Here is a 279,112-nt window from a genome sequence, read left to right as displayed (position 1 = left end):
GGTCAAAGGTCAAAGGTCAAGGTCACCATGACCTCATGAAACACATTTTTGGCTATAACTCAAGAATTAATATGCTAATTATGACAAAGTTTCTTATTGGAAATTATTCATGTGTGTCGATATAGTGATAACCTCCATTTCGCCAGAATTGACACTTAATACCTTTTATTAAATCCCTTCACTACAAATATTATATGAGCCTGGACAGACATGGATATAAACTGCAACTTAAGTGGTTTGCGGAGGCATACAAGTGTGAAGTGGTATTTCTAGTTCATTTCTGTTTGTGTATGGATTCAACATATAAAATCAATAAAAAGCAGAGTTTTTTTTTTTTTACTTTGAACAAAGCTAAGCTAGCTGTTTCTCCCTTGTTCTGACCACAGTCAGTGTTTGTTGTAAATTAGTGACACATACAGGCAGGTTGAGGTACTGCACCTGTAATATTCTCCCCAAATTGCTGTATCCTGCTGTTTTTATTTTAGTCTACACAGCACAGCCAAACAGTGGACATGCAGGCTGAGTGCTGACCCACAGAGTTTTTTAGTTTGATCCTTGGAGTAGATTTGTAGTTTAGTAATATAGTAATTTATAGTTTAGTAATATTCTATAGTTTAGTAATATGCTTCAAAAACCACTGTTAAAAGGTGTGTTTAAGTAACTTAGGCTGTTACCTTATTTTGAAACCTGTGACAAAGAAAATGGTTGAATATTGTTGCACATATTTCACTGTAACTGTGTAAGGTGTTTTGTATTCAGTACAGTCTACCGAGTCTTCTGTTAGCTATCTTTCTAGCTATGCGGTTTGACAAACCTGCAAGGACAGAATATCCCTGCTTACAGGCTTTAAGAGAAAGCTTTATGAAAAGCCCTATCATTTAATGCTCAGCAGATAAATCAAATACGTTCCCAAAATATCAATTATATTCCCTATTATATAGTACTATTATATTATTATTATATAGTATTATTCCCTTACAGATGTAGCATTCCAGTGGCTACAGAAATAAAAGAGAGTTGTTGTTTTGAGCGTCTTGTAGTGTAAAGGAAGGAGGTCAAAATCTGTGATCAGGACAGTTAAGAATTAGTTGAGCTTTCCTGATACTGTTGATACTTCTTTTTACTGTAAATGTCCTGAAGCTGGGTGTGCTGCACACCAACCTTACTGGCCACCTTGAGAAGCTTTGACAGCCTGTCTTTTATTTACAAGACGAAGGCAACCAAATCAAGACGAAACCAAAAATAAAGTAAGTGAGGAGAGAATCAATAAATCACTGATAAAACAAAGTCATAGGAGGATTCTCTAAAAAAATATATTCAGAGACTTTTTCACAAACAGCATCAGTATTTGACTCAAAATAAAGCTTGTTATTAGTGACAGTCTCTGAGTATTTGTACTCAGGAACAATATCAATGTTTGTATCCTGGATGTTCACATACTGTAAGTAATGCAGGCCTGTGTCCTAAAATCAGTGACCTTTACTTTTATCACATTTATCATGAGATAAAACTCATATCAAGACACAAAACCATAAACTAAATTGCATGTTATCATAGTGTATGCAATCATTTGTGCATAGAATAAAAACAATGGAAAAAAAACGACTGTAAGTTTCAATAAACATTAATTTATTTTTATGGCACTGAAGCTATTTAACACCAAAAGATAACATGCTATTATCCACAAGGGTTGTGCAATATGTCCTCAATGCCTCTAGAGAATGTACTTGTTTTTGTGATAAGTGGATTGGAGTGGAGGGATTTTTCTCCCCTCAGAAAGACACACACGATGAAACACACACTCGGTAGAAATTACTTTCCAGCCATGGTGTGATGGATAACAACATGATTACACACCAGGGATGTCACTGATGCTCTTTTGTCTCTCCTTCCCCTTCACACAAAAGCACATGTACACACACACACACGTTGACCTCATACAGGTTTCTCACACGGATGAGAAGGCAGAGAAAGATAATACTCTCACACCAAAATAAACTCATTTATTACTCTGAGGGGGAAAATTGACATTGTCATTGAGGCAGCAACAAGTCAGAGCTTGAAGGAAAACCAGTAGAGCAACTCATGAAAGAAAAATTTCCTTCAATTTTGATGTTATCTCTTTCTCTCTGCTGTTCTAACAATTCCTATTACATTCAGTTTATTACTCATTTTATCACATATACTCTCTCTATTCTGTTATTTTTTTCAGTCATGTTTGACAGTTTGTTTTTGTTTCATTACTGTATACTATGCCGTAATGTGCATACCATTTCTTGTCTTTCATTATTCTTATTGTGAGCCTTTCACAACCTGTTGTGTTCCTGTAATGGATGGGAATGACAGATTCATCTCTATCTGATTCTCCCACCTACTTAAACCACATACTCATTCAAGTATAATACCAACTCTTACCTCTACAGGGCGCCATAGATCTGTGTGGACGTTTATTCAGGTCAAACAGCATGCAGGATAACTGTCCATCATATATGCTCTCTGACATGGTGACATGTGACCTAAACTGATGCCACTCTGTTACATCAGGATGTTTCAGCTGTTATCTGCTGTGCTGGATGGATCTCTTCCATTCAGGAAAATGACCTAATGATTTTCTAAACTATCAGTGAGTAATGGATGGTGGATAACAGGTTGCACTGACCACAATCCCACAATCATACACTGCTGCACATGACTGTATGTATGCATGTGAATTTATATGTCTGACCAGAACAAAATGATGTTTAGTTTTCATAAAGATATAAACCCCTTGACTGTTTTTTTAAGAGAAGTGCAGACCACCAAGAACACTGTAATGAATTAGTTTCACAATCTTTTTGTGTCTTGACGGACAGTGTTTCCCTGTCGAGCTGCAGTAGAAGGATGTTAACAAAAAGAGGGAACTTGACACTAAAAAGACAGTGGCTTTGAAAGCTATTGACATGATTTGATGATCTGATTAGCTTCAGATAAACTTTTAAATACATTTTTTAATGGAAGGAGGGCTGTGGATTTTGCCCCACATCAATTACATTGTAAGTGCATTATGAAGGGATCTTCTAATGGTCAGTATGAACAGGAGGAATGATTACGACAAGAAAAACAGGGGGCAACATCCATATGGGCACTTGACTATTGTTTTAGGACAGACTTGAAAAATTGTGAACTTATCCTTTAATGTAGAGCTGAAATGCTGAATGCCGATTAGTTGATTGACAGAAACATATTCAATTAATTGTTAAATTTTCAAGCAAAAATGCCAGGAATTCACTGCTTCCGGCTTTGAAAAAAATGATATTAGCTGGTTTTCTTATCTTGTCTTCAATGATAAGAAACTGAAAACCTTTGGGTTTTGGACTGTTGGATGGTCAAAATAAACAATTTGAAGACATCGACGTGGGCTCTGTGAAATTGTGGTGGCTACTTTTCCACTATTTTCTGACATTTAGACCAAACCATTAATCAATTAATTGAGAAAAAATACTCAATCACTAACGGAAAAGTATCATGACTTGCAGCGGCTAATTAAAGCATAACCAGGGCAAAAAGATGGAGACACCAGAATGTGCAGAATTTAGCAACATTTTTATTTAGAAAAATAAATAAAAACAACACAAAACATTTTGTACAAAGAACAAAATCAACATGAAACCATCACTTCATAAAACCATCACTTCATTAAAGCAGAATTAAAATTTTCATATACTGTATATATAATATTTATATTTGTTTTGTCATGATGCTAAAATTTTTGCCATAACATTTTAAACATATTTACATTGTACATTCATTGATGGACACTGCAGGATAAACGAGCAAAAGAGGGAATGTGTCAGCCGTTGTTAACTAAGATTTTAATCTTTAATTTAACTGTTTATCATTTAACAAACATAAAAGTGACAGCATGTGTCAGATTTATTTCAGAAGTTATTACAATCATAGTCAATAATGCAGCAATCTTGGGAATCTCGAAGGGAGCAGCGATGTACAGAAGTGGAGAAAAAAAAGCTTTAGAATATATGATGTTCAATGACAAGGAGGGAGAAACATAGTTGGTGAAGCGGTTTTGTGCGTCTGTCTATGATGAGGTTTATGATTACAATCCAGAAACCACACGCTTATAAAAACAGTAACATCACTGAGCTTACTGTCACCTGTATATCTAACGGCAGATATTACAGCAAGGTATGGCATCAAGAGGAATGCAAAGTACAGTACTGAGTCCAGTTTTCAGTGCGGACACACACACACACACACACACACACACACACACACACACAGTATTGGTTTTGTGACACATTTGTGGTATGGCATCAAGAGGAATGCAAAGTACAGTACTGAGTCCAGTTTTCAGTGCGGACACACACACACACCCACACCCACCCACCCACACACACACACACACACACACACACACACACACACACACACACACACACAGTATTGGTATTGTGACACTTTGTGTCCCAATCTGCCTGATCTGTGGTACTTCATATAATCAGGACTGGAAAAATCATTGTCAAAGAGCCAGAGGGAGAACAAACTGACTATATCCTCTCATTTCCTGTCGCATGTGTGTATATGTGTGTCTGATTACCCAGTTTACAAGTTAAACACGTATTAAAGTGGCGTTCGGTGTGTTACGGCCTCTTGAGGGTACAAAGATGAGCATTTACTGATCAATTTCTCCTGGCTAACATACAGTATTAGGTGCAATTTCAATTTATTTATGGTGGTTGACCGAGTTAATTGGATTTCACGGGTGAGTGAGAGGCTCCATCATTTTAGCGTGAAGCAGCAGTTGTGAATTCTCTGGCTGACTTCTGATTAGGGAATTAATTTTTATCAATGTACACATTTTTCCAGGAATATAGAGGACGTCTCTGTGAATCTGAATTTACAGCGCATTTCTATGCCAACTTCTGAGATATTAAAATAATACATACAAATTGTGGTGAAACATGTACATGGGTGGGCTTATCTACACATTTAGCAGGATAAAAGCAGTATGGGCATTTGTCTAATTGATTTCTTTCAATGTTCATTCAGTATTCATTGTCATTTTAGCTCTGGCTTCATCCACAAGCTAGTAAGAAAAATGTGTCTCTCACCGACTTGCTAAATGTTTGACGCCAATTACTTGTTTACCTCAGCTTTCATTTCAGTTTGTGTACAGTAGCTTCAGCCAACTCCTGTGCTGGGAACTGCTCACAGTTTTACAATAAGAATCATGGTCTTTTGCAAACCAACGCGTTGAACTAAAAGTGGCTTTAATCTGCATATAGTTGTAAACTAGGATGCTGATTCTCAGTGGGATCAGTAGTGCCACTACTTCTCATACTCAATCAGGTGTAATTTGATCTAATGTTAATATTTATTAATGTTGACATCACTGGTTATGGATGCATCACTGCATATAGCATTAAAACATTAAATAATATAGAAAATAATTTCAGCATTTTTTATGTCATCAGTTGCAGTGATAAAACCCCCAAACCACATAGGAAGGTGGAAATAACACATTTTTAACAGCAAACATTCAACTCATAGATGGCAAGATAAAAAGACTTATGTATATACTGTATATGTATATAAACACATATTTTGATTTCTTCTACTAAAAATCTGAGCCAGGAATTGATGCAAATCTACAGTTCCCGATACTCAACCTTAGAAATAACGCTTTTCACATTGTGTTTTTAAGGCTAATTTGTTGCCTCTGGCTCCGAGGTAAATCATCTCCAACCACCATGATATGTCAGAAAGAGTAGAACAAATGTATGTGTGCAAATATGAATTTAAATTTACTGGGCATTCACAATCACATACTCACACACACTATGCAAAAAAAAACAATAAGAGCATGCTGTGGTTTTAATTTACCATAACTAGTTAACAGCATGCTGGTACAGAAAAGTCCCATGGGGGAAATATTGGAACACACGGACACACACACACACACACACACACACACACACACACACACACACACACACACACACACACCATACAGACACAGTTACACACAGTCGTTGCACTTTTGTCCAGCTGTTCATGGTAATGCTGTCGTCTCCAGCCTGGCTATGTCAAGGGGCTCCTTAGCAACCGGGCTGTAAGTTCTGGTCAGTTTGAGGTTGCCATGGAAACCTGGGGGGCTATGCAATATACATGGGCTGGATATGGAGGTGACAATAATGGATGACGTCGACTTACACATAGTCCTTGGCCCTGACTCCTCCATCACATTATCCAGCTGCGTAGGCAGAGGGAGAGAGAGAGAGATGTTCAGGTAGTGTAGCTGAGACTCGACATGTCGGCGGTTGGATGCTTGTGTGAAAATGCAGAGAGGGGAGCGGGGTTGGAGGTTAAGGGAGGGAATGGAGTTTTATCAACTGTTTGATCAATACAGCTCTCCTCCACTTAACCTACCAGCACAAGACCTGAAACAGTCACAGCTGATCAAAGGCATTGATTGTTTGGACTGATGAATGGCTTTCCAATGGCGCCCTTGATGGAGTGGGACTATATCACTCAGTTGACCCTCTATGATCAATAACTCTCCCTCAGAAAAGTAAAGTACTCTAGCTGGGCATATTTTTGTAGATTTGTTTTTTTTATTTCAAGGATAACTCTGGTGTATTTTTTGTAGTTTTGGCCACATTTTCTATCGTAATTGATCTTACCATGTTAAAGGAATAGTTTTACATTTTGGGAAATATGCTTATAGCAGCCGGTTAGCTTAGCTTAGCATAGAGACTGGAAACAGGGGAAAACAGCTACCCTGCCTCTGTCCAAATAACATGTTAATTAGTGAGCTTTGGAGATGCTGATGAGCAGATTTTGTTATGTTCCAGTCTTTGTGCTAAGCTAAGTTAACCAGATGGTGGCTGTAGCATCATATTTAGCATACAGACATGAAAGTGGCATCGATCTTCTCATGTAACTCTCGGCAAGAAAACAAACAAGTGTATTTCCCAAAATGCGTAAATATTCCTTTTACGGGAGAGTAGCTGAGATCTGGGAATGTGGAGACATTTCTAAAGAGAAGTCCCACATGGCAAGAAACTCAGTCAGACGATCAGACGGGTTTGGAGGAGAAAACTAAGGCAAATGGTGAAATTATTACCCAAATTGCCCATCGTAAACAGTTTTCCTTATGAAATGAGCGATCATTACTGATATTTTTCGTGGCCTTCACTTTCATTTTTACCTATAAATGAAGTGGTTTAGCTAATCTGGGTAAACCTGACTGAACACCAGATTGCTCATTTTTCTTGGACTTTGTTGTGACAATGTCAGTGTGTCTAAGATCTCAGAAATTACTTTTGTAAGTATAATGATATAATATCAGCTAAAAATGATGACCAAAACTACAAAAATTAGACCCATGTTGTAGTAATCTGGAATTATCCTTTAAGAATAACTTTTATACATACACATTAAAGTAATAAATTGTATAGAAATGTCTCAATTCTGGATTTAATCTACATTTCTTTGCTCAAAAGAAGCATAAAACATTAAACTGATAAGGAAAAATTAAGTTATATGTATCACAAGTAATAAACTTTTATTTTTTAAGTAAAATCTTTGAGATTTCTCTGTGAAAGTAAGTTATTCTTTTCCCAAGAAATTCATATTTCAATTTGATTCTTGGTTCAATATCTTTTCATCTTTGTGGAAGAGTCAATCAGTTAATTTTGTTTGTCTGGCAAAGCCAATCTGTCTTTGAGAACTTTTGACATGAAAGCACGGTTGATCTGATTAAAAGGAATGGGCGGGAGAAAAAAGGGATATGCCAACCATTTCACATTACTTTACAAATACTTTTAAAACAGATTTGTTTAGCTGCACCGTTAGCATTCAGGGCTATTTTCAGGGAGAAATTTATATGTGGTAGAATCATTGAGCAATACTGTAGAATGGGTGACATGCCCCTTTAAATAGCTGTAAAACACAAATGACTGAAACATCTTAAAAGAGAGGGGAAGTAGTAAGTTAAAGGATAAGGCTGATGAAATTGAATATTCTGATTATTTTCAACAAATCCCTTGAAAAGAGCAAAACAAACAAGGAATTTATCCTGCTGACAATTATTGTTGGTGTAGCCAAACCCTGATGTAGTTACTGTTGTCCAAAGACTATTAATAAAATACTTTAAAAGCCATACTGTTGCACAGTATTCCTTCATTACAAAGAACATGGTTAGTGTAGTTGATTCTGAAACATCTTCAGAAACTAATAATATGATGACATTTAGTAATCTCTGGAAATAACAGTTGTTTTGTGTTGTACAATGTACAAAGTACATCAGTGATATTTTTTGTTTGATCAGTTGACCATGACCTCAGCATGGTATTATTGACTGTGTGCCAGTATAAACATACGTAAGATAATGGAGCTCTGTGGCAGAGACGCATCAGCTATAAAGTATCAGGCTTTTCTACACAGACAATGCTTTTTATTTTAGGTTTGTCATGGGATTTGTTGATTTTCTTGATATAAAAAAAACCCCCAAAAAATCAAAAACAAATGCCACATCTGCTGCACAGAGCAAGAGGTGGATGATTGGTGGACTCTTACAGTAGCAGGCAGATGACTGGTTGGCTGGAGATTGATGTCCGACATGGAGATGTCTTCAGGCTCTGTCAGAGTCTGAACAGTACGCACATAAACACAGCCATTAAGTGTTAGTTATAATCAAAAGGGTTTTTGTACTATTTGGGCACACACTCTTACTGAATACAGAATGGACATTTTAGATAAAGGTGTTGTGTGTTTCAAGTTTCTTGAAACCCACAGTAGCGTAAAAACTAATCTAAATTATACCAAGGTCTTAAAGTATTTTGTTATAGGTAAGGTACAAAAATTAAAGTAAAAATTGACAACATTATAATAAAAAAAATAAAAAGATAAGAAGCAAATGTCAGTTAAAATAAAGACTACATGAACAAATGTTTTAATATTGCAAAATCCAGGTGAAACAAATCAGAAAGAGGAATGTTTGAGCAAAGTACATACTGTATTTCCACAAAAAAGTATTTCTACTTTGTCATTTTACAACACTGAATTAAAATGATTTGTTCCCAGTGATACAGTACGCAATTTAAAAGCAATTATGGATAAAAATAGTAATTTATATCTTCTGCTGTGTGCAGAGACAGAAGCAGATGGAGGACAGAGACTCCTAAAGAATCAGCTGTCTTCGTCTGCAGGCAAGTGCAGTATGTTGAAATGGTGTGGATTAAGTCTGAAATTCCCAGATTACTGGATTAGTCTTTGGACACTCTGTAATGGAGTCCTCAGTGAACCTGACCTGCACGGCAGTACGCCTGTTCGTGCGTGTCTGCATATGTGCATATATGTGGGTTGCTTGTGTTTTTTTTCTGTAAACTAAGATGATTACATCTTAGTTCACAGCGACTTAAAAGCTCCATATACTGAATGTCCCCATCAGCCTGACAGTGTGATGCTTAGAAACATGACACAAATTCATTCAAGAACCACCGTTATGTATAGATATGTTTAAAAAAAGTCAGGTAAATATCAATTTATGTGTTTTCTATCCTTATTCCTTTTTCCTAAATCACTGTATAAATAGAGGAAACTCTCCATAACCTACAGTAGGTCATTCCTATTGACTATCCACAATATATGATGATGAGGTGCACAGGGCAACCACACAAGTGATCAATCACGTGTTCGATGTGATTCAAAGTCCATATTTTAACATCTCAAACATAGTTTTGGAAGTGAAAACAAAGGCGATAATTCAAATTATTACACAAACTGTACAACGTTATGAACACTTGTGATATTCTACATGGGTTCACCTTTAGTTTTGCATCCAAATAAGCGATTCAGAATATTTGCGTTAAACTGTGCATTGTAAAATTGTAGCGACCAACGACATCATGTCCCTAGATCCCTTTAAGACAGAAGTCCGAAGGCCCAGGTTGTAAGAATCTGAATTTTCCATTAAAGCCCCTACGAGGAGGATGTGCAGGATTTTAAAATTCCGACTTTAGTGAATCCTAGTTGTAGTATCAATAAAGATATTATGGCTGTCATGTTGATATCCTCCCACGGATCCAACTGATTGGGACTTGGGAATGAAGGGCTGAAAGCAACACTTAGATTGCACCAATTTTCACTTGGATTGTCTCATTTTTATTTATTTTGCCTATTTCCTGATGGCATATTTTAACTTAAGGTAGTGATTTACAAATATCTACTTTAGAAACATATAAAACTCATACATGTGTGAAACCTACATTTCTGTGACTTAAAGGTATACTATGCAGGATTTTCCTAAAAATCAATGTATAGACTCAATACAAAAGTAATCCCTCTCAGTCATCACTTATGACTCACTAGAAGTGTGTCGCGGTGTATTTATCTACAGAGACTCTGCCCTCTGCCTGCCATTTTCTTATTATTTTGCTGTGTTCGGAACGTTTCTTGGCGTCAACCTTTGGGCAGTGGATATGTAGCCCTTAGCCAATAACAGCACGCACGGTGTGAGGTCGGGACTTCTAGCGTAGCGACCAAGTTACATCACCGTCTCTGTTATTCTCCTCTGCTCCGCTCTGCTCTCTGTCTCTGTGTCATGGATGTATAAAGAGCTGCAGGTCTGTGTGTCTGCTTGACCCGAGGGTGGGGCTGAGCTATACACAAGCAGAGCAGAGCGGACACAGCGGACAGGATGAAGCTCTGCATTCACACAAAATCTGGCAACCTTTTGCAGAGGTGGTTGGGCATCTTTATTTGTGCTTTAGAATATAACTGCCATGAAACAAACAGAAAATAACATTTTATTTATCTGATTCACCGCTTTGTTCTCGCTGGCGCCGTTTGCTCTTTTCATTCACTCTCCAGCTTGCTCCCTCTCTCTCTCTCTTTCTCTCTCTCTCTCTCTCCTCTCTCTCTCTCTCTCTCTCTCTCTCTCTCTCTGGTGTCGACTCGGGTTGGTGGGGCCAACTTTGAATGCTGTGTGTTTACAAACACTAACCAACAAATCCTGCATAGTATACCTTTTAATTAATAAAAAACAAATCAAACAAAACGTTCAGAGTGTTAACTGGACTCAAAAGCAACATGCCGAGTCATACTGAAACATTGGGATCTCAGAGTTTAACCATATAAAACAATCAGTGATATTTACACAGGACCAAATCAATGTGACCTTATTAGATTACATGCTAAGATACTCTTTTCATAACCGTGAAGAGCCCAGATTTTAAGAGGGCTCCAACCGACATAACCTCATTGAGTTACATGCCATGAAATACCGAGCAGTAACATGACGTGTATTGACTTGAACAGGACTCCAAAACAACATGACCTCACTTCTCAAATTTAGGAGGAGAGCATTCAGATCGGCCTTGACGTAATGACAAAACAGGAGCAAAATCTCCCATCAAAAACATAAAACTAACTTGTGAAAAGTTAAACAGAGCACAACATAACTAACACTGTCTCAGTTTGAGGCTACTTGTCTGACACTCAAAGTAATAAAGTTGGAAAGGTATGACGTTCTGGCTGCATAAATCTTCCATTTAATATATATAGTGTATATTTATGAATGTATGCTTTTGCTTTTGACATAAGCCAGTTCTCCATACTCACATTGATCTGTGAGAGGTGACATATGGCTGGGTCAGTAGGGTGGACGGCAGAAGTTCTGTGAAATTCTCCCATGTTGTGACCCCTCACCTTTGACCTCTGGCTGGCATGGCGCACCTGTTTGACATCAGTGGACAACTGACGACTGACAGGCGTCCGAGACGAGCTGTCGTCCTCTGTGTCTGAGAGGTGGGCCTGAGAAAACACATACACACACACACAGACAAAATCACAGACACACAAGACTAAAATCAGCAACTCGAAATTCAAAGCATTTGTCAGAGGAAGTGTAAGACAGAGACATACCATATTATATATGAGGTACACTCACTGATTCGCTCTCAGACTGGGAGGAGTGGCGGGGCTTGCTGGGGCGGTTGCTCTCTGATTGGCTAGTGAGGGTTGATCGGCGGGTGGACTGGAAGCTGCTGCTGCTGAAGCGGTCTCTACCAGTAACGCACAGCAACACCCCGAGGTAGGGTATATACCTGCTGAGTGCTGACCTGAGAGAAAGAGAGGGAAACATTTACTGTTAATCCATAACTGAACCAGTTTTATTATTGACAAATTAAGACTATAAGAAATTGAATGAAACCACAACTGACACCCTGCACACTGACATTTTTGAGTACATGATCAGTGTCCACAGAAACACAAGCTTTTGATTAGGAAAAAAGAGCTATAATATTACATAATGCAGTTTATTGAAACCAGTGAGCCCAACTCCCCTACACATTTCTGTGTTGCCAGAAGGAGAGAAGTCAGCTCCTATAACAGCACATGGTCTCAAAACAGCCCTCACACAATCTGGAACAACCAAAATATTAGAACAACCAAAGAATATGGAAAGCACATTCACTACTGGACATCCACTACAACAACACTAAGAGTCAACAGCCATACTAGCAGCTTTGTGACGCTGTACATGCACACCGCGGTGCTTTGAGCTAAATGCTAACAGCTGCTATCAGCATGCTAACATGCTCACAGTGAGACTTTTAACACAGGTATAATATTCACCATGGTCAACATTTTAGTTAACCATGTTGGAATGCTAACATTTGCTGATTAATCACAAAGTACAGTTGAGGCTGATGGGAATATCATTAGGTTTGCAGGTATTCAGACATAAACCGCTTTGGTTTATGATTAAATACTTGCAACACTGCATAAGTTGAACTCTTGACCAGATGATGGCAGAGGAAGTGATAACAATTCATCCTGGGGGACACATCAATGTGTGTACAAAATATTACAGCAATGCATCCCATTGTTGTAGAGACATTTCACTCAAAGCCACATACAGGAACCTCATGATGGCTCTTGAGGAAAAATCAAGTCTATCAAGTCATTAGGATTCATCCTCTGGGGGCTATCAATGTAATTCAACTGCCTTTTGAAATATTTCAGTCTGGACCAAAGTGGTGGACAATAAACAGACATTTAGGGCAATACTTGGCTAAAGACCCAAAGTAAACAATGATATTTAGCACTGGCAGATTATCTGGGCATCATTAGCCACCAAAAACTGAGAAAGAAATTAATGAAATCCAGAGTGACGAAAACCTGGACAGAAAACCTGGCGACCCAGAGGAAACACTGTGACTTCTGCCAACAAGAGGAGACAGAGCAACACTGCCAGCTTCACTGCAGCCTGTGTAAAGACAGTGGAGTCGTTTTTTTAACCATAAAATAAACCTCAAATACCAAATATTCGACACACTCTCAGAGGAAAACAAAATTCAATATTTACTTGGGCAAAAAAAATGGACATTGCCACAGAAGCATCAAAATATGTCAGGGCAAAACCACCAGAACAACACAGCAAACTTCAAAATCTGCTGTCTAGTTTTTAATTTTAAAATCTTTTTTGATTGATTGATTCTCACTATTCCCAATTATGAAAAGATACACAAATAAAGCAATTAAAAAAAACAACAATAAAAAATAGGTTTGGTTCAGTTGCCTTAGAATATGTTAGTGTGTCTTTCCGGATGAAATTATGACCTAAGAGATTGGATTTGGGTCCCTTGCTGACTCTGTTGGGAGAGATTTGGGATCATTTATTAACATATTTAAAGTATGAAATGATCTTGGCTATTCTACATGTACCCAACTTGCATGTGTCTCCCCCATACTGAACTATGCTGCAGGGGTGTGGGGCTTAAAAGAATCTAAAACTATAGACACCCTACAGAATAGAGCTTTACAATGTCTTCTGGGGCTTCACAGATTTGATTCCAGCAATTCAGGGAGATATGAGCTGTGTACCAGGGTCTGTGCAACGAAAATGTGAAATGATCTGACTGTGGAACCGTCTAATCAAAATAGCAGAGGACAGAATAAATAAAGTATTTATGTGGAGCAAATCAGACGGTTCTCCACGGGCAATGGAAATTTACTCAATTTTTGAGGAGGTGGATATGCTGTAAATTAACAGGAATAATCTGTGCTATAGTCTTAACTCTATTAAAAATAAGCTTTCACACAAATTTGAAGAAAAATGGTTTGAAAACGTTCTCTAAAACCCAAAATTAAGGACATATATGCATATCAAACAGAATTTTGGCCCTGATTTACATGTTACATCTTGTTTATCTAGAAGCCAAAGATCAGTGGTTGCACAGTCGAGAGCTGGTATTCTTCCTCCGGCCGTTGAGGTCGGTCGATTCAAAAATACTCCGGAGGGAAACAGACTGTGTGAGCTGTGTGGTTTGGGTGAAGAGGAAAGTGAGTCCCGTTTTCTTTTGTGCTGTACAAATTATGATAACTTAAAGAGAGTTACTGTGCCGTGAAATTGCTTGACAGAACTCTGAATTATTCTGGTGTTCAGATGAGCAAAAACTAGAAAGTCTTTTTAATTTTGATGTGTTCAAACTTTATCTCAAAAGCCTGGAAAACAAGGCAAGCTAGATTGTTTAATTAGTATTTATTTTGATTTTACAGTAATACACTGTAAGCTTCTGTCAGTCATTTAACAGTTCTGCACTACTCAATGATGGTCTGAAGCTCTGAACGTGAAAGATGCTTCAGTTGTTTCCTTATTTTCTTCCTCTGTTGTTTGACTAAGTATACGCTGTACTCCGGTCCTGGCTTATTTCAGTTTATGTTGTCTTGTAAGCCCATGTGGACTGAGCATGCAATTGTATGCATGACATAATATTAAAATTTTATTCATTCATTCATATATTTGACTGTATATCTTATCTTAGCATATATATTCTTCAATTTTTTAAATTAACCTTTTGGTAATGATTTACTTTATATCACTAAATGTAGTATACAATTGTTAAGTAGTTCTATAGTGTAGTGTATGGTGTATGGTGTATTTTGTATGGTGTTATAGCACTGTGAAAATTGAATGAATTATATGAATACACAAATTGAGACAGAACTCCCCATGCACAGCCAGTATTTTCAGTCAGGTGCTGGTCGGTTGCAGGAACATACAGTTTACAGTGTGCGGTGGTTGATTTTGATTTTCACACAAATTGTTATATTGACACTGTAGACCTTTTACTGCACAATGTCTGCTTTGACAATGCTGTTGTGTACTGTGAAAGTGACAAACACAGCCGGGTTATATATAATAACCTGGGTAAATGGTAAACTCAGAATAATGTTATTTCCACACCATTAGTTCAAACTGCTATTAATGAAACTCAGCAATTGAGTGTGTATCGTACCTGTATTTCGGATGTGTAATGGCATATATGATGGGGTTGTGGATAGCAGACGCTTTAGCGATCACAGCAGGAACAGAGTTCATATAGGGAGTCAGCATGTCAGCGTACCTGAGGGAGAGAAGAGAGAAGAAAGGAGGAGGGCATGGACAGATGTTGTGGGGAAGAAGAAAAATGAGAGAAGGAAATGAGGCACCTTCGTGCGACAAGGGCAGCAGTGGGTGTGTTCTTAAGTACAGAACTGGTGCAGAGACACGAGAGCGGGACATACAGTCACACCCACACGCAATGTTGGATTCATGTTTAAAGATCCCATTAAATGTGCATTTGAACTTTCTAAAAAGCAGTATATCCTCAGAGGTGACTTTACACTGCAGTGGTAGGTGTAGCTGAAAGTTGAATGAAAAGCCTTTCTGCCCGTCCAATGAAATCAAACTTTTTTCTTTAACTAATAACCCAGTTGGTTTACAGTTAAGATCGTCAAATGTCCTGCCCCCAGCATTCTGTGGAAGAAATACAAATAAATCACATTAAAGAAGGAATGATATTGTACAATGCCATAAGATGACTTTGGTTTTACTTGCCCAAATTTAGAGATTTGATGGATATCTTGGACATGAATGGATTGTGGTGCTAACAGGTTTGGAAAATGTTAGAAAACGTTAATCTACAGACCTGGCTGGGAACAGTTTGCCTTGGAACTACTAAAGCAATAGTCTAAAACTACAAGTTCTGTGGATTATGGTCTGTGTTACAGGGACACTGATTCATTGCTGTTCAGTGCTTTGAAACATAGGTTTTCAATGCTGTGAGCAGCACCAACCAAATTCTATTTGCAGGGCATATAACTAAAAACAGAGCTGCAAATAAAACCAAAACCTATTTACATGCAAAGATACTATTTGGGGTAAGTATGTGTTTTTGTGATTTGGGTCAACTGACCCTTTAAGTACAAATCTCACAAAATTGCTGCCAGTTTTAGGATTAATTTCTCATCCTCCAGGCAGCACAGGGGCCAGTTTATGTTACTATAATGATCCACTTGAGGAAGCCTGCTAGAGATTCTTACTTGCGTTTAGATTGAACACAGAGCAATTAGATGTTCAAACCTTTAGCCATCCATTAGTAGCCATAGTTACACTTGCTGCAACTCGTTAGAACTGAGTGATGGATGGATGACCTTTCACAAGGGCGGCTTTAATAACGTATTTAACTATCAGCAATGTTTTATTATTATGACCTGTGTCTCCCTAAATATAAGTTCTTCACCAGTTTTTTATTTCCTATGGAGATGTTTGGACATCACCAAATGTCTCTCCAGCACTCATTGACAAAATACACACACACACACACACACACACATATAGACTTACCCAGCAAATGCAGTGAGGGCTGCACAGGAGTAAGGGGCCCAGGAGATTACGAATAGCAGGATGACGATGAGCGCAATCTTGGCCATCTTCCATTCACTTCTCAACTTATGGAACCTCTTAGCAGAGTCTCTGGTCCCTTGACAGTTGATCTTTGTTATCGCTCTGTCAAACACAGACACTCACCATAGTTATGAAACCTTATTTATTGTTCTTCAAAGCTTTTTTATTCTTCCGTACATTTTTCGATCGCTTACTATTTATGCGTCCCATGTGGAAATGCTTAACATATCAAAATATGGTACCTATAGCACCACTATGTGGTCAGTTATTATGTTTTTTTTACATTTTGGCTAATAACTCATGACCCATGAGGTGTAGCAAAACAATATTTGCAGAGTGTGTTCCTTGGACAATGCCGATTCGACAGATATAAGCCAAGCCTATTCGCATCTAGAAAAAATTTCTGCCATTTTGGATTTTTGGTAAACACATTTTTTGCTTCTTTTGGCACATATTTCATCTAATCTTCATCAAATTTGGTACAGACAACATTTAGATGATCTCGAATAAAACTTTTGAGTTCATTTTTGGGCATCACTTACCATTTGTCTGTAATTGGCTACCAAAATTTTGAACGGTGTGGCCTGATGCACTTACATTGATAACTCTTCAATGCTAAGTTCGGTTGCAACCAAATTTGGGAGTGTTGAACATACAGCCACACTGCACAAGTGTGTAACATTTGATACAATTCTACCCGCAGGAGGCACTACTGTAATATCATAACATGATATTTCTACACATATACATATATATTGAAACATGGCATCAATAGCCCCACCTTGTGGCCATAAATGAAACACCGCCATACTACTTATTAACTGCTGTATCTCTTAAACATAATATTCCACGGTAACCAAATTCAGCAAAGTTGTACACATGGGGATACTGAACAAGTCTGTAGCATTTGATAAAATTTCACCTGTAGGTGGCGCTACAAGATCTTAAAAAGTGTCAGCATTCATATGCATTTTCCACCAGAAATGCATTTTCTAGTTTGCTTTTGTTTCAATATTAATTGGTCATTTTAACTACATTTGGCCATTTCAAGATCATTTTCTCAGGAAGGCTTCTATTTTTCTTTCCAGTTAATTTATTTTGATGGCTACATTAACTGACTTAGACATTCATGGTGATTGTGTGTTCTTGCACATAATGTCCTAATCACCTACATTGTCAGCGTCATCCGCACAGGCAGCATTAGTGTTCAGGTTGAGCGAGACATCAGTGGAAATCGATAGCAATACCCAGACACGTCGTTAATCAACAAGACATCAGTATCAACACACACACCGCACAGTCTCGGACACCCATGTCTTTATCGATGCATGTGGGAGTGTGTGTTGTTTAGTGTGTTGTTGGGTCACAGGATACTCAATGGAAGAAGACAGTGGGAGCATGACTAAACATAAACAATATGTGTGGACGTACTCACCGCGTTGTGTGTCGGATGGCTCTGAAGATGCAGCAGTAGCAGAAGATGATGATGGAGAGAGGAATGAAGAAGACAAAGGTAAAGAGCAGCATTGTGTAAGAGCGGACAGAAGGCGTGAATGTCATGTAGTCCCAGGAACAAGACGTCATCAGACCCTCTGGGACATAGGCGCCTGTGAAAGAACACGCACACTTTAGTGGTTGCTTCAACACCATTAAGTCTGACAATACCTATTTATCTGTCAGTTTCTGTATTGTATATCTTACTGCTTCTTCACAATCTGAAAGCCTTGAACTACTTGTGTCTGTAATATGAACACATATCCTTGTAACTGCCCTCCAAGTGCAGTCCTTACAATAACCAGTAGGCAGAGTTGAATTTCATACTGCAGCAGATATTACAGTCTAGTTTTTCAGGCTTTATCATGTTGGTGTATTGCAAATTCTACACACTACTGTTTACTTATGGCTTGTGTTAATTTTCTCCATACCTTCCTACTTCCCTGATTTGCATCTCAATATGGCTAAAATTACTATTTAAAGGAATAGATATTCTGAAAAAAATACTTCCGTTATATATTTGAGTTCTTGCTGAGAACTAGCTGAGAAGTTTGATACCACTCTCATATTTGTATGCTAAATATGAAGTTAAAGCTAGGAAAGCTGTTAGCTTAGCTTAGCATTAAGACTGGAGACACGTTAACAAAGCTGGCCTGACCCTGTACAACATCAATCATCATCAATCGTCATTAGCACGGTCCTTTCACTTAACCTTCATCAAGAAAGCAAATATGTGTATTGTAATTGCTTAATTGTTTCTTGAAAGTTTCTTATCAAAATGTTAAAATGAAACACAATTAGACATAACTTTTATAATTTTAATTGATAATGTTTTTAATTATTTTTTATTCTAAAATTGTATTTACATTATTTATGATCACCTGTCTTATTTTGTCCAAATAACAGTACAAAATATTCAGTTAACTTTAATGAAAGCAGAGTAATGTAATCAATCTTTGGCATTTTTGTCTGCAAAATAATTTGAAAAATCAGCAATTCAAAATATATCCAATAGTTGTCAAGATATTTCACTTTGAACTTTGAAGTGTTGGACCAACCAACATTACTAGAGCCATGTCATTGCATTGCAAATGAACACCAACAGTTGTTTTATTTTTCTGATTCAAACTGTATTACACAGATTTATGCAGTATTCACTTGTACCAACTGTGAGACCAAGTGGCCCAACTGCAAAATTCATCAGGAAGCAGCTCTCTCCGATTGTTTCGACTGTGGAGACTCTTCTAGTGTTTTGTATGCACACCACAGGCTCTTTCTATATGGGACAGCATCCTTCATTTAACATAAAATCCACAAAGAAAATCTACACACACGCACATAAAGATACCCTAGTAATGTGTCTCCACTTACATGTCTAACACAATTAACCACACATGCACACATAATATTTTCTAAAAATCAAACAACAGCAGTCCTACAAAAACACTTTTTCTCCTGTTCTCCAGACACGGAAGGAAGCCATACGTCATTTTTATTACATGTTGTGTTAAGTTGTTGTGGCAGTGGGGGCTCCAAAACCCAAGAGATGTTTTAGTGAAAAACAATCCCTGAAACAGAGTGTTACAACTGCCATAAAAGTTACCAGAACAGTATATGTGTCCAACTACATATGTAGTTTGTGACTGAATAAATGGACATGTTGCCTTTACCATCTTAACTCCAGTATCAACATTAGAAATATAACTCAAAGGGATACTCTGATGAAAAAAGATCTCATGGTATAACTGGCTGTGCATAAAGAATGTAATATATTACATAAACATAGCCTATCCAGTGGCTAAATATTTATCAGAAGGAAATCATGATAATCCACACATTTTGAAAATAAACCTTACAGATCATATGCAGGGAACTCACATACAATAGTGTTGCATTACTTCTATATGTACTTTCACAAATATCTCAGGTATCCTTATGCAGTATTGTACTATATGCACTGAGGTCTACTGAGATTGTAGAGCCCATTTACTGTATGTATGACATGTTTGGAATCTCAGGGTCAGTTTTAAATTGGTTTTATTCACATCTTCAGAATAGGACTTTTGTTTATTGGGAATTCGGCTTCATCAAAGACACCAGCTACCTGTGGAGATCCACATGGCCTTCCTGTTCTCTTTCTACACAGACATAACACTGATTCATTTTAGGTAGTTGACACTCAGCTGTATTTTCCCTTCATTGTTGCAATCTCCAGAAACTTGCAAACAAACAATTAAGTGCATATGTGTGTGATTTTTCTCCTTCTACCCTAGTATCAATTACAGTCTCAATGCCTGCTGTGTTGTGTCGTGCTCATTGGTTGTCCTATGATTTAAAGTCCCATCTGGACAGACAAATGTCTGAACTTTGAGAACAAACTGTTTCCTGTTATTTGGTTCAACAGCTTAGCGTGCAGGTTTAGTTCTGTGTGACAGTTGAAGAAGTAGAAAACTAACCTAAAACATGCTGAATACACAGTTCTATTTGGGAGCACATACAACAAAGGAAAAATAGAGCAAGACTCCACAGCCTCAACAAATATTGTCGGGTTGTTGTAATGTCAGCTACAGGTAAAAACTCTAGTCTGTCATCTTGTAATGGATTTATATTAAATGTAATTGGCATGTTGACAAAAGGCATAGTCAGATCTGTTTGCCATACTAGCAGGAATGTGACATACTGACACAAATGAAAACAGAGAGAGAGAAGTACTAAAGCAGAGCTCAAGAAACTAAATCCCTCAGAGGAATCTCGCTGATCAATAATGACTCAACTTCCAGGTCTCTCAGTGTAGTTGTACTCACTCCAGCCAAAGAAGGGCGGCAGGCTCCAGCCCATAGAGTAGACCCAGGCAGCAGCCACGATGCTAAGGGCTTTCCTGCGAGACATCGCACCCAGGGAAGCCAGAGGCCTAGTTATCACCACGTACCGGTCCACCGCAATCACCATCAGTGTCATCATACTGCAGATACCAAACAGGGCTCCACAGAAGGCATACAACTCACAACCTGGAGGAGGAGAGGTAATGATAGGCTGAAGAAGCAGTAGAGAGGAAGGATAAATATGTTTGCCCAGTAATCCAGCAGCTCTTGTACAATAGTCATGTAAAATACTGTAGTTTAATTCAGTTTTGTCCAATGCATGTGCTAATATCATACTAGCTAGAGAACATTTGTTGCATTTATGCTGTTGTTTATTTTATGTGGCCTGTAATGGCTAATAGTTACATGTACTGTAACATTAACATTTCTCTTTTTGACAAATCTGTATGCTGACCTAGCTAGCCAAAAAGCCACAAACAGTTGATTTAATTAGATTGACTCCAATGAAGCTACATTACAGTTGAAAGTGTTGTGTGATAGCTGAATAGACCTGAAGAGTGGATGATACAGTCACATTAACAGAAGTCTAGTGTTATGACCCGGCCTAGGGGGAACCCTGGTGCAACATGAAAGATGAGACTCCCCCCTTCCCAGCTCCCATGAACCACCAGCAACAGAGGATTTGCAGCTCTTTAAATGTTTATTTTAAAATCGTTTAGCTTCAGGAAAACAGCAAAACAATAAACAAAAGGGAACTAAAGCTGGGCAACCTAAAATTACCTACTCAAACAAAAAGGAACAAAAATGGAGGAAAAAAAGGATTAAACAAAAATGCTACCCACCCCTACCAAAACCTAGGCTATTTACATCAATTTGGCAAATCTATGCACAACATTTTATACAGAGACATGTTGGCTGGCAGGCTGGTTGGAAGTAAAGAGAGGAGAGCCCGCAGGAACTGGGGGAAGCCGGCCTTTAAACTGGAACCAATCAACTCCCTGGATAACCTACACACTCACACAGTCACAACCATTCAATAGGACAATCAGCCGAGCTCACCTGCAGCCCATCACACACAGGCACCACAGCAGGATCACCAGTGAGAGCGAGAGAGAAAGAGACCCACAACACAGGCACAGAGGGGATTACAGTATGTACACAAATACATAGAAAATGTTCATACAACCTCGGGGTCGTAACACTAGAAATAAGTTTATGTTTTCACAACCACAGGCTTTTACTTTGAATGCTCCTGAATTCACCACAAACATTTTAGCCATGCTAACAACATAGCTCAAGGGTTGGCAATGCTGATGAGTTGGATATAGTCCATATTTTGGGCCAGTTGGTCTAGTCTTGTTGCAATCTCATCAAATGTTAGCTGGGTTACCTTCCTTGCAGACATGTTTGTTCGCTGACAATGAGTCCTAATGACATTATAATTGCCTGATTTTTAATCCAGTCTAAATTTCCTGTCACCCTTGGTTGTATTTAAATGCTAACATGCTAAAAATAATGCTAAGTGTTACATTAGCATGTTGGATGAGCTGGTGAGACATGTATAATTGATTTTAGGATATAAGAAATGTCAAGTCTGATGTATTGCAGCTGTTGAAAAAAAATGATTCCCAGTTGTAATCAGCCCCTTAAATGTTGACATGATCAAATAAAAGTCTGGTACATACAGTAACGTCCATTTAATGTGAACCTGTCAGCAAAGAATCAAGCAGAAGAAGAAGTTTCACATTTTTTGCTCTTCTAGAGATAAATAAAAGACAAAGTGACTCATTTTTCACGCTATCTTGTGTTCAGGTGTGATTTCTTCACAGCACTCTTATTACATTGCAACTTATTATATATTTAACATGTGTACACAACCAGTTCAGACCTCCGAGATATAAGCCAAGGTTATTTTGAGACTTGTGAGACATTTTTAAAGCCTGTTAATGTCAACGCTAACAACAAAAATCTGTTTCTAATTATATACTCTGCTGTCACAACAGGTAATTTAGTATTTTATTGCAACCAAGCACATTTGAATTGAATTAAAGAAAGAAGAGAAAACAGGAGAGATACACTAGAGGGAATGTAAACACATGGAATAAAGAATAGAAAGGAAGCGGAGGGGAAAGGAAGGGAGAGTGAGGATGAGAATGGGGAGAGCCAAAGATGAAGGATGAGTTAGGGTGTCAGTCGAAGGAAAGTAGCAGCAAGATAAAAGATAGATGAATGGGGAAAACAGGAAGAGGGTTAGAGAAAATGTGGAATGTACAAACAGCATATTAGTGTTTAAATATTTAATATAACATACTTGTTACATGCTGACTTACTCTGCGTGGTTTCATTGAGAGGCTTTGTTGACAAGACCGCTAACATGTCTCTTTTCGTTCCACAATTCAAGGGGCTGTTCTCCATAGATTACACCAAATGTATCCATAATGTATGATGAAATCTGATACACACATTTATGCACACTTGTAGATATATGTGCAAGCCTATACACTCACTCACACACACACACACACAGACAAAATACAAACAGTCAATCATCACTTTATCAGCTGCTGTCCCTTCAGGCCCTGAGTGTGTGATTACCACCGACCTGTCATATATCATGTAATCACAACGCCAAGTCACATCCAACCACAAGACAAAATCTGGAGTGTGTGCTGCCTGTGTGAAGAAACTCAAACAAATACCACTCAGCCAATTAAATGTTTATCAAAACGCCTGAATGTCCGTCGACCTGACCGTCTGTGTTTGTTTGACAGCCCTTGTTAAGTTAGTGAAACTAATGAAATCCAGATTGGCTCCCAAGGAGCCGCATATGTTCTCTGGAGAAACACAATTAAGTCCTGCGGCATTTTGTCGTAACTGCAATGTGGTCAAGTCAAGATAACAAGGATGTAAAACATCTCAGAAATGGAGAGGTCAGTTAATAAGGTCTTGCAATCAGGTGACGCCAATCAATGGTCCTCGTTGATGACAAAAGAAAATATAACTTAAGATTATACTTGACAGGAAAGGAGAGGAAACGCCATGTTGTGGCTTAAATCAAAATTAGTGGCCATTGTAGGACTCTCAGGCTCAGCTCTACTTTGTCAGATTTGGCTAATGTTTGCTGATGTAATGCTACAGTAATGCTACAGTAAGAGATTATATCTTAAATATGTTATGTTGTTGTTTAGCCTATTATCATAATGGTGTTTGCATTTAAACCATGGATGTATTATAGGAATTGGATACTGGACTAAAAGATGGTGCCTATTCACTCAAATGAAAATTGCTCACTTGATGCATAAGCCCAAAAAAGTTTCTCAGCCTATAGACTTTATATTGAGCTGACATTGAGTTTCTTCACACAGTTTTACAAATATAAAACCTTTATGGATTAAAAATTCATAACACAGAGTAATAATTGACCTTGTTTGCTGCTCAAAGTGTCCTGTCAGCAGTTTTACAGATGTCTCTTGGTCTACGGGGAAAATGCTTTTGCACTATTGTCAGTGGCCACTGGGGAAAATTGGTAGCAAGGCTGAGTAGCAGAGCCATATTCAGCTCTCTCAATACATCCATGATGTGAACATGCTCACAGTTAGCATTACCTGCTAATGTTTAAAGTGTAGCATTTTGAATATTAAATTCAAAACTCCTTTCCTTTCAAGGAAAGCCCAAAAGAGCATGGTTGTGGCTTATTTAAAGTTATTGGAAGGAACTTTCAATTTGTGTTGATTTTATTGGCCCCTGTGGATAAAAGTGGTAGTGTTTTCCTGGAATGAAGACTGCATTTCCCATGAGCACTACCGCTTCATGTTGTAAAGATCTTGGCTAGAGCGTGCATTTGTTTTGGAAGCGAGTGAAAGAAAGATGCTCCTTCTTTTTTAAACACAGCCGTTTGCAGGATACATAGCAATGAGGTAATGTATCTATTTGTGGCTATGTAAGATTAATAATTGTAATATGATGATGGTGAAACAAGGTAAACTTGTTTATACACCTGGGTAACATGTAAGGTTGCTTTCACATCAAATCCAGCAATGTGGCACCTTTCTGCAGGGTTATGTGGAGGTGTGAGTTTATTTGTGCTTTAGAACGTAACCGCTGTGAGACAATCAGAAAATAGCGTTTTATTTCTTTGATTCTCAGCTCGCTTGTGCTCTCTCTCTCTTTTTCTCATTTTTAAAAATGAGTCACGAAGCTGACTAACTCTGCCGGCTGGAGTTTAACTTTACTTTTAACGTTATGAAATGAGAGAAATGTCCTCCTCCTGTCCTCCCCTCATCCTACAACGTCTCTGCACTCCCTCACGCTACAATGTAACTATGTTTACACTACATGTAATGTAAACATAGGCTCTTCTGGTCTGTGTGCAGTAAATCGTAAAATAGTCTGATTTTAGAAAAACTACAAAGAAATAGCCGATCTTCTCACTGATGGTCTTGTTTGCTTATGTAGGCCATATAGAGGCATCATGAGACTGTTTCATAAACAGCTAAAAGTTCCTTGTAGTAACTTTAATTTCCAAGGCCCCCAGTTCCTGAACTAACAACATAGGAGATGTTGGTGAAGGTGAACAATTCTTTACAACTGTAAAGTGGTTGTTATCCCACTTCAAATTGCTGTGATTCCCTTTCCTGCAGCCTCTATAATTTTTGAGTGATCGTATCAAATGCCTCACAAAATTATACCCTGCTCGCATTCACTCTGAAATATGTCACATTACAGAAGCTAAGGATGCTCTAACCGCCATTTCATTGGGACTATACTGTAAGTGTTCGAAATGTGTAAATTAAAAATGTGTCTGGTTGGTGGTACTTAAGTAATTACCAGAGTCATTAGGATTAATCTTCTGGGGAGAATAAATGTCTTGTACCAAGTATTTCATTCTGCACCATCCAACTAACCTACTGACATTCCCATCCTTATAGCCACACTGCTACTATCATTAAAGGATGCATTGGCAGTTTAGACTTCCATGAATTTGACTAAAATAAGACGGGTAAACACAAATAAATAGCAAGGCTCTTTGTGATTTCCATTTACCCCCTTTATCCTTGACCTCTCTTATTATCTATATCCTCCTCTGTCTCTTGAGAAGAATAGGCAGGAAGAAAAAAAAACAAAAGACGGTTTCCTAGGTGGTTGGGGGGTTGGCGGTGGTTAGAGAAAAAAAAAAAAAGCGAGTACTTGCTGAGTAGCAGTCACCGCCACTGAGAGTTGAGCTGCAGATCTGACAGCGATTGGCTTTCTTCATCAAGGTCAGGACAACTCCTGAAGGAAAACACAGCGCTCTAACTATCAGTGTTTAATCAATGGAGTGTTGAGTCTCTCTTACCGCTTCTCTATTTCTGTTCCCAGTAGGTTGCACGCTCCTGTATGATATGCATCAGAGTACACATATTCATCCAGATGCACTCATGTAAAACACACCACTGACATGCATGGGCGTAGGTTTTGTTTGAACATGGGGGGGGGGGCACATTAAGCGGGGGGTCTGGGAGTCCTCCCCCAGGAAATTTTGAATGTCAAACATTTCATTCCCTGCATTCTGGTGAATTTATAAGCACTAATTTGTGCCTTTTCTGCATCCATTTATGGTTGAAATGTCTTTATTTATGTAAAGGCATCACATTTCAGCAAGATTTCAATTTCCATTATTCATATGGTCATTTTATCCCTGAGTAGTTTAATGTAACCCATGCACGAATCAAATGAGAGAGAGAGAATTCTGTTAATTGCTTCATTCGCTTCAGCTGCACTCTCCCTGCCTCCTGTGGTATCCTGAAGGAAGGAATTATGAATGACCCAACAAACAACTACAATGAGGTGACTATTGTTTCGTCATTGCTTGTGGTCAGACTGAACTGAATAAATGCATTCCATACTTGTAGACCTAACTCACAAACTTACCTTAATAGCCTAAAAACATTTTATAATCTCAGATTGCACCAAAATGTCTCCCGTTCATGTTGAAAACATCAATAATTTAACACTGTCGTATGAATTTATAAGCTATATGTAAATTCCAATTGATCAAATTCAAATGTCAACAAATCACATGCTGCTGTTCTTTTAACTGTCTTCAGACAGCTGCTGTGCAACTAATGCTGGATTAGCTTGTCTGGTGCTATTATAGCTAACTAGCAAGCTTTTAAGGGCAAGTAACTTTACCTTATGATTAGTAAGTAAACTAGCAAAGAACCTTTCTAAAAGTAAACTCAAAAAACATTACTTAGTGGCTCATTAGCTACCATCACAACTCACAACTTACTTGGCTTTTCCTCCTCCTTTTCCCTTCTGGCTCCTCGATAGTTATCAACTTGCAGGCATGCACAAAGCGCCAGAGGAGAGGAGGAGACTCTGTGCTGCTACTGACTGAGATCACAGCACTGTGTGTGTGTGTGTGTGTGTGTGTGTGGTCTGACTTATCCTACTTTCAGAGACACATTCCAGACTAAAGGCCAGTTAAATGGGGACAGCTTGTCCAAGTGGGGACAAAAACTGTGTCCCCAATTAGGGAAAAGCTGATTTTTGGGTCAGTGGTTATGGTTACGGTTGGGTTAATTCTCCAAGAAATAAATGTAATGTCCCCAAATCTATGTAATGCCCCAAAAGTGATGTAAATAAACTATGTGTGTATATGTGTGTGTGTGTGTGTGTGCGTGTGAGAGAGAGAGAGAGAGAGAGAGAGAGAGAGAGAGACTTAAGTCACTTTCAGATTTAAGCCCAGTTGATTGGGGACTGCTTGTGCAATTGAAGACAAAAGCCGTGTCCCCCATTGGTAAAACACTGATTTTTGAATGCATATGTTCTAAATATTGAGGGGGATGTATATTCTGTATCCCTTGCATCCCCCCAAAATCTAGGCATATGCCTGTATGCATTCTTGCCTAGGGCCTTACTTCCTGGTTCGGTAACTGCAAAGCATCAGAACAACATCATTTGAACAGGATAGTGAAGACAGCTAGCAAGATCATTGGTGCCCCTGTTCACAGAGCCTTCAGCATCATCAAGGATCCCCACCACCCTACTCACATGTATTCTCCCTCCTGCCGTCTGGGAAGAAGTACAGGAGCATCTATGCCAAATCCAGCAGAATGCTAAACAGCTTTTACCCGCAAGCAGTCAAGATCATCAACAGACTGTGACACCCCCATGACCATGCCCACCCCCCCGACCTACCCTCTAACTCCTCCATCAGTACTGGTCACTTGTTGACATGAACCAGTTGTCAACATCAAACTGAAACATGCACTTTCTCTCTAACTGCACTTTAAAGCACCGTACAGCTAACTGTTCTTTTTTTGTTTGTCTTTCTCTTGGGATTTATATGCTTTTATCATTTTTTTAAGGGGATTTTTAGATGTATATCTTTATCCTTTCTTTTGTTGTTGCACTACTGTTGGCTGGGAGGAACAACATTTCATTTTTATATGTATGCAAGTACACAAGGAGATGACAATAAACTAAATCTTGAATCTTGATTGATGGAATTCGGATAATGCAGAGGTAAACGTTTAGTGCTTGTTTTTCCACTGTGTCACAAAAGGATGATAGAGGATAGCAGGTTGGTGAGTGTGTGTGTGTGTGTGTGTTTGTTTGTCTGCATGTATTGAATCTTAATCGAACTGTAGGTCACACTCAAAAGGGTATGGAAACAATACAGGTCCCTGTGGAATTGTGTGCGTAAATGTTAATGATGTGTGTTTGTGCATGCACAAGTAAAAGAGTTTACATATGTACAGTATGTTTGTTTACTTGTGAATTGCTTCCAAAGGCTGTGTTCTGGTTGTTGTATCAGGTACTCTGCGCTGCGATTTTAAATATAATAAAAGTGGAAAATGTTATGTAATAAAGTTAAAATCTGACACAGTGCATTTGCTTGTGTTACCTTTCTTTCCAAAGATCCATCGCTTGTGCATGCTGGTGATGAAGAAGATCGGTGTCTGGGTGAGACACATGAGGAAATCTGTGATTGCAAGATTAATGATGAAAATGTTGGATGGTGTCCGCAAACTCCGGCTCCTGCACACACACACACACAAACAGCTGTTGAAATATTGTCATTAATGTTGGACCATGAATAATTGAACATCATCATCACATATATTAATATCACAGATACACACAAATACTTGGCATTGAACAAGTTCTCTGAAGGAAGCTCACTTATAATCTGAAGCTGAAGTGTAAAAAAAAAAAGTACCTGCAGAAAGCATACATGACCAGGAAGTTTCCCAGAAGGCCTGTGATGCCCACAGCCAGGATGACAACACCAATGGTGTAGTGAGCATGGTCTGGGACGTCTACCGTTGGAAATGGGTGGCTTGGAACCAAGGAACCCTAGCAACAGAGAAAAAACAAGAAGGGATGGATTAACATGAATCAAGAAATCCTGATATCAAATCATGATGGGATAGAGATGTAATCCAAAAACAATGCCGATTTCACCGTATGTCTCATGATCACTGCTGTCAAGTAAATTTGACAGCTTATTGCCAGAATGGTATTGAAAAATTCACAGGCTTTGGAAAGAGAAAGATATTTTCACATTAAAAAAATATTTATTCTGTGTTTCAGCTCTACATGTTTTTTGGCATAAACAGGTCTGTTATTAACATTTAAACCCATAAAACTGTACTAGACTATACTAATTCAACATGTGGCTATTCTTTGGTTCATACATATTAAAACTGTACTTCAGTCAGTCAGCCAGTGTGACATAAAGCCTATAAAGTAAGAGATACTACCATCAATCACATAACACCATGCGCAAATAGATTCCATTCAAATAATACAGGAAATTTTATAGTATTTTCAGTATAATAATTAGGGTAATAATAATTGGTTTGGCGTGTTATTATGAGGTTTAAAAAGACCATTAGGTAGCTTCATGCAGCCTACAGTAAGTAAGTACCCACTTTAAACAGTTGATCCTATTTCAAAAGATGAGAGCGAACATAAAAGTGTCTGTGCTCCAGTAACTGTTTCTTTTCTGAAGGTCATGAAGAGATTAACTTCTATCGACCTGTCAGCATGTAATGGAGGCCAGGGTTTCCATTACCTTAAATACTTCATAAGGATTTATGTGGGGATGATTGACAAAGAACAGATTTTTTTATGTATTTAGTCAAACATTTGGTAACTTTCTTTGCTGTGGAAGAAGCAGAGGGGGTTCAGGAAGCGCAGAGGGACTGGCCGTCCTGCCTGTGTAAAAAAAGAAACATTAAGCAGTGGGTAAATATTTTTATTACTATTTTATTACATACTATTTTTGTATGGTGTCATGTAAATATTTATTATTTCCTATGGTTGTGGTCTTGTCTGCCTAAATACCTGCAGCCGGGTGGGTATATAAGGCAACTATTTGCTTTTAATGGAGGTTGGTGTTGGTGTGTCTCGTGGTGTCTGTATGGAAGACAAGAAATGCCACGACTGGTGCTTTGCATTTTACCTCCATCTCATTCCTCTCTGTGTGAAAACGTAAAGCCACTACTGGTCAACTGGACACAGCAACAAAAAAAACCTTATAAGGCTCCTGGCACAACTTACATAAGCTTACACTATATGTAAATGATGGGGTTTGAAAGGCCACATTTACGCAACAGAACAAGTAAAATGGCTAAGGAGCGGAGATATAAAGAGGTCATAGAAGGTATATTTAGATCTTAAGTTATATTTACATTCACAGTGAATAAAGGTATAATGATACCACAATGGCAAAAAAGAACTGAGTATGTTTTCAGATGGAAATATCTGCAACAATTCATCATAACTGCAAATTAATATATTTTGCATGTAAAGTAGTTTGTACATCATTCAGATGAATGTGGTGGAATGAAAAATATATGTGTATGAGTATTTTTTTACCTCCTGCAAATAAGACATTCTTGTTTGTTTTTTGCCTTAATAACTTATTTTGCACAATGATGTTATAAAAATCTTATTTCATACATCTTGAAATGACTTCAGAAAAGGTGCTAAAAATTGTTGCCTTTTTCAAGGAAAGGGAGCCTACTTACAATTCATTAAATGTTTTTATATTCTAACTCTTTTAAGTCACTTTGCAAACCCAACAAGGAGCCCAAAGATGCCTTGTGGGTCTCTTCCTGATTGTTAACTCCTGTTGAACTTTGCACATAGAGACCTTGTATTTTCCACACTGTGTGATATACAGCACCATAAACTCACATACACACACATACACAAACACACACACACACACACACACACACAAATGGTTACCAGCCCAGGGTTTATAGTCAGAGGAAATTAGATTTAATCAGTATGGATCAGCCTCAGTGATAACTCCTCATAAAGACCCACAGGGACTATATGATGTCATGAAAGAAAATCAAACTCTGAGTGGAATACCGGTGGTACTAGCTGAGTGATGCTGACCTACTCAATGAACTATTTTGAACAAAGAACTACAGTATTTAACTTAGATTTTCATGTTTTTATCTTTGTTGAAGGGTTGACATGACTGTGTGTAACTAATTTACTTCCTTTTGCAGACTTACTGCTTCATCCAGATGTGTTTCTACTTTGTGATGTTTAATCTGTGATCTTCTACTTTCTATTTGCTAGTTTAAAGAATGTGGACATATTTATGTTGTCTATAAATGACCTCTCTACAACATGATACAATACAATACGACTTTATTGTCAGCTTACACTAAAATTCATACTGTGAATTTTTGTGGACTATGTTCATGTTGATGAACATGTGCTGAAAAATACTGATCAATAGAATATAAAATAAAAACACTGCATCCAAGTTATGAGTGCATGTAGTTTTCTACCACCTTTAGGACACATTCAGTGGTGGAGGAAGTATTCAGAGGACATAACATACACATTTCCAGGTCTATATTTATGTTTTGGGGCTCCACTGGAATATCTTTACATGATTTACAGTAGGGATGTGCAGAGAACCCAGTATTTGTATTTGTATCTGTATTTGTTGAGGCAGCAAAATGATTTGTGTTTGTATTTATTTTATATTTGTATTTATATTCGAGTTATAAAAGTGGAAAGAGGCTTGAAAATCCTGTTTTGTTTTTATTACCTTTTTAATTTTAGAAAATTAAAGTGTTACAATAAGTGTTCATGAATACATTACCTTAAGAAGGTAGTCATAAACCACTGCACCTACTACTGAGCAAAAACTCATCGCCTCATTGCAGACAGACATCTACTTATTCATACACCCATAACACAGAGACAGCACACCATGTAACATGTAGGGAAGAACTTCAAAGGCAATTATTGCTTTGCACTTTTCATTTATTGCCTATTTTTTACAACCTAACTTTGTGGAAAGGAGAAGGGGAAGAACAGGTTATGTTCACTCCCAACTCCAGGAGTGATGTCCTGATAAGGAAATGTGCGTCATGTAGCAGGTGGATGTGACTCCCCTCGTTGGGACCTGCTGATAGACAACAGCGGAGCAGAGGACAGAGATTGAGATAGTGATGTAACCGACCTGTGCGCTGGTATTTGACATGTTTTTTGTTTCTTCCTGAAAACAAATAATTTTTGAAATATTTGTATGAAACAAATATTCGTAAAAAAAAAAAAAACCAAAACAAAACACTATTTGTGCTTTGCCGAATAACGTATTTGTATTCGGACACATCCCTAATTTACATTTAAAAAAACTTCTTATTTATCTCATACTGACACTTAATTGTAGTCCCTCAGTTCAGCCTCTGTCTGAAACTGCCATTTTAGCTCCTGTCTCTTTAAGGGTCCTCTCCCGATGAGCCCACTCTATTTCTGATTGGTTATCTCCTGGAAGCTGCATCTCTGAAGACTTCTGGCGCCTCAGTAGGCTACGTAAACAAACAGTAGTGGTAGGATTTTACTTCTTTTTCTCATTCCTTACTCAAAAGTGAAACTTCTCGCATCCATCTGTATGTGTTTGAGCCCGAATCCAATCTGAAATATGTGAGTTGACAACATGAACAGCATATGGAACAACTTTAGCAACAAAGGCTACAGAGCAGACAGCCATTTGTGGGAATGCGTGAACAACTTGACCTCATAAAGCTTCATTTATACTCCTGAGTGGACATGCACATGGACAGCTGCGGACACCTTGTTGATGTGTTTATACTACCTTCTGTGGTCCACATGGAGGACGCGTTCCACACATGTGCAGTAGATTGCCGTCTACAGGAACACAGCGTGGACACAACAAATTGCAGGTACGCGGATGTCCACACAGAGCCTACAAGTAAAAGTCCTGCATTGAAAATATAAGTATGTGGGTATTATTATGTATTTAGTATCAAAAGTAAAAGTACTATTATCTGATATTATTGGATTATTACTACTGATGCATTCATGTGAAATCATAATCTGTAAAATAATTTATAACTAAAGCTGTCAAATAAATGTAATTGAGCAAGAAGTGCAGCACAGTAGAAGTATAAAGTCGCATAAAATGGAAATACTCAAGTAAAGTACATGTACCTCAAATTTGTAGGCTACTTAAGTACAGTACTTGAATAAATGTGCTTAGTTACATTCCACCACTGCACCATTGAAATATTTATAAAGCTAAAAAATCGAGTTTATTTTTTGTGGATCCCCAAAAGCTGACTTTTTGTCAGCGGTTTTCACTTGACAGCAGTATTCTGCACCTCAGAGCACACAGCACCATCTGAGAATTCATTTCAGAAATTTTGACACACACACCCATGCATTAACCTTTTTCTTTTGTCTCTCACTGTATTTCCCTCAAGCAGATGCACACCCACATACACAAACAGAAATGCACTCACCAAGAATACTTCCACTGAGCTAAATCTTTCTTAGTTTTCAACTGGAACACACGCATCTTCTTTCATTAATCCTGGCAGCCGCACTTAAGCATGCACGTGTGTGTGTGTGTTCGTCTGTGTCTGTCTGCTTACACACATGTGCTTGAGTGTCCAACATCTGTTTCAGCGGTCGTACTTTTCTGCAGAGTCACAAGCTCTCATTGCTGAGAGGAGGACATTTGAATAGTGTCGTAGAAAGTGATGGAGTGGTTATGTAAGCAAATGAGTGAAAAGGTCATGGGGATGTGTTACCGAAAGAGGGGACAAGTGCAGTGAAGGTGGTATGCAGATGTGGTGTGTGTGTGTGTGTGTGGAATGTAAACACACTTAGATCCGGTCCGACGCCGTCATCAGTGATGTGATGGATCACACTCAAGGTCTCCCTCCCTGCCTGCTTTGTTTCCTCCCCAATCTGGTTTCTCCTTTTCACATGGCTGCCACTCTCCCAGCTGGATCTCTCTCTCTTCTCTGCTATCGCTGCTGATTCCCAATCCTGAATAATTCCCCCCTTCACAACTGTTCCTCTGTTCCCGAAATCACTCCTTTCCTCCTTCTTGCTTTCTCTCATGTTGTCTGTTTCCCAGCTCAAGCTGCTCGGGGCCAGATTAATGCAGATCACACAGCAGGGAGGAAGGAGATGCACAGTGAGCAGCAAGCAAAGGCAACACGACATGGAAGTCCATATATTGGTGTGGGATTTAAATTTGGAAATGGTGGGTGTCTGTCTCTCTGAGATGGGCACAACACATCTGTACTGTATGTCTGCGAGCATGTGCTGAAGCCAAGGTGCCAGCATTTCTGTTTTGGTTTTTTTTCATCAGTGGAGAGCAAGTAATGTGGATGTAAATGGTCTAGTGACTGTCTAATGCACAGCGAATTAAATTCAAAGAAATTGAGAGAGAGAAGGACGAAGATCAGGAAGACAAGAAGAGCAGTGACAGACAGAGTGAGATTTAAACATCCATTGTAGGAATTAAATCTGAAAAGAAACACATGCCTGTACATGCAAGGATAAACAGCCAGGCACACTTGGGTATGCATGTTTAAACACTTACAAAGACATGTAAATGCAAAGACTTTTGCTTATTGGCAACATACTATATGTGCACACACACACACACGAGTTTGTGTGCACGCATAGAAAATGTAGCCAAGACTAATTGACTAAACGTGGCTGAGGGGGCTTCACTCAAAAAGTCCAAATAATGACACCACAAAGAAATGTGTTCATTCATTAGAAATAAGTCTTTATAATCTGTGTCAGGTATAAAAGATAGCTGTGAAACAATGTGATTCAATGGTTGTGCATTAACAGTAAATGAAGCTACACTTGCATATAACCTGGGCTATAGGCATGACTCATTATTGTGCAATGGCCACTGAGAATTCTGGGTTCTGATAGGCTTGAGGGTGGCCATTAATTTCTAGTGACCACACAGTCTGGACACCTATGAATGTATGTATGTATTTGCTTTCTTAGTGCATACATTTGCCATATTGTGACATATCAATATTGGAATGATTTTTTGTTAAAAGATATAACCAGTGCTTTTTTTTTCTTATTGTCTTACTGTTATAAATCTCACATGTAGAGCCAAACCAACAATGAGGTGATCCTATTTATCAATATTGTGTGCGTATCCAAAACCTGATATATCTACATCTTCTGTGGACTTCTGCTGTCCAAAAACTATTAAAAACAAATCAGTGAGCCACACTGTTGCACTGGGTGACATTCGCCCTGAGGAGTTTGGACACATTTGTTTGTTCAGAAACCGCTCCAAAGACTAATAACAGCGATCATGTTTTCAGTCCCCAATGATGTAGCTAACTGACATGTTTTTAATAGTTTATGACAACAACAGAGGTCTACAGCTCAGAGGAATATGATATCAGGCTTTGGATACACACACAATACTTGTAAGTACATCAATCCATTGTTGCTTTGGCTCTTCACATGAGATTTGTTGTTTTATTTATTGCCCAGCCCTAAAGTATTCACTTGTGAAAAGTAAATCCTGCTCTTACAAGATGATGGAATGTGTGAAATTTTAACAAGCTGCTTGTGTGTATGAATATGTATAAATGCTTGTGTGAACTTCTGAAAGGTTAAGAATGCTTAGTGACAGTTATGGAAACCATGTTTGTGTGTCTGAACATTATGTTCCTGTGTGAAAGAGAAACAAAGAACATCTGTTCATGCTGAAGCATATCCTGCCATATCTATTTGGGTATAACCACACATAGAGTAGTCACAACAACTCCTAGAGGTTGGTGTGAAAGAGATAAATGAGTAGCTCACTCCTCTGCAGCAGCTCGTATGTCTGTATCAAGTGTGAGTGAGCCATGCTCTGAGCATTTAAGAAAGTGTGCCAATACCGTATTGAGAAACTGTTTCTTTCTTCATTGAAGTCAAGTGCAAGAGGTGAATTTCCATGACATTTTGGGGGGCTCATCTGGGATGCCAATCTCATTCCTGAAGGAATGAGACTGGCATCAGGTTGAATCTGTGCACAGCTGGTGAAAAGCCAGAAAGTCTACCTCCCCTGAGGAAGGTTCCTAAATGACTCTGATGACAAGAGACTGCCTGTGAGGATTATAGAACGGTTTGAATGACACGGCATCTGAAAATTAAATGAGTATACAGTATTGAAGACCATGAAAAATGTCTGAGAGGTAAAGACAGACATTGAGGACCCATTGCATCCACAACAGCCTGTTCTCCCTGATGCCCTCAGGTAGGAGGTACAGGACTCTCAAATTATGCACCAGCAGACAGAGGAACAGTTTCTTTCCCCAGGCCATTAGACTACTAAATAAATAACACACAAACACACACACACACACACACACACACACACACACATACACACAGACACACACACACACAAACATTATCCCCCCTACACATGCACACCACACAGACACACACACAAAAAATGCAATCTAACCTCTGAGCAACATTCTGACCAATGATTGTATATGCAACCTTTTTGTGCCTATGTCTTTTTATATATATGTATATATCTTTTTTAAAATATATATACATTTATATTTTGTTATTTTATTTTATATGTCTTTTTATATATATTGGCCTCCCAGCCAATGTATTTCGCACGATTGTACTTGTATAACCGGAGTGACAATAAACATCTTGAAACTTGATCATTCCGTTAGCGGTGATGACCCATTGACAAAGGAATTAATGAATAATGTCAATTGAATGTCTGATTGAGTGATTAAGAACCCAAACTGAAATCAAAGGGTCAGATCGCTTGGGTCGTGCACGATAAAATGGGTAAAGGTCAAAGTAAAGAAGTTCCTAAAGTTATCAAGATGTGTGAAAATGATGAGTGATAAACATGGACTAGAGACTTGCAGGCAGTTACAGTTGTCAATTGAACACTGTGTGTTTGCTGAAAATGGCAGTTTCGGTTTGAGTCAAATTGAGAAATTACAAAGAGGGCTTGAAGAATGTAATCATAAAAAAGGGAAAAAGAAAGTAAGGGTGGATTGAAAAGCATTTTTTCTGTGGAAAAAAGAGGCAGAATATAGAGACAGGCAACAAAAACAAGAAAGACAACCTAAAACACAAAAATAAGGGGAAAAAGAGGGGAAACTAATCAATGTCCCCAGTTTTCTCTCCATAAAGACTTTGACCTCCTCTCGATGCCAGCTGTCCGTCAGCACCAGGTCCGCTTCCAGACCAGTCACCGCATCCAGAGGCAAGCCAACCAGACACACGTCTGGGCCCGTGTGACAGGGTTTGAAATGACCTGGACCGAATAGCGATGGGAGTCTTCAGCCTCCTTCATATTCTACAGACTCAGCCCAAGAAATGATGTCAAAACAAACAAAAGCGGGTACAATCTACAACCCCCCTCCAAACACACCAGAGGCATAGAAAGAGGAGAAATGACAGAGGTTCCCAACCCCAGAGAAGACGGCGGAGAAATAATGTATGTCTACCGCCGTTGGACATGGGAAGAAATGGCCTCCGTAGCAAGCGAACTCCCTGATATATGCAGCCAAGGGGGACAGGAATATGTGATTATCCCGCGCTAAATCATTGAACAATACGAGACTATGCTATCCATGCTGGAAAAATCCAGATATCAGCAGCAGCAAGAGCCACTTGAAACAAAGAAAATTAAGTGAGAGACTCCAAATGGCCCAGTCACAGGCCATCAAAATGCCAAAGAGGGGACGGGACAGAGATCGAGGGCGAGGCAGAGGACATGCACACTCCAGAGGGCCTCATGGCGGAAACAAAGAAGGCTGCTGGAATTGTGGAAGCCTAGATCATTGGGACAGAGACTGTCCAAAAGGACATTGACAGAGGCATAGACAGAGAACCTCCCAGAAAGGTGACTGTGACCCACCTACAGGGGGACCAGTACTACGATGATGAGGCATGACGGGCAGTGGAGGCAGAGGAGGCCAACATTTCTAGTAAACGCACCCCTACACACCACACACTCACACACTTAGAAAACTGACAAACACATTCAAATGACAAGCATTTCAAAATGGCAAGGTTCTCAGGTACAGAGATATCACATTTCTGGTAGATTCTGAGGCAACAGTATCAATAATAAAACAAGGTGAGTTTCTGACTCCTCCTAAATAGAGCAGTAGATATATTTACACTGTAGGAGCAGCAGGCACTGCAGTGAAAGAAGTATATACTACCCCTCTAAGAGTCACCACAAGTGATGGAGATACACTCAAACACTCTTTTCTGTTTTCCAAATGCTGCCTAGTAAATATATTGGCAAGAGATTTAATGTGTGCTGTTGGGTTAATTCTGTATTGCACTGAAGAGGGCATAAAGGTAACCAGGAAACAAGCAAACATAGGCCAATTTGTGCAAATGGGACAAAGCAAGCCCCTGTACATCTAACAATGGGACCTGATATCAACTGGTCTATTGCCTCAGAACTATTATCAACAGCAAACACACTGATGTCTGACTCCCACATGTTTATGAAACCAGCTGACCTACATTGCACAGAAAGGGGGAGTGAAAAAGGGGGAGACAGATTTTGAAAAGAGTTGGTTCAAGAAAGGACAGGAAAGTGATTTGTTAAGTAGTAATATATTATATTGGAATGATGAAATGTTTGCATTGTCGGTAAACATGACCACTGCGATCACTAAATCCTTCCATGTCTGCTGGTCACACCCACATGTGTCACTGGCCAAATCTCCTCTATTTGAGTACTCGTCAGATGGACAAACAAGGGAGAAAGAGTGCAATATTCACCCTTGCTAAAAACATACAGATGCCCATTTGTGAGTTCATTCACCAGAGTGAGATCTTTACATTTAAAACCTCAAATTCAAATCTGTGTTTTCCCAGCCCTGCAATAAATTCACAAGAACTAAAAAAATGTACCAAAGAGTCTGTGGGCTAATGGTAAATATGATCTAGGGCTAGTGAAGGGGGTGCCGCCCCTCTGAGTGACACCTAAAAGCACTTACTGACCATGTCAGCAACAATACCCACTAAAGCCGTTGATGGAATCACACCAATGTTCAATAGTTTGCTATCAGCGGGAGTAATTGCGCCATGTTCTAACTCACTTGTCAGAAACCTTATTTTTCAACTCAGAAAAGAACAACGTGAGGGTCCAAGTTTACCTGCAGGTAGTGTTTTGACATATTATATAGATGACCCAGTGATCTGTTCACCTACCAAATGAACCATGCAAAACTGTCACAGTGACACTACTGAAATATTTAGCAGAACAAAATCACAAGTCTAGCCAATTTAAATTGCAGTTTGTATTCCCCACAGTGACATTCCTTGGGCATGAGATCTTAGAGAAGGGCAAATCTCCGAGCCCTAAAAGAGTGGAGACTATCCTAAAAATTCCAAAACCAAAGACAAAACATCAATTGATGTAATTTTTAGGCATGACGGGCTACTGCAGACAGTGGATCTGTGATTATGCCTCACTGGAAGCTCAACTCCTAGCCATAACAAATGGACATGGCCTCAAACTGATTGACCCGGTGACTTGGACCCCAAGTCACAAGTTACGAGCAGGTCGTTTATCAGCCTGTCAATAAGTTGACAGATAAATGGTTTTCAGCAACTTCAGAGGCATTGTTTGCCAGCTAACACACTCTAATCAACTGCAGAGCAATCAGAGGACATGAACTCAAAGGGCAACCCGCATGCACACACAGACACACACAGACACACACACACACACACACCCACACACACACACACACTGTCACTACCTCTTTTTAGAGACACACAAACACATCAGCACTCACTCACATGCATGATTTTTTTCAACAGACACACCCCTGCAAACTAGTGTGTGTGCATGCATACACACCTACAAAGATAAGCATCGATTCATTAAACCCATATTTTTATAATTGTGCAGAGATCGTAGATTAGATAGATGATTAAGGGGGGAGGAAGAAACAAACAGTGGTTAAAGGAAAAGGGAGCTCCAGAGAGAAACACAGAGAAAACCTAGAGAGTTTTTTAAATGAAAACCACACTTATTCCTCGGTAGAAGATCCCATCTGTTTCAGTAGAAGCTGCCCCCAGGCAACACTTCAGTATCAGCTTTCTCAGCACTCCCACCATGAAGACAAGACCACAAAAACTACAGTCACTGAAGCCTGCAGGTCTGAGCATCAAAGTCAGAGTCCAAACTGAACCATTCCCACTTGTTGAACTACATTTACCGTGGCAGTGCACCCATGTGTTTCTCAGTGTATCTTTCAATCAGCTGTTTCTCTCTCAAAGCATATAATGTCTGTCTGGGCTCCTGGGGCAAAGTTAAGGCACCGTACTTTCTTTTTATGCCATTTTTTTTTTACATACAGTACAGAGGATTTACTGTAGACCAGTGGATACACTTGATCTACACATCTGTATAAAAGGATTTTCCTCAAGGCTAAATGTGTAAACTAATCCCACTCTCAGATAGAGACGGAGACAGAGATATGGAGTCTGATTCATCCATGAGACTTAGTAATGAAAACATTCTTCATGCTAGTAACCTGACTTTGTGAACTTTCCAGGAGCAATAATGTGTCAGAGTTGGCATGATTTTTTTGAAATAAAAGAATGTTAAAATCACCTCTGACAGGGCTTATATGGGATTTATGGCGTAATAATATAGAACTAAAAAAGATAAATGTCATAAAGTACAAAACTATATCACAAAACGTCCCCTGGGATGTTACAGAAGTTCTGACAGGAGGCAGATTAAAATAATTATGAGCAATATTAACTACATGGATGGCGTTTTTCCACACAGATGCTATGACAAAAAAAAGACGGGCACTTTCACCCTAGACGTGACACATACCAACACCCACAGCAGCTTTTTAACAACCATTTCATGCACTGCAACAAGCAGAAGAAACACCAGAGATAACGGGAGTTGCGCCTTGTTCCTGCCTTCATTCAAGTGAATGAACGGAGCGCAGATGCGCAGAAGAGGATGATGTGATTCATTCATTCACTGAGTTAACATCTCGCTCGCTCACACCTTGCTCTACTCTATTCCTCAAATTTCATGAATGATCTGGTGGAGTAAAAAAGAAAACCCGGCCGTTTCTTTGGCTGTTTTGCTGGGTTTGGCGAATTTGCGTTTGGCTGCTCTGTACTCGGATCTTGGCGCGTTTACGCATCGCTGCGGCGCACAGAAGCTCTCCAAAGTCCCACCGCGGGGTATTCCTTCCAGCCACCATTTAAAAAAACAAAATAAAAGAGGAAGCAGGATACTTACAGCTGTGGCGACTGGAGACAGCTCCATGAGCCGGTGCGGACTGATGGAGCTGATGTTCCAGGGTGCCCGGGTGGTCGCGTCCGGTGTGGGGATCCCCGGTCCAATTAGCAGCCTAGAATCCATTCTGGGTCCACGGCAGTTAATGAAAAGCGGTTGTGTGAGAGAGAAATGGACCGTAGAGGTGTTGAATCAAGATAAGGTGGTCTAGGAGTCCAAGTGGCCAGTCATCATCGCCGCCCTCTCATATCCCGCTCTGACAGAGCCACTGGTAGTACAGCAGCTGTGGAAGGGTGGGAAAGAGTTGCTCTCTCTCTCTCTCTCCGTCTTTCGTCCAATCCCTGCTCCAGGGATGCCTCAGAGTGTGTCAGTATCCAACCGGCACGTGACCGACCTTCATCGTTGAAATGTGGTTGAAATAATGTCAGTTGTCGTTGCAACGTTGAAATAACGTTGAAACAACGTTTAATGCTAAATGGTCGTAAAAGGGTTAACAAAATACTTATAAATCAACGTTGTAATTTTAACAAGATCATGTTTTCAACAACATACAAAATACACCTCTGCCTTTTAAATTATTAATATGATCATTGTTATTATGTTATTAGCATTATATTATATTTTGATCATAAAACCACTTCAAAGTTTAATATCTTAAAAATAGAAAATAATAATAACAATAATAATAATAATAATAATAATAATGATAATAATAACTATTATTATTATTATTATTATTATTATTATTTAATGTATATATAATAATTGTATATTATATTAGACTATTGTTATATGTGAAGTTATGTTCCTATATGTTTTAGATATAATATAGAAATCTGGCATTTTTTATTTTTCTCTTCCATCCAGAGCCAGAAAGACCCAAGTGGTGACGAAATCCCACGAGATTATACGACACTGTGGACAGTGTAATAGCTCTTCACATGTTTTTATATGGGTCAGTGGTAGCAAAAAGGCGAGAGCATGGCAAAGAGATAAAATTATATTATATACCACAGCTGTTAAAGGTAAGTTAAGTCAATATTTGAAAGGAATAACATTATTTCATTTATATATGGAAAGTGATATGATTAAGACGCATGATGCCAATGCCTGGTAAGTTAAAAACTTACACTACATTTGCCAGCTAAATTAGCTAGTTAACGTAGTGGTCAGGAAACAAACAATGTGTGTTTCAATGCAGAAAGTTGTGGATTTCCTTATTTAAAACTATATGTGAAACAGCAAATAAACAGATTCAGCATTTCCCAGTGTCTCCATCATTACGCTGGACATCATCAGTAGTGCAAGATTTCTCCCATTCCTGCAAATACATGTGTAGGCTAATGTTAACATTAACATTAACAGCTAGCACGCTAGCTAAAATTAGCTAACAATTAATGTTATGTGATAAGCACAAGCAGCTAAACACTGTACAGTTTAAGTATTAATACACATTGTGTTTTAAAGTTTACAAGTCACACGCTCTCCTTCCAGGCTCTTTGAAGCGGTCAAAATTATTGTATCCAGCTGTTAGCATTCATAAGATTGTCTGTTTATGTTTTTGAGCTCCATATCATGTGTGACAGCTTGGCAGCTTGACATATTCTGTTTCTGCAGTAGATACATTGGAAGATGCTCTGGATTCATTTTCACTTGTCATTGATTTATTTCCGCCTTTGTAGAAAAACACGTTACACAGAACGTCGTGCCTTCAGAAACTCCTACAGGTTAAACTGGACTAACGACTAACTAACTAACTAACTAACTAACTTTTAGGGCTGACTGACTAACACACTCACTATAAACAGACTTTAAGACAGTCGCTAGCCTTGCAACATTAATGCTACAAATGCAAACAACACATAATGCAACACTCCATGTAGAAGTCTGTTTTACACATGTGAACATGTAATTGTCTAGCCGTTAGCGGAGTGTGTATGCAAATTAACATATAGACCGACATGTGTAACCAGTCAAAAATATTCTCAGTGGTTAATCATTGCCATCCCTTACCTGGATACTGCTGCATAGTATTAGCTAACCACAAACATACATAGAGTTAATGACTTGCTTTGAGATCTGATGGGATGCTACTTTTTCAGCGCAATGCGATGTTCTCACACACACACACACACACACACACACACACACACATTCATTTCTCTGTAAGCAGACACAGCCACTTCTTTAAGACACATCAGGAGAGTGAATGAATGAATTGTTCACTTTTTTTAAAAAATCAATCAGAAAGCATTTTGTGGAAAAGTCAAACATTCAGTGGTCTTGCCCTAAAAAAAGACTAAAAAAAAGACTTAGGCTAAGTCCAGGCCTGCACTCAGCAGCTATTCAGAGGTAAGTGATAAACTTATCCAAACCTTGTTAACAACAGCCAAGTAAAAATGTGTCATGTTCGTACATGCACAGTGTATGGTACGCCACATTTTTAGCTAGACAGCTGCTAAATTTTATTTAATTTTATTTTTATACTCCGTAATTCATGCCATGTGAAAATAACCTAACCTAAGTGAAACCTCATTGACAGAGAAATTTAACATGTTTGAGTTCTAAATATCTGTCATTGAAATTTTATTCAGGATACGTATTTAGTCTTGTTTATGATCGCTCATGAGACCGTGGTGACGTATGTCAGGTTAGGTTATACTTCAAGTAATGGAGCATATTCTGTTCACCTGTATAACTGAGTGGTCAGTTGAATGCCATATCCTCATTTTGTTTCTTTTTTTCCCCTTTTGTTCAAGGCAAGAAGCATGACGACCTCTCAAAGCTCAGGTCAGGTCCCACCTTTGGGGCTTATTTTCACCTGACATCTGAAGCACTACGCAGTGAAGCAGCAACATCAACTGGTGAAACCACAGCTACTCCTGCAACAGTGCAAACACACTGAAACCTTTTGTTACCTCAAACCCAGCACTGATGGCTGACATTTGTTGGGCAACAAAAGTGATTACGAATCATTACCAATACAAGTCGTGTGAGAACATTGGTGCTGTTTTCCAAACCATGTTTCCTGACAGTGCCATTGCAAAACAGTTCACTTGTGAGGAGAAGAAAGCAGCATATCTTGGAACATTTGGCATAGCACCCCATTTCTTGTCACTAATGGAGAGGGTAAAGATAGAATCAGGATATGCACTTTTGTTTGATGAAAGTTTAAGCCGTGTGTGATGATCCCTGTCATCTTTGGTTTGCTGTTTATTCACCTGTCTGTTCTGCTCTGCAGGTGGCTCGTTGGCCCAACTGTGAACACCTGGTGCCAGTGTTCCTATGTGATGAAGCCTGGCCGCAGCTAGCAGCTTGTCCCTCCTCTGTCTACTTGTTGTTGCTGCTGCTGTTTGCAGCTTTCTGCAGATACCTGTTTTGGTTTGGTTTTGGTTTGCCCTAGTTATTGTGTGATTGCTGAAAGCAATCACACATTGTTCTTCTCACTCTTTATTCTTATTCCGTCTTACGTACGTTTTTTGCCATGTTTCAACTGCTGCATACTTTGTGCTATAAAAACCATTCAAACATCAATCTGTGCAGCTCAGTAGCTCATTCAGCAGATGTGTGCTTGTATTTTTCTGAAATGTAACATGTTTCAGCGATTTTATATAATTTTTTAAAACATTAAAATTTATAATGGCAGTCTATGGGACGAATCGTCCAACTGAGTTGGAACCTTGGTCACTTTGACACTCAACTGTTCGGAAGTCCCTTATCGTACAGATGCCATTCAAACTGTAAAATGTTCACAAAACTTTGAACTTTCAAAGTTATCAGATTGTTTAGTGATATCTTCTGTAGTTTTTCAGCAATTTTAGCCCAAAGTCAGGGGTTTTTCAGACTTTTTCAGGGTCTCACCAGTGTGTCATGTGATCAGGCACAGTGGAGAGTACAGATATTTTTAGGCCAGAAATGTTTTTCTAAACTGCTGTCACTCCCACAATTTTAACTCCTCACGCACATATCTTGCCTCGGTATGTTGCCACAAGCCTCCTCTCTCTCACAATGTAAATACATTTCACATAGGACTTATAGTTTTTGAGATCTTGAGCTTAATTGACAGAGAGTCGCTGTCATGTTCTCATTGACTGCAATACAGTCTACAGGATATGTGTCTCCTCTCACTCCGGTTTCTTAAACTTACAGATTCTCTCTTCCTTCAAACACTTTTTACACATATTATTCATCCTCATGTTAAACTAGTTTTGCTTTCACTAATGATGTACAAATCTCTGGGCTTCAAGCTCTAGTTTGAGACAAATACATTTTCCTCATCAAAATGGAGATTATTTCCTATCATTTTTGTGAATGTCTGTTGGCTCAGTGGTTTAGAACACTGTTCTCTGATCAGCTTCACCTTAGATGACAAGGTTGTGTGTTTGATACCTGCTCACTGCAGTGATACTCATAATGTTGCTCTCATGTACAAAGTTGCTTTCCATCTCTATCATGTACCGTAAGTCAATTCCTCTCTAGCTTACTTTAACATTATTACCTAAAGTGTGGATTGCTATTCTTGTTAAATACATCTTTTCCAATTCTATAGCTCCAGTCTGAGGAGTCCAGTGGTTTAAGTTCATGTCACCTCTCAATTCCCTTTAGATCCAAAGGTTGTGAGTTTGAGCCCTGCTTAGAGCAGAACTCGGTAGAGTTGAAGGATGAAGGAGTCCAGGTGATGTCAATCTGCTTAATGAGCTGAGCTGAACTGTTTTTTTTGTCAATTTCATGCTATTGACAGGCTAAATACCAGAATCTGGCCTGACATTAGTGTGTGACATGTTAGCTCAGTGCATAGCATGTCTGTCTTACAAACATGAGGGTGTAGGTTCAATTTCACCCATTGCTGATTTTAATCTTGGGAATTTTTTCAATACTCTTCAGCTTCCAGTTATGCAATCTAAATTTGCTTTCAGCAATCTCACACATTTCTACAGAAGTTGCATTTTTTAGTTGATTTTGCTTTCACGCACCATCCAACACATACACATTAGGGATGTCCAGAGAGCCCAGTATTTGAATTTGTATCTATATTTGTTGAGGCAGCAAAATGAAAAAAAAAGAAAATTGTATTTGTATTTGAATAAAATGGAAAGAGGCTTAAAACTCCTGTTTTTGTTTTTGTTTTGGTTTTTATTACGCTTTTAATCAACTGCACTGACTACTGAGCTAAAACTCTACTCATCGCCTCATTGCAGACAGACCTCTACCTATTCATACACCCATAACACAGAGACTGCACACTGTGTAACATGTAGGGAAGAACTTCAAAGGCGATTCTTGCTTTGCACTTTTCATTTATTTCCTATTTTTTACAACCTAGCTTTGTGGAAAGGAGAAGGGGAACAACAGTTTATGGAGAGTCCCCTGGGAGCACTTCACGTGTGTCAGTAGCTCAGCTTTATCTCTGGGGAACACCCCCAACTCCAGGAGTGATGTCCAAATTAGGAAATGTGCGTCATGTAGCAGGTTGATGTGACTCCTCTCGTTGAGACCTGCTGATAGACTAACAGTGGAGCAGAGGAGAGAGACTGAGATAGCGATGTAACCGACATGCACACTGGTATTTGACAAGTTTTTTTGTTTCTTCTCGAAAACAAATAATTTTAAAAATATTTCGACGAAATAAATATTCGTAAAAAACCCACTATTTGTGCTTTGCCAAATAACATATTTGTATTTGGGCGCACCCTTAATACACACACACACACACACACACACCCTCACAACCCATGCATCATATACACCACTGACATCCACATCCCATACTTTAAATATTAAGTTAACTTATTAATTTGATTGAATAAATTATCCTTTGTTAAAATTCAACATGGTGTGTCTCCCTTTTGTTGTAGCCATTTGACCCAAGTCATAACACCTTTTTAAACAAGTCGTTTAAAGCTGCTGAGAACATTATTGGAGATTATCACTTCTCAGCAAAACTTTTTTCTCATGGTGGCAAAGGAAATCTCTCCTTTCTTAAGAAAATACCAGAGTGATGAACCCATGCTCCCATTTATGAGCAAGGATCTTTCCAGTTTGCTGAGAGGGTTACTGGAGAAGTTCATAAAGCCAGCTGTCATGCAGGCTGCCACAACCACACTGAAGTTGCTACAGGTATAATATAATGATACAGGGAACCGTGTTGATGTCACAAAGCTGAATGTCGGATTGATTACAGCTAGACTCCTTAAGGACCACAGAAAGAAATCCTGAAACACCTAAATGCTCAAAGGCTGAGGCTGAAATTCAGACAGAGCTGTAAATAGTTTTTGATGAAAACTATTTGAAAAGGCTCCAATCAGATATCCCTTTGTGAGACATCTATCAGTGCTGGACCCAAGAGTGCTCATCAGGAGCAAGGAAGCAAATGTGAAGAAACTCACCAGGGGTCTTCATATCCTTGTGGAATCTGGCTGCATCCATGAGAGATCCTGTGATGAAGTCCTGAAGGAGTTCAGCCAGTTCTACGACCACAGCCTCAAGTCTTACTCTTCCAGGAGCTTCAACCCAGACAGCAACAGATTAGATGAATTCTACAATGAGCAGTTGTCCCCCAAGGCAGAGTGATGCCACCTGTGGGAGATCATAAATCACCTCCTGATCCTTTCACATGGCCAGGCCTCTGTAGAAAGAGCTTTTTCGGTCAACAAAGAAGTGATGGTGGAGTATATGCATGAGCACTCGCTGGTGGCAGTGTGTTGAGAGAGTGCTTAACGTTGCCTTTATCAAAGAGCTTTTGTTCGCAGCATCTCCTGCAAGACAGAAATACCAACAGTACCTGGCAGATCAGAAAAACAGACCAGACAGAAGGATGAGAAAAGGATGGAAAAAAGAGAAGGAAGGATGTATGAGATAGGAGAGCTGAAAAAGATGGAAAAAAGGATGGTAGAGGACATTCATGTTTTCAATAATTCTGCTGATTGCAACTCAGCTCAATTTCCAAAGAATTCTGTAAACTTTATTTTTTGAATTAAAGTAACAATTTAGAGTGTGGAAATTTTTGGTTCAGGTACCTTGTAAGTGCTTGAATTTTACTTTTAAGGTTGTCCGCTAAGTTGCTAGTGTGGTACAGGTGCTTCGGGGCAGTTCTACACAATATGGATGCCACAGAAGTTTGTGCCGGTAAAAATGGCTTTGGGGCAGCTGGTAATAACTTGGGTGTCTTTTTGTTCCATTTTGGCAGCTGCCCCCAGTAAAATGTGAAAGGATACATTACTATGAATCAGCTCCTCTTCTCATCCAGTTAAAATAAGTTTGATTTATGATTGACAGCCTGTCAATGGTGGGTATTTTTTAGAATAAGCGGCAGAACGTGCAGGGAGGGGGTAGATTGACAGTGGGACTAAACAACTAGGGTGTACATGAATTAATCATTAATAATTATCAACCGATTGCATTCTTCAGAGTTAAACTGAATGGTAAGTGCTGCTACTCCATAGCCTGTTTTGTGTATGAGTGAATTTATTGTACTGTTGCTGTTTATTCATTTAATTGTTACTGTGCTTAAATGAGATTTTGGTGCTTTATTGTGGCTCACATGTCACAGCAGTAGTGCATTTTGCAATGTGTGCATAGGATGGTTTTCTAACTTTACTGTGATCTGTGGATTTCATTATTGCATCTTTGATTATTTGATTCAGATGGCATGTTTTCTATTACACAGTTAATGTTGTTAGTATGTGGTTTTATGTGGGTTTCTGGAAAGGTTATTAATGTGAGTTTTTTAAGGAATTGGGTGGATTTTGACCAGGATTGTGTGGAAGACTGTCGATCTAATCTGGCAACACTGCTGATTGCATGCTGTAGCTTGGTTCACCCTACATGAACACCAACAGCCTGCTTGTTTGTTTTGCAGCCTTTGAAGGCAGCATGGAGGGAGGTGACTGTGATGTACAGGATGATGGTAGATTAACTGATAACGAAAGGGAAAGGTTTATTGGGATACTTTCTTGGCTAGTACAGATACCTCACCTCACAAACTCTGATCTGCTCACCTGCAGGGAAGATTAACCAAACTGAAAAGAATCCTTGTATTAACAGACAATGAAGTGAACACTGTCGCCTTTCCCATGTTCATCCTTCCCTTCTAAGCAGTGGGGGTCTAGTTATGAAAGTGAAAATGTATTATTACATACACATACTCTTATTCTTACTTAATCTACTTTTACTGCTGGGGCTGGCCTGGGTGCAACCAGCAAAAGCATTCTGAGAGAAGATTTGGATAATGCAGGGGGTACTACAGACATTGAGAATGATAATATTGCGTGTAACCAGGATTGCTGGCAGTATGACAACTACAGTGAAAGTGATGGTACAGAAACAAGCACCTCCTTAGATGAATCAAGTGAATTAAGGAGTGATTTGGCTAAATGGGCTGTTCAGAATAAAGCAACATGTACATCTGTTGACAAGCTCCTCTCTGTGTTAAGAAAACATGGACATTAGTTGCCTAAAGATGCAAGAACATTATTAGGAACTCCTCACCAAGTAGAAGCACAGAAATTATGTGGTGGTCAATATCTGTATTTTGGTCTTGAGTGTGGAATTTTGAAAATGTGTTCACAGTATCCAGATGAGCTCTCCAGAGAAAATGATGTGGTCCTGAATTTCAACATAGATGGTTTGCCATTGTTCAAGTCATCAAATGTCCACAGTAGGCCAATTCTTTGCAGTCTGAAAAGTTTTCAGCCAGTTTCAAGCCTTTTATTATAGCCATATATTGTGGCAGTGCAAAACCCAACTCTGTGAGTGATTTCATGTCAGACTTTCTTGAAGAGCTTAATAGTCTCCAACAAGATGGAATTGCATTCCAAGATGAAACCTTAAGTGTGAAAGTCAATGCTTCCTTTTGTGATGCTCCAGTGAGAGCTTTTTTGAAATGCATAAAGGGACATACTATACTCACAACTATATGTACTATAGTTGCGAGCAATGCACTATTAAAGGACAATATGTGAACCACAGGGTTGCATATAATTACCAGTCACGAGAGAAGATTTCCTCAAGAACAGAAGAGGAATTCATCAGGCAGTCCTACTCTTCCCACCAAAGTGGACGCTCACACTTGGTAAATGCAGGTTACTGACCTCCTTTATCTAAGAGGATAGCTGAAATGGATAATGCCCAAGTTCGCATTACACCAGCACCACACCAGACATTTGTTTCCTTCAAGAAGAAGGACTCCTGTTTCCTTGTTGGAGATAGCTTTGCCTTTGTGAAGGAAAAGAGGACAAATAAAATGTGTGTGTGTGTGTGTGTGTGTGTGTGTGTGTGTGTGTGTGTGTGTGTGTGTGTGTGATTTGTACCACCTTGACAGTTTAGAGAGTTTCTCTGACAATCCATGTGACTCTAAACTTATCAACATAGCACTTCTAAGGGATGAAAGAAGAAACGGAAAACAAAAACTCATTGAGCAGAAGAAGAAAGTTGTCTGTCTTCCATATGGAAATGGCTTTGTTCTAATACCAATTCTTCATGGCAGTAAAAGGAATTAGGAGCAAATTTTTCAGTCTTTCAAGCATGTGTAGCTATTTATGTTGGACTTTAACAACAAGCATGTAATTTCAAACACAGACGCCCCACTGTGGAGGTGTTTATACTCTGAAGGTGTGTGTACACCCATACCAACATTAATTACTATTTGTAATACTTAACCACTTTCTACTATTAGCCTACATCTATTATTACTGAAATAACATAATTTACCAGTATCCTATTGTCTTTTTAATCATCAACACATTTGTCAGAAAATGTCATAGGAATACACCATATTCTATGCAAAACAATAGTGTGCGATACTGAAAATCCCACATCCCCACAAAAGAGCAATCTTTATATTGATAGTAGATTTTACATCGTGTTACTGTTTTTATGTTTGTCTGTTGTATAGTGTTGTCTGTTGGGTTAAGAATGATTGTATGTATTTGCCTGATCAATGAGTGAAAAAGGCCATGAAAACCTGCAAAGAGCCTGAAGATGCATGGATGAAATTCCCTCTGATAAAAGTAAAAATCAATCACGTATGTAATTATCATATTTTGTTTACATGCTGCAAATTGCAAACCTGTAATCAGAGTCCATCTGGTATTCTGCCATTCATGATTCCAGTTTGTTGATGACCTATTTCTCGACTTCATGTGCGGACAAGTGATCCTGGACTACTTCAATCCTATGAAATTTGTGCTTGAATTATTAATTCTATTGTACCCGTGTATAATAATGGCTTTCAGATAACAGAAAGGAATATGAAAACAATGATTTGGAGACCACTGCTGAATTGATCTGCTCAGGGGAGAAGCTGCTAAAGATCCTTGAAAAGAGGACCTACCTAGACTACCAAATGGGTAGGTAGCATACTATTAAGTCCCACTCCAGGAATTGGTTAAACCCTTAAAAACTCATCTCTGTCCAACCAAATGACCTATTAAGACTTGGATGCATGAAAAACTTAAAATGGCTTTTATGTAACTCTGCGTCTTCCCTCATTTAGTATGCGTGGATCTATGAATATGCAAGTAGTCACTGATTCTACCCCCAAACCCCAAAACCCCTCCACTGCTCCGGTGCGCACACACTTGATCTAACACACATTCTTCCATTTTTTTCTGCTTTGCTACTGTAAACTACACAACGGCAAGAGGTAATATTGGTGTAATACAGCCGTTAATGTTCAATCTGGAGACCAATTCTGATACTGCTTACTCATGCATGAGTAAACAGACAGGGAGATACTGAGGCTATGATTGGTTACGTCACAGGCCAGTTAGCATACATGCCCAGCGTTAATCCTGATTTCCGAGTGCAGCATAGAAATAGCGTTTTTACTACAATGAAACAAAGCAATGCTTTATGATAAGCTGAGCTTTTAAATGACTAAATAATGGGAGACTTTTATTGTGAAGAGTTTACAGGAAATTAAATTTGTTCCTTACCAAATAAGCAGAGCTTCATTAGCAGCACTAAAAACCAGTCAACACAACAACATATGGATATATTTGGAGCTCTTTGCTCAGTGGCTCAATTGGAAATAATGCAGGGAGAAATAGTGCAAGCAGAAACAGCCACAGTGATGATGATGTTTGATGAAGAGCTGCAGACAACCAGTACACCTCCAACAGGTGAACAACTTATTTTGCTTAGCTGTGCTGTGTAATGGAAAAACACTCACAGCATGCCAACCAACACTGAAGAAAACACTTTCACGTCAAAAATCAGTGTTTCTCTGATGCTGTTCGGCTAACACAGGACATAAAGAGGGGCTGCTAGCCTACCTGCTGCTAATGTTTGCTCAGCTTGTTTCTCTGACTGCTTAACATCCAGATGTTTAGCAGGTTTTTAGCGGGAGACGAATGATCCGCAGAGGTCTCTTCCTCTCCAAAACAAACGTACATGGGGATTAAAACTGGTAAAAACATAAGAAAAAAACAGTTTCACATAAAAAATCAGTGTTTCTCCGATGCTTTTCGGTAGACAGGGGACGTCTGGGAGGGGCAGCTAGCCGAGCTGCTGCTAACGTTTGCTTGTTTCTCTGATGACTTAAGATCCAGGCGTCCGATGACTAAAATCTTTCATCAACTTAAAATATATAGTTAAAAACGACCAAGATCTAAAAAGTTTATCATAAAATGTGGCTTAAAACTGAATAGAAGTCCATTTATGACAGTTTCTGGCAGACAACCACAATGCCTACATATTATCTTGTATGCATATACTCTTTGGTAGACACCATTGTGGCGGACAACCATAACGCCAGGGTGTGCATCTTGTGCACGTATACTCTTTGGTAGAGGGGGTATGACGCCACTGACAGGCGACCGAATGAAAGGGACTGTTATCTTGATTAAAATTACGGAATTTTCTCAACAAAACATATAACAAAGGTCTAGTCATTTTTAGACATTGTAATGCGGAATAGTTACATATTATAGCTTTAAGGTACATAGTACCTATAAGAGTATTAATCGCGTTACTGCCCAACCCTACTTAGTTTTATGTTGTATGTTAAAGTTGTGTTAAGTACCTAAAAGTTTTTATGGGGCAAGTAAAAATATCATTCTTGCATTACCATATAACATCTGTGCTCACTTCCCCTTATCCTAGAATTCCAGATGAAAGTGCTTCATATCCTTCATATCCATCAGATCCACTGATGTGACAGCATTTCAGATAAGGCCAGCCAACACACAGATAGACTTCCAAGAACTGGAGAGTCATCTGGCAGACGAAAATGAGAGGGCAGCCTTAGTAAGTTTCAAATGATTCATCTTCATGATCATCTTTGTGTATGTACACTCAGGTGAAGCAAATGAAACCACTTAGTATTGTAAGTTTTTAATGTAACTACAATTCGTCTTGTATGCAGTCTTAATAAATTCAACAAAAACTATACACATGACCATGTAGGAAATATTACAACAGATCCTGAAGAGTTTCCTCAGGCAGGGCCTAATGGTGGCTATGTCAGTTGTCCATTTAGCACTTTACTTCAAGGCAATATATCTCTAAATCTATTTGGTGGATTACCACAAAAATTAGTGAGCAACTAGATGAACGTTCTCACTATTAATGACCTATGACTTTTCCTCAAGCACCACTGTCAAAATGTACAATCCCCACTCTCTGACTACTTGCATTCCCCTGACATGCACCAAGCCAGTGGGACTGCAGCAAAAGAGGAATAATATCTTGTGTTAAACTGTTGGCCACTTTGAAAACTCGAGTTCACTATGAAAAAATTGTGACATACTTGAGTGGAGTGTGGTTACCTAGCAACAACAAAGTAGTTTTCAAGAGAGTTTGCACAATTTGCATTTCTTAATGTGTGAAGTGTGATATGAATGTGATCCTACTTAAACAACTTTGGTACAGCTTTGGAAAATGGTTGCCAAAAATGTACACTACTACACAGGATTTGTCATACATGGGCTAAAATGTACAGCATTTTTGACAATGATGTTACCTGTGGTTTGTTTTTCCTCTTAAGACGCTGTCATCAGCACATACAAAACAACACACACAAAAGTAATGGAGACCATGACAAAATACCTGAAATAAAGGATGGGTGGTGGTGGCTGTAGGAAAAGAAGACCCTCCCTTAAAGACCCACGCCACTTACAGTTTTTTAAAAGGGTTTATAGACTTGTCTCTTTTTAGTGTTGGTGTTAAACAGTTTCAATTTTTATTTTAACATCATTCAGGCATCCACAGGGTAAAAAAAAGTCAGGATTTAGCTGTTGTAGTTTTCCCACACCCCATTTTTGCATATAATGGGGCCTTTAATAATTGCCTGTAGTGGAACTTCTTTTTGTTTGTTTTGTTACAGTTTCATGTTTTTCTTTTGTTGCCTGAGCAGTTCTTATCTCTCTGAATAATATATATATATATAAATATATATATATAAAGTGGTTTATTTTTTCATTTTTCATCCTGGCATCTTATACAGTGCTTTTTTCTCCCATACAATGTGGAACATCCGACTCGTGCACCACAGATAGAACAGTTTGGAAATCTGACTATGTCTGCGAAAGAATGAATTTCCCTCTATGAAAGATAATGATAACAGTTGCTTTCCCTCATATTCATTCAGGAAGGTGCCACAATCTCTTTTTCCAGGGAGCCTCATTTGATCACATTCAAGCTTTGCCACTGGGTTATTTTTGTGTATATGGTATGGGGATAATAGTATTGCAAGTTATGCACAGCAAGTTGCATAGATATAATTAAAACTTGAACAAGGCATTGAAAACATGGAATATATAAATCACTGATTCAGTCAGTATTGTCATATGTTGATCCAGTTGCAGACTAGGTTATAATATAATTGAATGCACAATTGTGTACTAGGGGTGTGCCTGAATACAAATACGTTATTTGGAAAAGCACAAATAGTGGGGTTTTTTTGCAAATATTTATTTCATACAAATATTTTTAAAATTATTTGTATTCAAAAGGGAAAAAAACATGTCAAATACCAGTGCTCAGGTGGGTTACATCACTATCTCAATTTCTGACCTCTGCTCCGCTGTTACATCATGTCAGCAATCTCAATGAAGGGAATCACATCAACCTGCTATACGACATACATTTCCTAATTTGGACATAACTCCTGGAGTTGGGAGTGTTCCCCAGAGATAAAGCTGAGCTGCTGACACACGCAAAGTGCTCCCAAGGGACTCTACATAACCTGTTCTTCCCCTTCTCTCCACAAAGTTAGGTCGTAAAAAATAGGCAATAAATGAAAAGTGCAAAGCAATAATTGCCTTTGAAGTTCTTCCCTACACATTACATGCTGTGCTGTCTCTGTGTCATGGGTGTATAAATAAGTAGAGGTCTGTCTGCAATGAGGCAATGAGTAAAGGTTTTAGCTCAGCGCAGCTGTCTATGATCTGGGAGACTCTAGTTTGAGACCTAGTGTGGGGACCTCCTTCATAAGGTAATTTATTCATGAACACTTATTGTAACACTTTAATTTTCTAAAATTAAAAGTGTAATAAAAACAAAAGCAGGATTTTTAAGCCTCTTTCCACTTTGATTCAAATACAAGTACAAATAATTTTGCTGCCTCAACAAATACAGACACAAATACAAATACTGGGCTCTCTGCACATCCCTAGTGTGTGCAGTATAGAATGAAAAGGAAACAATCTATGGTTTATTCAATATTGAAAAGTAAAATGTTGAAACACAGTTCCAATTTCAACTTTGATTTGGTGTGCAAAATCATAACCAAGATTCAACATTGATTCAACCATGAATGAACGTTGAAATGCCGGCTGGGTAGGTCTATCTGTGTGTGTGTGTGTGTGTGTGTGTGTGTGTGTGTGTGTGTGTGTGTGTGTCTAGATAGAAATGGCCATTGTTCTGTTTGTTTATTTAACTTCAAAGAATGAATGGAGCATTTTCCCCCTCTAGTCCCCCTATCTTCAGTTTTCCCATGTTCCCATCCCTGTCAGTCAACAGGCTCTCAAGTAAAATCATTCAATCCTTTGTACTATCTACAGTACCGCATGCTCTCTCCTCTGCCAACAGACAGTTAGGTGGGGAAAATTAATAACACCATCACTGCAAAGGAAGGATCAAAACAAGTGGGATTTGCCACTGGGGTTATCTGTATCCCACAGGAACACACGTGGCTTGTGTTATCCATTTACAATCTCTTTTTTGTCTTCCTGGGCATCAGCAGAGAACTCCATATTCATTCAGAAGCTCTCACAAGTCCTGATCATGTCTTCTGAATTTACGTAACAAGATGTAAAATCCATATTTATTGTATTGCAGAGACATGACTCAGATAACTGGAGTGTGTTTCATTTGGGCAGAAAGAGGCTTATGTAGTACTTATATTTAGTGCATGTGGGGAAAGGAAAGGTCAAAGTTGGAGTAGACTAAAAAAGGATAGGAGAAAGGATGGAGATGGATAATAGAAGGATTAAAAGGTATTTGTTTTGGAGTTTATTTGGTCAATATGTGTGTGCAGTTTTTGAATCCTTAAGAAAGAAGGATAGATAGAAGATGAGGGAGAAAACAAGAATGCAGAAAAAGGAAGAAAACAAAGTCTGACTTACAAAGATGACTAAGACTTAACATAGTATCACCTTTTTAAGTTATTAGCAAACCTGATTACACATCCAGCAGATAGGGAGCAACATTAACATACATTTGGGGTTGTTTTTCCGGCAACCTGGAGAACGGTAGTCCAATATTCTCCTTTCAACTCTGTGTTTTTGTCTCTAACTAATCTCTGAGGGAAATGTCTGTCTAACTTTCTCTGTTTGCTGTTTGGTGATGCATATGAAGCATAAAGAGGGAAAACAGGTGTAAGCCGTGGCCGAAAACACAGCATGAGAGCGTTGTGAGTGAACCAAAAGTGTGAAATTGCATGCCCGAAAATCAAGACAGCCGCAATTATGAGAATATGATTTGGGTTGAAAAATACCGCAATTTTCCTCTAAATGGATGGACTTAAAGGGGACATATTAAGCACATATCCAGGTCTATATTTATTTTCTGGGCTACTGGAATATCTTTGCATGATTTACAGTTTTAAAAAAAAACATATTTATCTTATACTGGCCCGTTATGCAGCCCCTCAATTCAGCCTCTGTCTAAAACAGGCCGTTTTAGCTCTTGTCTTTTTAGGGCCCCATCCTGATGAGCCCACTCTGTTAGCTTCCGCCGGCTCTGGAGGCTGTGTAAATAAACAGTAGTAGTAGAATTTCACTTTTTTCTTGTTCTTTACTCGAAATATAGGCTTCCCAGATACGTCCGTACATGTTTGAGCCCTAGTCCAACCCAAAAATGCGAGTGTACAACATGAACAACCCATGACACAAACTTAGCAACAAAGACTACAGAAAGACAACCGTTTGTGGGCATGCATAAACATGCTGATGTCATCATGAGGAGTAAGTAGAGGTAACATTGCAACCAAGTGTTCAGACTTGCAGGGAGCCTTTTTGTTTTTTGTTCACCTCAAGATTTGGACCTTTGACCATGTTAAACATAGATGTCCGACATCATAACAGTATAAAAATAACAGAAGATCACAAAAAGCATATGTCCCCTTTAAATTAAGAAGCATAAAGCTATTTTGTTGCTTGAATACAAAATTAAAAACTCAGTTTCTCTCTGTTGAATTGAACAAAAAGAAGAAAACATTTTTTTGTTTGTGCATCACACAGTTTTATGTTTGTGTTTATTTAGTGCTGTCACAGGACAGAATCACACACACAGCTCTAATAGCGATCAGAGATGCACTGATCTATGCATAACTGTGCTAATTTGTTTGTCTCATGATTCCTGGAGACAGTACAAAGGGTTAGCTGAGTTACTACAGAGGGAAAGAGAGACCAGGAGAATGTTTTCCTTTTCATGGATACAAGATGACATTTAGCCGAGAGCGCTCTACCCTGTGGACAGAGTGAACGGTAGAGAGGCTGAATGATAGATTGGGAATAATAGCCGATTGTCAAGAGCAGACGAACGATGATGAGGAATTTGAGCGTGACCGTCTTCCAGTTTTTGTTCATTCTGGAAGGAAGTGCGAGGTCTTATAATGCCTCTCTTTTATGACATAACATCCTTGCTTCTCTAACCTCCTTTCGTTCTCCACACTCCATCAGTCCTTGCCTTTGGGTCTGTCTTTGGTTTTTCCTCATAAAGGCAAGCTAACCTCTGGCCCCAAAACCCATTTTACCGTTTATATAACACCCTTTTCCATAGTCTTCCATTTTCAACAAAGTGTTGGTAATGCTCCCTAATGCAGACTAATGCTCCATAATACAGAATAACCACCTCTTCAACTGTCTTAAACTCAATCAGGTTAACCTACTTCTGGAATGCTAAGTATTGATATGAGGAAATCCTGGGAGACAGTGGATCAGATTTAACCCGGCGGGAATTAAGGTTTTTTGCCCTGTAGAAAGAAAGTGGTTGGTTACAGTAAGACTGAGTGACAGGATCTTGTGTGCAAAGAATATCTACCACCTTTTTCAGGCTTGACCCCTGCAGACTCAAAGTCACCACGCTCTATGCATGTCTGCCTTTCTCATACCACTTTACTAAGTCATTCATTTACTTTCAACAGTCTCTCCATCATCAAACACACACACATACACACAGACACTGCATGTGAGTTTAACTTCTATCCTCTTCCCTTCTCACTGAACTCTCCAGCAAACAAACACACCCTTCCTGCATGGGTGTTGTATATTTTGATTTTGTGCATGTGTGTGCTGTGTCCCCAATTGGGAAAAGGCTGATTTTTGGGTCAGTGGTTAAGGTTAGGGTTAGGCTGTCCACAATAAATGGAAGTCAATGCAATGTCCTGGTTGTGCAAACTTTGATAATGATGTCCGATATATTCATGGTCCAATATCAATAGTCCAATATTAATGACAATATTTCAACAGTTGTGTGTGTGTGTGTGTGTGTGTGTGTGTGTGTGTGTGTGTGTGTGTGTGTCTGTGTCTGTGTATTTGCAAGCACACCGCATTCTTCCAGCTTCAAGACCCGCAAAATATCTGGTCCCGTGATCAAGAGTTCTGGCTGATATTAAGAGGATCAGAATCTGGGTCTCAACTTACACAACAGTAGCATTATACAAACAAAACAACTAATACAAAGACTTAAACAGTACCACTCTGTGTTGCATGAGCCCCTCGCCCTACCTCCCTCCTTCATACTTTTTCCTGTTCAGGTTAAATAAGATCATTTTTAATTCTAAGATCCTACGTCATTCATGCAGCAGCTCAGATTTGAGAATAATGATCATTAGGTTGATCAAATCCAAGTGACCCAATTTCAAGTTAGGCAAGTCTATGTGTCCAGGATATTGCAGGCATGTTTGATTGTCATTGCACATGTCAATAAACAAAGTGTCTACCTAAACAACTCAATGAGTCTATTAAGCAACATTCAGTGACAGAAAATTGTAACATAATAAACTTTACATAAACATACAGTACAAACATTTAAACCAATGCAGGAATAACACTGAACTGACACATAAACATCAGCCTGTAGCAATGTTTCAGCTGATTGCTGAGTTAGTTCATTTAATAGTGACAGTAAAGAATGAAGGTTATTAGTTGTAATCCTGGTTCAATGAGTACAGACCAATTCAGACCAATTTAGGCTCTATGGACTTTCCCACTCACTCTTCTGTAGGGCATTGAAAGTTAAAGTCCCCCTCCAATCAAAAATGTGTTTTGCTTGTTGTTACTTCAGTTGTTGAATGTTTGAGCTTCACTGTGCAGAATGATGTATGTGCAGAGTTTCACACTACAAGATTGCTTTCACATTCATCTTCCAAAGGGGGACAGACCTTAAGTCTGAGTTTAAGGCGTGTATGTATGAGCATGAGTTGTGACATCACAACTAGCTTGAGCTGATCGTGGTCCAGTATGCAACTTATACAAGTGTGATGTGGAAACTTGAAGCCTCCAGTGCACTGAAAATGGAGTTTTCAATTGAAAAATATTTATATATTCATAGATTCTGGATTTTTTATTAGGGAGAAGGAGTAGATGTAATTTTAAGGATTTTAACAAGATAATTTTCCTTTTTCCTTCCTTTTTTTACTTTCACTATATTGGACACAAATTATTATTCAAGGTAAAGTATTTTATATACATCTTAAAACATATCTGGAGGGGTTCTTTAAATTAACTAGTTTAAGCTAAAGATCTTTTTTCATTGCAGGAAAAGCAAAGAAGTGACTGAAAACATTGATAATGGCTCCAATCTGTTTAAAAAACAACTTTACACCCATTGACAATCTTGGTTTTGCTGACCTCCAGTAGTTGAATTTCACATCTTACTGCAATGATGTAGAAGTGTATCTCACGGTGTGCCTGTACACTGTGACATCATGTTTGCCTGAGTAAAAGCCCCCAAACCTGTGGGGTGAACAAAACAAAGAAACGGTACACTATTTCCATCTCTGCGGCAGCTTCCTGATATTTTGTTTATTGTGAGCAGATTACAACAATTTCAGTGATAGAAAGGTGGTAGTCAGATAGCAATGTTTAACTCTGAACAAGCTATTAAAGTAGATAAATAAAAGAGATATAACAAAGAGAACAACACTTGCATGAAGCCCCCCGCCATTATTGTTATTGTCATTGTGTTTCTCCTTCTTCAAAAGAAGTATTTCTTCAAAGCTGTGTTTTTTTTTCTGTACACACTATGATGCCAAGCCTGCGTTTTTCAGATTTACACACTCTGGAGGCCATTTTGCTCTGTTTTTGGGGGAGAAAAATGCCAAATGGAGAAAACTACGCAAATTTACAAATTTAGCCAGCTTAGTTTGGACATGGTCTAAGTTGAAATCTGGCTCATGATGTATAGTAGCCAGTCTGCTTTTAGAAATGTCGATGGAACTGGTGTTTCAGTGCTGGAGTATGTTGGGGTTTGGAAAAGTGTAGAGTCTCACCATTCTCAAGCTCTCTACATATTTTAACAGCAAGGTAAACCAGACTGTTGATTTAGGATGCTGCCAACCGACTGTGGGTCCTCAACAACAAGAGGAGTCACTAGACGCACATCACTGCACCCATCCTCAAACACATTGATATGGCAGAAAGGTGAAAATAAGCCTCTTCCAAGTCTGTCCTGGCTTTTTCAGTGTGTGCATTCAAAGGGGCATGAAAAGCAATGCATGAGTGGATGAAGGTCCAAGACGTGACTCATATCTCCAGTTTTATTTGTTTCTTTTCTTAGAAATAACTACAATAAGCCCATTTTTCCTGTTCTCATAGGAACTACTAGACTGTTCCCTTGAGCAACATGTTCAGTCCTCCATTGAAGAGGACAGAGTGCTCTATTTCACACTAGCAATGGGGGAGTGGATCAGTAAACTGGAGACAGCTCTCGGATTGTTTCAATCAAGAGACCTAAGATAACTGACATTTAGAAAATCTGTCTGAGTTTGGGGCAGTAGGTCAGAATGTGGTACTGGTATCGCAAATTTCCCAGGAATCACCTGTGGGGTCAGTACAGTCATAACTTACTTCAAATAATGTATTAATACATGGATAAACCAGGCTAGAAAACTAAGACAGAGGTACATTGAAAAATATAGGGCAGGTCAGTTACGCAACAAAAATAGTCCAATGAAAAAAAAAAAGTTTCTAAAATTAGTTTATTGTGTAACAATACACTATAGCATGTTGAGAGCATATTTTGTTTGTTAATTAGTTCATCTAAACCAAAAGATAGTCTTGGTAGCTAGCACATTTTCCAGCACAGTTTTAAATATTATTATTTGTTTGCAAACAAGCTGATATCATTGAATAAACAGTGTAACAGTGAGCCAGCATGCACAATATCAGGACCCAGAAACCGAAGCAGCTAAATTCAGTCATGAGTAATTTCATTATTTACATGCGCTTTTCCTACTATGACATGTCAACGTCTTCAATGACAAAGGCCTGTTGGCACTAAATACAAAGTATTTGACATTAGTCATTAGTTTTGCAGGTGTTTAGTCATAAATCAAAGAAGGCTATTGGGCAAATTGAGATTTTGAGCTGATGATGGCACTAAATGAAAAGTCAGGGGATCACGGAAATTATTACAATTCATCCTGAGGAAGACATGAATGTCTGTACCAAATGTCATGGCAATCTGTCCAATACATAAAAAAGTGCAAGAAGAAAAGTCTGGGGATCACATAAATCATAAGGATTCATCATCTGAGAACCTTGAATTTTGTGCCAATCCATATTGAAGATATTTCAGAGGAGAAGTGAAGAATTTAACCTGCTGGTAGCGCTTAATGGAGACCACAAATATGTGTAGCAAATTCCATGTGAATCAGTTCAATAGTTGTTGTTGTTGAGGTTGATATTTCAGTCTGGACCAAAGTGATTTGCCACTGCCAATGTTGCTTCAAGCCACTATGTGTAGAATTGGAAAGTTTATGACTTTGGCACCAACAGACAGATATGCATTTCACTAGTCTCCCTTTACCTGACCTGACCTGTAGGGACTGAAAGCAACATATAAACTGTACCAATTTTCACCAGGTTGCCTAATTTTTCAACAAACAAGAACCTATTCCATCACAATATTCTGAAAGGTTGTATAATCACATAGTCGAGAAAAGAATCTGACCTCAAGGTCCATTTAGTAGCTGTTCAGACGCTTTCTGTCATATGACGGGAATTTTTTTTTTTTCTTTTGAGTTTGAATTGTCTGGACTTTAAAGACTTCTTGTCCATTTTGCAGCTGAAGTGTGCAGTTTGTTCTTTCATTCTTTACCTACTGACCTTAAGAGCTGACAACCTACAATAAGTACATTACATCACTCAAACCCCTGCAGTGAAGCACTCACACATACTAACTGTACATAATGTGACAAAATGTACTGTGAGATACAAAATCCTTTTAGGAGCAGTGACAATTTTTGGAGACATGCAGGTGAAGACACTTGAGGGCATTCAGTCCAGCAGACACTGTAGGTGTCATGTCAGTTACTGCTACACAAATATACTTGTTAAAGGATGAGGAGACAAAATAGGAATAAATAAAGCTGGCAGATACACACATTTCCAATAACACATTAGTGTCCAAACATGATGCTAACATAAAAGCACACATCCACATGCTTCATGCTTCCCCGATAGCCTAACAGACAGAGTAGCCTCTTTTTCGGGGGGTTAAAACAATGGTAACTTCCCCTTTAGGTTCCAGGAAGTGCAAAGGAATTTCCCAAGGGGGGTTTCTTGTTAGTTTTAAATGCAATCTGTTCTCAGATCTGGACCTTTTAGTCTCTTCCACACAGGGCAGCAGACATCTTTCAAGATGTCAGGTGAGGTGCTGGTCTCATTAGCCAACATATTATAATACAACGTTAATACTAATTTTGAAGTAATTCTGTGTTCAACTGCTACTGATCAGCCACTTATTGTTATATTGTAATTGCATTACCTATATTCAGGACTGGACTTTAGTTCATTAACCTTGAGCTGTTCTTCCCTGAACCGGGATCTAAAGGCACTTGATTGTGCGTGTTTTAAAACTGACACACACGGCTGTCAAACAAAGAGGCCAGGTAATGTCAACGAAATGTACTGAACCGAACACATTTGATTAACTCGAAGTAAATTTTTGATTAAATGGTAATTGAATTGATTTATAGTTATACAAATTTAATGGTTTTAAAGCCCTGCCAGCAACCAAAGAGGGAGCAGCATGTGGTTTGAAACGACAAAGAAACCAACTGTGAGACATTTAAAGCCTCAAACTCTTTTATTCAGCTGTTTAAAACTGTATTCTGTGCTTTTTGCCCCTCAGGTTGATTTTATCATAAGCAGCCAAATAGAATGAATCAAGTCTTATTCAGATATTTTAAGCAGAAAGGGTGGATAGTGTGCACATCCAGGGTACAGGACAAAAAGCATCAACAAAGAAAAAGCACAACCTGTTCATATACTGAAGTTTGAAAGTACCCATGTTTTTATTAATGCAATGTTTTAACCTGCCTTCTCATGTTCAGGCAAAAGAAAAAAAAGGATATATATACAGAACACACTGAGGAGATCAAATGATGCAAAATAACACCCCTATCAATTTGCTATGAACAGAGAAAACACAATGTAGCACATGAAGGACATATAATACATATTTTTAACATTATGTACAATATTTTTTTAAAACAGAAAAGAGAAAAATGTTTACATTGTGAAGAATATGAATGACAAGAAAATCTATATTTGTTCTAGGTCTTGGCACCTTTTTCCTAATTTACTCATAAAACATAATATACACAAAACATGTTTATTTGCCAACATTTAACCTCATTTGAAGTTTGTTGTTTAAATTACAAGAAGAGTGATCACATCAAAATATTGTACAATTTATGTGTAATTGTGCTATTTTCCAAACCAGAATTACAATGGATTTTCCTAAAGCAGCTATTGTGGATTGCAAGTGGCCAAAATAAGCAAGGTACTGTTTGACTCCAAGGAGCTGGATTAACATGAACAATTATTAGGACAGATGGAACTATTAGGGGCTTACTGGTCGTGTTGACAAGCTCTCTATGTCCCCCTTCTGGCACACTGGTATTAGATGTACCAGTTATTTAAAAAATAAAAAAAAAAACAGATTTCCAGTCTATGCTCGCACACTGTTGTCGATACAGTCGATACATTTTTAACAGAAGCACAGCAGAGAAACCAAACTATGGTTGGTTGTCATGACAACCCCATAAAACATAATGAAATCAGCCTCAGTGAATTGTTGAAACTCATGTATACAACACATTATCCAGCATCTGTGTGTGTGTTCCTATTAATTTGGTTATGTAATGGAGCTTGCAGGGGCAGCAGGTAGAGCCTGACACTAGTAAGCTGCTCTAGGACCTGGAATCGCTCCAGAACAACCAGTCCAACAACATACCAGCACTAAGGTCAGAGTTTCTAGGACAGAACAGCTGACACAGACAGAATTATCTGATTTTGTGGCTGCCCACATCTCTCTCTTGCACAAACAATATGATGATGAAATACAAGAACATATAGTATATATACAACAAACACTGACTAACCTAATGGCACAAAAGCAATCAGAAGCAGTAATAGGTCAAATGGAAAATGTAACATTCAGTATGTGCATGAATAGGCATACCACAGTATGAATTCACCCACTCATGCATATTATTCTGTACATTGGGTTTACAGAGTTATTCTTGCTACTTAATAGAATTTTGCTATTTTTTCAGCCAAAATGGTTCTCTTCTTCCCATCAAGTCCTCCAAATTAAACGACAAAATATTGGTGTTTGTCTGTGCACATTTTCTGATCTGATGCCCCTACTGACAGTAATCAGCAGGACGACATGATTTGTCTGTGCTATCCAAAACTGTTACAAGTCAAGTCAAGTTAGTTTTTATTTATAGAGTCCAACATCAATCTGTACAGCATACAAAATCCTCTATCCTTAGACCCTCAATTCAGATAAGGAAAAACTCCCCCCCAAAAAAACCCTTTAATGGGGAAAACCTCAGGAAGAGCAAAAAAGGAGGCATCCCTCTTCCAGGACGGACAGACATACAATTGATGTGATGTGTACAGAATAGACCAAGATAGCAAAACAGAATGATTAAATTATTGACAGATTGATAACACATATGAAGAATATGATCGGTCAGGCATTGAGCAACTTGCAGGTGCTGCCAAACAGATAGGACCTGAGCCACACAACCTCCTCTGATCATGGAGACCTGGAAGGAGGACAAACACAGGGGACAACACACGTGACATCATTCACACACACAGAAGGAAGGAAGAGAGACAAGGAAACCATGCACACAAAGGGAGAGTGGCAAATACAAGGACAATGATCATGCAGGGGAGGCTGAATCCAGATGCAAACACTTTAGAGATCACACTACCAGCCAAAGGAAGGAGATGGCCAGGACGGCTGATGGTCCAAAACCATTATAAATAAACCATTGTTGCTACAGAAGTATATCATGCAACATGAATGTGACAATGACATACAAGACCAACACCAAACACTGATTGACCTAATGATACATAACAATCAATAGCAGGAATAGGTCAAATGTAAAATGTGGAAAAATATATCAGTATGTGCGTAAAGATGTATGTGTACATTTGATTTACAGACCCATTCTTCCTGCTTAATAGAATTTTTGTATTTTTTCAGCCAAATTTGGAAACTATATATCCCAAAATTGATATTTCCAGCAGGAGAGTGAAAAATGCTCTCCTTCTATGTGCCCTAATTTACAGAGTTTGCATTCCTCCTGTGCTCTGTCATGCTTTCCTGTGGCTACCAGTCTCCTTGTCACCACTGTTAATGAAATATTTAATTTGTTTTACAGATGGATGAATGAAAGGAAAAACCAATAAAAAGTGTCTTAGTGAGGCGTTGTTGAGCCTCCGTAACAAGTTTCTGGAACTTTTCTGGAAGGATGAACACCATTATTCCAAAAGATGTTCCCTCATTTGGTGGTTTTGATGATGGTGATGGAGAGTGCTAACAAATCGGTGCAAAGTCTCCCATTGGTTGAGATCTGGTGACTGCGAAGGCCATAACATATGATTAACATACTATTCAAACCATTCAGTGAACTTTCGTTGCCTGTGTGCGAAGCATTTGCATTCATTATGTTTCTCTGCTCATTTATTCAGATATTTCCTCGAGTTTGTCACTTGTCTATATGTCTCTATTCCAAATTTGAACACTGTAGATTGTTGTTTGTTTTAATTTTACACTCTGTTAAGAAAAAGAAGAATTGATGCTGGCGTATAAGGGTTAAGTGTTTTGGCATTTTCCCAGCGATTGTTCTTATGATAAATCTGTTTGATGTTTTTCATTTAGAGGCTGTGAGAATTTATGAAAAGATGTGAGAAATGAGCCACATGTTGCTGATGCAGTTTTAAACCCACAAATCACAATGAATGTAAAAAAGTCACAGTATTAAAACTTGAAAGAAAAAAGTACAAAAGGAGGAAGCAAACTAAAAGCACACATGCTCAATGGTAGCAGCTCACAAGTGTACAGACTGGAAATCAACCAGGAAATCTAAATGAAATGTTTCTTAGAACAGGTGTTTGCATTTATCTGATCTCATCTAAATGAAAATATGCTGTTGGTCTTGTTGCTGCAGAAGGGAGTTGCTGCTACAAAAACTGTGTGATCTACATTCATTGCTCACACAGACATCAACAAGACATAAAGGAAATAAAACACATTAGAAGCCATATTTTTTAACTGTTAAAAACACTCCTCAAAAAACAAAAAAGCTACATCTGCAAAAGGTAAGACCATAAAGTAACTCTCAAACTGTGAATGAAAGATGATTCATTAAGTCTCTCTGTCTTCATGTGGATTTTTTCATGATACTATCTCGGTTTCACTTCTGTCAGAGCTGAACGCAGTGCTTGTGGGATCAAAAAGCTCACAGAAATATCTTGTTGGAAACATCATCCTGAGAAGAAAGGCGTTTGATCCCGGAGATGAAACATCCAGCTGTGAGAGGGGAGAAGGAGATGTAAACAGACTCACACAAGAGTCACATTGGTCAAAGCCCTTGGGTGGCCGCGAGTATATCGCCTCTGCGACACACCAGAACTTTTCAAGACAGAAGCAATACTCAGCGTGTCTCTGTGTCCACCTGAACCTCACTGTTTTATCCTTGTGATTAATGCTGAACTACTATTCATAGATGTGTACAAAAAGGCAACACAGGAGCACTTGCAACACTTTTTTGGTGAGAAGGTCTAGGATCACACTATTGTGGTCTCCACTCCAGTCGCTTCTAAAGGCCTGCGGTAAGAGATATCACGTTATATGTGATGACGGCAACGATGTGAGGGTGAAAGAGCTGTTTGAGAGGATTGACATCATGGTGGCAGCAAACAGCCATTACGAAATTGAGAGCATGCTGATGCAAAGTGTGGAGGAGGTGCACGAAAAAGCTGAGAAGCTGCGTCTACAGTGACAAAAGCAAAGGAGCAAGCTCAGAGATCTCCTGGCAGGTTGGATGAATTTATTCAATTATATATATTTCTTTTTGAAGGAAAGTTCTTATTTTTGTAACTTTGACCATCATTCATATTGATAATCACATTATATTCACCAAGTTAAGTGCTGATACTCACAGACATTGCAAATAAGGTCCAAAGGGCCGACAAATACAAGCAGTCAGACGATCAGACAGGTTTAAAATAAACTTGGAAGTTGGCCAGTTTTATTTGGAAAACCAAACAAAGGTGAACAGTAGAATTACTTCCAAGATGGTCCACATCCAGGCTCAAACTTGACCTATACTGTGTGTACTGAGTTTGACACACACACAGTTTTCCTGTGCAATCAAGGCTTATTCAATTTATTTCAATTACTACTTCAATTTTACCACCAATTAATGTGGTTTAGATAATCTGGCTGCTGTTGGCTTGCTCACAGTACCTCTGATCGTCAGACCATGTGTGTTTCTTGCCCTGTCTGATTTTGTTGAAGTTTTTTTTTTTCGCTTTGGTGAGTACTGTCATCATAGCCAACAGAAATGATTTGAGAATGGAGATGATCTTTTGGAGCCGTATATGTAACAAAATAATCTAAGAGCAAAAGAGCACTTACAAGCTTTCGACGTCATCCCACACTCTTCACACAGAAAATGGCACTGGCTCAGGCGTCATCATGTGATAACAGGTGGTCATTTATGGCTTGGAGATCATAATCATTGTCTCGCATGTTCTTTGACACCAGATGCTCACAGTTGATGCCTTAACCTATTTTGGTCTGGTGTTCACCACCAGCTGATGTCTGCCTCCAGGTCCTTGCTAGTGTTCTTCAACGCTCCTCAATAGCAAATGGAGCTAGCTCCACTACTACTGCTACTGGAGACCATGATATGTTGTTTATAGCTATGAAAGCGTAGACGTTTAACTTTAGATTATTTGGTTACAAATTGAAATAATGGTAAGAACAACAAAATAATATCTACGTTGTAATAAACTGGATTTTTTCTTTTAAAATTATCAAATTTCTACAAGCTCCCACTGGCTCAGATTATGGAAAACAACAAAATATGTTACCACAGTTATGCAGATGACACACAAATTTACATAACTATGTCACCAGGGGACTATGGTCTAATACAAGCATTGAGTAAGTGCGGTGAACAAATTAACGACTGGATGTGCCAGAATTTTCTGCAATTAAACAAAAGTAATTGTTTAAACTGAAGTAATTGTTTTTGGAGCCAAGGAGGAACGATTAAAAGTCAGCACTCAGCTTCAATCAATAATGTTAAAACCACAAACCAAGCCAGAAATCTTGGTGTAGTCATGGACTCAGACCTGAATTTCACACATTAAGACAATTACAAAGTTAGCCTTCTATCACCTGAAGAATATATCAAGAATTAAAGGACTTATGTCTCAGCAGAATTTTGAAAAACGTGTCCATGCATTTATCTTCAGTAGACTCGACTACGGTGTCTTCACAGGTCTCCCGTAAAAAATCAATCAGACAGCAGCAGCTGCTCGAGTCCTCACTAAGATCAAGAATGTGGATCATATCACTCCAGTTCTCAGATCTTTACACTGACTTCCTGTCTGCCAAAGAATTGTTTTTAAAACACTACTGTTGGTTTATAAAGCACTAAATGGTTTAGGGCCAAAATACATTTCTGATCCACTACCACATTATGAACCATCCAGACCTCTCAGGTCATCTGGGACAGGTCTGCTTTCTGTTCCCAGAGTAAAAACTAAACATGGAGAAGCAGCGTTCAATTTTTAATCTCCACATATCTGGAACCATCTCCCAGAAAACTGCACAAACTGCAACTCTGCTACAATGCTTTTAAATCACAGCTTAAGACTTTTCTGTTTGCCACTTCCTTTTATTAAACCTAATTTGAGGGTTAATATCTTACACTGTAACTTTTATTCTCCTGTTTTATCTCTTATTCTATTTTAGCTTCTTTTTATTTCCAAATTTAAAACTTTTAAATTGTATTTAAATGTCTTTTTACATTGCCTTGTGTTGCTTTTATATTGTGTCTTGATGCCTTCATGATCTATTTAAAGCACTTTGAATTGTCTTGCTGTTGAAATGTCCTATACAAATTAATTTGCCTTGCTTATTACACAGAAGCTGCACCCAACCTGAGAATCTTGATGCTTGGATGGGTGTTTTCTGGAGAAAGCGTCACTGGGAACAGTATTTTCAGCACTGAGGTGTTTCACCCTGGCGACAGAATGGTGAAAGCTTTCATTCAAAGTGGCGAGGTGGCTGGAAGACAGGTCGTCATCATGGACACTCCTGGATGGTGGAAATACTTCCCAGTGACATTTACCCCTTCGTCTGAGATTTTAAAGAGGGTGTCTCTATGCTCACCATCACCAAATGTCATTTTGCTGGAAGTGCCAACTGATGCAGCCTTTACTGAGGAGCAGAGAAGAGTCACAGAGGGCAACTTGATCTACTTGGGCAGAAGTGTGGAGACATGTTATTGTGGTGTTTACATTTGGGGAAACTTTGGGAGACAAAACTATTGAGCAGCACATTGAAAGTGAAGTAAAGACTCTCCGTTGGCTCATTGAGAAATGTGGAAACAGGTATCATGTCTTTAGTAATGCAAGCACAGCTGGTGGTCAGGTAACAGAAGATGGATAAGATGATAGCAGGAAACGACACTTTTTACCACAGTGCCAACCCTGAAACAGATGATGCACAACCAGAAGACAGAAGTGACAAACCAACTGAAAACAACAGCGATGAGCACACAACCAAGGAAATCACTAAACAGCTTATTATTGAGTGGGATCGCAGGAACCGGGAAATACGCCATATTCTTAAAGGAAACAACAGTATGGAATTACCACCAACTTCTAAGTATCCAGAGACATTAAGAGAAATGCATTTTTAATACATCATAATTTGATTTGAATAGAATAAAACCTATATAGTCCCAATAGAACAAGAAATGACTCACCAATAAACTCACCAATAAAGACAACAAACAGTGCAGTAAAAACAATAAAGAATCTCAAATCATCAATATCACACCTCTGCTCGCAATATTAAATTGTGTCTGACATGTTTCCAGTTACATTGTTAAAAATCCTTAAAGCTGGAGTGCAGGACTTTTGTCTCCCCCTTCTGGCAGAGTAATTACAAAAATACTGTTGACATCCATCGCTACTGTTGCAGCTGTAAAACAGTGGATAAATTGTCTAGAGTGTCACATAACCCCTGCGCAATGACACGTTTCACTATCAGAATTTGATCCAATCTGGTAACATTTGGAAAGTCTAGAAGATCTGCACGATTAAATTATTTTATCCTCATTCAAGTTAGCGGAAGTTAGCCACTTGGAAGTCTCTGGTGCACTTGCTCTGCCTATAGAGCATATGAAGTATGCATTAATCCGGCCAGTGCAGGAATGTCAAACCCGACGCCAGATTAAAACAGGTAGCTGACTACACTTCCTGTTATGAAATAAGCAGACATTAAATCGAAAAGACATTAAATCGTTTAGCCAGGATGTAGTAGAAGGTGGATTTGGACTTTTCCGCTGTAAAAGAATACGTCTACGGGCTATGAGTGAAGCAAAAGCAACAACATCACTATTGATGAGCCACATCTATCACAGTCATCACTTGTACATGGAAACAACCTACTAAGCCTAGCTTTTGTAAAATGAACCCTATGCAGGACCTTAAACTGAATTAAACTTAGACAGGCACATGAAGATGTAGCGTTGACCCTGACTAGTGCTTCCGCCCACCATTTGTCTGTCACATTGAGCTAAAGCTCCTTTTCCCAATTACCACTAACCCCTGCATGAGAGGCCACACCTAAGGATGATATAAGGTCATATAAAATTGAGATCATACCACATGCCTTAGGGAGAGAAAGCACCTTAATGACAAGAGAACCCGCTGGAAGCCGAGGTAGGAATATAAAATATGCGGGAGCATAATTACGAGCTTGAAAATACCTGAACAAATGAGATTGGGATAGATTATACTCAACAGAGAGATCATTAAAAGTGGCAAATGAACCCTCTAAATATAAATCTGTGAAATGAGCCAAGCCTCTCACTCTGCATAAAGTGAAAGCTATATCTAAGTTAGAGGGAAGAAACAACTGCATGTTACAAATGGGGCTGCATGGGGTGGGGGCAGAAAGTTTGAAAGGTCACTTGAATCACCTCCAAATTTTCAAAGAAGAGAGTATAACTGGGCTTCTAATGTATTTGGAATGAGAAGTCAGAGGGGCACAGACAAGAGCCTCTAGAGATGATGGACAGGAAGAATTGTCCTCCATTATACACCAGTCAAGGTTGGAAGAGTTACACCAGGCATTTTTGAGTATTGGCTGCCCAATAATAAAATAAAAGATTAGGCAATGCAAGGCCCCCGTCCCATTTGCTTCTCTGCAGTACAACTCTATGTGCTCTTGGGTTCTTGCCAGCCCAAATAAACTTTGAAATTGTTTTGTCTAACATTTGTGTAAATGATTTTGGTGGGAATATTGGAAGACGCTGGAAACAAAACAAGAGTCTGGGCAGAATGTTCATTTTAATAGAATTGATTTTGCCCATCAGAGAGAGAGTGAGAGAGAGATAGTCCCAGCACTTCACATCAGATTTAAATTCCATAACCAGCTTTGTAAAATTATTTTTATGGAGAGAGGGGAGGGAGTGAGCGATGTTGACACCTAAATAACGGAAACTAGTGTGGGCCAATTGGAATGGTAAGGTACCTCCTCCTCTTGATTTTTAAATGTGCTGTTGTTGGACACTACAATGCAATGCAGAAAAGGAAATAGAGGCTATACGCACAGCTGCAAAAACTTTAAATAAATTTTGGATGTTGGTAGGAGCTCCATGAAAATCTTGGCAAACCAAAAAAAGTTTAAAATCTTTAGAAAAGCATATTTTGTATCTCTTTGTGAAGTTTAATGGGCAGTAGTGTTCCAAAGTTTATGTTTGAATGGTCTGTTGGCACATGCACTGCATCATTTCATTTACCAAAATGGTACAAATACATTAATTTCGCGTAAAGTACATGCAAAAAGTATCAAATGACAGTCAGTACAGAATACAGTACATACTATACTGTTTATCAGGAACTGGGACACAGCTTTTGAGTTGTCAAACTAATGTTACTGTAACTAATATCATTAATCATGGCTGTATTACATTTAGGTGTGCTGTTACCAGAGCCTTCAGGTATTGTACATGTGTCAAGTTAAAATGTAGTTTAATCTAGAATGATCCACTGTTACTTTCACTCTCATGATTCATCAAGTTCAAGTAGACTGTTTTCTTCAGTGGTTTACCTGATATTGCCCTCTAGTGCATCAAGTCTAATAACTATGCAGCCTATGCAAATTATATTTCATAGAGTTATTAAAAAAAGTCATATACTATTACAGTATATTCCAGCAGTATCTTAAATCAGTTTTACTCCTTAACTTAACTTGATTATTGTATTTCCTGACCAGTGTGTGAAGACCAGCAGAAGTCTGAGGATTCAGAAGGAGAGGAAGAACAAATGAAGCACGGACATGAAGATGACCAGTATAAGACCAGCTTTGGTCTGGAAGTCAGATGTGGAGATGATGTAGGATCTGACCTGCTGAACAGATGGATAGGACTGCTAGAGAGGGAGTGGAGCAGACAAGAGGCCTCCATGGAACAGGTATTCTGGAGAAATGTCTACAATCCTTCATTCGAAGGTGAATAAATTGACTACCTACTGTACATGCAAGTATGTTCTGTCTTGCTCTTGTTTTGTATTGCTTTAACATTCTTTACTCCCCCTCCTCCAGCCACCTCAGAGCCTGATAATGATGAGCTACTGAAATCACAAGAAAAAGTAGCATTGTGGCGGAAAAAGCATCATACAAATCCTTCCACAAGCTGTGCAATGTCTGGATACAAGACATCCTCTGGCACCAGCTGGGAACAAGAGGAAGACGATGAACATGAAACAGAAATACTTTAAGTTTCTGTTAACAAGCTCTGTAATGTGAACTTAACATTTACTGACTTACTCAGCTGTGTTCAGTCAACATGTTTTGGCACAGGGCCTTCATCAGGATGTTTTACACTCTATTAAGAAAATCATTTAATTACACACTATAAATACATTGTAGAGGGAGGTCGTTCAAGCACTAACGATCTGCAGTTGTTGAAGGCTTCTCTATCTGCACAGACTATATTAACAAAATACTGAAATAGTGTTTGTAAAATAATGCACTGATAGGTTACTCTTGGAGCCTTTTCTCATATTTATGACTTACTATTCCAAATTATGAGAAATGCTCTCATAATTACGAGAAAAGATCTCAAAATTATGACTTACTGCCTCATAATTGAGATCCGAATCTCCTAATTATGAGAAAAGTTCAAGGTGGCTATCAATCATTTGTGAAGGTGGCTTTCATTTGCTTTTATATTCTTCTTGATTTGAGACACTGGAGATATTAATATCACTGAATATTGTGGTTGGTATTATTATTAATTTAATCAGACGTCCTGAGGTTGATATACTGACAGTGAAATACAACAGTAGTATGGGCAGGGAAGAGCAAATCACAATAAATGAGCAGAATTGGACAAAGTATTCTCAACAGCACACTTTTCATCATAGAAAAGCATCCCACAGGCCATTGTGAGCGGTGTCAGGAAGCAGAGACTGTACAACATGTCATCATATCATGCAGGAAATACACAGAGGAAATGGTTACACAATTACAGTAATTAGGATTATCAGAAATCAGTATATGGGAAGTATATGAAGTATATGGGGAGGGCAATAGACAGCTGTTTGTTTTTTTAAGGACAAGGGGACAAATTAAACTGCACATCAATACTGCATTATGCTTTTTTTTGCAGTTTAAGATAAGATAACTTTATTGTCACTATACAATTACAATGAAATGCCATTTGGAGCAGGCCTATAGATGCCTAATTAAGAATAAATAACCATAAAAATATAGACACTATACAGTATAAGATACAAAAAATATAAAATATGAACAAAATACTGTTTATACACAGAATTTTTTTAAAAAGTAAAATGTCGAAACTGGGAGCAAGTGGAGCTAGAAGTGCAGCAGTTTTGTGAAATATTACATAGAACAGATTATTGCACTTGAAGATATATTGCACAGAACAGATTATAGTTAAGGGAGGGGGTGAAATAAATAAAGGAGCAGTCACAGTGGTTGATAAATAATTACATTATTGCACTTGAGGGGAGGTAAGGTGACTAATAATCAGTCACAGTTTGTGTATGTTTCACAATGCAATTATCTGCTCTGGCTTCTATGTTATGATCAAACGACCCCCTATCAGTAACTCTCTACAGCTAAGGACACTTATTAACACTGTATTGCACTTACGATAAAATGGGAAAAGGCTTTAAACACAGTGGTAATGTTAGCTGGTTTGTGTAGCCAGCACTGATGATCATTTAAAGTTAAGAAACAAAAGCTCAAAAAACATGTTTTCATTTTAAGCTGCTGTTATAGTGTTGCACTATTTCACTCTTGACTGTTTGTAAAAAATCTCCTTATGTCCATCCCCATTTTTGTAGGACGTATTTCAGTGCTGCAAATTTGTATTTGTTTTGACAAAAATAATAGTTGAGCTACTACTAATAGCAAAGGACAATAAGCTAGCATTACTGTTAATTACTTGTGGGTTACAGTTAAAAATTCTGAAGCTCTAAGCAATTTACAAATTGATTCAATTCATTCTGTTTTATGGCATGAAGAACTGAGACTGTGAAACATTGTCATGTCGGTGTAAAACAAGTGATGATTGCCCTGCTAAAGTGACAACAGCTTATGAACTGTGAGAGGGGGCACTCCAAAAACACAAAGAACCTTTAATACTTTGGCTTCAGTTTACTACTATTTTATGTAAAGATGTTTGAGGGATGAGCAAAACACAAGTACATGCTTCAATAAAAAAGTTAAGCAGATCATATAACTACATTTTTATTAATTGTACTGTTTTTATGATGCACTATAAAGGGAAAAATTCACCTCTGTGAACATGATGATTTCTTAAAACTAGGTCACCTATGTAGTAGAAATGTGTAATTATTTTTTGAAATTGGTGCCTTATGAGCAGAGAAATCAGACTAACAATCAGACTAACAGTGTGTTCAGGGCCAGCAGAGCATATATATATATTAATATTTTAAAGTATGAAATTTCAGTGTCTTCTTTTCCCTATCACTAGCGTAACATAGTAGACAGGAGTGTTTGGGAAGATCCACATTTGATCATCCTTGAATGCGCCACTACAGACAATGAGGGAACGTAGTTTGTAGTCTAAGGCAGATCTCCAAAGTCTGGACTTTTGCCAGCAAATGAGCAGGGAGCTCTGGGCGCAGGCAACATGGAGGGAAGTTAAACATTGTTCATTTGCATATACGACCCACACTGTAATGATACAATGCTGGTTGAGAATCAGAAAAGTTTCCCTTTAATGCTGAGTTGCACCACAGACAACAAAATAAATATGATCTACTATGAATAAATATGAAAATTACCTGGTGATTACTAGTAATTGGTAAAATTGGGATAATTAATCTATGTGTGAAACTCCAGGTGCTGTGAAAGCTAAAGGCGGATGCACCATTAAATCACTGCAGTGGAGCACCTTCAGGGAGAAATTAGCAGCAGTGATGGATGGTACAGTATTACTCTTGAGTATCAGTTGCTCTCTATTGTGTCAAGACCTCTTCACCCTTCAAACTCCATGTATGGGGAGCTGGAGAAATAGTCTCATTACTCAGAGAGCCTGGGTTATACAAGTGACCTTCTATTACTTAATGCCTGCCATACTGCACACACCATCCCCTCTGTGGTAACCAGCAGTCCCAGATTTTTTTTCTGACAACTGTGTGATTGCATCCAATCAAATGACTCTATACAGACAGAGGGGATAAACTTGTAATGATGTACAGTCACTGCTACCTGGACAAAACATTTGGGTTTTATTTGATTCTTCATCAGAATCCTCATTGCAGACACTATGTGATCTTTTTTACAGCAGAAACAAGACATTTTTGGGAACCTTCAGCAAAAGATTACAATGATGTGTTGTTATTCTGACAAACAATTTCATAATAATCATTATTAATTAGCGATGTAACTCCTGACTAAAATTGAATTGGTATGAATCTCATATCTCTAAATGAAATGAAATGAATTAACAGCTGAAATATGGTTTGGTCTTGTGACAATAAAACAATAAAAAAATTTAAAAAGAAGCTTAAGCACTTTATCTTATATACAATTTTAAGGCAACTTTTTGATAAGTAAGTGCAATGCAGGCAATAATCAAAACATTCCCCCCCCGGCCCCCAAAAAATGACATCAAAAACATTAAAATGCTGATAAGCTCTGAGGATTGGACTAAATTTGTTTTTGAGGCAGATTGCTGACTCTCATCAGCATAAAAATTAAGCAACCACTCAGTTTCTATACTGTTGAATGATTTTTCATCCCAGGAACCCAGAGAGCATTTTTTAAAGCCAGCACACTCACAGTGGTAATTGTGGCAAACAGGTCACAGGTGAAGACCAAAAGGCATCTTGTGAATCTGCAAAGTCTGGGTTCATGTTGAGCTGGTGGAGGCCAATGTGATGAGCAAGGTCAAATACTTGAATAAGAGAAATCCTGGAATTCTCGCCAAAGTCAACTTCCTTTTTCCATGAAAAATACTGGGATTTGCATGCGTGTGTCAATTCGCTGTGTCCAATCCTCACTAACGTTAGCTAAATACGAACCTTGCAGTATTAATATTATAGTAATTTCACTGGATCAACTTTTCAGCTGTAGCATGAAATTACTTTTCATGCTAAAATTGCGGCTGTGTGGTGAAATACATTTTAGAATATGAAAAAATGAAGAAGAGAAAGCAAAATCTGTCAACAAAAGCTCTGCATGTGGTTCATCAAGTAGCTTACTGAGGCTTGATGTGAATTTGGGAATGGAGATGCAGACCTCTACTCCCAAATCAGAGTGTAGAGCAGCATTCAAAGGTCAAGCATCGAGTGCATGAGATCAGCCTAATGTTACAGCTAGACTGCTTTCACACCTAAACTGTTTTGTCCATTTTAAATGAACTGTGATGCGTTTCTTGTTTAGTTTAGTTCATTTAGGCTGGTGTGAAAGCTGTCAGTTTAACAGTGGTGTGGACTAAACTGCACCAAGACAGTGTGAGGACATTTTCAAATCTACCTTAGTTAATTGAATTGGACTCCAGTTTGTTTTCCCCTTTGCTGCAATTTGCTTGGTCAGATCTGAACACAGCAATCATACTTGGGTGTGGACCAAAACAACTGTACCTAGACCCTTTGGGCGTTTTCAAACCTATAGTTTGTTTGCTCTGTTCTGAATCAGAAGACTTGGTAAACTTGGTGCGTTTTACCCTTGGTTCAGTTTCTTTTCACGTAGAGAAAAATCCAAGTGAACTGGTAGACATTTAACTCAAACTTGCAGTGTACATTTTGTAGTTTGGTCTGATCGAGTTGAAAAGATCAAACGACTCTGAATGGTGGGCACTTTGTAGTCAAAGGTTGTGCACTTTTAAGAGGAATTATCACATAATCTAATGAATATGAAAGAACAACACAAGACAATAAATACCATCTGTCTATCTGAGGAAAGACAGCAGGTTATAAACATCACAGACAGGGAGGGAGAGGGGTAAAGGGAAAGAAGTGAAGAAGACAGAAGGATCAGAGACAGATGAAATGTGGAGAAGAGCACCAGATGAAGAGTGATGAAGAGTTGGGAATGTGTACTTGAATCCTACTGAGGCCCCTGAGCTTGTCAGCAGGACCAGCAGGGGGGATTAGGAAGACCAGGGATTACCAATAGAATGGCAAAATTGGATTTCTCTGTTTTATCAGAGTGAACGTTAATCCAGGAGTAAACCCTCTACATCTCTGTATTCACATAGACATCGATATGAACACACACACACACACACCAATGATGTAGTGTCAGATGACACACAGTGACATCAGTTTGATACTGTACCACTCACTATGATATATGTTTTGAATTTACCTTATAAATTTGTCCTTGAACATTACTCTGTCTCTTACACTCTCACATGCATAAAAGAACATCAGGGAAAGAAAGAGGAGGTGGGAGGAGAATAAGTTAAAAAGAAGAAAAAAGAGGAGGACACAGATGATAATGGTATCTACACATCTCACATCTGTTCCGTCTGTGTTCAGTCTAAAGCATCTGATAAATCAGATGTCACATCTTACACACAACTGACCCCGGTACTCAAAATGAACAAGAAAAAAGTTCCAGTGTTCCCCTTTTATCACATTATTGACTGGTAAAGGCAAATAGTTACATTTTAAAAGGTGCTGATGTTTCCAGTGAGAGGAAGTTGGGAGTGAAAATACAACATTTGCTCCAATGTTCACAGCCGGGCTGTTGATCTTGCTGTTGACCAATGTTATTGTTAACAATGTACTCACAGTCTAGTCGCCTCTAGGAGTAGTGCTAATGATAGCTTGATTTTGCTGCACCCAGTCTGCAAGACTGTATGGATAGGGCTTGAAATGTTACTGTGCCATCATGTGACTCTAAAATATGACAAAAAAATGGACACTTTGGCCATCAAATACAGGTAAAGCAAGGTAAAAGACATACTGTATATCGCTTACATTACATAACATAATATGGTGTGCATACATCTATATTACTGCATAATCTGTGGTCAATATATCACCATAATTACTAATGTTCTAAATGCAATATTAGGGTGTTTTCAAACCTGTGTTGTTTAGTCCAGTTGAATCCAACGCTGGTTAGTTTTCCTCCTTGGTGCGATTCGTTTGGGCAGATCTGAACACAGCAATCGTAATCGGACATGGGCCAAAATAACTGCACTGAGATCCTTTGAGGATGTGGTCTAGGTCCAGTCCCAAACAAATTCTGGAGCAGTTTGTTTGCAGTGGGAATGTGATCCGACTTCGATCAGACCCAACTACTAGGCGTACTCTGCAAGTTTGGGCTAAATGGCTCCCATAGCCAGTTGCGCTTTGCATACTTGGATGCTAAAGAGCAAAATCAACAGTTGCTAGCAGCTAGCCGGGGAGTGAATCAAGATCCAAACTAGACTAGCGCAACTAAGTACAATGCATTTGGCCAGAGGACCTTCTTCAGGACACCATTTCCATATATATTTTTTTCCACCCCGGACACAACTAACTTTTAGTGATGCATTTTGTTTCACTTGAATTTTTTCTGTGTGAAAAGAAACCGAACCAAGGGGATAACGCAACAAGTTTACTAATTCATCCACTGATTTTAACCAGAGCAAACAAACTATATGTTTGAAAACGCCTTTAAGCAACCTGTTCTGCAAGTGTTTTCTGCAACACTTATGAAGAGACACTTATGATTCCCACAAGACAGAGCATGTGTGCAGGTAGGGGAAAGACCTACAAAGACAAAGAAGAAAGTCCCCTTTGTGCGCAGTCAGATCATAATCAGTCATTCTTCTCCATCCTCTGGTCACTACCCAAAGCTTGCGACCACAGGTCACGTCAAGTTTATTACTGGAACCCATATACAGTACTACAAATGTCCTAAAGGGTTTCACAGGGCCAATGACCTGGAAACAAGCTCTCTAAGAACACAAGGGAAAAAAAAACTTTTTTCTCATTAATCTTGTTGTCACAAGTTAATTATCTCAATATGTTTTCATTACAAAGTTGTTTTCTCATGATAACAGGTATTTTATTAATTATGTAACTTGTTATATTGAGAAAACAAAAGGTAGGTAAAGGTAGTAATTACCCTGTTCTTTCAAGGGCCTCTTTAGCACTGTTGTCTGATTCAGTGCTTGCATTTATTAAAAGGACAGTTCTTATTTTTTGAAGTGGGGTTGTGTGAAGTAGTTATCCGAAGTCAGTGTATTACCTGCAATAGATTTGGGTCGGCACACTCCCAGTTTAGAGAAGCAGACAGGAGTACCAGCATAGAAGCTGGTACTCCTGTACAACAAAATGTATTTTAGCACCTAAAATAAAACACTCACACACTAAAAAGGTCATAGTCAAAGATATCACTTTAAGTGAACACATGCAGAACTTCCGTATTCCTACGCTTGCCACATACTGTATTACGCTGTAGATCAGCTGTTTGTGTCAGAAAGTACTGCTGTGTCAAAATAGTGTGCAGCATGTGTAGGAATAGGGAAGTTCTATGATTGACAAAATGTAGTGTCAAAGGAAAAGGCTGTCTGATGGCAAGATAAAGCGAAAATATTGTAAATATAGTGTACACTTAAATTGATATTAATTTTTTTAGGTGGCTAAAATACGTTTTGCTGCTGGCCCTGTCCACAGTAATACATTGCTTAGCTTCCGTGCCAATACGCCTGTCTGCATCTCCAAACGGTGCGTGCTGACCCAAATCTACTGCAGGTAATACACTGACTATGGATAACTACCTCATACAACCCCACTTTAAAAAATCCAAACTATCTCTTTAATCCCTCTTACCCTCACATGTGAATAAAAGCCATAAACCTCATCACATGAAAAAACTTCACTTCAGCTTGAGGCAAGCTGCCTTTTTATCTGGATCCATCAGTGAGAAGTCTAAATAAAAGCTATTTCCACTGTCCCATGACCAGGACAGAATCTACAAAACTGTTCTGACACTAACGATTGGCTTAAGTCTCCTTCCTCCCTGGTATAAGTGTAAGGTAGGCTCCGCATAGTTGGAACAACCCCTTATGTTCCCTTTTATGAAAATGGGGAGCACCATCCCCATCTGCCATACCAAAGGCACTGTCAAGATGTTTTCATGCCTAAACCACAAAGGGATTAATTTTTCAGTGCACCCCAAGTCAACCCATATGGACATTATCTGATTTGTTGCCGTATTCAGAGAAAAAGCTCTAAAAACCCACTGTCCCTGCAAAAGCAGACACAGTTTGCAACTAGCTAATAAACATACAAATATTTAGCACTTAAAAAGCCAGATATTTCCCTCCAAGCTAAAGGAGAATGAATATTGGACTTACATTAATCAGCTGGACAGAAACACAACTCGAAATGAATGACAATGTTGCCAGAGCTGCCAACTCTCACACAGTGATTGTGAGACTCATGCAATTGACACTTTTCACACACTCTCACAACACGTCCATTTTCTCACACGGTGAAAAACAAATTCATAACTGATAATGTTGCAGAGGATACTAAGCGCACAGACAGACAAGACAGAGCAGCACAGCGCAACAGCAGCAGGGGACAGCAAGAAATATACACAAAAATATACACATCTATTATATTGTAATTTATTTCCATGCATGCTGCTCAGAGTAATCCCAGACAGTGGCTCTTTGGACAATGGCACAGTGTCTCTTCTAGAGGTAGAACCGAATCCAAATACGGTATTTGGAAAAGTACAAATAGCAGGTTTTTACATTTATTTCATAGAAATTTTTTTTAAGAATTATTTGTTTTCGTGAAGAAAAAAATGGACATGTCAACAGTACGCAGGTCAGGACTCGGTTACATTGCTGTCTCCATCTCTGTGTCAAAGATGTATAAATAGCTGCACATATGTGGGTCCGATAGAGCTGAGCTTTGGTTGAGTGGTCAGTGCAGTTGTCCCAGAGTCCAGGATTTGAGACCTAGTGTGGGAACTGTCCTTGACAAAATAGTTTATTGAAGAACGCTTATTTCAACACTTTAATATCCTAAAATTATAAGTGTAATAAAAACAAAAACAGCCTATTTCCATTTTATTCAAATAAAAATACAAATAATTTATCTGCCTCAACAAATACAGATACAAATACAAATACTGGGCTCTCTGTGCATCCCTAGTCTCTTCAACTTGAGTGGGTATGTTTGGTCCAAAGATTCGTGCTTTGTCTGTAGTGGCACTTCACAATCACCATAGTCTCAGAGCATATGAGACAAACTGGTTTTGAACTGATCTGCTAAATGTGCTGCTAACACTATGCTCTCTATCTAGACTCGGGGTAAGAGTGTCCATTCTTGATTAAAATAGCACTTAGAGCACTTTTCATTGACTCGTGTCACACCTCATCTCTGGTCTCTCCCTGACATGCAGGAGTCATTCGACAGAGCCCTGAACCTCCGCCCTGCCCCTGCAGAGTTGAGTGGCTCATTGATCGCAGGTTTATTAAAGGTTTATTAATATTAAATGCATTGCTCGTACAAATTGCACCCAATCCGACACTGCACTCCCTTTGTACACCAGCAATGCACCCGCCAAGTGTGGAGTCGATCAGATGAACGGTTCGAGAGATACGTGAAGGACATACACGCAGACATACAGTCACACAGACACACAAACAGAGATTCCTTCCTTTAGTATATAGATATAATAATACATGTTATTGGCCACTTGAGCGCAGCAGAAATAACCTGTGAACAATAGCTTATATAGAGAGTCATGTTTCTGGCCACTTCATGAATATAAGTCCAATATTCACTCTCTTTTGGCTCTGTTTTTGGTTTCCACCAGCTCCTGGGAGCCATATCTGTCTCTTTAGCTGCTAATTGCTCCGCTAGTTAGTCATTAACTTTGGCTAACTTGCATTTGGTAGCAGGCAGGTAGTGTACAATGGGTTTTTAGGGCTACTTTTGCTGTAAACAGCTGCCTGCTACAGCCATAAACGGTGCTATTAGAGCAGTGAGAGTAAACCAAAACAGTAAAGTTGCAGGCCTTAAAAAGAAAACAATGAGCTGAAAGACACTATAATGCTTCGTATAGCTGAGCTGCAGAGTACAGTGATCATTCTCTGTGGGTTTGAGGAACCACTTTCACATACAAGTATATGATCCACTGTTAATTTGGAAATATTGATTATAGCCGCTTTAAGTAACTAAATATAAATCTATTTGGTCAATTTGAGGAAATAATCTCCATAATTAAGAAAGACAACACGGGATGCGACAGGACACTTATGCCAATTCACCAAGATGTTTTACAGATTAATAACATGATGCTACGTCAACCTTTGCTACTGAATATGTACAGGTAGCTCATGTCAAGAAACAATCAATTTTACAGTTAGTCAACAGTATTCCCACATCTACCCAGCATGTCTCACACTTTGATGTTTTTTTACATTAGAAATTGAATGATTACACACTCTTTTTTGGGCTGAGAAAATTGGATTTTGGTTGTTTTTTTTAATGTTCTTGAGCAGTTAATAGGATAGAGATTTTTCATTTGACAACAGTTGAATGCTGTGGTAGTGGTGATGTGGCAGATAAGAATTTAAAACAATTAAACTTTTCAGAAAATAGCATTTCATTTCTTTTCACAGTTATGCAGTTGTATTCCTTGTATTTCATTTTCATAATACATAATTTCATTGTTATGTTGCTAAGGTTATCAGTGTGAAGAATATGCAGCCAGAGTACAAATAGGTAATGCAGGTTCTTGTCTGTTTGGTTTACTTGTACTGTATGTTGATCTATTGGTAATCAGGGCTTCAGTAGGGAGAACTGTGCTCCTCTCCCTCACTCAATACAGATGAGTGAAGTTGAGAGCTGTGTGCTGGTCTCTTCATCCCTCTCCTCTCACTATTTCCACTGTTTAAGGTAATTACCATACACAAAACACTATAAACTTGACATATATTGTTCATAATTGTTATTATGGCTACGGTTGAATAGTCTTTTTTGCTTAGGAAGGTTCCTAACTGAGTGAAATGACTTGGAAGTATCTAAGTGGCAGCCATGATAAGAACTGGTTGAATTCTCTAAATGCTAAAGAAAGGTGCTTCAGTGCTTCCTTTCTAATCTCCTTTAGCATAGGGTACACTTAACCATCCTTTATGAAAGGAAATTCTGGCCCACAATTCCTTGCAGCAGCAATATTTAAAGCTTCCACAGCCTTTATCAACCATATTTCAAGGTGTTTACTAAGTTGTGTGGTGGTTCTTAAGCTATTATATGCACAGGCTAATAACAGATCATAATCTGCATATTGACCATAACACAGAAGTCTGTCTTTCAAGAAAAAGGGATATGAGACGTTTTTAGTCGGATGATGTTTCTATTTCAACATGTTTGAAACTTAAGAATGATGATGTGTACAGTAGTAGATTTGTAGGCCTAACATGTTATGCCTACCTTGCATACATTTATCATTTAATTTCATTCAATAATTGGGATTCAGGAGGGTGAACGTGAGCAAGCATTCTCAATGTGACAATTTCATTTCAGTTTTGTGACTGGTAGCCTATATTCCTTTTTTAAATTCAATTCCGACCTTGATAATGAAGTAACATTTTTCACCATGTTGTCCACGTTTATATAGCCTGCATGAAACCCGGTAAGAAAGCACAGGGTGAAGTATCTAAGATGTGCTTTTTGTAGTCCATCTTTGGAAAATTGGAGCTTCACCACAGCAGACCCACGTCAATAACATCCACCATCGCATAATTATGTAGCCCAGTGTCAGTGCAGTCGGATTCTCTTAGCAGCACGGTTTTCTTTTCCTAAGTCCTTATGAATTCTCCCTCACATCTTTCCTTGACTTTCTGATGTTTTCCATCAAGGTCATGGAAAAGTGGTTAGGAAAAGACAATAGGAGGTACTTTTTGACCGCTGCCTATGTCTTGTCTTGGTCCTGGCAGTTTTTTGTTAATTTAGCACCTCCTGCTGGCCATTTGGTATATTGACAACAGACTGATGTAACTTCCTGTTGCAGCCATATCGCAATGCCAGGTGTTGAAGGAAGGTGATGTTCAATCGTTTGCCATCCTGCTCTCCATGGCTCTTAAGAGGCACTACTTGTAAGTTTTTATGATTTTTTAAAATCTTTTCTATATGCATGTTGTTTGTTTGCTTACATGTACTTAACATATATTTGTTTTTGTGCTGTTTCCAGTCTCACACTTTTCATTTAAGTAAAGAGTCTCAACATCAGGTTGTTCACTGTGAGAGCAAAAGATGTATTTTGTACTTTTATGTTATTCAAGTTGCAATAAACGATATTTAGCCATATTAGTTATCAGAAAATTATTTGCTATGTAGAGATATCACAGAGTAATGGCGTCCTTAACAGTGAATGAAGTCACACTCCCTCTATGTGTGTTGTTATCCGAGCTTCTCTGTTCTTTGTTTTGGTAGCCGCACCGACCTTGTGCGTACATTAGTGCTTGTGAGCGTGCATGTTAGTGCAGTGTGAGTCCCTCCGTGTCCTTCACGTCCATCTCCAAGATGGCGGCCATGTCGCAAACTTTCTCAAATTACAGCTAAATAGTTCACTAAAATATGTTTCTGAAAGTATTTGAGGCAAGAAAAAGGCAACACAGTAACAGAATCTTGATCCATATTTGATCATCTCTGCTGAGTTTGACAGTTTGATCTGAGTTTCATGAGTTGTCGGCTTTCTTTGTTTTTTCCAACTTTATTGAGTAAATGACACACATTTGTTTTGGTCTGAGATGTTTGTGCCATAGTGCAACATCTAGTTGTTGAATGTCATGTATTGCAACTTTAAAGAGTTTCAGTCACCGTGTAAGCTAGCTACTGCTATCGTTTCGCTATAGCGCCCGACTGTTGTTCTGCCAATGTTTGCATTAAAACTACTCACTAAGGGACATTCTGTTAGGTGTTCAAAAATGTTTATTTTATCACTGTAAGAAGGCAGTTCATGTGTCAGCTTAAATAGATGCGTTAAAAGGGTAAAATATATGTCATGTAGGTTACAGTCCATGTTGTACACTGGTTAAAAATATGATTTACATTATTTAGAAAAACATAGAATGACTTAGTTGTGGAAACTGTGGCCCTGAGACAGAGTGTATTCATTATGGAAAATGCGTGTTTTGGTTGCATTGTATATAAGTACTCAATACAGATGGTAGATGGGGAGAGCTGTGTGCTGGTTTCTTCATCCCTTTCCCTTCATTATGTTCCCTGTTTAAGGGCACAACAGTGACATCCACTTTGTTAAATTGGCACTTTTTAACCTCAAACATTGATCAGACTGTTCAGAGGTCTGTGGAACTCAAATGTGCTTTGTCTTTTGCTGCAGGATGTTAGGAACATTCTTCAATAAATCTTAGAAATGTCACTTAAGAGAGAATAAGGCTCTACCTTTGCACAGTTGCATTTGCACATTTGCTGCAGACCAAATTAGAGCTGATGCTTTGGTGGATGATTGATTTGCTCCACTGCAAACATTAATTCACATGCGAGGGGAGTGGTGTAATGTTGTAATCCCAGAACAGAGCCTAACAAGAAGAATGCAACACTTTGAACTCTCCGGGGATAAACCTAATAAACATGACAGGACGGGTAGAGCAGAGAGTATCTGCAGTAAGACAGGAAATGGAAGGTTTGGATTTGTTAAAGAGTGTACAGTTTGCATGTTACTGACTGTAAGAAAATTGCAGTATTGATGCAGAAGATAATTACCTGCTCATCAAGTGATTTTCTACATTGACAGCGATGTGTGGGCGAGTAGAAGATTGCACAGCATTATTGGGGGGTGTGTTTGTGTCTTTTGTGGAGAAAAAAAGTAAGTGGTAAGAGGTACTGACTTAGAGGATGGTAATGAATGAAACAGAGGACATCACTTCATCACGACGTGATGGCTGGTGTGTCTTCATTTGATGGAGTTACCACAAAAAAGCATCTGGCTGCCCTGTGTACTCCTCACATGAAAGGCAAACAGATTAAATTAAAATGGCATACAACAGATTAAAATGGCAGAGCGGGGGAGGTGATTTTATACAGCTGGCAGATGAGATGAATGAGGGCATGTCAAAACTGACAAACAGCAAGTTGGATTCTTTCTCTGCGTGTATCTGTGTGTGTATAAAAGGAAGAGATTAGGTGAGAGAGAGTGAATAAGGGAGAGAAAAAAATTAATCATCTGGTTTTGAAAAGGGTAAAAGGTGTACGGGAAGGAGGGACCAGATTTTAAATATGGAAACGAAATGAAAACCAAACAATAAGGACTGATGAAAAGAAAAAAATGATAATATGTCAAAGGGTGCAAAGACTTTGTCAAAAAAGGCCGTGACAGATAAGCTTCGATGCTCCCGACTGACCCCTTCAAGGAAAGCATTCTGGGGTAAAAAATGCAGCCATGGCATTGTGGGTAGGAAGCATAATGGTGGGGCAGGAGGGGTTGGACAGCACCGCCACATCCAAACATTTTATTTTATTTTTAGACATAAAGAGACGTTTGATGTTCTTAACTGAAACATCTGACAACAAACGAAAGGATATAAATGAGATCTAATTAGGACTTTGCCACCTGCTCATACTGTATAGAAAATACACACAAAAATCCCCTCAGGCGCACACAGCGTTTACAGTACAGCGCTACAAGGTGTGACCTACATGTAAATGCATACAACACATTCAAATTCCCCTCTCCCTCTGAATATATAATGCACTTTGACTCCAAACGAAGTATGCAACTAGCAATTATTTACACCATTGATTAATATTATTATGTATTTTCTTGATTAATCAATTGTTACTGTGGGTTATAATGTCAGAAAATTGTGAAAAAAAGTCCATCACAACTTAAAAAAGATTTTTTTTTTTTGGCAGAGCAACAAGTCACATTACAACCCAATCACTCATTGGCTATAAAAAATGGTTAATACATGTAAATTGCCTCACAATTCTAACATATAGCACCTTTAGTGCAATTATTTCAGTTGAGCAATTCAAATTCAAATATCATTGATTCAAATTCAGTTTCTAGTGACACATATTTCTGCCCATACAGGACCCTCCTGGCCAATAGTCTGGCACACAGGCTCCTGTAAAACCATAACCTTTACACTTTGGTTTGTGGACTAATCAGATATCTAACTTGACCTGGTTAAAGTCACAACAAGTCAGCTAAAAATGTCACAGATAAGATGGGGTTTGGCTGACAGGTCGAACAGAGAGAAAGGGGAGATTGGTGAGATAGTTCTCCATCTGTATGGAGATCAGGTCAGGATTTCATCTTAAAATGTCACACTGAGCCAGTTAAATCACAAGATGTTGTGCTGACATCTTCATATAAACAAACCTCTTTTAAGTGAACTAAATCCGCATTAAAATTGGCCCAGTATATGTGAAATGCATGCTACTGTACAGGCACACACACAGTCTGGATGGTGTCCTGCTGTTTGTTCAATTATGACTGTACCTTGGGGGATCAGGATTAGGACAACTCAGCTGGTCAGCAAAGGTGAATGGCTGATGGAAGCAATAAGGTGAGAGGTCAGTGTCGTGCGAGGAATAGGAAATGCCAACCAAGTGATGAGGACTGAAATAGCCAATAGTGTCAGTCATACAGCACCAAATTGCCTGCAAGCCTCAAAAGTCAAACTCACTGTCGCCCCTTGACAAAACCAGGAAAGAGCAGCACTACAGATTTAACAATGATGGGAAAAATGTTTTCACATCAGCCCAGTATCTCTAGGAATTTCACATATGTCGGATGACTCTGCAAGACACTATTTGCATATTGTGCCAATGTTCAGTATGAGTGCAGGAAGTTGCGTGCTGTTTCTGTACAATTTAAATAAATAGTGCCAGACCGAATACAGTGAGCTACACAAAACCGCTACTTCCTGCTCATTTTCTCTGAGAAGCATTGAAGCCCTCACAAGGAGCATGACGGGATAACATGTGGCAAGAGACGACCAGGCTGCAACGAAGGGCAAAGCTCAGATATTGTAACTGAACTGTTACCTGGAAGAAGTGGATTCTACATTGACATGTCCTTTTTTTTTAAGCCCAGTGCTGATGTTGTTAAGGTTAAGGAAAGATGGTGGTTATAGAAAATAAAATATGGTTATAGTGTGTTTAGGTTTTGGCGACTAAAACACCTGGTTAAAATTCAGGTAAATGATGAATGTAAAATGCAGGTCTGTGACAGGACACAAATTCTTCACTACATGCTGGACACATGACTTCCTGCATTGGCACTGAACATTGGCATTGGATTTAAATTGTTAGATGCAGAATCACTAAAGATGTAGGTACTGCAATGAATTAGTCTATGGGAGAAAATTTGACTAGTTTGACTATTGTAGTGCAATATTGTACAAAACAGGGTGATGACATATCGATATCACCATGACTCCTCCATTGTCTAACACAAGTTCAGTTCAGATCTTTATTGTTCCAAAAGGGGGAAATTATTTTTGCAGCATAAAAATACAAAGCCATGAAAACATAAACACAATAAAAACGCAAAGAAAATAAGTCATTAAAGGGCAGGTTCATACATTTTCAAGTCTGTCTTAAAGCAATTATCAGGAGCCCAAATCTTGCCATAATTATTCCTCCTGTTCATACTGGCTATTAGAAGATCCCTTCATGATGTAAATAAAATGTAAGTAAAAAAAAATTTTTTAAGGTTTGTCTGACACTAATATGAAGCTTCAGCTGTCCAAATGAGTCAAATCAAGTGGATATCTTTCAACGTTACAGTCTTTTTAGTGCCAAAGTCTCCCTTTTTGTTACTTCCACCACAGCTCAACAGAGACACACTGTCGGAGAAAACACAAAGAGGGAATTTGATGCTGAAAAGACTATAAATGTGGCAGATATCCATTTGTTATGACTAAGGCTGTATTCAGACCCAACCAGGCGGTGCGTTCTGCCGCAGGGTTGAGTGGAAGTGTGTGGGGCTGTGGGCATGTTTGTGCTCTAGAACGTGACCACTGTGAAAAAATTCGAAAATAATGTTTTATTGATCTGATTCACCAGCTTTCTTGATACCACCGCTCCCTCTCTTCATTTACTCTCTGGCTCACTCAACCACAGCTGCTCTCTCGCTCGCTCACTGGTGCTCTCAGCTCTCCCTCTCTCTTTTTCTCTCCTCTTTTTAAAATGAGTTTGGAAGCCAACAGCAAAGTTTTACTTTAAACATTATCAAACCAAGAGAAATGTCCTTCCCTCCTCCTAGTAAGGTCTTTGTATTCCCTCATGGCAGTGTTTTACAGCGCTGATCAGTCTGATCACCGGCTGTGATTGGCCACTGCAGCTTGATGTTGGGTTGCATTTCTCCAAAAGGTGACTCTGGATCAACTTTCTTACCGCAGGCCGGTGGCCTATGGCCAAAACCCCTGCAGGCTAAACGCACTACCCCCATTTAAATGAATGGGGGGACTGGCGTTTTTGCCGCACCGCCTGATTTGGTCTGAATACGACTGACTGCTGAAGCCTCATGTAAGCTTCAGATAAATTTTTGAATGCATTATGCACAAAATGACTGTGTGGACACACTGTGGATTTTGGCCCCCATCTCTTACATTTGAAGCACATTTGAATACTTTTAATAGCCAGTATGAACAGGAGGAATGATTACAGCGAGGAAAACCTCTTTCAATGTTCATATGAACACCTGACTGTTGTTTTAAGACAGACTTGAAATATTGTGAATTTATCCTTTAAAAATGCTTGTACTATACACACAACTCAGACAGTATGTACAGATGTATGTTAAAAGCAAAGGAAACAGGAAAACAGCAAATACAGATAAGAAAAAGAAAAATACAAGGTGCATCAAGACCACAGTCCGTTGGCTGACTGCGAATTTGCAGGTCAGAATTGAACAATGATAAACTACAACTGCCAAAGCCAGCTGGAGCTTGCACCACAACATACAAATGCATTTGGGAATCGTCCAGTTTGCATGGGCTTTAACTGAACTGAATGAAAGCAAACATTCACAGAGACTAGTGCAAGACAAAACAGACTGGAGTGCATGTCACGTGTCAGACCAACAGTTTATCATGGCTTTTTTAAAAACCATGACAACAATCTTCCCCTAAGCTTAACCAAGTGATTTTGGTTGCCTGACTTTAACCATACATGCAATTCACTGTGTGGCTACTGTAGGAATAATCACTTTAAAACGTTGACACTGAACATCAAGCTATCATGGCGAGTTAGTTGGGTCTCATCTGACCATGTCGCTCATTTTGTCTGACATTAAAACATAATATCCTTTTTTTCCCTTCAGGTAACATTTCAATCGATTGTTTCAGTATATTATTAATAATGTGTCCTGTGGCTGGGGCTGATACATGAGTGACAGGGAACAGTTAAGCCGCCTGATCTGGAGGGATGAAGTGCAGAGATATAAGACATTGGAGGAGAGAGAGGGAGACGATGATTGTAAGGGAACCGAACATGAGAGACAAATAGAGAGGTTTGTAAATACATAGAAAAACAGCCAAAGAGATAATGAGATAATGAGGGAAAGAACGACTTACAAGGCAAAGAAAGGAAGACTGTGATGAACGATTGAGAAGTGAATGTGCGGTTGGAAACCTGAAGCGTGACAAAGGGCCATACAGAGGTGAGATATTGATCTGTGGTCACTCAGTTACCACTGTCCCCTCTGACACCACAGTCTTTTCCATTAAAATCTATGTCACCAGAATGCCAGAACGGGGGGGGGTGGCGATGGAAAAATATGGAAGAGGGACATGATGGAACAAGAGCAAGGAACAAGAGGTGAAAAAAGTAAAAGATACAGAGGTAGGCATCGAGCATTACTGTGACAGATTAAGGGATAATGTCCATCAGGGAGCCCCTAATGGAAAAGTGGAATACTTCCCATCATACACACACACACACACACACACACACACACACACAGAGAGAGAGAGAGAGAGCGAGTATGCGGCCGAGAGCTGAAATCAAAAGCAGTGATTCTGATAATAATAATTGCAGTGATTACTGCTTGTTCGCATATCTCGCAGCCATTTTTCCCTTCTCTACAACAAGCGTGTTTTTTTTTCTACTCAACCGTGTAGCCTGCATTAAATCTGCTCAATCTCTCTTTCTGTCAGCAGGCAGAGTTGAGGATGAGAATGGAAGGAGGAGGAGGAGAGCGGAAACGTCCACTTGCTCTGGAATCACATGTACATTGCTGCAGTAAATGTCACCAAAAACCCCTGAAAGGGAGTTTTGACTTTTATTCTGTGTAAACCTTTATTTAATCGGGTAAGTCACATTCAAGATTCAAGAGAGACCTGAGTACGTAACTGTATCTATAAAACATAAAACAAGCAATTTAAAATGTACAATATCAATCATGGTAATCAACAATAATAGTATCAACAATAAAAATAACAAATCTAAGACATAAAAGTAATTATACAATAAAAGTTGATTAAAAACATGTTAAACAGCTAAAAATTAATCAGGTTTTTAACTACATTTCTGAACTGAACCACAGTATCAAGCTTCAAAATACACTGCAGTTCATTCCAAATGTATGGTGCAAAAAATATAAAAGCAGTCTTTCCCAGATCAGTATTAATTCTAGGAACCTGCAGCACTATCCAGTCTTGTGAGCGAACAAGCCAACAAGTGACATCAAATATAAGGGCAATTTCTGGAGAAACCCTTTATAAATAAATGCTGGTCTCTTCTAATGGAAAGAGAAAGCCAACCCACTTTTTGATGAAGAGTACAGTGATGAGTATCCTAGATGTTTCCAGTTATAAATCTAAGGGCTGAATGGTAGGCAGCATTTAGGGCCGTAAGAATGTTCCCAGCTAGAATTTTTTTGTTCTATAAACAATCTAAGAAGGTTACATGTTATGTTAATGTTTTCAGTGTGAAGTTTACTTTTGGTTCCTGGAATGATCTAGGATAATGTCTCTAAAACATCCTAAAAATGTTTATTGATAATATTGATAGAACATTATGCCCAAGCGTTCCTTAAAACGTTTTCAGCAGGAAGTTGTTTTTTTTGGTTCCTAGAATGCTCTAGGATAACAGGATAAAAATGTTTGGTGGCAACCTTCTTAAAATGTTTAGTGATAACATTGTTAGAACATTACACCCAAACTGCTATAACTACTCAATTTAGGACCCAAAATGCAGGATACGGACTCAGACAGACGCAGTTTAGAAAAGGGTTTATTGCAAACCGTGTGGTTGAAATCACCAGAGTCCAATATAGCAGTGGGGCAGAGTGGGGCAGAGAGTGGCAGATGGAGCAGTTGGAGTGGAGCAGGTGAGGAGTTCGGTGTTGTAAAAGCAGGTTGGAGAATGGGGTTTCTTAGCAGAGCAGGGCAGGCAATGAATTGAGGGTCCAAACCCGAGACAGGTGATGAAGATGAAGCTGTTTGTGGCTGGCAACTGAGGCAGACTGGAGTGTGAACCGCATGGTAGACTGAAAGATCTGGCAGATTCTTGATGGATGTGCCGGGGTTTCATGCTTCAGTGGCTTGCTGAGTTGATTAGGTGATCAGCTGCAGGTGCACTGGTTGAAGAGTGGGGAGAGGGAAACCAGAGGGGTGTTCCATCAAGCTGGCTAACGGGATAGCCTGGCTTATTTCGATAAGCCTCGCTAATTTAAGTGAGAGTTCTGTTCCATCACTGCGGTTTATATGAGTCCCAGCTCAGTAACCATGGTAACGTAGTCAGCAGAACTAACGGTCAAGCTTAACTCAGCTGCATGTCAAACAATGTCCGACAGACCGAAACAGACTCTCAAAAGACGGTTCCATCAAGTGTCTTTTCACACTCCCATCACTTGTCTGTGTTCAGGAAACATAAAATAGAAGAACTGTGAGGGACTTTTACAAAAATACTTAAGTAAATCCCCATTTTATTCGTGGTCACTCCTGTATTGGACTGGACCCTTTTATTTAAAAGCTTAGCATTTAGAATTTAAGAAATAAAAGTGTGCCAGCTCTCTTCTCTTAAGTTGCTGACACTGTAATTTTAATTATACATCTGATATTATCATTATACTACTGAATGCTCATTTAACAAATAAATATAAACCCATGAACAGGAACAAACACTTCTCACCAAGCTAGATGCAGGGATTGAACCACCAAACTTCTGGTGATAAGTTCACTCCTCTAACCTTTAGGCCATCACTACCCACCTACAGGTATACATTTAATCTGTCATCAATTTTGTGCCAAGTCATCTCCTTCACCTTGTTAATTGCAGCAGTTTTGCCCTTTTTGGTGTTTGTTGTTATTTTTTAAATATATGCATCAATATGTGGTTTGAAGGTGAATTTAAATATTTATAATGTGGGACTCTTTCAATGACTGTACCATTTAAAGTGCAGATTTGGAGAGTACTGTAATCAATGTCTTTGGCTCCGGAGAACAGAATACATTTTGTTTTATTGTTATTTAATACAAGTTTGAGAGCTATAAAATTAAACAAAGTTAAAACAAAGCTGCAGGTTTTCAATAACTGATTTTATAGAGTCAGCCCAACAGTATAAAATATCTGCATAAAGGTGAACATTATAGGTTTGTAAAGACAAGACTATATCGTCAATATAAACAGTGAACAGGACTGGTCCTAATATTGAACCTTGTGGGACACCTTTTGTTATTGGTAGGAACTCTGATCTAACATTACCCACTTTTATGCACTGTTGTCTGTCAGAGGGGTAATTGTTGAACCATCTACAGACATTAGGATCAATTCCAATACTTGATAATCTTTGCATTAGGAGGGAATGATTGAAGGCTTTTGATAAATCAACAAAAAGAGCAGCACAGTGCAATTAGGGAAGTAGCAGAGATGGTGCGATGATCTGTTCTGAAGCCAGATTAGTGGGGTGTTAATACAGCATATCTAGTTAACAATGACTTGAGTTGATTGTTTACTAATGATTCAAGGGTTTTAGACAGACAAGACAGTTTTGAAATAGGGCGGTAGTAATATAAGATACAACATGAGCTGACTTCCATACTTTAGGAATTGTGCCAGTTAAAAGAGTTAAGTTAAAAAGATCTGATATTAAGGGGGCAGAGAGCTTGAGAAGATAAGGGTCCTAGTTGTCCTCGCCAAGATTATAAAGTTTTCTCATGATGACAAGATCCTGATCTCAAGGTCTTGTTATTATGAGAAAAATTTAAGGTGGTTATCAATCATCATTCTCCTTGAAGAAAAAAGATCACATAACTACGAGATAACAGTGTTGTTTTATCATACTTTATTGCATGCTTTATTTTGATTGTTGTTACCAAATGGTTCCATAGTAGCTTGGACTGATGTACAGTGTGACTTTGTGTACATGAAGCATCTCATAGCAGCTTCTGGATGAACAGAACAACTCAGTATGCTTTCCACCTGAACAATCTTAGTGATCTGTTGATTTACTGATTGCAGTGCTTATTGTCATTCTTTGTGTCAAATAGGTCTACATAATCCTTCCAGCAACTATGGTGCATAACCTACTGCTTTCTTCTTCTTCTTTGAGGTTTTACCAGGGTTGGCATCCTCCATGTTGCATGACTGCAACCTTCTGGTTTTAGTCCTCATCAGTGTCCCATTATTCTGTATCTGTTTAATTAGTCTGGTTGTCCTCAAAAAACAAACAAACATATACTTCCATACTGCTTTCTATACTGATTTCTGATAATCCTAATTACTGTAATTGTGTAATAATTTCCTGTGTATTTCCTGTATGATATAACATGTTGTAGTGTCTCTGCTTCCTGACACTGCTCACAATGGCCTGTGTTATGTTTTTCTACAATGAAAAGTGTGCTGTTAAGATTACTGTGTCCAATTCTGCTCATTGTGACTTGCTCTTCCTGTTCCTACTACTATTGTATTTCACATCCGTCGACATATCAACCTAAGGACGTCTGATTAAACTAATAATAACACATTATTAACATAAACCACATTATTCAGTGACATTAATATCTCCCAGTGTCTCAAATCAAGGAGAATATAAAAGCGAATTAAATCAGGTAGCGTCATTATGCTACTGTCTTCTCAAATGATGATTGATAACCACCTTAAACTTTTCTCATAATTACGAGTTATGGATCTCATAATTATGAGATCTTGGTGAATGCAATGTGCAATGTGCTTCTTTGCTTAATAATATTGGAATGCCTAAAAAAACAAACAAACAAGAAGTTTCAAGTTACTTAGTGTCTGCCACTTAAGGTAAATAAAACCCAATGTATTGGATATACAGTATAAGCATATTTTTAAAGCAAAGCAACCACACAACCTACTCTATAATCATACAACCATTGTGAGTTGTTCCAAGATATGAGCATTTGTAAGTGGTAAACATGGGAATCTCTCCCATCTCTACCATCCACCACCATAGTGACTGTACCATTGATATGGCTTTGTTTGGAGAATTAAAGCACCTTAAAGCCCCTGTTGGATATAAAGTCTTTGAAAGCTCTAATGGAATCATAGTCTGTGTAAAGATGGACGTAGCGAGGTGTGACATCCCCCATTGGTTTGCATTGGAGCCGTTTTTGAAGCCCAGAGTTGCTGCTTATGGTCAGTGCGTGCCATCTTTTCCGTTTGGAGCAGGGACCTTCCAGATAATGGATGCAGGGTGTTGACTTTCATACTGTTGAAACATGCCCCGCTAACCTCAGACCAAAGTAAACTCTGTCTTACTAGGAATATTAAGTGATTTTACACTTGGGCAAACACTAGCTACTTTAGCTAAATTGTGCTAACAGTGCCGGTATTATAATCAAGTAACATTAAACTTACCGAAATATTGTATGACAGCACAAAAGGTCCTGTTAGTGTAACTCCTGAACCACAAACACAGTAGAAGTGCATGTCTGGAGAAAAATCACTGTTTATTCTTTAAACAGAAGCGCCGAAAGTCAGACTCAGTGTGAGTCCAAGAGCCGGGAAGAGCAGCTGGTGAGCCAACTGTCAATCACTGCTGTCAATCAACAACCACACAGCAGATATCAAAGCCTACATGTCTTTAAATCATATTAATGGAGCAGTCATTTCCAAAATGACCACCAGCCCACTTATAGCAGGGCCCAAATTTCACGATTGAGACCATAGTGACTATTGATCTAGTATTTGAAGACAGAAGTTGACACTTTATGAATGGGAGTTGGCAATTGGAGCCAGGGGCTTTTTGAAGCCAGCATTTAGCAGCCATCGGTGGCACATTGCACTTTAAGGTACTTCCAATTGGCTTCAGCGTCAAACCGTGGTAGTTTCTGCTTGAATGGTAAAGTAAAAAAAGTGAGCGAATGAACTCAAGCGCAGTAGTGTCAAAATCTGTCTAGATTTATCTCCCAGTAAAGATGTGCACCTGCCTGAGTTACTGTCAGAAACATTGCGAAGTTGTTGTCAGAGGAGGAGGAGGAATGAGTAATGGCAGACATTTAGGTAGCGACAATTCATGTGTGGACCTTCACATTGTGTCAAATATGTAGGATAGCAGTATTTTCTTCAGGTGTTTCATTGGCTTGCAATCATTAGTTGTCATGGCAACCAACTGCAATGAAATATATTAGTGCACTAAAAGTGTGTGGAAATAAATCCAACCAGTATCTCCAGCTGTGTAGGGCATTAGCTAGTGTTATTTCATATATAAAACTGCTTCTCCTGTTTTTAGAAAACTCAAGTTGAGTACAGGGGCAGCTGTGAAGTGAATCAATGAACACTTGGTTTCCATAGCAACCAACACGCCAGCAACCACTTGGCACATGTCCTCCTGTGAATGTCATGGTTTGATACCATTTTCCAAAAGATCAGACTGCGTTTTCTATTTGTGTTTTTGTAAGATTGGTTGATTGCTTTTACTGAGACTGAAAAAGGTGAGATGAGTCAGACTACCTTTTCTCTGGTTGCTTTATTTGAATGAATGACTCTGGCCGGCTCCTGTCAGCTATGATTTTAGGCTAGATAGTTGCTTCTTAGTTATTCAAATATTAATTAAACAATGATAAACTAATCTGATATCTCAAGCACTACAGTGATAACATCCATCTGTCATAATCTCAATCATTGATCACAAAAACACAATGAAATCCCCCCATTTCTGTCACATCACAGAAAGACTGATGTCATACTTCTGCAACCCTGGTTACTCAGTGAAATTATTACTGAAGTAGGCAAACATTTTAATCCAATTTAATATATATGTTGCTACTGTTCTGCTTAAATCCATCCCATATGTTGTAAACATGTGATGCAGTTGAAAGCGCTGAAGCTAGAAAATGGACCTTTATTACATACTTGTTTGTGTACTAAATTTTGAGGTGGCTCTATGTTGTTGCATTGAACTTCATCGTATCAAAATGTGTTTCTGATATTTTGTCCACCTCATTTAAATATACAGAATGGAGGAGCAGAAATATTAGAAACAACTTACAATATAATGCATCTGAATACAGCAGCATCCCTAAGTACAGCTTTGAAAATTGCCATAGAGTTGAATAAATGGCTTTCTGACACAGTGTCAACAACAATTAAGTTGCACAAAACTGTAGGATATTTTTAGAACTGGATTTTAGCACGATGTGGAATGGTGTAAACTTGGTGTTGTTATTTCTGTCTACTTTTTACACACCACATCTTGCATGTCTTTCGGTCCTGGAAGAAGGGCTTCTTCTCTTTTGCTCTGTTTCTTCCTCTCTATTTTTAGCGTGTGTGTGTTTGTGTGTGTGTGTGTTTCCATATCCGAATCGAGGGTGTCATATGCTGCACAGATTGTAAAGCCCTTTGAGCCAAATTTGTGATTTGTAACTCCTATGTTTCTGGTCACTCAGTGAAAGTCATTGCAGTTCCCCCTCAAGCACAGCAAAACATCAATGAGTGCTGGGGAAAGAAATTTGATGAGTGACTACATGAATGAACTAATCATTGAATGGAGGAGAGAATGAATGATTCAGTCTGTGCATGTGTAATAAGCTAATAGGTAAGTCGTGGTTGCTACAGTAACAGTGCTGTCTATCTGGGATGTTCACACTGGTCATATCTAGTTCATTGCTTGAACATTCATTCAGAACTTCCAGCTCTGCATCCAGGAATTTCCTCCAGTGAGGAGGAAATGCCGACCATTTACTTTGTAACCTTGAGTCATAGCTTGCTTGAGGGGAAAAAAGTTAAACTGAGCAAAGAGTTTAGAAGCCAGGTAGGGTGCGTACAGACAAAAATAGACTAATAAATAAAAAAGGCAAAAGGGTTTTTACAGGGAAGAAGACACGTCTGGGATGCACCAGAGGGACACAGAGTTAAAAATAACCCCTGAGTTTCTATTTCTCTCCACTGTAGTCTTCTCCAGCTCCTCTCCCTCCTCCGCTGGTGCGTTATTTTTAGCCCACGATGACTCTCCTACCGACAGCGTGAGCGTCTGTCTGCCACCCCACCGCACGTGAGTCCTCCGCACGTGCGTTCCTCACCATGACAGGCAGCCAAGGCGTCAGACACGACCCACACCACTGCCGCCGGTGCCAACAGCATGTGGAAGGAAGGAAGAGAGGGAGGAGATAAGAAAGACAATTAGATAAGGAGGAGGATAGATCGATACATAAATAGATATCTTCTTTAATTTTACTCGTCAGAAAAAAAAACTTCTTTGTTAAATGACTGGCAATTTTCTATATTAGTCAACAAATCTCATGTGCAGAGCCAAACCAACAATGAATTGTGACATTATCTCATTCCTCTGTGCCGTGATTAAAACACTATTAAAAACACATCAGTGTCACACCGTTGCACTGAGTGACATGTTCCTTCACCACAAAAATTACAATTTAAGTAGTTTGTTTAGAAACGGCTCCAAAGAGTGATAACAGTGATCACATTTTCAATCTCCAGAGAGTAGTTCCTTGTAAGGCATAGCTTCACTAGCTTGTTGTGCTACATATCATGCCTCTTGACTTTGTACTGCAGTTCTTTTACAATGTAGTATAAAGTAGAGGTCTTCATGGGTCCAAAATTTTGGACTCAATCCATAATGGACCCGTGGAAAACCCACCCAAACCTGATGTGCATGAATTAATTTTCAAAAACCCAGAGACCCAGGGTCATTAGCTACAGCGCATGCCACCGCGACGTAGCTGGTTTGACTCCGGCATGGGACCCTTGTTGCATGTTATACCCCTCTCTCTTTCCCCTTATTTCCTGTCTGCTTCTGCTCTCCGTTAAAGGCAAAAATGCCCAAAAACATATCAGATGAATAAATAAAAAAGGGAGACCCAATCTCAGTGGGACACGAGGACAACCAGACCTGAGCCAACCCGAATAGACTCACGGACAATTAGACCTGATCCAAAATGCAGTCGACCCGAACAGACCCTAACGGAGAGGGAACACAAACACGGGCAGCAGCATAATGTGCTATCGATTAATTTGATCAATTACAGTTCAATTTTATGTAAAAAAATTGAAACAATATTCTCTATTTTATGTAATCAATAGTGTTAAATCAATTCAAATGAACATTTACAGCACTGTGCAAAAGTTTTAGGAAATGCCATCAGAGAGGCGTCTGATCACTTCCTGATTTATTCTGCAGCATGACATCGACCCCAAACATACAACCAGAGTCATAAAGAACTATTTGCAGTAACAAGAAGAGCAAAGAGTCCTGCAACAGCATGTATGCTAAATCCACAGAAGAACAGAAACTTGTTCTCCAAGATGCTTGGAACAACCGACCTGCCAAGAACCTTGAAATATTGTGTACAAGCGTACCGAGGAGAACACTTTGCCATTTTTAAAGGCAAAGTGTGAGCACACCAAATACTGATTTGATTTAGTTATTTTCTCTTTACTTTGTTTGAAGCTAAGTGATAAATAAAAACTATACATAGCATTATTTTTTTAAGCATCCTCACTTTAATTATGCTGCTTAAAACTTTTGCACAGTGCTTTATATGACGGTGTTAATGAAGGGGTATTTCAACTCATCTGACAAGGCTGTGGGGGTGCATCAGACAAAAAATGTAGAGAATCACTGGACTATACGAAACGTTAGGAATGACAGAATAAATAATAAGAAGAAATACTTATGATAAGTCAAAGTAGTGACTTTTTAAGTCACAATTAGTCACACATTGCTGATTTGCATGTAGCAGGTCGTAAGTCGTTTATTATAAAGACTGGAAGCAGGAGGAAGCAGTATCTCATAATTATGTCAGAGAGTCTAAATTTTGACTTAACGTTTCATAACAATTGCATCATTCCTAACTTTTTATCTTTTTCTTATTCTCTTCCAAGCAAAAATGGGCTTCTGTAGTTTTCAAACTTTTTTTCCCTACTCGAGGGTTTGAAGTGGGATCACACATGTCTCTTCATGTGATGTGGTCAAGATTTTGCTCCTGTATTACCAGCATGTTTTGATTTGGGTTCACAGTCTTATCCTTGGATTTTTGTAGCTCATTCATTTTCAAAAGGGATTTTCTGTCTCTCTGACTTGACATCTGGAGTTTGCACTATGTATGATCTGGGATGAGCAGTTGTTCTTTTTAGAGTCCAGCTTCCTCCTTGACATATTATCTCCAAGTTGTTTTTCAGCATATGTTCGGCTGGTTTAGTTATTGTATGAGCTGTCATCTGCTTTTGTGCGGCTGGAGTCTGTTCTCTGACACTTTCTATGAGCTGGTGACGCTCCTGTATTATGTGTTTCAGTCTGTTTCACAGGTTAGAAATGTAAGTTAGGGATCTCCACCATCTGCATGTCTTTTGTTTAGCATGAATTAGATATTTTAAGCTTCATTTGAGCTGCAGCAAAACAGTTGAACCAGGTTCAACTGTTGCTGTCATCTGGCACTGGGTGTGCTTGTCGAAGCACCCTTTTGGTATTGATATTTCTCCTGGTTTGTTTTGTGTAATGGCTTTAAATGGGATATATCATGCACATGTCCAGGTCTATATTTTTATTCCGGGGCTCTACTGGAATATCTTTCCATGATTTACAGTTCTAAAATCTCTTTATTTATCTTATACTGGCTTTTTATGCATCCCCCCACTGTCTGAAACAGCCCAATTTAGCTCCTGTCTCTTTAAGGCCCCCTCCTGATGAGCCAACTCTGTTCTGATTGGTTAGCTCCCGGAAGCTGCCTCTCAGCGGACTTCCACCTGCCCGAGAGGCTACATAAACAAACAGTAGTAGTAGTAGGATTTCACCTCTCTTTCTCATTCTTTACTCAAGATGTTGACTGCTCAAATACATCCGTACATGTTTAAGCTGAAATCGGATCCAAAATATGTGAGTGTACGATGTGAACAACCCACAGAACAACTGAGCAACAAAGACAACAGAATGTGGGCAAACATGATGATCTGACGTCAGTTCAAGAAGGGAGTAAAGGTAACTGTTCAGAGTAAGCTGAAGCCTGGGGTTTTGACTTTCAGGGAGCATTTTTACATACATTCATGTTTTGGAACTTTGACCATGTTTAACATAGACATCTGACATTATAACAGTATCAAAATAACAGAAAATCACAAAAAGCATGTTACGTTCCTTTTAATCCCTGTTATTCCATCCCTTACAAGTTCATCTTTTAGCCCACCATAGTCACAAGTTCCTCAGTCTACACACAAAGTCATCAATGCTTTTATCTTCTTCTTTTTTACAGGTGCCAAAGTTGTACCTTTCAAATATTATGTTCCTTGCAGGCTTGAAATAGCTCCAACATCTTCATATGACTGCACTGATTGCCTGTCTCCATCCTCTGAGTTGCAGCCTGCCTGCCCCTTTACTGGTTTATCTTTCAGTCTAGATTCAAGTAGGTGATGTTTGAATTCCTCTCTAAAACTATCTTAGTTGCAGCTCAAGTCTTTCATCATTTTTATCGCAGCTGGCGGCTGAATGGTGGAAGCCATGGTTGCAGCGTTAGGCTAACTAGGTAAATTCCCTGCGATTGAAAATTCAGATAACGTGTTCAAAGTCAACTCATTTGGCAAAGAACTGGATGTGTTAGTAACCGCTTTAAGTCGCTCACATTTGCCCTTTTCCATTGACTTCTGACACCATGTTTGTGTGCAAAGCTTTAGTAATAAAAACAAGGAGGCTGCACCTTTAGTTGTACACTCTTAAAGCTGTACTATGGAAACTACGGCAAGGGAACAAAAGCCAACGAATTCCTGCTCTCAAGCTTCACCATAACCTTACATTACCAAAATGGAGGAGCGATTAACCAACAAATAACTCAAGCAATAATAACTTGAAGTTCAGAAGCTCAGAATTTGGATTGTTGCAGCCTGAGTGTCAACTACAAAACTGGTAAATATTAAAAATATTTCACTATTAAAATTCATCACATAGAACTTCGAAGTCAAGAGATCTACTTAAATCTTTTTCTATGGTCTCCATGTCGCACTGTGTGGCTGTAATGACTTTTTGGCCCTTCTGTGTGAACACCTGCTTACTATTTTTGTAATTTCTCAGGGCCATAAGCTCACTTTTCCTCAACAGTTTTCAGTCCAAAAGAGACTCTGATGAATGCAATTAAGCACTTCCAATCTCAGTGATTGTGGTACAATGATTCTGTCTCCTTTGAAGAGATCTCCATAACAGCTCATTATCTCTCTTTATAACTCCAGTCATCTTGAATGCTCCCATAAGAGCCTGGCTCCTCTTCTATGCACCTGTCCATAATGTGATATGTTTCCTCCTTGTCTGCATTCTTTCACATATTTTCAAAATTGTCAGTAGACACGAGTAGTTTTGCTACAATCATTGCTACATCACTTGCATCATTTCTCTACTAGGTTGGCACTACAGAGTCTTTTGTGCAGTGGACATTTTGGGATATTGAAGACACAACTTGTGAAGCTCAGCTCTACGATGTCAGTCTTGGCTCAATCTTCATCAGTCTTAACTGTGCTTAATGCTTACAGTTAGCTTGCTGAAGTATCATGTTGCACTAATAGTGCTAGTAGTAGAGTTTAGGTTTATACTATACTATATACTAAATATCTGCATGTTGAGACCCAAGAAAAACTATTGTGGTTTCAACAAATGCCCAGTAAAGACTCCATGTTTACATTTATGTGAAGTTATGACTCTTGTCCATCAGGAGCAAAGGAAGTAGTGTGACGTTATAGAACCACAAAGACAGATGAGGTCAGGGAATATGGATATGGGTAACGAAACAAAATGTTGGACTTCCTCTTTTAAAAATTGTCTTTCCCTAACACCAATTGAAGCACAGAGTTTCAGCTTATGGTCAGCGCCACCTTTTCCGTTTGGAGCCAGGACCTTCCAAATAAGTGTGAGATGTTGCCTTTCATGCTCTGGAAAAACACCCCACTACTTCAGACCGAAGCAATCGTTAGCTTGCTGGGAACACCAAGCATTGCACACTTGGGCTAACATTAGCTACTTTAGCTAAATTTTGCTAACACGGCAGGTATCATAATCAAGTAACATTAAGCTTACCGAAATATTGTGACAATAGTCCAACTCACTGTGGGTGTGGGTGTTGAAACACTATCAGAATGTATCAAGGATATTGATAACTGGATGTCTAGATGACAGAAATCCTGGTTATCGGGGCGAAGGCTAACAGACAGGAAATCTCTTTTAAATTGTCACAACTGTCTCTGGAAAGTGTCACACGGGTCAGAAAACTTGGCATCATCCTGGATGCTGACCTCACTTTCCAGAGCCAAATTAGTAGCATAATTAAAACCAGATTTTATCATTTAAGAAATATTGTGAAGTTAAGGAGCTTTTTATCGCAGGAGGACGTTGAAAAACTCAATCTTTTTACTTCGAGTCGGCCAGGCTACTGTAACGTGCTGCATGCTAGAGTTTTAACTAGAAAAAGGAAATACATATAGCATCTGTGCTGAGGTCATTACACTGGCTTCCCGTGAAATTTAGGATTGATTTAAAATTTTAACACTCGTTTGCAAGGCCCTACATGGTCTGGTACCCCAATGTCCCTGGGTCTCCGCAAAAATTGTTGAAACTGCTTTTAGCTTTTATGCTCCAAGGCGCTGGAACATCCTACCCAATCATGTTAGGTGTGTGCCAACGCTATTGTCTTTTAAAACTAAACTGAAAACATTCCTTTTTATCTGCACCTCTCAGTAGTCTGGTTTTCTGGTCTTAATTATTAGTATTTTATTTTGTTTTATTCATACCGTGTCTTATTTTTTACTGTTCGGCTGCTGGTCTTAAGTATTTTATTTTATTTCTACTTTCTAAATGGTAAATGGTATCTTGTACACTAAGTTTTTGTGGCTGCAACTTTTGTGATGGCTCTTGCTCTGTGAAGCATATTGTGCTTCCATCTGGAATGAAATGTGCTTTATAAATAAAGTTTTGCTCACCTGCTTGTTTTCTTCTGGAGAGCAATTAGAGGGTGTTCAGACCAAAAACTAACCTGACACACCAGATGGTTTGTTATACAGAACCATCTGAGAATTCGTCCTTGGAAAGTGGTTGGAAAAGGTCAAAAAATACTCGGCAGGTGATTGGATGAACCATCTGTCTATCACCGTCCTACCTTGCGAGGCAGCTGGATTCATGAGATCACGTGAGAATCCTCAAGCGTATAACTTGAAGCCTGACGAGATGGATCCTCGCGTGATCTTGTGATGTCATGGTCTTGCAAATCCAGCAGCCTCGCAAGGTAAACCAAAAAACAGCCCTGCGTTAAAACAACACAAAGGCCTGTAGACATGATATACTTCATGTCTACAGGTGAGACATGAAATAGATCCAGAAATCCAGTTTTAGTGACAGATTCACGAGGTTGAAACCAAAACACTGCACAAAGGTTCATAATACTCTGACAGGATTTTACACATCAGTGGCATCATTTTATCTTTCAGCCTGATGATTGCAAGGTAAACTATAGAAATACAGCGTTCATATTACAAAGTCATCTACCAGCAATGTGCGCTTTCACATGTTTAATTCAGTGCCTTGCCAGATGATATTTTGCTGTGATCTGGCAAAAGTTGAGTCAGGTTCAACTGTTTAGCCAGACAACCCTTTTTTTGTTGTTTAGACTTGCATTGAAGATTCACCTATGCTTATAGTGCATATTTTATTAATGCTAATGTTAGAATGCTGAAAAAAGTATTAATAAAATTTGGACCAGATAAAGTTGCTGAAGATGATAAAGGTGATAAAGAGTAAAAAAGTATAGCTGATGGTGACAGATGTTGAACTAAATGTGAGAAAGTAAAGCATAAACTGATAAAAGCAGAGCTGGGTCTGACATGGTAGAGCAAAGCTGAGAGTGAAATGTCCTAAGATATCCTGTAATATAGTAAATTTGGTGTTTTGTGTTTTCAGCTTTGATTACTGTATTCTTGCAGGAGCACAGTTGAGTGTCTTTTTTATGTAATAGGTGGTGTGAAGGAAATCATGATAATTAGAAGTGTATTGTTGGAGAAAATACTGTATTATTATGATAATGTTTTGGTGATCGTTAATCCAGTGTAGAAGTGAATTCAACTGATCAGTTTTTGTCTTTAAAGAACATGATGCACTCTTGACCCTGTTGATTGACCTTTATATGTTGTAATCACATTCTTCTGTTTTAAGCAAAATGTCTCGCCAAGATGTCTCGTACCTCATTTGTGTAGTTGAAATGAATGTCTTGTCTGTTAGGAAAGAAGAAATAGAAAAGGTTATCTAAAGTGCATGATACATGGTGACCCCAATTCTAAGAAGTGATCGGTGGAAAAGGGGAACTAAATGCAAGAACTGGAAACTGTACAGGATGGGCATGACTCCATATATGGCATTATTATTGATTATCTTGCAGGAAACAGGTGTCTGCAGACAGTGAAGTGTGACACACGAGGTGCTTGTGTTGGACAGAGGCTGAAAGCATAAAATGTTTGTGTGAGCTGATCAGTGTGCTTCTCCCTTGCTACAGAGCTTGGGAAGCCTATATGCATATGCTTGATGATTTATTAAAGGCAGTTGGACTGCAGGAAAAATACTGTGTCTCTGATATTTAATTACCTTTGTCACCTAACTAGACAGGCTGACTTTTCAGCTACAATGACAGTGGTTTATGATAAGATTATGATTCAACATTGAAAAACTGATTAAATCTTTCTTTCTTTCGTGCTAGCGTTTTATTTCACCCACTGCTCACATGTTTTCCATCCTGTAGGTGGACTGCTCCTAATCCAGCGGATACATCCAGTGACAGTGTCACAGACTGATGTCATGGTTTTTCAGTACAGGTGCTATGGTGAACAATGTTTTCACTTCATGCTCTTTTTCACAGTGTCACATCACACCTTCCTTTCCTTTCTTTTCTGCTTTGAGCAGTGACGTGTGTTCAATTAGGATGAATGTTCAGTTTCCTAAAGTGTCTTTCCAAGTCTTTTTGCATTGAGAAGTTGAGATTTTGAATATCTCCCCTTCGTCAGGTCTCGTTTGTACAGATTGTGTCTTGTTCTTGTTGAGCATTTTTCTGCATTGTTTGCTCTGGCTTTTTCCAAAACTGAATCCACTCGCATGTTATGTTGTTTCCTCATGTCACCACACACCAGTATGCCAACAATATATCTCTCTATGCCATCCAAGCCTTTAATAACCTCCTTTATTGTCCTGCAAAATTGCAAATGTAATTTATCTCAGTAGCACCCAAATGAGGTGTTGAATGTGCACAGACCAGGGCTTTAATCACTGAGCAATTATTGATGTGTGCTAATTGCATGTAATTTCATTAACAGTTGGAGGCTGATAGCACTGTGTCTCTTTTTTTCTTTCTTTCTTTTTTACTGAATTTAGAGTTTGCCTTCTAAAACATTTGCATTCACTCATTCAGTGTGCTCATCAGTCTTCATCAGAGCTCTCCTTTCGTTTTACCCTTTAGCTGGGTGGTGATTTTTCTTAAAGGTTGTATTGTTGGTACTGCACTTTCTTTCAGCGGTGTGTTTTTCCTTCAAGGCAGCCCAAGCCCTGAAAGACATCCTTATATTCTGAGAGTGAATCATCTGTGTTGTTATCTTTGTGAACTGCATAATCACCACTTATTCTATTGACCCACTTCAACACAGGCTTTTAGACCTAATATTGGTATGAACTTTTTCTCCACCACCGTCTCCCTTGCATATCATAATTACTTCAATTCAAGTCTAGATGAGCCCAAATAGAGTGACAGTCTCACATGCGCCTTTCTTATTATCTTTGCCTTTCTCAAAAATGATTTGACATTTGCTTGAACAACCATGACAAGTTTGAAGTTTAGTAAATTTATTCTCCATTTTCATATCTCCTGTCCATTTCATTTTTGGTCAAAGCTTTATATTTGCTTTCCACACCACACCAACAAATGCTAGACAGCTAATCATTGCTTTTGAACTTTTCTGTTTGAGTACATTCTCATGTTCGCGCTTGTGTAAAATGCTTATCTACGTGTACAACACCCATTTGTTCCAGTTGTGCCATGGTGATCTCCATGCTTGACAAATGCTGATGACATTTTGCAGAGTGATGTGTGCTTCTCTTAGCAACATCTCATTCATCAAATAAGAAATTATCCCACTCACTATTCTATCTCTAATGAGGGATGCCTCCAAAAGATCAAATGGATGAGGTCATACTCATATTAATTGCCTGCACACACGTAAAACCTTTATCATTCATACGGTATGTCAAGTTCTATCTTAGACCTGACATACTGACTGCAGTACAAACTTCTCTATTATTGCAGCCCATTCATTTGTAATTGCAAACTTAATGCACATTGTAGCCCTTGAAGAAGGGAGGAGGGAAGACCAATAAAAATGGCTTCCAATTAGCACTGACATCCTAACCCCAATCAATCAACTAAACACACACATAGTGTACAAAAGAACCATCAAATCAGATCTCCCTGTACTGGAGAGACGTGTACAGTATGTGAATGGTAATGGTTATTGATTCACCACTTTTTCTCTGCTCTGCTCTGCAGGGATTTTGTGCTCTTTTCTTCCTATTTCCTCAACAAGAACTTTCAATTGTCACCTTTACTTAAAAGGAAAACTTGGAAGACAAAAGGCTGTCTGGTCAAGTGCAAAGAATGCATGTGTTTCTGTGTCAGTGATGACAATGTGTCAATATTTTTGTGAATGAGTAGAACTGACTGAATGCAATGTGTGAATGCATGTGATAGGTCAGTGTATCACTGCTAACATCTGGTGGTGGAGGAGCAAACTGCAGACTGGCCGTCATAGCAACGCTTTAAGGTTCTGACTCAGTGCTGCACAGACTAGTCATGAATAATATAATTGTAGCCACAATAGCCAGATTTAGAGTAGTTAAGATGTAAAAGATTGATGCTTCTATAAAGTACCAGTCAAAAGTTTGGACAAACTCCATTCACTTGATTGAGAACATGTGTCCAAACTTTTGACTGTATATTTACACATACTGTATGGTTTTCTGTACAGTAAGTGCTATACAGTGCCACACATACATTTTACCACATTTTATCCACTGTGAGTTACTTCCTCATTGATGTGAGGATGATACAAAAAATCTAGTATAAGGCCCTACACATACAGAAACATTTACATTTATGCAGAAATATTACTAACAGTGTTTGCACACACACAAACTATACCAATATTGCCAATAGTTGTTTAAGTATTATTATTTTTAATGAGATATTCTATATCAAACATGTTATATATGCTTGTTTTCATCAACTCAAACCAGTAACATAAAGAGAGTGTAATTGAATTATAATTTAATTTTTTCTGCACATGCAAATGTCCAACAAACAGTCTACAAATAATCTTCTGGAGAAACTGTTCTGTATCAAATTTAAAAAGAGGCAAGTATGATTGCTAATTGAAGAGAATATGTCTGGATATTTGGACACTTTAAATATAAATTTTCTACTAATACCCTCTGAATTAATTATCTCTATCTATAGTGATTTAGGTTGCAGTTGAGGTGAGAGTACAAGAGCTAAATATTTATGAGAGGCTTTTTCTGAGCTCTAATGATTTACATTACAAGTGTATAGTGTGAATATTTTCTCACAGGACTGTCCAGGAACTGTATTATACATTCAAATGTATTTAAAGTTACAAAAGGGTAACAAAACCCATGTGTGAGCAAATACATTTGTTAGGATGAGACTTAAAGAACAAAAGATAAAAAGCTTAATCAGTTCTGTAAGGTCCATGAACAATGAGATAAATTATTAGCACCAGAAAAAGCTTACAAGAAGTGAGTCGTGTTCGGTCTCATTCTGTACTGTAGGTCATTTCTCAAACTGAAACCAGTTCATTTTATTCAACTCAAAGTGTTGATTGGACACTGAACTGTCTGATCCTGTTTATATCTAATCGTATCTAAAACTGACAAAAGACAGCTGAGTCTGATGAAGTGAAGGATAAAGTTAAAGTTCAACTTTAGACTGATTAAAGTTGAGCTATCTCACAAAAATATCCACTCTACAGATGATAAGTGATTTTATTATAGGTACAACAACATGTTCTTTCCACCATCAGACCAAACTGTTTTTTCTCTCAATACCAATCAGTGGTATCTAAATTAATCTAAAAAAAAATTCAGTTTGTTTTATCTTAACTTATTATGTGTAATGAGCATATCAGCCTCAGGCCTGCTAGCATTGTTTGGGTTTTAGATTTTTAAAATAAATTTAAATTGTGTAATAAAATTATCTCTCTCCCCAAACCTCTTGTCTGCATCTTAACTGTAAGTTATCAAATTAAGGCTAAAAATACTAATCTTTCTTGTCCAGGACAAAGGTATTTGTTTTGGCTGAGCAAATAAATTCTATATATGGGAAACACTGAGATACAATTAACCATGGAATTCAGTTTTCACGTTTTTAGGAACAGACTGTAGACTGAAGGAAGGAAGACTGTGTCCGTCCCAATACCCACAGTGTGAGTTCACACATACACTACACTTAACCCACATTTGAAGCACACTTCTCCCAACACCGCTTCAAAGTGATATTCCGAGCCAAGTGTATCCCGCAATTCACCACGGTATATTGTGCAACAACAGTCCTCTTGTTGTCTGCAGTAGTGCACCTATTCGGCTGGTTTTAGGACCAACAATAATCAACAGACCAGAGGAGGCTGAAGTTTATGAAAGTTGGATTTAGCGTGATTATTATTATTAATATCCAAACACTTTGTTAGGGCAGAAGCTTCACAGATGGTTATCACCTAATCTTAACGACTAATCTGTTCTTTTTGATGGGACTGATAAGACTGATATCACACAGGCCTATCTGACAACATAAATATTAAATATCCATTATCAAGGATTTTGAAAAATATATTTAAAAGTTTTATTAGACAGAAACCATTCAAAATAATATAGTGTTATATCTCCTATTTTGTGCAGTAAACCTACTTGCAGAAAGCCTATATAATGTTTTGTATTTCTCCTTTTTATGGTCATCTGACTGTAACTGTAATGCTGTTTGGTTGAAGCAACTCCTACTTCAACTAATCATCAGAATTCGATTGGGTCATGAACAGTATTTGTATTTGCATTAATAACAGGATGTTCTTATTAGTCAAGAGTGTCCCAGTGAGCTCTAATAAATCTCAACACTCCTGAGGACTTAACAGGTACTTAGGCGCCGTGACTGTTACTGGAAATACGTCACACTAGTAGCCGTTTGACTACGTGCAAATACTGTAAGTGTGGGTATTGAGACTGACACAGTATTCCAGTTGACAGCTTTGGTAGGATGCTATTCTCTTCACTTTTTTTTTTAAATCAATAATGACACAGACATTGTACGGTGGTTACGCCCCCCTGTGGGAGTGCATTGGTAATAACTTTATTGCAAAAATACAGGTTCCCTCTTTCCCCGAGCAACACCACCCCAGAACTGACACACACACAGTCTACACACACCCACAAACAATAAACCACCTGCAGTAGTTAAATCTCCCCTCTCCACCTCTCTCTCTCTCTCTCTCTCTCTCTCTCTCTCTCTCTCTCTCTCTATGTCTCTGCCCGTCATTCACAAACACACACTTAACACACACTCTCATCCTTTAGTTTTACATTCATTCGCTCTCTTTTCTCGCTCTCTCTCCCTCGTTGTTGCTCTCTTTTTGCATTCCATTGGTTGAAACATAGTAGTAGATGCAGAACAACAAAGTTCACCAGCAGCATTAACATGAGATCTCCTTCCTCCTCTCCGTGTCTCTGCCAGAGTCCATGAGAGCGCCCGCGGGTGGGTGTGTCTGCCTCCTGACTGTCTCTGATACAGGATCGTGAGGGAAGGTTGATTTGCATAGCGGACTCATGCGCTACAATTGGCTACATTCTCCCACATCCAGAACCCCAAAAAGAAACAAACAAACAAACAAAAAAAACAACAACAAACAGATCAGAACTGAACCTAAATGGAAAATAAAAACAGCAATGTTAAATACGCTCTCTGAGTTAAGTGCCAACCTTTGGTTTAGTTACAACGATCAATCAACATCAGTAAATTCTTGAAGAACTTTACATTGGCCAGTTTTTCAATAAGGACTTTGTTATTTTATATGATTTTTAATATAATAAAGCATATAATAAATGTACTCTACACATGTCAGAATGCTACTCAGTAAAGGGGGGGTGTGAATTAACTTTTCATTACTGTATATTCATAATTGCGTTACAACTGAGGAATGGTTGACATCTCTGAAGAAGATAGCTCACTGGCTGAAAATATACCTCTAATACATATATATCATATAAAGCATATTCATATTAGACATGTCACTGTCTCAGGCTGAAGATGGGCATTTTCTATTCACATCTGAGGTCTCAAAACCAGTTTCAGTGGGAGGGAGAATTAATAAAGTGTGAATTCATAAGTGCCACTGAAGTTAGATAGAGCACCTCTCAGTCAAAAAGCCTTCAGAAAGTGCACTTCTGCCAAGCAACCTTGCAAAGCGCACTTATGAATCTCTGTTTTCATTGATAAAGCCAAAAGAGAAAGGTATCCCTAACCTACATTCTCTCATTCCTTCTCGACTTTCCTCCCCTGCTGTCGGCCTGTTTCTGGTGCTACTGTTTCCCGTTTTGGAAGAAAAGAAAGAAAGCGAGAATGAAAGAGAACAAGAAAGAAAGAAAGAAAGAACGCAACAAGGAAAGAAGCAGAGAAAAAGGAAGCGCTTTTCTTGTTTAATCTCCCGGTAGAAACGGGAGAGCTGTCATTAGGTCGGCGAGCGGTTTGGGGGGGGCGGAAACTCCAGCTAGACACTTGTGAAGTGCACTCCACTTCTATTTGAAATGCAGACATGAGGAAGTACCACTTTAAGTTTATCAATATTCGTTAATTATCATTATCAACATTCCATAAGGTCTTATTAATTAACATACAGGTTTCATACATGAGTTTTTCTGTACATGACTTTTAGTTATTAGAGAGTTCGGCCTCGGGCGGATTTACTGTGCGCGCACACAGGAAACAAAAAGTTAAACAAATCCCAAAAACAAAAACAGAAAAAATATGGCTGTCCATCTGAAACAGACCCAGTTCGGCTACGTGTGCGTCCAACAGGAAATGCCCGTGAAGAAAGAGGAAGAGGCGTGGCTACTTGGTAAGAGGCCTCCCCCTGAGCTGAGGATCCTGTGAGGTGGAGGACGAGTCTGCCGAGGGCTCAGGTCCCAGTCAGACCCGGCCAGTGAGCGACCAAGCCAACAACACCACTATAAGCGGCATGCTCGCCAGGCTGACTGCACAGGGAAACCCTCTGAAAAGCCAGGGGGAGACGAGAAACAACAGTCCCGGGAAGTAGGGGGGAAGGTTGAGGTTGTAGTTGGGGGTCAGAGTGACTGCATAGACAGAATAGTGGGTCAAGGGGGGGGGCTGGGGGAGGGGGAGAAAGGGAGGAAGGCAAGGAGGGGCTAAGCGGGGTGCTGCAGGCGCTGAGGGAGGCTCTACGTCAGTGCAGATGTGCATGTGTGCGTGCATGTGTTTGCGTGTGCATGTCGTGTGAGGAAGGGAGGAGGAACAGGATAGGAGTTTAGTTGATCCTCCCGAGCCAATTCCAGGTCCGTCGAGGCGAGGTCGTCAAGGACGCCGGCGCTGCTGCCCCGTGACGTGTGGAGGTGGATGCGCTGAGACATTAATCAAGCAGAGCAGGACTCTGGTCAGAAGACAGCTTGACCCCCGTCAGACACAGCCAGAAGCTCCCTGCACTGCCCGACAGCTCCTGGACACGAGAGAGGAGAGAATGAACAACAGGCGAGACACGCAACAATGTGCAAACCAGTGTGAGCTTCAGTGCAAGTCCAAGGCGTGAGGAACTAGATGTGTAAACATTTAAGACTTCAGAGGATTTGTTATCAGAAACACATTGAACACAAAGAAATTAGAGCTATGCACAAATGTTAAAAGTCCCCCTCCACTCTGAAATATGTTTTGCTTTTTGTTTCCTACAGTTGGGTGTTTGAGCTTCACTGTGCAGAATGATGTTTGTGCAGAGTTTGACACTAGAAGGCTGTTTTCACATTCATCAAGAGTTTCTCTGTGCTCACCAAAAATCTGAACATAAGGAGTGACATTTGTGACATTACAACAAGTTTCTACCCAATACTAGTGCACATACACTGAGAATGGACTTTTCAACTTTTGAAATTAACAATATTTGCATATTCATAGATTTTGGGATTTTTAGTGAGGTTGAAGGAGTAAAAACTCTTAAAAACTACAGAGATAGCTGAAAACATTTGAGGTAGAAAGCAAAATATAATGCAAAAGAGTTGTGTGACTTGTTTAATTTGGACACAACTCACATCCGAGACAAATGAATGAGTGAAAATAAATCTGACAGATTTAAAGGGTCAGTGTCTACTTGCTGTTTTGTATTCTTTTGTATTCATAATATTATTGTTTCCTGGTTTGGTTATTATTAAGGTGCCAACAGCATTACACTACTGTGTGTTGTCACCTCTGGCGCCGTCCCCCACAAACATCACTTTTCCACTTTTAAACAGAGAGTTGACTGACAAGCAACTACCCGCCAAATAAAGAGTTTCAGTTTGAACTATTATATATCTGTTTTGGAAAAAGTAGTTCCCGTTGTCAATGTATCATGAGGGGCGCTGACATGTTCAGTTTTCAGCAGTCATTTTGTCAAATTCTGAGCTGCCAGTCATATGGGGCCACCTAAAGAAAGAATTATTATTAATCCCAGACGTTTCCTGGTTTCCTCACATGTGAGAATATTGACATTCCACATTTATGATATCATCTTGTAAAAAAAAAAAAACATCTAAGATCAATGTGCATTAGCCTCAACTCCCACAGCGAGATGAGATTTTTACACTTGCAGAAGTGTTAAAAACCGGGAGCTGACACCTCAGCTTGTCAGAGGTTTTTCACCTTTTAAGTTCTAAAAAGACACAAACAAACCAGACATTTTGGAAAGCTGGAAATAAACCTCATTGTCTCTGCTGGAAGCTCTGATTACATAAAATGACTCATCTCAGTATTTGTTCACAGCTAATTTGTGATCTAGTTGCTGCCTGCAGATATTTTTTTCCAAACTAAGGAACCATTGCCAATATTTCGAAGGTCTGTCTGTCTTCCTGAGTGAGAAGGAAATCTCAGTTTGATTTTTTTTCATGCAATGTACAAAGTCCCCTCTCTAGCATTTGTGATTTCTACTGCATCTTTAAATAAATTTGACACATGACAGATTTGCACAGGATGAAAATCACCTTTGGCTCTCCACAGTTATTACAAATCAGTGCACATCCCCAGGATATAGCTACGTGCAAATAGGGGCTTAGCCTACTTTGTGCCTGATGAATCTAGTTTGCCAGAAAGTAAAATGTTCACCAGAAAATGTATAAAACATCAGGAAAAGACTTTTCCTTTGCTATTCTGACCTGATTTAGCTAAGAAGCAAACTCATCTGGCACAAAAATATGTAGACTGTTCCCATTCTGCAGCAGATGACTTGTGTTTTTCATTAAAGATTTAAAGAAGTGTAACGTCATATAACTCAGTGCGGTGTTTACCTGTAAAGCAGTGGAGGGAGGTGGTGATGAGAAGGTGTTGTGATGAGGAGGATGGAGGAAGATGATAGTGGTGGAATAGCAACAGGGACTCAGAAGAGAGGAAGTAAGCAAGGAGAGGCACTGACATCAGCCTGCTTCACCTTAGAAAGAGACAGAGAGAGAAGAAGAAGAAGAGGAAAGAAAAGGAAGAGAAGCAGAGAGCAGGAGGACAGATTGGAAATCGGAAAGCAGGACGAAAGGAAGAAACAAAGACAAACAGCAAGGGGAGAAAAGCACAGGGAGAAGCAATGCGTAAAGTGCCACGGCGGGACATCAGGCAGATGCAGATTAATAGCACGGCCACATGGAGGCAGCAGAGCACAAGAAGTCACACTCACAAAGCTGCGGGTTGCAGTCAGGCGGCTGCGGTGCGAGGTCACTACTGTGCCGCTCAGGCTGCGTCCGATTCGCCTCAGGTTTTCCCCGTCATCAGGCTCCACCCCTAAACGCAGATCCTGCAACGTCACTGGCTGCAGAGCGAGAAAATGACTGTCAGATGGCGGAAAAATGGATCCGACTGACGACCTGTGAGGGGATTCTGTTAAAAAAAAGACTTAGTCAGTGTTACCTTGTTGAGGTAGGTGGGGGTGCTGGTGCAGTCCGCCCCGTACACACTCCTCTCCATGTCTGCACTGGGGGTCTTGGAGCGAGCCTGCCCTCCCACCCTGGATATGAGCCTCTCTGATGGGCTACAGCCTGCAAACACACACAAACGTATTAGGATGCTGAGCAGAACATGTCATGTGCGACTCCTTGGTAGCTTTTGAACAACTTGAACTTTAATATTCTCCTTAAAGGTTGCCTAACTTAGCTTAGGTAAAACATTTTGTCCCATACCTGTTGACAACCTAATTTATATATTCAATATAAATTCTGCTCCAGACTCTCACTGAAGCAATGTATCACACTTATTGAGTAAAATATTCAAACACAAAATGCAATTCTTTTATGGTTCAGCAAATTAAAAACTCTTCTTGTCTTGTGTATCAATTTATAAACATTTTCCTGTAATTTGTCTTTGGAAACTTTGAAATTTGGCAATAATTTAATATAAAGTTCTTACTTAAGTGATGTGACAACACAACAAAATCACTCTTCAAGAATAGTGGTGTTTGCAAAAAAAAAACAAAACAATAAAAAGCAAAAAGCAAAAGATCCCAAGATCAACTGCAGCAACTGTTTTAATGATAAAGTATTTTCTGAACATACAGCACAAACATTAAGTTGTGGTATTTGATTCGGGGAGATGCTGCTTTTCCCTTTTTATGTGAAGTTGTGTGTGTTTGAATAGTGAGCATCCTCATACACACGGCTCTGTGATATTTAAGTACTGCACACAACATATTTTACATGTGAGACTGTGTTTATTATTAGCTCTACTGTCCATAAAAGGATTCCAACTTACAGTAATAACATGGTGCATACTACATACTGTAGAAATGTGAATTTCTGTGTGAAATTCTGCAACTTATGATTATTTCCATTATAAACTAATCCATCAGTTATTCTTTTGATTAATCAATATCAGCATAAAATGTGCAAAAATAGTGCAATCTGCATTTACAAACTTTCTAACCGTCTTCAACCAACAGTACAAAACCCAAAGATATTCAATGTACTATGATATAAAAAACACATTTGAGAAGCTACAACAATTAAAATATTTGTATTTATTTGCTTGACATATTACTTAATCAACTAATCGTTTAAGTTTTACTATACATTTACGGATGCATATGCAAATTATACACTTTAATTACTAATGTATGTCAAGGTAAAGATTTCAGCCAACTAAAACATGTCACTTGTTTGAACTTGATGTTTTTCTTAGAGTGTGTGTGTGTGTGTGTGTGTGTGTGTGTGTGTGTGTGTGTGTGTACCTGTCTTTCCAGCTAGCAGACTGGCCTGGTAAAGGGAGTCAAGCTCAGACAGCTCAGCCTCTTCACGGTCACAGCAGGGATCACTGTGTTGCCCTGGGGCATGCTGGAAGCTGTAGTGCCCTGGAGAGGACTGGCAACTGTAGCTGTAGTTCTGGCTGGACAGATGCGGCCTGATGGGAACACAGCGGTCTGGGGGGGTGTCATATGGCGTCACCACAGCGTCAGGGCGATCCAAACTCCAGGAGGACCAATGACGTGTGCCGCTGTCAGGGGCGACTCCGTGCCTCGGCCAATGCTGAGCGGCACCGGCAGGGGAGTGGGGCTGGGGGGACTGCCAGAGAGGTGTGACAGGTTTCCTTTGCCCGGAGGCTTCCAGAGGGGAAGACGGGGGAGGAGTGGAGGGCGGAGGGGGAGGGTGTGTGTGTGGGGGTTCAAGGTGTGTGGAGTGTGCGGTGTGTGTGGTGTGTGTATCCCAGAGACGCAGAGGAAGTGAGGGCAGAGAGATGGCTAAGTGTTTCCCCAGGGGTCTGACACTCACCCCCCCTGCCTGCAGCAACTCACACAGCCTCACCCCCGTCCCCTCCCTCCCATCCTCCCCGTCCTCCCCTCTCCTCCCCAAGCATCCGCCCTCCTCCTCCTCTCCTTGGCTAGAAGGGGCGCAAGGGTGAGGGATGCTGAGGGTGAGCGGGGGTCGAGAGTGAGCAGGGCGATAGGGTGGAGGGGGCGGGTCCAGGCCCAGAGCAGCGTCCTGGTTGGGCGTTGCCTGGTCCTCTTCCTCCTCCTGATTGGGCGTCAGCAGTACTTGGACCGGGCCAGGCTGTTCACTGGAGGACACAAGGGACGGAAGGAGGGTGTCAGTCAGCCAGCAGCAGGAAAAAAAAAAACAACACACACACATACACACAAAAAAAAACAGCTGCTCTGACGTCAGGTGAGTTACTGCATAGAGGGAAGGTCACAACAGCATACCAGGATAAACAAGCAGAAAACAGACACACACACACACAAGCTCACCTACATACAGAACAAACAGCTACACAATGATCCAGCCTTATGCAAGCATCGCTTTGTTTAACATGTATGGGATTTCACTGCCATGCTGTTTATGAGTCAGGCACAAGCTCGGCTTCATTGACTGACAGATCGCTGCAGATTCACCAAACTTAACTTTCTGATCCGACCATATCCGACTCAAAACAACCAAAGATTTGACTCTAATCTGATTTGCAAAACCGCAATTTCCCCTTTAGAGCACCGAGCACCGGTGCAGTATATCAACACTGTGGCCTCTACAGTATAGAGTAATTGTCTCTCACCGGGCCACTATATTACTTTATTGATTTACATACATTGATATGTGAGGAGATGATATATGTTGAACATTAGTGGATCCTATCCGCAGAGACACGGTTCTTATCAGTGTAGCAGCGAGTGTGTGCATTTGTATGTGTGAACAGCAAGTCTGTAAATTTGCGTTTGTCTATTTTTATGTAAGTGTGCGCAGACCTGTATGTGTCTCCACGAGCGCTGACCCCCATCCCCCACATTAACTCTCCTGTCTCTTTTCAGCCTTAGTAATTACCCAGCAGGCTTTGCAGCGGCGAGCTATAAATCAGAGGCTTGAGTTGATCAATAGAGGAGAGGAGGAAGGTAATAAAAGAGGCCGAGTGCTGAGCTTTACCACCACCTTTTTCTCTTTGATTCTGCTGATAACAGTTTACAATTTATAAATTTTTGCCAAATTCTGCTCCACTAAAATGTCTAAAATCACTGACTTAGCAGATTCAATCATTGTCACTACCTCTGTCATTACTATAAATTCAGCTGGTTCAGAGTCTCGCAGCATGACAAGATCTAATAAAGTAGATTTTAAGATTTTAACGATCGTCTTAGAGCCTGAGTTTAGTCTTTAGCTCGATCCTAAAACTCAGAGGATATCAGGCCTTTGCAACTCTGGAATTTAAAACTCTATATTTCAAAATTCTGTCTTTCTCTGTGTTTTTAATGCAATTGTACTTTTAATTTTATTAGTTACATTTTTATTTTCTTATTTTATATCTTATATTTCACTCTGATCTTTGTCTTTTCTTTCCTGATTATTATTTGGTCTATAAAATGTTAAAAATGCCGTCTTTAATTTGCTTGTTTTGAATGACCAACAGTCCATAATGCAAAGATATTCAGTTTACTGTCACATAAGACAAATAAATGCAGCAAGGGAATGTCTCCAACTTTTGTTTGAAAAATTAATTACATGATTAATTGATATTCAAAATAGCTGCCGATTAATTTTCTGATGATCGATGAATCAACAATCTTTCTGATCACTACAGGTCAGTTAGACTTTGGTTCCAAATTGTAAAGGGTGCTTGGACCCTGTTATACGAGCTTACAAGTCTAGTTCTTATTATTGTCATCATTTAAATGTATTAAATGGGATTATCTCAGATTCTAGATGTGCTACATCACTCTTTAAACATTAAATCTGATGTTTTTTTCCCCCAGCATTCTTATACAAAAACTACAAAAAGGCAGAAGCTCACTTTCCCCTCCTCACACAACAAAACTAACACATCAGGAGAGAAACAGACTGATTTACTGTAACACACAAACACAACAGCAAAGAGCAAAAACACAAACCGCAGCGCAGGATCTGTGTCTGCAATTGCACAGCAGCACACAGGACATAAACACAGTGACGGACTGCAGCTTTACAGCGCACAGAGGGACAGATCAGCGGCACACAAAGAGCAGAGGGAAGCCTTGGCAGCACACAGCTACAAAGAGCAGCACAACAACAATGAAGGGAAGCAGTGAAGCACGGAAAAGCGGAGAGCAACTCTCTCTTTTTATCCTCAATGGCAGCAAAGAGCCCAGCAAAGCAGGTTTTTACTGCACTGCAACAAACACACAAACACAAAAAGGGGATAAGATGTTACTGTATATAGTCAAGTGTGTGTGTGTCTGAGAACACACACACACACACACACACATTCTGACACACGCATACACACATAGAGCATGATGTGAGAGTGCAGTGGTGTAAGGGTTACAAAAAACAGGGGTTCTGGGATTTTAGGCAGCCAGAGCTGAAGACACACACATGAGGGTGTTGAGGCGTTTTTTTTGGACAGCCAGCACCCAGAGGACACACACACAGTAGTCCTGAGGCGGTTTTGGGGACAGCTTGAGCTGAGGACACACACGAAGTGAAAAAAAGGGGGAGGAAGGGGGGTCTGAGGTGATTTTGAGACAGGCACCGCTGCGGACACATAAAGGGGGGACAGTGGTGGTACCTGCGAGGCCCCTGTGGGCGGGCGCTTCCTGTCTCCCGTTCCATTTCCTGTTCCTGCCTGCGTTTGATTGGGACCCCAGTGCTCCTCATGCACGCAGCTACAGCCAATCCGCTATGAGCGTTAGCCTCATGCAGGGGTCTGAGCACAGCTGAGGATGTTAACAACAGAGCGGAAGATAAAAAGGAGAAAAGACAGAAAGATATAATGACAGAGTGGCAGAGAAAAGGAAACGAAACGAGAAATAAGAGACAGAATACAAGAAGGAAAGAGATGAAGACAGGAGACAATAAATGAGGATGAAAGAACAGGTGAGACAAGAGGAGACAGAGAGAAGAGAAGCAGAGCAGAAGGAGTGGTTATGAGGGGGCCGGCATGCATTAACGCTCCTCTACTGTAAGTCAATGTGTGTTTTTATACATGTATAGAGTTGCAAAGTGAGAGACGTTATTTTGGACATCCACTTCATTAGATGATTAGGTTTAATAAATATTAGCAACGGTGCCTGAAAATATCTGGCTGTAAGGAGAAAAGTTAGCTACGACTTCCAAGGATCACTTTATTAAGAAACATCAAATCATCAAGCTTATAAATTTGCCTCGTTTGCTGCTAACAGCGAGCTGAAGCTAAATATTACACTTTGTGGAAACCTGATAAAACATTTAGCAGTTTAAGTCGGTTAATAATTTGATTCTTTTTATTTCAATTAATTTTTAATTTGATATTTTTTTTGATGAATTTATCAACTAAAGTAACAGTGAGCTGTTCCCAATTACAACAACAAAGCATTAGAAACATTGCTGCAGCTCTGATTTCTCCATTAGCTACAGCTGCTGGGGCTCATGGGAATCATAGTATTTAAAACTACTGACGAGCGACTGACAACAAAAGGTGAATTAACACTGACGACTATATTATAAACTTGTTCTATCTTTAAAACGAGCTTATTTAAAATTTGAAAGACGAAATAGCGCATAAATTCTTTTGCAAATGAAAAGTTAAATTCGTTAGCAATAAAACGCGTCCTTGCTCGATGCAGCACACAGAGGAATTTTGCTGCTGCACTTACTTGGTCTGATATGACCAATAGCTTATGTTGACTAATGTTAGCAAACTTTATCTTGCTATATAACAATGAGTCAGTTTGCTGACTTTGTGACTCCTCTTTACTTGTGCTACGGTTAAAGTACATTTTAGCATTTACCATTTTCTTTCTATTGCCACTTGTTTCAAAAACGTTACATAATCTCAGAGGAGACACTTGTGTTTCTACGACGAGGAAGACTTTACAGTGGGGAAAAACGTTTCCAAAACTTGCATCTTCTCCCACTTTGCAACTCTATTGTAAATACATCAATGTGTAAACTTGTTAGTAAGTCAAAAAGTCAAGGTTAGATACGTGAGGAGTAACGTTGAGGTTACGTTCATGAAGCCATAGACACCAGAGAGGAAAAGAGGACAAAAGATTTTTGTCAGACAAAGCTTTCTATGGTGCGCAGCTTTTGAACGCACCCTGAATGGTGTTAGTTTGTTAAAAGAAGATGCAAAACAGAACAACAAAAGAGCAGCCATCACCCATTTGGCGAGAGCTTACAGACTTTTGATTGATAGAGACAGAATAAAGGAAGGCTGATGGCAGCTCTGTTGTTGTTGTTGGCTGAAATGTCCTCTAAAACACTGAGGCAGATTGTTTGGAGCCCGTCTGAAACCATCGATACGGATGTGGGAAACCAAATTCTGTTACGTAATCACACTGGTAGTGATGCCATCTGTTTGTTCGCAAGTCGTCCTTTCACTTCATCAAGGTTGAGTGTACTCACAGGGGTGCATGTGTGTGTGTGTGTGTGTGTGTGTGTGTGTGTGTGTGTGTATGTGTGTGTGTGTCAAGGCTGAACACACTGAAGCACACACAGTAGGACAGACAGGACACAACATAATAATCCCTGATATAGATTTAGTTAGTTCTGAGCTGGAGGGGAAAACCTGCACACCTGCAGTTCATACAAGACTCTCTCTTACACACACACACACACACACACACACACACACACACACACACACACACACACATAATACTGCACACACAGACACACACAAACATAATACTGCACACACACACATTTTCTGAATAGAGGAACGCACAAATATGACTTGTGGATGCATGGACTAAATACTGTATGTATGAAAACACACACATACAGAAATATGGACAAACACTTTGGCAAAGTCTCAAAGTCATTTGGTCCAAGTCAAACCACAAGTCTACAAGTCAAGATGCAAATCTTTCAGCTGTCTGAATGCTGATGATACAGCGTGTTAACATTGTTCTTTCAGACCTAATTAAAGCTGTTATTGGTGTCCTTGAGATCGTTTCAATGGAGTCTTTTCAATGCACATGTGATAAAATAGTGTGAGTGGCTATGCAAATGCGGCTTGACATTTTTAGGGTTTAAAATTGAAGAAAGACGGAGAAGAGTTTTGAGAAATTTGTGAATGTTTTGCCTTTCATTGTTAAGTAAAGTCAAGTCTCACAGCAATTAAGTCCGGGTCCAGTCTCAAGTCTTTATAGTTGTCACTGGAAAGAGTAGAGTGATTTAGTGCTGCACATCCATAAAGTTGGGGGACTTGCTAGACAGAATAAACACAACTAAGAGTCTACAGCCACCTCAGCGGTTCTGTGAGGCTGCACAGCTAAATGCTAGCATGGTTTGCCATCTTACTTTAGCGTATGAGCATGCTAACATTTCTATTTTCTTCTATCACATATTTTTTTCCAGCTGGCTGAGGAGACTATTATGCACGCAATCATAGATTGTACTAAGTATGATCAAGAAAGAGTGGTACATCCTGTCAGCCAAGGTGTTTCCTATCTGTGCAGCCAAACATAGCAGCTCCTCCGCGAACTGTTTCACCTGTTTTTGTGATTTGGGTCCTGGTGCTTCCTCCGCACCGGGACCGTGAGGGTGAAACAGTTCATGGAGGGAAGCACACTCAGGCGGCGGAGGAGAAGGCAACAAATTGGCCTATCATAATTGGTAGAAATGTTCATTTCAGGCCAATGCCGATATTTAATTTTAGAGCTTTTATCGGCCGATACCGATGACGTGCCGATATTATCATGCATCCCTAGCTTACATGGCTAAAAAGTAATGTGCAAAATTGATGCAAAGGCCAAAATATCCTGATTTTTGGTCCCTAGGATGAGTAAAGCACCCAAAACACTACATTTCCCATAAAGCAACTCTATCTTTTGTTAGACCCTCCCTTCATAGTACTGTATATGCCCAAAATTCTACGCCACCAGTTTGTAACATAAATTTGTATTCCCCGAGCCTCAGCTGATGTCAGCTGAGTAATTTTCTCAGACCTGACAAAGCTCCTCCTGGGTCACAGACGACATTATACACAAGTAAATTGACTTTGACATGTAAAATTGGTGGAGTGCCCCTATAAGTATGGCTGGAGTCCAAATGTCAAGTCTACAGTTCACACAGTCTCACACACACACACACGAAGATACACTGTACAAACCAGGTACATAAATGACTATTCATATGTATGTTTATATGTAAAATGTATAGTTGTATGTGCATGGATATAAACATAAACATAGAGAGATACAAGCATATTCAAGCACATATACACATATATATATAAAGAGAGGAAAACAGAATAACACACACACATACAGAGTGAGTTTTTGTGAACTGAGGAACACACACACACACACATTGTGAACTCCCAAGAGTTTGGCCTAGATGTCAGAGCTCTGAACTTGAACTGGGATTGTGGTTTTAAATGGGGGTCACTCTGGTCAGTAAACATCCCACAGGAGCTTCTATGTAGGTTAAAAATCAGGGATTTACTCTTTGTACTGTCCAGCTAAAGCTCAGGTAAAATCTCACACACACATTCTGACAAACACTCATAGATGACACAAAAAAAGCCTACATACATATACATATACATATATATATACATAAATATATAATGTATATGAGTCGGAGTAACACACACCAAACTAACAGAGAAATAAAAAAATAATGACGTAGGGAGACAGATTGAGAGACAGACGAACAGATGGGAGTGAGGACAAAGAGGAGGTCAGACAGAAACATGGACATACAAGTCACTGTGACCGCTAAACTAGACAACAGGTGATAATGTGACCTCGAAGCTGCACCGGGCAAGATTTTTACATAAAAATACACTTTCGCAACCTGCATCACAAAATGATACAGCAACATTAAATCTCTTCGCCTCACATCCTTCCAATTGCGATGTCATAAGTTTAATGCCAAAAACTTTTTTTTTTTTTTTTTTTTTTTTGGGTAACCGTCCAAAAAGTGATATATTTTTCAGGCTAGAATAAGCAGGATTCAAAGACTGAACCCCCGAACTGTCTCCATAAGATTCAAAGGTATGTGTAAGGAATGTCTAGTCCTGTTACGTCTCTTTGCTATCTGGGGATATAAACTACAAACTTGCCCCGTGCAGCTTTAAATACAGTTGTATTTTGGCTTCTTCATAAAGAGTCAATTCACCCAAATCACAAAAAGAGAAACCCACTTTTAGCGCTAATCCCTACTGAAGTAATAGTCCCACTTAAAAGTTCTTAAAAATCCATTTCCCTCCGTTGTATTTTAGTGGAGACAAAAATCTCAGACAGATATCTTAAAACTTGAAAACAAAACCAAAACTATGTGCATGGCTAGGTGCCACTAGAGATAAATATGTTTAAATTTGAGTGAACCAACCCTTTAATTTCTACTCTCCTCACAAACTTCTAAACTTCCATACATCTCTTCCTTCTCCTCCACCCTTTTCCAGACAACTTTTCTGTTTTTCTCTTGCCCCCCCCTCTTTAATCCGTACCCTGGTGTTGGAGCTGGTCCAGGTCCATGAATTTGCTGGGTTTGGGGTTGAATCCCATGGCCGCCTCCCGCTCTGCCTCCCTCCGCTTCTGCTGTTCCTGCTGGCGGGCTCTCCTCGCCACCTCCTCCTGCAGCTCGTCCAGCTCACTGCGCCCTGAGCCTGAACACACACACACACACACATACAGGAGAGTCAGGTGATGAATACATCTTTAAAATACAGTCAAATCAAATGCAAATTAATGTAGATACATGCATTTACAGGCACAAATAGACACCTGTGTTGGTGCCGCCACCCCAGCTGGGGGAGGGCAGCTCCTGCAGGATGGCACCGCTGCTTTTTGACTTGGGCACCGAGCGCCATGAAGGTCCTGACATCAGCACCCGTTTCTGTTGCCCCACCTCCCTGTGGAGGGAAGGAGAGACGGGGGGAAAGAAACCAAAAAAACAGAGAGCAAGAAAATGAGACAGAAGGGAAAAAATGTTGAGAGTGCAGATCATACATCTCTAGACAGATGTGTCCACTGATTGAGTTATTGTTATGGACCACTACTGCTGGACCATTTGTTGTTGTTGATGTCACATTCGTGTTTCATGCTGATAAAGCAGCTTTGAGGAGTGACAGAGAAACCAGGAGAGAGAAAGGCGATGAATGACAAAGAGAGAAAAGAAGAGACACTAATGGTTATTTGTGTGTTTGAGTTTCCTACCTGTCGGGGCTGCTGCTGTTCCTCTCACTGCTTTCGTAGCCACTCTCCATCCTCTGAATCAGACGTGGCTGGTGCTCCACCCCTCTCAGAGGTGGAGGGGCAGGGGGACCCATCGTCCGCCCACTGCCCAGAGACCTGGGCTGCCCGACCAGCCCAAATCCTGCTTCCAACTCCCCAACCTCCCTCCCCTCTACCTCTTGCAACCCTGGCTGTGCAGGTGGAGCGGGTCCCGCCAAGGGCAGAGAGTCCTGGGGCTCCGGAGGGAGAGAGGGACCAGGTGGGGTGTGGTAGCCCAGAGAGCAACCTCTCTGGCGGGTGAAGATGCTGTCGATGTTCAAGGCCTCTCTCCTGGGCCTCCAGGTTGGCCTGTAGCGGCCTCCGGAAGAACTAGAGAGCAAAGGAGGAGAATGTTACAAAGGCTGTTTCGTGAATTCAGGAGTGGAAAGAATAGTGTAATAAAAACTACTCAAATGTGCAGAATCTTCACTTAAGATTTACTGAAGTGACAAAAATAGAAATGACTGATTTTAGAAGGTTGTCAGACTTAAAATACATGATAAAACTACCTCATTACAGTTCAGCAAGAAGACTGTAGAGGTTTTAACCATTTCTTGCAAAAATAATGCTCTGGAACAATATGAGCAAGCTTGACACAAACATTTGATTAACATAAACACATATTGGAGGAAACATTCATAAAAACTCTAAAATCTAAATTCACAATGTGCACAATGTAGATAAATTGCAAGATTAAAGATAAAAAGCAAGCAGTGGCGTAGCAGCGAGGATGCAAAGCTTAATGTAGGTGTATAAAGATAGAATGAGCGCCAAATGTTTATATGGACGACCTAAAGTAGTGTTAGAGATAAGTTGTGGTCCAATATGATTGGAAAGTATAAAGAACCTGCTCCATTAATGAGTCTACTTGTAATTAGTTCATCTCAACTCATTTTTGCATGTTTAAAAAGCAGCCAAATATTTAGACACTGATATCATGAAAAAATCCATTCGCTTGCAGGTTGTCTGAAGTCAATGTGTCCGTGTATATCAGTGCTGCAGTACCTGGACTTGCTCTCACTGCTGGTGCTTTCATCCTCCCAGTGGGGTCCCCCAACCCCACCCTCACAGCCCCCAACTCCTGAAGAAGAAGAGGAGGACAGGGGACGAGAAGAGGAAGAAGAGGAGGTGAGTGGCCGGCGGGAAGAGAGGAGGAAGACGGCCGTCTCCTTGTACTCCTGCAGGGGAGGAGAGGGAGGGCGGGGAGGACCCTCCACTGCTGACTCTGAGGGGACAGAGGAGAAAGAAAGAGACAGTAAAACCAATATCATTTTTATTTATCCCACAGGGGGCAATTATGTAGGCAGCAGTGCAAGTAAATATGAGTGTAACCACTAATAAAGCACATGACCAGAAGAGTCTGCAGTGATGAAGAATAAGAACAAAGAACTCACTTATTTCCACTAAAAACTGACCTTTGTTTGCTCTTAACTGTACCCAAAACAAGTACCGCATTTTAGTATTTTCTCTTACTCCCTGAAAGCACTGCGGCCACTTGTGTGTTTGCAATTGTTTGGAGCTGAAGGTGCACTTGTACTTTGTGAGTAAAGATAACTTTGCCCCTGGACTTATATGCAGCATTACCTTCGGCGTCAGCACCGTGTGGTGGTGTGCCGATGTCGTAATTACAGACCACTGTGGTCTGGGATTCACTGGAGAGGTGGCTGCCCGTGGACTGGTGGAGAGACCGGCTGCGAGAAGCGCGGTGGCTGGAGCTGTCCGTCGAAGAGTCGGTTCGAGTATCGCTGGATATAGACGGCTCCCGACCTGAGAGAGAACAAGAGAAAAGAGAGATGACCTTTTAATTAATCCTGAATCTCTATTTGTTTACAGTCAAAGGCAGAAAAATAAGTTCAGGCTCTGCAGTATACAGAAGCAGAAGTTGGATTACAGGGTTGAAGGTCAGAGCTTTAAAGCTGTGACCTCGCATGCCCCCGGATGATAAACACTGAGTAATCTGATCTGATCTGTAGCAGAGTGTGTCATCTTTGCTGTACCGGAGTCCTCGCTGTCGTAACCAGCCTTGCTGCTGCAGTGCTGGAGCTCCAGCTGCGGGTTGGAGCTGGTACAGGGGTTGGGGCTCTCCTGCAGTATCACCGGTGTCCCACGGGGGTCAGCGTAGAGCAGCAGCAGGGGCTGATAGTGGCCTTTGATACAGCGAGACACCACGTCCTTCCACTTAGGGCCGATCTAGAGGTGCAGCAGGGGAACACACACACACACACACACACATAAAAACACACATAAACATACATATAAACCCACACACACACATAGAGAGAGTAAATCTATCCATATTAAGCTATAACATTACGCATATTCCCCCCAAAGCAGAAGGTCAAACACATCTTGTGCTGCTGTGTGTCCTTATTGATATCATTTTATCACACTTTTTCATTAGCTCAATAATCTAATAGAACGTACAGTGTGTGTACAGTGTCTGTGGGGATGTCAAGGACATACAGTATAGGTTCACTTTATATCACACTTTGACACAACCAAGCTTCCTCTATTCATTCACCACAACATTCATATCATTTCCCTGCATTCTGACACATAACTCACGCTTAAATCACAATGTATTACAACACTGAGAAAAGCTTTAGCACTGAAACCTTGCGCTAAGATCTCAACCAAGACAGGGATTAAACCTTAAACACATAATCAATCTCAAGCCGCCACCGCTGCAAAAGAACTGACCATGCAGCACTGAAACTAAGATGCAGCGTAGTTCCTGCCGTTCCTGCTCTCAGAGGCACAAGTGGAGCTGCAGCAGATACTGTACAGTACATCCTCCCCGTGTTGCAGCATGCAGAGTCCAAACTGTGTCTCACCTCTTTGACGTGGGCGTCGTCGAAGTACATCCACTTGCGTATCTTGGTCTGGAAGAAGAAGGTGGAGTAGTGCTTGCCGTAGTAGCACACCATGCCCACCAAGTAGAGCTCCGCCTGGCGAGCCCTCTCCTCTGTCACACGGTAGAACAACTACAGAGAGAGAGAGGGAGAGAGAGAGAGAGAGAGAGAGAGAGAGAGATAGAGAGAGAGAGAGAGGGAGAAGGGAGGGGGAGGAGACAGGGAGGGAGGGAGAGATGCAGGGGAGAGAGGGAGAGGTGTGCGGTAGGGGGAAGAAAGAGACAGAGGAGTTAATGTGAATACAAGCACATTTTTGCTCACCTAGTATATATATGCTGTATGCAGTAATCCTTCAAACTCTTCACTCTCCTCTCATTGTTTACTGCACACACTGTACAGTTCTGCATACATTCTGCACCCTTTCATGCAGAAATGATGCACAAATCTCACACTGATGCCTTTAGTAAGGTCAGCTGCTGCAGATACAGCTGCTGCTATTTACACATTGTACAGACAATTGTGATAAAATAACTGTAGTCGTTGGTTTAGGAATTACAGTATTGTGATTCATGCTGGCTGCTGCAAAGAACCATGCAGTTCAATACAAGAAAATTACAAATTATGCAAAGTTTATTTTCATTATTGAAAATACTGAGTTTTTTTATTCAATTTATCATTTAGTCAGACAATAGCCCATCACAAGTTTCTGCAGCTCAAAATGATACTTTCAAATTGCCCAAAACTCAAAGATATTCAGTGTACAATGATATAAAACAGAAAAAGTAGCAACTTCTCACGTTAAAGAAGCTGGAGCCAGAGAGTGTTCAGCATTTTTGTTAGATAAATAACAGTAAAAGCTAATCGATTATCAAAATTGTTATCTATTTATTGTAATTGTTTCAGCACTATAATAATCTAATCTAACAATAGAAACAACATAAAACAGTAGCAGGGAAGCAGATGCAAAAGACAGACAGAAAAAAAAAGTGAAAGTGGTGAACCAGGAGGAGGGAAACGGGAGGCAGATGGATTCACTTTTTCTGATATAATGACAACACAAAAGCAGAAAATACATTATGCCTCTGATTCGTATCTAACAACTAGCTTCATCTCACAGCAGCAGGATGAAAAACGAGAGACAGCAGGCGGAGATAGAAGACAGAGGATGGAGGGGAAAAACTTGACTCACTATAACACATATTCATATTCACTGATCCATTATTCATAGATATCACTTCAGAATGCGGCTGGAGATGTTACAGTGGCATTAAAATGCACCAACATTACTCAGTCATGACACGGAGCATCAGGGGTCGAACACGTGTATGTGTGTGTGCGTTTGTGTGTGTGTTTGTGTGTGTGAGAGGTGTGAAAACTGCAGCAAGAGATGAAGGAACAGCATCCTGAGTTCTAGAGTAACAGAAGTCAGGTCAGTGGATGTTACTGTCATGTGAGTTATAATCTGCTGTTTTTCTGAGTGTGTTGGAACAGGATCGGTTGAGTTTATTGGGCGTTGCAGCATGCACATATTTGTATTCCCTATTTGCATTTGTCATTAAGGGTTTGTTTGTGCAAGTGCAGTTACTTGTGTGTGTGTCCTTGCATGTGTCTGAAGATCTGAGCATGAGTGTGTTTGAATACTTTTTGTATTTGTACCTCTGACCAGGCGGTAATGTGTCTGGTAGCGTTAGATGTTAGTTAGCTGTTAGCAAGAACTTGTTGGGAAAATTCAATTCAATTATAACAGATGGAAGGTTCAGCCACGTGCCAAAGAATCCAAACAGATTTCCTTTTTGCATATCCAGAAATTTCCATAACAAATATCCTAGAACATGAATAACACCACTCTCATGCCAAATGATGGTAATTCTGAGTAACCAAACTTAGATAAGAATATACAACATGGCTGGATGGGAGAAGTATCTATGGTGCCTACAAATTTGATTGTTTTCAAAGTGTTTGTGAGAAGAGTCCACTAAACTGATCCCTGATGTGGTATTCACAATTTACATGAAAATTGTCCTGGAAAACTCCAATTTGTGATATATGCTGGTGTTTTTAAAAATGTAAGAGTCCCAGAGGAACACACACGATGAAATACAGGAAACACAAAATCAGTAGCTGCTCTTGAAGACAGAACAAGGCATCCTCTGTTTTCATTGTCACCTAGCAACTGTGTTCTCATTTAGACTTAGACCACCTACTGTAAATGCCAAACATATTGTATACCTGACCTCCCATGTCGAAAATGATAAGTAAGAGTATGAGCCATATGCCTGGAAATGAAGGGATTGAAAAGGTGTTTCGTTCAAGAGGTTAGAGGATCGTCAGTGGGACAAAACAACTAACATGAACACAATGCCTGGTTGAATGAATAAAGTGAAATTCAGTCTGATTATCAGGCTAGACTTTTTGAGCATTTTCACAATTTTCTCATGAAATACAACCTTTACTTAAATGAGGAGTCTACAGCCATGCTAGTAGTTCTATGAAGCTGTATACAAGCAGAGGGCTTTGAGTTAAATACTACTGTCAGTTTGCTAACATGCTCACAACGATAATGCTACCATGCTCATGTTTTCCGAGTAATGTTTACCACTGTTGCCATCTTAGATTAGTGTGTTAGCATGGTAACAAGCACTAAACACAGAGTACTTTGCAGGTATTTGGTCGTAAATCAAAGTATCGGACAAACAAAGTCACTGGGATTCATCCACAGGAGACCATGTTTGTGTGCACCCAATTTCATGGGAATCCATCCAATATTTGTCGAAATATTTTTATCTGGACCAAACTGGTGGACCAAACAACTTGACACTGACATCCCTAGAGCTCTGCCACCAGCAAGGCTAAAAACCTGGCACATGGATCCCATGATTGATTGTCAATATGATTTTTTTATGTAGATCCAAATGCATATGTAGATTAAAAACTTCTGAACATTTTTCTGTCACAAATTTAGAGGACATAAGATAGGAAATAAGGATAAAAGGTTCTTGACTGACACTTTTAGTACGTAGCCACTACCACAAATTATTATTTCTGACAATAATAAGCCACATCTTGCAGTTACCAGCACCTCTTGCTCTTTTCATTAACAAATTTAGTCCACTGTGCTTGTATGTGTTTGTTTATTTATGTCAGTGTTTGGGTGTACGTGTTTGGCTGCTCACATAGACATATATAACATGTGTTTATGTGTTATAATGAGCATATAATGTGTATAATGTGTGAGTGATCCCCTTACATCCCCCAGACGCAGGCAGGTCCCCAGGCTGTGTATGACGTCCTCCGCCAGGTCAGAGTGGTCTGAGTCCCACACCAGGCCAATGGACACAATCTCTGGCGAGTTCATCAGCACCCGGCGGATACGCAACACCTCCCCGCAGTTACTCTGTGATGGAAGGAGGGAGGGGGGGGGGGGGGAGAGCATGTAATCAAACAGGTTTATTCAGCCTGTGTTATGAGGCACAGAATTTGACCGTGGTGCACGTTGCTAAAACCATCCCTTTATTTGACACGCGCACGCATGCAGATACACAAACGGACAGACCGGGCAGTAGGAGAATGAGCTAAAAGGCAGGACAAAAGAGATGATGAAAGGATTGTAAGAGAGAATGACAGAGGAAGAAGCACTGTGCTGAGTTGTATATGTCCCTTGGGCCTTCTGTTGAGTTCAGAACCGTGTGTTCTGAATCCTTCCTTTGAGTCATGACCCACCGCGGAGCTGGTGCACACACACACACACACACAAACACAAACACACAGGCCTACAAACATGAGCACACACAAGCATGCATGCAGTGCTGGCAGAGCGGGCCTCGGAAACAGCCTGAGAACACCCCGGCAACCAGACACTTTGCCAAACACAACACGCGCGCACACACACACATATGCGCAAACACACAGAAATCTCCCTTTGTGGGCGTCGGGCTTGTCTTGCGCTGGCACCAGAAATGGCAGGAAGGTATTTTGCCAGGGTCTGCTTCTCAATTCTCAGAGAGGGACACAAACACAAGCCGGGGAGCAGCAGCCAAACAGCGCAGCACTGAGACATAGGCTATCTGTTAGCTTAGGACACACTGACGGGACACATGGCCTCAGTTTAGCTCTCTGTGCTGTCTCACTGCTGAAAACAGTCGGTGACAACATCATTCATCAAATGATCGTACAAACAGATTCGGTCTGATTCATAACACAACATTGATCGGCGAGTTCTCATCTCTGTATTTTATATGCAAAGATTCTTTTTTTTTTTGTTTTTTCTTTTTTTTTTTTTATTTGCTGAGGCTATGCAGACCTTTCCATGAGAGCGTGAGTTATATAATAGCGCTGCTGGTCAAAGGATACTGTAGGTTTGCAGAATGCTGATCGTGACATTCTTCAGAGCAAAATGAAACAACTTTAGGAAAATGTTTGTGCTTATGCTCCCCCCCCCCCCCCGACTCACACATTGCTGAAATAAAGAGACAGTCCCACTTTTATCAATGTTCTGACAGCTGAGGACGTAAACATACTGTTGATGTAGGATGAATGCGCTGTATAGTTACCATACAGTACATCTATACACAAGTGGAAAGCAACCAAGTGCATATACTGAACTTAAAGGAGCATTATGGTTTATTGCAACTCATTTCTATCATTACTGATAAATTATTATAAATCACCAAAGTATGTAAAGGTTGTAAAGAAGACAGCAGTTTGTTAGGTCAACGTTGAACCAGGAGGCTGGTCTTTAAACTGGGATAGACAGATTGGGTAATAATTGTACTTTTCACTTTCATTTCATCTTTCTAATAGGTTTAAATAACCTGGGACCTGTGTGATCATGCACTTGCCCTGTAAGACTTCCTTTTAGTGATGTTTTCCCAGATTTTAGCAATGAACTTGTGAGTACAGTGTCATTACTATATCAAAGGAATAATGGCCAAAACTATGAAAATAAGATTAAAATTGAAGACAAACTGAATTAATCATTAAGTACAATTTTGAGGTACTTGTATTTGCTGCTTTATACTTCTTCTATTTATTTGATAACTCTATTTACTTTGCAGACTAAATACATGCAAAAAAAATGCACAGCAAGTTATGAATTCAATTGTCCAACAGTGTGTAAGGTAGTTAAATTCAGCTCCACCTCAAACAGCTAAAACATGAAAATATTTCTCCTAAAAGCATTTGACAACTTGGTATTTAAAGTATGAGATTATATGTGACTAAAAGCTAATGAGAAAAGCACAAAACACAATTACAGACAGCAAATTTGTTCTAAATCTGGCAGAAAATAGTTTGTTCATGTAGGACAACATTGCTCATAGGAAGCTGATTGGGAACTTATGCACACCACTGCATCTATATATCAGCTGGAATTAAACCAATAACTGACCAAATATCCCAAACCTGTGTACCCAGAATGTTTCCCACAGTTTCCTCTGTCGACTTTCTGGCACCAAGCAAACATCCTCACACTCTCCTATCCTCAATCTGGCACCTACAATATCTTCCAGCAGCCTCACTCCCCATCCAAATACTTTGTTTGAGCAAAGCTCAAGGTGGTATTAACAAAAGATCAGCGCTGGAAGAGATGGAAGAAAAACAGAGACAGGTCGTGCAGGACTGTGCGCACGACGACGTCAGCGTTGGGACCGTGGATAAGCTGATGTTGTGTATTAGAGAGCCTGCAGCGGTGGAGGCGATGGCGGAGCTCTGTGAAGAGAGGGGGCAGCTGCTTGACTATGCCCAGAGAGGAGGCTCTTTGTGTGGACACTTTGGCAGAGAGGGGTGGGAGAGCGGCGCCAAGCTGGAGCTATTCAGCAGCAGCACTTTCCCATGTGGCAGCACAACACACACAAACCTGCAGAACAAAGGAATCACACACTCTGTCCACCTACTTTCACACCTCTCTATCTCACTCTCTTTTAGTCTATGTCTTTTCTCTCTTGACTATGAAAATACAGCATATATGAGGCTGATTGTTTCTGTTTTTTTCCCCCCGACTTTCACCAAATAACATCCTAATTTTCTTTCCTGCTGCAAGAAGATGATGAGCACCACGGTTTACTCTAAAGGAGGTCAATGAGGACAACTCAGAAAATGCTTCTGGTAACAGAAAGTGAAGAGAAAAATGGGAGAAAATGCAAATGAGTTGCTGATTATGTAATACAGACCCACTAAGTAGCAAACAGAAACCAAACAAGAAATGGTAAAACTGTCAAAGTGATTATGTTGCAAATTATATCTTTTAAATCTGGTTTTCTCCCTGATTTTGGTATTATTGATTTTTTTCATCATCTTTTAATATAGGAAAGACAAATATAATGTGTTTTTTTTTCATATTGGATTAGACAAAAAAGAAAAAAATAACATGGTATGGAACAAAAATACATGCTTTAAGATCAGCGTTTGTCTTATACATTTTTGTGTGTGTGCAGTTTATTCCTGCACTGATAGTAACAGTATAAAGTTGCTGAGTGGACATTGAAATGTGTGTATATGTGTTGTGTGAATGCATGTGTGTGTGTGTGTGTGTGTGTGTGTGTGTGTGTACTCTCACAGGGCAGTTGCGCAGGTCTCCCATGTTGCTGGCGTTGCGGAGCAGTTCTCCAAACATGTCCGGTGTGGGTTTCTCTCTGCACTCCAGCATCCTCACTGCCTGGTTACTGCAGCATTGGATACACACACACACACACACACACACACACACAAACACACACACACAATAAATACAGTAACTCAATAAATGTGTGCGCTCCCCAGGAAACAACAACACAGCTTTTGAGAGCAGAACAAATAAGGATTGTTGTGAAATCCAAATGTGATTTGTGGCCATCAGAAACGTTTTTCATTTCATTTTCAAACATCTTTCTTTCTTTTAACTTATTATGTTTGTCTGTTTCTCGGTCTGCGTTTCGGTACTGATGCTTCTGATCAAAAAAGACGCTGTAGGATTCAAAGATTTTCGACACGTTCAGCCAGAAGTACAACACGAAATGAAACAACTGTCTGCAAATGATGTGTGGCCCTCTGAGTCAGCCCCTCACTCTTTCTCTCCTCTGCGTTACTACAGAAAATATGAAGAAGGGAAAACAAAATAAGGAAAAGTAAGAACAAATAGAGGCTTTATACAGTCATGAAATGAGTCTGTCACTCTCAGCAAGTTTCTTAATCCTGTCTGACCGATCGTGATCTTTGACCTTCCAGAAGTGGTCGAGCTGAAAGATTTTCCTCCAGGGAGCGATTATTGTAAAAAAAAAAAAACTTGTTATTTTTACAGATTATTTTTACATAAGTTCATCCACAACTAGCATAATTTGATCTTTGATCTCTGATTTAATCTTCTTGTGGTATTAAGTAATTATATAAAACAATTTATTAGCAAAAGTGTTTGTGGCAATGTCCTTCAACGAGGTTTAAAGCAATGACGCTCTAATACTGAGCTGCATTTATTCCTTTTAAGCACAATTGTCCTCTGAAGGACAAACTGAAATATATGTTATTATCTGTGAATACAAAATTAACTTGTGTCTGCAGCTCAGTGCCATGTATGAGATTATGTGTGCGATGAATCAGCATTGTTTTTTTTTCTGGTGAAGTATTCCTTTAAGAATAACGATTTTAAAAAACCATCCAAAATCTCTCCTCCTTCTCCCCGCCTCCCCCTCTCCTCTCCTCTCCTCTCCTCTCCTCTCCTCTTCTCCTCTCCTCTCCTCTTCTCTTCTCCTCTCACCCCTCCCATTAGCCCGAAATGAACTGAACCTCTTCCCTCCACTCTCTCACTCAATTTCAACTAAACGATCGCCCTCTCCTCTTCAGATGCACTGGCGGATGCGAGACTAAGAAAGCAGAAAAAACAACAACGCACTTTTACCTCTGTTTACAGAATCCCAGCGTACGTCTGAATTCTGCTTGAACCAGACATTTGTTTTGTCTTTTTGTTGCCCTCTGATTATCTTACTCATGTTGACTTTTGCATATTTGGCTATCTCAACTGTAAACAACAGACTCCGCTAAGGGTAAAAATAGCTTGGCAGTGCTAACAGGCACAAACACAGAGCAGTGGCACCGCTGTGCCCCACAACTACCTTAACACACTGTGTTTATTTGTACTTTTGCCCCCCATTCATCCCTCTATTTCCTCTGCCGTGTTCCATTTCCAAGCAGGATATGGAGCGATATATCCCCTTATTTCCCTCTCGTTCATAGTCTCTCCGACCCACTGTTCCACTTATAGATTTATGTCGCCCCCTGGGTCTACTGAATCAAACAGCTGATTGATTACTTCCCCTGTTCCTTATTTCATTGACTCGGAGCGTGTGCGATTTTTATGTAACAGCTCTGAGGATGCACACACGCTCACACACTTCTCCTTACGTGCGTATATGCACGCTAACATCTACCTGTACGCAGGAGCCATATCATGCACAAGCTCACCTTCTCTTGCATATGCATGAACATACGTGTGCGTGTGCATAAGGTGTGCGTGTATATGTGCATGTACGTGTGTGATTGTGCTCACAGTTCAGTGTTCAGCAGGTGCGGGGAAGAAGAGAACATGCTGTACCTTCCTTTACTGCCACCCAGCCTCAGCTTGCTGCCAGATTTACTGCAGTGTGTGGTGTGTGTGTGTGTGTGTGTGTGTGTGTAGGTGTGTGTCTGGTCTTACCAGAGGGATGTAGTGGAGATGTAATGAACCATCTGAATGAAGGGCAGGGGGTCTGATGTGGCTCCACAGCTGTTACACACACACTGCAAACACAAATACATCCGCAGGTTCATTTCAGCACATCGTGTTCTTAAAAATTACTTGTGTGGTTGTTTTTTTTTTTAAATTACAGCCCCGAAACTGAACTATGGAGTAGCTTTTTGAAGTCACAGAGGGGCTTAACATCATGTGTCTAAGTGTCTTTGTGTGTGTGTGTGTGTGTGTGTGTGTGTGTCTCACCTGTTCAAACAGAGTCATGGCAAACTTCTGGTGTGGTATACAGTGTTTGGCTGTGCAGATGTCTTCTCTACTCTCCGCGCTGATGTGGAAGTGGATACGCATCAGAAGATTCTCCTGAGAAACACAAATAGCAAAATGGACCTAAATTAATGTGTGTATGTGTGCTTGTTTATACTGTATACATATGTACAGTGTGTGTGTGTGTGTGAGTGTGTGTGTGTGTGTGTGTGTGTGTGTGCAAATGATCGTTCCTCTCTGTTGGTGCTCTTGTTAATCTGACCGTGGGAGCAGCATCTATATTTCATAAGAAGCCGACTGATTCCCTGACTGAACACATTTACTACCAATCGATCAGACAGCGCCTCTCAGGCACACACATAAAACACACACACACACACACACACACATACAGTGGAGGTCTTTAAGGCAGAAAGAAACAGGCAGAGAAAGTGGAGGAGAGAAAGCAACAGGAAGGGTTGAAGAGAGGAAGATATAAATAATAAAAACCTGTGACTAATGACAATGTCCCACTTTAATCTTCACCTTCAGTATATGATAAGGTTAATTACAAAATTAGACACTATCTGAAAAATGCAAAGCTCTCTCACTGTTTAAGATCTTTGCATATGAGGAAGTAGTTTGGGAATACGTAATATAAAGCCATGAGGTAGCAGTGTTGTTTTTATATATGGAGTTACAGCCTGTCCAGCAGGGTGTTACTGATGTGTAACATTGCACTGTGGCAAGCTGTGACTGTCATTCTCACTAAATTTAAAGGGAGTGCATCCAGATTATGTTGATCCAGTATTCAGTCAGAACTGCTTGTCGGGTAGTCGAAAAGCTTTGGAAAAACCCCATCGCCCTCACATCTTTCTGACGTCAGATTTGGGGGGGTTGTGTGCAGCCATTTCTGTAACTTTCCGAAAGCAAATATCCAACATTCACACCCACTTCACAATTGATGGCCAGCTGTGCGGAGGTGAGAAAGTACTCAGGGTTTGAACTTCTCTCTGTAGTTCTCTTTTTTTTTTTTCATTCTTGACATGAGTCTCTCTGTCACTTTTTATGTGAAAAACCGAGTGCAACATTATGAAAGTCTTTTTTATTAACAATTATAAACACTTTTGATTTCTGAAAAGGTCAAACAACATGTCGTATAAACTAGTTCTGAGCATAAACCGACCCAGAGGCCTCTTTTATACCTGATATTAACATGCAATCTGTATCTAGATATGGGAAAACACATGTTAATGCAAAGTGTAAATGCAAACAAAACGCATTCGGATCAGAATGGATCAGTCGGACCACATTTGGAGGTGGTCAGGCTCATATTGTGATTGGATCTCAGCCAAGTGTAAATGCAATCCGTACAACGTGACCACATTCATAAGAAAAAAATCCACCCGGCAAGTTGTAAGGTCACTTAACTCAACTTCTTCCTGCCAGCTAAAGCAAGCCTGGCAAAAGCTACCAGTAGTAACAGTGGCTAAAACGCCCATCCACGGCATTGCTTCCAATGACCTCGGACATATCAAGATCCGATCACAATGCGGGTACAATTGAGATAACAAAAACACATTTTAATACCAGGTGTAAATGCAAAGAGCCATGCATACAGATCCAGATACAGATCACATGTTAGGCCCCATTTACACCTGGTATTACCATGTGATCCGTGTCTTGATAATGTCAACCAATCAATGGGTCGTTGCATGTACACCCGGTATTAAAATGCGTTCTCGTTTTCTCAGCTGCGTCCACGTTGTCATCCGATCTCAATATGCAAAGTAGCTGCCAGGAACCAGGTCAAGGAAACTGCTGCTACAAACGGACATCATTCACTTTTTTCTACGAGAGAAGACTTCTAGTTACCGCTGGCAGGAAGAGGCGGAGCAAGGTGACCTTTCAACTTACTGGGACAATTTTTTTCTTATGAATGTGGTCACACTGTGCAGATTGCATTTACACCTGGCTAAGATCTGGTACAATGCAAGCCTTGCATTAAGATGTGTTTTTCTTCATTAATGCCAGGTGTAAATGGGACCTTAGTGTCACTTCCTATAAAACTCAGATACTTATATTCTTAAGAATGTCAAAAAATCGTTAGAATTTCATCATTATGTGACAAAAATGACAAAAAATCAACGACAGTATTCTTCTGATTCTTGTAAACATAACTTTTAAGGAGTTGTTCTCAAAGCATTCAGGGTTTTGAGAACTCCTAGTAGTTCAGAAATTATTTCTTTTAGCCCTTTAGTAGCGATTATATGTGATTATCATGATTCATGATTTTTTTTGTGAAGAATCAAAATCATAAAATGCTGACATCACTGAGCCCTGTATCATATAGCAATGGAAAAAAGATACAATCTCTTTCCTCACTTAATTATCTGCATCCATGGTTTTATCCAGTAAAAACCACAGAGATAATCAAATGTATTAGCTTTATCTCAGCACATGAAAGTACAATGTGATTAACTCCTTACTGCCATCTGAAGAACACATTCTGTGAGACATCTGCTTCTGATTTTGAAAAAAAGTGCCGCAAACTGTCAAAGTGCAGCATCATAAAGTGCAGTCATGCATTGTGATTACCCAAATTAAAAAATAAGCAACCGACACCTGTCCGCTGCAAAATAACCACATGAACATCAAGCTAGTCAGTTTTAATTTAATATTCTTCACAGCTTAAATAAAATGTAACTTAATAACTTCATATAAATCATCTTAAACAACAAACTAGCTGCAGTGTCTTTTGTACTGGTTATTGGAATTGTGCGGCTGAAGGCCTGTGCTCTCCATCAGCTTAGAGATACAGTGATTGGATAATGATAATGCAGTGTATATACTAATAGCACCAATTTCTTACACACACACACACACACACACACACACACACACACACAAAGTCTAAACAAAAGTTGAACGCTAAGCTTGACAAATTTCTTGCGAGGCTGCTGTGCTGGATGTCTGGATTTCTGACTGCAGTAAAGATCTGAGAATTCCTCAAACACTCACAAAGCAATCTGACTTTGCTCTACAGCTCATACTCATTTGTGTGTGTGTGTGTGTGTGTGTGTGTGTCTGTGTGTGTGTGTGTCTGTGTGTGTGTGTGTGTGGCCATGTTGTGTTGCACACTCACGAAGCACTCGGCAGCATCGTCCATGATGCCCAGCTGAAAGCGTTGTTCGTCTTGGAAAGTCTTGGCCAGAGCGCTCCGCAGTGCATCTGATGGCAGCACACGCTCACTGCTGAACTGGAACTGAGCAAAGATACTCTGCAAACACACACACACACACACACACACACACACACACACACACACAGAAATTCATTAATTCTTTATTTCGCTGCTACAAATATACACACTATGCCACAAATGCTTTTCCTTAAAGACCTCTGCATTGTTAGAGTGCATGGATATATATATATTTATGTGTTTACTGTATTTCTTACAGACTGAAAAAAAACTCTCACGACACAAAATGGGCACCTTGTTCTGTCAACTGACCCATAAAATAGAACCAGTGGAACTAGTTTTCAACTTGTCAGGACCAAAGTGCTGCACAACAAACCCAGACTGGACTAAAACAAACGCGGCGGCTTGAGCCGCAGCACAGCTGGCCTCAATATCAGACCATATCAATAATAAATGGCGTTTGTAGTGCACTTTTCTCTGACAAAAACAGCTCTTAAAGTGCTTTGTAGCAGTAAAATAGAAACCAAATCAAACTCTTTCAGCGGGCTCAGACAGAAAGCTAGGCCACTGAAGTGTGTTTTGAGGGCAGCCTTCAGAGCCTGAGGAGGAGGATCAGTCAGTTTGAAGAGCTGTTTACACTGTTTACATTCATGCAGGTTCCAGGAAACTGACAGACCAGTAATCACAGCTGTGACCCCGTATACAACCACTGAGTGTTTTCTGTTTTGCTCCAATACTGCTGCTTCATTTCAATGTGTAGGAGGAAGAATTATGACTTTGGACGTATTTGCTTGAGTTTCTGTTTTCGATAGTTAGTATATCTCAAAAAATACTTGACACAATTCTATGAAATTTGGTGGAAAGTTTATCCAAGGAAAGAGTGTAGTAGATACTGTAGATCCATCATTTGCTTACTTTTATAAACCACTCTACGTATAACCACTCGTCACAAGTGTCAGGAGTCTATGAGTGGAGAGTTTTCACCTCTAAATGTCTCAGATTCTGTCATTAGAATATCTGTTCATGTTCAAAACATGAAGAGGTGAAAACTCACCACAAAAAGCAAAGATTAGAGATAATCTTTCAAATTTGTTTAGAGCTACACCCATTTATGCTTAGAACAATTTTCTGACATTTTGGAACAACAAAATCTACAAATTTGATCTAATCTTTAACAAAAAAGACCTGAAAAATTATAAAATATCAGTTTGATATTTTCTGTAGTTGTTTCTATAAGTGTGTGGCCTAACTGAAACGCCTGAACTCATAAATGTGCACTTACAGCCAAATTTGGATGATGATTGTACTCAATTAAATCCTCCAAAATCTGATGATATGACAACATGATTCATTTAAATGGCCATAAATAACTTAAAACTTTGTACAAATCATCGTATAAGGCCCTAGTATTCCTGCAAAAGATTTAAAGTTTTCTCCAAAAGTCATGGACACCATCAGCCAGTCAGTATGATTGTTTATCACTGTGTGTATTCTGATGCAGATCTGCATCCAAACACAGAATGAACATTTCTACACGTATCGAGTATTGTGCAGCCTCAGTTAGTTATTATAGTAGTAGCAGTTGTACCCCACCTTGCACTCTTGGAAAAGGCTATTAGTAGTTGAAAATTGAGAGATCAAGGTCAATCTGTACCTTAAATGCAGTGATCTAAGTCTAAACATGACGCTCGGTTTAAGCAGAGGCAGTGCGAGTAACTTTTGAGAGAACTGCAGACGTCTAAAGAGAGATAAAAGCATTGCTGACTTTCTTCACATTGCCAACGGATAAAAATGACCTAATTTTTTGTTGGTAAGAATACTCAGCCGGAAAAAGCAAAAAAAAAACCGAGCAAACTATTTTTTGACCGACGGTAAAAACAGAAATAAACACAAGTCAGTCTGACATGTCAGAGCGGTGGTTGGTGCTCTGGACTGAGCGCGCTGCTGGTTTTTCTGTCCCAGCGGTAATTCAATCACTGATTAGAGGGCTGGACTGAAAACCAGCAGGTGCTCCGTGTCCTGAGGACTGAGAGAGAGAGGACTGTATGAAGTGACAGAAAGATATTCTAACAGTCACATAAGCAGCACACGTGTGTTTGTATCCACAGCAGCTGACGGCACGAGCGACGACGAGCGGAGGCAGTGAAGCTGTTTGTTTAGACATTTGAGAGTTTGGCTCGTGTTTTAAGGGTGATTTGAGAAATGTATGTGGATGTTTTGCTACTTTTTTTGTCCCCGTTGAAGCCGCTATTCTTTATGAAGGATTAAACTACCAACTATTAACAGCCCTTTCAAAAAGTTAGTGTTTGATATTTCTGGAGCGTCGCTTTAAAATATGCATTGAAATATGAATACAGTATATGCAAAATCTTCACTTCAGTGTATTCCATTTTTACTTTTACTACCCGCCTCTGGATACTAAAGCATGATTATCATTCGTACGGTCATATGTAAGCATCTCAAAATAGATGGTGAATGTTAGGAAAAGATAATGGACCACGGCTGTCCAAACACTGACTTGAGGCATAGCACGTTTAACCACAACTACTGTCTTTCCCAAAGTGTTTTCATAGATAAAACTTTATAACGCACACAGAAGGCAAACCTTGATCTCTGGTGTCACTGTGCAGTGCTTTGTACAGCCATCCCAACCCTGACAATCCAGACATTTCCTGAATTAGAAATAAAACATTGCCAGTTGGAGACTTCACATCTTCTACAGATTACCAAACCTAAACATTAGCCAAAGCTTTTCTTTTCTTAGCCAGAACTCCACAGAGGTTGATTTACTTTCTAAACACTCGACACGAAGTTCACACTAAGTTGTTCAAACCTCAGTAATATGAGATCTGATATACAGGTCACAGAGTCCAACACAAGTCAAGCCTAAATCTGTGTGAGATTCAGACATGTAAACAATTCCTGGTGTTGCCTGGACTTGGTCACACAGTTTATTCCCTCTTATTATTCTGTATCTTTATGTGCTTGGTTGTTTCTAAATTTCACGTCATATTTGACATTTTGGAAGCGGTTTACAGCGATGGCTGTGATCATGTAGAGTGAAAATGTTATAAAACAATATGCCTTCAGTCTGTGTGTGTGTGTGTGTGTGTGTGTGTGTGTGCAGGCTGAGGGTTGGCAATGGGGAAGGTAATGCAGTCGTGCTGACAGTGAGCAGAGTGTGTGTGTGTGTGTGTGTGTGGTGTGTGTGTGTGAGAGAGAGAGAGAGAGAGAAGAGGAAAAAAGGGGAATGTGTGAGCAATAGGGTGCGTGCATGAGTGTGTGTGTGTCTACGTCTGTGTGTGTGTGTGTGTTATGGTGGCTGTGCTGACTGCAGCAATGCGCCAAGGAGAATGGAGGGGGAATATACCCTACAGAGAGAGGGAGGGAGGGATGAGGCAGAGTAAGAGAAGGAGGTGTGTGTGTGTGTGTGTGTGTGTGTGTGTACCAGCACGAGCATGCATTGGTCTAAGTGTGAAGACAGGCGCAATCTACACCAACTCCCACATTCATTCATCTTTCTCCTTCCCTCTCCTCCATTTCCACCTCTTTCCTTTTTATTCTTCTTCCTCTCCTCCTATTCCCTCCACACTATGCGCGCGCATGTGTGTGTGTGTGTGTTCAGGTATCCGCGTCTGAGTATGTGTGTGAGTGTTTTGCTGTTGAGAGAGATAAAGTGTTGCAGTGATTTCTAGACGGATAGCCACAGGCAGCCTCTGAACTTCTGTTTACTACGAAGGCAGGCGTCTTTATCTGCTGCGGATAAACAAAAAATTCACACAAAATCTTCAACGTTCCCCTCATAAACAAAAGCCCCCCCATAATCATAATTTATCTCTTTGGTTCTTTAATATGGATATTTGATAATTTAACATGCCGTTAAAGTTCATTTGGTGTGTCTCGCCCTGTTATTTCAAGACTTTTATCTCCTTCGCCGTGGGGAATACAGCTACAAACAGACTGTAGCAACAACGTTACATCTGTTCCTCTTTTTTTTTTTGACAAAAGAGCGGCAGTGACAGGACGGTTAATGAAAACTGACGGGAAAATGTGAACACTTAACACGGCGACAATACCTTTGATTCGTAAACCCACAGCTGACTCACACACAACACGCCCACAAGCCTGCGTGAGTGTGTGTGTGTAGCATTCCAGCATGGTAAGAAAGATTTGTGTGCATCTCAAAGCGCATGTGTGTTGCAGCCTAACGTGTGCGGCATGCAAGTAAGATTTGTGTGCATGTCTAGGTGTGTGTGTGTGTGTGTGTGTGTGTGTGTGTGTAGCATCCCAGCGTGGGCTCTGCTAGCTCAGCGCTTTCAGTCAGCCAATTAATTACAGAGAAGCGCTGGAGACAGAACAGCGTGTAGAACACACACATCGACACTGCTACACACAAACACGCACACACACACACACACACACACACACACTACTACACCACAGCGCATTACACACAACACTTCCCTTCACTCAGACACATATTTGTCATCATTGATGCAACAAATGGCTGGAACAGAGCTGCATAAGGCTCGTTCATTATGAGGGTTTCATGATGTTACAGATCTTCATCTTCTGTTTGGCTACTTTCTATCAGCAGCTGCGGGAACACAGCAGCCATTCAATCTGTAATCATGTTACAAAAGCTTTTACGTGTGCAGCTCTAAACGCTCATTGTGTTGTGAGGCAGCTCTATACTAGGGGGGAAAAAAATCCTCTGCTGTAAAAGTACATGATGCGTTTTACACAATGGTAGAATAATAAGCAGCAACACCACAATGGAAAAATACACCATTACAAGTAAAAGTCCTGCATTCGAAAGTCTACATGCGAACATGTAAAAAAATATATAGTTTTCAGAATAAAAGTACTTATTGTGAGGAAGAGTGGAGTTTAATCTTGCTGCCAAGTGAAAACATTATAGGGAATTTTGGATAAATAGAAGAAAGATGGACAAAAGAAAGGAAGCAAGAAAGGATGGATGGAGGAAAATGAGGAGGAAAAATGGAAGAGATGTTGAAGAATTAAGGAAGAGACAAAGTAAAGAAACAAAAAGGAAAAGCGGGAAAAGCCAGGTGGTCAGTTAAAAATTCGCTGGACACGTTTACACACAACACAACTATACACAGCTAGTATTATATGCCAGATAAACTTGTTCTTTTGTAATCAAGTAATGAGAAGTATTGGCGAGTGGTTGCATAAACCTTTGCCAGAATCTCCCCAGCTGTGTTTATTAAGAGACAGGTCTCACCCACCACCCAGTACATCCAAACAGGAATTTGGACTAATATTGGAGGGTTTTATTGGCTCTTGGAGGCTTATTCTCTGCTTTTATTAGTGTCAGACAAAGCCTGATTTTGCTGAATGGTTCAAATTAATTGTGCTTCTCATGTTTTCTAAACGCAACGAATAAAAACTGTTTAGAAGTTTAGTCTATTTTTTAATTTATATCAAGAAGTAAACATAACATGAAGTGAATATTTCTGCCCCATTTCAGTTGTGATTATATTGTGTATTGTATTTAATTTGCACTTTTTATGTTTATTGGTTTTAGAAGAGGCAGGAGCACCACTATGTGTATTAGTTAGGATTTTTTCTGCGCATTATGGTCTTTAAATATTGGAAAAGGTAATTAAAAAAATGTGAATCACATAGAAAAAAAGTAAGGAAAGTATAGGGAAGAAACTTCATACAAAACCTGTACATATAACTCAAGCCATTAGATAAACGTAGTGGAGAAAAAAGATATCTTCTTCTGAAATGTAATGACGTAAAAGCAGGAAGTGCCGAAAGGTCAAACTCAAGTAAACTTCCTGTACCTCAGAATTACTTTTCCTGATGCCACCACAGTTAGTGTGTTACACAAAAAGAGTAAACAGGAATAAACAGAAGACAAATGATAGACAGCATTGCAATCAATAACCACACCACCAGAATCTAAACCTTCTTCAGCAGCGAATCCAAGAAAACCCATATCACGGTGCTGTTAGACAGACAAGTGATCTGTGGGAAGTGTAAGACAGAAAAACACCAGAGTAATAACCGCTGCTGCAGGTTTGCAGTTAAGTCCTCCTCAAACCGTCAGTACACAAAGCGTAAGTGTTTTTACCTTTAATGCGCAGAAGATACACGAGTCCTCCATGCACTTGTGTGTGGTCAGCTGTCGAAAGCTTCTGCGGAAGATGTCAAGATGCCACAGTACCTGAGAGACAAAACACACATTTACACACACAGAAAAAACTAAATAAAGCAAGTGGATCAACCTCTGTTACTTTAGTTAGCTATACAAATGATGTTTTGTCCCAGGTCCCACTGAAACAGATTCTTAATCCCTTCAACTGTAAGATCTGTCTTAAAGCTTTTCTTTTTTTTGTTCTTTTGTCGACCTGTGTTTCACAGAGGATAGTGACACTCCAGGCTCTTCACCAAAATATGATTTTAACAGGGTTTTCAGTGTATTCATTGTTTCTGGTTAGTTATCAGTGGGTAGCGCGGCACCCTTGGGTGCCTTAACAATGGGCCATGGTGCCACAAGACATGTTCATTTGTCTTCTTTTGTTATTTTAACTTGTTAATAATGTTTCACCAATATTTACTTGCATTAGCTTCATTTCTATATCACAGTTTATAAAACAGAAATAAGCAATTAACATTGGAATCAACATATTAAAGCCTGTTAGATATGTGGTTATGCCACGACTGAGATTGGTGACATGACAGCTCATGGTTGCCGGTTGCTATAGTTACACATTTTCCAGGTGCATAGCAGTCACAAATAGCAACTGACAGAGTGATGGGAAGATTTGAAAGGTAAAGTCATCATGATGGGGTGCAACAGTTTAACCGCTGATCTAGACATACAATCTGGACAATTTATGGCAAATATCAGATATTTATGTCAACAAACAACTAAACTTTTCTGCTCCTCTTTTAACATTTCTCACGAGAGCAAATAAGCTGCATTTCATCTCAGCGCGAGCCGAAACACAAACCAGTTTGTTTCTGCTCAAAATAACTTTCCATTTAGTTTCACGTTGGGTTGAAAGTGACAAAGACGCTCTAATACTTTCACTTCAGGGGGTTAAAAGCCTCACTGGCTCAAACAAACAGTTTATGGCTGTAGTGAGGGATTCATCTGCTAACTTTAAACTGTGCACCGCAGTTCAGGTATTGCCATGGCAACCTCGTCCACATTGATCTGTTGCTGATGTGTAGAGCCTTCTTAGCTGCTCTGGATTGATTTCATTTGCATGTAAGAGAAACACTGCTACAAAAACATCCTGAAGTTTGTGACAAAACTAATTATGAAGCTAAAATTCTGACTCTCGGTCATATTTTCTGTAGCTTTAAGAGAAGCGAAAAAAAGCAATGTTTGTTATATGAACACTGAATCAAAGGACTTCCTGTAATGTGAGATGGTTTCTGAGAATCAACACCACAGTCTGCAGCTCTGTGTGGCTTTCAGCCATTTTCAGCTAATTGTTTTTCCCAACAGCGCCCACTCAGTGTGATTTCTACTTTGTATATTTTCAGCCACAAAAGAGAGCGAGAGATTCTGCGGGAAGGACGCACAGACAGAAAACGAGCAGCACGCATACGACGAGGAAGAACACATAAAAAACTAAGTGGGCTGCATGAGGTAGACCTCTCTGTGTCCTCTCTCTCTCTCTCTCTCTCTCTCTCTCTCTCTCTGTCTCTTAGTGCATAATTAGGGGAAAGAGCTCTCAGTACATTCATTCACCATGCTGAAAGATAATATTGACACAACACTGTCCCTTAGGCTTCGACTGAGAACCGCAGCACACATGCAAAGGACCGCACACTGTTACAGTAGGCACGTACAGTACAAGAGACACACACTTACACACAAAACCAATATGTATGGAAACCTTAGCAATACAGCAGGTCTGCACTCTGTATGTGTGTATGTGTGTGTGTGTGTGTGTGTGTGTTAAGGAGAGTGATAGGTGGAGGAAAGAGGGGGCGGAGGATGACAGACTGCATGCTGACGCCAGTGTACGCGTTCTATCTTTCTCCCCTCTCTGTTTCCCCTCCTCACTCTGTAGTTTATTTGGTCGTGATGAATCGGCGCCCTGCACAGCACTGCAGCAGCCACAAGGAGGGCACACTCTCTCCATGCCCATCCATTCATCCATCTATCCATCTATCCATCTATCTATCCATTTATCTATCCATCTATCCATCTATCTATCCATTTATCTATCCATCTACCCATCTATCTATCTATCTATCTATCTATCTATCTATCTATCTATCTATCTGACCTCATCAGCTCATGTTTTTAGGAAGTCATCATCTTTCCAGCTGCTGGTCGTCATTGTGATTTGAGTGACAGGCGACTCTGAGACGATGTGGTGAAGTCAGCTGTTTACAGGCTCATATAAGTTGGGTGCAATATTAAATTACAAGAAATACCAGAACTCGGAGCACACACAGATTCAGTTGTGTGCTTATTTGTAAGACTGGTTTGTAGTTGTAAATAGCTTGACAAATGTTTTTTTTTTTGTTTCTTTAAGTTTAAATCATTTTGGCACCATGATGCATACATCATTAAGGATTTATGGGTTGTGACTGGTGGCTTTTTATCATAATGGTCTGGAGCTATAAATGTCAATTAATTGCAAATAAATAGATTTTGGTGCATATGATCTACAGGTCTAACTTAGTTCTTATTTATGGCTTACTATCTGTAAAACATTAACAAATTATTAAAGATTAACTGGTTAGTTATTATAAAACTATACCTATTATTTGTAATACAGTAGGTACTATTGGAAAGGATATCTGTGCACACAAGTACAATACATATTAATAAGTATGTAAGTCAGTAAGTAAATACATATTAATATGAAAAAGACAACATCTTTCCAGTCAAGAATGAAGAGAATTAGAGACACGGCTTCAGTTATTAATGACATTTGATGGGAAACACTTTTGTTGTCACAGTGAAGTGTTGCAGTTTCTGGCAGATCACTGAAGTCGTGCACATCAGCAGAGCAGCACAACGAAGACGTTACGGGCTCTTTATAATCTGACAAACTCTTACTCTCACACATATAAACTGCACGTTATGCTTTGCTACTACCTGCCTCACACTGCAGCTGAATAGGCACGTGCACAGATAAACCTCAAAGGGGGCTTCAGCACCTGCCCGTTTGGCCTCCTAGAGAGAAAGTGCCTTTTTTCTGGGGTGTTTTTTCTAAATAAATAAATAAATTCCTGTTATTCCTGCTACATCCAGCTTGACACAACAATATACTCAGTACCTCGTCTTGTTTCTGAGTGTAGCTGACAGAGAATTTATATTAATAATGTTAGGGTTAATGGTTTACTGCAGAACTCAGTAGCGTGGAACTAACGTTCGGAGGGGGATTATTATTGTCATTGCACATCCCATGCAAAGCGGGTACGGATACTGTCACGTAACACGTTTCTCCAAATTGTTTAGTTATAAAGTTGTGGAAAATGTTTGCATCTTTATCCTCCGCAAGCTACAAGATAACGACAATATGATACGCTTCAGAAATACGACGAAATTAAGGATGTTTTCCTCCTTCTGTAACAAGCAGCCAGTGAGGTGCGTTCAATGTTAGTTAAGTTAATCTGAGTTTCTAGCGTCAAATTGACCAGCATTAACTAAAGTCAGCAGTTGCCATTGTGTTTTTGTTGTTAATGTCAGACATTAAAGTAACGCCTAACGTACAGTAAACATACATATTTCCTTTCTTTGTATTTTATGTGTTATTTTTGCTCAACAAGTGAATGTGTGTATAAGGACAGTGAATGCAGCTACATTACATGAATGTTGAATGTTAACTTTTTACTAATTGTTATTATATATTAAGGCAAATAGGTAAGTTCAAGCACTTTTTTCAGTATTTTTGAAGGGAGGGAGGGATGAAGGACAGTTAACTGTTAAAATCTTTTATAGTCCAGTGTCTAATACGCCTTATCTAAAGCTTATGTGCTGCTTTTTAGAATTGTGGCTTAAATGCATGATGTCTTCCAAGCCTCAGTATTATGATAATGATATATGAATTATATTAAACTAATTCGTTGGCTCATAGTAATAGTATCTTAGCCATACGATATCAGCATCTTCTTATTGCCTGTTATTACTGAAGCAATTATGCCTTCTATGGAGAGTTGGTAAGAGATGAATATGGAGGTGAGAGAGGCAGCCAGAGGAAGTGCATCTTTGTCAGCAGTATTAAGCTGAGCTTTTGCTAGTGAGGATGTCAGTCAGAGGGCTACAGTAGGTAAGAGTTGGGCTGGTTAACATGTGAGGAGAAGCTACTGAAAATACACTTCATTTCTTTGCATTTATCATTAATTAACTGTCATATAGCAGCGTTTGAACCAACCCTCAGTCATGGGTTTGTTTTAATGACATACATTTTAATATCCCTATTACAGTGCTGCAAAAGTAATCATTCCAGGAATATATTTATTTAATTATTTGCAAAAATCGCCTTTTATGAATTTGGGCCCCTGCCCCTCTAACATCCTCTGCACGTCCCTGTGGCCGTGTTAGTTCATTTCTGCCGTCCGTGACCCCAGTTCCTCCTGTTCTAGTCTCTTATTACCAGACCTGATGATGGCGTCTCTTGTGCATTTTGTTTATCGTGTGCTACTGTTGTAATTTTTGTCCAGCTTTTACCTTATTATTTGTCTGCCAGCCATTACTTCAGTTGTCATTCCTCATACTCCTCCCCCGCCTTGCACTTGTCCTCAGAGTTTCCCGCCTCCCATCATCACCTGACCTTCACGCCCACCTTCACGCTCATCCATCCCATATATGTTAGCTATAGGATGTAGCCTCTGTTCTTGTTTTCCTGCCTGCTCCTTCTTTGGATTTGTTTTCCTCCTTCCGTTGCTGACCCCTACCTATGAATCAAGACCAAGTAAACATCATCTAAATCCTACCTGCTCTGAGTCCAAACAGCACCTAACAGAAACGTTACAACTGCAGGGTTTGCCCTGGCGGTTTTATTGTTCTTCTTACTAAATCCTGCACTGTTGCTTGGATTAATTAGGAAGATCTATTCTGCCAAATGAAAGTGTAAAACAATTTATGCAGTACATGGTCCTGTATCCTCTAATGTAAGTGTTGCTAACAGAAATTTTAATGCACACCATCAGCAAAAGTACTTAAAGGTATTTGGCTAGAAAAACTGTTCATTCGACCGCAGTGGCGCCTAACGTCATGTTATATTTACTTCTTGAAATGAGAGAAAGTCGATATGATCTTAAAGGAAGTTGTATGTTCAGGAACACCAGAACAAATTTGAAAAAAAAACAACAGATGTAGGAATTTATGGAGCAAACTTGAGGATGAATAAAAAAATGTGTAAAACAATCATTGTGTTTAAGAAAATGTTAGAAGAAAGTACAAGAATATGGTGTTTATAGACATTACATTGTTAAGTAAAACAGTCTGTTTAAAGATGTTTCCACTTATTAATTGATGTATTTTATTTTAATGCTGCTCTACTTTAATTGTATGAGTATGAAGTAGAGAATAGAATGAAGTACTTGGTGTCTTGGTGAATGAACGATGGTAGGCATAATAAACTTTGGCTTCAGTCAACACCTTTGTGGTCTTATTTAAGAGGATTTGTTGTTTTTCCGGTTTGACAACATTTACATTTTTCTTTATGTGCTGCAGACTGAAATAAAGATTGATGATGATGATTTCAGCTTACTATACTGTGCAGTAAGTGACTTTATAACAAACTGTAGCCCTCTGCAAGCAATCCAACACAGTTTCAGGATGCATCATTAGTAATGTCCTTTAACTTCATCAGTATTTGAAAACCTTTTTAGAGGTTAAAACACTTGAACGCACACTGTTGTTAAACTTACAGTTACATTTAGCTTTTGATAACAGCACACTGCAGAAAACATGGGACGTCTACAATAAATCTTACGTATTACTGCTTATTTCCATATTCTTAAGTTTCTCTTCTGTACCGCTGCATCACACACACACACACACACACACACACACACACACGACACGCCACGGCACGGCCTGACAAGTGAACTCATGTGTTTCTGCTTCATCAAAGCCAGTATAAACTCCTTTTAGATATTTATTTTTCACTTTTATTTACGCAGTGAAAAGTTGCTGAGCATGTACACTTTACACCTTCCTTCGCTCTCATTAAATTACACACACCGCTTCTGATGTTGCTGCTGCTGCTGACACCGAGCAGCGGGAGGTTAACTGCCTTGCTCAAGGGGTCCTTGGGGGCGAGGAAGCAGGAGAGAGTCTTTCACATACTGCATTATACAGTAAACATTACAGTAAACAAGCAGAGCCTGGATCCGCAGTGCTGCAACGATTATTACGACTATTCTAATAATTGATTAATCATCGGGAATCTTTTGTGGAAAATTGCAAAACATTCACTAGTTTCAGCATCTTAAATGTTGGATTCGATTAAATATCTTTAGGTTTTGGACTCGGACAAAACAAGCAATTTGAAGATGTCATCTTGTGCTCTGAGAAAATGTTCAGCATTTAACATTTTTACATTGTAAAAACAAATTAATCAATAATTAAAAATTAGTTGCAGTCATACTGCTAATACAGCAAGTCCGTCCTAAACCAGAACCCCTTATTCTTTACTTCAAACTTGCCACCAGCTACACGCCAACACACACACACACACACACACACTCGGAAGCGTTATTCTATTGAAATTATATAAGCAAACATGTGTACAAACGAACACACACACACAAACAGAAATACACAGAAAAATAGCCGACAAGCATCTAAATAGTTTAACATTCCCTCAGTTTATCCTCACTCATCTGTATCCTGATAAACATCCTCTCTTCTGTGTGTGTGTGTGTGTGTGTGTGTTTATGCATGTGTGTGTACATGTGTGTGTGTGTGCCCTTGAAGTGGCCCACTTCTCTCCCCCCTCCCCGCTGAAGCTGCTTTACATGCCTTTGTTGAGGCATTTTCTTCATTTCAAAAATAAACTTTATGTCCTTCACTGTGTCTTTTCATCTCTCCCTCCTCTCTCTCTCTTACCTTATTTGACTCTTTAATTCCATTGTGTCTCGCAGCAGCATCCCCTTTATTCTTCGCTTAACTTTTTCCATACTGTACACTCCTCATCACTCTTTCTTCCCCTCTGCTCTCTTCAACTCTCCCTAGGCTTCTGCCCCATCACCCCCTCCTCCTCAGCTTCCTCCAGCCTCCCTCTCCTCTCCTCTTCCCTCTCTCTCTCTCCTTCTCTCTCTCTCTCTCTCTTTCAAGCCAGTAGTCAAGAGGCATTTATGTGTGTGTGTGTGCGTGTGTGTGTGTGTGTAGGTATGTTTGTGCCAGCTGGAAGTCTTGGGAGGAGGGAAGATTGTAATTGTGTGTGTGTAAAGAGAGAGAGAGAGATGCAGCAGTAGCAGCGCAGTGTAAGCATCTCCACACACAGACTGGACGTCCATACTGAGGCCAGACTGGCAGCAGTGCCAAAACCCACCGAAACACGCAAACACCCGTTAATATGGCGCTAATCTCATCCCTGTCGCGCTTAAATATCACTTTACTGCAGTGTGAGAGGGGGTACGTGAGCAGTGGGTGCAGGCAAGTGTGTGTCAGCATTGTGCATGACGTGGAAACCACTATAATATAGATATAGCATATCCTGAGCTGCTTAAAAGTATGTGCTAATGGTAAGCGGCGAGTAATACTCTAATGCACAAAACGCAAATCACAAAATGCTACACTGGAAAGACAAAATCATCCAACTTTTTAAATATCCTCAGTATGCAAGCATGAACAGAAATAGAGACACAACTTCTGTCACTGCAATAATTCTGGCAGAGCACTCCAATCATGCATTTTTATTTGTAAATAACTGTTTTTGTCTATTTTTAACAATGCAGTCAAAAGGTATTAGGACAGTGACATATTTCTTCGCTGTGTTGGCTCCGTCGGATTTAAAAATGAAACAATGACTATGAGATTAAAATGCAGATTTTCAGCTTTAATGTGAGGGTGTTTACATCCACAACAGATCAACACTGTAGAAATTGTATTTAGGGGATCAAAAGTAATTGGACAAGTTACAGTAGCATAAAACTGAAGTCTCTGATACAAATACATGAGCAGACACTTTCTGTGATGCTCTGCAGGCCTGCACTGCAGCTATCTTTGCTTCTGTATTGTTTTGAGGGGTTTTTTTTTGCTTTCAGTCTGGTTTCAGTGAGTGTAAAAGAAAACATCTGCATTCACTAAACTGGATCCAAAAACTGTGCTGTTTAAATTTTTTCTAGGAAATAAAATTGCTAATTAAAAAATGTCAAAAACTATTTGACTTTTTCAACTACTTTTGTGAAAATTCATTTGGTCAACTGAAAATAGTCGACCCATGGCGGTAGATTGAGGTCAACTGACTGACTTGGCCAGTCAAAACCGCCACATGGTCCTAAAAAACTCCATGAAAAACATGTCGCTGTCCGAATACTTTCTGACTACCCTGAATTTGTGTTTGTACGTGTTTTTCCGACTGACCTGCAGAGCGCTGTTGAGGAAGCAGCTGTTCTGTCCCGGCTCGTTGCTCAGGCCTTTGCTGGGTGCGATAGAGGTCATGGTTCTCGGGGTCACCAGCCCCTGCACCCCGCCTACTGCTCCGCCACCCGATGCAAAGTAGTTCCTCTTCCACGACATCACTACCTGGACGCCCCCGTTTTCACGGCAAGGCGGGGAAGGGGTGGGGCAGCAGACAAAGCGACGGCCTCTATGTCACTCCCATGAGAGAGAAAGAAGGAGAATGAGAGAAAAGCGGAGGAGGAGGAGGAAATGGAGGGAGGAAGAGGACGGAGGCGGCGGCGGTAGATCGAGGAGATGCGGTGTGTCTTGGATGGGAATTTGGCACCCATACAACCCTCCCCTTCTCCAGCCGTGTTTCACTTTAGAATCTGTCCACTTGCTGGAGCCAGTGTTGGCTTTTTTTGTTTTTTCTTTTTTTTAGCTCCTTGGATTTAACAGTTTGTGTTTAAGGACATGAGAGTGTGTCCAAAGCGTCCTTTGGCAGATTCTGTCAGATGTTGATTAGGCAGCACAGCTGCTCCCATGCAGGGACTCCTTCGATGCTCTCTTCTCCTCTTTTTACTTCACCTGAAAGACACAAAGACCAACCTGTTAGGCCTCCTCACACAAAACAGCTAGCCAGGTCTACCTTAAAAAAAACTAAATAAAGAGTAACTGAGCACCACCTGAAAATCTAGTTTTTGCTGACCTCCAGTGGTTTCACTTTTCACCTTGCTGCAGTGATGTACAGGTGTACTCCAGGACGCCATGACATCACTGTTGGGTGCGGTTACATGTGCAACACTGACCACATCCAACCACCACCACCAGCCAGGTATGGTCAGATGTGAAACAAGCTTGAAACTTTCAGGGCAGCAAAACACTGCTTGTCAGTCTGGTGTTAAGTCACTCTTTAAATGCAGACAACGCTAACTGTCTATACTGCATGACTGTGTGTGGAGAGTTCAGTTAATTGTTGAATAAAAACTCTAAATGCTAGGTTGATTAATGATGAAGATTTTAAGGTGGCTTAAGTGGGCAAAAAATGTTGATAGCAGGCAGGTTCAGCTCTATAGTGTTAGCTACCTAACTGTAGGTGCTACTGACCTAGCATAGCCCAAAAATTTGGTTTATTTTCAAATGTGTGTAGGAGACAGGGACATTGTTACATTTTAAATATCCTTACATTGCCTTTAAGGTTTGATGCAAACCAACATAAACCTGCATTAATCAATAAGTCTTGCTGTATATGTAGTGTGAAAGGGCGGCTTATGTTGTAGCTCCAAAATGACACCCAAATCTGCAGCATTATGTAGCCTTCTAGCCTTTTAGCAAATTGTTTTGGTTTTATGACACATTTATTGTATCGTTCAGTCTCTCAACAACTTTCATTTATGCAAGCAACCTCTAATAAACTCACTACCTGCCCAGCATCAAACAGCAGACAGACAAAATTACCGACTAGCTTAAGAAAGTTTAACGTCTAGCAGAAGTGCCAGATATTTTTCTCAGGAGTTTATGGAGACCAAACCAGAGTTCAAAGGAGGACGAATCTGGTCTTACATTTATCAAGTGGACACAAACATGACTGCATATAAATGATAATGTTGTTCTGTGTCTGCTGGATATTTAAGCAGGCAAATGTTTGGTAACACATTAGCCATGACAAGCTAAGGTAGTGGCTGTGTATTTGTCAGCTTGTTGTGATGTTCCTCTGCCCCCTAATGGCCAAAATTTATTTAAACGTATCATTTCATTGCTTTTGCACCATGAATCGTGTAAATCATCACATGAACATGTGTTAGTCGGGGTAACATTGCATCAGTGGAATTATGAGACAGGGACCGCTTGGTGAAATCTGTTATGTCATTTCATAGTCAGTACTTAGGGACATTATCTGGAGCTTATGCTGGTTCAAGCATCACTGTGTGTGCACAGCTTCTGAATGTGAGTGCGTGTGGGGGAGACTGAGAAAAAAGAGGCAGTCTGTGTGTGTGTGTGTGTGTGTTTCTGTTTGTCACCCTACAGTATGTGTGTGTGGGTGTGTGTACATGAAGTTGCATAACACCACAGGGCAGTAGCGAACAGATCCGCAGTGCCCCCTCCACTCTCCCTCTCTTCCTTCCCCTATAGCTTCCCTACTTTTGGCAAAGCTCCCTCGCCTGGTTGCCGGGCTGCGTTGCCGGCACAGCACCCCCCTTTGGCGAAAGGCCAGAGGGCACAGGGATGCTGCGGCGAGCAGGCAAGCAGCGTGGGTTGTCGCTATGGCGATGGCCACATGGGATTGGGGTGGCGAGATGAGGTGATGAGGGGGTGGGATGGAGGTAGGGTGGGACGTCGTGACAAGGATGGCAAGCGAAATGCATCAGAGCGAAAATGGACGGAAACATTATGCAACTGTTAGATGGCAACGTTGCAAAGTCAGTGCACATCCCATCTCTCTATCTATCTATCTATCTATCTATCTATCTATCTATCTATCTGTCTGTCTATCCATCCATCCATTCATCTATCCATCTACATGACAAAAGCAGAAATCCACATTTGATACACTCATCCATAAACAAACAAATCCAAATTGCCAGAGGATTTATAAAGGGATTTGGCTGGCATGCCCCTGTGTGCCATTTTTCCTCTACAGAACAGCATCCTGAGCTTCTGTCTCAGCATACAGTGTGTGTGTGTGTGCGAGTGCGAGTGATTGTGTGTGTGTGTGTGTGTGTGTGTGTGTGTGTGTGTGTGTGTGTGTGTCTCCCGCTGAGCCCGTGTGGAGTGTGTGATCACACATCCTCTCTCTGACTGCACCCTACAGCCACACACAACCGAGATCGCTCTGGCAAGCCCTCACACAAGCACTATTTATGTGGCCTGTGTGTGTATATGTGTGTGTGTGTGAGTGTGTGTGTGTCTGTCTACATCTTCGGCTAGTTACCATGGAAATAGGCCAAGCAGCAGGCACGCGGGGGAAAAGCCGAACCATGTGATTTAACTGAGAGACACACTGTGCCGCACTGGTTGAGAAAGCACACATACACACACACACACACACACACGCAGACAAACACACACAGAGACACAGGGGGCTGGCTAGTGATGATGATGTGTATTGATGGTGGAGAGTTCCTGGAAGCCAGATTGAGTCAAGGCACAAGTCAATCAAACTCTCTGACCCTGCGCTGGCAGGCATAAGGAAACCAGGACCTGTGGTCGCAGCCCAGACAGCGAACACACATGGAAGACATTTTCCACATGTGATGTTGAGGTGAAGACACTGGTTGTACATCCAGGCACAGACACAGTACGTGTGTGTGTGTGTGTGTGTGTGTGTGTGTGTGTCTTCATCTAACCCTGTGAAAATCATTCCTAGCTTGACTTGGAGCGTGAAGAGTGAGGTCCCGACTTCTTCCAGGGTTAGGATGTGGATTTAGGATCAAGAGTGCAATCAGGAGCCAGTTTAGGTTATATTTAAAGGGTCAGTACACCCAATTTACAAAAAAATACTTCTTAAAAGTCTTATTTAGTCTTGCTATAGTTGTCTCTAGGTTTTCTGCTGAAAAATGACATTTGAGAAACAATGTCATGTTGTTGTTATTCTGGATAATCCACAGATAGATAGAAAAGTTTTTTATTGGAACTACTTTCTCCTGAAGAAATAGTCCCTGTAAAAACTGCTGGTGATTTTTTTAAATGTCACTTTCACAGCTGTGAGCACAACAAATGAAAGTGTCTTCACCTTTATTGTATCAGGCAGAGGCAGATATTTCAAAACCAGTGTAAGCAGAGCCAAAACTATCCACATGGCTAGATATCACTAGAAGTAAGTGAAGAAATCTGATTTCTTTTTTATTTGAATGAACCGACCTTTTAACCTCTTCCAACTCCACAGACATTTGGCAGGTTCATCACTGAAGACCAGCATTGTTCAAACCCACTGAACATTACTGTATATTCAAATTAAGGTCTTAAGGTTACTGAAGTAGCCAGACAGGTTAGACTGAAATATAAGGACGTATACTGTATAAAATATATAATAGTGTAGTGGTTTAATACACTGAGTGACCAACTTATTCACATATATAACTGGAAGGAGCAAAATAGCAGAAATACCTTACAATACTATGCTATTTATAGAAATGACACTGCAAACTGCAACAATGACCACAGTTGACACAATAATTAAAGGCTGATGATAATCTATATTTTTCTTCCCATAAAAAGGCCAAAACTTACTAATAAGTATTCTCTGTTTAGTCAAAGCCTGACATATATTATTCCTCTGTGCCACAGAGCTCCATTGTTTTCCCAGAAATGACTAAAAACACGTCAGTGAGCCACTTGGTGACATGCTCCATCATTACCATTAACACAAACACATTGTTTACTTTGATTCAATTACACAAACACAGTCCTGTTGCTGTAAATACTCACTAAAGCACCAGATGTGTATTAATCCACCACTGAAAATAGTCCCTAACAAATGAACAAGTTACTCCTGTTTGAGTAATATTTGCTAAAAACTACAGCTGTTGAAGGAAATGACATTTTAAATTGAAACTATGTATTTGTGACCCTTCTTTAAAGATTTACGTCTTCTACAGGAACCAATGGGATTTGTGATGGAATAAGCAGATATAGAAAGTACATGGGATGTCAAAAAGGTGTGGAAAAAAAGTTTTAAAAGACGTAATGAAACATATTGATTCAGACTCAGATAGGTTAGGTGTAAAGTACGTTAAGTCAAACTTCAAAGGGATGGGTTTGGACGTTAAAATGATCTTTTTCGGTTTGTATCTAAATGGATGTGTGTGTCAGTACGACGGGAGATGATTACTCGTGGATCGATAGGAGCCAGTGAGGGCACAGCTGGGAGCATTGAGGACAGACAGCTGTTTTCATGGTGCCACTCTACTGTCACTACTGCTGCTACGACTAATACTGCAACTCTTGCAACTACTAGTGTCGCAAATACTGATGCTACTTTTACACCTGCGCTATTTCGACTACTTCTTCTACGACTCATCTCGCCGCCGGTTCGGTGGTGACAATTACTACATAGATATTATTACATCAGTTACTCTTTCTTCCTCCTCGGTGTCACAGTGCGTCACAGTGCACCGGGGATCCAACAGGCATCATGCCATCCTTCAGATGCTGTCCTCGGTTCAACTCCTGCAAACCTCTGAAGTTCTGTGTGTGTGTGTGTCGCTTGATGAGCTCAGAGAAAAGGAGAGACGGAGGAGTGAGTAAGGAGACGAGGGAGGGAGGAAGGAAAACAGATGGGATGAGAAATGGGACAGGGAACAGTGGGAAGGGGAGAGGAAGATTAAAAAAATATAGGCTGAGAAATAACAAACAAAAAGGAAAAGAAACATTTGTTTTGAGGAATCAGAATCAGAACCAGGTTCTTTGTCATTTCTCAGCCTATTTTTTTTTATCTTTCTTGCCCCTCCCCACTGTTCCCTGTCCCATTTCTCATCCCATCTTTAATTTCCACCGTCACTATCACACCGACTGCTTTCCTCCCTCCCTCCCTCGTCTCCTTACTCACTCTTCCGTCTCTCCTTTTCTCTGAGCTCATCAAGCAACACGCAGAACTTCAAAGGTTTGCAGGAGTTGAACCGAGGACAGAATCTGAAGGATGGCGTGATGCCTGTTTGATCCCACGGTGCACTGTGACGTTTCCTCTCTGATCCACATTGAATGAATGTAAACATTCTGCACAAACATCCGTCCATCATTCTGTCGCTCCATCAGATCAACATTGGAGAGGAACGGCGCTACATATGAAACAGGGATCAAGCGTTCTTCCCATTTTACTCTCCTAATCTGAGTCCCGTTACTTATTTTTCATGTTGTTTACTACCTTTCTCATCCTCACTCTCTCACTCATTTCTCACAATTTTCTTTCTATTTCTCTGTGAGCATTGATGGGGGATGTTTTAGTGATAAATTCTTAAAATTGAGGTCATTTTATTTTTCGTTGATGTTGGTTTTACCGTGAGGCTGTTTCACTGTGGTCTGTATTTTCAAAAAGATTTAGGAAGCACCTCCTCTACATCAAGTGAAGGGTTTCATGCTGAATTATGTTAATGTTTTTAAGTTAAGTCATGTTAAAGTTTTTGAGGTACCAACATTTGTCTAAATCAGACTTTTTGGCTTGTGACCCTTTAAAGTGCTCATGACCCCGTGTCAAGGGTCTATCAGTGTTTAAATAGTTTTTAGAGGCCTGAAGAGGTCAAATGATCCTGTATTTCACAATAAAAACAAAGTTTAAAGAAAACATGAAGATAATTTGTGTAGCAAAAATATGTTCTTGTTTCCTATTTCAGTAATAATCCCACCACTCCCTCAGAGTTATCTTGCAGCACCATGGAGGCTCTGAGCCCCACGTTAGGAACCAAGGTCCTGAAATACACTAAACGGCAAAAAGTATGTGGACATCCAAACAAAGCATGTAGACACTAGAACGTTACACCCATCTCATTCCAAAACCACAAAAGCCACCTCTGGAAGACTTTCCATAAGGTTTTTGAACCTGGCTGCAAGGATTCACTCCCAGTAAGCAAAAACAACATTAGGGAGGTCAGACACTGATGTTAGTCATCCCAAAGATGTTGGATGGGGTTGAGGTCAGGGATCTGCACAGGCCAGTCAAGGCCTTCCAAACATAACCACTTCTTTATGGAGCTTTCTTTTTGCATGGGGGGACTGTTGTGTTGAAATAGGAAAGGACATACACCAAACTGTTGAAAGCCACTATTAATATATCATTAATATCACCATTGAATGTTGTAGCATTAGTATTTCCCTTGATTATAACTAATGAATTTAGCCAAAAAAACAACCCTGGACCAAAAGCACACAAAAGTATTTGGGCAGGCATGTCCACATACTTTTGGCCATGTAGTATATGTCCAACATTTAAAATATGATCACCTGGAAAGGTCACAAATTTCTCTGTTTTTCTCTTCAGACACTGTGTTTCCAAAATTATCTACAGTAATACAAAGGATCAGCATCGTGCCCACTTCTCATTAGGTTTTTTTCTCTACTGGTTGCTGCTTTGTTCTCCATTTTATGATCCTATTTATTCCCCAACTGAGGAGAATTCATTTTGAAATTCAAAACTGGTCTCAGAATTGGATGGAAATAAAACTAATGACACTGTTTTGGAATTTGAATTCACTGTCACTGTCTTTCTCTTTCTCTCTCTCTCTGCTGTGGGTCAGTGTGGCTCGGTGACAGTGACACCAGTGTCAAGCAAGCTGAACAAAGAGCTGATACTGTCCCCGAGGACAATAGCCTGTCCCTCACACCGTCTCCCTCCCTCTAAAGCAAACATGAAGACTAGAAGTATTATTTATACATCCCTGTAAAAGTCTTGATCTTTCTCTTCTCTCTCCTCGGCTGCACTTTCCTCCCCTCCTTCCCATTCACTTCATTCCTGCTCTCTGTCTCTCACTTTCTGCCACTGACCTCTATTTTCCATTCTCATTCCCTCCATTTATTCCCCCCATTCATCTCTGTCTCTTTCCTTTCCGTTTCCGAAAAACTTCATTTCACATGCATGTGCTCGCACACACGCGTACACACACACAGTGGTTTCCCTCTAACTGGGTTATGTGTAACTTCAAATAGCTCTAGTTGACAATAGGGAGAGCCCAGAGTTCATCTTCCCCTCTGTGCTTCTCTTTCTCCCTCCGTTTCCCACTTACAATCTCAAGTTATACTGTATGTGTGTGTGTTTCATGTGTGTATGTGTGTGTGTGTGAACATACAGTAGGCACACGTGCAGCAGCATGTGTGCGCATGTTGCCAAGACTGACAATTTTTTTTTTTTGCAACCTTCAAGGTCATTTCCCTGCTCAGACTGTGTAACATTAAAGTATACATGTGAGAACACACATGCACGCACACTCACACACACTCACACACACACATACATGCACGCTATAACCTAGATGCAACCCATTATCACCGTGGCACATGTGCACATCAAATCCTATTAGTAGGAAATATAAAGAGGTGTGAGAGTATTTGCTTAATATTTAGACTGTTACATAACCATCCTTATTTACAATGTATGCTGAGAATCATGCGAGGTTTTTACAGTTCAGGTCAGAGACGGAGAGGAGACGGGGGGGAAACAGGGCATGCAGGAGATGAAAAGAACGAGAGAGGAGGGGAGGGGAGAAGAGAGGAGAGGAGAGGAGAGGGAATGGGAGAAGAGAGGAAAGATAAAGAGGAGTGGAGAGAAGAGAAAAGGCAAGGCAAGGAAAGGAAAGGAAAGGAAAGAGAGGAAGAGAGGAAAGAAAAAGAGGACAGGAAAGAAGAAAGGATGAGAGGAGAGGAGAAAGGAGGAGAGGAAAGGAAAGGAGAAGAGAAAAGAAGACAAAAGAGGAGAACAAGGATGTGGGAAGAGGGAGAGGAAAGGAAAAGAAAATGGAGGGAATTACAGAAAGAAAAAGAGGAGAAGAAAGGAAAGGAAAGAAAAGGAGGAGAGGAAAGAAAAAGAAAAGAAAGAAGAAGACAAAAAATAAGAAAGTGGGAGATCAGGGGTAGGGGAAGAAGGAGAGGAAAGGAAAATAAAAAGAAGGCAGGAGAGAAGAAAAGAGAAGACAAAAGAAGACAAAAGAGGAGCACAAGGAAGTGGGAAGAAGGAGAGAAAAGGAAGGGAAAAGGGAGGGAATTACAGAAAGAAAAAGAGGAGAGGAGAGAAAAAAGAAAAGAGGAAAGAAAAGAGAGGAGAGGAGAAAAGAAGACAAAAGAGGAGACAGGGAGTGGGAAGAAGGAGAGGAAGGCAAAGGAATAGAGAGGGAAGAAGAGAGGAGAAGAGAGGAGAGGAGAGGAGAGGAGAGGAGAGGAGAGCAGAGGAGAGGAGAGGAGAGGAGAGGAGAGGAGAGGAGGAATACGTGGGACATCAGATTGAATAACAAACCACATGTCTAAGAGAACCGGTTACAGGAAAAGAGAAAAAGCTCTTCAGCGGATGTTAAAGGTCAAAGCAGACATATGAGCGTGCCTTTCTTTCCCTCTCCTCCGTCTTCATCCTCCGCTGTCGTTTAATCTGCTCTTCTTTATACCTCAACCTCTTATAATCCCACACATGTGGAGCCAACTCTGACCACTGAGGCAGAAAGACTTTAACTGAAATGTCAACAATAGATTAATGCCCTGGGAAAAACCGAGACACAAGCCGGGATCCGTCACACATGACTAGAAAAGGAAGGAATACTCTGAGGAATTAAACCAATTAAGTGAATTCGAGTCAAATTTTAAGTGAATTTAATGGGTTTATCTTCTAAACTGTTCCACCACATGACGGTTTGTCTGCAAATACATGCAATGCGTCAATAAGACCTTGAGATGAGTTGACAGAGGCTGTTTATTTTCATTCTAGGGATATTACTTTCAACAAGTAACTCTAAAATTGCTCTTTATCATGTAAAACCCAAACAATCACATAAAGAATTGGCAAAAAAAAAAAAAAAAACTAAAAATAGACTCAAATTCTCCACAGTGATTATCCAAGCCAAGTCAAATCCTGAGGACGGAGATATTCTTCCTCGGCTGTGAGGATGTTCATGTCACGTGTCAAGTTGCCTCGATTGTCCACCACAGAAACGCACGACATCACATAAATCGTCCTGATTGGTTTGAGTATTTAAATAATGGCCCCCCTCCCCTCCTCCCCCCTCCCCCTCCCCCAAAGTAAAATCCCACTGAGAGGGAAGGGGGAAGCCAGGCTTTTTTGGCAGCTTGTTCAACCCGACTGGGGCTGAGGACAAACTATTTTGTAGGTAAAGGTTATGTGAGTTTACCTTCCAGCACATCTCTACTCCTTGTACACACAAAAAGGTTGTGTGACAAGAATACCATTGTGTGACAGGTTATAAAATATGAAAACAACAGTGTATGTAAGGACGTAACATACTAAATATCTGATGTTTTGAATCTAAAATAGAGAAAATGGTTATTGCCCGGAAGTCATGTGCACACATACAGTTCAATAAATGCACATTGCTCACATTAAAGGATAAGTTCCAGTTCATACTAGCTATTAAAAATCAATTTGTATTGTGTTTTCAATGCATTCAAAAGTTTATCTGAAGCATAGACTGTATATAAAGATGGATGTAGCGAGGTGTGAGGTCACCCGTTAGTTTACATTGAAGCCCAAAGTTGCAGCTTGTGGTCGGCACTATCTTTTCCGTTTGGAACCAGGACCTTCCAGATAAGTGGTGTGGCGTGGTTGCCCCTGGAAACGCACCCTCCTACCTCAGACTGAAGCGAACGTTAGCTTACTGGAAACACCGAGCGGCACACACTTGGCTTAACAGGGCAGGTTACTGAAATATTGCAACAAGACTCAGTGTGAGTCCCGGAGCCGGGGAGAGCAGCAGGTGAGCGAACTGTCAATCAAAGCTGTCAATCAACGCCCACACGGCAAACATGAAAGCTGCTATAAGCCTTCAAATCTTATTAACGGAGCAATAATTTCCAAAATGACCACCAGCGCACTTATTAGAGGGCCCGAATTTAGCAACTGAGACCATAATAAGTCTTAGAAAAAAACTTTGTATTGTATAACTTTGTAGAGAAAAGTTGACGCTTTTTGAATGGGAGTCAATTGGAGCCAGGGACTTTTTGGAGCCGGCATCTAGCAGCTGTTGGTGGTATATTAAACTTTAACGTACCTCCACATTGGTTTCAACCTCAAGCCACAGTTGCTGCTTGAGTTGCATCTGAGGCTTCAGCAGTCTGAATTAGTCAAATCAAGTACAAGTCTTCCGAAGCTACAGTTCCTCTTCGTGTTTCCCCCTGTTGAGCTGCGGTGGACGATAGTAACTTAAAAAGTACTTAAAAGGCTGTAACTCTTACTCAAAACTTCACATAAACATTTGAATACATTTTTTGCATAGAGGAAGGAGTGAAAGCACTTTTTTAAGAGAGGATCTGTTAATGGCACAGTGTTCATATGGGCCCCTGACACCTTTAACCACAGTATGGAAACTACAGAAAAAGAATACAAAGCAGATATTGCCTCATCTCCAAAAACTAAAACTGAAGGTAAGTCCAACTTAAATGTCAAGGCGACATTTCAGCTCAGTTGGGAGGGTGAAGGTGTGCTACTGTAGCTGTGTGTGTGTGTTTGTGTGTGTGTGTGTGTGGTGTTGTATTGTGGGGACTCACGATCCATGTAGGGACAGAAAGCTGCTCCACGCAAGGTAAACTGTTCACTTAAGATCTCTGTTAGATTTAGGCTTCAGTTAATATGGTTGTGTTTGAGTTTGGGCACGTGACAGCCATGGTTAAGGTTAGGATAAGCCTCCAAGAGTCACTGTAAAAAAGTAACGTCCTCACACGTGCCCACAAAACAAAAGTGCGTGCCCGCTTAATGATGTGGACTAGGAAAATGAGGGGCTGGCCAGTTTCCTGTTTTCCCCATTTTGTAGGCTATGTATTCACGTGTGTGTGCGCGCGCCTGAGGCAGCAAGAGCTGTGTCACCAACGCTGATGTGACGGTACAGGCCGGCGGTGACGCGTGCCCGGTGAGGGGCCAAAGTCATCAATCACGCGGATCGAAACCGCAACGTTAAATCAATATCGGCCCCCCGGGAGCGATGACAGTGGAGCGTGAATCCGCCTCGGTAAAAAGGCTGTGCGGTCTCTGGGCCATTCATCAACAAGTCCACACAGTCCACCAAACACCGCAACCCGCGCAACCCCAAATCACGCAGCACGGGGCAGCACAGAAGCCACGCGCGCAGTTACGGTATGTAGACGGGACGGCCTGAACAATAACACCTGTAACTGAGAGACACGAACCCCAACTGTGATTCAACCGGGTTGAACTTGAAGAGGGGGGGGGGGGGATGCTGTCGTCCATATAGCTGCGTAGAAGAAGACTTAGGCTACTGACCCAAGACCACCTGATAACAGACTGAACCTGACAAGATGCAGAGCAACAGAAAGAGAAAGAGCAGCACGAGCATCAATCCCGGGCTCGTGCTGGTGATGATAGTAATGATGATAACGATGGAGATGATAATGATGATGATGATGATGATGATGATGATGGAGAAGATGATGACAGCTATCCTCAGAGACTGTCACGAGAACACATCTGGAGAGGACCACATCTGGCCGACACGTTGACTGCCCCCCCGCCCCCCTCCCACAATAATCACACACACACACACACATGCTGATGGTGTACTCTGTCCGGTGTTGTCACATGCGCGTCCCCCCCCCACCCCCCGCCCCCCCACTCCGGGTCCCTCGAGCGGTGATGGATCCCATGCAGTGCCCAGTGTGCAGGTTTTTTTACTCACCCCGGGTGCTGTCGCCGCCAGTCTCCGTCCGATCGCGTGTACTACCGTGTGATTTTAACGGGAGAGAGGAGAGGGCGAGCCGTGGGCGCATCCAGCCCCCACCAGCGCCATCCAGCGCTGCGGTCGCGGCACGCCGCTCTCGCGATACCGTGCCATGGTCGCAGCTCTCCGCTCCACCACTTGTGTGACGTAGCGGTTTTGTCAGGCGGCCCGCTTTGCTCAACCCGATGCCGCCGCCTTCTGGGCGCGAGGCGGAAAGAGTGAGAGAGGATGGTGATGATGTCATCCCATGGCTGAGTCGTGTGGCTTTACCTGTTTGTCAGTGAAGGTCCAGGGAAACACACACGAACACACACACACACACACACACATGCATCTCTTCCATTTTCCCTTTCTATCTCTTCCACTCTCTCTTCTCTCTCTCTCTCTGTCTCTCTCTCTCTCACACACACACACACACTCAGTCTCAGTTTGTCACATGTAACCTGCTGTCAGCAACATGCAGAGGACATCTGTATAATTGCTCTTATTGGAGACCCGCCAGCACCAGTTTAGTCACAGCCTGAACACGCTGACTATTCATAGAGCAGGTGAGAGGTCATGGGGACGTTGTTGAGTTTGTCACCGATGGTGTGCAAGAGACACGAACAAGAACTTGCTTTCAAGAACAACTCAAACTTTTTAGGTGCATGTTCAGAAGCATGTTTTTTTTTTTTGTTGTTGTTGTGAAATGTTTTAGTCCGCATCTTTCATTGATGATGGTTTCATCTTCACCGCTCAGGAACGTTTGGGGCTCAAGGCAGAGTTTTTCCACACCTGCCCTCCCAGTGTTGAGATGTTTTTAATACCACTTTAATGGAAGAAAGTGGCGTTAGAAATGTGGTAGAGCATACTAAAATAGTAACATAACAAAGCCGCATAGAGGGCTTTTAATTCTGATAACTACTGCGTGACCGCTAATTTTTGCATTTAAAAAAAGATTTTTATGGCATTTTTTGGCCTTTATTTGATAGGTCAACAGTATAGAGACAGTAAACACAGGGAGAAAGAGACTCTGATGACATGCTACAAAGGTTCCCAGCTGAAAACAAACCGGAAACTTTGCATGCTATGTGTCTTAAGCATTTTTACGTGTAACTACAGTACGTATAACTCCTTGAGGGGTCATTGTTGAATAAAGAAAAGTCTTAAAAACAGTCTTAAAGGTCACCAGGACACCCTAATTATAGAATTTAAAAATTAACTGAGATATGCAAATGTGCCATATGAACTTTAACTTAAATCCCTGAAACAAAGACAACAAATTAACCCCAGAAACAATCTGTCTACTACATTTCCTTGCTCATAAAAACACTAAAATAATGACAAGAAAGAAAGAAAGATTGTAATTAGCTTGTTTACAGGCCTCTTGGTGGCTTTGATGCTCTGAAGAACTGCTTAGTTCACTTATAGCGCTTGTTTGGTTCTTTGGTCATCTTTGACACAGAGAGCTGCAATCTTTACAAGATTCATGTGCTTGAGCTAGAAAATAATAGCTTTACATCTTCAGTCAAGGTCCACTTACTAGCTTTTTCCAGGGCTTTCAACTACATCTCACCATCTCCATCAGCACAGTTTGCTCAGTGGTCATGGAGATGGCTAAGTGGACCAACTTAGGTCACATTTCCAGGATGGTCTTTGGCATCAAACATGATGACACCTGAGCAAATTCCATCAGCTGTCGATGGCCACAAGATGCAGTAGAAAGCTCTGGAAAAAAGCTCATGAGCGAACCTTAAAATTACATCATTTCGTCAAAAGTACTTAAATGGTTTTTTTATGATGTGATATTGTACAGACCCCATACACTAACCAAGCACTTTATTATTATTATTATTATAATTATTATTATTATTATTATTATTATTATTATTATTATTATTATTATTATCATCATCATCATCATCATCTTTTGCACACTGCATATACTGTTTACACTTTGAATTATGCACCACAACACCAAGGCGAATTCCTTGTATGTGCAAACCTACTTGGCAGTGAACCTGTTTCTGAGAATTCATGGCAGAGCTGTTGTAGTGGATTGCATTAGATTGCACAGGTTTTCCTAATAAAGCGCTCGGTGAGTGTATAATAGAGGGTCTCCTGGACTAGCACAGTGCAGTGCTACATGAGAAGAAATCACACATTCTGTAAAGGGGAACTTTATTGCATAAATACATTGTTTTAAGAGTGCAGAGTGCTTTATCTATTTCTATTCATACAGGTCTCATATTAGCACACAGTATGCAAAATCATAGTAAGACTCATTCATAGTCGGGGATGAAAAGGTAAGAAAGCACAAAGGAGACCAGGGGAGATCATTTGTCCTTTTTCATCAAGACATTTTTAGTCAATTTCATTTCCATGCAATTAAAGTACATTTCAACACATTTTCATATGAGAATCAGCAGATGTAGCAGTGCTTGTGCTGTCAGTGTATGTGTTGTACTTATGCTCTCATGCGAGGGTGTATTGTATGTTTATGAGTTCCAGTGCATGTACTTAAATATGTGTGTGTCTGCATGTGTGTTCACAGGTCATCTGTCTCTCCGTCAAAGGGGATGTTGTCCAGGTCCATGTGGATGTTTGAGTTGTCCTCGCTGCAGACCCAGCCGATGGGCGTGCGGTTGAACGAGGGGCGTGAGCGGATGTCGGCCTGTAGGGGAGGCAGGGGCTCAGGTTCCTCGGGGGCAAGGCTGATGTCTGGGATCTCGAAGGTCAGCATCTTGGACCCCTTTTCGAAGCCACCGAAGGGCAACGCTGTCCTGGAGAGGAAAGAGGGAAAGAACAGGGAGCATCGTCATCATCACCATCGTGAGGAGCATCTCTGGGGCTGTGCATTGCAGCACAACAGGTTTCACTTTTCAAATTTTACTAAAGGGGACATATTATACTTTTTCTGGTTTTGATGTTATTTATATGATGTCGGATATGTATGTTAAACATGTTTAATGTTCCAAAATTTGAGGTTAACATATGTAGAAATGCTGCCTGCAAGTCAAAAACCAGGGCTATAACTGCTCTGAATGCCTCATTTGCAGTGTTTTATCCCGGCCTTTGTTGCTAAGGTTGTTCCATGTGTTTTTTGCTTTGTCCATTCCCATATTTTGGATCAGATTCCAGCTCGATCATGTACATAGTATATATGTGAGAAGTTGACATTTGGAGTAGAAAATGAGAAAAAGTAGTGAGTTCCTACAACTACAGTTTGTTTCATGGTTTGTTGACGTAGTCTCCCATGTGATGCAGTTTCCAAGAGCTGGCCAATTAGAAGAGAGTGGGCTCATCGAGAGGGGGTCCTTAAACAGACAGGCGCTAAAACGGCCTGTTTCAGACAGAGGCTGAAGTGAGGGGATGCTTAAATGGTCAGTACAAGATGAATAAGAAGTTTTTTGAACTGTACATCATGCAAATATTCCAGTTGAGCCCCAGACTCAAGATATAGACTTTAAAATGCAAAATGGAAACTGCCTAATATGTCCCCTTTAAAACAGCAACACACTCTTTTAATATGACTGATTACAAATTACCATGTAGGACAGAACCTGACAGACTCTTGTTTGCTCAAATACTTAAATGAATTCCCTGTTAATCATAGTTTGCTAGTTGTTTATTGCTTATTTAGACCCATTAGTAATTACGAAGGATACAGCTGCTCTTACCGGAGTCCACAACAACCATTAACAGCACTATAGCGCACGGAGATCAAGGGTTCAAATAAGATTAAGATAATTACAACTGGATCAAAATGTTGCCTGAGTAGTATAGGTGTGTTCATTTCTAAATGTCAGTGCTGTGGCGTGCATGGTCTGTAGCTGCTGCTGAGTAAAGCCATGGAAACACAGCCAAGAAGGAGGCAGCTTTGTACCGCTGATGAAACAGCAAACAGCTGGTTGTCATAGTGATGTGGGCTCTATGGGAGTGGGTTAGAGAAACTGGTGCTGCAGCAAAAACTTTTAAAACTTTGCCCAATAATGAGCCAAATGCAATACATAGAGAAGAACATGATACATACATAAAAAAAACAAATATACAAATAAAAAAACAAGAAAAACTGTAGTAAATATTCAGTAATAACTTAAAAGTAGCCATTATTATTTTGGCAGTTAATCATTTTTCAAATTTAATAGTGCTTGGATGACTCCTATTTTATCATGTAACTTACCTTAACTATCTATACTTTCTCTTATCATCAAGATAGGACAAACTAATACATAATGATAGTCATTACATTGATCTCCTATCAAACATTAAGCTCAGGGTGTTGGAACATAGTACATAAATTGCCAGATTATGACTACCACATGCAAATTTAGACAATCCAGTGTGCCTATCCATGGGCATTACAGACACAGGGTTTGGGAGCTTTTTTCTTGACTCATTCTAGGGACTAAAGGTCAGAATATCTTGACCTTTGCTGCATTGATTTTGACTGTTTCTTTTTAAAATCTGTGTCTCACAAGTCCCCCAACTTCATATAAGTTGTGTCCCTTTAAGACAAATCAAACAGTCTTCCAGAGAGGCAATTTCACTCGTTCCCTGAACTATTTCACTAAGAGCAGTAATTATTGAGAATGATGTTCTACAGTAGCTAATGTCACTCCACTAGTGTCAAGATAATGTGCCCAGTGGCAGGTTGAAAACTTTTAATACAAAGCTAGATAATTTATTGTTCACAGAGAAATTCTTTCAATACTTTCTGACATTTTATAGACCAAATAATCATTTAATCACAGAAATCACCGACAGATTATGTCAAGTCAAGTTATTGTTAATACCTCTCTTCTGTGCGTGTTTGTGCATAAATAAGATAAATAAGATGCAGCTGCATTCATTTTTTTTCTGTGTGTGTGTGTGTGTGTGTGTGTGTACCTGTTGAAGCTCTTGTAGTGGGGCATATCTACATGCGCATAGATAGGTCCTGGCATGCTGGCCTTCATGGTGGCTGTCAGCTCCTGGTTGCCCTTCATGGCCCGTTCCCATGGCGATACATAGGTGCGTACATACTCCTTCCTCCTCTTCTCCCTCTCTGCCTCCTCATCCACTGTCTCCTCCACCACTGAGAGACACAGGGGCAGAGGGGACGAAATACAAAGTTAAACGACTGGAAAATTGTCAGAAAATATACAAAGTGCGTCTCTGCACACCGACCTTCTTCCTTTGGCATCTCAGGCTTTGGTGGAACAGGGGGAGGGCACATCAGCAGATTCTCGAGGTTCTGCTGGAAGAAAAAAGAGGAAGATACAGGCTGATCAGCACACACACATACATAAAACACACACACCCTTTCTCGTCATGACTCACCATGTTCTCGTTGGTCACGATGAACTTCTCAACTCTCTGCTGCCTCATCCTGAACATCTTGGAGCCCTTGTTCGTGAGCAGGGAGAGCTCCTCCAGCATCACATCCTTGGGCGTCTTGATCTTGGTGCCCAGGTCGAACTCGGAGGCCTCGGGGTCTGACTCATCATCTGAGAGGAAGGAAGAGGAAGAGGAGGAGGAAAAAATGAATTGACTGAATATGGAAGAACAGATGGGTGTGTGCAGAAATTATCTTCGTTCACGCATACTGAGAAAAAAATGTGATGATACGTTGGTGTAAGATTCCTTGGATATGAAGTGTCTACTGAACAGATTTTTGACCAGATTTTTTTATAATTAAGTTGTATTAGAGGGCTGTTTGCAATAAGATCCTCTATCCACATAGAAACCATGCAACATGTATCCCACCATCCCTGGTTCAAGTACCACTAATATCTAATAAAGGCAGCTGTATTTCAAAAATTTAAAGTGCTATATGAATTAAATCACATTGCCTTTAAAGATGAGCACTAAACTTAAAAAATATTGCATTTGATGCAAGAATTCCAGATGTTAATTTATTACCTCAACCAAGGAGGCATGTTTTTAATTCAGTCTGATTATCTATTTATTATTAGCAGGATATGTTAAAAAAAGATTTTAGATTTTAGATTTTAATAACAATTTGGTGGGAAATTCAGACACGGGCTGAGAAATGAGTGACGACTTTTTGGTGAAAATCCAAGAATACTTGAAGGTAATAGACATAACAAACATTTTGGGAGATGCGTGTATTTGCTGTCTTGACGAGAGTCAGACGAGAAAAGTGATACCACCCTCATGTTTAAATATGAAGCCACTGCCAGCTGCTGGTCAGCTTAGCTTAGTGTAAAGACTTGAAACAGGTGGAAATAGCTAGTCTGGCTCTGTAAGGCCTCCCAGCACCTTTAAAGCTTACTTATTAACACGTTATATCTTGTGGACAAAAAACAGACAACAAATTATGTTTTTATTGGGGTTTATGCTAAGCTAAGCTAACCATCACCTGACTCCAGCTTCATATTTGAATGGACAGATATGAGACTGATATTGATCTTCTCATCTTAATCTCAGCAAGAAAGCCAACAAGAGTAAATCTTAAAATGTTGAATTATTCCTTTAAAGCACATTAGACATTTTATTGTCATTGTACGCAATACATTGAAATTTTGTGCGGCAACACTCAGAAAACAGCAGCAGTGGGAACACTAGGAAATGAATAAAGAGAATAAAATCAAATCAATAAAAATAATTTTACATATTATATTTTAGATGCATATATTAGCTTATGACATATATATTAACTTATAGCAGGTAAATAATATGTGTTATTTGTTAACATTATCAGATTGGATATTTTTAAAACATTTTCTCTACTTTCTAAACTCCTGCACCTACACATAAACCTGACTCACAGTTAATTATCACTCTGCAATTCCAAAGTATCTTTTGTTATTAAAATAGCAGCTTGGAGGATTGTGCAGACTTGGAGGAGTTATACAACTTCTGAGTGTTTTCTGGTTTTTTTCAACTAAACCCATTTTGCAAATTAAAGGGTGGGTTTACCTTCCACTACATGTCTGATATTGAATGAAGGATGTTTGAGGCTGTAAAAGGCGTATTTTTATCCTCTGGCTTCATACCATCCTTGTTTAAATGAATTAGAGTTGAAACCTGTTGTGCACTGCTAGAGGATAAGTGTCTGTAAAACCAGGGGAGTTGTAGGGGTTACTAGGCCAAAGCAATATGGAAGAAAAGGCCACTGGGGATTGTCACTGCAGGTTTTCTGGTGGAACTGTTTATGGAGGGAAATCCTTATAATACTCTCTCTCTCTCTCTCTCTCTCTCTCTCTCTCTCTCTCTCTCTCTCTCTCTCTCCTCCTCTCTCTCTGTGATGGAGAGATCTGATGGATTTTACTGCTCCACAGAGCTCCTCATAAAACACTCTTCTCATCCACCACATACACTCTGATATCACTCATAACACCTGGAGTCCAGCCATAAACCAACATACACTCACACACACACACACACAGACTCGCACGAACACATCTATAAAGCGGGGAGTTGGCATTGCAATGCTGCGGAGAGCTGTTAGCAGTACCTCATAAATCAGACTTGTGCAAGTGGGTGTGTGTTAAGTGAGTGTGTGTGTGTGTGTGAGAGAGAGAGAGAGAAAGAGAATAATTGAGGCTGCTGAGCAGAGCGAACTCTCCCATGGGGATATTGATTAGAGTGTTAATTCAGAAGAATGTGAAACTGGAGCCGGCTGCTGACTGGGAGGAAATTGGACAGACTGACAGAGGCAAGAGGGCGGACAGACGGACAACATACACACAGACTGACAGAGGCAGGGGACAAACAGCGAGAGTGACACAGTGGCCGGGATGATGGAGAGATGAGTGGGCATTAACTGGAGCAAAATAAGGGATAAGCAGGATAAGCTCCTGAATGACTGACTGAAAACAAACTGGTGGAAAGATACAGATGTGGCTGCAGATGTGACAGCAGAAGGACGGGTGGAAAAAACAGGAAAAGACATAAAATTGGAAAAGACATCAGCAGATTGTTGAATGACTGATATAAACATGCAGAGAAAAGCTTTAACTGTGCTGTCAGGATATCAACAGTGAAAATATTTTATTAAAGTTGGTGTTTAAAAGCAATTTTACACATTTTCTTATAAGTAAATGTCTACTCTGATAGTAAACACAACATATTATCTCCTTTAAAGGTCACATATTAGACTCCTTTTCAACAAGTTAAAATAGGTCTCTGAGGTCTTTAAAACATATCTTTGAAGTTGTTTGCTGAAAATACCATTCAGATTATGCATTCTCACATGCTTCTATACCCCTCGGTTTCTGTGTCTGTAGCTTTAAATGAAAATGAGCTGCTGCTGCTCACCCCCCACTCCGGACCTGATACCATGGTTGAGAGTTTACCCCCCCATGAAAATAACCAACATGGCTGCTAACAGAAACGCAGGAGTTCAATCATACATTTGATCCAGAATGACCCTGACAAAGAGGGGAGGCTCCTGCAGAAGTTCAAACATTGCGAATGCAGCGGGACGTTTCTGAATGGTTAGTCAACAATTTTTTGCAACTTATTTTATGTGTGGAACTTGTGCAACGATGCCTTCAGAACGCCTTCATGTTTGTGAACAAGCATTTTTTTCATAAGGAACCTTTAATTTGAAGTTCCTTTAAAGTTAAAAAAAAAACCTTTCTGCAATATGGTCAGCAGTGAAAGAAGTATCCAAATTCTTAACTTGAGTAAAAGTAATATAAGAGTAATTTACATATAATGTAAATGTACATCATTGCAAGTAAAAGTCCCTCATTCAAAATCTTAGTGTTAACAGAATATTGTACTTATCAAATGTAAAAATTATCTTTTTGCAGAAAAACTGAGTATTGTAGATTGTTTGATTATTATATATCAGATTTGATTATTTACACATTAATTACTAAGCTGATTTTTTATTTTGCAGCCGGTTGAGGTAGCGCTTTTTAACTGCGTCATATACTCTTTGCTAGTTTAATATAGAACAATTCATTGTTTTATAAATTCATAGCATGTTTCATATGTAAAAACTGAATCTGAAAAGCAACTACTAATGATAGATGTTAAATAAATGTAATGGAGTAAAAAAGTTTAATACCTCACGTAATGTACAAAATAAATACCTTAAAATTGCACTTAAGTACTTTACAATAGTTGAGTAAATGTAATTTTTTACTTTACTATACTTTACTATTTACTATTATGACAAGACCAACTCATAATGGAAATAGCAGAGGTATACATTTTCCCAAAACTCAGCCTGATTTTGGTGTTTTTGGGAACGTTGGGATCTCCACTATAAAATTCAGACATAAGTTCTGTTAGTTTGAACAATATCCAACTGCACAGCAAGCGTTTGAACAGATGGACCCACTGGAGAGTCTGGCAAAGGGAAATGCATTTAACACTCTCTGTCTGGTGGGTCTGGTGGGTAAAATCTGTGGTGCAAAGGGAGTGTTTTTTGGAATAAATGAGGCTGAAATACACCACAGCAAATAAACCAAGATGTTGCTCAAATAAACCATGTAAATAAATTCTGCGGTTGTGGATTTTAAGGCCAAGACGTGAACTATTAGACATGTTTTTACAAGTTGCATCGATTCCAGTTCAGTCACTGCATACACACAGCCTCTAACAAATATAGCAGGAGGAGAATCACCGTCTGGTATTTTGTGTTGCATCTAATGGTGACAGATTTGTAGCTGCTCTGCCATCTGATAATGACCCACATCCCTCCAGGAGATGCCACATGCATGTTAGATATTGTGTTACTGCTTGGAACAAGTGTGTGTGTGTCTCTTTATTTAATTGTAATATCATAAGACCACATGCAACGATTTACACCCACGCAGTTCGATTTACACACAGACTGTGCAGATAGCAGACACCGCAGAGCGAAACTTACAATTGGATTTGACATTTACTGGACTGGATAATCAGATCACATGGGAGATAAAGAAAGGTCTTCAAGGAATGAGGATGAAGAGGACCGGCAAAATGTCTCCTGTTTACAATTTTGTGTGTGAATGTGTGTTCATTACACATGTGTGTGATTGTGTGTGTGTCTTACCATTCTGGCTGACGTTGGACAGGTCAGTGATGATCTTGTTGGCCTTCTTCCTCTTGTTAGGAGGGGCAGGAGTTGTCAGAGGCATGGCTAAGGACAGAAAAGAGAAATGATTACTCTAATTGTTTGGTTAGAAAAATACAGTCCAAAAAGAGTCCAGTCCACTTGCTTTTTCCTGAGTTTTTAACCAAAGCTAACGGTCTACATTATTGGATTGAGTTTGCTGCTGAGAAACTCCATCCTTGAGTTACTATAAGAACTTTTTGTCAAACAACTAAAGAACTTTGATGGTCAGGAACTCAAGACTTAAAGGAAAGTTTTAAAAAGTTAACTAAACTTAAAATGTATTTAGATTTTAAAATTTAAAGCTGCATTCGTCAATATTTTTATAGTGACGGATCAAATGACTGTGTTTAATATGAAAGATGTCACTCAAAGAGACTTATCATCAAACTCTGCAGCTCTCATCTTTCGGCGGGGGGGGGGGGGTTACGGTCCACGATTCTACTGTTTGGTTCAGTTCTCATTAATTTTCCAGCTCCAGCAGGCTTCTGTACTACCTGATGAACATAGTGGAGCATTTTGCAACTAACAAGCCACTAATATTTGAATATTGGAATTACATTCATCAGGTGGCTCTGTGCCTGCTGGAGGCGTCAATAGGAAACTGTTTGCTAACGGATTTGCTTTAACAAGTTTTCAAGGTGGTAATATCATACGTCAGTGTTGTGTTTACTGCCAAGTGGCCAAAAAATGTATTAATGCAGGTTTAAAAATTGAGCAGACATGTACAAAATAAATCATCACTGGACTTATAATAATAATTGATTCTAGCACACTTTGTCTTTTGCTTAAAAGCATCCAGGTTGCTGTTATGTGAATTTGGGTCTGAAACTGCAGAAAGCAGCTTCACCGTACAGCTGTTTCAAATGTTTTAATACCCTAAGCACCAATGAATACACCAGCTTGCGTCAAATTATAAATTAAAATACATTCTCAGCCACTAAATTAAAAGGGACAAACTGCTGTGGGACATTTAAATCATATCATATAAAATTAGTTTACTCACTGCAACCATATTACTATCAAGAAAACATGATTACTTTTAGTCTGTTAATTACACTTATCTATTTATTTTCATTTTGAGCATTTTTTAATTGTAATTTTAATGTTTCTAAAAAGCACTTTGTTCAATGTTTCTCTTAAAATGTGCTCTACACTGTAAATAAACTGACCTGACTTGACAATTATTTCCTCAATAAATAGATTTGGTTTGAATTAATCTTATACTATAAGAAACAAACAAATATTAAGAATTATTTCCCAAACGCTCAATGGTATTTGGTTTGTCAGGCGTCCAGCAGAGAGCATGACAGAATTAGCAACAAGACTGGCAGTGAAATGTGATACAACAAAAGTGTTAAACTTATGTATAGTATATCTATAGTATGAGAAAGTCTACAGAGATTTCCAATTTGTTTATGATGAAGCTGCACATCAGGTTCCAAATTTTAGCAAGCTCCAGCAGAAACCTTGCTAGGTTCCCTAATTAAGTTAAGCACTCTTTAAACATAGTGTATATGCCCCTGCATGCCCTTAAGGACACTAATTCCCAGTGGCAGCTCGTGTCTCTCTCGACTAACACTCAGATGGGGGGTGGCAGTATGTCGCTGTCTATTGCACAGGTCGAAAGCAATTATGTAAGGCTGGAGGTGAGTCCCAGTACAAGAGAAAAAGCTGGAGGGCCCGTCTACAGGGAGACAGTTAATGTAATTGCTTTTCATCCGCTGTAATTGAAGCTCATTTCCTAGCCTGGGATTCAGTCCTGTGTGAGCTATTTTTATGAACCCATGTTCTATAGCACCGTGGTGAGTGGGACTGTCATCAGTACAGGACATACATACAAATGAACACAGGCAAGCACACACACACACTCAAATAGCTTTTCTCTTATGATTAATGTGAGTCGGTGGTTATAGATTAAAGACTGGGGATTACAGGTGTTTTTGGATGTTCTAGGAAAGGCAAGATGGAGGGAAAGTGCTGCTGATGCCGACTACAGGAGCAGTGCGACGGCCTGGGTCCTGTTACCACCTCTCTGAACGAAGAGGCGCTCCTGTCCCCCATGACCAGCCTGTTTTAGCTCCCAGATAAATCTCTAGGAGACAGCTGGGGAGGAAGGGCATCAGTCAGCACATTCCCAAATACACACATACATCCATCCCCAAGCACCCTGCTCGCGGACTAAAAACTCTACTGCAGCGGGCCACATTCCTCACCCACCACAGTGTTAGGTAAGAGCTTCTGGAAGAAGAAGAAGTTGCAAGAAAGAAGAAAATCATCCACCAGCTGGCTTTCATCATTCATAGTTGTTTAACTGATATTTAAATTAGCAAAAAGCTGTGTGTCAGCAATATAAATGTCAAACTACATTAAATATGATATGATTTTAAAGCCTGTCTTGAGCAAGAAGTGCACATTTTAGCTAAATACACTGTCCATTCTGTAATATACTGTTGAGCATCTGCTCCTTATTCCTTCGAACATTTATTCATGTAGATGCAGAAGCCTCCTCAGGCCACAGATGGGTTTCTCCTGCAGGGCCATGCCAAAATCTGCTGACCGCTGGAATCAAATGAATTTGACTCTAAATATCTCCTTGGACAGAATTATTTAGCAACTCAGTTACCATCAGCACCAGATAATCCCCAAACACTCAAGGCATGTAGGAGAGAGATTTCTTTGTGTGACTGAGTTGTATCGCTGTTGTCACACACATTCATTTCTCTTACCTAAGACCTAGGTATCCACAGGAAGACACAGGTCCCAGAAGGTCCCAGAATAGGTGTGCGTGGAAGAAGAGGAATATAGATTCCCAAGTAAATTTGTGTTCCCAAGCTTGTATTGTACTGCCTGCCCTCCTCTTCGCCCCCGGAGAGAGTGAAACCCTATCAGCAGGGCTGCTCCAGTGGACCGGGCCTGGAGGGTGGGAAGGGGGGTGGGGTGATATGAGTAGGGGGTATAGTGGGAGGTGGGTGTGGTGTTTCGAGTTAAGAAGTTGGTAAGATATTTGAAAATAATAAAATAATGATACATTTATTTTATTTATATATCAAGTTTCTTTGTGAGACAATCATATTTTCATTTTTATTCTTTATTTAAACCTTTTTTTTAACCAGGAAAATCTAATTGAGATTAAAAACCTCTTTTTCATGAGCATCCAGGCCAAGATAGACAGCAATAACAATGACTTACAGACAAAAAACAGATAACACAATATCTACCACAAAATGAAACAGAAATGCGATTATTTAAAAAATTCTAATACAATCATATGTGAGATTTGGTCCCAGAACTTGGTGGAAATGGATTTTGGTAACTGTGATTGCTCCTCCTGTCCATACTAGCTCATGTCATATTCTAACACAACCCTAATGTAAGAGATGACAGACCAAATCCACGCACCTCACTCTGTGCAAAAATGCATAATAAAATTCATTCCAAGCTATATGTCAGAGTTAGGCAACTCAAGTGTGAATCTTCCAAAGTTACAGTCTTTTTAACACAATATTCCCTCTTTGTGTTATTATCCCCCACATGCAAGGCAAGGAAACACTGTCTGGGGAAATACAACGAAGGAATTTTGCACTAACTTTGGAAGATACCCATATTATTGAGCAGCAGTTTTATGCCTCTTGTGTATTAGCATTCCATTTGAATCACAGTAGTAAACATCTGCTTCTCTAAAAGACACATACAGCTGTTTCCTACAAAACAGAGTCACAGGCTGAAAATCTTGTTTATTGTGCGGAGGAAAGAATATTTTTTTCATCCAGAAGGTCAGAAGGAGTGTACCTTCAAAACAGCTGTAAAGGTTGTTGAAGACCTGGGTTTCTCAAACATTGCTAATACATGAGAGGAACAAACTGGGGCTAACATTTGGAATTATTGCATTATCACAAAGAATAAGGACTGTGCATTTTGTCCCCCATCTCTGAGATTGGAATCACATTTCTAAGGTGTCTTTACACAAACCGGTATGGGCAGGAAGAACAACTTTACAGTGATCAGTAACCCTTACAATGTCCATATGGGCATGTGAGTAAAGTATTGAGAAAGACTTAAAAATTAATGAGACTAACACATCAAGATTCTAAAACACGAAAAAGCTAAAAATAATAATAATAATAATAATAAAAAAAGCTAAAACACATAATCTAATCTGAAGATTTAGAGACCACATTGACTAAAGTACACTCATCTCCTCTGAAAAAATCAGGGTGTCCTGAATACAAAGGGCACCATTGGTCTTCAGCCTGAATTTTGAACAATCAGAACAGACACCAAATATTAAATATTTCATCCAGCTTTGAACACCACAATTCTTTGAACCACCTCTTCCAATTCCTGGGGAACAGGGGCTCTTGACAGACAACACAAGAGAATACACACTATCTTTACAGCAGTTACTTTCTTTCCCTGTCACTCAGTTTGTATGCGCCTTAGGGCATTTATGCTCTTGTTGATGTGTTTCTTCTCCCTCTCATAGTCTCATTGTCCTCCACCGAGGAAACCTTTGGGTATTGCAACTTCAAGCCTTGTTTGTGCCTGGCAGCAGTTAGCTGTCAGTTCATTGTCAGACCTCTGCTTTTTGGTTTTAGCAGTAGTTCATGTAAATCTGTCGGTTTGTCAACTTTTCTGTCAACTTTTCTGTCCGGATGATAAGTCCTTATCAATTGGAATATGAAGAATTTCCTTAATGGGTTGGATGATCTCTGGGTCTGTGATAAGTCCAACAACAGGGACAGGAAAATGTATTTTTGGAAACAATATGTAGTCTATAGTCATGCTAGCAGCTCTGTGAGGCTGCTACTTTGAGCTAAATGCTAACATCAGCATGCTAGCATCTAGCTAGCAGGTTATTTGCCATCTTAGTGTAGTGTGTTAGCATGCTAACATTTGATATTTAGCAGAGGCTGATGGGAATGTCATTATAGTTTTGAGGGTATTTGGTCATAAACCAAAGTAATGGACGAACAAAAATTTTGATTTTGATGGCAGTAGTTATTGCAATACATATTTAGGGGAACATGAAAGTCTGTACCAAATTTCATGGCAGTTTATCCAATAATTGTCAAGATATTTAACTCAAAATTACAAATTTCAATCTCATGGTGGCAGTAAAGGAAAAATTAGGGAGTTCACCAAAGTGTTTGTCTGGAAATCATGAATGTCTGTACCAAATTTCATGGCAATCAATCCCTTATTAGTTCAGATATTTCAGTCAGGACCAAAGTGGTGACTCAAATGACAGACTAGCATTTCAATCCCATCCATCCTGATATTGGAGCGGCCAGGTGGCCTTGATAGAGATGTGTGTGGCAGGGTTGTAAATCCATCAGGGAATCCACCAGTGAGTAGGTTTATCACCAAGCAGTTTGATTATTACATGTTATCTTCTATTGATACTTCACTCAGCAAAAATGATCAGTTAACAATGAACTAGAAAACAGCAAAAGAGCTCTTCTTTTCCAGTATAATAACTCTGAAATAATCAAGTCTCAAGAGACTGAGAATGACCATTATTTACTCATGATCTGACCTGCCCCTAAACCTTGACCCTTAACCCCAAACACTCTACTCTGTTGACCCAGAAGCACTATGTGAGGAAAGAGCCTCTTTGGCTCTGAGCAGTGAGGGAAGACAGGATGTACGAGATAGCGCTTCCCATCCGCTCCCAGTCAAATTGTAAAAAGGCCATCAGAATTAAGAGTTTAGCACCGAGCCGAATAACTGGAGATTAACGGCTCCAAAAATAGGTGTAATGGACTGTATGTGTGCAACTGAGCGAGAGGAGAATTAACAGAGAAGAGGAGCGAGTCAGAAAGAGGGAGAAATGTAGAACTAATTTGGTAATAAGGCCGAAAGTTAAAAGAGCCACTTCTATCATTACTATAAGTGTAGTTGGAGCTTTTATATATTTCTAAAAACTAATGACCCAGTTGGTAGAAAAATGAATATGCTACACACTGGAGGGTAAGGGGTAGTTTTTTGTTGTACCTTCTACTAGCGCAGCAGCTAAGCTTACCAGCAGACCTGAACAGGACTAAAGTTAGCAGCTAAAGTTAGCACGTTCTGTCACCTGATCCCAGTCAAGGGTCATAGGTCAGATCCCTTTCTGAGGCCATGGTTGGATTTCACAGCTACAAGGCCATCAGGTGCTTGTCATTAAACTGCTGTGAAATATAGGCCAACAATCCTACAAGGACATTTTCAACTGTTATAGTCAGATGTTTAAGCAAAAGTAAAAGAATCAGAGGTGGTGTGTGTACAGTATATTTTAAATTATTTTTCATTTTCTCATTCAGCTCTGGTATCAGAGTTACAGTTACAATCTAGAAAAAGATCATTTAAGATGTAAAAATATTGGAAAAAATAGCAAACCATATTTTTTGTGTGTTGCTGTGAAGATAAATGTTACTGACATTTTGCTGATGTAAAATCTGTGATGAAACCAGGGAGCAGACCATAAACTGTAGCTGTGCAACATGTCTGAATAATAAATCCTACAGTGCCTCCATGTGGTGAAAGATTAAAAAACATTTTCTTGATGCCCAAACTCCGTGTCATTGATCTCAAAACTGCCTAAATCCTGAGATTTGCTTAGAACAATCCAGCAATTAGACAAGTCAATAAAAAGCCTGAAGGATAAAGAAGGAAAAACTAAACACCGCACCGGACCCCCGGTGTGGAAGCAGGTGGTGACGTGGGTGACACAGGAAGAAACCGAGTGACAGCTGAGGTGAGTCATGTCTATTTTTATTCAGCCGCATGTCTCTGTGGAAAAGAATCACAGCTAAACACACATGTTATACCTCTCTTGTTTCATATCAACAGATCGAATCTACTGTAAGAGGCTTCCCTTTTACGTGACAGTTGTGTTCCTCGCCTTATGAAAAACTACAGAAAAAGCATGCACCACTGCAGAGTGCAACTACAAAACTCAAAATCACAAAACACAAATCCTTACGATATATACTGTATATATAACAGAAACAGAAGCAACTTGCAGCAGACGATTCAAATTTCTTAGTAAAGCAACTGATTTGATATTGTTGGATGGCCACAGGTACTGTACGATGTTTACAGATAAGTCAAATCTGCACTTTTTACACCTTATTAGACATGTTTCTATTATGTCACTTCATCAGTGCCTCCTTCCTTTTTCATCTTCTTCCTATCCAAGACTACCTCTCTCTCACCACAGGCTTGTCTCTTTCACATCCTCCATTCTTCTGTTTTTATGTTCAAACTTAGTTCTTCATCATTCAATACAATATTTACAGAACCTCATTTAAGTTTTCCATAACATCTCTCTCTCTCTCTCTGCGCTTTCAATCTCACGTTGTTCTCCATTTTTTAACCTTTCTCGGGTTTCCACACTACATTTGCAAAACACAGTGCTCCCTTTAATTATAACCAAATGCATTGGATAAATGAGTCAACAAGATTACATGAAAGTGATAAAATGTGCACCATGGGTGGCCATTCCAAACTGATCTTGTGATAAAACATGTGGTTGATAAAACATTAAAGCGCAGCCATGAATAACAATATTGCGATACTAAAAACACATGTACTTATTTAAAGAATGTGGCTCTTTGTTCCCATAGAGCCCTGTTTTATCATGTCCAGACCAGAATCTGTTCAGTGCATAGTGGATCCAGGGCGCCAGACGCAGGGCTGCAGACCCATGTTGGAAGTACTGAATCTAGGCCTGGGACATCTGGTAGGTTGAGCGCTGCTGGACGCTGGCCGAGAGACTCCAATGGGGTCTAGGGGACTCAGATCTGGGGCACTCTTAAACTGCCTGTTGGCCTGTGCAGTGTTGGGGGACTGAAGGTGGGAGAAAGTAGGGGTTTGGACTAGATTTGGAGCAGCAGCAGAAGAGAAGGTGGGGAGCTGAGGGAGCGGGGCGGTAGGGGCAGGGGGAGGTGCGGGAGAGGTTGCCCATAGAGGTTGGTGTGGAGTGGCGGGTGGTTGGGGTTGAGGCTGATAGGGTTGGTAGGGGGTGGGGCCAGCTGTGGGTGGAGGAGAAGTGACGTCAGAACGCCACAGGGGTTCTCCGAGCGTCGTGGCTGATCGAGGTACGATAACTTTCAGGGCGGGCCCTGTGGCTATCGGAGGGGGTGTTGAGAAGCGCTTCACCTCATACACCCGTGCAGTCTTCTGAGGACCACCCACCATTCCTCGTTGCTGCTGATAGGTGGAGGTGTCCTGGGGAACCCCGCCCCCATAGCTGAACAGAGAGGAGTTGAGCTGGTAGGGCTGGTGGCCCATAATGTCCACTGGCTTGATGCCCGCTTTCTGCCCTTTAGGTTTAGCTGGTCCAGACTTTGCCACCTCAACCTTCTTCTGGGCCTTAGGAGGACAGGAGGGAGAGAGAAGGGGGTTGTAGCTAATGGGAGGTGGAGCACGGATATTTGACGAGTACTTCCAGGTGGCAGGGAGGGAGGGCGTGGGCGAGGGCTCCCTCGTCTGAGCCGGGGAGAAAGGTGCTGCGGCAACAGAGGGAGATCGCTCCACCACATACCGATCCATCCTGCTCTGTCTGCGGGCAAACAGCTGACCTCCCTTTCCCCCCAGCTGTGGCGCCTGAGGGGTCTGTGGTTTGGGGGCCACAGGAGGTGGCCTGGGTCCCCGTTGAGCCTGCATGAAGTTGCAGGCCTCCGCCCCCAGCCTCAGCCAGTCTTCCTCAGGTCCTGACTCATGCCCAGCCTCACCACTGGGTGCAGCTCCAGACTCAGTGCCTGGGGTTCTCACAAAACGGTCATCCATATTTTGGACCATCGACATCAAGGCCGGGTTTGGAGAAACATCTTTGCTCCTGATCGCACTGAACATTGGCTTCTTGTTGCCACGACAACGGGCATCATGTAGGATGCCGGTGCGAGAAGCGGGAACTGAGATTCTCTGTTCACGTGTCGCCAGTGAATCAGCGGTAGGAGCCTGGGGAGTGGGTGCAGTTGCTATGGCAGCATGGGGGCCGGGAGTCACTGCACCTGTCATGTTGATGTAGGGCTGGGTGGATGGAGATGGAGAGGGTTGGGTGAGAGGATGAGGATGAGGAGGAGGGGTGGGCTGGGCATGGATGGAGACCTGGGCCATATTAGGTGGATGTGGTTGGGAGATGGAAAGAGCAGACATGCCAGTGGAGGGAGGTGGATAAACAGCAGGAGCAGGAGGAGGGGGAACAGAATGTGGAGCTGGGGGAGAGAAGGGTTGAGCAGGTGTTGGACAGACAGGTGAGCCTTGAGTTGCAGAGGGAGAGAAGGGTTGAGCAGGTGTTGGACAGACAGGTGAACCTTGAGTTGCAGAGGGAGAGAAGGGTTGAGCAGGTGTTGGACAGACAGGTGAACCTTGAGTTGCAGAGGGAGAGAAGGGTTGAGCAGGTGTTGGACAGACAGGTGAACCTTGAGTTGCAGAGGGAGAGAAGGGTTGAGCAGGTGTTGGACAGACAGGTGAACCTTGAGTTGCAGAGGGAGAGAAGGGTTGAGCAGGTGTTGGACAGACAGGTGAACCTTGAGTTGCAGAGGGAGAGAAGGGTTGAGCAGGTGTTGGACAGACAGGTGAACCTTGGGTTGCAGAGGGAGAGAAGGGTTGAGCAGGTGTTGGACAGACAGGTGAACCTTGAGTTGCAGAGGGAGAGAATGGGATTGAGGGAGATGCATGCACTGGGGGGTGAGGAGCAAATGTTGGTGGATTAGGGGGAGGCTGGGAGAAAGGTGCAGACGACAGAGAGGAGGGAGGCGAGAGAATTGAGGGGGGAGAGTTACCAGAAGGGGGAGTGTTACTGTTGTTATTTCTTGGAGGGATGTACAGAGAGGTGCTAGACACTGCTCTCCTTGCATCTGGCCCTGATTGATGGCGAGTAGGTTGGATAGTCACCATGGAGATGGCTGCCACAGGCTTGGTCGCTGTGGTTACGGCTGTTGGTTTGGGTTGGGGAGGGCGAAACATCACGGAGGTTACAGATGCACGAGAAGAGGTCGGGCCAGGGGTGAATGGGCGTGCAGTGCGGTTCAGAACAGATGGGTTAGGACTAAAGTTGGCGTTCAGTTGATGGTCTGAGTCTGTGATTGGGTGAGGACTAATATTAGGGTTAGGATTAGGATTAAGGTTGACATGTTGCCCATTTTGACTTGGTAGGGGCGTTTGTGAAGGCGGGCTCAAAACAACACTAGCCCGACTAACAGCTACCGACCCCCCATTGGTCAGAGCCACTGCTGGAGGAGACATGGGCGCAGGTTTAGGAGCAGTATGGGGACTGATTGGCTGTTTCGTGATGCTGCTCTCCAGCCTTGAGCCCTGATAGGCTGAGCCCTCCAGCCCTGAGACTTCCAACCTTGGGCTTTGATTGTCAGAAGTCACAAGTCCCAGATTCTGATAGGCTGAGATATCCAGCCCTGAGCTGTGATTGGTTGTCGGCGTTGTTGGAGTAGTTGGTGTGGTTGAGGGGCAGGCAGAGCTTCTCCTGTCCAGCAGGTCTAAATAACCAGTATCCCACGTGGGGTCAAATGATCCTGAGAATCCCTCTTCATCAACTTCTGAGCCACTCAGGATGGAACTGCCTCCTTCCTCCTCTGTCTCTCCTCCTGTGTCCCCTTCGGTCTCCCCTCCTCTATCCCCTTCAGCTTTGCCAAAGCAGGTCAGTGTGTACTTCTTGGCCCTCTGCCGGCGTTTCTTGAACATAAGCACCCCTTTTGAGTTGGGGTTTGGAGCATCAGTCAGCAGGGAGGCAATAGAGCGGCATTTAGTACGAGCTTCTTTCACCTGTTTCTCCACCACACTCTCCCCACGTTGTAACTCTGAAAGACAGGAAGAGGAAAGAGAGGGGAACCAAAATAAATGTGACGAACGAGAGAGGAAGCAAAGGAGAAAACCGGTGATGGGATTTTTGATGAATACATAACAAGGCACAGGCGACAAATAACGGAAACAAAACAGTGTGATGGCTCTCACTGACTGCGAGCAGAGGCTGATTTATACAGTATTATCACAGTGAGGAGCTGCTATGAGGATTACCACTGACAGACAGGAGTGTGTGTTGTGGATTTACAACAAAGAATTCCTGCTGCTCTCCAGCGTTGAGTCACACACGCCGGGAAGGTTAGAACAGAGTGTCTCTCCTGCACAAATGCTTGTTTGTGCCTATGTGTGTGTGTGTGTGTGTGTGTGCATCTCTGTGTTGTCCAAGGCTATTTGAGTCTTTTTAGTATCTTGGCTCACCTCACATGAATATCCTCAATATATGACTACAGCTTGATACAGTATGTGCACACACATATCCACATATAGCTCCTATACAGATGAGTCAAGCTTTTCGAGACGCAACAAAAATTAGTGTAAACAGAGAAAACATGAAGGTGAAAACATAAAATTCCAATATCTAACTTGATATTTCAGTTTTTTACGATTTCTGCTTGTAGTTTTCTGTGCACAAGACTTGACATAACAAGGTTGAAAGGGAAAAATGCGTTTTGTGCCATGAAATTTCTGCAATGAGTTTCAGACCCCTATAAAGCCTATAAAGCGCATAGACACGTTGAATAAATATCTACAGCCACATGTAGTTATTATTCAATTGCTAACTTACCTTAAAGTTTAATTTCATGTCAAGTCATTTCATCAAGAGTCAAGTCTATTAAGTAGAACAATAACATAATATTAAATTAAAACTTTCTATAGTGTAGACAGAGCACAGCCATGGTATAATTATTAATTTGAAAAAGAAAAACAACTTTTCACTTTACTAGTGTAAGTAAATCTGTGTGTAGATAAAGTTATATGTACATGAGCGAGTTTAAATTTGTCTTACCTGCGTACACGGTGTGTGAGGCTGTGTGTCCACCTGCGTCTGAACCTGATTTAGAAGTTAGGTCCCTCATCTCACAAGCGTGAGTATGTTTGTGTGTGTGTCCTTAACTTCCCTCAGACCCTCCCACACACACCCTCACAGTGTCCAGTTCTGTTCTGAGTGGGGAACCGTGTAGTCTCTGTCTCCCAGTTCTTCTCTCAGGGCACAGCCCATGTAAAGACCTTTGTCTCTGTCCAGCAACCCAAACCAACACATGATGTCAACCCACTATTCCTGTCTGTCTGACAGGCATCAAACACCTGTCCAGTCTCTGTCTCATACACTTACACACACACACACACACACACAAGGACGGGGAGACCCCTCACCAGAGGATATTTAGACAGTCGTGTCATTGAGCATGTGTGCATATATGTGTGTGTTTGTGTATATGAGTTCATAAAGTCAATTATAGGTTATAGGTTACTGCTGATGTCACTCTCTGCTGCTGACACTTCACACCTAACAACCGCTGCACACACAGAAACACAACTCTGTAGCAGCAGAGCTAACAATCCCACATCCAAAGCCAAAGGCAATGCGCATGTGTGTGCGTGTGTGTAATGTGAGAAAGGGCAGGTCCCTGGACATCTCAGTCATCATTCGTCCTATAGTAAAGCCCTCACCTAAGTCATTCTGGCTTTCAGCCTCTTGTACTGGACAACAGGCCTCTCATTACTGTAACACTCATCCACATGAGGTCACGGCCCAGTCAGTGCATAGCTATTCAGTTTGATAATTATTGCCTTTTGAAATGATTAATGATGATGAAGTTAACCAGACAAGGTTAATAAAACTTTATGAGTTAAAATTAAATCCTAACATCACTGTTGTAATCATATAGGCTATAAACAACATCTATCCCTCTGTGAAATCTAGCGTTATAAGACACATATCAAGAGATTACATTTTTGGGGCCTTAAGAGCTAAAACTGCAATGTTTCACAAGAAAAAAAAACTAGAGAAAAGTATAAAAAACAAACATAATTTTATGTAGCAGTGTCAGTTTTCTTTTATCCTACTGAAATAGTCTTCTCTCGAACCCCTTAGATTTATCTCGTGACCCCTTGTGGAGATCCTGACCCTCAAAATGGGAACCACTGGATTAATCTGTCCCCTATTTTTCAGATTAACTGATCAATTGTTCAGATTATAAAATTGAATGCTCTGCCCACTCACCATTCCAAAAGACAAAGATATTCAAATTACAATCATGTAAAAGACAGAAAAGCAGTAAATCTTAATGTTAGAAAAGCTGCAACCAGGAGACATTTGGCATTTTTCTTGCTAAACGACCTAAATGATTTATTGATTATCACATTCGCTGTTGTTAATGGACTAATCAGCGAAACCGACTAATCATTTCAGCACTAACGTAAACACATGCCAGAATTTGCATGTGCACATACAGAAACATGCACACACATCCACACACCACACATTCAGCTGTGTGGCCTGTAAGTCAGAGTCTCATCCAGTCTGTCTGTCAGAATCTTCAATACCTATAAATACAGTCAGTGAGGCAGATGCTTCGAATACTGACAGAAGAGATAGACTGCTGTTTCTGGGGACAGGAGAGGGGAGGAGGAGGGAGGTGGAATACCTCTGTCAGTATCTGGTATATATCACCCCATTAAGGGCGGCCTGTAAAAGTAACAGGATGCTCCAGTTACAGAAAGTAACCACTAGATGGTGATCTAGCTGTAGATATACAGTAAGCTCCAGGACCACTGATGCCTTTGAGACACCAAGGGAATCCTTGAAATTTTAAATTAAAAAGTAAAAACACAGTTGTCAAGACAGAAATAGTTATATTACTGTAAGAAAATGGAGATGTGCTTCTTTTTGGTTTGCAGCTGGTGGATTATCCTCAAATTTAATAGTTGCAAAAGTTGCATAAATTTGGATCCAACTGGATAAACTGACATCAAAGATCCAAATTTTATTTCATTAGCAAAAATTATTTGTCGAAAAATGGACACACGCATCCATGGCATGCTGTACAGGACTAGAATTTAGGGCTGCAACTGACAGTTATTTTCATTATCGATTAATCTGTCTATTATTTTCTTAATTAATTGATTAGTTGTTTGGTCTATAAAATATTGAAAAATGGTGAAAAATGTCAATCAATGTTTCACAAAGCCCAAGATGCGACCAAAAATGTCTTGTTTTGTCCCAACCAACAGTCTACAGCCCAAAGATATTTTTGTTACAAAGTTTACTAGAAGACTATAGATACCAAATATATATTCAATATTCAAATTCTTGAAAAAATGACTCATAATGATCAATTGATCAAAATAGATTACAATTAAACAATTATTTTTCTGTTGACCAACTAATCAATTACTCATCTAATCATTGCAGCTCTACTATAATTAGTGTTTAATTATGTCATCTTCAAAATAATTGTGATATAGCAGTATAATTACCATACACAAATAAAATCATGTTCTCCCCATTAAGTTATTAATTTCTTGTCATCACTTCTCTGGTGTTTGTTTGTGTTTTACAAAAGAGAATAAACACTTCGGAGGGCAAAAGGGAATATGTCCATCATGCTTTTACTTATTCCACAGAAACTCTGACTTGATGGCACACGACTATGGACAATATAACTGCACATTTTCTCATTTGTTTTCAATTCTTACAGTATTTTTTCATCAGCAGTCAGGTAGTAATGATTTATTGATGCTTATGCTGCCACACACAGCACCTCCACTGTGGAACAACATGACAAATTATGATTTGCTCCTTTAACTTGCTTCTGAATACATATTTTTATCCCAAGGTGGGTAATTTGTCTGCATGTGTGTTATTATGTGTACATGAAGTATATGTATATATATAATAACATATGTCTGTATGTATGAATTGATCAAATGTTTATGATTTATGATTCTTTCTGTGTTCTTTTTTCCTACTTTGAAATCCTTGGTTTTAGTTTTTGAAAACTTCATTAATATTATTATTATTAATTGCCTGTAATGGTGTCACTTTGTACAAAGATGTGTACTCACTGGCTTGCCGTGCTTTGTCCATGTAGGTAGTGGACAGCTCATCACTGACGGGGGTCTGCTGCGGTCCCACCATGGGCACCAGCTGGTTAGCAGATCCCAGCATCAGAGCCTCTTTCGCCCGTTCAGGAGACACGAGCGGAGGGCAGGCCAGCCCGATGCTGCCCCCTACCTCCTGGAAGCCGCTATCCACTTCTCCCTCCGCTTCCACCAAACCCTGATCGGGGGTCGGGGTGAGTGTGTGAGGCGTCAGAGTGTGAGGGGTCAGAGTGTGTGGGGTGTGAGTTGGAGTGGTCCACTCCGTCTGGGGGGGCTGATAGATGAGCTCTCTGCGAGGGACGCCAGGAAGACACTGACCCTCCCACTGCCCCGTCATGGAAACCCCTCCATCTGTAGCGCTCTCATACCTTTGAGGAAAGACAGAGGAGAGCATAGTTTCATTTATTTCATCTTCTTTTTTTATTTTGATGCATAAACATTTGAGACGGAAATGTAGATGCTTCTAAATTTAAACATTTGTCTGTTTAAGATAAAACAACAATCATTTTGTTGGCATTTAACAACAAGATTTATTACAGAAACCTTTTAAATACCAGAAGTGGTGCTCACTCTCTCTTACCCACTCATCTCTGAGGTCTCCTCCTCTTCTTGGTTGTCATAGCGCGCAGGTGAGCGTGCATGAGGAGGTGTGCGACGCTGGCGGCGGTACGTGTGTGACTGTGTGTCTGCGTCACTGTCTGTCTCTCCGTAGTAGGCCTCGCTGTCTGGAGGAGAAGTGATGCCTCTGGGTATCCCAGTGGGGGAGAGGATGGAGGAGCAGTGGTGGGAGGGCAAGGGGGCTGAGGGGGGAGACAGGACCCTCATCGCAGAGCGGGGAGATGCGGAGCGACCAGCGTAAGATGAGGAGTGGAATCCAGAAGGGGCCCTGGAAACATACGGTTGACAACTTGTGAAAATGCAAAACATGCATCAGTTTGGCTTCATGTAAAAAATGTGTATGGTGTACTGTAAGTGTGAGGCCATGATCTGACCTTTTAACCCTCAGGTTGAGTGTAGTGTTCTGTGTATCTATGAGGTTCATAGCCTGAGCATGACTGAGCTCTGCACACATATGGTCGCCGATGGCAACCAGCTCATCATGCTCCTTCAGTCCAGCTCTGCACGCTTTGCTGCGCCTGCGCACCTGCAGAGAGGAAAAGAGTTAATAACACATTAATACTCATAGCTGTGGCAAAGTCACCTTAGATAAACCATTTTGTCAGTACAAGGTCTGCTTTGTCATACCTAACCTTTACCTGACATTAGTCATCTCAGTTTTTAGACCAGTGGTTCCTTTTTGGCTTGTGACCATTAAAACAAAAAATACTTGTGATCCATCATCATCCGTTGTGTACAGTATGTCTGTCTGTGGGTTATGACGCTGAGCAAAACATTGCACCCCAACTGTTTCCAGTGGTCAGGCCAGCACCCTGCATGGTAGCCTGCAGTCATCAGTTGTGTGTGTGTGTGTGTGTGTGTGTGTGTATGTGTGTGTGTGTATGGGTGAATGAGGCAAGACTGTAAAAAGCTTTGAGCACTATATAAATACAGTATGATTACGTTAACCCAAGAGTGATTTTTCCCCATGTTTTATTTGAATAATTTCGTAGAATATATGTTTTTTGTTAATCTGCTTTGCCATTCTATCTCTTGTCTTGCAACTTTTATCTTGAGACCCCTTGTGGGAATTGGGAACCATATTGTGTAAGTGTCCCAAAAACAGTCTTGCACAGCTTTTTGTGATTCTTTCTCCCTTGATGCTTCTCAAAATGTATGTAACTATATTTTTTCTTGCAGAATAATGAGTAATTATCTTGTTGTCTCCAGTAAGAGTTCAGAACTCTCCTCTGTTTGGGATATGAAAATTCTGACATTGGCAACTCCTACTAGTAATATTCATCTCCCAACAATGGATCCAACCCAGGAGCACTGAGAATAAATGGGCGCATTTAAAGACGCTACAATCACAAAATATATAGTCACTTAAAAACATATTTTCTCAATCAGCTTCTTTCTATGAGTGATGAGGTCCCACAACAACACTTGTTGGTTATTTCACATGCGTGACGTCTGTATTATTTGTACTCCTCTTCTCACTGTTTAGAAGAGGGGTGGAGCTCAGTTGAAAAATTGTGGTCACTGTGCACCAAACAGGATTTAGTAACATTTGAAATGAAACACGACGACAGCGGTGAGGCTGTTTGCTCATGTTTCCAGACCAAAGTCAGATCAAACCCAACACAGATTAGAGTGTTAAAACTCTTAATGAATAATAAGGATATTGTTTTTATGAACTTTTTTACTTTAATTGTTGCTTAATAAGTCATGAATACTTAATGTTATAGACATATGACAAATTTTAGGGCGATTTATAGAACAACTGACAAACAGTAGCCTTCCTCTACTGGCAGCCATGTTTGTCCATGTATCAGAAAATAACCCTTTAAGTCATGCTGCCAAGTGTTTTTTTAATGCAGCTGTTGCTGAAGGTCGCTAAGAGATGATGTCATAGGATCCTTCAGGAAGTATGTCTGTGGGGGTCGGATGATAGATGGGAAGGCGATTATTCTTGTCCACTAGATTACAGTTTCCTCCCCTCTCTCTCCTCACACACACACACACACTAATACACACACACCTTATCACTGCAAAAATGTTGAGTGGAGTAAAGTGTGTTCCCGCACCTACTTGGATTCATAAGAGGACACAGTATTTGCCTTTATCAGTATCTCTTGACCCAGTTATCCCATTGCACCGTCACACAAACACATTGAAGGACAAGAGCACAAACTCTATCTTGCAATTTCCCCACTCTGCCAAATGTACACACACATACAGTATACACACACACACACACAGCACAAGTGAGCATCATGAAAGAGGGGGTTTGAACAGCTGCATCACCAGTCTGGACCAGGGGGGCATGCCTATCATTCACCATATGTTACCCACATACCCAAAATAAAACCTCACAGGAAAATCAACCACATTCCTAGACAGACGAAGAAAGACAGACACTTGTGTGAGGTGAAACTCAAAGAAAAAAAGTACTTACAGTACAGTTTAAGAATTGAATACTTAATGAGACAGGAAAGTGTGTGTGTGCATACACGTATCTTTGTGTGTGTGAACAAGAGACCTTTTTCCATGCCTGGCTTCCAGCACCTCTTAAATGAGCTATTCTGATCCTCTAGTTTGTGCTCCATTCCCTACCAGGCTTATCTGAGGTATGCCCAACCACACACACACACGTACACACACACACACCAACGAGAGGAAGCACACACTGATCAAACCCTCATTATGATGACCTTATCTGCTTGGAGATCTTGAGTAAAGAGTAGTCTTTGGTGCCCAACCATGTTCTCCACCTCCATTTTGAACAAGAGGTTACGATTAAGCTTATGAGTGACTGGCCAACTTTTCAGTGTGAGCGAGGTCACATTCCTCCTCTCCAGAATAGCTTTTCTTATTAGAGAGAACATTCTGGTCTGTCAACAAATATAAACACAGACACAAAAGGCCTTTGGAGGAACCAAACTTAGTAAAAGGAAACTTATGAGGCTTTAAGTTGATTTTAAAAGTCTAATAGGTATATAATGACAAATCTGAGGCAAGTTCATTATCTACTTCCCTTATGTGTTCACAGTACAGTAGACACACTTTCATGTGCACAGCCACTCATACAGTATGTGTAAATATAATATCATTATAATATAGAATATATATGCATGCACACACATGCATGTACTGTACACTAACCTTTTTAAAAGAAACAAATACTAATCTCTGCTACTGTATAGTCGCCACTAGGACGCAGTGATGAAACCTGAGTCAAGATCAATCCCCCAAACATGTGTTCATGCTGTTCTCTGACCCACAAACCCAACTGAATCACAATTGCAGTATTGAATTGGACTGAGGCAAAATGACTATGAGAAAATTGTACTCCAAACTCATTAAGTCCTACATCGCTGTAACGGTTCTTGTGTTCAAAAGTGCACAGGTAAAAGTAGAAATAAGACTGCTGATTACTCCTCTGAGTAACGATTGCTTAGTTATAAAAGGTTCATGTGAAAAAGCAAATGTGAAATCCTGATTATGTGCATTTCAATATGATTTCTTGCAGCAAGTTCAGTGATGCTTGAACTGATTAAAATCAATGAATACTGATTATAGAAAGTACTCACAAATGTTCAGGTGTGTCAAAAAGGTACGCAATTACACTGATACTTTTAATAAGTTACTTTCCACCCCCTACAAATACCTCCAACACCAGAGATTTAAGCTCTTAGTGCCGACTAAAGCTTGAATTACAATCACAGCAAACCACAAGACTGACCATTAAGGCCTTTCCATCAGTTACCAGCTGCTGTCTCTATTAAACCCGTCTACTCATGTTATCACCTTGTCAGTAACGTCTTCTCTGTGACATACATAAACACACACTGGCTCCACTATACCTTTGCCACCTGTAGAGGTTTTTGTTGCTCTGCTCCTCCCTGCAGTCTGAAACCCCATGGGGATCCTCCTGACAGGGAGACCACAATCTCCTCCGCTACCATCCCTGCTCCCAGCTCACAGCCTGATACAGTATGTGTGTGACGGTGTATATATGTTGCTCTCCCCTTCTTCAGTTCCTCACACTCTGCGAGTATCCCCCACTATTCTCTGTGACCACACTAAATCACTCCACCCATAAGGAGACAGGGGGTGGCTGGCTTTCATCTGCTTATACAGGAATGCTGTGTCGGAGGGTGGGCAGTGGGGAGGGTGAGAAGGGGAAAAAGTGTGTGTGTGTGTGTGTGTGTGTGTGTGTGTGTGTGTGTGTGTGTGTGTGTGTGTGTGTGTGTCAGTGTATGTGAGCACGTGTGCTCATCTTCCTGTATTCAACACTTGCCATGTCAGTCTCAAACACTCTGTACAGAAGGGGGATGCTTGCTGATATACCTTCCCGAAATAACCACCACCACCACTCCCCCTTCAACACCCAGATCAGCCGGCCTGGCCAGCAGCCGCAGCTCACAGATTTGTCTCCATCTCCTCAACGCACTCCAACCATAGAGCAAAGGTGGAGGGTATGAGGAGCAATGGTGGAAAGTACCTAAATACATTTACTCAAGTACTGTACTTTACTTGAATATTTCCATTTTTATGATTCTTTATATTTCCACTCCACTACATTTCAGAGGGAAATATTGTACTTTCTACTCCACTACATTTATTTGACAGCTTTAGTTACTTTTCAGATGAAGATTTGACACAATGGATAATATAACAAGCTTTTAAAATACGAAACATTGTTAAAAATGAAACCAGTGGTTTCCAACCTTTTTGGCTTTTGACATCTTACAAAAAGCAGTGTGTAGTCGGGGTCACATTTCAGATGTTTATGAGTTGTTAACAGCTCAACCAAATAGTGATTTTTCCCTCTAAATTTCTCACATGGTTTCACTTCAATAAATGTTCAAATGATCCAATATTTCAGCAAAAATCAAAGATTAGAGAAAAAGTACAAAAACCGAAAACAGATTTGCGCATCAGAACTTTGTTTTTTCTTCTTTTCTCTCCCATTAATCATCTCACGAACCCTCAGATTTATCTGGTGACCCTTTAGAGGGGCCCCGACCCCTAGGTTGGGAACCACTGGACTAAACTAGCTAACTGTATATAAAGTAGTTGAAACTAGCTCCACCTCCAGCAGCTACAACAGTAACATGCTGCTCTAACACTGATGCTTCAGTATTAATAATCTAATGATGTCATATATAATAATATATCAGTCAGAGGGACCAAACCACTACTTTTACTGCAATACTTTAACTACATTAAGCTGTTAATTCTTGTGTAATGTACTTTTACTTGGGTAGAATTTTTCATGCAGGACTCTTATTTGTAATGGTGTATGTTTACATCGCTGTATTGGTACTTTTACTTAAGAAAAGGATCTGAACACTTCTTCCACCACTGGTGAGGAGGAAATATTTTAGGAATCTCAGTGAGTTTACTGCCTATACAGTTGGGAGGAGTGGTAGTGGACTTGTCGTTAGAGAGATAGTCCAATAAAATAGGTTTAATGTTGGCAAGCATGTACCTTTCTGCAGTGTTGGGCAAGACACTGCTGTGCATCAGCTACCATGTCTCACCTAGCTGGAGGACGGCAAATGGTTTGTCCCATCAGCGGCCTAAATCTGATCACCTGATTTAACTCCTGCCAGATTTGTGATGAATAGCACATTAGAATAATTTCAAATTTGGGATGAGTCCCATGGGATTCTGCCTCAAGTTATTTGGTCTGACTCCCAAAAATTGGGGGTGATTCTCAGCCCAAACTGCCAAAATCAGCTCAAATCTGGCTGTCATGTGTGTGCCAGAGCTGGCTCACATCTGATGGTGCTGGAAGACAGCCACATGTACTGACACTTTGGCATAATTAGCCCAATTCAGATGGCTACCTCTTGTCAAATTATTATTATTTGATACATGACTGGGAGGACATCTTAACTCCATTGGCTCTCAGCCTAGCGCACACTTAGAAGGGCCAGGATAGCCAGTGAGCCATAAAGTTTTTATTGCAAAGCTAGTGTGAAAACAAATATATTGCTGGGTCTATGCAAATAATATTTAAGTGTCTTTAAGTGTTAAAGTTTCAAATGGAAACACCTAAAGTGTTGCATATGGGCCGCGAATCTGCCTTAAAGGACAGGTTCACAATTTTCTTAAAAAAAGAAGTGTCCATATGAACATTGAAATAGGTTTTTCTTGCCATATTTATTTCTCCTGTTCACAATGACCATTAGAAGATCCTTTCATAATGCACTTACAGTATTTAAAAATGTATCTGAAGCTAATATGAAACTTCAATTAAATTAGTCAAAGCAAGTAGATATCGTTCAACGTTACAGTCTTTTTAGTGCCAAAGTTCCTCTTTTTGTTACTATACTTCCACCACAGCTCAACAGGGAAACACTGTCAAAGGAAACTCAAAGAGGGAATTTTATGCTAAATAGACTGTAAATATGGCAGATATCCACCTGATATGACGAACTCAGACTGCTGAAGCCTCATATAAGCTTCAGATAAACTTTTTTTGCACAAAATGACACACAAAATGATTGATTCTGTCCCTTACATTGAAAGCACATTTGAAGGAAATATTTTAATAGCAAGAGTGTACAGGAGGAATGATTACAGAAAGGAAAACCTCTTTCAGTGCTCATATGGACACCTGACTGTTGTCAGTGGGAACCTGTCTTTTAACTTTGTACCAATTACAAACCTTCTTTCTTCAAAAGCTAGAGAAAAATAGTTGATGAAGCGTGACTAGTTGATTTTTGTTGTATTAAACCTACATCCAGTTCTTTGAGCTGCTTTCCTCCACTACAGTAGTGGAGGTGAGTGTGGAGGAAGTCCCTCCGCCGGGTCCGGAAGTGGACGTGGCACAGCGCTGCAGCAGTTCCGCTGAACGTCCGCTTCTGATAGCAAGAAGGGATTAGTGAGAAACACCCCGGGACGACGTCGGCTTCACAGTTTGTCGGCAACCGGGTTTAACAGCTTTGCCCCGAGCCTTACTATTTACACCACTTTGGAGGTAGGTTTCTATTTGAAACCAGTCAATGTGTGACACCCCTAACCCCGGTTTGACAGGGGGACTAGGATTTTTGCTATCGTAGCTAATGCTAATGCTAAAGCTAATGCTACAGCACGGCTAGCGTCGCTCTTAGAAATAGCATTATGGAATGGAAGTCATTAGCTTAGCTATTAGGCTAACATTAGCTAGCTCCGGTTGTGGCGATTTGGTCACAGCTGATTTCAACCACTGCTGCTGTCATCATGATCCAAGTAGCCCGGTTAGCATTTTTAAGTTAGCTCCCACAACTTGGACGTGTTGTTAAATCGAAGATATTGTGTCTCGGTCATTCTCGCCACAGTTAGCCGTGTGTATTGACCGATCTGGTGTTTTGAGGTTTTGGTTGTGGTGTTGCTAGCTAACTGTAATGCGGCACTGAGGTTGTTCTCACTCGTACATCTTCTCCTCACTTTGTCATACTTTACTCCTACGAAGCTGGCATTTGATTTGCCAGTAACACGTTTCTTATACTAGGACAATATTTTTCTTTGTGAGTTTTTTGAAACTGCTAAACCTTTTTAAGTCTCTTAATTGTAAAACATAGCGACGGCAGCAGGTGTGGGTCACTCGGTAGGCCCGACATACTAAATAGCTGTGCGGCTCCAGCGATTGTATTTCTCGTTGTGGCACCTGTACTGCTGAATTATTCAAAGGCCCCGCTCGTTTAGTCTGATAGATGATACTCATCACACTGTCATATAGGTTAGGTCAGTCTCCGTAAGCCAAGTTAGTGTACAAACATCCCCACTTGGTTGAAGATGTCATGTGACATGCAGAAATAACCATGCTTATAAAGTTGATCGCCCCACCAAATTGCTTCTTGGGATTCTCAAATGCAATGTTAAGACTTTAAAACACTTTATTTAGACAGATGCTGGAGTCCAGGAGCCAATACACACTTTCTTCACAGTGGCAAGCATTTAACCGTGACCCCATAACTCAGAAATAGTTGTAAGTCTTGAGGTTTGTGTCTGCTGTGCTTCAAATTATTGGAGTAGTTTTTGGTATGTTTTAACTTTGAGTTGTGTTAGCAGACTGAAGACTACATGTGATGTGCAGAAATAGCCATGCTCATAAGGTTGATAGCCCCATCAAGTTACTTTTTGGGGTCTTCAAATTAGGGCTGGGTGATATGGACAAAATCAAATATCACAATATTTTTGACCAAATACCCCGATATCAATATTGCAACAATATTGTAGGGATTACTATTGGTACTTTCACAAAATATTTACACAATGAGATTTTTGATAAATAATCATCAGTAATGTGGATATATTGACTAAGTGGGTAAAGGCAAATAATAGAACAGCTAGAACAGTCTGGTAAGGAAAATGGAAAATTATATTATTTGACTGTAATGCAGCCTTTAAAACCAGGAAAAAAACAACACTTATGTCGTATCACAATATTATGATATCCAAAATCTAAGATGATATCTAGTCTCATATCACAATATCACTATATTATCCATATATTGCTCAGTCCTACTTCAAATGAAATGTGAAGACCTTAAAACACTTTATTTAAACAGATGCTGGAGTCCAGTAGCCAGTATACACCGTCTTCACAGTAGCAAGCATTTAATCGTGTCCCCATAGTTCAGAAATAGTTACAAGTCTTGTGGTTTGTGTCTGTTGTGCTTCAAACTATTGGAATAGTTTTTGTTGTGTTTTAACTTTGATTTGTGTTAAAATCAGTGTGGGAACAGTGTGTTTGTAAACAGTTTTAATGTCAATTATTTTATTATTGCACAGTGTGTAAACTCAAAAGTCTATGACTAAGATGCACTCTGTGGGTGTGACCAAAGCAAACATAAAAAGCCAATAGAGGTGTTGTCACTGACTAAACCAGGAAATAACAACGTCATAAGTAATATGTGATTTGTGTCTGACTGCAGAAACTTGACGAGCCAAAAGGCGTGCAGGCTCGAAGGGCTTTACACTACATTTCTCGCTTGTTAGTTCAGGTGCGTGGTGCAGACAAACTCTGCTCAGTCGGGGTTAAATATGTCATCTTAGCACTGCTTTCAGTTCTCTCTTTCTGTCTTTGGTGATGAAATAGTTGAACGCAGAAAAGAAAAGACTGTCCTACAGGTTGAAGAACATTTAACTGAATTGAACAACATTTTTTCTTAAAAGAGAGTGTTGGTAGCAGTCATTCTTTCCAAGATCTGTTGTTTGAAGTTCTGTCAAAAAGGCCTTCCCTTCAGCCTCAACTCAAGACTATACCAGCAATCTTTATCACTATCAACATCTCTTTCTCTGTGGCTTTTATACTCCAACTATCTTGATAGTAAAATCTCTGTTTACAGCCTGGAAGCAGGCTAAACAAGTTAAGTCTTGAATAACTATATTGAGTAATTGTTTGTGATTGTGTCACAATTTTATCCAGATTTAGGGATGAACTGAGGATGAATGTAAACCAGCACACTCCTATGGCCTCTCCTTATGGCCAGCCTCAGCCTGGCTATGGTCAGCCCAGCTATGCTCCCCTGGATGGGGGATACCCTGCCCCCTACGCACCCTACAATGGCCCTGCATCAGCCTACCAGCCTGGAGCTCCGCCACAAGGTAAAGTAGGCTTGGGTCAGTTTCCGATTTTGCTGGTCCAGTATACAAGCTTAAACTGATTTTATGCGAACTGACTGAACCGCTTAGATGTCATTATGAGACATCTAAGTGACTCACACGGAGACTCAAACACTGACAGGGCCGGTTGCTGTTGTCCACCCAGCTGGACACCAGAGATAAGCTGGAGGAGGTAGGCTGACCCGGGCTGAACAGTGCAGATCTCACCAATAACCTGGATAAACCCGGCCGGGCTGCTGACAGCAGCTTGTTTTTTGAAAACAACCCACGGATACAAAGGGACGCGATGGATCGTTTTACCAGCCTGCACGGCGGCTAGCAGCTAGTTGGCATGGCTAGCATCGTTAGCATAGCATAGCATAGCTGTCCCGTGTTATGTGTAGCCGCAGGGTTTCCAGTTGTTAAACCGGAAACACCGCAGCTACACACAGCACCCTAGCACAACAGGAAAAGTTAAGTTGAATGATTGTTGTGAGAAATAAAAACACGATGTGTCACTCAGTTGTCCTGGCTGTGGTGCCGCCACATTCTCATTCATTGGCTCTCATTATGTTCCACTCAGGAGCAGCTAGACCTAGTGGTAAAATTCAGTATTGCTAAATTAACGTAAAGCTCCTGCCCATATGTTCTTGAGCAAGTGTTTGTATGATAGAGAGAGAAGGACACTGGGTCAGCTGTGATGCTCTTCAAGCATTCGCAGAGCTATAACCTTGGAGTGTCCCACCTGCTGCCCGCCATGTGCTTGTTCATGTATGTGTGAGAAAAGCACTGTGCCTTTTGCATACTAATCTAAATCTCAACTGCCCTGTCATGGCTTCATGTGGCTTTACACATTTCCCTACACCTCTCTATATTTGCCTTCTTTCCCTCTTCTCTTGTATTTCAGGTTATTCTCCTTTCACAAGCTTTCCCTCTAAGGCTGTGGCAGCCAACCCAGTCTCTGACCTCTCTTCTCCTCTTGACTTAGGTAACTGCCTCCTCTCTTTTTCTTGCTCATTTCACACTCCACATGCTCTGCAATCATCGAATCCTCTTCGTACCTGCAGGCATTATTTTTTACTGCCACGTCGTTTTCTCAAAGCACAATAGATATTAATATTTTAATTCTACCTAAAGCTAGTGACTGTTACTAACCTTTGTATTTTCAAACGTCTGTATTAACCAGAAATGTGAACTAAACTTTTACTATGTAAAATTCAGTCTCTGCCTCTGTCAATTTGTCAATGTTGTGTTTTTTTGTTTTGTTTTTTTAACACACACATTGTGTTGTGATTCCAGTCTCCAGTAGGGAATGTGCTGTGGAGTCTGGACATCTCGCTTTTCATGAACAAACTACTTGGCTAAAAATGTCTCATGATTGCAATTTTTTTTAAAAAGTAAAAACAAAGAGAAGTTGAAGATTTTACAGACTGATCAGCCACACCCTAAAATTGTCAGATATGTGGTGTTTATTTGCAGAACATTGATCAGAACATCGGTCCCATTAATCTAACTGGTCTTTTTTAGCACACAGTCTTTGCCAGCCTCTGTGCTCCTAATCCCAGAGATAAAATCTGGGAAGGTAATCAGTTAGTTCTAAAAATGAGTTTGGGCACCACGGGAGCATATAGCCATGTCGAGCTTGCTGCACTAATTTCATCAAATTAGAAAGATTTATATCAGAATGGATCCAGGATTATTTGTAGCAGGAACGATGCTTTTTGCAGGTATGTGTATAATATTTTGTCCTTGCATTACAGGTCCTGGCAGGGGCCCTCCCACTTCTGGACCTCCTCCGGTATCAGCCCCTCAACAGTACACTCAGTACAGTCATAGTCAGGGGGACATGCAGAATGGACCACCAACTATGACACAGGCACCACCCAGGTAATTACATGTTTATTGATTGTTTTTTTTTTTAAAGGTATCAGGTTTTATAAGACACTATTTTTTAAGCATAAATGTACCCAATTTGACAGGCTCTATTTGAAGGTGTACATGAAATAGGTGCACTGAGACTATTTGAAACCGTAGAACTTGGGGCTCCTCCAAGACTGTCATGTGGTTAGTTAGGAGAGAAAATGTACTTCACATAAACCAAATCAAGTTATTCAAAACACACTGGTGCTTGAAACACATAGCTCAACAAAATGAATTATGTTAGGGATACAACTACGATTATTTTCTTGATTAATCTTTAAAATGTCAGAAAATAGTGAAGAAAAAAAAAAGATCCCATGGTGACGTCTTCAAATGTCTTGTTTTGTCTGTTCAACAGACTCTCATGTATGACACACAAAAACTTCAAATCCTCACATTTGAGAAGATCAACCCAGCAAATGTTTGGCGTTTTTGCTTAACAAAATCACTGAAATGATTGTTCAATTATCAAAATTGTTCCCAGTTAATTTTCTGTCCATCCACTAATCGATTAATCAACTAATCGTCGTAGCTCTAATGCAGGTATTAAGCATTACGGAAGATCAGGCGCTGCAAAGAGACTATACACATTCATCATGCTTGGATAATATTATAGTGACTAGAATTGCTGCACAAAACTTTATTAGGCTGAAAAAGTTAGCAAGGCAGCGTGCAGATGGTTCAGTAAGTATGTCATGTTGTTCAGTGCGTTTACATGCACTTAAGTAATCAGGTTACTGTAAATCCACATATACACATATCAAGTCAGTAATGAGATTTCAGCAACCCCCGACCTTATTATGGAACCATGGCTTTCTTATTTTAACTGCATTAGATGGTCTGCCATGACGTTTTCTTTGTATGTCTGTGCGCGTGTGTGTGTGTGTGTGCTTATCTCCAGATTTGATACTATCATGATACTTGGGTGCCAGTTTGATTCAGAATTGATTGAATGAATAGAAAAAGGGGGGCACTATTTTCAGTCTCTTGCTCCAGTATACTTTGTGCCAAATCATTCACTGGTGTCCTTATTCCACTGAAAAACAATATGAAACATAACTGGCAGATAAGATAAATGGTCCACAGCCTTTTTATTTTAAAAAGTTAACTCTGTTAATTAATTCATTAATTAATAACAAAGCATCTTACAGTCTCCTGCCTATATGAGAATAACAAACTGAGGTGGAGGCGGAGTGCTCCACTGTGTTGTTATTAACGTCATGTCTCCAGCAGTGGAGAGCAGCCCGTTAGCTCCGGGGAAAAAACATCGCTGTCCAACACGCTGAGCAGGCGCAGGGTTTTTGAGGTGAAACAGACTGAACACCAAGTTATTTCCTTCACCACTGAGTTGGTTTAAGTTGTTTAATGCTGCAGTGTGTGTTGGTCAGCAGGTCTCGTTCGTTACTGCTGATCGCTGCTCTGCTCTGCTAACGTTAGTCTCTAACTGACAACGTCTCGTGAAGGAAAGTATTTAGTCATTAAATTAAAAAAAACGCTTGTAAACGCAGCATTTTTTGAAGATGAACTACAAGACAATTCTAGCTTGTGCACCGTAGACTTACCGGGGGCTGCAGTTGAGTTCCACCTTTTTCGTTCCGTCAACATCACAGGCAGGGATTTTCAACAAAGGCATCCTGCTTTTGAGTTAGATATGCAGGAAAACCCTGGTATATAAACTCACGGAATAAATTTGTGTGTTTCCAGGCCTGCTGTGTCTCAGCCATACAGCCAAGGAGCTATGAATCTGTCAGGGCCTCCGCACCCCTCCTATCCCCAACACTACGGGCCTCCACCCTCAATGCAGCACGTCACCAACCAGATGTCTGGGATGCAGATCACCTCTGGACCACCCACCCCTGCGGGGCCAGGATATGGTAAACTTCAGATGCATTTATACTCAAGTGCAAGTGGTGCAGATGTCTCTTAACATAGGCTTAACCGAGCATATTGATTAAAGGAACAAGTCTATCATCAATACTTTATGTCACCTTGAGATAATCACACTTGTCTGTCGCTCTCTCCTCAGCTCCACCTCACAGCTCCCAGCCTCCTGTCAGTACCGCCTTCCCGGGCGCACCTCCACCCTCCTACACCCAAGCCCCGCCCCCTGCAGCGTCCTCTGCTCCCACCCAGCCACCAACTCCCAGTGGCCCCGCAGCTTCTCAGCAATACTACGGAGGCCCGCCTCCTTCTCAACAGCCATTCAACTCCTCTCTTCCCCCTACCTCTCAACAGCAGTTCACCTCCTCTGCACCGCCACCTCCTTCGTCTCAGCAAAGCTTTTCTCCCTCTTCTTACACGGGTCCCGTGCCTCCACCCACCCAAGCTCCTGCTCCTCCTGTGTCCCAACCACAGCAGTCCTTCCTTCCGACACAGCCCCCCTTCTCTTCAGCACCTCCACCTGTCAGCCAGCCTGCCTTCATGTCCGGCCCACCTCCCCCTGCCCAGGGCTCCTTCCCATCTCAAGCACCCCCTCCTTCCTCTCAGCCTGGGTCATTTCCTCCTCCTGGTCCTCCTCCAACCTCAGCTCCCTCTGGCCAGTACCCAGGTCCCATGCCACCCCAACAGCAGCCCCCTCCATCCCAGCCACCCCCCTACCTCTCCGGTCCTCCTCCTCCCAGAGCTCAGATGCCTCCCACATCTATGGCCCAGAGCAACCACCTGCCTCCAGGACCACAGGGCCCAACATGCCCTCCTGGGCCCATGCAGCAGCCTCCCTCTCAGCCTGGCATGCAGGGAGGATACCCTCCTCAACAGAATGGTGAGGAGACAACCACTAAATGGAAATTAAATTGACTGCTGTTAGTTTTCTCCATTGCTCAGCTGTTTTCTCGTTCACTTCAGGTGCATTCGGGCAGCCGAGAGGCCCGCAGCCTGGCTATGCAGGCCCTTATCCCGGGCAACCCAACTACGGAGCTCCTGCACCAGCACCTGCTCCTGCTCCACCTGCACAGAAAAGACTCGACCCAGATGCCATTCCTAGCCCGGTGAGCAGATATAAACACACATACACTGTTCAACTCCTAATGTCCATGTTTATGACACCGTTACGGACTGTTGATCTCTGTCTATTAATTGCTCCACACGCCGTGTTTTGAGATGTATTTGTGAGGAAAGTTGACTTTAAGTGCCTGAGTGAGTGTGAAAATGAGATGTATATGAGTGTGCATGCCAATTAGGGCTGGGCGATAGTGCAATATTATTATATATCATCCTCCATATTTAGCCAGATAACCAGTTGAGTCATATAGATTTTTGATGGCAAGCATGTATAAAGTAGACAGTATTTCTCGGCCTGTTTATGTGTCTATATTAATTGTCATAATATTTATATGCTGCTCTCTTGGCCAGGACAGATTTTAATATCAGCGAGACTTTTAAATAATAATTGTAGTTTCACACATAAGACTGAATGATATCCAACATGTCCCCGTGATTATCCTGATATCCACCACTAAAGTCTAATATTTCAACTTTGTGTGTGACCTTTATTCTACATGTAGAGCTGCTTAGCATGTGTGTCAAACAGGCTACTGATATTATTAGTTTATGTTTACTTTTGCTCAACTGTCATACTCTACAGTGCTACAAATCTATAATCAATGCTACCGATCAGTTTCTGTTTGAATAACAACAATGCTGCCTGCTACTCAGCACCATCTCGCTGAGTTTTCTCTTCTCACACTCCCTTTTTATATCTTTCACTCTTTGTATTCATGTATTTTGTCCTGTTTTGCACAATTTGCTGGACAAACTTTTGAATGTAAAGCAAGCGTCTGACATGCCGGCTGTGCAGAAATCAAGACATAGAATAGATCCAGACGCTATCCCCAGCCCAGTAAGTTTCCTGTGTGCCTGCCTTTTCCTCTGCTTCATCCTGTCCTCTCTGCTCGCGTGCACTAACCCACCGCTTCCACCTCCTCCTGTCCTTATCATCTAACCTCTCAAAGTCAGTGATAGTAATGTGAAAGATGGGCTCCTTTTGGAAATATTAACAATTTAGACTCATTTATTTCCTATCAAGCAAGACTCGAACGATACTCTGGGAAACTTTGATGTCTGATATACTCTGTACAAACACACGGCATTGTTTCTGAATGATATTTATGTCTTAGAGACTGTGATATTAAGGAGATTGTCCTCAGATAGTTTTCCATTAAAGGCAATCCCCCTATACTTATCATTACCATGCACTGGATCCCGTCACCATGTGTTGGTTATCCTTACTACTACTTCACTCCTACCTCACTGTTTCTGTGTGTTAGACCAGGATTTTGAGGAAGCCCATCTTTGTTTTGACAAACTGAGAGTACTTTTTAGTTTTCAGAGTTTGTCAGTCATCAAAAATCTCCGACTTCTTCCCCTCATAACCATCTCTGTGCGCTGCATGTTAACCTACAACGTGTTGACTTTCCCACACTCCCATGCATAAATGGCATGCCTGGATAAATCCTTCCTGTTTTCCAGGAGATGTCATTTAGTTCTGTCTTTAAGTTTTGTTTTTACCATATTTGTGAATCTACACAAGCATCTTCAGCATGAATCTACCATATGTCACCTTGACTGTGAAGTATTTATTTTTAAAAGCTGTAAAATGTCCAAAGACGACGACTGGTTCAGTTTGAGTTTAGTAGCTGCAGATGTGTGTAGCATTGTGTGAAAGTCTTCTTTTGCATGGGTGTTAAATGTTCTTCTTTTAGACTTGGGAGACCTGGGGGACAATGTGTCATGTGCACTTACTTACAATGTAAACATGTATGAAAGTTGGGATATATTTGTCCCCTTCTCTTCTTTGTAGATCCAAGTAATCGAAGATGACAAAACTAAGAGCACTGAGCCGTTCACTACGGGGGTTAGGGGTCAGGCCCCACCACTGGTCACTACCAACTTTCAGGTCAAAGACCAAGGTAGGTTCTACTTTCCTTTAATTTTCCAAAAGGGTTCAGCGAGTCGAAGTTGTGACCTTTTGATCTAAATCTCACAGAATCATCTTTACGTGTTCCCTTCTTTCTCCAACTAGATACTAGTAGAACGCAAATCAGAAATATCGGCACACTTTCAATCTCACAAAGGTATATGGACTGTGTGATATCAATGGAAGAATTGTGTTTTGTGTTAAGGGAACGCCAGTCCCAGGTTTGTCCGCTGTACGGCCTACAACATGCCTTGCACATCCGACATGGCCAAGCAGTCTCAGGTGCCACTCGCCGCCGTCATCAAGCCCCTCGCCACGCTGCCGCCAGATGAGGTGAGCAATGCCCCCCTCCTCTCCCTCCTGTATTGCCCTACATAGATGCTGCTTTTTTACTGGACTTTTTCTGATCTGTAGATGTTGATGCATGACACAATATCCTCAGAGATATAACTGTGTTCACTGGAAAGCTAGCAGATGGTGAAAGAAGGAATTTGGTTGACAATGGGTGGAATAAATTGCCGATCAAAAGAGCTCTGAATATAAAAATATATAAAGCATATTATCCTTTTGGCTGATGGCTACCTAAGAATTTAATCTGCAGCAAAAACCTTTGGGTGTTTAGAATAGATTGTGGCTTAATCTGACCCAACAACAAGCCTCCTCTTCATGCTTGTGTTTCACACTGCAGATGTATATTCCACTGAGATTTTCATAACAGTTGGACAGTTTTCACCTTTAGCCTGATTTGAAAAAAGATTAGTTTTCAGAGCACTGCCTGATATGTAATAGTTATCACAGGGCGCCTGTAGTATGATTGCCTCAAAATGACAGTGACGGGATCGGCTTTCATTCACTTCACATTCACATTCATTCACGTCACATGTTTAACCAAAATCCATTTGGACGGGGTTAGTTTTACGCCTGAAGAGCCAATCTCCAGAGCTATGGCTCAACAGGCAATATCTTTTCTGCCATTGTCTTTGTAATGACGGGATTGTGGGTCTTAAAGCTCAGAATATTTCTCAACCTCAACAACTATTATCTCATCCATTGTTCTATACAAACAAGAGACAGCGACAGTAAGAGGTGAAGAGAGGAGGAGCTGCTACAGGAGCCGGGATGTTCAAGCAGGGAGCAAGTGCAGTTTATTAATTCATTTATTTGATTTTTTCCTTGTGGGTACAGGCACAAGTGAAATAGTTAAAACTACAATGAAAAGCAGGCAACAAAATGGTAAATAACGTCTGTAGTTGGGCCAACATTGTGTTGAAGTACAAAACAGTTTTTTCTCTGGAAAAAATGCATTTTTTCAGGGGCGGTGAGGCAGGAATTAGGACAGTGGTGCAAAGTGTCGTGGGGCAGAGTGTGAAAGAGCGCCTCCACACATAGCCGCTGCCAGTACGGGGTTGTACATAGAAAATAATAGGGGCGGCTGTTTTGATGCATGCCGTTGGGCAGCAGTGTATTTTGGCCTTTTGACCAATATGGGTGCATATATATTCTCTCTTACTCCTTTCATGGAATCTTTTTATCAGACCCCTCCATACCTGGTGGACCATGGTGAGGGCGGCCCAATCCGTTGCAACCGCTGTAAGGCCTACATGTGTCCATACATGCAGTTCATAGAGGGAGGACGCCGCTTCCAGTGTGGCTTTTGCAGCTGCGTCACAGAGGGTGAGTTAGTGTCAGAGTGTTTATGTGCAGCGAGCAATTAACTGTCAAATTATTTTCTAAATTAACTTCACTGTATTAATGTTCTGTGTTTATTCTTCCTCTGTTCTCCTCTAGTTCCTCCACATTATTTCCAGCATCTGGACCACACTGGGAAGAGAGTGGACTGCTATGACAGACCAGAGCTTTCGCTGGGCAGCTATGAGTTTCTGGCCACTGTTGACTACTGTAAAGTAAGTCCTGGGATTGAAAGGGGATCTATGTGGTGGACTGAAGTCTGCAGGATTTTGTCTTTTGTGTTGTTCTATTGTTTTGCTACAGCATACATATCTCCTCTATAAATCACATGTTCTGTGGTGTCCATTGAGAAAAAAAATCTGAAACCAAGAGGGAGAAAGTTTTATATTTTTTGGTTGCATGATGGTTTTGTATTACTTGGTCAGAATACACAACACAAGAGCCACAGACTTAAAACAACAGCTAACATCAGCTTTACCCACTAATGTCTCTTTATCTTCTCCTGCACCTTATTTTGCTGAATGAGCGACCAAACAAACACTCAACAGGAAAAGTTACATCAACAACACGTTTGCATGCTGGATAATACTTAGCTAGTCAGCTGCAGCACATTAAACAGCATAAAAACGTACCGGCAAATGTCACTTTCGTCAGTTTAGATGCTGATGTGATCCTTACTCCTCTATAACACTGCTAACAACACACCGTCTACGCTCGACTTGTAGATTACACCCACACACCCCTCCAGCTAAGACGAAAAGGAGCATTTCCCAAAAGGCCTCTTTTTTCCTTTAATAATTAATAATACATTTAGAAACACATTAACATTATTTTAGACTGCAAAAAGGGATGACTAAGTGTGATTTCATTTGGATGGTTATTAAGTAGTTATAATTTGCTCACAACTTCCAGACTTGTCAAATCTCCCGTTTTTTCCCAGGTTTCTCCCGTGTGCTTCCATTTCGTTATTTTCCCCATAAATCTCCCGTATTTCCTTACTTCTACAGTTACACACAGAGCTCTAGTGGAGACTAAACACATGTAAATGCCGTTTACCTACCTCTCAAATTCTGAAGTAGCGTTCACACAAACTTTGATCACTTTACAGCCGTCAGTGCGCTCATACCGGCTTCCTACCGCAACTTTCTGTCGTAGCTTCTAGCAGCGCTCGTTGCTGCCGCTTTACATTACAGTAATATTAATGTAGACTGATAGTTTGGCTGGTTTTGACTGCTGATGCATTCCCGCTGTGTGTTGTTTGTCCACAATCACTGTAATTGACACCGCTTCATGCTCTGTCAGACTTTTAAAAGGAAGGCTTTTTACATTTCCAGAGAGTGAGTGAAGGAATTAGGAGAGAGGAGACAGAAGCGAGGAAGAATTGCAGGATGTTATGGTGTTGAAAGAAAAACAAGGAGAAAGTAAAGAAGACGGAACTGATTCAAGATTGAAAGAAAAGGTTTTAAGGAGGAAAGAGAAACACATAGAAGCAGCCCAGGTGTCAGGTGATGGAGAGACAAATTCAAAGCAGGAAGACTGGTAAGGAACTTGCACCTGTATCTAGATGAATTAGTGTTCTGGTAAATATTTTAAAGGCACAATCTGTTTGCAGAATGTCCATATGTACGCTAAAGGGCATCCCACTAACAAAAGTCAAAGCACAAGATTGAAACCTGCTATAAGATCTTTTAATACAGGCACTAACACTACAAATCAACTCGATTAACATCATGTTTTCTTAAGCTGTTAAACTGTTGTTGACTTCAGTAACTATACCTTAACAAAAAGAGTGAGACGCTAGCCAAAAAAGCAAAACCCCTGTGTAAATATTTAAATACTTGGGAGACTATTTTCCTATTCCTGACAAAAAGCATGTTAAGAAACAACCATGCGTTTTGCGTACGGTGTGTACGGTGGACTTCAGTGTTGGTCATGGTGGGAAAAATGATGTTAACCAGCATGCTAGGTCTGTTAAACATTAGCGCGCCCAAGAAGCCACAAAAAAACACATCAACCGTCCGTTCAATTACAGCACCTGGCGATTACATCTCTGGAGCCGAGAGAGGAAACCCTTTTCATAATGTAAAAGTTACGGTCAGGTGGGGTCCCTGGAAAATATCCCTTATTTTCAAAGCCCAATGTTGACAGGTATGAATTTCATATGTTGCTTTTTTTCCCTGTCTCTAACAGAACAACAAGCTTCCTCAGCCTCCAGCCTTCATCTTCCTTATTGACGTGTCCTACAACGCCGTTAAGAGCGGCATGGTCAGCATCGTCTGCCAGGAACTCAAGACCCTCCTAGACTACCTGCCCAGGTACTCAAACACATAAAAACACAGGGGATAGAAGGGATGAATAGAAAAAAGGGGAGAGGAGAAGAAGAGACAAATGGAAGCAACAAAGGAGAGATTGATTAAGAGAAAGATAGAATGGATGAGGGGTCTGGAAGGATAGGAGGACGAAAGAAAGATAGAAATGAAAGGAAAAACAGAATGAAGCAAAGAGTAAAGGAGAAAGTAAGCAAAGGGAAGCAGACAGGAAGGAGGAGAGGAAGGCAAAAACATTTACTATTCAAAGTGGGAAATTCCTAAATGAATTTACAAAACAGCAACAGAAGTCAGGAAACATAATCTTTTTCCCATTTCCTCTCTTTCTGTGTCCAGAGAGAACCCAGAAATGGACTCTGTGGTGCGAGTGGGCTTCGTCACCTACAACAAGGTTTTGCACTTCTACAATGTCAAGGCGAGCCTGGCCCAGCCCCAGATGCTGGTGGTGTCGGACGTATCGGACATGTTTGTACCCCTGCTAGACGGCTTCCTGGTCAACGTAAACGAGAGCCGGCTAGTTATTGAGAGGTCAGCAGACACACACACACACACACACACACACACACACACACACACACACACACACACACATATTAACAGATACATGAGGTGTGTATGCACACAGAAGGTCCAGTTTGGTGACATGCACGGTTTATGTCTTCCAGTTTGCTGGACCAGATTCCAGAGATGTTTGCGGACACCAGGGAGACAGAGACAGTTTTTGGACCCGTCATACAGGCAGGACTGGAAGCACTCAAGGTAACCACTTCTTCTTGCAGGTTTCCCGAGTCTGGAAAGCTCATATAGGTCTTGATACATTTATTTCACATTTAAATATTAAAAACAGAAAGTGTAGAAATACAAGAAAAATATTGCAGGAATGACTCAGAAGGCTCTGGACGGTCTTATTACATCCGGATTCATGACACGAGGCCTGTACAGTGTCGCTAACATGGCTGATGATTTGCATGTCGCTGTGTGTTTGTTTTTTTTTGTCAGGCTGCAGATTGTGCAGGGAAGCTGTTTGTGTTTCACACCTCTCTGCCCATCGCTGAGGCTCCTGGAAAACTAAAGAACAGAGAGGACAAGAAGCTCATTGGGACGGATAAGGAGAAGGTAAACACAACTGTAGCCAGATGTGCTTTATTTTTCACTCATTTGTATTGTCACTGTGTGATTTAAGTATGTGTTGTAGGACCTATGTGTATCTTAACGAAAACTATGACTAAATATGTCCGTCAGAGATAAGACTGCACTGGCGTCATTAAAAATTAACCGTGACTACATCAACATGGAATATTGTTGATGAAAAAAAAACCAAGACTAAAATGTGGTTTAAAAAATAAAAATTGTTTTCATTTTTGTTGACAAAAACAAGGAGACAAAGTATTATAGACAGTTTTTTCTACAATCCAAATATCCAAATGTGGGTAACCAAAAAATTGTTTTCAAGATGTTTTATTATCTGTACAGCTCTCGTTGTTTTAGAATAGTTTTAAAGAGAGAATTGGGCCCCAGTTGTTGAATCGTGTTGGTTCAAAATAAATATGCAAATCAGAACATGTTCCATGTCTGGATGAATTCCTTAAACTGATACCATCAGACACTTAATGCAAAAAGCTGCATTCTTAATCATTCATCCTGTGTTTTTCATCAGATAATAAGATACAACCTTATGTGGAATAATTAAGTTTGACTAAAATGACAAAAAAATATTAGTTTTGGCTAGACTAGTTTGACTGAAATGTTCAATATAATCTGAAGGCTAAAAAAGACTAAAACTATATTAAAATGTTACGTTTTTCTTTGACTGAGAGACTTTTAGGACACTAAAACTTGACCTAAAAAAACAGGATGAGGTTGACTAAATATGATAAAAACTGAACACTAATATTAGCAAAAAGAGTCCAGACTGACTCTCCGTCTTTTCCTTCAGTCTCTGTTTCAGCCCCAGGTGGGTTTCTACAACACTCTGGCTAAGGAGTGCGTAGCCCAGGGCTGCTGCGTCGATCTCTTCCTCTTTCCCAACCAGTATGTGGACGTGGCCACGTTAGGGGTGGTTCCTGTCTCCACTGGAGGTTCAGTCTACAAATACACTTATTTCCAGGTGAGAAAAACTCTCTTCATTCAATGTTATTCTAAAACTATTTAGACAATCTGCTCAAGGAGGTTTTGTTTGGGCGTAACTGTGGCCAGCTTTTTCCTTCAGTGTTTTTTGATAATAAACAAAGATGTAATGGATTCTACCTCTGAAAGCTTGTCGTTAAAACATCAGCAGCTGGATCATTTAATACTACGCGACATGTAACTTGTGCGTAACACATGGTGTGTTTTCTTCATCTCAGGCTCAGTCAGACCAGGAGCGATTCCTGAACGACCTCAGACGAGACGTTCAGAAACCAGTAGGATTTGACGCCGTCATGAGGGTGCGAACCAGCACAGGTTAGTCTCATTCACTCTTCATCAACCGAAAACAGTCACACCAAGACATACGTGACAACCGACTTCATTATTCCTCATTTCCCACCTTGTCACCTTTGTCGTCATCACCTTCTCCCCCCTCCTCCTCCTCAGGTATCAGAGCGACAGACTTCTTTGGCTCCTTCTTCATGAGTAACACCACAGATGTGGAGCTGGCGGGCCTGGACTGTGACAAAGCGGTCACAGTCGAGTTCAAACACGATGACAAGCTCAGCGAGGAAACGGGAGCGCTTATGCAGGTGAGCACATTAGTGTGTGAAACAAAGTCCTTTTGAGCAGAATCCTTTTTAAGAGGGGAACACATTTTGTTTGTACCTTTCAAATCAGCCATTTTAGGATAGTCTTTGCTTGGAGTAGATCCAAACTCCAGTGATCAGACTCAGGAATCAGAGTATGGCTTGTGTTCATATCTTACAAGGTGATGCATTCGAGTGGTTTTTAAAGCAGAGAAACCACTGAACTTCACTCAGTTACTAAAATAACTTGCTGCTTCAACTGCATTTTAGTAGACTAATAATGTTAAAATAGTGTAAGTTCAGTTGTTAAAAAAACCCGTGTCATTTGTTTTCCTGCAGTGTGCGGTGCTGTACACCAGCTGCAGCGGCCAAAGGCGCCTCCGCATCCACAACATGGCGGTCAACTGCTGCTCTCAGCTGGCTGACCTCTACCGCAACTGTGAGACCGACACAATCATCAACTTCTTCTCCAAATATGGTGAGGACCAGCTCGCACAGCAGAACGGTTTCTTCATTGTTACATTCAGTGTCAGGCTGTGTGGTGTAACAGAGGCAGATTCACATGTGCAGCATCATATACTCTAAAAGTCTGAATAAGATGTTGAGTGGAGAAAATGACGACGTATCAGTCTCTAAAAATACTGTCAAGCAAGGCGGTTTATCCTCAGCTGCTCCTGTTGAGCTGCAAATTAGCCATCAATAGAAAGCCGCAGCTGTTCTTTGTAGAAGATATGCAGCTTTGTAAATTTGAAGCAGAACATTTCTCATTCATCTTTCACAAGATAAAGACTTTACTGCACATATCTGAAGCTGCCGCTCCGGCGCCTCTTTCAAAGATCAGCGCGGTTCACCTTATTTTATTAAATCACTTACAACAAGCCCCTTTCTGTCTTACATAAAATCAATTCCTGGTGGTTGACTAATTTGTTGTGCCTGTCACAGTTGATATGTGTGTGTGTGTTTGTGTGCTACAGCTTTCCGTGGCATCCTGAACAACCCCACCAAGGCAGTGAGGGACACTCTGGTTAACCAATGTGCTCAGATTCTGGCCTGCTACCGCAAGAACTGTGCAAGCCCCTCGTCAGCTGGTCAGGTACTGAAAACTTCAGCATGTAATATTATGATCAATATCACATAAAGAAACATTTAGCATTAAACAGAAAAGGGAGCTAAACTACAGTACACCACATCACATCAGGCATCAGATAATAGTAAATATTCTTAATGTTTTGACACATTAAACACATTTCTGGATTGAGATTTAAGAAAAGTGCAACTTTCTATTTTCCTGCTTTTTAGTTTTTGTGTTGCCTTCATCCAGATTTTTTTCAACTTGATTTGGTTTTGACCTCAATTTGAGACTTCAACTTAGATTTCGTTTTATTTAAAAAAAAAAAAAAAAAAACAGAATAGTTTTGAAATAAAATAAAAATGTGTGTTTTCCAGCTGATCCTCCCAGAGTGCATGAAGCTGTTACCGGTCTATCTCAACTGTGTGCTGAAGAGCGACGTGCTGATGCCGGGAGCCGACATCTCGTTGGACGACCGGGCTTACTTGAGGCAGCTGATCAGCTGCATGGACGTCGCAGAGACCCACGTCTTCTTTTACCCTCGCCTGCTGCCCCTGGTGAGACCACACACACGGCAGCATAAAGCTCTGGTCTTGTCACTTAGTTACATGTGAAGAAGCTTTTCTGTGGCCAGCAACATGCAACTCTAATATTTGATGTGTAGTTGAATGAAACTGAGTGTTTGTTGCTCACAGACATTATGCAGTCACAGTCGTAAATGTTTAATATTGCTGTTTAGGCAAAGCAAATCAACATAATAATGGGTTTCATGCAGACTTTGCTTGAAAGGGTTCAAAATGGCTATAAGAGCTCTCAAAGCATTTGCAGATTTCACTCTGAAAAGCCACTGAACTCTGGTTTTATTGGGGAGGCACATCGAAGTCTCTGAGCTCATAAACCTGGACCTGTGCTGACATCTTCACTTTTCAGTCTGACTCACTAGAACTGCAAACTGTGATTTACCGGAAATAAAACCTGCAAGCTTTGCACGCTCTGGTCTTCAAACAGGGAGGAGGAAGAAAAGAGCACTCACAGTCTGCAGCTGCATATTTTGCAAACTTAAAAAAAAACATCTCTGTAGTGATTGTTGACACATATGTCAATTTTTAATTTTTATGAATGATATAAAAACAGCAAAGGTGAATTAATGGGTCAACATGAGCACATATTGTTGTGCTTGAATAGTCAATTGCAGTGAGTGTGTTGAAATGAAATGCTGGATCAGTAGATGGTGCAGCTAATGTATTAATCTAATACTAGTACTTCTCCTTAACTCTTCAGACTAAGTTGGAAAGCGGCTCGTTGCCGGTGGCAGTGAGGAACTCAGAGGAGAGGCTGTCGAAAGGCGGAGTTTACCTACTGGAGACGGGCCTCCACCTCTTCCTGTGGGTAGGAGCTAGCGTGCAGCAAGAGCTGCTGCTCAACATCTTTGGCACGCAAAGCTTCAGCCAGATCGACCCGAGCATGGTGAGAGGAAACAGATCTGCTTTCATGTAATGCTTGTTTGACTTGGCTGACATGCCCACTGCCTGCAGCTTAATCCTAGTTTATGTTTCTAACAGAAGGCCATCCAAATTTCACTCATCTCACAACCCCTCTCTAATATACCATCCATCTTTTCTACTCTTTTACCGTCATCAGAGTGGTATATGAGGTTGGAGGGGAGGTCATCAATTTGTCATGTTATACAGTAAATACAAATCATAACAGCCACTCTTTTAGAACAAAACACAATATTTAATCTCAACCTATCAGAAGATAAACTGTCATGTAACTAACTGTATAACTGTCAGGAACATGGAGGCAAAGTTTCTGATAAGTGTTAGTTGCTTTAGTTGAGTATTTTTTCTATCATTCTCCTAGTTAAACACCAGTTATTTCATGGTTTATCAGTGACTGAGGGACAAATGTGAATTTTGGTTATATTAGCATTGTTTAAACCATGCACATGGTGTCAAAACCTTATTTCCATCCTCATAATCCACATAATTGTCAAAGTCTTGTGTCATTTCTGAAAGTCACTGCTTTCTTTTCCAGACAAGTCTGCCAGTGCTGGACAACCCCTTCTCCCAGAGGCTCCGAGAGATTGTCGACTCCTTCAGAGCGCAGAGATCACGATACATGAAGGTAAGCGTTCTCCTCGCCTTATTTCCACTCCCTCCTCTGGTCTCTCAAACCTATTCCCTCTTCCTCACCTGTCTCTCTCTCCTCTTTTGCTTGCAGCTGATGGTGGTGAAACAGGAAGACAGAGCCGAGCTGATATTCAGGCACTTCCTGGTCGAGGACAAGAGCAACAGTGGGGGAGCATCATACGTTGACTTCTTGTGTCACATGCACAAGGAGATCCGCCAGCTTCTCAGCTAGGCCCACAAACTCTCACTTTCACCTGTATGACCCCCCCACTGACCCTCCCTGGTCACCTTTCACCCTTCCTTGTGAAAGAAAGAAAGCGCTTTATCTTTTTTTTTTTTTTTTTACCTAATAAACTAAAGCTCTCCTTGCTGTTTGTCAGCTGAGCACCAGAGACTAGCTGGCAGATCTCGTTGTGTGTGTGTGTGATAGAGCGAGTGTGTGCGTGTGTGTGTGTGTGTGTGAGTGAGAGAGAGATAGGGAGAATCTGATGTTAATAGAGCTTTACTCTGCCTCAAATCTACTGCTCCAACATAGCAGGAGAAAAATAATGATGAGTAGTGACGAGGGAGGGTAATGTATATATACACACAAGTGAACAATTATGTATGCAACAGACTGAGTGAGTGAGGGAGGCATCCGATGTTGACTGTAGTCGGTGTACTGTCTGTATTACTAGCACTGAAAGGCTGCTTTGGGTGTGTAAATGACCCTCTGATAGCAAACTCTTTTATATGATTGAATCCCAATAGAGTGAAGGACAACTACATACCAAGATATAAATGGAATTAAATAAATAAATGCTGTTTTTCTGTCTCTTCTCCCCTTTAATCATGGCCTTAGTACCCTCTCCCCATGCTGCTCCAATCATCCTTAATATGTGTGTGTGCGTGTGTGTGCATTTTGTTTCCAGATGTGCAAGGACTAGTCTTTTATTTCCTGGTATGTCTCCAGGTGCGTGCATCAGTTTAAACCCTAGATTATAGCTCGAAGGGGAGTCTGGTGACCTTTTTACCTGCATTTAAGAAATATCTTAAAGTCAAAAATCTGTTTTCAAAGTCCTTAAATATTAAGAAAATACAGGTGCACATGATTTCTGGGGCTGATAAACCATCATTACAGTAATTGGTATGACCCAGATTTGTTTACATCGGCTTCAGTTCTTTGTTAATGTGAACATCTGGCTCAGATGTTTGTTCACCGATGAACCACTTGTGCATTTCAAATTGCTGTCGTGATTCTGTTTTGAGAGGAAGCTCTCATTCGTTCAAAGTCTATGCAGCACTGTGAAATAAATAAAAAGAATAAAAAATCAAGGAGGCATGTGAACTTTTGATGCCAGCATCACAGTGATGGGAGATGATTCTGTCTTTTGCTGACATGTAGTGCTGCAGACTTTATATTGATGTTCAGAATTGTATAAAAAGCAATTTCCAGCAGACAGAAATGAGCACAGAATAACAGCGGATAAATAGACATCACTTAAATTTTGAGTTGTCTCTGCAGTGACAACATTCAGTGTGTAAATAAAAAAATATAAACTGTACAGCGTTAATAGAAAATAACAATTTTAAAGACCTGCCTGAACAGCTGTGGTTTGTTGATGGTTGGTTTCTCTGTCACAAAATAGCCTAAATATAAAATCATGGCTTTTACTGAAGAGGGGAAGATGCCTTGACTGGCTTTTTGATATGCGTGTGTGAGAGAGAGAGTGTGTGTATGTGTGTGTGTGAATGTGGGGTAGGTCCTGGTGAATTTCTCTTGAGGAACAGAGGGATCAGCCAACACACACACACACATACACACACTACCCATGAGATTAAATTCAGTCTTCTTCATTTATCACTTTCTGTTCCTTTTTTAACAACGTGACTTTTGTGTTTGTTTGGTGTGTGTGTAGCCCTCTGTTCCTGTCTTTATGTTCACTGGTTTTGATTGACCCACCGTCTGGACTGTAATCTTAATTTCTGTTCCTTTTTTTTTCTTTGATTTTTTTTTTTCATTGCCTCTTGGGACTGCTAATAAAATGATTGTTAAAAGTGAAACTCGACATCGTGGTTCTCCCGTCCAAGTTTATTTTTGTGACTCCAACGAAGAAAAGCTTTATTACAAATGATAACATTTATAAAATCTTTTATCAAAATACATTCATCATATTGTTGTACAAATTATCTAGATCACATAATAGGGTTTTTTTCTTTAGTTTTTAAAGGGTCAGTTTACCCAAATTAAATATTTTCTCACTTCCTCTTAGTGTTTGAAAGAAAGAAATAGTCCCTAAAAATGGTGTTCTGTAAATTATCCAGACACAACAACTATAGTTTTGTAAGAAAAATGTTGCTGAGAGCCCCACAAATGAGTTTCCATAGACCTTCCTTGTATAGGGGTACAGCAAGACCTATAACTTGTCCAAGTTGATATATTGGCCCACATAATGCAGATGGTGGCATGTCTGTCAAGTGATAAGCAACAAGAAAAAAAGTACATATGAGATCATTTAGATACCCGAGTGTGGCTATTACACTGACAATTTACATTTCAACTGTAAAATATCCTGTAGAGCACCGATCTTGGTCACAATTCTTTAAAAAAGCACATTTAAATGACCCAAAAATGTTTGTTCTGTAAAAGCTGAAAAATTTAGTCTATTAATCGACAAGTTGATTGACAGAAAATGAATCAACTATTTTGACAATTAATTTAATAAATCTGTTTTTAAGCAAAAAACTCCAATCATTCTCTGGTTTCAGCCTCCCAAACAAACTTTTTTTTACTTTTTTCTGTCTTATATCATCGTAAATTGAATATCTAGGTTTTGAACTGTTAGTCAGACAAAAAAACATGGTTTGACACCACTATAGGTGAAAAATTGTGTGTGTGTGTGTGGCAATCTTTAAGATTCAGGCTCAAGTGCAGTGGAGGAAATAAAATACCACATCATGTGAGAAGTCCTCAGTGTAAAGCAGGGGCAATATGAAGGTCCACAGAAGATAATATTTAGCACAGGTACACTGTGGAGTCCACCCAGCCAAGATGAAACCCTGGGTACACAGGCTCGGTGAAGGTGGTTTGGAAGGTGTGGAGGAGAGTCAGTGCACCACAAGAGACGCTGAAGAAGGACACCTTTCCTGCTGACCAGTCCAGATAGACTCCCACCTTATTGGAGCTGGATGGGGTGGTTACAGCAGTGTTGATGCCTTTGTGAAAGGCCCTGTAACCATCCTTGGTGCAGCTCAGGACCCAGGAGGAGTCATTTCGGCCTAACCAACTTTCATGACCCTCTCCCTTCCTGCACATGCGTCTGTAGGCGACACCTATGAAAGCTCTCCCGCTCCACTCTGTCTCCCAGTAGCAGCGTCCTGTCAGGCCCTCCCTGCACAACACCTGTCTCCAGAAATCGAACCTTTCAGGGTGATCGGGATATGGCTGCTTGGTCCAACGTGTTGCTTTCCTGTTTCCTTCGTCCATAGAGAGGTCTCTGTGTGCTGTGTTTGGGTCCAGGGTGAGTTTATTGGTATCTGAAGTAACCAACAGATTGAGAAGATTAGTGATGTACATTACACAATGCTGTTTTATGAATTTAGAAGGAAACAAAGAAGTCACTGGTCACTCACATTTCTTTGGACCTGGCTGAATTCTGGATTCACCACATTGTTCAACACTAAAACATGAAAGAAGAGCATAGTTTTCTGACCATTACAATGTTAAAAGGTAAACTTAAATATGCAGGAAGAAGGTTATCTTGGAGAATTAGTTTGTCCAAGAAAAATCAATGAAGAGTGATGTTTTAGAATCCTGATTGTTGACGCCAAGACTACCTGAGTTTCTCCAGACTGCATTGTGGGTCGTCCAGCAGGGCAGACAGCAGCTCCAGGCCCAAGTTACCTGGATGATTGTAGCTCAGGTCGAGCTCTCTCAGATGGGAGGAGTTTAGAGCAGATGCCAGGAAAGTGCAACCTTCTTCTGTCACTCTGCATAGGGATAAACTTCAAAAAAATAAACACCAGACATTTAATTCAGTTGATCTCCATGACAACAGCAACACATGAGTTTGCAAGCATGATACTATACTGTTAAATAATTCATCCGGGATGGAATTTCACTCACATGAGTTTTTCCAGTTTACAGTGCAGACTCCCCAGTCCACCAGAGAGCCTTTTGACTCCTACGTCCTGAAAGTCATTGTCAGTGAGGTCCAGCACTTTCAGCTGGCAGGAGGCTGAGCTGATAGCTGAAGCCAGGACATCAGAGCTGTGTTCTGTTAGGTTGCAGCCCCTCAGTCTACACAAACCAAGCAAAAATTAAAGAAAATACTAAAACTAGCACCAGATTTGTTTATAACTGGCAAATAATTTGACATAACTGGATACAATTAATTTTGACCTGAATATCTCTAGTTTGCTGTTCTTCAGTCCACTAGAGAGCCGCATCAGTCCTGCATCTGTCAGGTTGTTGTTACTCAGATCCAGCTCTCTAACTTGGGATGAGCGGATGACATTGGCCAAGATGTCAGAGCTCCTCACAGTGAGGTTACATGCATTTAGACTGCGATAGGAAAGGCAATGAGAGAAAGGTGAATAATGCCATAGAGAAATGCCCTGTTGTGTTGAGAGTAGACAAAAATGAACAAAAATGAAAACACAACTGCATTGTGACAAAGCAACTATGCAGGTTAAAAATCTATCACCATTCTTGAAAAACTGATTTTTTTATTTTTTCTTTAATATCTGTTTTTGGTTCTCCACCAACCACCAGCAGAAACATCTGGCTGTTTAGCAGCTAAATGCTCCGTTATGTTCACCAGCTAGTTGCTAACTGTGTCTGTTTGCTGTCTGGTTCTGCGTAGGTAGTGAGTGGTGGGCTTTTAGAGCTTTTTTGCTTAAAACAGTAGTGTGCTGCAGCTGAAAACAAGAGCAGAGTGAACCACAACAGTAAAATTACGAGCCAGAAAACCAAAACAATGAGCTGAAAGACACTAAAACACACCTTAGAGCTGAGAAGAACTGCACATTTGAGGGATAATTTGTAACTAAGAGCAACAAATTTGGCATTAAATAGTGATTTGATCGATTGTCAATGTAAAAATATTGATAACAGCTGCTTTAAGTTGCAGGTTTGAACCTTTTTACACTGTATAGCCAAATAGAATCATTTTGTACTCTGAATTATCCTCTAACTTTTTTTTTGACCCAGGCAAATGATCTTGCTTGCACTGCCAACTGGTGACAAGATACTCCCTGTGCAGGTGGGTTTGGTCACAGGTAGAACAGACCACACTTAGTTGTGGTCATGGCTGTGGTCAGAGGTTCAACAGATCTATTTAGTGAGGAATTACTCTTTAAAGTTTCTTGGTTCACTTTTTCCTCATGCCAAAAAAAAACTGAACCCTGGAGCCAACAATCTTTAACATCATTGGCAAAAAAAGCTGTAGAGCTTTTAGAAAGTACTTACTTTGCCACTGTGGCTGTTTTCACAACAGGCAGCAGCCTCAGAAGACCCTCCTCTGACCTGGTGTAGTTGCTCAGTTCAAATACACTCAACTCCTCCTCTGAAGTCAGTAACACAAAGACCAGAGTGGCCCACTGGGCAGGTGAAAGTCTGTCACTGTTAAGACTTCCTGAGCTGAGGTAGCTCTGAATGTCCTCCACAAGAGAGTGGTCGTTCAGCTCATTCAGGCAGTGAAAGAGATTGAGGCATCTGTCCGGAGATGGACTTAACTTGATCCTCTCCTTGATGTGTTTAATGATCTCTGTTCTTGTCCTTGGGTTTGTTCTGTTGCTGGTCATAAGATGTTTTAACAGAGTCTGATTGGATTCGAGAGACAGGCCCAAAAGAAAGCGCAGGAAGATGTCAAAATGTCCATTTTCGCACCGCAAAGCCTTTTCCACTGCTTCTTTGTAGAGGATGAGCTCTGACGAATCTCTGAATGGGAAACGTCTTGAAGTGGACGACTTCTTGACCAAGACGTTCATGTTGTCATTGTTGAATGCAAGATAAACATACAACGCAGCAAAGAATTCCTGGACGCTCAGATGCACAAAGCAGAACATCTTCTCCTCGCACAGTGTCAGCTCCTCATTGAAGATCTGTGTGTAGACTCCTGAGAACATAGATGCCTGTGCAACATTTATACCATTCAGGATGAGGTCTTTCTCATAGAAGATCAGGTGGCCCTTCTCCAGCTCTTTAAAGGCCAGTTTACCCAAAGACATGAGGTTAGCTCTCACACAGTCAGCGCTTGATTCTCTTCTTCCAGGCAGCCTCTTCTTCATGGGTTCCACATACAAGGACAGGAAGTGTATGTACATTTGAGTGAGAGTCTTTGGCATGTCTTTGCTGTCTGCCATCGCCAACTTCTTCTCAAGAACACTCGCTGCCATCGAACAGAAGACCGGTATGTGGCACATGATGTGGAGACTCCTGTTGGATTTCACATGTGTAATTACCCTGTCTGCTAAGCCCCCATCACTAATTTTCCTCCTGAAGTACTCATCTTTCTGGGGGTTGTTGAACCCTCGAACTTCGGTCACAAGATCCACAAACTCCATAGGGATCTGACTGGAAGCTACTGGACGCGATGTTATCCAAACAAGAGCCAAAGGAAGCAGTCTTCCCCTGATGAGGTTGGTCAGAAGCATGGCTATCGTGGTTCGTTGTGTCACATCAGACATTATTTCACTGTTGTGGAAGTCCAAAGACAGACGGCTCTCGTCCAGACCATCCAGGATGAAGAGCATTTTGTTCTTACCATTAGTAAAGATTCCTGTGTCTTTTGTTTCAGGGAAAAAGACACAGAGAAGCTCTACCAGACTGAAGGTTTTCTTTCTCATCATGTTCAGCTCTCGGAAAAAGAGGGGAAATACAAATTCCAGGCTTGTGTTTGCTCTCTCTTCAGCCCAGTCTAGAGTGAATTTATTGGCAGATACAGTTTTTCCAATGCCCGCGACTCCCCTTGTGATCACAGTTCTTATCTGGTGGTTTCGTCCCGGTAGAGGAACAAAGAGGTGATTGCAGTGGATTGATTTCTCCAGGGCCACCTGCATCCTGGATGTCATCTCAATCTGTCTCACCTCATGCTCCTTATTGACTTCACCACTTCCTCCCTCGGTGATGTAGAGCTCTGTGTAGATTTTATTGAGAGGTATTTTGTTCGCTTCAGTTGTCACACCCTCAAGCAAATGGCTGAACTTCTTCTTCAGAGTAGCCTTCAGTTGCTGTTGACATTCTGCGATCTTATTATCTGGAGTAGACAATACCATTTGAGAGTTATTTTGAAGAATTAAGGTATTCTGTCAATATGTCATATGTCCAAATGTGATAAAAGTACAGGGAATGACAAAGGACTCACTCTGGGGCTGCAGAACACCATTGATGTCTGCAGTGTCATGGTTTGATGCTTCTTCTGAAGAAATGACAGACCCTGCAAAAGAAGAAAACCATCAGAAGAGCCCAAATCCAATTTCCATTTACTCTCTCAATTTATATTAATCTACCTTGGGCAGTTGAGATGATAGTGATGTTTATGTTTTCAACGTTAGAGCCGATGATGGAAGGAGCGACCACATTGCCTCCACTCTGAGCAGAGTAGCTGGGTTGGAAATGATGAATCGCAACTTCAATAGAAGGAACTGATTCTGAGAGAAACCACACAAGTAACTTTCAGCAGTTTTGTCACGAAAACACAATACATGAAAAAATGAGAGTTACAAAATCAAGAAATTTCTGGCCATTTTTAAGTAACTGTGAACTGAACTGCCAAACCATATATTTACAGTATTTTAACTGAACTCTTGCACCTTTGCATTCTTAATGATTGTGATATTGAGTCCATTTCCCTGCCATATGAACTTTTTATTCTTAATTTAACATCCTTACCTGGAGAGACCTCGTTTGTTTTATCAGCAGTACTCTTTTGCTCCATTTTTTCCCCTCATCAGCTCCCTTGTAGTAACATGGTTTCTATCGATTGATATTCTTCATCTGGGGTCTTGGACACGAGAGGGAGGCATTCCTGCACACTCTGAGTCATTTACATCCAGAGAATCAAATAGCTGAAAAGATAAACTACATTAAATTGACATTCAGTGAGATACAGATTGACTATGTCCAGTCAAGGTTAATGTGAAAATCAAACAAATAAAAATATGAATGAAATGCTTACCTAATTCAATAACAACTGTGATTACCATCTGATTCTCACAGTGACAGCAGATACTTGAAAGCAGAGGGGGATTGGCACAGATATTAGAAAACTGTCTGCTGCTTCCTTCCTGAGTAATGGTGCAGAAAACAGGAAGCTGGGGTTTCTTGTTCTTTTGTGCAGTCTATCGTTATTTAAATGTCCTTGAATGAACCACAACTCTTAAAATGGTTTCGTTTACTATAAAATGAACCTTAGTTTCCAAAAATGTTTTGATTTTATTTATTTGTAAAATCAGACAATGATCTTTTATGATTTTGCATCAAAAACTCTTTTTTTATCATGACTCCCATTTAACGTATATTACAAAGATGCATCAGGATTTCACAATACATAAGGATTTCACAATTTACATTCACTACAGGGAGTGTGTTAACATGCATGCAAGTATCCCGGTTTTAGTCTTATCCTGGTTTTGATCATATTTGGTATATGGCGTCTGAGAAACCTAGATACAGTGTTTTCTATTGGTTTTCTCTGGGTAGCATATCCAGATTCCTCAAAACCAGGGTACGATGTTTACATGTGCAACACTTAACCAGGATACTCCAAAAACCTGATCATAACCAGGATACTGTTGGGCATGTAAACACACACATTGATACATCAGGATTTCACATTCCACATGTTACAAATGGATCAAGAGAATTTTAAATCATCCGCAAATCCAAAAATGTTTGACAAATGTCTGCAAAAACCCAAAAACTAAGAGATATTTTAAAACTCACTGTGTTTAATGATGTTCAGATTAAATTATATGTTCACAATTTTTTAAGCCTGTCTTGAAACAATACTAAAATTCCATTATGTACATTGAAAGACTTATTGGTCACTATAATCATTCCTCTTTAACATATTGGTCATAGATCCATTCCTGGCACTATTACAATGCGCTGGGGAGACAAAATCCACCATCTTCACTCTCTGTAAAAATGAATTCTTAAGTACAGCTTAAGCTACTCTAATATGAGGCTCCAAGAGTCTGAGTTAGTCAAAAAAAGTGTGTTTTTCCCAAAATTACGGTTACGAAATTTCCTCTTTGTGTTACTATCCACTGTTTGTGGAAACAGAAAGCACTAAAAAGACTGTCAGCACATATATCACTATAAAACCACATCTTGTCATTTTTACACTTTTGGTTTTTGTAAAGATTAAACAAACAAGATTTAAAATGTTAATTAGTGAGCTTGAGAGGTGCCAGTAGGCCAGATTTTGTTTCCTTTGGCTAGGCTAGCTGTTTCCCTTTGTTTCCAGTCTTTATGCCTCCTCCTTCAGAAGAGCGTATTTGACTTGGATGTGTTAACACAGCTTTATTCAAAATAAATACTAAATAATGTTTCATTGGTAGGGGGAAAACAGCCAATATTTCTCATATCTAGGTTTAAGTTTCTGTCTGTCTAAGTTGTTTTCGGTGTCCCTTTTGCCTTAAAAAAAATATCTTTACATACTTATCTGACAAACAACTGAGACCAAAACACAAATGATTCATTCCATTAAAGGTCAACACTTTACTTTCTGCTCATGCTTTTCATACAGTTTTGTTACTCAGTCTTCTCCATCTGTTATAATATTGAATTACGCTACATAACAATGTAATAACAGTGCAAATAAAAAATAAATTATCATTCAAGTGGCATCACTAATTTCATGCACCAGTCCTCTGAACAAATGCTGTCGAAGTTTAAATTTTTACAGTATTCAGTTCAGACCCTGTTGCTGTAGTTGTGCCTTTTGAACAGAAGATGGAAGCAAAATCCAAGTTTTGCTATGTTGGTATTATCACCTTCATGTACAGAATATTACATACCTTGACAGATTTGAGTTTTCACAGCAGATTCTGATACTAATATTTGTTGTTGTTGTTGGGTTTTGGGTTTCTTTTTAGGAAATCTCCACAGTGCTTCTAGTAAAATAGATTATACAATATATACTGTTCGTAAAAGTTAATCAAAACAAACTGCTTATAGGCTATGTAGGGAAGTTATAACACTGATCATTATCATAATTATGACATTGTGACTAAAATATTAGCGCAATGTATCAGTAAAACAGAAATGGCTAATTCTAAATTAAGAAAAAATATAGTAAAAATGTAAATATCATTTATTTTACACAGCTAATCAATTGTATAATATAAATAGATGGCTTCACTTTGTCACAAAGGTGGCAATCACATAGTAGAACTAGGTTTCACATATACAATATAAAGTGATGACACCTTTACAGATTGGATACAGTCTATATATACAGTATGTTCAAGACAAAATGACTGTTCTGTTAACACAAGGAAGTGTGGCCTGGAATGCTTTACTGCTTTTGCAGTTTCCTACAACACACGGGCTGAGATTAACCTGAATACACATCAAAACAAATTAAATATGGACTAAAGAGAGCATCATATAAATAAAGTGAAACTGCAGTGGGGAGAAAGACAGTTGGTTACATGATTACAGAATAGGCTAAATATAGTAAAGCCTATCCAGGTAAACTACTGTTAGCTGATCAAGTTCAAACAAAATCAATCAAAACATTCTAATTATTTAGTAGCAACATCTGCTGTTCACCTTTGTTCTTTGGGCTAAATCCAATATATTCACAAAAATTTAGCTAACTATTATGAGGCCTTGTTTCTTCCTTATGTCCTTGTGTAGGTGCCGCTTATAAAAGGCCAACTATCAATGACTTCAAATTGTTTCACTTTTACCGGTGTCAGGTGCTGGTGTTCAGCACTGCTCTCGACTGGCCACTGGTGGTGAGAGCCATTTACTGCATTACATCACCTCAACAGAACAGGAAAAAAAAAGATTCATAAAGGCTGTGATGGTCAGGGCTGGATTATTAACCAGGCAAGGTGGGATACCTGATTACGTTGATTGAGTTTGTTTGTATTCTGCTTTAATACCTGATCCTGATCCTGATGTCTTGAAAGGGAAGCTCTATATCAAAACAGATTTCAAATCTTCATTATCTCAGCTGATACTGCTTTTGTGTTGCAAATTTATAAATTACAGTAATTTGTAATTAGTCAAATTACCACACAGATAAAACATGGATGCAATATTTCATCATAGGAATCCTGTACAAAGAGAGGAGCAGGAACAGAAGCTTAAAGTTGCCTTGTTGAGTTTTCTTGTGAATTGTGTGTATCCTTGTGTGCAAGTATAAGTAACATGTTGAATGTATTTCTTTCCTCTTGAGACATTTGCCTTTTTTTAAATTCTGAAACCTGCATTGCTTACATCCATGTTTAACTCATGTTAAATGTTCTTCATTTTTAATTTTTCAAAGCAGATTTGATGTGGCAGATATTTGTTATTGTTAATTTGGAATAACAGCTGATGGATCTAGTTTTCAGAGGCACCCTGAGAAACCAGAGGCCCTTAAACATGCAAGTTATTATATATATTTGACAGAAATATTGTTGAACTGCTTTCTGGGAGCCTCTACAGCATATACAACTACATTTCCCTTAATAGGAGAATCCAAACTAAATGACTAATCATCAAGAACAGGAGCTGAGTACATGCCATCTCTGATTTTTGCTGTGATGTCCAAAATCACAATTGTGTATTTATCCTGGCCGAGCTAACGGAGAACACTGGCATTTCATCAGCAACACCATGCTTTCCTCTGCGTACAGCTACACACACTAAAACGCCTGGGTGCTGCCCAACACAACCACCGCTGTGACTGCTGAGCAGTTGGAGGTCAGTAGCTTAGTGCTGCAGGGCATCACGACAGTATCTGTTGAAGAAGGAAAGAGTGTTACTCATTCACTTCCCCCAGTCAGATTATTTCTTCAAAGCAGCGTATCGCCGTCGTCAGAAAAGAACAAGAGTGTCATGACTCAGCTCTTGGCCCCGTCCGCCCTCTCAGTTGTGATGATGTAACAGATGGCATATTCACCCTCATTAGTCACAACAAAGGAAAAGTCATGCCTAAATGTTTTGCAGCTACTGACGCTCTGATTGCACAATTAGTCTATTCTGGATACAAACACAGCTTCAGTCAGCCACAGGAGTCTGCTAGAAACAGAAATGTGATATTTCGACTCTGCAGATCACACCATAAGCCTCTTTTAGCTCCAAAAAGGCATGGTATTGTAGAAATTCAAGTCCTGCATGGGTGTACGGCTGCTAGCTTCAATTGAACCCATTCAAGACAAGTGATATGTTATGCTGCACTATAATTTTCCTCTACTGCCTGCAGCTGGATTGAATAACGGAAGTTTGTGAGATGCACTTGAGGAGGTGCACACTCAGTTTCTCAGCATGGCTAAAATAACTGTGAGAGCATAATTCATTCATCAGTTTCCATAATTAGAGTTTTCTCTCAGTCAGGGTAGATCCACATTGAAAGGTGCAAGAACCAACATGCCATTTTAGAAGTGTTTTTCACAGCAGCGTTGCATGGGAACACCAAGTGATGGCAACGTAAATAGTTGCCATCCTCGTGTGCTTTTTCCATTGCAGAATCAAGAGGGAGGTTGACATAAAGAGATGCCTGGCCTTCTTTTCTGTGTCACTGTGAAGTCGTAGTCAGCGTGTGCATAGTGCAAAATGGCCATAAGGTTGCTAAAAGATGACAACAGGTCTGACAGTAATGATATTACAATATGGAAAATCGCACACAGACTTTATTTCTTTCCCTCATTTAGAGCTGATTTCAGCTGAAACCATCCCACTTTCTCTTCTCTCGGCCTCCCCGTGCTCTCACTCCTCTTCCCTCCTCTGCTCCTCTGTCTCTCATCAAGCGGGCAAGGCGTAGTGTGTGGTTGGTGTGAGATAACAAAGGCTGAGGAGTTCAGCATTATATAACTTCTGTGGAGGCTGAGGAGGTGGAGGAAGAGGAGGAGAGGCAGCAGGGTTAGCACGTAGGAAAAGGAGGGCAGGAGAGGGCCAGTAGCCTACGTTGCAGTGCTCATTTGTCTTCCACATAACACACAAACATGCACACGCACACACACACACGCATGCTGGCCTCCTTTTCCTGCTCTCCATCACGCATTCAGCAGGCTGCACTTGCAGATACAGCCTCATAATATTTGAACTTTTTCAGCGTTGCAGCTTTGTGTTCCCACGCTGACTACCACGCATAAAGATTTCCAAGTGAAATCACCATTTTGCTCTCTTTCTCTCTGACAGTGTCTATGTGCTGTTCGCCGTCCCACCTCTAAGCAAGCGTGCTGAGCAGGCAGCCACACACACACACACACATACACACACACACACACACACACAGGGCCTCTAACTCTCAAGCTCTATGGCTCCCTCCAGCCCCACACGCCTGTCCTCTGATGGCCTCCCACTCATGCCACATTAAACATTTAGTGAGGCACTCTGGATCTGTGTGACACCATCTTTTAGTGCCGCCAAGCTAACAGCCCCTCACACTGTGGAAAAACATAGGTGCATGCTCGTCGGTGGAAACCTGATACAGCAGTGGTATTATTCCCCTACCCGTCGCTATCTCTCTCCTCCTGCACGCTCTTCAATGCAAAGACAAAATCTGTGGCTCAGAAAGGCCTACTGTGTTGAGAGCAAGACCTGCATAAATCAATATTGATCCCTGGAGTGTGTATCTGTATGTGTATGTGTGTGTGCGTGTGTGTGTGTGTGTGTCACAATTTGCCTTGCTGCTGCAGTGAGGTGTGACCCAGGCTTGGGTGTATCCCAACCAGTGCAGTAAAAAATGCTGCTGAGATGTTCCCTGCACTATTTGGAAGGTATAAGAAGTGACAGCAACTGGATGTCAAAGCTGTTTTTTGTTGGGTTTTTTGTTTTTTTTAGCCATCTGCACCATCGCGTGCTCCTGTACCTTTAAACAATATGTCACCTAATTATGATTTACTGCCCCCCTTTCCAAAAAAAAGCTGGTTTATTTAGCCTTAAGCCCATTTTCAGTGACTTCATTGAACTAGAGGCCTTGGTCTCATGCTGCACGAGCCTATTCTCGCGAGGATTCCTCCCCTTTACTACACACACACATACACACACACACACACACACAACCATCATCATCAGTCCTCCTCCTCCTCCTCTCCCCAGCCCCTCCCTTTCCGTCCCTGCTCGGCTCTCTCCTCTTCAGCCTTGCCTGCTTGCCTGTCAGATAGGTACTCCAGTGTGTTGGAGGCTAGGCTACCCTCCTCCCGGACCCCCCTGTACGAGAGCCAGCCGCCGTCGTACCCCGAGGCTCGGGCTCCAACCATGGCAACCACCGCTACTTCCACCAGGTTCACCGACGAGTACCAGCTGTACGAGGAGCTCGGGAAGTAAGCAGCAGTCGCAACGGTTACAGTGTGCATCGTGTTTGTCTTGTCGTTTTGTCCCCCACCCCCGCAACCTCGCCTCACATTATTTCTAGTTAGCCAGCTAGCAGGCGGTAGCTACCCTAAATAGCTGAAAGACTCATCAGGGTGAAGGCTGTAATAATTTGTCAGTTGGTGTCGTGCTGCAGTTAGTGGCTGCTAACGGCTAGCTGTTCCCGCAGTAACGGGCGTACTAACGTTCAGTTACTAGCCAGCGAGCTACCACGCTGATATTGATAAACTAGCCGAGTTAGCCCACTAGCGTTGCGTCTTTTAGTCGCTAATGGTGATGAATAGACCGGCCAGAGGTTGGTGCATTAACAGCTGTTAAGCCCTTCCGTGTTTGCTAGCCGGTATTTTCTGCTCTGCTGGATCAGTCAGCGGGGCCCCGAGAGACGCCGGAGACGTAGCCGTGTGACATTTCACCGACCCGCGGGTCTGACAGCTCCGTTGCGGGCTCGACAGACCAGAGGCTGTGGTCGCTAGCTAACTAGGCCGACCACTTTTTTTTCCCCCTTTTCTCCGAGCAGCTGCAGATGATTTGTGTAACCGTGTTAAGTAACGTTACGTACCCCTGGATCACTTAATGAGGAAGTTATTCGGTCCAGGCTGCGCTGTTTTTATGTTTGCACTGTTAATGCCTGTACGCTCCGCTCACCAGCTGGCCGGATCATCATGTTATCAATAAACGCATTGTCGTGCGGTGTGTCGGAGGTAATCTTCTACACTGGCACTTACAGCGGCAGATTTAGCGTTTACTGTGTAAGAGGGAATGACGTGTTTTCTCGGTATTTTGATGACGGCAAGAAAACCGGGCCACTACCTCCTCTGTTTCATCATCATCATCCTCATCAGCAGCGGCAGCAGCAGCATCTGTTGTTCTTGGCCGGCGAAGGCATTTTTTTTTCCCCCTGATGTTCCCAAACCAGCGGCAGCAGGGCGACATCGGCCTTATAAAGATACACCGGCCCTCAGTTCCAGCTGCCATTTCCACTCTCTGCCTAATAATTGACAGTAATCAATGGCATTGATTGCACAGCCAATGCAACACGCACACCTACACATCCTCCACATAGTGAATCGGGGCTCACCTGCTCCTGATTCTGCTCAAGACTGACCACTCGGTTCAGCTTATGTTTCTGCAGCCGTTTGTCGATGCATTTTGCTCCGTCATAGGTTATTAACGTCAAGGCACTGACCTGTACTTCTGTCACCTGTCACCTCTCATTTACTGGTAAATAATTGAAACTAAGAGCAGAGTGGTTGGGAGCGGGAGTGCAGCAGGCTTGAGAGTAGCAAGCCTCAATATATCATCCTTAGAAGTGAAAGGCTGGTCGACCTCTTTCAGGAAAACGGTAGAGGGCCGGATACTGCAGGTTGTATAGAGTGTGATGTAGGCACTATGAAAACATGCATAATTACTTATTCTGCGATGCTCAAAATTGAACTATCGCCATAAGCAGCTAGCAGGTGAAAATATGGAGCATTCATCTAGGTCAATATGAAACTCCTCGGAGTAGGAGTTGTTTTATATGGAGCACACTGCTTTGTGCGCTATGCACTTCCTTTTCTGCTTGAGCAGATTTATAACTGAACGTTGTTACCTTGTGAATGTATTAAGTGTTGCCCATTTTTGTGTGAGGTGCAGCCCATTCTTTGTCCGGGTCGTTACAAATTGAATTTCCTTTGGGGAAGGAGGTTGCATTGTATTGTGTGGCTATCAAAGATTGGCAAAAGTACTCAGCCATTCATTCGTAATCAAAGAGCTGAGCTGATATCATCACTCACACTGGAGAAGCTTGTTATGTTGGTGCTGGTTTTCTTGATTGTTGCTCACCTTTTCAGCTTGTGTACGCTGATGCTGTGATAGTAATGACTGTAAACTGTGTGTGTGTGTGTGTGTGTGTGTGTGTGTGTGTGTGTGTGTGTGATAGAGAGAAAGAGAGAGACCCAGGTTGTCAGTATACACAAATTGCTGCGACACGCGTGTTTGCATTTTCAATTGTGTCACAATGTGTGTATGTGTGAGAGAGCGAGCGAGAGAGAGAGAGAGAGAGCATGTGAAATGCAACTGATCTTTTGGTTGTTTGTTCTTTTCTTCTTAGGGGAGCTTTTTCAGTGGTGCGTAGATGTGTAAAAAAGTCATCAGGACAGGAATATGCTGCAAAAATCATCAACACTAAGAAGCTGTCTGCAAGAGGTACGGTAACACCCTGCACACCGACACACTCTAATACTCGCATGTTTGCTTTTTTTGTGATGAATATCGGAAAATGGGGCTTCATTACCGATGAGTTAACGTTTCTGAAAATTCTTACTGAGAAACAGTTCACAGATAAAATAATAAATAACAAGTGGAAATGTCCGCTTATGGTTGTGAACTAAGAACTTGGCAAATCAAGGTAAAATCCTGTAAATTCGATACTGCCATAAAGCTGTTCGGGTTATTGATTTGCAACTTTGCCCGTTATGACCTACCACATACATTGAAATCTGTCTCTCATCTAACTATATCGTCATATCTCCCACCCTGACTGGAAAGTATGCACATAAACAGGAGTCCCATAATTCCAACAGCAGAGGAAATCTTTTATTCAATCACCGTGTCTGCGGGGAGTTCTCATCAGCAACCTCTTGATGGTTTAATGACCCTCTCACTAAACATCGTATTAAATAACTCCCAATCGCTCCTCTGTGATATCATTAGATGACCGCTGTACGATGAATTGATCCAAATTCCTAAAAAGCGCTTCATGGAAAGGGTACACGGAAGGGACTGGCAGGACATGAAGGCTTTTTTTTTTCTTGTCTGTTATCAATTTGATTGTTGCCTCGGTTGTATTCACGTAGCTCTGCAGTCCACTCCTGAATTTCGTTTGTTGCGTTACTCGTGGGTCTCTGCATAGCTCCGCACCTACACGCGCACGTCTGGCGTGGCGTGCCGTGTCGTAACGATGACGTGAGCTCATGTCAGTGTGTCAGAACCTCCCCTGGCTTCAGACTGAGATACTTAATTGCTTTCTCATTTTTTTGTATCTTACAAATTAGGCCCGCACTCCTTCCTGACATTCACACACACACCTGGCTTCCTTTGTTCTCTTTTCCTGCGCTCTCTCTCTTTCTCTATCTGTCTCATTACTCTGTGTCTGTCTTTCTCTCCCTCATTGCCTTTCTCTTGTCTTTCTGCAAAGGGGGATTGGTTTGTATTGAGGCTAATCCACTTATACTAAATGTATCTCATCAACCACTAAGACCCCACGGATTCCATAGGCGCCTCCCTGTTTGCCCTGTTGTTGTCTGTGTCTGATGGCATTCGTGTTGTGTGTGTGTGTGTGCGCGCGTGCGTGTGTGTGTGTGTGTGTGAAAGAGAGACAGAGAGAGCAAGGAGTTACACTAATAGAGCATGTCTGTATTGTGAGGCATCTGTGAGTGTGTTGTAATGCTGTTATTGTTCTGTCCCTGCCATCAAGTGTCCACATAGGGCAGCTCCTGGTATTAATGTCCCACCGAGGAAAAGTAAGGGCTCAGCAGAAAACTGTTGGCTCTTCACAGAAGCAGGGAGTACAATGTAGGCCTGTGTACGTGTGCGTGTTTGCCAGGGAAGAAGAAAGCCGGCCAGGAGAGGAGGAGTTTTTTTTTTTTTTTTTTTTTTTAACAGTATAGTCTTGCAAGGAGATCATTGACACTCCACACCAGGAAAGAAAGGTGAACTGAGACAGAGAAAGAGACACGATAGAGTGAGCCGAGGAAGAGGATTTTGTGCTAAGAGAAGAATTGCGGTAGGCCGTCTGGCTGACGCAACATGCACCTACATGCACACAAAACACAACGTCCACACACATAGGCAGCCAGTGCGTGAGCAGGCAGCTTGCCCGGTAGGATTTGAGTGAGTTTTTTTTAGCCTGACGGGGCGAGTGTGACCTCACGCGTGGCCTGGTGGGTAAGTCTCTCAAAGCTCTGGTAAACACTGCAGTAATCTGAGGAGGGGGGAGGGGGACGGGGAGGCAGAGAGGGAAAAGAAGGAAATGAAAGAAGGAAGGAAGTGAGGGAGGATGGGAGGTCAGGGATTGATTGTAGGTAGCTGGCTGTGGGATAGTCCTGCCTACAGGCAGTTGAGGGGCAGTTGTGAGTGGGCAGCAGGGCACACAATACCCACGCACAAAAACACCTGATTCTCACCCCTGAAAATCAAGAGTCATTAATGCTACTGTTCAGGCATCTACTTTTTAGCGGTTTGCTTTGCCAATTTTATACATTTATAACTGATGTTTATAAATGCAGCTTTTTTTAGGGACTGAAGACGAGGAAGATGAAAATGAGTAATTAAAAATTCACCCAAAGAGCAAGATGCATCGAAATCAAAATATCATGAAAAGCTACTAAATGATTTGAATTTGTCCAAAACTACCCAATGAACTAAAGTCAAATCACTCAAAAGAACCGATCAAATGAAATCACATAGAAATTCTGTAAATGAGTATATTAGTAGATAAGCTTTAAATGGCATATTGCACAAAGTAGAAAAAATGTAACTTTATGCAAACAAGGGTGAAATTCAAACTCCGTAGAGATTTGCTGAAAAACCAACAAAGGGAAAAAAAATGACGTAGTGGTGGGACAGAGCGTTTAGTCTTTACTTGCTGTTGATCTGTGGAGGAGATTATTGCAGTAGTTTGGAAGATCCCAAGATTGCAGACACAATCAGAAACGAAGTGCATCATGGAACAAAGCCACATATTATATAATTGTCTGATAATGTCGAAGGTTGCGTAAAAAGCAGTTTTTTTTTTGCAAACAAGCAAGGTCCTCGCTAGCTTGCAAGCATTTATTACACCCACAATGCCGAGCGAGAAGTGGCAGAGGCAATGTTGTGCATTTTGTTCGCTTCTGGTGTGTCTTCACCATTAGTGTGATGCGAGTGTCAGTGCTCTGTTGAATCGCTGCTAATTGGTGAACTGAATGAATGACGTTTTTATTTTGTTGTTGATGAGTGAAGTGACTGGAATGTGGATGGCTGCTGCATTGTCTGCTGCAACACTGCGTGTGTGTGTGTGAGAGAGAGAGAGAGAGAGAGAGTCAGAGTGTGACAGACTATCCACTTTAATGCGCTGCCCTAATACTTTTCCTCCTCAAGGGCTGTTTTGTCCTACAGTATGGACCTGGAGCTGGGGCTGTATGATTGTCCCATGTTCTGCTATTCTGCAATATAATAACGTTATATATTGCTAATCAATTAACTACATTCCCACTTCAGTTCACTTGGTTCCTTGCTCACCTCCTGTCCAAAGTATCTCTTTAGTATTAATACTAAAGCACTCAGGTTCAGCAGTTGTCCCCCCTGAGTGTAGCCTAAATCCAGAGCTCTGAATTGGTGCCCCAATCTCAAATCGATCAGTCATTTAAACGGGGCTGGTGTCGCACTAATTGATGGCTATTTTTCCACGGTTGGAGAAGTAGTCGACTAATCAGAGCTTTGTAAATCAGGATTATGGGGATGTCATCTTCATATATAGGTAGCTAACTACCTACATCCATGAAAAGTGGCAACAAGCATCATAAGTTGACTTACTGAAGTAACAACTCTTTAATCAACATATTTCTTTGATCATCGTGAGAATGTTGCAACCACTGCTGCAACCTCCGTGTCGACTGAAAACGACGCCAACGGGACGGATATGTCACTTATTACTTATTGTTTAGAGCAAAACAAAATGACCCTCCTCCCAACAAGAATTCAGCCAACATGAACATGAAGTGAAATTAAATGGCGGTTCAGTGTGATTATCAGGCTGCGTTGAATGTGTTTCCTGCCACTGATCAAAAACTAACTCTAGTGAACAGCGAGTGCTTCACACGGTGACCATAATGGCAACAGTTTGTGCATTTACGTTACACTGTGAAAATCCCACTTCTTACTAGGTGGACAGTTGGATGAGTACACATACTGTGTAATTTAAATGAGCATTTTGATATGTTCAACATATCTTAGTGACAGATGGGTGGGTGGAACCTTTCTTCCAATGAGTCAGATATGTTACAGATATTTAGGGAGGCGCTGTCAGTAGAACTGATAACATTTGTGTGAGACATTATTGTCTAGAGTGGTTATAATCTATCTAGGGAAGGCAGTTTGCCGAAACGTTGATCTTCATCTGTTAAAATAAATTCATGTGAGTCATGAGTGTTCAGCTTTTCCACTCCACCTCACTAGAAAAGGTCTTCACGTTCCCTTAATATCTCTAATATTACTAAAGCTGAAATAATGTCTCTCTTGGCTCCTTGGATGCTGTTGTTCAGTAACAGTCTAAGGAAGATACTAGAGTATTTTAGCAGAGGAAAATATGAAAATAAATACCTCTACCTGTTATCAAAAATTTCCTGTGTAAGTATTTGGGGTGGGTGGGTGTTACTTCGACATAAACCATTGAAAAATACACCCTGAAACGTGTTAATATAGTCGCTCTTTGTGCAGACTGTCATCTTAGTGTGATAAGACTAGCCATATTCCTATTGGGCAAGTTATCTGTCTGAAATATTTTTTGATTACCACCCATAATGTACTTGTAGTTTGGTCAGATTCTTGGTCTTGTTTACACATTCTTTGGTTAGATGTTTCCTGATTTAAATGATAGTTTAGTTAATTTTAGACTGCGTTTTATTGTGGCGAAGCTCTTGTACAGCTGCTTTCTGTTATGACAAAATGGATCACTGATGTATTTGAGTAGAAGTTACATTTATTTCATTAAATAGAAAAAATGGTTCAGTACTGAGGCATTTTTTCCTTCAATGTGACATATCAAGAAGTATAATTCTGGTGTTTGTTAAAAAGGCAACAAGAAATCGATTAGTCAATCGACAGAAAATTAATCTGCAACTGTTTTGATAATTGAATAATCGTGTTCGTCATTGTTTAAGTAAAAAATGCTAAACATTAGCTGGTCTCAGCTTCTGAAATGTGATTTAATGATTTTCTTTGTCATACAACTGATTATCTTTGGATTTTAGACTTTTGGTTGGACAAATCAAGACATGATGTCAACTTTGACGCCCATTTTTCACTATTTTCTAGACATTTTATAGACGCGGAGTAATTAATTAACGAGAAAATAGATTATCAATAATGAAAAAAATCGGTATGTATTTGTACTACAACTAGACTATCATATGGGAAGATATCAAGTTCAACACTACTGCAGTTAGCACGTGAAAGCAGCCGGTATATAGCCAACTCTAGAAAATATCCTCATCCTCAAAATACTGTTACATTATCGATATCGAGATACTCAAAAATAAAGTATTTGATTTTGTCAGTACTTCCCGTTTCCAGTTTGGATGTAAACGTGCCCGAAACAGATTGAACTGGATACACGAGCTTTCAGTCAGATTGTCAGTGACGTAAGATAGCTGTAGGCCCGCCCCATGGCAAAGCAGATGGCCAATTAGAGAGCAGCAGGAAGTGCCAGTAATTGCCCTCCAGCCCTCTCTTTCCTGTCTTCTTCTACCACACACTCTCGCACCAACAAATAAGGAGATTGAATGAATTAGTGAGTGCTGCAGTGACACTGCACCAGGGTAGACGGCTATACACAAACACACGCACACACACACACACACACACACCGGGGAGCTGTGATCCTCTTCTAGCAAATGGACGTTCCGTGTAATCCTCCCTCCTTCTCTCTGTCTGTGTCTGTCCTGCGTCACTGGTGTAATTAGAAGGAGGTTCAGGTCTCCCTTATTCTCCGTTTTCGCTCAAATGAGGGAAATCTATACCTGCAGGGAGATGAAGAAGAAAGGCCCTGTTCACACCTGGTTTTAACATGCGTCTTGGGTGATCCAATCACAAGTACAGGTGTGAACGCACCCAAGACGCATTGAAAACGTATCGGGATCCGATCGCTCACGCCTCAATTCCACCAGGCGCGACGTTTCGGCTGCGACGCAGTTTTGTCCCGTCCTCCGCGTGGCGTCATACCCCACTGGGAACGTTTCAGAAGCGATGCCTGTACCATGCAACACACCTGGACTCACGAGATAACACGAGAATTGCAAGATCATGTGATAATCTGTGTAACAACCATGAATATATAAAGAGAAAAACAACCAAACAAAAGGTCACTTTGCCTGCCCGACGTTAACTGTCAACCGTCAACTGTTGCTGTTGATTTGGTCATTTTTCCTCGATTTTTGTGCTTCCACCATATCATATGAAATCTTATGATTTTCCACTTCCAAGATGAACCTTTTGTTGTCCATGGTGTCAAATATCCTCTGACCGGTTGACTCCTCGCCTGGTGCCACCGGTTATGACGTAATGTTGATGTAGTGATGTGATATACATTCAGGAGTCTGCACAGGGTGTTTTATTTTATAAATTGATGGGATGCTCTATGCCTTTCCTGTGTCTGACCTCCTGTCTGGCTCAATCTGCTCTCAAAAATAGACTAGGTGAATATTTTTAGCGTAGCAGAGCAGAGAGCCGCTTCTTGGGACGCTTCTGAAATGCATGTTAAAGTGCGAAACAACAAGAAGAAGCCACAACAACAGTCCAAATGGATTCTTGTGAATGAAGTACACGCGAAACACGCTGTCTGATTTCTATTTGGGCCAAAGAGTTTTGATTTTGCCCCTGCGCCAAGGTCTTTGCAAACTTCTTTCAATTTCCGGCAGACTAGGCACAGGAAGTGCATTGCTGCCTCGCGCCGGTTAAAAACAACAACGCATTTGGTCTTTGCAAATGGAAATAATGTACGTGATCAGATCACCCAAGACACATGTTAATGCCAGGTGTGAACAGGACCATAGATGTGGAGAGTAGGGTTGGGCCGATGTAAGAAAATTTTTAAACTAGTTTGATATGAATCCAAATACCAGACCGCACTGATAATACTGAAATTTACCACTTTTTGTCACATGTGACTCAGCCACTTCAGAGTGCAACATAATGAGAGTGTAGCGGCACCACAGTCAGGACAACTGAGTGACACATCATTTTTATTTCTCACAACTTCTTATTTCTCTTCTTAATTTCTCTTCAACTTAACTTTTCTTCTTGTGTTAGGGTGCTGTGTGTAGCTTTCTGGCTGTTAAACCAGTAACACCGTGGTTACGCACAGCTATGGTATGCTAACGATGCTAGCCATGCTAACTAGCCGCTAGCTGCCGTGCAGACTGGTATCCGCAGGTTGTTTTCAAAACACAACCTGCTCTCAGACTGCTTGAAACTGTAAGCAGCTCGGCCGGGTTTATCTGGGTTATTGTGAGATCTGCACTGTTAGCTCAGGTCAGCCTCCCTCCTCCAGCTCATCTTTGGCATCCAGCTGGGTGGACAGCAGCAGCAGCCAGCCCTGTCAATGTCGGAGCCTCCATGTGAGGTGCTTAGATGTCTCATAATGACCCATGTTGGTTCTGTTGGCTCGCATAAAATCAAACTGGTTTAAGCTCATACACTGGACCAGACCGGCAGAACTGGAAACCGATCCAACCCTAGTAGAGAGTTAAGCACCATGTTAGAGAACAGAAGGCAGACCATCAGAACAGCTAACTGCAGCTTTAAAACTAGACCAAGCTAGCAAGAATTTAGACAAAATAAGACTAAGAAAAGGTAGATATGATGGTCGATGACTGCAGAGAGGTGGAGGAGGGATTGGTGGCTGTTATATTTTAAAGTGATGCTGCTTTTTATAGCAACGTCCTCTTATATTCTGCCTGTACATACTGCATTGCATTTGTAGAAGAACAGTTGGGTGAGGTGATAGTTGATTGCTCAGCAACAGCATGTGAATTTTATCTGAGGCTGTTGCTGCACTGGGGAAATGAATGCAAATCTTAGTGAGGCTCCCTCTGTGTGGTGCAATCGCCATCGAGCTCTGGGGTTGAGCTGACTTCACCACAACGATAACATACACTAACACACACTGGATCATCATACTTCAGTTTCACCATGTGACCTCTGACCTCAGCCGCATGGCTGTGGTATGATTGTGCCCGCGCCCTCTTAGTGATGGGAGGGTGCAGTTAAATGTGTCATGTGGTTTACACACCCACATCTCATGCAAACACACACATACTGCTACAGGATTGAGTAAAATCCTCAAACAAGGATCTTGGGTTGGACATCTGTGTGTGTGTGTGTGTGTGTGTGTGTGTGTGTGTGTTTGTGTTTGTGTGTGTGTGCGTATGTTCTCGCTAGCATCCCCTCCCAACCAGAAGTGCAAACACTGCAATGTTTTATAACTGGGCTGTACACCAACCCCATTACACACATACACGCATGCACACTGAAACTCATGCATCCATTGCAACACACAGCCTCATTAATTTTCCCATACAGCTTAATTACCTTAAATAAAACCATACATGCAATCAGTAGAGCTCCGCTTAAATGCACCTTGTGACTATTATCTTTCAGAGGCAAACCCTGCCGCTTCAGTGTTTGTATTATTAATTTGTCGGCGCTATGGCCTAAAATATTTGCCCTCATGTACACAAAACTGATCTATATCTGTGATACAAATAACCTCATACCTATAAATGTTTGCGTTCACATGCCGCATCGCTCCACATAATTTGGCTTTATTTGTGACTGACGCACCAAGTTCAAACTACCAAACTACAAAAGCGATAGCAATCAGCAAGTATTCACTCGTTGTGCATTAGTCTCACACACTTTTATTTTGGACAGAGAGAATTTTCACACATATGCCATACATAGGACATTGTAAAAGTGGACATGAGTCACACAGGAAGACAGTCTCCACTGACTGAAAAGGGTGTTTTAACAATGACGATGAGTGAACTGAAACCTCTGATAGCCTCATTAAAAAACAAACATTATGAAGGCTGCAACTAACGATTATTTTCAATGTTGATTCATCGTTTTATCTATAAAATGTCAGAAAATAATGACAAACGCCTGTTCTAATTTCCCAAAGTCAAAGGTGACTTCTTTTAAATGTATTATTTTGTCTGATCAACTGTCCAAAACACAAAGATATTCAGTTTACTATCATATATGACAAAGAAAATAATAAAAAGCTGAATCCAGCATTTTTTTGCCTCTTGTGACAATGATGAAATGATGGAATGCCAAACTGTCGAATAATCAATTTAAGAGTTCCAGCTTTAAACATTTAGAGTTTGAATTTCTCCAAATTGCAACATATTGGGCTTTTGGCCTACTGGTTAAGACACATACCATATATGTGTCTATGCTGCATGTCCTTCCCTGTCTGTCTCTCTACTATCACTGTTAAAGATGAAATACCTAATACATAATATAAAACCTACTGCAGGAATATTTTAGTGATCAGCTTTTTTATATAACTGTACTACAGGAATATGGAATTATTAGTAGTATATATTTGTTTCAGATATTATGTCCGCCCTCTACAGTAGTGATAGTTTGCTAAAGGTGGAGTTATATGTTTATCTTGTTGAGCAGTGTTTTGACGGTGTCATGATGTGATATAACTTGTCTAAACTGTGCACTTTTTTTTTTTTTCCTTCTCAGACCATCAGAAGCTGGAGAGAGAGGCTCGTATCTGCCGTCTCCTGAAGCATCCCAACATAGGTGAGTTGCTGTGCCATGTGATCAAATGTATGATGCGTGGTTCTGTATTGTCGCTCGTGCTTAAAGCATAAAATCCTTCACACCATCACTGATGTGGCAACATTGGTGCAGGCATAAAATTATTTTTTATTTTATTATTATATAAAATGAATTGTGTAGCACTTTTCATACAGTAGTTGTAACTCAAGGTGCTGTACACATTAGAAAAACATTTAAAATATTTAAAGTACATATCACCAGATTGTGGGTGTAGACTATATGATGCTGTAAGATGGGTTGAGTTCAGATGTATATGTTTTTTTTATGGTTTCACTTAACCACAACCCATAAGATAGTTTTAATGCAGTAACTATATCAAGTTAATCATTAATGCTGAGTGTAAAAGACCCCAATACAGTGTGTTTCATGTGTGTAAAGTTTGCATTGGCAAATGTATCCGACGCGTGTAACATGCAAAAATTGACAGGAAGTTACACTGGCAACGGCGCACAGATCCTCTCTTCTCAAATATTTGGATAAACTGACCACATACTTTGAATCTAAATGGCTTTCTCGCCTGCGCAATATTAAAACTTAATAAAGTGACATTAACAGTCCTACAGCGAAAATTACATCAGCTTGATCTCCGCCATTGCTGTGAATTGATGCAAAATGCATTCTGGGATACTTGGCTTCGGCCCACCTTCGGCCAACCAGCGGAGTAACTTCGTCACTCAGTCAGTCAGTCAGTGACTCAGTGACGGACAGACACAGTTATAGTATAGGGCTGGCCTCGCTGTTGCAGTCCAGCCAAATATATTTCTAGATTATGTCACTGGTTTTGTGTTAAACACGATACTGAAACACAAAATAAGCGATCGCAGTCAGAACGAGAGGTGACAGAAGGTTATCTTCCTCTTGCCGACTATGGTGAGAACAGATCTTTGCTCTCCTCGCTAAGTTTCTGTCAGACAGATTTGTGAAAAACATCGACTGCTTCCTTGACTCTCGGCCATTCAGATGTCACAGCCTGTAATATTGTGTCATCTGTGGAAATTCATATCGCATTGATGATTAAAAAAATAAAATACATCGTGCAGCTCTAATGGAGATGTCCAGAGGAGATGGGTGTTAAAGGGCAGAGAGGGGGAAAATGACAAAATCAATGACACCTTCCCACTGCGCTCCTTCTTATTTCTCTTTTCCTCATGTCCTAGTTTTCTGTTGGGCCCCCCAGGCACTCATTCGCCCCTCGCCTTCTTTCCCTGTTCTCTTCCCCACTCGGTATAGATTTTTCTCTCTTTCTTGTCCTTTCTCCTCTTTTTTGACACATTTTGGCATCGCCCGCATTCAAACTTTGGACAAAAGAGGGCACAAAAAAGAGACAGATGGAGAGACGAAAGCAGGAGGAGTAGGAGACAGATGGAGGGAGAGCGAGAAGATGGGAGGAGGAGGAAAGAGCAGTCGCTCTTGTTTCTTGCTGCAGGGCCATCCTACTTCATCTTATTATACAACTGATATTCATTTTACATAACGATAACTGTGGCTCCCCTGACACCAAACCTAAGCTGTATCTCAGGCCGTTGTTCTAACGCCTGGCCCCTGCTGCCTGGATCCTGCTTCGTCATTCTGTAGCTGTTTAGTTAAGTCGACAGTAGAGCTGTGATGGTTACCGCTTCACCGCAGTATCGTGGTATTATGGTGCCTACTGCATTGAGTTCATTACTGTAATCACTGCGGTATTTTTTCAGATAATATTACTGGTAGCAAGAGTTTTCTTTGCAAACATTACATTTCCTAGCCTGGTCTTAAAGCTCTGAATCACTGCCCACGTCTGCATGTTTTGGTTTTTAATCAGAGATTCACATAGGTCTTGTATCGTGCTGTTTGACAACTGTTTCCCTTGTTGGAAAAACAACCAAACCAATCAGAGGTTTGTAGGAAGGTTTAAAAATGAGGAAATCATCTTTCTGTGTCAAACTCAAAAAATAGTAACAGAAAAAATTGTCACAAAAATGCAGCCATGCAAGATTTTTTTTTATAAATAACGTGAGAAACAGTAAGTGCTCACTAGTCACAGCTTCTATGTCAACTGAAAATGATGTAAAAATGACACATACATCAGTAAATACTGATTGTAGTGCTGTGCTGTATGAGCAAAAATTTGTATCACAGTATTTTTTAAGATTCAGGCAGCTTCACAGTGTAGCACTTTTTTTTTTTTTTTTTTTTTTTTGCATGACTGGGCCTTTATATGAGTTTATATTGGTGTATTTCCTGTCAGCAGTACATAGAATTTACATGAATTGCTTCTAAAGTTTGTGTCTGAGTCTGAATGAAAGTAAATACAGGAACTAGCCGTCTGTAGCAGCACTACGGCTAACCGCATAGAGATTTTAATCTATAGCCGGGGCAGTTTGCCGGCTAACCAAACCACCCACATATTCATCTGCGCATGCTGGTTTATTTACGTGTATTAGGCTGACTTTCACCATGATTATAAACTAAAAAAAACTAAGTGCGATGACAGATTATCCTGTGGACTATTATGAGGACGATCTTGAGCCGTTTCACTTTGAATGGCCAAGCGTATTTATTTGATCTGGAGTATACAGAGAGGAGGTCAAATAAGTGAAAGAAGAAAAAAACAAAGAATGGAGGCAGAGAGGCAACAGGACCATCAGGAAAAACAACATACTATAATGGTTACCTCAGAAAAACTGCCGGTGTTACTTCAGTCACTACTCTCCCGAAGATTTAAGAGGAAAACTTCTCCTGCAGTCGGACCTGTCGCTGCCAGACTCGGAAAATCTAGAAGTGTCCACAGATGAGAGTAATCCCAGCTGTGTAACTACTACACGTGGATTCACAGCATTTATCAACATTGTCGTCCTGGAGATTGTTTCACTTCCACACAATCAACTGGAAGAAAAGAGCGAGGCCAGCTGGATCAAATGTTCAGCTCCACATGGTAAGAAAAATGTGATTACAACACCCAACTGTGTGAAGAATTACAGTATGTAAGTCTATCATCCAGCAGTTGTCCATGAAAACTGCTCAGCGTGTAGCTCGTCATTTTATCTTTGCCATTTGGAAACTCGCAGACATGAACCGTTTTATTTAATCCGCTAAGTTACTGCTTCTCTAACACGAACAGACGCCGAACCATCCACAGCCTCAGACGTAAACAAACCGACGTGCAAACTGCCCCAGATGAAGTTCCATATGCAGTTAGCCATAATGCTGCTACATGTGGTTGGTCCCTGTGTTTACTGCCTAAATAAATATCCCTACATTAACATTTTGGACACTTTTTTCTCAGTGAATACATTTGAATATTGCAGGAAGGACTGGTAAAAGAAGAAACAGCCATAATGAGTTGATTGATGAAGGTGTGCATGTAACAGGCATTCGCAGGAACATAAAACCTCCAGTACGTCACTAAGGTTCCTCTCGTATGGAATATCGCTCATGTCATGTGCCGCATCATAAACCACAATCCCCGCCGCTCACAAGTTGGCCGCAGCGCCGCTACGCCGAACTGTATAGAAATTTGTCATATTAGGGGTGTTTTTGTTTTAAAGATGAATTTTGAAAAACTACTTGTCCCCGAGTAAAACTCCCAGCACCATCACTCAGTTTCAGTAATCATAGCATGTGTGTGTGAGGGTTTTAATTAAATGGTGGTTAACCACCTAACCACTGGCTGCGCTGTCATATCACCATAGTGAGGGGGAAAAAATCAATACATCACAGCCATAATTGATAGTGATTTCTCCAATTCTGCCTTGGTTCATTTCTCTCTTCAGTTATTTTTATTTTTTCTTCGTTCTAACCTTCATTTACGGGGCGTTTTTTAACAGTCCACAACTACAGTTTCTTATTTCTGTTAACTGTGACTCCAGTATTTACATATATCTCTGTCTCACTGCTCACCGTCTCTCTTGCAGTGAGACTCCATGACAGCATTTCAGAGGAAGGTTTTCATTACCTAGTCTTTGACCTGTGAGTATATTCTGTGTACACACACACACACACATACACACGCTGTGACATTTTATCCATGTGCGTGACTGCAGTTTGTTTGTGTATGCTAACAACTTCTCTCTCTCTGACCTCTCTCTCTCTCTCTCTGCTCCTTTCTTTCCTTCTTTCTTCCTTTCTTTCCTTCTTTCCATACTTCTCTCCGCCTCCCAGGGTGACAGGAGGAGAGCTTTTTGAAGATATTGTAGCCAGGGAGTACTACAGTGAGGCTGATGCCAGGTAAGCACCCCGTATGTCGCTAAAACGTACATGCGCACACACTCTGTTGCAGACGCACAGAGTAACTCCATTAAATATATGAATCCTGGCTCTCATTCTTTGAGCATAAACACACACAGTGGTGGATATAATTGGTTTGTTTATATTCTTGTCAGCAAATGCAACCCCCCCCCCCACCCCCACCGACAAGTGCATCAATATACTTGTCTCTCATTTGCCATCCTTGTACGTTTCACATGCGTCACTCTCCATCCTCGCTCTACATTTAAGGAGCGCCGAAACTATTAGTTGATTACTCAAATCAGTCAATCGACAGTCAATAAATCACCAACAATCTTGAGAATCAGTTGATTGATAGTGTCATTTATATTAAAAATATTGGTTTTGCCTTCTCAAACGTGAAGATTTGCTGCTTTTCTCTGTTTTATTTCAAATTGAGTGTCTTTTAAGATTCGGGTCGTTCACCGGACAAAACAAGAATTGAAGATGTCACCTTGGCCTCTGTGAAATTGTATCGGGCATTTTTCACTATTTCCTGACATTTTCTTGACATTGTGACATTTAAGCTTTCTCTTCTTCCTCGCTACTTCCTCCTTCTCCAGTTCCCGTTCTTTCTTCTTTTTTTTTTTTTTCCCTGTGGCTGTGTGGTGTGCAGCTTATGGAGTCTGTTGTACAATTGGATTAGGGGTCTTTGTCTGTTCATGCACACTGGGGGGGCTTTAGAAACACAGAAACCCCCCCCCCACACACACACACACACACACACAGACGCACACAAACCAAGCCACGTGGATTAAGCCTCAGCCACACTTTCTCTAGCTTGGCCCGACCTTCGACCCATTAACCTTTTCCAGAGACGTGACATGAACATGAGCCTGAAACGGTGGAATCATGGAGCCTGACACCACAATGCGTAGGACATTAATAAGGTGGTTGGATACTGGCTTGTAGGAAAATTTTTTACAAGACCCATCATGAGCCAACACACTCACCAGGCTAGTGTGAAAACATTCTCACCAGCCAGAATTGAGAAATAATGGCAATGGTATTGATGGCAGCTGAATTGACGCCCCCATTATTAAAATTGCTACTGGGACAGAGATTTATTGACTCTGTGGTGTACGCCTCCCACACAAGTTCCTCAGTATTGATTGTTTAAACTACAGTGCCTGTATTATGCTTTTGAAAAGGAATAGTCATTGTATAGTAAACGTTTGTTATGCAACTTACAATTAAATTCAACATCCATTGGCTTCAAATGATTTTTCTCTTCTGTTTTTACATGCTTTTATGCATCCTAATAGATCTGCAACTGATTTTCATTATCAATTAATCTACTGATTGTTTTCTCCATCTCATTTTTTTTTTGATCTATAAAATCATAGAGTATAGATATGAAAAACGCCCGTAACAATTTAAAGAAGTCCAAAGTAACATCTTCATATTGCTTTTTGTCCGACCAACAGCTCAAAACCCAAAGATAGTCATTTAACAATGATCTAAAACAGAGAAAAGAAGCAAATCCTCACAATTAAGAAGCTGTAACTATGTGCTGTTTAAGCCACTTTCTAAGCAAAAATGCCAAATGAATAATTCATTAAAATAGTCGAACCAATTAATTTGTTTCAGCTCTTCATTTTTCATTTTAAAGGTTTGTTTTTTTTACCCACTATGTGCATATATACAAGTTGTCTGAAGCAGCATTTGATCAATCCAACCTTTTAACAGCACTTAAAACGTGACAGAACAACAGTTCTAGTTTCATAGTGTTATAATTTTGTGAACAAGAGTGATACCAGGTTTTTCTTCCTGATAATAGCTTTAAAAAAATGTTGTAATGAAATGCATCAGTTTTGTAACCAGACCATGCACACTGACAAATGATGTGTGTATGTGAAGTTTTCTGTGATGAAAGGGCAGCGACTGACACATCTTTCTTTCCGTTTGTCCCCTTTTCTCTCTCCATAGTCATTGCATTAGTCAGATCTTGGAGAGTGTCAATCATATCCACCAGCATGATATTGTGCACAGAGACCTCAAGGTGAGTGGCTGCCCGTTACCGTGACAACCACACACTCACACACCTCTGCTCGTGGCCATGGCAACACAGAGATGGCTCTCGGTTGCTCCATCTCTCTGTCTCTCTGTCTCTCTCTCTCTCTCTCTCTGTCTCTCTTTTTCTCTCTCTCTGTCTGTCTCTCTCTCTCTCTCTCTTCCTCTGCATTTCTGCTGCCATCTCTTTTATTTTTCCCCTGCATCCCTCTGTCATCCACTGTTTTACCCTCTACTCCTCTATCTGTTCTCAGATCTGTCAGCTTGTCTGTCCTTGACAGATCTCTTTGTGTGTGTGTGTGTCTGTATATGTGAACATGCACACACGTGTATGAATGCTCATGTTGAGCGCAGAGATGGTGAGTCATGATCACGTGGAAGAGTTTGTCTATCACCTATGGCAAGGAAAAGACAAGGACTCAAACACCACACACACACACACACATGCACACACACAGACACACAATTTTGTGCTGTCGTGAAGGGGGTCTATTATGAGAGAGGAGGTGAAGGCATAGATGAACCTCGGGAGTTGCCAGGACAACCCATTTGACATCACACCACCCATGGAACAGCAGGGGAGGGGCTTGAGTTGTCCCAAATTGCTGATAGGCTCAAATGCAAAGAGTAGGGGAAGAGAGCTTCTCCGCTACCTCCAGTTTTCTACTTAACCTGGTTTAATAGGTTTGGACAATAATGATATGTATTAAATTGTACCTTTTTCAAGCAGAGACCGCAACGTGTGGAAAAAACAATCTCAAGGGATGTCTCAGACGTGTGTGGGCGGCTTTTGTGTGTGTATGTGTGCGCTCTGTGTCGGAGAATAACGCTATTACCTCCAGCGCTGCCTGTCTGATTTGTTGGCCTTTTATCCTGAGTGGGCTTTTACTGCGGCCCTTTATGTCTTACTGCCCAAACAACGGCCATTTAGAACGCTGCCACACACGCTGCCTCTTGCTAAGTACACTTTCCATTTAGCATGCAGTCTGCAGCGCTGCCTAAATGACTCCCGAGTGGTTTCTATGGCTACGAACCCATGCCCATATAAGGTGTTGTGGAGATTCTCAACCACCCATCCTCTCTCTAGTTCTTCCGTCTCTCCATCGCTTTCTCACACCTTTACCCCACCCCCACACAAGCCGCGTTGAATACGTCAAATATAAATATTTCTGAGAAGGAGCTTTACTGAAGAGTGCCTGTCACAATCTGTCTCTCACTGTCTTGATCTCTTGTCCTACATTCTGCTTCACCGTGTGTATGTGTGTGTATGTGTGTTTGTCTTAGCCTGAGAACCTGTTATTGGCCAGTAAGATGAAGGGAGCTGCAGTGAAGCTGGCAGACTTTGGCCTTGCTATTGAAGTGCAGGGAGAACAGCAGGCTTGGTTTGGTAAGAAAACACAAACAGTGACACACACATCAAAGACATACTATGCAGGAATTGTCGGATTAGTCGGCATTTGTAAACACAACATTCAAAGTTGGCCCCTCCTCCCCGGCTCAACGACACCAGAGCGAGAGAGAGCAGCAGTGCAGAGCAGGAGCGGCACTAATGAGAACAAAGTAGTGAATCAGATGAATAAAAAGTTATTTTCTGATTGTTTCCCGGCGGTTTCATTCTAAAGTACAAATAAAGATGCCCACACCTGTGTGTAGCTCAGCCCCCCCCTCTGTCAGTCAAACAGACAGAGAGCAGAGGAGAGAGGCGGAGACAGTGATGTAACTTGGTCGCTAGTCCCAACCTCACACTCTGTGCGCTGTTATTGGCTGGGGGTTACACATCCACTGCCCAAAGGCTGACACCCAGAAACGTCCTAAATACACCGCCACACACTTCAATCGGGTCACAGGTGATGATTGAGTAGTCTATACATTGTTTTTTTTAGGAAAATCCTGCATAGTATCCCTTTAAACATGCTTGACCATTACGTGATCTGATATTTCATCTAGGTGTTTAGCACTGGAGAGTTTTCACACTTCAGCATATGAATCACTACTGAATGGGTTTCTCTTTCATATGTCTGAGGAGATGTTAAGCACTGAATAGTCTCTATACTTAAGTATGTGAATCACTGCTGAATAAACCCTCTTTCATAAAGGCCTATATAGATACATATTTGCCCGCCAACTTGGAAGCCCATAAAATGTTTGTGTGAGCATTGCTTAAAGTTGCAGCATGTAGGATTTAGTTGCATCTAGCGGTGAGGTTGCATATTGCAACCAACTGAATACCCCTCGCCCTCACCCTCCCCTTCCAAGTATGTAAGAGAACCTACAGTGGCTGCTAAAAACACCAACACGAAAGGCCCTCTCTAGAGCCAGTGATTGGTTTGTCCATTCTGGGCTACTGTAGAAACACGGCGGTGGAACATAGCGGGCTCTGTGGAAGACGACCCGATCCCTGTGTAGATATAAAGGGCTCATTCTAAGGTAACGAAAACACGATTCTTATACTCAGGTGATTATACACTAAATAAAACATACTTATGGATATTATTCCATTTCTGCCAAGTCTGTTCCGCTAGATGCCACTAAATTCTACACACTGCACCTTTAAGAGGCTCACAGACACATTCCAGTTCATGCTTAGGTCATTGTGTCTTGGCAAAGAGCCGAGCTGCGAACATTTGGCTGACTTTCCAGCGGGGACGAGATGATTAATGGGCATTTGCTTGTGACTCTACACTGTCATAATCTGGTCTTGCATTGGAGTCCAACAGGTCAATGTCGTCTGAACCATTCACATAACTGCACAAAAATAGCCCTCATCAGAAATGTAATAAAAGACATTGGTTAATTGTGTCATCTGGTTTTTCTGTCCGGCAGGGTTTGCGGGCACCCCTGGCTATCTCTCTCCTGAGGTCCTAAGGAAGGACCCCTATGGCAAGCCTGTGGACATTTGGGCTTGTGGTGAGTCTTGAGCCTCACCTTTGGGCAATTAACCTGTTTTCAATCAGCATTTTACTCTACATTGGTGGGAAACAAAAACCAGATTCTGTCTATGTCTGTCTTCAATCAAATTAACCAATTGATGATTTTTGAAAACCTCCAACCTATAGCAGAGTGAAGACTAACAGAAAGTGTTGAAATAACCTGGACATTACAAGTAAAACATGTTTGGATGTTTGTTCTTGAATTGCTGTCGCATTGTCTTGTATTTGATTTATTATACTCTTCTGTATGCGTTACTTGTTGCTGTGTGAATTTGAATGTACAGCACACTTAGTTCGCTTGTAATGAAATGTGCCATATAGATAAAATAGCTTTGCCTTGTCTAATTTGAATGGAAATGAATGCAAGTTATTGTAACATGATCTCTTTCTCATTCTCCTTTCCCCACTTGTTTTCTGTCAGGCGTTATTCTCTATATATTGTTAGTTGGATATCCTCCATTCTGGGATGAAGATCAACACAAACTCTATCAGCAGATCAAAGCTGGGGCATACGATGTAAGTGTGTGTGTGTGTGGGAGTCTGACTTATCCTACTTTCAGGGACACATTTCAGACTAAAGACCAGTTAATTGGGGGCGTCTTGTCCAATGGGGGACAAAAGCCATGTCCCCAATTGGTAAAAAGCTGAGTTCAGTGGTTAAGGTTAGCATAAGGGTTAGGTTAAGGAAAGTTATGGTTAGGGTAAGTCTCTAGGAAATGAATGTAAGTCTATTATGTCCCCAGAAGTGACCTAAGTAAAAGTAAGTGTGTGTGTGTGTGAGGTGTATATTTGTAAAGGGTGCAGTGCAGGGTTTTGCTAAGCAGTTTTTGAATGTTTAATAGTGTCCAATTGAGAGCTGGTCCAAAGCTATTGATCCTATCAGAGCCTCCCTGACGCATTGCAGAGGGGTGTGTGTGTGTGTGTGTGTGTATATGTGTGTGTGTGTGTGTGTGTGAGAGAGAGGGAGAGAAAAAGAGAGAGAGACAGAGAATCAGAGAAGGGGTATCCTTCCTTCTCAGTCTGTGATAATCAAGTCACGTTGCAGTTTCCAGAGGGAAGGAAAGTCTTAGGCAACCTGTTTGTAGTGAATAAGCTCATAATAAAAGAAAGTTTAAAGACCAGACGCAGATGCATTTGTTAATCCCCCCAAAATTTGCAGTTTTGTTTTCATATCAGCCCAAATTTGAGAAATTAACTAAATACCTGGTGCCCAGATGATGTGGATTAGCCAGAACCATGCAGACTTCTAACTAGTCCTTCACGAAGATGTCTGTGAAGATTGTCATCTCGGTCATGGTTATGCAAGGAGCCTCGAAGTATCGACCTAATATCTTTCAAGTATCTTCAACCAAGTCCGGTTGCCCTCGGTTCAACCCTCCTTGGATAGTCCTTCAGGACTTGTTTCTCCCTCTTTTCCACAGTTCCCCTCCCCAGAGTGGGACACAGTGACTCCTGAGGCAAAGAACCTGATTAACCAGATGTTGACCATCAACCCAGCTAAGAGAATCACTGCTGAACAGGCCCTCAAACACCCATGGGTCTGCGTAAGTATTCAATCAAATTACAAAATTACCAAAGAAGGCGCTGATATAGAAGATGTGCATAGTCACACAACCTACCTTGATAATTACTATATTAAGGCCTTTAAATATCAGCACAAGTAGATTCATGCATACACTTAGAGTTTGTAATGTGTGTAATTCTTGTTTTGTCTTCCTACAGCATCGTTCTACAGTGGCATCCATGATGCACAGACAGGAGACTGTGGAGTGTCTCCGCAAGTTCAATGCTCGCCGAAAACTCAAGGTACTTATTCTAAATTTTGATTTGCCATCTTTCTACATGTCAATCCCTCTTGATTTATTCACTGCTTCACCTTTAGCTACTGTCCAGTATATTACTACTTATTTTGTTGTGTCTTCCTTTCATCGTGTTAGAAGTTCTTCTTGCTTATCCTCGGCCCTCCATCTTTATGAACTAGTCGAACAAAATCATGTGCAATCCTTTGGTGAAATTTTAAAACAACCATTTGAAAACATACATCACATATACAGAAGCTCTGTGTATAGTTTAAAAATAGATTAAGTGTTAAGTATTAAGCTTTGTAATGTATGTTGCAGTTTGGGTTACCAAAAGCAAGTACCAAAGTACCAAAAGCTGTCATCAGATATCTGGTCAATTATGTGTGTTTATTTTATGATCAGATGGTTCCTGATGTAATCAAAATTTTACCAATTTTATTTACCCAAGGTTTCTTTATATGGCTGCTTGTTTTGATACAGCTTTTGTTTATTGAAAAAATGGTTTCATAGAAAAAAAACATGTTGTTTTGGGATCATATTTGCATCCGTGTTGAAAAATGTCAAACGATACCCGGCTCTAGTTGCTGTAGTTTGCATTCACAGCCATACGTGCTAACCAATGGATGAAGTATCAGCTGTTCTGTTTTGTCACATCATTTAAATTAATTTGCATAGAAGACTGCATCATGGGACTTGGAGATGTGAAGATTTACAGTTAATTGTGCATCTGCCCAATAAAACAACATGCACAGCCTTTTAATAATTATATACTGTTTGACAAAGAACAAAAGAACGTTCAGCCTTGGCTGAATTTGGCTGTTAAAGACAACAGCACTGTGGTGGAGGCACCACTGTTATAATAGCAGAAAGATAAAAATTCTATTGTCCCATTAGAAATGAATATAGAGCAGTGAGCCCAGAAGACATACTGAAATCCTGTTAAATAAAACAATTCTCCCAGCACTCATTATACCTCCCTCACTTCTCTCTCCTCCTTCCTCTCCTCCTCCAGGGAGCCATTCTCACCACCATGCTGGTGTCCAGAAACTTCTCAGGTGGGTGTGCCCTCCACCCTCCGCCTCCCACGCAGCACATGCAGAGGGAGAGGAGGAAGGAGAGTGGATAGAGTCCTCTGCACCTCTTTTAACCCCCCCCCTCACCACACACACACACACACACACACACTCACACACACACACTCACCCACTCATCTTCAAAATAACAATATATTTTTATGTGTGCACAGGAGTTTGCTTGCTTACAACATTAAAACTGATTTGAGACATGAAGCTCCTTTGAGTCATGGTAGAAATAATGTATTGATAATGAGTGAGCAGCCTTAATTGTGATATTCTGTCATTTACTGTACCAGACTATATGTGGGCGTCAGTTTCGTCCTTGTCCATGCTAATATATTTCTCCCTGTGTGTTTGTGTGTGTCTGTTTGTGTGTGTATGTATGAGTTTGTGTGTGTGTGTGTGTGTGTGTGTCCTTCTTTTCTGCTGCCCATGGAGCGTTTGCATGTTTGAGAGAGGGAAGCCTAGACTTAAATGAGATTTTTATGTTGGGGGCAAGTGTGGTGTTATAAAAACAGGTGACTGCTAAGATTCTGTGCTTTTTTTTATCTCAGCCTGCTGAGAGTGACTTGTTTTCGCTGAAGCCTTGTTCCCAGCCTCTAAGTAATTGGTCAGTCGATGGTTAATGATTTCGACCCTAGGCCTAGGAAACCACAGGGGTGCACGTCTTTGCTTTTAGCCCATTTCTATCAAACTGTGTGATATATCTGGGCTGTAGCCAGCACACTCTGTAGCTTTCTAGGCCCACGGTTGAACAGCGTGAGATAGACCTGAATAATTTGCATAGCCCCTCCCAACTGTAGCATTTCTGTCCAATAGTGGGCCGGCAGCATACCAACTCTGCTGCTGCCGCCTCCTCCACGGCCTCACTGGCTCAGGAAGGTACGTCCCAGAGACACGCCCATCCACTTCCTCTCTACACACACAGCTACTTCTTTGGTTCATAGTACAGGGTGGGCCCTCATTAGCACACCCAAAATTCCTGCATGCAGCCTCTGCCAGCATCTTCATCAACATTCACACACATGCATGCACACTCATACAAATTTTGTTCATTTAGGGTCTCACGAATGTGTGTTGTCTTTGCTGTAATGCAAAGACATTAGATTGTATGCACACAGTCGTCATCAGCATCACTTAATGGTAATCAATTCAATTCAACCTCGCACTCCAAAGTGCTTTTTACATTTACACCTCACCATCGCTCAGGCTCAACCTTGTAACCTCCATTTCATCTCCCAAATTAATTAAGTCGTCACTTCTAGCAAGCTCCATCCTGACCTCCAACTGACCCCATACGCCCTTGTGCTCTCTCTGAGTGAGGATGGGCACAGGGCGGACTGGGGCAGGGGATGAGGAGGGGCATGTATCCTGGGGGCGGGAAACTGACACTGCAGGGGGCCGGCAAGAGCTGGGTTGGCGTGCTGCCATCGTCAGACCTGGGTTTGGTGGGAGGGGGAAAGGCGGATGTTGAGGAGTCGGAGAGGGAGAGGTTTGGACTGAGACGGAGGATGGGAGTGCTGCCTTCGGTCCTGCTACCGGAGTCAACTGTTGAAACAATCACGATTGTGCAGCCTTCCTGATGAATCCCACGAGGTTAAAGGCATCCCTCGTCTCATCTCCCCCTCCTCAGGTCTGTTTTAGTACTTTTCAAAAAAGCATCCGTGCCTCCTCAAAGGAATGCCACAGGCCAACGTAGCAGCAAACCTTTCGCCACGTTCGTAAAAATACCAAGTGACATAGTCCATCACTTACTGGAGGAGCGAATACCTTTTTTGAAAGTACTAAAATCAGGCTATGCTCTCATCCTGCCGGGTGGTGGCGGGTGGTGAAGGTCGGCGATTCCGAAGGTGGCTCCATGGATTCAGTACTTTAAAAACAGACAGTGTAGAGCAGACTTGGTTCTCTGTCACCTTTTCAGACGTGAGAATCTTCTTTGCTCTATAGTGTAAATTAATCTCCATAATAAGTAAGTAGGATATTTGTGTAGGCAGAATAAAGGTCAAATATAAAAGGGGAAATTACCTCAGTGGAAGGTGTTACTCCTGTTATGTGTGATTGGTGCGCTGAGATTCGGGGTGTTTGTGGTGGTTTGATTGTCAGCTAGAGCCCTCCGATTGCGGGCTTCTTCACTGAGACTGGACCAAGTTGCCTGTTTGTAAGTTTTTTGTGAATATCATGTGTGACATCATCGCTCCAGACTGGACTCATCAGCCCTCCTCCTCCTCCTTTGTAATCGTCCAGCTGTAATTTTTTTTAGCTTTTGGTCCTCTGATGATGTCACTCATCACTGTAAAATCCTAGCACTTTATACTGTAACTGCTTCCTTGCACCTTTTTTTAGTAAAAGATAATGGCTGAAACAAGGCTTGGCAGTTTGCTCATGATGTTCCCTTTTAATTATATTATAGCAAAAATGTGACAGAAGTGTGTGTTTGAGGCATTCCTGTATGTTTTTAGAAAGGTGTTTGCCTTGCTGCCTTTCGCATGTGGGTGTCCTGTGTGGTTATATTTCATAAAAAAATGTTCACAGGAGGCGCACCTTCATATGCTTTTAATCCATCTTTCCCTCTTCATCACTAAGCTGGTATTGCTTGAGTGGTGTAGCCCTCTCACTGCGGGGTCATCTCGACTTTACTTATCCTGTCATGTGGAATCGGTGATCATTCTTTCGAGGAGCAAGAGGGAAGGGTGTATTTAGAGAGCATGTGAACGTGGTGGTCCCATGCTGTCACTATTGGCACCCTGATGGCTGTCTGGTAGAAGTGAAGAGCAGATGTTTGCGCTCTAAACAATCAGCTCTCCTTTCCCTGGTTGTGGAAGGAATTTTTTTCTTTATTTTCTTTATTTTATTTTTTATTTTTTCTTTGGATGCTGCATGGCCAGGCCAAGATAGAACCTGCATATCGACGCAACAGCCAAGATTATTGAGCATGAGTTGTCTCTTGATATTGTTTGCTGCCTTAAACGCTGTGCCCCTTATCTCCTCTCTGTTGTATTGAAATACTAAGCCCTCTCTCTCAATCTTCCCCCCTCTCCCCCCTCTTTCCCTCTCCCATTTCTTATTGGAAGGTAAGAAACACAAGATAAGATTTTTGGAACCTGTGTGTGTGTGTATGTGTGTGTTTTTTGTCAGTAAAAAAAAAAGAGACAAGGAAACAACAGACAGTTGAGAGCTTTAGACTGAGTAGAGAAGTGACTGGGGCCCTTAAAGGAAATCAATGATTTACATTAACCTAACTCATTGCCATCAGTCCTGGCGGCAGTTTGAGTCTGACCATCACTCTCTTTTTAGGTCTGCTAGGGTCTTCCAGACAGGAAATGGATTGAGGAAGTTTACTTTGCTCTCAGGTTTCTCTTTTATCCCCAGGTGGCAATGAATGGATTATGATCTGAATGGGTTTTGCAGAGTGTAGCAAACTGTACAGCCAAGGGGAAAAATGCCCAAGAAATCCATTAAAATGCATGTTACTCTCTCTGGCAACATCTAAGCTTACGTTGTCATAAAGGCTCAGGATTTGGGATTTCATAGATCTGACGAATTGTAGATCCGGATTTTTGCTAAATTTGCAGATTTGAATAAAAAAAAGCTGAAAAAGAACTGGGTGGATTGGCATGGATGCTCTAGTCAAACGTGAAACTCAGTTTTCTGCCTGTTTCTCTCCCTTTCTATCATCTTTTTTTTTATTTTTTTTATTTTTTTTTTACAGCATGCAAAAGTTTACTCAACAAGAAGTCAGATTCCGCTAAGGTAAGGTTGTCTCATCACCTCTCTGCCCTCTTTTGTTTTCCTACATTGTGTTCTGTCTCTTCTGTTAGCTGACCCCCTTTTTTCTGCCTTCTGTTCCTTTTCTGTGCCTCTCACTGTCTCTCTCTGCCCTAGCTCACTTTCTCTTCCTTGTATTATGTTGAGCAATATCTTTTTCATCCAGAAATGATTTATTTCAAGGTTCCAGATTTCTGTTTTTTTTGGCTAAAAACTTCCTAGGGGGTTATGCTTTACCTCCAGGGTTTCTCAATCTTTTGTGGCCTGTTTATAGAACCCCCAGATTCCTCTAGTCCCATCCACAAGTTTGAGAAACTCTATTTGCTTCCAGTCTTTAGTTCCAGTCACACCCCTGTTTATAATTATCAGTCCTTTCTTTCTTTCTCTCACTGTTGGTTTTGTTCTTTTTCACCTTTTTGAGTCAGGCTCAGTCAGAGGTTCGCTGCTCTCTTTTCCGAGCAGTCTCTGCTGCTATTAAGCATCCCTTTCCCTCTCTCCTCCTGCCTCCTGCCTCCCTCTCTTTCTCCTCTGCCCCAGGGGTCTCTCTGTGCAGTTAAGTGGCGGAGGCATAGAGAGTTAGTGAGGCAGTAAAAAGGATGATCTAGAGGCCATTCTGTGGCACTCACCCTCTCATTTGCCCTGTTAGCTCTCAACAGCCTGGGAGCCTCAACCAATATTAGCCCCATTCCCTGAAAGGCGTATAATTCTAATGCATCTGTGTGAGTATGTGTGCGCGTATGTGTGTGTGTGGTACCGTATGTGTTCACTCTGAGTGTCTGCGTTCTCGTCCCAGCCTTCTACCAACAACAGTAAGAACAGTATAGTGAGCGCCATCAATGCCCTGAAAGACACCAACATGGCAACCAACGCCCAGATGGTACAGTAGGCCGCCGCAGTGTCGGTTACCGCCTCTTAACCGCCCCCAGTAGTTGCATAGTAGCCCGTTGTGCCTCATCCTCCATCGTCATAGTTGTTGCTTGTTATCCTTCATCCACCATCCAGGAGATGTTGCATCATAACATTCCCTGTCCCAGCAATCCTCCATTTTACCCCCCCAAGGTGCACATGTGGTCCTCAATTCTAAATCTAGCATATGAGACACTAAAATATTAACAATGGTCATCCTTAACATTGACTCTCAGGATGCACATGTGCAGCTTGTTTAGATTTCTAAGGAGCATGAACTTATCTTCAGGATTATATGCCTCTAAAGTGGCAGCACAGAGAACTGTAGAGTCCTGGTTCAGCTACCTAGAATTTATTCCTATCATATAATGACCTCTGTACATAATCATCCACTCCCATGCTTAATCAGCTATCCTTTTAACCTTCTCTCTAAAGTAAACACCGCCTTGCAAACCATCTGTCCTAACATCTTACTTTGTCATCCAAATTTTTTTTAGCTCATACAACCATCTCTCTCACTCTAACCTGTTTTTATCTCGCCATCATTAACATCTTTTACCAAACTTGACTGTCTTGTTCTCATCCAATAGTGGCATGTTGTGATTTTTTAACACGCTTTAATAGCACGCATTACATATTTCATCTCGTAGTGGTTTGGTTACATAATGCACAGTCTGGTCTGATAAGGAAGTGCTTCTCAACTGTTGGTGTGAGACCCCGAAGTAGGCCATGGGTAGGGTCAGGCGATTATGTCTTAAATCAGTATTAGCATGAGTATATTTTTTTTTAAAATAGATTTTCAAACATGCGAAATCACACTTAAAATATACATCAGATAATAGTTTGTTAAAAAAAAAACTTCAGTAAGAAATTTTAGATTTTAATTAGTTTTCTCAGAATTGTATCAATCTAGCCAGCAGGGTTTTGTAAACAGAGAACACATTGTGATCATATCATCACGATATGATTCCAGTGAAAAGTGAGTTGATCGACAGATAAACAACAGGAAACAATTTGATAATAGATTAAGTCATATTTTAAGCAACATATGTGCTTCTCAAATGTGTTTGGACTGTTTGTCAGACAAAATTTTATAAAAAAAAAATAAAAAATTGTGATAAGCATTTTTCACATTTTTCATTGACCAAACAATAAAGCCATTAATCAAGACAATAAATTGCAGATGAATCGATAATTAAAACAATCATCTCATCACAAGAGAAACTAACCACTAGTAAGGAGATGTTGTGTTGGGTCATGAACCCATGGCTGTGGTTAAGATGTGGGGCTCAATGGAAAACCAGTTGAGAGGCACTGGTCCAGGATTATGACGTGTCAGACTGACTGTTGTGTTCTGCGTCACAGGAATCTCAGAGCACAGTGGTGCACAACCCTCCCGATGGAGTCAAGGTGAGATGCGTGTTTTGTCTGTCTGAAAGCCGGAGTTATTACCCAGCTCCTTCAGTCTCGGTCCTCTCGGACTAGACGCCGGCTTTGTTAATTTCAGTATCTTTCTCTTCATCCCTCTGCTTTCCAGGGATCAACGGAGAGCAACGCCACCAATGACGAGGAGGAAATGAAAGGTAGGAAAGGTACTCAAGTGTTTTACTCCCTTTTTCCTGTTCTTATCCGCTCTCTCTTTCTCTGTCTCCCATCTAGTGAAGTGTGTGTATTTGACTGTAGTGACTGGCAGGTGTGCCGAGATATTACACGTGTCTGTCACGCTCTTGACCGTTTGCCTGTGGTGTGTGTGTATGTATGTGTTTATCGTGTGTCTGGCTGCGTTTTGTGTGTGTGTTCTAGCGGACAGTTCAGCGCTGAGTCAGAGCAGCGCCACAGAGGAGATGCCCCCACTTCTGCCCTCACCTCAAAGTTCACCTGCCAGTAAGTTTATCCATGGCAACCAGAAGCTATACGGTCGCCCCTGGCAAGGACCTAACACCCCCACCCAACCACCCACCCACCTCCCCCCACCCCCACCCCACTCCCACCCTGGCTTTTTGTAGTCACTGCCAATGATGTCTTACATCTTTAAGCTCCCTCACTCTGATCCACCAAGCTTTTTTTGAGGGTTCCCACTGGTTTTGGAATTTGTGGCACATTATTGACTTTTTGTTTGTTGAATATTCAGGGAAATTCAGAAAATTAAGTTCTTCAGGAAAGTCAGGGAACATCATAGAATTTGATATTAGTGTTGATTTGATTTATTTTAAGTATAATTTCAGTCAATAATTATTTTGGTCTTATTTTCTTAGTTGTGGCCATCACTCCTTTTTGGTAAGAATAACTCACCAAGTTAATTTCTGAAATGTGAAATGCAGCAGCGTCGCTAGAAAGAAGTCAGACGGGACAAGAAACACAATCAGACGATCATACAGGCTAAACAAACCACCAGGTTAGAGAACAAAGACTGACAGTAAAATGATCACCCAAATATCTGTAACAAACATTCATCACAGTTTTCGACTTTTTGTCACATTTATTTTACAGGTACCTTAATTTTATACAAATTTTCCTGATAAGTTACTGGTTTCCAGTAATTTGCAGGTATGTAACGGTGAATTCTTAGGACATTTTACAGAGAGGCGGTTGGTGCAAATTGGTAAAATTATAAGAAAAATGGAAAAACTGTTGGTTTATGACATAACCCTTTTATAGAAAGAATGAATAGTTACATATAGTAGCAGCTACCTTTTGATGAAATTGAGAAAAAATTTCCTGGAAAGTTGTAGGAAACTAAAGGACCTGTAAAATAAACTGTTCCCCAAATTTTACCTACCGTACTACTCTAGTTGTGTGTTCCTGTGTCATAACTATAAAACGGTTGGATAATCTGGCTAAACTGTTTATATAAGACATGCACTAATCTGACTTCTTCTTACCCAACACCTCAACCGAGAGGTTCTGCTGATACAGATTCCCAGTCCGATACCACTACAAATTGCAAATCTTAAATCTATACACTTCACTGTATGGATCTCAGTATTGGGGAAACACTGAATTTCATGACAACTGAGAAATAACTATATTTAAAGTGTTTCTGTCACATCCAGCCAACAGCAGATCCACTTTGTAAGGTCAGCATCAGCCCTGAACCGATCCAGCGGATCAATGAATAATTAGTTTAGATCCTGTTTGATCTTCTGACAGCTTGTGTTTCTTGCTCTGCTGGACTTTTAGCACCGTTACAATGATCCCAGATCTCAGCAATTACTGTGAGAACAATACAGTATCATTATAACCGATTGGCTTAAACTACAAAAATAAGACCTGAGTTATGATAAGCCAGAATCACCCTTTAACAGGGATGCATTATTAGAAAGCATTTAACAACTTCTCTAACACACTGACTGCAGACCGTCATTTCCTGCTGTGTATATCTATACTACAGTACATCGTGTGCTTGTTTCTCAAGAGCAAGACAAGATTTTGACTGCTTCACCAGCTGAAATTCACTCAGAACAAACTTTTTAAAAAAAAAAAAAAAACAGCAAGGACTAATTTTTTTTTTTAGGCCACAGAAGCAGTCTGTGACCTAATTATGGAAAGTCATGAAAAAGTCGTGGAATTTTTCATCAGGGCCACTGTGGGAACCCTGAAATGTGTGTGCGTGCGTGCGTGTGTGTGTTCTTGGATATCACTGCATCTATCCCCTTGTCCTCCTAATGTGACAGCTCCAGCTGGAGGAAGCCTTGCTTACCTTGCAGCTGTGTGTCCTAAACTGGCCTCCCAGTCCGACAGACCCTGCCCTGTCTGACTTTACTGGATCCATGCAGCACCATACAGCATCATGTTTCTCTTTGTCCTCGACATTTTTCTCCTCCGTTCTCTTTATCCTCCATCGTTGTTATTTCATCTCCTCTGTAATCTATTATCCATTTCTCTCTAATACACCGTTCTTCTCATCTCCTAAGAAATCTCCCCTCCTCTATAATCTCTCCTCTCGTCTCTTGACCTCTCGTCCTTGTCCTTCTCCTCTCCTTAGACACACCTGCACTAGTCTAAAACTCTCCACCTCTCTCTCTCCTCTCTCTCTTCTCCTTTCCTGTGTCCTTTTTTTTTGTTCCTTTCCTTCCTAAACATGCTAAGTTTCCCCCCACAGGCATAACATGAGCTAATAACAAACAGTGGCTTTGATCCTTTTTGCTGGGTGCTGCAGTTCATCAGAGGATGCTTTGTGAATGTATATGAGCATTAAGAGTAGAGTAGATGTGAGCAGAGCAGGCAGTTAAGTGACTTCCACATCACACAGCATCACGATCAGAGCCGCACTGATCTTGCTTCCAGCTGCCATCCTGTCCTCATGTCACCCATCTGCATGTCTGTCATAAAGCCACACTAACTCTGAGTGTTGTTTATTTCTAATTACACTGCGTACTAACCCACATCAGATTTGTCGTGTTCAGTTTTTTTTGTTTTTTTTTTTAAACTGCATGACGTGTGCGGATGATCACATGTACATTTCTGTCATCTTGTCTGTTGTCCATCCACACGTTTATGTGTGTGTGTGTGTGTGTGTGTGTGTTTTTGTATGTTGACCATCCGTTATGTGTTTCAGTTCCACCGCATGACGTAAAGCGCATGGCATGGAACAGCACAGGCAACAGCTCCTGCCCCGACTCTGAGCTCTCACAGTCCTCCATGCCTGCCGCTCCACTAGGGAGCAACACTGTCGCTGCTAAAAGCAACACTAAGCAGAGTAAGAACACATCTGCACTAACTGACCTCAGCTTTCCCCCTGCTGTCTACTCACTAGCCGTTGCACACTAAAACCTCGCATCTCTCAAATGGCAGTTTTCCCAGGAATGAGGGAAAACAGGCCGTAAATGATGTCATGACATCATAAGTCATTTAGTCAGGTGTTAAGAGTCTCATTTGAGACATTTTTTTTTTCTTGTTCACTTTAAGTTTCAAGAAGAGCTGCAAAGATTAATCCATTAGTCAGTCGGCAGAAAATGAAACAGCAACTATTTTGACAATCAATTCATCAGTTTAGTCTTTTTTTTTTTTTTAAGCAAAAATGCTAGAAATTTGCTGGTGTCACCTTCTCAAATGAGATGATTTAACATTTGTCTTTGTCAAACAAGACAGTTAACAAACAGTCTTTGGGTTTTAGACTGTTAATCAGACAAAACAAGACGTCAGAAATGATATAACGGCCATTTTTCACTATTTTTTTGACATTCTGCAGACCAAAAGATTAATCAAGAGAATAATCGTGAGCTGCACCCTTGTTTCAAGACTTAGAAGCATCTTGAAATGAGACTGATCACCCAGCATGCATCACAAACCAATTACGGGTGGCTGGAATGTTTCTACAATAAGATTTCAGGGCTAATCACTTGATCAAGTGACTTGTTAAAGGATAACGCCCATGTCTTATTGTCAACAAATCAAATTTAGCAACTACTACTCAAACAGGAGTAAACAGTGCATTTGTTAGAGACTATTTTCAGCCGTGGATTAAAACACACTTGATACTGAAGGAAATATGGGGTTGATTAAAAATAAACTACATAATGAAGGAGAATGTCAAACAGTGTGGCTTAATTATGTGTTTTAATAGTTTTTAGACAACAGTAGAGTGTTATAGTGAGCTACAGTATATCTAGATTTGGATGCACATGTGATGGATGTTAGTAGGATAAATTGATGAATGTTTTAGTCTTTTCATGGGATTTATTGACAACAAGAACAGTCTAAAATATCACTAGACGGTAAACCTGGTCAGAAGAAGGCATCAATACAATACAAGTTTATATCACGCCATTTAGTTGCAAAATAAAGCTTATGGTTGAGCTTGAAACTGAACTTTTTTTTGGAGCTTTCAGTCACATCTTGCTGTCTTCCTCAGTTGGCTCAGTGAACAAACCTGTCAGACTTTGATGAGTTTACTCAGTTGTCATGGAGATAGGTCAGTTGACATTACCAGACCGACATACTTTGGTCACCTGATGGTGATTATTACAGGAAGATGCTGTTGAAAGCTTCAGAAGAAGCTACTAAGTGGACCTTGAGTTCATTTTTGTCAAACTGAGTTAATGTTGTTTACAAGCATAAGTTATTGTGTTGTTTTGGTGGCAGCGTGTGGTCGTGCAGTAGAGAGGAGTCAGTTTTCGTGTCGTACAGAAGGTGACGAGCAAAGCGTCAGACAGCGATGAGGCCGAGCCGCAGCCAGGAAGCTGCTTCGGGCCGAGTGTTGAGGTTAAAGACGAGTGTTTGACTGTAGCCACAGACGCACAGAGAGCCTGAAGGCAGGCAGGAGCCGAAGCGATGAGAGAAAATGTCATCAAGAGAAATCCCCACATAGTTAATTGTTTCTCACCTTCTAACCGACTTCTCGTTCTGCTCATCATTCACCATCTGTTTGTCTCTTTGTCTCTCGTTCTTTCTGTAGCTCGTAAACAGGAGATCATCAAGATAACAGAGCAACTGATTGAAGCAATCAACAACGGAGATTTCGATGCCTACACGTGAGTACGACTGCATGTGTGTGATGAAAGCAGCAGAGTTCTTTTGTTTTTTGCATGAAGTGAAATAGCAGAACAGAATTTATTTGAGTTGTCTTTATTTTTGCTCCAAGACTCTGTTTCTCTGTTCTAATGTCTTTTCTCTCACTCTTACTCCTTTTCCCCTTTCTGCTTTTCTTTCTTGTTGCTCTTTCTCAGGAGGATTTGTGATCCTGGACTCACCTCTTTTGAACCAGAGGCCCTGGGGAACCTGGTGGAGGGAATGGACTTTCACAAGTTCTACTTTGAAAACTGTGAGTCTCCACCTGGTACATTTATTTCAATCCGCTCAGAATACAGAATGAGGAAAGACCAGAAACTGTACATTTATGATTTTTCTTTTCGGCTGACATCATTCCCGACAGCATCTGAATGTCTCAGCGTGGTTACGGTTCACTACTAGCTATCGTTCTTAACTATTCTCAGCATAAAGCAGGAAATCTTCACGTTTGAAAGGCTGAAACCAGCAGTTTCTTTTGGATTTTTTCCTTGATTAATAACAAATGGTTGATTGATTATTAATTGTTGCAGAAGAATTTTCTGTCGATCAAGTAATCAATGAATCAAATGTTTCAGCTCTACTTCTAGTTGTTGATCTTCAAAGTAATTTGAGTGTGCAACAATCAGTCGATCAATCGACTTGTTGATTGAAAGAAAATTAATCTGCAACTATTTGGATAATTGATGAATCGTTTCAGTCATTTTCAAGCAAAAATGCAAAATATTCTTTGATGCCAGTGTCTCAAATGTGATGATTTACTGTTTTTTTGGTCATATTTGACAGTTAATTGCATATCTTAAGGTTTTGGACCGTTTGTAAGACAAAACAAGCTGATTGAAGACATCATGGTGGGTTCTGAGAAATTGTGAATGCCTATCATCAATAATGAGAATAATCTTTAGTGGCACCTATACTGCTGCCTTCAGAGTCACACAAAGATTGTAGTTGTATCTTCATGTTTCTCTCATTTGGCTTGAACAGCCACTAGATGTGAACTAAACAAAACGCCTCTTTCTGGTATTTAAAGATGACTGTGAACACATCGTTTCTCTTTCTTCATCCCTCCAGTGCTGAGTAAGAACAGCAAGCCAGTGCACACCACCCTGCTCAACCCACACGTGCACCTGATCGGCGAGGATGCGGCGTGCATCGCCTACATCCGACTCACACAGTTTGTGGACTCCACGGGCCGCCCTCGTTCCAGCCAGTCAGAGGAGACCAGGGTGTGGCATCGTCGCGATGGAAAGTGGCTCAATGTTCACTTCCACTGCTCAGGAGCTCCTGCTGCACCACTACAGTGATCAGGTATTCAGCGCACACACACACACACACACACACACACAGATATAGTTTCACACAAGTGGAACAAAACACGTTTCAGACTCAGGACACTGGGAGGAATGTGCTGAAGAGCAACACAGTGACTGCACCAATTTTCATCTGCATTGTCCAGTTTTCTACAAGTAAAAACTTTCTGCCATCAGATTACTTTGGAACAAACTTAAATCACATAATGTGAAGTAACACAAGTGAAATTTTAGTGGATTTTGACAACCTACACCGACCTGTAACATCATCTGAAGTACAATTTGTTTAAAAGCTGCAATCATATAAATATGAAGTATATCCACTACATCTTCTATGAACAGTTTGACTGAAACATTTACATTTTGTGTTAAGAGAACCAATCATATAGATCAATACAGGCCTGTTTTAATCCCTTGTTTAGAAATATTACTGCTGTAATCAAACCTTTTTAACAGCATCAGAAAGCATCAATAACAGATTAAGTTGTTGTCTAGTGTGAGTCCCTGCACTGAAAGTCCAATCAATACTGCTGTTTAATTTTTGACAGCGGTGACTCTTGATTTTCTCTCTTGTTTTTATTTGATTCCGATTCTGGTTTATTACGACTCAATTACGTCATTTTTGCCGTTGTTTCTATCGGTAATAATAACATTTAACTCACCACGTGAACCGCTGAGATCATGACGACATTTCAGTCAAGATGGAGCTCAAAACACAAGTGGTAAGATGATCAATCCAGTAAACAGTTTAGTCAAATGATCTAAACAGAACAAATGAATTAAACACTCCCGTAGCGGTGGTAATAATCCATGTTTGGACAGGAAAACTGTTACTGCAAACACTGAAGGTTAAAGTTTAACCAGCAGATCTGTCATCGCAGTACTGTGGACGATATTTACAACAGACGCACTATTAGTCATTTTACAGTTTGGCTTACATGGTGGTTTCATGTCTTAGTCGATGATTGATTAATCGTTTCAGTCATTTTTCAAGCAAAAATTACACAAATTCTCTGCTTCCAGCTTCTCCAATGTAATTATTTGCTGTTTCTAACACTAAATTGAATATCTTTTTGGTTTTTGACTGCAAATTGGCCTCTGAGAAATTGTGAATGCCATTTTTTAACATTTCTCTTGACTAAATCATTAATCGATGAATCAAGAAAATAACCAGCAGATTAATCGACAATGAAAATAATGGTTAGTTGCAGCCCTGATATCCATTCCCAGATCTCTCAATGAACTTGGTGAGTACAAAGTTATTGTTAGCGATAGAAGTTAAAGTTGGAATTATCCTTTTTAAAAGCACTGGGTTAATTTCAGCCCACTGGTGAACTGCCAAAAAAACTAATATGTCCGTCCTCTCCTCCCCCCCCCCAGTGGTCCTGAGCCTCCAGTCTACTGGAGTGTGTGTTTTGGGGGGCAGTTTTTTTCAGCGAGCGTGTTTAAGAGGCACGTCCTCTGCGTGGATTGGCTAGTGCCAGGAGCCCGGACGGGCGAGATCGCATCCCTCTCCACGTTACCAACCAATCCTGTCCCTCCTTTGACCTGCTGGGGGCCGGCTGAACACAAGACACCGCCCCCATGGGATGATGCATGCATCTGGCGCCTGATTGGAGGGCGCGTCTTTGCCCTCTATCCCTCCCCTGGCAGCCATCTTTTTTCTGCCCGCGCAAGATGAGACGTCCTGGGGGAGGAGAGGATTTACAGTTGAACTTGTGACAGTTTATGAGTATGAGTTATGAATATACTGTGTAAATTATGACTAGATGTACCAGAAACCACCAAAACCCAACCAAGCATTTATATTCACTATCTAATAAGGGAGGAACAGAGAGGAGTGTGAAGTTAGCAGCTGAGATTTTGGACACATTTTGGCATTCTAGGGATTACCGGGTAGAAAGTGTTGTGCTTGTTACCCGGACGTTGATGTAAAAGATGTAGGGAGATTTTTCCCAATCAGCGTTCTAGAGGGGGAAAAAAAAAAAAAAAAAAATCAAGTGGGCTCAGTCAGAGAACTTGATGACGAGAGAAACCTGATATCAAAAACATGAAGCACCAAAGTGTAGAACTTTAGGCTTTTTATGTGTTTATGTGTTTTTGTTTGTGTGCTTGTTTTCCAAGAGAATGGAAAATGGTGTTGTTTGGGGTGGGTGGGGAGGGGAGGGGAGGGGGGGCCTGATTTGAAGTTATGCGTTTTTGTTGTGTTTTTAGCGTCCTGTTCCGTTTGCGTTCCTGTGAATAACCGGAGCCTCTTTTTTTTTTTTGTCTTTTTTTTTTTTTTTTTTTTGTTGTCTGACTGATCCTATATTTGAGGCTCCTTTTTAAAGCAGCTGAGTTTTTAAAAAGAGGGATTTTATTGTGCAAGTTTAAAGCTATCTGCGCGTGTAACATGTTCTGTTTGTGTCTGTATGCAGTGGAGGGAGTGAGCGAGCCGGGAAAAGGCGTCTGCGTTTTGCATGTTTGCCTGCCGCCTCTCCCTCATTTGTCCTTCCCCCTCCTCCCGTCCCCTTTTTCTCTCTTTAACCATTCCCTTTTAAAAACCTACCTTCCCCTCTCCTTTTCTCTGCTTTCTGCAAGGGTCTGGTTTGTTTATAATCACTGTGTAAATACAGTGTATGTATAGATATATGTAGAAAAGTGTATTATATGTACATGTATCTAAGAGACACTCATCCTGTGCACCTGGGCATGGGAACTATCTCATGACCTCTGTGACCCCGATCTAATTTAGGAGCAACCTTTTCCAACACCTATCTCGATTTGCCTCCTTAAAATACTTCCTTAAAAATATTGGTAGCTCTTGACCTCAAGAATATAAAAAACACGTGAATACACACTTGTGTCGGCTACCAGCTCTAGTCCCATGGCCGTAAGACTGTTTTTGGAGACGGGGAATAAAAAGAAATAACAGGTTGAAAATAGTTTGACCCCCCTCCCCTCCCCTCTGCCCAACAACTTTTTAAATATGAAGACCTCCATCATAGTGTCCTTAAAAATCCTGATCCCACAATGCTGTGAGCCGTCTCTTCATATCATATGCACACACACACACACACACACACACACACGCCTGGTGGTGTGTTTAGGCTTTGTAACATATCTGCACCACTGCTGTGTGACCACGGCACCACCCTCGCTGTGCTGCTTAATTGTCTCCATCCATCCGCGACAGTCGTATCTTAAACCCCCCCCAGATATCTTCTCCCCCCCCCCCCCCCCTCCGTGTTCCCCACGAGTCCTTGCTCTTGAGATGTTTATTTGTACCTCTCTCTGTTGTTTCTCTGTTCCCGTGTTACTGGTTTAAGTTTTAATTTGTTGTCGTCGCTGTTGCTGTTAACTTGTCGTTTGGTAATATGCCGATCTGCCAAGCTGGAGTTCTGCACTCTCCCTCGCAACACAGAGAAGATTAAAAAAAAAAAGAATTTTTAAAAAAAAAAGGGAAAAGAGGGAGGAAGTAAAGACAACACAAAATTACAGATTGAATGATCATGGATTGATCAGGACTAAATTATTTATAAATGTAATCTACCCTTGGTGGTTTTAAATCGTGCCTGCTCAGTTGAGAGGAGTTTCGAAAGCCAGAGAGAGAGAATGATTTGGTGTGGGTGTGCAGGTTTCTGTGACCTACACTGTCGAACCAGAGCGGGAGACCTAGTTATATGCATGTTTCAGTTACGCATTTCTACCATGTACCTACCTGAATAAGGATGGAGCTAGTGTTAATATATGATATTTGCATCTTTTGAAATAAAAATTTCCTCCATCCAGAATGTTGAATAGGTGACATGACAAAATATTTTAAAAAACTGCAAAATTTAAAAATAATAAAAAAAAAAAAAAATAAAAAAAAAAAAAGGATTCAGGAGCCGTAGCTTGGTATGAGGCCCTCGATGTTACCGTTTTTTCCCTGCGTTGTAATGATATAATATTGGGCTGCGCTTTCTCCCCCAGCCTTCACATGGATGCTGGAGTTTTTTTGCATGATCATGATGTACAATGAAATACAACCATGAATTGACGACTATCAAGTGTTTGTCTGAGTGTTAGTTGGTCTTCATCATAGCTTTGTTATTCTTCAAACTTGGATCTTGAAAGTATTTAATAAAAATACTATTTCAGCACTGGTTTGTCTCTCTTGACTCGTTTATTTCTTAATGTTTGTTGCCATCTCTCCCATGTTCGACTTAGTTTTTTTTGTCCCTTCTCCAATGAATATCTTATTGGAAAGGCATCTACTCCCTGGAAATGCGCTCCATCCATTCCTGGACCTAACAACCTGCCAAAACAGTTTTGTGTTTACCCCGGGTGCTTTTTAATACCACAGTTTCTGGACTGATGATCTTTAACACTTGTCTTGTGCTGCATACCTGCTGTCTGGAAAAAATGTATCCCTGAAATGAAATATTAGCGATACATAGCAAACCTGTTTTTGGCCTTATCACTCTGCTTTTTCAGATTTTGAGACTCTTTTTCATCATCATCAGCAGCAGCAGCAGCAGTCTCAACCGGAAATCACCAAATTTGGAGCTCATAGAGATGCAGCACATGTTACAGATTATATAACACTGCAAAATTGATTAGTCACGCTGAAGATCTACCCATGTAGTCTCATGTCCAATTATAGGAAAAGGAAACTAGTGTGTCTCAGATGACATTTGACATGAGGTTACTGGTTTTGATTTGAGCCGAGTGAAATAAACCGGCTCTGGATCTTTCCACAATTAAACCATAACATGTTTCTGTGGTCAGCTGGTTGCTCTGAACACCACCCGGCATCACAGCTGGCATAATATTTGCCCTCCATACTTGTCTGTCATCACGTAACAAATTCAGATTAAGCCCTAAATAACACTGCATAGCCTCCAGGCCATTAAAGGTATACTATGCAGGATTTTCCTAAAAAAAAAAAAAAAAAAAAGAAAATGTATAGGCTCATACAAAAGTAATCCTTCTCAATCATCACATATGACTCACTAGCAGTGTATTTATCTACAGAGACTCTTCTCTCTGCCTGTATTTCCTTGTTATTTTGCTGTGTTCAAGACAGTTCGGGTAGTGGGTGTGTAGCCCCCAGCCAATAACAGCAAGCAGGGTGTGAGGTCGGGACTTGTAGCATAGCGACTAGATTACATCACTGTCTCTGTGTCTCCTCTGCTCTGCTCCGCTCTGCTCTCTGTCTGTGTGTCTGCTTGACTGAGGGCGGGGCTGAGCCGCACACACGCAGAGCAGAGAGGCCACAGTAGACGTGAAGCTCTTCGTTCACACAAAATCTGGCAACGCAGCACCTCCAGTTGCGCCGAGGTGTTGGCGTGTTTATTGTGCGTTAGAATGTAACCGCCATGAAACACTCAGAAAATATTTTATTTATCTGATTCACTGCTTCGTTCTCGCTACCACTCTTCATTCACTCTCTAGCTCGCTCGACCACTGCTGCTCTCTCTCTCTCTCTCTTGCTGAGTCGGGGAGGAGGGGCCAACTTTGAATGCCGTGTGTTTACAAACAGCAACAAATCCTGCATAGTACACCTTTAACATACAGGATAAAACAATCACCACCGGCCACTCAACAGCTCGTGCATCGTCCCCGTCTCACCACTCCGGCCTTTCCTCTGTCTTGCTTGCAGTGTTCCTATTTTAGCCGTATCGAGCACAGTGAAGTGTTGAGTAATGCAGCAGCCTTATTTAAAAACGATTTTGTGGTGTTATTTATGATGGTCCCAGTTATATTAAGGATCTGTCTGTGTGTGTGTCCCTGGGATGTAGGACAGCTCCCTCTGGTTCCTCTGCTTTCTGTGTGATTAATGAGGAGAGCTCAGCAGTTGGTTAACTTTGACACTTACTTTCTCAAAGACACGAAAAGGCAGAAACTCTTGAGGGAATGTGTCTTGTTAGCTTTCTCTGACCTTCGACTCTTCGTGTCAATGAAATGAGGAGAAAAGCTGACCCAGAACGACTGCTGAATGTAAATTACTTTTGACTTTGTTGAGATCTTAAAGGACAAGTACACAGAGCTAATCCAAATATTTGTTATGATATCACATAGCACAGGGTTATCAATAGCTCTTGCTCAATGTGGTCATTGAAAAGCATTAAAAATAGTCTTTGGGAAACGGAAACCTCACACTTAATTTTATCAAATCATCACAAACCATCATCATCATCACATCATCTATCAGCTTTTATTTATTTTTCCAGCCTTCTTTCCATCACAAATGTAACCATGTCGTCATGTGAACTTTCCTTTTCAGAAGACGACATTTACTGTTTTTTTTTCAATGAGGTCTGGCTTCAAAAACAGTGAATCTCTTATCTTTTATGAAGTCTGCAGACTTTCTCA

At 40.6% G+C, this 279,112-nt stretch overlaps 7 protein-coding genes and 1 long non-coding RNA gene across 35 annotated transcripts; 3 read left to right on the top strand and 5 right to left on the bottom strand.

Moving 5' to 3' along the window:
- Positions 1 to 3,660: 3,660 nt before the first annotated feature.
- On the bottom strand, positions 3,661 to 41,902 carry LOC137172225 (melanopsin-A-like). The gene is made up of 11 exons (XM_067576526.1): positions 41,648 to 41,902; positions 29,258 to 29,394; positions 28,943 to 29,076; positions 21,034 to 21,237; positions 18,171 to 18,342; positions 16,676 to 16,837; positions 15,306 to 15,413; positions 11,951 to 12,122; positions 11,623 to 11,814; positions 8,578 to 8,649; positions 3,661 to 6,250 (listed from the first exon to the last, which is right to left on the bottom strand). Exons 1-11 carry the CDS (start codon positions 41,768 to 41,770, stop codon positions 6,050 to 6,052), a joined length of 1,677 nt encoding a protein of 558 aa, XP_067432627.1. The 5' UTR covers positions 41,771 to 41,902; the 3' UTR covers positions 3,661 to 6,049.
- Positions 41,903 to 86,386: 44,484 nt separating this feature from the next.
- Positions 86,387 to 97,224, top strand: LOC137172230 (uncharacterized). Its single transcript, XR_010924915.1, has 3 exons — positions 86,387 to 86,492; positions 93,528 to 93,681; positions 96,926 to 97,224. It is a non-coding gene; the product is annotated as an uncharacterized lncRNA (long non-coding RNA).
- A 15,951-nt stretch (positions 97,225 to 113,175) lies between these two features.
- Positions 113,176 to 170,536, bottom strand: usp54b (ubiquitin specific peptidase 54b). Of its 4 annotated transcripts, XR_010924824.1 has the most exons (21): positions 170,147 to 170,536; positions 157,794 to 158,399; positions 149,355 to 149,447; positions 143,192 to 143,326; positions 140,050 to 140,163; positions 139,771 to 139,853; positions 137,662 to 137,767; positions 134,356 to 134,502; positions 131,091 to 131,240; positions 130,254 to 130,446; positions 129,841 to 130,023; positions 129,262 to 129,481; positions 128,200 to 128,586; positions 127,768 to 127,895; positions 127,491 to 127,649; positions 122,619 to 122,766; positions 119,323 to 120,146; positions 118,011 to 118,138; positions 117,781 to 117,912; positions 117,404 to 117,543; positions 113,176 to 115,590 (listed from the first exon to the last, which is right to left on the bottom strand). XR_010924824.1 is itself a non-coding variant. In XM_067576034.1 (20 exons), exons 2-20 carry the CDS (start codon positions 157,947 to 157,949, stop codon positions 115,504 to 115,506), a joined length of 3,573 nt encoding a protein of 1,190 aa, XP_067432135.1. In that variant the 5' UTR covers positions 157,950 to 158,399; positions 170,147 to 170,535; the 3' UTR covers positions 113,176 to 115,503. The 4 variants fall into 4 exon arrangements, 3 of the variants coding, with proteins under 3 accessions (XP_067432135.1, XP_067432136.1, XP_067432137.1); XM_067576034.1 differs by lacking the exon at positions 117,404 to 117,543 and having other exon boundaries at positions 170,147 to 170,535; XM_067576035.1 differs by lacking the exons at positions 117,404 to 117,543; positions 170,147 to 170,536 and adding an exon at positions 169,005 to 169,884.
- Positions 170,537 to 172,331: 1,795 nt separating this feature from the next.
- Positions 172,332 to 183,125, bottom strand: myoz1b (myozenin 1b). 2 transcript variants are annotated; one of them, XM_067576622.1, is made up of 6 exons: positions 182,954 to 183,125; positions 180,165 to 180,251; positions 175,490 to 175,656; positions 175,337 to 175,406; positions 175,058 to 175,244; positions 172,332 to 172,950 (listed from the first exon to the last, which is right to left on the bottom strand). In XM_067576622.1, exons 2-6 carry the CDS (start codon positions 180,247 to 180,249, stop codon positions 172,716 to 172,718), a joined length of 744 nt encoding a protein of 247 aa, XP_067432723.1. In that variant the 5' UTR covers positions 180,250 to 180,251; positions 182,954 to 183,125; the 3' UTR covers positions 172,332 to 172,715. The 2 variants fall into 2 exon arrangements, with proteins under 2 accessions (XP_067432723.1, XP_067432724.1); XM_067576623.1 differs by having other exon boundaries at positions 175,337 to 175,403.
- Positions 183,126 to 186,963: 3,838 nt separating this feature from the next.
- Positions 186,964 to 199,845, bottom strand: LOC137171499 (synaptopodin 2-like protein). The gene is made up of 5 exons (XM_067575450.1): positions 199,601 to 199,845; positions 196,130 to 196,281; positions 195,718 to 196,023; positions 195,102 to 195,505; positions 186,964 to 191,029 (listed from the first exon to the last, which is right to left on the bottom strand). Exons 1-5 carry the CDS (start codon positions 199,700 to 199,702, stop codon positions 187,869 to 187,871), a joined length of 4,125 nt encoding a protein of 1,374 aa, XP_067431551.1. The 5' UTR covers positions 199,703 to 199,845; the 3' UTR covers positions 186,964 to 187,868.
- A 2,724-nt stretch (positions 199,846 to 202,569) lies between these two features.
- sec24c (SEC24 homolog C, COPII coat complex component) lies at positions 202,570 to 224,154 on the top strand. 5 transcript variants are annotated; one of them, XM_067575492.1, is made up of 25 exons: positions 202,570 to 202,728; positions 205,162 to 205,340; positions 206,245 to 206,325; positions 207,098 to 207,224; positions 208,962 to 209,131; positions 209,284 to 210,018; positions 210,102 to 210,244; positions 211,027 to 211,095; positions 212,056 to 212,164; positions 212,378 to 212,505; positions 213,708 to 213,846; positions 213,961 to 214,076; positions 216,052 to 216,176; positions 216,525 to 216,716; positions 216,854 to 216,947; positions 217,188 to 217,304; positions 218,125 to 218,295; positions 218,534 to 218,630; positions 218,763 to 218,908; positions 219,245 to 219,383; positions 219,880 to 219,998; positions 220,352 to 220,531; positions 221,256 to 221,441; positions 222,012 to 222,101; positions 222,198 to 224,154. In XM_067575492.1, exons 2-25 carry the CDS (start codon positions 205,181 to 205,183, stop codon positions 222,336 to 222,338), a joined length of 3,774 nt encoding a protein of 1,257 aa, XP_067431593.1. In that variant the 5' UTR covers positions 202,570 to 202,728; positions 205,162 to 205,180; the 3' UTR covers positions 222,339 to 224,154. The 5 variants fall into 5 exon arrangements, with proteins under 5 accessions (XP_067431593.1, XP_067431595.1, XP_067431594.1 ...); XM_067575494.1 differs by lacking the exon at positions 206,245 to 206,325; XM_067575493.1 differs by lacking the exon at positions 211,027 to 211,095.
- Positions 224,069 to 233,061, bottom strand: LOC137171522 (NLR family CARD domain-containing protein 3-like). Of its 4 annotated transcripts, none has more exons than XM_067575500.1 (11): positions 232,869 to 233,061; positions 230,266 to 230,374; positions 229,980 to 230,168; positions 229,598 to 229,738; positions 229,453 to 229,524; positions 227,556 to 229,344; positions 226,488 to 226,649; positions 226,212 to 226,385; positions 225,923 to 226,090; positions 225,719 to 225,765; positions 224,069 to 225,622 (listed from the first exon to the last, which is right to left on the bottom strand). In XM_067575500.1, exons 3-11 carry the CDS (start codon positions 230,023 to 230,025, stop codon positions 225,102 to 225,104), a joined length of 3,120 nt encoding a protein of 1,039 aa, XP_067431601.1. In that variant the 5' UTR covers positions 230,026 to 230,168; positions 230,266 to 230,374; positions 232,869 to 233,061; the 3' UTR covers positions 224,069 to 225,101. The 4 variants fall into 4 exon arrangements, with proteins under 4 accessions (XP_067431601.1, XP_067431599.1, XP_067431600.1 ...); XM_067575498.1 differs by having other exon boundaries at positions 229,980 to 230,155; positions 232,869 to 233,060; XM_067575499.1 differs by having other exon boundaries at positions 230,266 to 233,061.
- A 3,242-nt stretch (positions 233,062 to 236,303) lies between these two features.
- LOC137171524 (calcium/calmodulin-dependent protein kinase type II subunit gamma) lies at positions 236,304 to 276,900 on the top strand. Of its 17 annotated transcripts, none has more exons than XM_067575501.1 (23): positions 236,304 to 236,575; positions 238,717 to 238,811; positions 248,124 to 248,183; positions 252,113 to 252,167; positions 252,360 to 252,425; positions 254,394 to 254,466; positions 255,762 to 255,864; positions 257,301 to 257,384; positions 257,829 to 257,923; positions 258,829 to 258,951; positions 259,130 to 259,213; positions 260,222 to 260,264; positions 261,105 to 261,167; positions 263,995 to 264,035; positions 264,844 to 264,927; positions 266,322 to 266,366; positions 266,494 to 266,548; positions 266,760 to 266,840; positions 269,515 to 269,655; positions 271,354 to 271,429; positions 271,625 to 271,719; positions 272,535 to 272,771; positions 274,154 to 276,900. In XM_067575501.1, the coding sequence occupies exons 1-22, from the start codon at positions 236,511 to 236,513 to the stop codon at positions 272,765 to 272,767; spliced, it is 1,860 nt and encodes a 619-aa protein (XP_067431602.1). In that variant the 5' UTR covers positions 236,304 to 236,510; the 3' UTR covers positions 272,768 to 272,771; positions 274,154 to 276,900. The 17 variants fall into 17 exon arrangements, with proteins under 17 accessions (XP_067431602.1, XP_067431604.1, XP_067431606.1 ...); XM_067575502.1 differs by having other exon boundaries at positions 236,305 to 236,575; positions 266,494 to 266,539; XM_067575503.1 differs by lacking the exon at positions 261,105 to 261,167.
- The last annotated feature ends 2,212 nt before the right edge of the window (positions 276,901 to 279,112 follow it).

The sequence above is a fragment of the Thunnus thynnus genome, chromosome 20 (assembly GCF_963924715.1).
Source record: "Thunnus thynnus chromosome 20, fThuThy2.1, whole genome shotgun sequence".
Classification (NCBI taxonomy): Eukaryota; Metazoa; Chordata; class Actinopteri; order Scombriformes; family Scombridae; genus Thunnus; species Thunnus thynnus.
Note: the sequence above shows the minus strand (reverse complement) of the source record. Positions and strands in the feature narration are given on the sequence as shown.

What these genes read in the sequence shown, in the direction of transcription:
- usp54b (XM_067576034.1), bottom strand. Translation starts at nt 157,949, where the DNA reads ATGTCGTGGAAGAGGAACTACTTTGCATCGGGTGGCGGAGCAGTAGGC. An exon ending in CCATGACTCTGTTTGAACAG is followed by an intron (nt 139,854 to 140,049) that starts GTGAGACACACA and finishes TTGTGTTTGCAG; the next exon opens with TGTGTGTGTAACAGCTGTGG. An exon ending in TGACTGCAACCCGCAGCTTT is followed by an intron (nt 115,591 to 117,780) that starts GTGAGTGTGACT and finishes TCTCGTGTCCAG; the next exon opens with GAGCTGTCGGGCAGTGCAGG.
- LOC137171499 (XM_067575450.1), bottom strand. Translation starts at nt 199,702, where the DNA reads ATGGTAGCGGAGGAGATTGTGGTCTCCCTGTCAGGAGGATCCCCATGG. An exon ending in AACCTCTACAGGTGGCAAAG is followed by an intron (nt 196,282 to 199,600) that starts GTATAGTGGAGC and finishes TCCTCTCTGCAG; the next exon opens with GTGCGCAGGCGCAGCAAAGC. An exon ending in GGACAAAGCACGGCAAGCCA is followed by an intron (nt 191,030 to 195,101) that starts GTGAGTACACAT and finishes CCTGTCTTTCAG; the next exon opens with AGTTACAACGTGGGGAGAGT.
- myoz1b (XM_067576622.1), bottom strand. Translation starts at nt 180,249, where the DNA reads ATGCCTCTGACAACTCCTGCCCCTCCTAACAAGAGGAAGAAGGCCAAC. An exon ending in GTCCAACGTCAGCCAGAATG is followed by an intron (nt 175,657 to 180,164) that starts GTAAGACACACA and finishes CCTTCCTCTCAG; the next exon opens with ATGATGAGTCAGACCCCGAG. An exon ending in CACTACAAGAGCTTCAACAG is followed by an intron (nt 172,951 to 175,057) that starts GTACACACACAC and finishes TTTCCTCTCCAG; the next exon opens with GACAGCGTTGCCCTTCGGTG.
- LOC137172225 (XM_067576526.1), bottom strand. Translation starts at nt 41,770, where the DNA reads ATGGATTCTAGGCTGCTAATTGGACCGGGGATCCCCACACCGGACGCG. An exon ending in ATTACACATCCGAAATACAG is followed by an intron (nt 12,123 to 15,305) that starts GTACGATACACA and finishes TCTTTCTCTCAG; the next exon opens with GTCAGCACTCAGCAGGTATA. An exon ending in CCCAGTCTGAGAGCGAATCA is followed by an intron (nt 11,815 to 11,950) that starts GTGAGTGTACCT and finishes GTGTTTTCTCAG; the next exon opens with GCCCACCTCTCAGACACAGA.
- sec24c (XM_067575492.1), top strand. Translation starts at nt 205,181, where the DNA reads ATGAATGTAAACCAGCACACTCCTATGGCCTCTCCTTATGGCCAGCCT. An exon ending in ATACCCTCCTCAACAGAATG is followed by an intron (nt 210,019 to 210,101) that starts GTGAGGAGACAA and finishes CGTTCACTTCAG; the next exon opens with GTGCATTCGGGCAGCCGAGA. An exon ending in GCCCCTCGTCAGCTGGTCAG is followed by an intron (nt 219,999 to 220,351) that starts GTACTGAAAACT and finishes TGTGTTTTCCAG; the next exon opens with CTGATCCTCCCAGAGTGCAT.
- LOC137171522 (XM_067575499.1), bottom strand. Translation starts at nt 230,025, where the DNA reads ATGGAGCAAAAGAGTACTGCTGATAAAACAAACGAGGTCTCTCCAG. An exon ending in TGGTGTTCTGCAGCCCCAGA is followed by an intron (nt 229,345 to 229,452) that starts GTGAGTCCTTTG and finishes TGTCTACTCCAG; the next exon opens with ATAATAAGATCGCAGAATGT. An exon ending in AAAACAGCCACAGTGGCAAA is followed by an intron (nt 226,650 to 227,555) that starts GTAAGTACTTTC and finishes TTCCTATCGCAG; the next exon opens with TCTAAATGCATGTAACCTCA.
- LOC137171524 (XM_067575501.1), top strand. Translation starts at nt 236,511, where the DNA reads ATGGCAACCACCGCTACTTCCACCAGGTTCACCGACGAGTACCAGCTG. An exon ending in TGTGGACATTTGGGCTTGTG is followed by an intron (nt 257,385 to 257,828) that starts GTGAGTCTTGAG and finishes GTTTTCTGTCAG; the next exon opens with GCGTTATTCTCTATATATTG. An exon ending in AGAAGTCAGATTCCGCTAAG is followed by an intron (nt 264,036 to 264,843) that starts GTAAGGTTGTCT and finishes TTCTCGTCCCAG; the next exon opens with CCTTCTACCAACAACAGTAA.